Consider the following 288358-nt stretch of genomic DNA (forward strand, 5'->3'; position numbering starts at 1 on the left):
GCAATGCGTTAAATTAAATGTTAAGCATTTTTCTCCCACAGAAACAGCTTAATGGATATGGCAAGATAAAATTGAGTATGCACCTAATTAATAAAATGTTATACTTTAAAGGTGCAGTGTGTAATTTTTAGAAGGATCTCTTGACAGAAATGCAAAATAATATACAAAACTAAATTATCAGTGGTGTATAAAGTCCTTTCATAATGAACTGTTATGTTTTTATTACCTTATAATGAGATGTTTTTATCTACATACACAGAGGGTCCCCTTACATGGAAGACACCATTTTGTGCCGCCATGTTTCTACAGAAGCCCTTAATGGATAAACCTTTTTATTAAGATGTCTCCAACAATGACATGTTTGTCCAGTGTCGGCTACTGTAGCTTCTCTATGCGTTTCAAAAGCAAGGGGTGAGCTGTGAACTGAGCTGTTGGTTGGAATTTGCAACCTCACCACTAGGTGCCATTAAAATGTACACACTGCACCTTTAAGCAAACTGTTATTTTAATGCATTGCGTTTATTTTCTGGGCTAATCTGCTTGCTCTTGCATAGTATGTTTTAATAATAAAGTGTGTACAGAATTTAATATTTTAATTAATGTGTTAAGCCACATAAAAGCTTGATTTCATAGACAAGGCTTAGCTAAAAACACAACTACTGTAAAAAATGTCTTTAGAAATTACAGTATTACTGTGTATTACTGGCAACAGTTTGCTCAAAGTTAAATGAACATGAAACATCTTCAGACTTTTTTTCTACAGTAAGTTACTGGCAACCAGCTGCATAATTACAGCATTTTTTTTACAGTGTAGGCATGTAAATTAAATTAAAATGTTTAAGCATCTTTAATAAACATCCCGTAGAAAGATGTTACTCGTGTATATCCGCGCGGCCAATAGAAATGGGGCATCCAAACAAGCAAAATGGACTAAAGCTTACACTTGGGATTCTCAGAGCTTTATAATACAAGTGTATGCTCCTACAGACACATCGGAAGGAAAACCGTGTTATGGAAACACGTAGCAGTTCAAGTTGGCATGTCAGGTGTGTTTTAAGTCAAGCAGCATTGTTGTAGGTAAAGTTACGTGAAATGGAGACGAGCAACAGTCTCTGTATTCCTCATCGACTATTTAACGCAAATATAAACACTGTAGTAATTTATTGAAAACCCCGCCTACTGTGGTCTGGCCATCAGAGCACAAATCGCTTGGCTGCGCGGAACCCAGCGGCGAGCGCAGCGCACACCGCATCCTATGTGAAAGCCGCATAAGTTTACAGACTTTCAACCCACTTTCTATTGTTACAATGTCTGTAATATATGTAAATTAACAATATTTAGATGATGCAAAACACACCAGTTTGCATTGTCCAGCAGAGTATTGTGGACAAACAAATGGGAATATAAAAGCGTAAACGTTGTCCATTCAAATATTATTATTTATTGTAAAAACTATGAGGCAGTGATTACAATATGGCAGTTTTTTAAGTCCATCTATAGTTGCCATCATCTGAAGTCTTTGGGGGCGTTGGCATCATCTGAAGTCTTCACATGTGAGGCTGGATCCATACTTGTGCTTCTGTAACCTGTATTGGGTATCCCGATATAGAAACAGGAAAGCAAAAGCAGAAGGGTTAGCAGAGCTGCTGTTCATATTATTTCAAGCAAAAAATTAACTTTCATTACTTGAGAAGTGAACAATAAGATGTGTTTTATGTGAACGCTTGGCTAAAAGATAGGATTTTTTCTAGATTCACACTGGGAGAGTTTAAGAGTTGTAAGGCTGAAAATAAGGGTGCACTCTGGGAAAACAGGAATTAATGGCACAACCCCTATTCCCAGATCTACCATCTGCATTCCTGTGCTCACTGACTATTGGCAGAGTTGTTTGTCAAGTACAGTGGGGGTTAAAGGTGGTCTTTTAATCGTCAGTTTGAATGTATCATGTTGGGTTTGGTCACATGGTCAAGGGGAGGGATAATGTTAGGGTATGCTCAGCCTTTCTGCCTTTTCCATTCCATTTTTCCATTTTTGGGCTGGTCTCCATGAGCTCTGCTCTTCTGTTCATTCTCTATGGTCTTTTTCTTGCCATTAAGGGGGCGTGCACACCAAAGCTTTTACGCCCACAGCCGGCGCATGTTTTCAATTGTTTCCAATGGAAGCTCCATGTTTTTCAAATAAGCCAGCAGCTAGCAGTTTTTCCGCGCTTAGGGATTCAGCACACCAAAACTTTTAAACGCGGGTGAAAAAGCCTGGACAACGTCTAATGCCAGCTGTTTTTCAGCTGAGTGCTAGCTTTCTTCAGCTAAGCGCTTTGGTAGCTCTGATACGTCAGCTGTGAGACGGTTGGTTGCTGTGATACTTGTCCCGCCCCACCTCCACTGTGATTTGACGGCCGCGTGAGAACTGACATTGACGAGCGGAGCTTTTCTTCCAAAGTTGAACATTTTTCAACTCTCGGTGCTGAGCGCGGAAGAAACCCACTAGCTGTTGGCTTATTTGAAAAACGCAGAGTTTTCATTGAAATGAATTAAAAACATGCGCCGGCCACGGGCGTAAAAGCATTGGTGTGCACGCCCCCTGATACTTCAGCTGTGAGACGGTTGGTTGCTGTGATACTTGTCCCCACCCCTCCTCCACTATGATTGGACGGCCGTGTAAGAACTGACATTGACGAGCGGGGCTTTTCATCCAAAGTTGAAAATTTTTCAACTCTCGGCGCTCAGCGCTGAGCGTGGAAAAACCGCCGGGCACCAGCTTTTTTTTGAAAAACGCTGAGCTTCCATGCGTAAAAGGCGTAAAAGCTTTGGTGTGCACGCCCCCTTAGCGCTGAGCTCCGACAGTTGAAAAACATTCAACTTTGGGTGAAAAGCTCCACTCATCATTGGCAGTTCTCACACGGCTGTCCGATTACAGTGGAGGAGGCGCGGGGCATTACAACAGCAACCAACCGACTCACAGCTAAAGTATCACAGCTACCAAAGCGCTCAGCTAAAGAAACAGCTGGCATTCGCCGTTGTCCAGGCGTTTTCAGCCGTGTTTAAAAGTTTTGGTGTGCACAACCCCTTAGGGGGCATGGACACCAAAGTTTTACGCCCGCGGCCGGCGCAGATTTTTAATTGATTTAATGGAAACTCTGCGTTTTTAAAATAAGCCGGCGCTCAGCGTTTTTCCGCGCTGAGCGTCAAGAGTTGAAAGAGATTCAACTTTGGGTGGAAAGCTCCGATCGTCAATGTCAGTTCTCACACAGCCGTCTAATCACAGTGGAGGAGGGGCGGGGACAAGTATCACAACAACCAACTGGCTCACAGCTCAAGTGTCAGAGCTAAAAAGTGCTCGGCGTTTAAAAGTTTAGGTTTACACAACCCCTTAGCCAAGATTTTAGTTCAATGCTGGTGACTCTCTTTCTTCTAAACTTTCTTTCTTTCTCTGTTCTCTATTGGAAACAGTAAATTGTGCATGTATTATTTAAATTTTGATGCATTTATACCAAAACAATTTCAATTGTAACCATAAGTCAGTACTGTTATTAAACATTTTCATTTATAAATCTCTTGTTTAGTTTGATTTAATGTTAATACCTAATGTTACCTATTGCAATACAATATATTTATATTCTAGCAATGCACTTGTCACACGGTGACGATTACATGGGGCGGAACCAAAACTCTAGAAGATTGGTTCCGCCCGGGGTTGAGTTCCACCCGGCGGGATAAGCAGAAATACAGGAACTTCCGGGAAAATGCCGCGAGCAAAATCAAGCCGATTGAACACAGGTGTGGCAAATAAACGCAGCGATCAAGGATTGGAGAACTTAAGGAAGCGAAGGAGTATAAAGAGGACACGAAAACCAGCCAGTAGGGGTTGTTGTTGTTTGGTTGCAGTCGGTACGTGAGTTCCGGTGGTGAAGTGGATATTGTGCTGCTGTGGCGTGGAAACGGAGGACTATACGAGACGCTGGTTGGAAACGGAGGAAGAGGATAATAGCGTGGCTGAGTATATTGGAAGTCTTTGATATTGTGAGAGTATTGACATGCATATCTTCAGTGTGATAGTCGGATGAGTACGACTGGATTACGTGCAGTGTAAAGGAAACCAGCTAGTGTGGATATCGCGGAGATAAAGAGAGGAAGTGTGATAACTTACCGTGAGTACAAGGAATATACAGCTGGATGTGCCCTATCACGGAGCAGAGTGGTGGGTGAGCCGGCAGCGTAGCATTGCCAGGAAGGAAGATCTTTGCAACAGCTACATTTAACCACCAGCTTTCCCCTACTACAACGCCCCGCAGGTTCTCAGCCGGCTCCGGGAAGATCATGGCCTGACCTTACTTTGTGTCACTTGAAGTGTGTCGTGGGTGAGTCTTGACTTTGCTGAGTGTGTGTGTACACTTGATGTCTTGCAGTGCAGTGCTGTGTATCTGTTGTCAGGAGCCATTATAGAGAGTCGGTCGTGAGAGAAGACGCCGTGCGGTGGGTGAAGTGCTTTTAAAATTATATGCTGTCCAACGATACAGTGTGGAGCCGGTGGTGGATTGCACAGAAGATCCAGACCTTTGCGTGAGTAGAATTTCAGAGTGCTAGTGCATATGTGAGGAACAAGTACACTGTTGTGGAAGCCTAGTGTGCAGTAACTTGCCTGTCGCAGAGCCTCTTCAAAGGTGCGCCCCTGTCCAGATCTCTGGAGCTACACGTACGGAGAGGAGAGGGCAGCGTTCGGCTCGACGGTGACAGTACTGAATCCCCCGGTCGTAACAGAGGCCTTGGAGGCAAAGACCACGAGTAAACATCTTACCACGGGAGGTCTGTGAGTAAACCCACCTACTGTGTACACGTTAGGCCACCAAAAGCCACATATAGCCACGAGCCTTCTAAAGAAGGAGACCACGAGTCAGTTACCTGAGAAATACCTACCGTATCCACTGCTACCAGCCACCTGTAAGAGAGAAAAGTCACAGTGAGTTGTGAAAGTGTTGATTCTGTGTTTCAGCTACGAGCCTTCTAAAGAAGGAGACCACAAGTCAGTTACCTGAGAAATATCTACCGTATCCACTGCTACCAGCCACCTGTAAGAGAGAAAAGCCACAGTGAGTTGTGAAAGTGTTGATTCTGTGTTTCAGCTACGAGCCTTCTAAAGAAGGAGACCACAAGTCAGTTACCTGAGAAATACCTACCGTATCCACTGCTACCAGCCACCTGTAAGAGAGAAAAGTCACAGTGAGTTGTGAAAGTGTTGATTCTGTGTTTCAGCTACGAGCCTTCTAAAGAAGGAGACCACAAGTCAGTTACCTGAGAAATACCTACCGTATCCACTGCTACCAGCCACCTGTAAGAGAGAAAAGTCACAGTGAGTTGTGAAAGTGTTGATTCTGTGTTTCAGCTACGAGCCTTCTAAAGAAGGAGACCACGAGTCAGTTACCTGAGAAATACCTACCGTATCCACTGCTACCAGCCACCTGTAAGAGAGAAAAGCCACAGTGAGTTGTGAAAGTGTTGATTCTGTGTTCCAGCTACGAGTCTTCTAAAGAAGGAGACCACAAGTCAGTTACCTGAGAAATACCTACCGAATCCACTGCTACCAGCCACCTGTAAGAGAGAAAAGTCACAGTGAGTTGTGAAAGTGTTGATTCTGTGTTTCAGCTACGAGCCTTCTAAAGAAGGAGACCACAAGTCAGTTACCTGAGAAATACCTACCGTATCCACTGCTACCAGCCACCTGTAAGAGAGAAAAGCCACAGTGAGTTGTGAAAGTGTTGATTCTGTGTTTCAGCTACGAGCCTTCTAAAGAAGGAGACCACAAGTCAGTTACCTGAGAAGTACCTACCGTATCCACCGCTACCAGCCATCTGTAAGAGAGGAAAAGTCGTAGTTAACAGTGCACAGTACGTACCCGGTGAACAAGGAGACGACGAGTCAGTTATCTGAGAAATACCTACTGCACATGGATTAAAGTTCTCCGTCGTAGCGACGGATTTCCGTCGATTGCAGCGAGTCTACGACGGATTTCCGTCAGTTGCAAAATTATTAAATTAACTTTTCATAAAGACGCTGTGTATTCACCTTGTTAAGTGGAATGTGATCAAAGCCTGGAGTGGAACGAAATCACGTTCCTCTCTCCACAGTCCACTGTAAGCGTTCTGTAATCACTACGCACAAGATCCACTCCGGGTTTTCTGGCTGTATCTCACGTTAAGCTGAGGTAAAACTTAATTTCTGCTAGCATGGACATACTTGTAATGCAGGAAGGATCCGATGTTTTGGACATCGATAAAGGTGTATAAGACCAATGGAGATTAACTTGGCTTAGCGAAATCAGGAAGATTGGCAAGCCTTTCAGTTCGTGGGCTAAGAAAATCAAACAGCCAGGTAATTTACGTGTCTTTGCACAGTAAGCCTAGGGTCCTGTATTTTGGGGGTAATTAATTTGTCTCATACGTGATCGTTTTTGACTGCTACGCTGATTTAACCAGTGGCTAATACAACGAGTTTGTTAAACTCATGGGTAAACTTCACGTGGCGCCACAAGAACCAAGAGGCAGTCAGATGACATCAGAATCCCGTGAGAGTGAACCGAGAACTCATTAGACGAGACTGCTTCCGAAATGCTCTCGCAGAACTTTGATGTCACCCACCTGTCAGTTCTTGCAGTTGCATGTGCGCGTGGTCAGGAAATCTTGATGTTTGTACATGTATCCGCATTCAAAAACAAGTGATTTTAAATTGAAACAATAACAACAGTCTTTACAGGGAACTACACTAACCTTTTCCACTGGTGGCACTTGCTACCAACTTTTTCAGTTACTGGCGCAAAATATGATTTGGTCGCACATATTTTTTTCAAGTTATATTAAGGCGCTCTGGATAATAATGAACAATAATGAAACTGTATTGCATACAGATATGCTTTTTATTTTACTTGCCATCTTTTCCACATGCCGCCTTGTTTTCTTAAACGTTGCAGTGTTTCCCACAGATCTGAAATTTACTTGTGGTGGTAGCCGGTGAAAAGGGCAATTATTACCCACTGACAAATAATGGTCTACTATACATGTGACGAAGAACTAATAATGTGTGACACAACACAATACTTTGATTTATTGAAAATTAATATTAATTTCACATTATATTTCATCAATCTAACCACCCCAAACTTTCTTTGCCATTAACAAAGCTGACACTGTTTGTCAAAGCACCACGAAAACACCTACTGTTTTTGCACTGATATAAGAAGCAATTAGACCCCTTTTATCAAACTCAATATAATACAATACTATGTATAGTATATTAATAGACAGTGCAGGTCTATATATTATAAATGTGACTGATGTTATGACTGATGTTATAATGGTAATAATTTCTATTAGATAGGCACTTTTACTGCTTCTGTTCTATCTTTCTATTTCTCTCTTGCCGATTTAAAAAGCTTAATCCACTCATTATTTCAGATTTAAAAATCTACTTGCTGTCCCGGTGACAGACTTTACATTGCTTTGCTCGTTCAGTGCAATTGTCTTGACATTAGCATTGCTTTTTGCTACAATCTCTGTCTAAACTCAATATGGATATGGTTTTAGAAAAGATATGGTTTATTAATAATAAGATTATTAAAAAAATGTGAGAAAGAAAAATGCTGCGCGTGGTCGTAACAAGAACCATCGCCATAGAAACCGGAGGCACGCTAAAACTGCACTCGAGCTTTAGCGCGGTAGCGCTCATGGCCGTTTTCCGATCAACTCGGGTTATAAACACAACATTAATCAGACTTGGGACCCAAAGTAATTAAACTAGGACCTAACCGGACCCGACAGACCATTTAAAATATAAACCCGGAACCATACGGGTCCCGCGTCGTCAGTGAAGAAAGACCTCTGCTCAAGTTCAGAAACATGGAAGACACTGACTGCGCTTGCGTCATGTCGCACCTAATTCATTGAGAAACAGCTGAGCACGCAAACGCACACTGATAGGGAGAGACACGACGTGCTTTCACGTAAAATGAAGCCAACGTGTTTGTCTTGTTCTTCGTTATATTATAACGATGTTGCACTGGACGTGCAGTTTGAAATAAGGAGACGTACAGAGAGTACTGAATAAACTTGGAGCTTTACTGACAAACGTGCAGCAGTATTTACATGTGACATACGACTGCCGCCAAGCGACCAGTCTCTTCACTACTTCCGTCATGCCGTAAATCAGTGTCGTAAATATTCAGTTCTTACATGAATATTACATCCCCTTTCTTTTAATAAAAACAAAGAAAACATTATTTATATAAATTATATACAGCATACATACTCCAAACATTACTATAACATAAACACAGAGTTTGCTGCATTTCACGAAACATCTCAACATTTCTGACACTTCATGTATCACATCATGCAACTGAATTGAACTTTCAACATGTCTGAAAAAAATGTCTGCAATTTTTTTAGACAGCTCATACCAGATCTTAGGTTCCTTTTCTCATAGGGGCAGCGATCCGCCTACACCCCAGACGAATCACAAATCACAAGTCAAGAATTGCTCTAGGTCGTACTGCTCGACCTGATCTGGTATGATATTGTATGGGCTGGATTTCACTGTCACTTGAACGTTGTGTTGATACTTCAGGGCATACCTGAGGTATAGATGAAGCTTCGCTGTTTTGCTTTTCCTTTATGTTTTCAGAAACGGCAGCGTTCTCCACAGGCTCTGTGGAAGCTTTTGTGTGGAGGAGATGACGACGGTTTCTGCGATACATCCGACCGTCTGGGGTACAAACATGGTAGGATCTTTGAGAATTGGCAGGGTGGACAACAACAGCTGGCCTCCATAGGCCATGCTCCTGCATGCGAACAGACTGTCCAGTGTAAAGCTGTGATAGCGGACGAGTCGAACGATCATAGTACTTCTTCTGACGCCGCTGCTGTTCCACTCTTCTGGAGCGTGCCTCTGTGTTTGGCAGAATGGAACGCAGCCTGCGACTCATGAGGAGCTGGGCAGGCGATTTGAAGTTGTCGACAGGTGTGTTCCTATATTCCAGTAAACTAATATAGGGATCTCTTCGGTCCATCCTGGATTTTGTCAGGATCGATTTTGTGATCTGCACTCTGTCTTCTCAGCCAAGCCATTACTCTGGGGGTAGTGGGGACTGGTGGTGGTGTGTGTGAAACCCCATGTCTTGGCAAAGTCCTCAAACTCCTTGCCTCGAAATTGTGGACCGTTGTCGGAGACGACTTTCTCTGGAATGCCGTGTCTCGCGAAAATGGCTTTGAGTTTGCTGATGACGGTAGCGGCTGTTGTGGTGTGAAGTTTGTCCAGTTCGAAAAAACGGCTATAATAGTCTACTGTAACCATGTATTCCTCGTTGTTCCAGGTAAGGAGGTCGGAGGCTATCACCTGCCATGGTCTGGTTGGTATCTCGTGGGAAATCATGGGCTCCTTGGTGTTTGAGCAACGTCGCTCCAGGCAAGTATCACATCTCTCAATCATGCGCTCTATCTGTTTGCACATTCCTGGCCAGAATAACACATCTCGTGCTCTTTGCTTTGATTTTTCTATGCCCATGTGACCGATGTGAATGCGTGTGAGCATGTCTTCTCTAAGTGAGGTGGCAGGGTTTCCGCGGGGTTGTAAAAGGTAGTAAAAGGTAGTAAATTAAATTATGCCAAATTAAGGCCAGTAAAAAGTAGTAAAAAGTAGTAAGCGTCATCTGACGAGGTAGTAACTTTTCGATTGCTTTTTGTAACGTTATGATGCCTGGAAATTAGTTCAATTCACCTGCATATCTGGGCAAATAATCAAAGATCTTTCGTCTCTGGGATGTGATCAAAGCCTGGAGTGGAGCCGAATCACGTTCCTCTATCCGCTGTAAGCGTTCTGTAATCACTACGGACCGGATCCACTCCGGGTTTTCTGACTGTATCACGTTAAACTGAGGTAAAAGTTTATTTCAGCTAGCATGGTCAAACTTATAATGCAGGAAGGCTCCGATGTTTTGAAGATTGATAAAGGTGTAAAAGACGATTGACTTGGCTTAGCGAAATGATGAAGATTGGCAAGCCTTTCAGTTCGTGGGCTAAGAAAACCAAACAGGTAATTGCGTGTCTTTGCACAGTATTACTAACGTAAAGGGTCCTGTATTTTGGGGGTAACGTTAAATGATTTCTCACGTTACTGATCATCCGCAGCACGCTTTTTAATGCTGTGCTGATATAGCCAGTGGCTGGTACAACGGGTTTGTTTAACTCGTGGGTAAACTTCATGTGGCGCCACAACAACCAAAAGGCAGATGACATCCAAATCCCTTGAGAGCGATTGACGATGAATCATAAGAGGAGACTGCTTCCGAAATGCTCTCGCGGGACTTTGATGTCATCCACCTGTCGGTTCTTGCAGTTGCATTTGCGTGTGGTCACAAAAACGTAACATATATTTAAGCACAGCCATTTAAAAACAGGTGATTTTAAGCCATTCAAACACAAACAACAGTGCGTCCGCTGTTTCTGTGTCAGAGGAGCACGCTAGCCGCGCATTCGTTTCTCATTGAGCTTGTGTTGTACGTATTTTTGCCGCTTTATTGGCCTTAAATAACACATATGCCTCAAAAATCCCGTCTTTGCAAATATCCTCATATAAACACGACCATTTAGGTCTTAGAAGAAAGTAAACAGCAGAAACATTGCGCATAAACTAGCACATCAGCGCTGCCTCTATTGTAACATAATAATTTGTTGATAAAGGTACAGTCATTCAATTAACAACTGTCACTATGGTTACAGACATCCTGTGCGAATTCTACACGAGTTTGACTCGAGTTACTCGTTCAGGGTTTATATTCATACTAGGGCTGTGAATCGATTAAAATTTTTAATCTAATTAATTACATACTCTGTGATTAATTAATCTAAATTAATCGCCTACATAATTTTTGCTGTGAAAGTATTAAATATTTATTTTTAAATAAATCAGTGAATAATCAGCATTAGTGACATCAAAGCTCAAAAACTCTTTTATTGTTACAGTATTTTCACTGTTCAAATAATGGCCATAACGATCAACAAAAATGACCTAAAGTAATATGCTAAGGAAATAAAGTGCTTCAGGAAGATTATTTACCAAAAGTTTAACAGTGCAATATCAATTGCAGGGCTTTTTTGTGCAATTGAACATAAACCTTAAATAAAGAACCCGACAGGTGGATGACATCAAAGTACCGCGAGAGCATTTAGGAAGCAGTCTTCTGTTATGATTTCTCGAACTGCTCTCACGTGACTTGGATGTCATCTGCTTCTTGGTTCTTGTGGCGCCACATGAAGTGTACTCACTAGTTTAACAAACCCGTTGTATCAGCCACTGGTTAGATCAACGTAGCAGTCAAAAACGCGACGCGAGTAATCACGCACGAGAGAAATCATTCACCCACAAAATACAGGACACCTATACTGTGCAAAGACACACATTAATTGGCCGTTTGGTTTTCTGATCCCAATCCTCATCATTCCGCCAAGCCAAGTCAATCTCCATTGGTCTTTTACACCTTTATCGATCTCCCCGAAAACCCGAAGTGGATCCGGTGCGTAGTGAATACAGAACACTTACAGTGGAGAGAGGAACGTGATTTTGCCCACTCCAGGCTTTGATCACATCCCACTTAAAAAGCTGAATACACGTCGTCTTTATGAAAAGTGAATTTAATAATTTTCCAATTCCGTGTAACGACGGAGAACTTTAATCCATGTGCTTTGTATGATGTGGTACTTTAGAGTGGACGAACTCTATGATATGCAAATTCTGTGCTGCAGGAGTTGCATACTTTATTTTTATCATCACTTCCATCAGGCCGTTTTTTATAAGTAAATGATCCAGTCACCGCCAGCGCATTCTCGTCTACCTCCTTTATTTTACAGTCAAATGGTGGCTAGAATGTATCCAGGTTCAAAGGTCAATACGGAATGGATTAATCTGCGTTATTTTTTTTAACGCGTTATTTTTTCTCAGATTAATTAATCGAATTAATGCGTTAATTTCACAGCCCTAATTCATACATAACGTTACTGTATTAGAGCTGTAACTGTAAGCTGTTGTGTGAACAGAACAGACCCTGGATTATTCGTTTATGTGTACTGAATAATATGATATGAAAAAGTTGTATTTGTTCACATTAGTAAGTGCATTATATAACATAAACAAACAATGAAAAATATAGAGTATATAATCATTAATTAATTCTTGTTTATGTCATTACAGTAATTGACGGTGGTTCACGGTGTATTCACTAATGTTTACAGTTTCAACTTTGATTAAAAAATGATTAGTAAATGCTAAAATAAATACATCTACAATTAATAAATAATTAATAAAAGATTCATTAAAGGTGGTGATATTCATGTTTTCTTTTTATACAGTATAGTGAGTTATTTAGCAGTTTCGCCTTAATCTGAAATGCCCTGCAAACTACAGCTACCTATATGCCACATGAGACTTCAATATGGAATTTATGGCAAAAAAATCTCCCCTTAAAATGCTATTGGTCTCGCCTACATAAAGTGTTAGGTAAAGGAATATGACTTGGCCTGAAAAATATTTCAGTCAGAAGAATTTTTTTCACTTTAATTCTTTTTTGTGTGTTATATATGTCAAAATCTGTGTAAATAATAGAAAGGTCGCTGATTAACTCTTGCAATTCAGTGTCGTGATGGTTTTAAAAAATATTCTGAAGGTAGTAAAAAAGGTAGTAAAAAGTAGTAAATTTAACTTAAGGATTTCTGTATAAACCCTGGGTGGGTATGACTATCTTCTCACCTTTAAGAATTATTCCATTTGTCAGTGACAGTTCATCTCGAAAATTCCAGAAGTCACTGATGTCTGCGGGGCATTTTCTCCTTTCCCCAGGCCATCCATCCAGAATCGCCTGTCTAAGCTGGACAAGCTGGCTGTCTGACTCAGTCTCAGCACGGATCTGTAGGAGCTTTTCATCACTGACAGGTAAGCTTTTGTAAACCATGTGAACTTGCATGTCCATTCCTTCGCTCAGGTTGTCGTGCTCTGTCTCGATGAACTTCCTGGAGAGAGTGTCCGCCACCGGAATCTCCTTTCCTGGCCGGTGTGTGATGGTGATATCGTATTTCTGGAGCTGTAAGATCATTCTTTGGAGTCGCGGCGGAGCTGCAGCTAGTGGTTTTTTCATCACTGATTCAAGTGGCTTGTGATCAGACTCCACTATGACATTTCGGCCATATACGTACTAGTGCTGTGTTCAAAATATCGATACGCCGATACATCGTCATAAAATCCTGACGATGCGCGCATCGATACAGCTGCTTCCGTATCGATTCTGTTGCCCCATTAGCCAATTATAATCACGTGACGCCATTTTAGCAACGCGTGAGGCGACAGCGCAGTACTTTAAAATGGACGAGAGGATTTTGTCACCGCCGGCAAAACTAAATTCAAAAATTTGGGAGAATTTTGGCTTTTTAGCTAAACCGGAGAGTCAGACGTTGGACATGAGCCATGCTGTATGCAAGCACTGCAAAATAAAAGTTAAGTACTGCGGCAACACTACAAATCTCCATCTGCATATGACAAGACACCACCCAGACCAGTCTCCTATTCCAACAGGTAGCAGCAGCACACACGTGTCATCTCAAAGGCAAGCAACGTTGCCTGAAACTTTAATATCTAAGCTCCCATCCACGTCTTCTCGCTCTCAAAAAATAACAAATGCATTAGTTCGTTTCATATGTCAGGATTTATGGCCGTACAGCGTTGTCGAAAATACGGGCTTCAGGCAATTACTTCAGGAGTGTGAGCCGCGATACACAATACCCACGCGCCAGTTTTTAACAGAAACTGCGATCCCCCGGTTGTATGATGAGATTAAGAGAGACGTCAGGCAGTCACTCTCTTCAGCAAACAGAGTTTCAATTTCATGCGACGCTTGGACATCAAGAGCCACACAATCATACGTTACGATAACCAGCCATTACATATCTTCACAATGGGAACTTGTATCGCAATGCAAGTAACATGTCAGTGGCTGCAGAGATAGCCAGATTAGTTCACGTGAGGTGCTTTGCCCACTGTTTAAACCTGGCCGCTCAACGGGCTCTTAAGTTACCGGCAGTTTCCCGTATTCTCGGACGAGTTCGGAGCATCACAACCTTTTTTAGAAAAAGTACAATTGGCTGCCATGTCCTGCATGAAAAGCAAAAAGTACTCGGACTTCCTAACCATAAACTAGTAAGTGATGTATGCACGAGATGGAACAGCGCCCATGATATGCTGGAGCGGTTCACAGAACAACAGCCCGCAATTTGCGCAGCGTTACTCTCATCCGAGGTACGGAAAAACGCCAAAGATATGTGGACATTAACAGAGGCAGACATAACCTGTGCCGAAGATGTTATAAATGCCCTGAGGCCGCTGAAAATCGCAACCCATGTTATGTGTGAGGAGAAGACCCCTACAGTCTCTATGATCGCACCCCTGCATGCTCAGTTAAAGGAATAGTCTACTCATTTTCAATATTAAAATATGTTATTACCTTAACTAAGAACTGTTGAATCATCCCTCTGTCATCTGTGTGTGTGCACGTAAGCGCTGGAGCGCGCTGCGACGCTACGATAGCATTTAGCTTAGCCCCATTCATTCCATGGTACCATTTAGAGATAAAGTTAGAAGTGACCAAACACATCAACGTTTTTCCTATTTAAGACGAGTAGTTATACGAGCAAGTTTGGTGGTACAAAATAAAACATAGCGCTTTTCTAAGCGGATTTAAAAGAGTAACTATATTTTATGGCGTAATAGCACTTTTTGGAGTACTTCGACTCGCCTGAAAAGTCTGCTCCCCTTCTCACTCTCATAATGGGAGAGGGAGGGTGTTGCTGCGCCGAGTCGAAGTACTCCCAAAAGTGCTATTACGCCATAAAATATAGTTCCTCTTTTAAATCCGCTTAGAAAAGCGCTACATTTTATTTTGTACCACCAAACTTGCTCGTATAACTACTCGTCTTAAATAGGAAAAACATTGATGTGTTTGGTCACTTCTAACTTTATCTCTAAATGGTACCATTGAATGAATGGGGCTAAGCTAAATGCTATCGTGGCGTCGCGGCGCGCTCCAGCGCTTACGTGCGCGCACGCGGATGGTGGAGGGATGATTCAACAGTTCTTGGTTAAGGTAGTAACATGTTTTGATGTTGAAAATGAGTAGACTATTCCTTTAAGTCAAGGGACACGAATTGAAGAAACCGACTCTGCTGTGACGCGCGACATAAAGAGCACAGTATCTGGAGATCTTTGTAAGAGATATGAAAGTGAAATGTCTCTTCTGTACATGGCTTCAGCGTTAGATCCGCGCTTTAAAGCATTGCCCTTTTTGGAGGAAGCCACAAAACAGGAGGTGTACACCAAAATAACAATGGAGGCATCAAAGAGGGTAAGTTATACTATAAAAACGTTAATGTTAATTTAATGTTAATAATATCAGTCAGTTTATTACATTTAATGTTTTCTTAATCTTTAACATTATTCTACACTTTCTAAAATGTGATATTCTTTTGATTTGTATTTATTAATGTGTTTCACAAAATACAAGGTACTTGAGTTCCGTAATTCATTTTACTGTTATAATGTGTGATATGTTGTGTATTTCAGAACCACAACAACGAAGATGGACAACATGCGGCTGAAGGACAAAATGCTGTGCCAGATCTGTCCCCACCCTGCAAGAAAAAGAGAGCTCTTGAGGACTTATTTGGAGAGGCGTTTTCCACTCCCAAAAGACAAAATTCACCTCTGTCACTGCATGACCAAGCAGAGGATGAAGTTAGGAAATACAGAGACACAGAGCCATTGCCACTTACAGGCGATCCACTTAAATGGTGGAAGGAGCACCAATCTCTTTTTCCTTTACTTTCAAACTTGGCAAGATGTACCCTCTGCATCCCTGGTACAAGTGTGGCAGCAGAGAGAGTGTTCTCTGCTGCTGGAGATATCATTACAGCAAAAAGGAGTGCTCTTAATCTGTTTCTTAACAAAAATCTGAAAGTATCCTTATCTTAAAATGATTTCAACAATGTAAAGAAATGAAATAGTTTGAAGCATATTTCAACACTTGAAAAATATTTCAGAAAATTTTAAATGTGTGTAAAATGTGTTTATGATAACCAAGTTGTTAACCAAAGTTTTTACAGTTTATGCTTTCAGGGTATATGTTTTGAGCCTTATGTTACACTACAGCATTTCAGCAAGAATATTTGTCACTATACAGTCTAGTCATCATTGTGTCAGAAACTATCTAAGCAAAATGTATTCTATTTTGCAACATTTACTAATTTGAAAATGAAATAGTTTAAAGCACATTTCAACTATTGAAAATGTTTACAGAAAATGTTAAATACTTGAATTTTAAAATGTGTTTATGATAACCAAGTTGATAAGTGAGTTTTTACAGTTTAAGCTTTCAGGGTTGTGCTTTATGTTGCACTACAGCATTTCAGCAAGAATATTTGACACTGTTGTCTAGTCATCATTGTGTCAGAAACTATCAAATTAAAATGTATTCTATTTTTGCCACAGTTACTAAGTTAATCTCAATGTGTTTTTGATGTTTTCACATGAAATATTATTACACAGATTTTTTATTTAAACAATAAACATATTACTGTTACTAAATTCTGCTCAAAAGAAGGTTAATTAAAAACTGCCTTGTATCGCGATGCGTATCGTATCGTGTCATTGTTGGCGATACACAGCCCTAATACGTACTGATGAAAGCGCTTACAGCCGAATAAGACCGCATAGAGCTTCTTCTCTATTTGAGCATAGCTAACTTCACAGTCAGTCAGTGACCTTGACGCCAGGCGCGGAGCTATGGGCGGGCCTGGGCCCGCCCAGATTGACAGCTGGCCCGCCCAGTCAGAAATGTAAAAAATACTACTCTGTATAGTTAGACATGTATACTACTTTATGTGGTGTAATTTATCTATTGCATGTTATGTTAAAAACAGTAAAATTATAAGTAAGCCTGATAACTATTTAAAAACTATTAAAGCAGTTGAATGTTGCGTTATAATGAAATATTTCCGAGCAGCTTTCAGCCATGATCACTTTGAGAACTTTTTTTGCAAGCAAGTAGAAAACGTATTTTGAATAACAACACGTTATAAATATGTGCTGCGCACTTTCCTCTCAATAACATAAACACACAACAAATATGACAGCGGGGTAAAAAATAGAAAGAAAACATCTGATCATAGTGATGTTGTTTGATATAGCGATATAGCAGCACTATAAGTCACGCCACGTTTATTGCTACACTTTATACAATATAGCCTATTGCTTTTAAGCAACAAATAGCCTATCATAACAACCTATAAGCCTACTGTGTAATTGAGACATTAATTTAAGAAATGCATTAAAGCAGAAAGACGTAGGCTGCGGAAATATAGTGGGTTCACTTCAATCCACACCACAGACGTTCTTGGTTTGCTTCTTATTTATTAAATCGAGGCAATTGTTTGATCAAACATTGATTAATATTAAGATACAATTTATACAAAACGAAATTCACTTTAAAGAAAGTCTTTCTACAAAACAAACCTAGCAAAATCGCTTGCCCGACGTCCATTACGGGCTATGGCGAATTCCTGTCGGGCTAAAAAAAAATGATGCGCCTTGGCCGTCGGGCGGAGGAAAAAATATTGTAATGTGTTTGCATTCTCTCAGATTTAGTTAGGTAATTATGTTGTATGTAATTCGGCGTCATCTTGTTAGCCATTACTATCCTCACTAACAAGTGAAACTGTCAGGAAATTAAGTGAAAGAATTAAATCCATTATTCCTTTCGTTCACGTCTGATATGCGCGCTCCTCGGCTACGCTCTTCACGAGTAGGCTTGCTCTAGTGCTCATCAAAAAGTATATTAAATGTTTATTTATTTGTAATTTCGTTTAACCCCAGAGTCTAACATTATTCTAGCAATTCCCTTTTTCTTTCTTTATTTAGTAAGTTAACTTAAATATGTGAGAACGAAAATATATTTTTTGTGATTTGCATGAAGAGAATATGATGTTATTAGCTTCATTTTAAGCATTTAGTAACCGTATTTATTTAAACACTTTAATAGGTTATTTAAAAAAGTATAAGGTTTTTTTTGGTTCATTTATATTTCCTGTCACTGTGTGCAGGTTCTTTTTTGTAGGCTATGAGAGCCCAATATTTTTTTTTACCAAAAAGGCTTAATAAATGTCACGTTGCATTACAATTTAAAGTATCAATAATGTCAAAAATGTGACGTGCAGTTCGGGTGTGTGTGTATGCTGTTTAAATTAGTGTTCTGAAGTTTTGACGAATTTTATAGACTTGTTATAGTTTCTTATTCAAAAGTGACACCCATAGATTCAGGCCCACCCGGACTTAATCCATGCCCACCCATATGTCACGTTCTGCATCCGCCACTGCTTGAGGCATAGCTGAGTGGCTTCCCGTCCTGCAGCAGAACTGCACCGAGACCGTATTTCGATGCGTCCACCTGAAGGTGCAGATCTTTCTGTGGGTCATAGTATGCAAGAACTGGTCCTGGATCTGTAGTTATGAGATCTTTCATTTTTTTGAATGCTGCATCGTGCTGGGAATCCCATATGAACTCGCTGGACTGTTTGAGGAGCTGCCGAAGCGGTGCATTAATGTCCGATAAGCAGGGTGCAAACTTGGACAGGTAATTTACCATTCCCAGGACTGTTTCGAGTTCCGCTTTATTCTTTGGTGGCTCCATGTGCTTGATCGCTGAAACCTTTTCAGGGTCTGGCTTGACTCCTTCAGCAGATAAGCAGTGACCGAAATAGCGAACTTCAGTAGCACTCACAATACTTTTCTCAGGGTTGAGCTTTACACGCCTTTCTCGCGAGACCTTTGCAACATTGCGTGTAAATTGTCGTCATGTTCCTTTTGGGTTCGTCCGTAAACCAGAATATCATCGACGATCGCAACAACACCACTTAGACCTTCATATGTCTCGTCGATTTTGCGCTGAAATTCATCCTGAGCTGAAATTATGCCAAACGGAAGACGCCGAAATCTGTATCGTCCAAATACAGTGTTGAATGTCGTCAACTTGGAAGACTCCTCTGTTAGTTTTATTGCCCAGTACCCTGAACGGGCATCTAAAACACTGAAGTGTTTTGCACCAGTTAGCTTGGGCGTGATGTCTTCTATTGTTGGCAAGGGGTAGTGCGGACGTTTAATGGCTTTATTGAGGTCGCGGGGATCCAATCCTATTATGAGTTTGCCGGTTCTCGGTTTTTCCACGACCCCAATTGCATTTAACCAGTCAGTGGGCTCTGTTACCTTGACGATGACTCCTTGTTTTTCCATATTTTGCAGCTCTTCTTTCAGGCGGCCACGTAAAGCCAGAGGTATCCTTCTCGGTGGATAAACGACTGGAGTTGCATCGGGTTTTAGGTGAATCGTGCACTCCCCTGGAAATAATCCAATGCCATCGAATACATCTGCATATTCCTCCATGATGGACTTTTCTTCCGTTGGTGCATTCACTGAGAGCACTAGCTTAATTAAGTCCAGGTCCAGACATGCTTTTAGACCTAACACAGGCGGTGCTTGCGTGCTGACTATGTAAAAGTCCATCAGTGTTTCTCTGTATTTGTATCTGCACAATAACGTGCATGTCCCTTTAACTGTGAGCATTTGACCACCATATCCAGTGAGGCGATGTTTTGAAGGTGTGAGCTTGCACTGGGCTTGCAGCTTATTAAATGTGTGTAGCGGAATGACATTTACCTGTGCTCCAGTGTCCAATTTGAAGCTAACTTCAGTTTTTTAATTTCCAAGCTGTATGTCTGCAAACGCTTGTTCGGTGTCACATGACTTTTTCAAAACTGCGTCCACGAAAAACTCTGATTGTGTGTCTTCCTCATCACACAAAGCCTCTTTGCCCACTGCATGAACGTTCCTTTTGTAAGCAGAGCGACACACTTTAGCGAAGTGGTTGCGCTTCCCGCATTTGGCACATTGTTTACCTCTTGCAGGGCATTTTTTTTTGAAGCACTGTGAGCCTGGTTGCCACAGTAACCACAAGTTTTGTCGCGCTCCGCAACGTCATTGCTGCTCCAATGTAAGGCTTTTACTGTTCGCTTATGTGACTCTTTCCGTGTGTTGACTGCGTGCACTACTTGATCGTGGGGGCTGTTTGCAAACGTTTTGAGCTGAGCTTGTGCAATTTCGTGTGATCTGGCTATATCCATGGCCTTGTCTAGCGTTAACTCAGAGCCGACGCTCAGCAGCTTCTCCCGCACTCGCGGAGAGTGAATGCCAAACACGATGCGATCTCTGACCATTTCCTCGCTGTCTGCATAAGCACAGTCTTTCACTAACAGCCTTAGCTCAGTCACAAATTGCTCAAAAGTTTCTGTGGCTCCTTGAATTCGCTCATGAAATTTATATCTGGCGAAGATTATGTTCGTTTTGGGCATCACATACGCTTCGTACTTGTCGTAATATGTTTGCAGTACCTTTGCTTCCTCTGTTGTCAGCGTCCAGGTGTTGAAGATATCTCTTCCTTTCTCTCCTATCCACAGGAGCAAATAACTGCAATTTTCGTCTTCACCCCGTTTCTTTAACAGACCCGCGAACATGAGCTCTGCATGCTGTCTGAACTTACGCCATGCATCTGGTAAGTTAGACAATTCCCAATTCATGTGCGGCGATGGTACTCCTGCAAAATCCATTTATTACTTTTCTTCTGACACCATGTCTTGTTCTTCGTTATATTATAACGATGTTGCACTGGACGTGCAGTTTGAAATAAGGAGACGTACAGAGAGTACTGAATAAACTTGGAGCTTTACTGACAAACGTGCAGCAGTATTTACATGTGACATACGACTGCCGCCAAGCGACCAGTCTCTTCACCACTTCCGTCATGCCGTAAATCAGTGTCGTAAATATTCAGTTCTTACATTAATATTACAGTGTTGATGGCTCAGAGCACGTTATAAAACGTATTTTTAAAATCCACATTTCTGTTTTAATAAATGCTTATAGCAAATCATAGCATATTGTCTAAAACATTAGGTAGCACATTTGCGACCCATTAAAAATTAGGGTCGCAACGGCACCCAGATAGCACAGGTACGTCTGCAAGATGTCTGGTAAAGATCTGGAGATCTGGAATACATCTGGTGTGTAAAAACATCTTATAAAGGTCTTAGAAAGAGCTGCTTTACATACATTCTAAATCAAAAACGTCTTGCAGACGTCTTCAATATGTCTATATGACATCTTTTAGGAAACGTCTCAGAGACGTATTGCAGATGAGCAAACAATCTAAATAATACGTCTTGCAGATGTAAACGCAGACATCAAATAGACGTCTTCGAGATGTATGTGTGCTATCAGGGCAGTTCAAAAGGTCGCATATGCGACCATTTTGGTCGCAGTGTAGCTCCCTGCATCTGGACTCTAATTGGATCTATAAGATAGTTAGGATATGACTGTAATATGCTGCGATATTAAAGAGAAAGCAGACAGACACCCTCATTGCAGGGTTACTTAGTTTACAGCTAACTTCCGGGTGTGCGTGGAAACCCCATACATAAACAAGTGGGCGTGGCTTAACGTGCCCATCACTCAGCACATCTATTACATTCCTTCACCTTAAGAATTAAACATAATCCCTCCTGCAGTGTGTGCAAACCTCTGTAACTGCAAACAAAGGCTACTGTACCAAATATTAACATTGATTTTCTCAGGTGTTCAAATACTTATTGTCTTCACTGTATATAAATATGCAAATAGTCCCAGCCTCCGCTCTTTCGCACCACCTCAGACAATCCAGCCAAATCAAATGGCAAAAAGTGAAAAATTTATTTTCTGGGATGCACATTGACAAACAATTAACACTTAAAGAATAAAACAAATTATTGTAGAAACTTTGGTCTACGCAATGGATGCAGCATTTGAAAAAAAAAAAGGTTTTACTTAGTTGGTCAAGGCAATGAGGCCATTTGTATACGACATACATTAACAAATGTTTTATCATTTCAAAAAAACATCGATACATTTAATCTCAAAATTCAATTAATGAAACACACACACACACACGTATAACAATAAAATAAAAGACATATACACATAAAAGCATTTGGTAAAAAATGTAGAAAAGTTGTTTTGTGAGAGGAATGTTATGCTTCTCTAGTATTTCTGTCAGATTTGGCAACTAGTAATCGGGGTCTGTCTCCTGATGTCTGAATGAGCTCCCTGCCACTGCAAACACACAAACAAAAAACATTACAGTGATTTTATTGACACAGAAAATATAACAAAAGTGCTTTATAAATGACTAAGAGTTACAATAATACTTATTAACAAATTGTCAAATCCTAATGCATCACTTGTGCTTTCCTGGTAGAGCATTACACACTGTCAGAAATTAAGGTAAAAAACTGTACCTGGCTCAATCTATAGTCATTTTACTCACGTTTGGTAGTCCACCCCAACCAGACTGAGTCCATTCACTGCTAGAATACGATCCCCTGGTCTCAGCCGCTGGGACAAAGCAGCAGGAGATTCCGGCATTACGGATTTGATGTATATTCCATTGACTTTAAATGGTGTTTCCTGTTTAAATAAAGATTACTGTATAATATTTATATAATATTATGACATGCCCACCAAAAATACAATACTAAACAACGAGACAGTAAGAATTTGTTACATATTCATTACCACATATTGTCACTTTTAGTGTTTGATTTTCTATAAGCAGTTTTTTGGATAAGACTGATGCAAACTTTTAGACATAATATCCTAAAATGGCCAAGTATTTATTGATTCCAATTTATTTTGCTATTAGTCAATAACACAAAACATCTGAAAGTGTATTTTAAAAATATTGCATATAGACGAATGATGCAAACATTGCCTACTGATCCACTGACCTGTCCATCTACCAATGCCAGACCCAAACCACATGATCCTCTCTGCAACTCCAGCACAAACACATCTTCCTCATCACCCTCACCTTCAAAAACATATTATACACACCAAACACGTGTCACCATTTTAGCATCTTGACCTCATAATGGTTTTTTACATTCGGTGTATTTAAAAACAATGAAGACAAAATCCTGCTACCTTCTTGTTTGATATCAGTAAGGTATTTGGAGGTCTGATGGTGTGATATCGTCTCCTGCTGGTCTGTTTCAGGATCCATCAGCTCAAGGTTTTGCAGTGGGTTTGGTGGTGTAAGTAAAAATGGGGCCGAGCGCTCCACACTGCTGGGATGCAACCCTTTCATCTGTAACTCGAGATTTTGAAGCTTCTTTGTTAAAATAGTTTCACAAGAGCTCAAATCATTTGTTCCAGCCCAAGGAAAAACTTTCTCCGTGTGCCCAAGTTCAAGATGAGCTGTTGGATGAGCTTCCAGTTTAGTAAATTTGGCTTCTGTTGGTACAGCGGAGACGAACTGTAAAAACACAGAAATAGGCAAATTTATTATTCTGTCATTTACCATAAAGTTTTTGGCTGTGTACAAAATAGCCCCATTTACTCTCATTCACTACTCCCTAGTACATTACTTCACGAATGTTGTGCACTTAAAGTAGTGAATTTACACATCGAAAGGAACGTTTACAGGACTCCAAGTAATAAAATGGCATCTTTTGGCTGTTCATATACATTTTGGGGCTTTCAAAGTGCATGTTTTTTAAAACTAAACCATTATCATCTCCATATAAACTACAAAAGGTGCATTTGTGAAATTGGTGACTTCATGCGTATTACGTGTTCAAACATCGCCAACTACAGGCCTGGTATGGGTAATACAACATGCTCATTTTTGTTGATCCATGTGAACAGGACTGTTTTGAAAGTTAGCCATGAATTTTTTTCTTCAAGACTGATCATAATTGTTTTAAGTGTGTTACATAGAAAGGTGGATTTGTCTAATTTAAATCCAAATAATAAGACTGATTAGCCCTAACTAATTGCTAGTTAGTCAGAATCATTCTTAAGACGCAGTCTTAACGTCACGGCCATGTTTATGCAACCGGCCACTGGTTTCAGCTAAGACTTGTCTGTGAAATCAGGCCTATATGTTTTTGGTCTTTTTCGAGGGCGCATGATGCAAAGCTCATAAAAACATATATTGAGCCCATCATGTGTGTGGCTCGTCCTATCAAAATATGAGTTTGGCGCGTCATGTGAACCTATGAGCATTAGGGGTGTCCTCGACTAAGGATTTACATATTCGAATCAGAATTGTCGAATCTTTCCATAGTCGAATCATATCTATGTGTGTGCATGGGTTGGGAGGGGGCCAGACAAGGTACAAATTGGTAACTTTTATTTTCTTTCACAAGCAGCACACATAAACAACTTTCTGTTAAAGTGACCAAAACTGTCTTTCAAGTGATGAACGAAGACAAAACTGACGATGCATTTATATATTTATTTTTTTTAAGGTAAAATATATAAGGCAACATTTGCTTATTTATTCCTCATAACATTTTAAAGCCACGATCTACAGAACATCACACAAAAATACATTTTGATAACTAAACCTAAAACAATTTATTAAACGTTAATTTATAACATGAAAAACACTGAAATTAATGATTTTATAGACACTATGCGTTATTATTTAGCACAGAAATACCTGCTTGCTTGCTCTGACTTTGATAATCTCTGTATTCACTTTAGATACAGAAAGACCGGATGATATTATTTATTTCAGGAATCTCTTTGCTATCATTTAAAAGTGAACACCAACCAATATTAAATCACAAGAAAGACATTCGTGTCAGGCAGAAATAGGTTCGGTGCAGATAGTTTCCGTTTCATCACCGAAATTTTAAAAAACGGCTTACCTGTTATGTAGTTTAACTTTTGACAAGATAACCAAAATGTATGATAAATACATTTTAAAAACTTATACCCGTCGAAAAACATCCGTTTTTTAATGTTTAGTTTGATAAACTCCTAAATATGAGACGCAGAGCACCTAGCCCGTTCGGCTAAATTACATACGCAAGCATGGCCAGCACGCAATAGCGCAACATCGATACAACGAAAAGCTATCCAAAATGTACAGACTTAAATTAGATCAGAATGTACGTTTATAATAGATACATTTTTTTAATAAAATAAGGTCAGAAGTAACAAAGTGCAGAACAAATGTGCAAAATGCCTCAAGTGCACGAAAACAAAACACAAGCCAAATAGATACATCAGATAACCCAGAGTGATTTATAAATAAAATAAAATAAATTATTAAAAGAATAGAAAAGTATAGCCAGAATATAATTGCCAGCTTTGTCTTTTAAATGTAGAAACAAAGAGGCAATGGTTTATTAACGAAGAAACCTCCAGGTGGGGCAAACCCATATTGAAATGTTGGCTGGGGCAGGCTCACCATAGATGTTAAAAATGTGTTTTATTTATATAGCGTATTTTATATAAACATGTTTAGATGTAGAAACTTACCTGATTTAGGATAGGTAACGCCGTAACGATAAGGATGTCATCCGGGCGGAAAGTAAAGTCCTCGTTGTATTTTAGACATTCAGGAGGGTGCAAGTGAGTTGGGACGAACACCCCTTTATATACAGAGTACAATTCTGCCTCTGTCATTTTCTAAACTACACAAACCCTTAGAACAGATCTGAAACGTAAAAATGTAAAATCTGTAATGTAAAACCGTGAACAAGATGTATGAAGATCTCGGTTTATCACATCTGATAGTGATCGAGTAAGGCGCCTTAATCCTCCTCAACTTTTAGAGGTGCAAATAAAAATGCTTTGGTAGTGTAAATCGCGTGGTCGACAGGTTGCCCAAATAAAACGACGCGTAACCTGAAGCACCATTCAGTTCTCCAACACGAAGGGTCAACTGATTTAAGGTATGTGGATAAAGAAGCCAGGGTGAGGGTCTGTCTGCGTCCTGGACGACTACAAGAAATTAAATTCCAGGACTTTCCACGCCCCTCCAAAAAGCACACGAAATTCATCTGTTTGGTAAAAAAAGTTTTTTTTTTTTAAATTAAAACTTTATATTTTTGTTGAAAGTCTTGGGTTTGTAAAAAAAACCGTTAATATTAGCTAACATTAATCCTAACCGCTTTATCGATAAGTGGCTAGATTGATGCATACACTGCAAAAATATAAGTGTCGACTGCATGTGCCGTATGACATCAGAACTCCGCGAGAACGGTTCGAGAATATACTGCTCTGTATACTTTCGATTTGCTCTCGCGGTACATTGATGTCATGAGTGACCAGTTTGCGCATCCCTGCATGTAAGCAAAATACGTAATGTAAAAGTATGCGGTGAGGAATGTGCTGAGGGCAAGCCCGTTCAGGGTGTAATCTCCACTGTCACGTGACGTGATCCTTCAAATATGCCGATTTACTTCTGCGGAAAAACAGCTGTGTTGCTTCATAGTTTAGTGGGGATTTTTAGATAAATAAACATTTACATTGAACAGCGTTATTTGAAACAGAAATCTCTCCCTCTGACAAACAGTGGTGCAAGTTACTATTCAAAGTTAGTGTCTATTAATAATGAATCATGACATAAAACAACTTAAATAACACTAAAATATTTATTAACACAACTGTTTCAACAGTGTTAATAATCGAAAAAGTTTATTGAGCAGCAAATCAGCATATAAAATGATCTTTGAAGGATCATGTGACACTGAAGACTGATGATGCTGAAACATTAACCACAGGAATAAATGACAGTTTACAATATTGAGACACGTAAAAAAATCTGAACGTGAACCTTTGAACGGCAGTGTAAATTATAGTTATGATGGCCTGTTTCTCACACTTAATGATATTTTTGCATTTAGTTTGTTCCTTATCCTCAAATTATAGGGACAAATTTACAAAGGGATCCAGAAACAATCTGATGGTGACTGAACCAGATAATTTTTGCTAAATAAGGTCACAAAATTATTGGTAGTACCCAGGATGTCGAAGTCTCCAAAAGAAGGCAAAGAGTTTTTACATTTTACTCCGTAAGGGTGGATTCACTACAGTTATTCAAGCTGTAGAAATGACAAAATGACTGAAGAAACATTAACAGCAAGATAATGTAAAACTGTCAGTAACAACCAACGGCGGAAATAAGCGCAGTTATGATAGCAAAATATGTGGGAGTGTGTCACAGGTCGGAGCGGACCCAGATGCTATTGAGTCACGCCCCTTCCTAGTTTCCACCTCGAGGATGTTCCCAAAGCCACCCCAATGACCAGACACACAAGGTACAAGTAAAATTAAAATAGACTTTATTAAATTATTTAAAATAGTATTCAGGGAAGGGGGATTTAAAAACAAGGTTTTTTCTGGCTTCCAGGCAGAGGGGACGGGACTCTGGACTGTCCTTCTTGAACCCGTGGCGCCCTCCGCTTCTCCCGGAGGCGGAGTTTAAGAGGGGAAAGACTGCAGTCATGGATTAAAGTGAAAAAAAAATCTTCTGAGTGAAATTTTTTTCAGGCCAAGTCATATTCCTTGTAAACAGGCGAGACCAATAGCATTCTAAGGGGAGATGTTTTTTGCCATTAATGCCATATTGAAGTCTACTGTGGCATTTATAGGTTTGACAACTGTCACTATGAAATACAGCAGCAGTGCGAGTATGTTTTTTTGTGAATTAACACTTAATTACAACATATGATAGGTTTATTAATAGTTTGTTAATTTACAGCTTTACTTTCCTTTAATTGAACCATTACCTTTAATATATGTCTAAAACAAAACACTTGTGACTCCTGCACTAAGGGTTAAAAACGTTATCCCGTCATGTTAATCTACTTGTGACAAACTAAAAAAAATGATTCTGTAAGATGTAGTTTGCAGGGCATTTCAGATTAAGGTGAAACAGCTAAATAACTCACTATATAAAAAGAAATACTAATATCACCACCTTTAATGAATCTTAATTATTTATTAATTGTAAATCTTATTAATTTTGGCATTTACTTATACATTTTTTTAAATCAAGGTTGAAACTGTTAACATTAGTTAATGCACCATGAACTAACATCAATTACTTTAAGGACATAAACATAGAGAGCTGAGGTGCTTTTTATGCGCAATGTTATGCACTTAAAACAACGCATTGTGCGCAACTTGTGTATATTACACAAGAACAAAATTCAAGCTCACTAAGGATAAACAGTCAGTGATGAAATAAGGATAATAAACAATATTTTAGTAAAGGTAAAAAATGTAACTTACCCTTTTTTCTGCTGTTTACTTTCTCCTAAGCCCTAAATGGTCGTGTTTGAGGATACTTGCAAAGACGGGATTTTTGACGCATAACCTTATGTGTATTTAAGGCCAATAAAGCGGCAAAAATACTCACAAGCTCAAAGAGAAGCGAATGCGCGACTGGCTTATTCCCCTCACACAGAAACAGCGCGCACATAAAGACTGTTGTTATTGTTTCAATTTAAAATCACTTGTTTTTGAATGCGGATACATGTACAAACATCAAGATTTCCTGACCACGCGCACATGCAACTGCAAGAACTGACAGGTGGGTGACATCAAAGTACTGCGAGAGCATTTCGGAAGCAGTCTCGTCTAATGAGTTCTCGGTTCACTCTCACGGGATTCTGATGTCATCTGACTGCCTCTTGGTTCTTGTGGCGCCACGTGAAGTTTACCCATGAGTTTAACAAACTCGTTGTATTAGCCACTGGTTAGATCAGCGTAGCAGTCAAAAACGATCACGTATGAGACAAATGAATTACCCCCAAAATACAGGACCCTAGGCTTACTGTGCAAAGACACGTAAATTACCTGGCTGTTTGATTTTCTTAGCCCACGAACTGAAAGGCTTGCCAATCTTCCTCATTTCGTTAAGCCAAGTTAATCTCCATTGGTCTTATACACCTTTATCGATGTCCAAAACATCGGATCCTTCCTGCATTACAAGTATGTCCATGCTAGCAGAAATTAAGTTTTACCTCAGCTTAACGTGAGATACAGCCAGAAAACCCGGAGTGGATCTTGTGCGTAGTGATTACAGAACGCTTACAGTGGACTGTGGCGAGAGGAACGTGATTTCGTTCCACTCCAGGCTTTGATCACATTCCACTTAACAAGGTGAATACACGGCGTCTTTATGAAAAGTTAATTTAATAATTTTGCAACTGACGGAAATCCGTCGTAGACTCTCTGCAATCGACGGAAATCCGTCGCTACGACGGAGAACTTTAATCCATGTGCAGTAGGTATTTCTCAGATAACTGACTCGTCGTCTCCTTGTTCACCGGGTACGTACTGTAACACAAGATCACACGTGCACTGTTAACTACGACTTTTCCTCTCTTACAGATGGCTGGTAGCAGTGGATGTAGCCGGTATTTCTCAGGTATCTGTCTCGTGGCCTCCTTCTTCCCAGGGTACGTACTGTAACACAAGATCAGCACTTGCACCGTTAATTATGACTTTTCTTCTCTTACAGATGGCTGGTAGCGGTGGATACGGTAGGTACTTCTCAGGTAACTGACTTGTGGTCTCCTTCTTTAGAAGGCTCGTAGCTGAAACACAGAATCAACACTTTCACAACTCACTGTGGCTTTTCTCTCTTACAGGTGGCTGGTAGCAGTGGATACGGTAGGTATTTCTCAGGTAACTGACTTGTGGTCTCCTTCTTTAGAAGGCTCGTAGCTGAAACACAGAATCAACACTTTCACAACTCACTGTGACTTTTCTCTCTTACAGGTGGCTGGTAGCAGTGGATACGGTAGGTATTTCTCAGGTAACTGACTTGTGGTCTCCTTCTTTAGAAGACTCGTAGCTGGAACACAGAATCAACACTTTCACAACTCACTGTGACTTTTCTCTCTTACAGGTGGCTGGTAGCAGTGGATACGGTAGGTATTTCTCAGGTAACTGACTTGTGGTCTCCTTCTTTAGAAGACTCGTAGCTGGAACACAGAATCAACACTTTCACAACTCACTGTGGCTTTTCTCTCTTACAGGTGGCTGGTAGCAGTGGATAGGGTAGGTATTTCTCAGGTAACTGACTCGTGGTCTCCTTCTTTAGAAGGCTCGTAGCTGAAACACAGAATCAACACTTTCACAACTCACTGTGACTTTTCTCTCTTACAGGTGGCTGGTAGCAGTGGATACGGTAGGTATTTCTCAGGTAACTGACTTGTGGTCTCCTTCTTTAGAAGACTCGTAGCTGGAACACAGAATCAACACTTTCACAACTCACTGTGACTTTTCTCTCTTACAGGTGGCTGGTAGCAGTGGATACGGTAGGTATTTCTCAGGTAACTGACTTGTGGTCTCCTTCTTTAGAAGACTCGTAGCTGGAACACAGAATCAACACTTTCACAACTCACTGTGGCTTTTTTCTCTTACAGGTGGCTGGTAGCAGTGGATACGGTAGGTATTTCTCAGGTAACTGACTCGTGGTCTCCTTCTTTAGAAGGCTCGTAGCTGAAACACAGAATCAACACTTTCACAACTCACTGTGACTTTTCTCTCTTACAGGTGGCTGGTAGCAGTGGATACGGTAGGTATTTCTCAGGTAACTGACTTGTGGTCTCCTTCTTTAGAAGACTCGTAGCTGGAACACAGAATCAACACTTTCACAACTCACTGTGGCTTTTTTCTCTTACAGGTGGCTGGTAGCAGTGGATACGGTAGGTATTTCTCAGGTAACTGACTCGTGGTCTCCTTCTTTAGAAGGCTCGTGGCTATATGTGGCTTTTGGTGGCCTAACGTGTACACAGTAGGTGGGTTTACTCACAGACCTCCCGTGGTAAGATGTTTACTCGTGGTCTTTGCCTCCAAGGCCTCTGTTACGACCGGGGGATTCAGTACTGTCACCGTCGAGCCGAACGCTGCCCTCTCCTCTCCGTACGTGTAGCTCCAGAGATCTGGACAGGGGCGCACCTTTGAAGAGGCTCTGTGACAGGCAAGTTACTACACACTAGGCTTCCACAACAGTGTACTTGTTCCTCACATATGCACTAGCACTCTGAAATTCTACTCACGCAAAGGTCTGGGTCTTCTGTGCAATCCACCACCGGCTCCACACTGTATCGTTGCACAGCATATAATTTTAAAAGCACTTCACCCACCGCACGGCGTCTTCTCTCACGACCGACTCTCTATAATGGCTCCTGACAACAGATACACAGCACTGCACTGCAAGACATCAAGTGTACACACACACTCAGCAAAGTCAAGACTCACCCACGACACACTTCAACTGACACAAAGTAAGGTCAGGCCATGATCTTCCCGGAGCCGGCTGAGAACCTGCGGGGCGTTGTAGTAGGGGAAAGCTGATGGTTAAATGTAGCTGTCGCAAAGATCTTCCTTCCTGGCAATGCTACGCCGCCGGCTCACCCACCACTCTGCTCCGTGATAGGGCCGCTATCCTAGTTCGCTGGGGGCTCACACACACATTGAACAATACGTTTGCAATAAACACATCCAGCTGTATATTCCTTGTACTCACGGTAAGTTATCACACTTCCTCTCTTTATCTCCGCGATATCCACACTAGCTGGTTTCCTTTACACTGCACGTAATCCAGTCGTACTCATCCGACTATCACACTGAAGATATGCATGTCAATACTCTCACAATATCAAAGACTTCCAATATACTCAGCCACGCTATTATCCTCTTCCTCCGTTTCCAACCAGCGTCTCGTATAGTCCTCCGTTTCCACGCCACAGCAGCACAATATCCACTTCACCACCGGAACTCACGTACCGACTGCAACCAAACAACAACAACCCCTACTGGCTGGTTTTCGTGTCCTCTTTATACTCCTTCGCTTCCTTAAGTTCTCCAATCCTTGATCGCTGCGTTAATTTGCCACACCTGTGTTCAATCGGCTTGATTTTGCTCGCGGCGTTTTCCCAGAAGTTCCTGTATTTCTGCTTATCCCGCCGGGTGGAACTCAACCCCGGGCGGAACCAATCTGAGCGCCGGCTTATTTTAAAAACGCAGAGTTTCCATTAAATCAATTAAAAATCTGCGCCGGCCGCGGGCGTAAAACTTTGGTGTCCATGCCCCCTAAGGGGTTGTGCACACCAAAACTTTTAAACACGGCTGAAAACGCCTGGACAACGCCGAATGCCAGCTGTTTCTTTAGCTGAGCGCTTTGGTAGCTGTGATACTTTAGCTGTGAGTCGGTTGGTTGCTGTTGTAATGCCCCGCGCTTCCTCCACTGTAATCGGACAGCCGTGTGAGAACTGCCAATGATGAGTGGAGCTTTTCACCCAAAGTTGAATGTTTTTCAACTGTCGGAGCTCAGCGCTAAGGGGGCGTGCACACCAAAGCTTTTACGCATGGAAGCTCAGCGTTTTTCAAATAAGCCAGCAGCTAGCGGTTTTCTTCCGCGCTGAAAAACTGGTGCCCGGCGGTTTTTCCACGCTCAGCGCTGAGTGCCGAGAGTTGAAAAATGTTCAACTTTGGATGAAAAGCCCCGCTCGTCAATGTCAGTTCTTACACGGCCGTCCAATCATAGTGGAGGAGGGGTGGGGACAAGTATCACAGCAACCAACCGTCTCACAGCTGAAGTATCAGGGGGCGTGCACACCAATGCTTTTACGCCCGTGGCCGGCGCATGTTTTCAATTCATTTCAATGAAAACTCTGCGTTTTTCAAATAAGCCAACAGCTAGGTTTTCTTCCGCGCTGAAAACCGGCGCCCAGCGGTTTTTCCGCGCTCAGCACCGAGAGTTGAAAAATGTTCAACTTTGGAAGAAAAGCTCCGCTCGTCAATGTCAGTTCTCACGCGGCCGTCAAATCACAGTGGAGGTGGGGCGGGACAAGTATCACAGCAACCAACCGTCTCACAGCTGACGTATCAGAGCTACCAAAGCGCTTAGCTGAAGAAAGCTAGCACTCAGCTGAAAAACAGCTGGCATTAGACGTTGTCCAGGCTTTTTCACCCGCGTTTAAAAGTTTTGGTGTGCTGAATCCCTAAGCGCGGAAAAACTGCTAGCTGCTGGCTTATTTGAAAAACATGGAGCTTCCATTGGAAACAATTGAAAACATGCGCCGGCTGTGGGCGTAAAAGCTTTGGTGTGCACGCCCCCTTAATGGCAAGAAAAAGACCATAGAGAATGAACAGAAGAGCAGAGCTCATGGAGACCAGCCCAAAAATGGAAAAATGGAATGGAAAAAGCAGAAAGGCTGAGCATACCCTAACATTATCCCTTCCCTTGACCATGTGACCAAACCCAACATGATACATTCAAACTGACGATTAAAAGACCACCTTTAACCCCCACTGTACTTGACAAACAACTCTGCCAATAGTCAGTGAGCACAGGAATGCAGATGGTAGATCTGGGAATAGGGGTTGTGCCATTAATTCCTGTTTTCCCAGAGTGCACCCTTATTTTCAGCCTTACAACTCTTAAACTCTCCCAGTGTGAATCTAGAAAAAATCCTATCTTTTAGCCAAGCGTTCACATAAAACACCTCTTATTGTTCACTTCTCAAGTAATGAAAGTTAATTTTTTGCTTGAAATAATATGAACAGCAGCTCTGCTAACCCTTCTGCTTTTGCTTTCCTGTTTCTATATCGGGATACCCAATATAGGTTACAGAAGCACAAGTATGGATCCAGCCTCACATGTGAAGACTTCAGATGATGCCAATGCCCCCAAAGACTTCATATGATGGCAACTATAGATGGACTTAAAAAACTGCCATATTGTAATCACTGCCTCATAGTTTTTACAATAAATAATAATATTTGAATGGACAACGTTTACGCTTTTATATTCCCATTTGTTTGTCCACAATACTCTGCTCGACAATGCAAACTGGTGTGTTTTGCATCATCCAAATATTGTTAATTTACATATATTACAGACATTGTAACAATAGAAAGTGGGTTGAAAGTCTGTAAACTTATGCGGCTTTCACATAGGATGCGGTGTGCGCTGCGCTCGCCGCTGGGTTCCGCGCAGCCAAGCGATTTGTGCTCTGATGGCCAGACCACAGTAGGCGGGGTTTTCAATAAATTACTACAGTGTTTATATTTGCGTTAAATAGTCGATGAGGAATACAGAGACTGTTGCTCGTCTCCATTTCACGTAACTTTAAGCCTACCTACAACAACGCTGCTTGACTTAAAGGGGACATTCCATGAAAATCAGACTTTTTCCATGTTTAAGTGCTATAATCAGGTCCCCAGTGCTTCTACCAACCCAGAAAACATGAAAAATAGCAACCCTGTAACTTTGTTTTGGTAAGGCTCTCTCTGCAAGCATGTAAATAAATAGGTCATACGGATTTCGCTCCTATAGTAGTTTTTGTTGGGTAAATTACTGATCATATGCTGTATTAATATTATATTAGGCCTAAGGCCTGTTGTTTCTACACAAGGCTATAAGACACCCAGTTAAACTTTCGTTTTCTCAGTTAACTTTCGTTTCCTAATTAAAAGAGTCCAGGTGCGATCCTGCGACTATACCCCGATTGTTCTCGCCACGATTAGTTTGAGAAACAAGGTCGACATAAGCGATAAAGAAGAGGACGGCATTTCAGATTAGTTATCTTTCGTTTTCTCAGTTTCCTAATTAAAAGAGACCAGGTGCTATCCTGCGACTATACCCCGATTGTTCTCGCCACGATTAGTTTGAGAAACAAGGTCAAACAACCGAAAAACAAGAGTACGTCATTTTAGATTAGAGAATTTGTCCGGCTGTACTTTGCTACATTAACAAAAAGTTGGTTATGTCAGGGAAAGCCAAGGCCAATCGAAATAATAAACAGAGAACGTCACTTTAAGATTTAAGAAGTCCAGCTGTCATTTTAGATATGAAGAAGGATTCAGCTGCACATAAAACAAACAGATTAATTGTGGCAGACTGAGACCAATGAGAAGAACATACGTCATCTCAGATAAGAAGTGTTTGATCTTACTGTATAAAAATGGAGTCAGATGTTGGGAGGGCAGATGATCTTTGTGCACCTCTTTGAGGGGTATTGATTGTCTCACTTTGTTGGCTCGAGCGAATAAAGTAATTTTTGTTTGGCACCTGGAACCTTTGTCTCCTGAGTATTTTTTCTTATGAAGATTCAAGCTAAGACTTTTTGCCACAACATAACTTGGTGACCCCGCGACGTGATTGGACAGAGGCTACGGAGTGGAGGGCCGCAGACGGGCAGAGGTCGGCCAGGTCACACAAGGGCGCGCCACTATAGAGGTGAGCATAAATTTACTTGCTTATTCTGTATGGTGCTTGTGTGGTCTGCCGAAGGTAAGCCCTGAGCGGTGTTGATACTCCAGGTCTCTCCAAATTGAACACAGCAATTTGATACTTATAATATAAATTATTTGCTTCCATTAAGATAATGATAAAATACTGAATTGAAAAAGCAAAAAGGGTTCCAGATTCTAAACAGGTGTGCGTGTGAGTGCGGGTGTCGAGCTTCGTGCTCGAAAAAACCCTGCTTGGGCAGGTCACGCGAGAGGCGTGTCGGGCCTTGGGGTCCGGAGCTTGGTGCTCGAAAAAACCCTGCTTGGGCAGGTCGGGCCTTGGGGTCCGGAGCTTGGTGCTCGAAAAAACCCTGCTTGGGCAGGTCGGGCCTTGGGGTCCGGAGCTTGGTGCTCGAAAAAACCCTGCTTGGGCAGGTCGGGCCTTGGGGTCCGGAGCTTGGTGCTCGAAAAAACCCTCCTTGGGCAGGTCGGGCCTTGGGGTCCGGAGCTTGGTGCTCGAAAAAACCCTGCTTGGGCAGGTCGGGCCTTGGGGTCCGGAGCTTGGTGCTCGAAAAAACCCTGCTTGGGCAGGTCGGGCCTTGGGGTCCGGAGCTTGGTGCTCGAAAAAACCCTGCTTGGGCAGGTCGGGCCTTGGGGTCCGGAGCTTGGTGCTCGAAAAAACCCTGCTTGGGCAGGTCGGGCCTTGGGGTCCGGAGCTTGGTGCTCGAAAAAAACCCTGCTTGGGCAGGTCGGGCCTTGGGGTCCGGAGCTTGGTGCTCGAAAAAACCCTGCTTGGGCAGGTCGGGCCTTGGGGTCCGGAGCTTGGTGCTCGAAAAAACCCTGCTTGGGCAGGTCGGGCATTGGGGTCCGGAGCTTGGTGCTCGAAAAAACCCTGCTTGGGCAGGTCGGGCCTTGGGGTCCGGAGCTTGGTGCTCGAAAAAAAACCCTGCTTGGGCAGGTCACGTGAGAGGCGTGTCGGGCCTTGGGGTCCGGAGCTTGGTGCTCGAAAAAACCCTGCTTGGGCAGGTCGGGCCTTGGGGTCCGGAGCTAGGTGCTCAAAAAAATATATAATTATTACACGGTGAGATTTAGATGCTCAAATCCTGTAGGTCAGGTGGTTGTAGGTACGGTCTATGTGTTATTTGTCTTGTTGCTTTGTGTTGTTTTTGTCAGTTATTGTAGCATTAAGTTGGTGAACTGTGTTAAAACTGCAATCAGTTTGTGTGTTATATATGAAGGTTGGGCTGATGAGAGAGTGTTCTTCTATGGCTGTGTCTTATTCAGCGTGGGAAAATGTTTGCCTGCTAGAACTGTGTGTGTGAAAAGATAAGAACTAAAAGAGCAGAGGAAGGAGGGGCTCATGGTGCATGAGAAAGAGAGAGAGATTTTTGTGAATAAAAAACTGTTTTGAGTGAGAGCATATGAGAGATCAGTGTGTGTGTCTATATGTGTGTGTTAGTGAAGATAAAGTGAGGCCTCTGTAAATATAAACTGTAAATATGAGTGATTTTATCTTTAAAAACATAGCTTTTGATCTTATTTTTCATTTTCTCATTTTCTTTTTGCCTTAATATACCTGATGAAGTAATTATGGATGATAATAACTTAAAATATAAGAAACGTGTATTTATAGCAGCTAGGGATGTTCATATTGTATATAATAATAATTGTTAATGCATGGTGACTCAAAGTAGGCCCCTAAATGACACAAATTATTAAAACCAAAACTTTTTGAAATGCATCCTGCTTTAGAAATGACCTCTGTGGTAGATGCAATCTGCCCTTTTTAGATATTAATCATCTGGACTGATCACGTTTTCTTTGATGAGGTAATGTTGCCTGAATATCTGATAATGTACTGTATGAATCTTGATTCTGTTGTTGATCTGTCGCTGCTGTTTGCACGTTTAAATGAGATAAAATGTTTTGTTTTTTATCAGGTCACAGACAACCGTCAACTATTTTTACTCAATGACAATTTAATATTAAAATCTTATAAGTTAATGGTTAATATTCAGTTATTAAGATGCGGTTGTCGGTTGTGAAAATTAACTGATATGAACATCCCTATTAGCAGCAGAAAGAGTGTGAAATGCTTAAATTCAAATTGAAATAAGAGATATTAACAATAACTTCTGGAAAAGCATTTAGCAAATATTTAGCAGTAATATAAATAAACAGACTGATATCTGAGATAATTAGTGGAAGTACAAAAGTTACCAGAAGTAGAGAAAAAGTGGCCATAGATAACCTGGCAAGTAATAATTAGAATCCTGGAATGTCATGTTGATAGAATATTTAGATGAGGTTTGCTCATACAACCTTCAGAGATCAAGTAGGCCACATACGCCTGAAACTGGAAATAATAAAATTTTGGAAATATTATTTATGAGTGAAGTTGTCTATTTATTCATTGGTCACCCCTTTTTCCAAATTGACCTATGTAATTAATTCTAATTATGGTGAAGTGTGTTTACAGACATGGCATCCATATCATTGGAAAGGCTGAAGTCCAGACATCCTATCAGCACGGATTTGATTACAAGAACTTCCAAACAAATGGACCAAACAAATGGACCAAACATACCAAACACTTGAGGACAAAATGGCCAGAGGATGGGACATTTGAGGTAACAGTGTGTGAGGACGTGGAAAATTTGTAGAAATTACAAACCCTAAGAGCGAAATATGAGAAGAGATGAGAAAATAGTAATAATAATAATGATGATAATAATAAAATAATAGTTTTTAATTTATTTAAAAAAGGAGGGACTTAACTTTTTAAAATTTAGAGTAAATAGATTTAGAATAAAGAGATTCTAAAAGAAGATGATAAAAAGTTGTAGACAAAGGAAAAAGGTCTCCTCTAGGGATGAGGGATTTAAAAACCAATTACCAATAATTACAGGTGACATACAATTTGAGGACAGAATAGAATTGGAGCCAGACCAATCACAGGCTAGAGCACAACCCCTTTTACAAACCCCTAAACTCATCACAAACACAGATGAGCCCACAAGCCCAATAAAAAAAAAAAAAAAAAAAAAAAAACAGACAGCAAACCAAGGCCAGAACCCAGTTCTTAACCCAGTTCCGATGCAACCAAAACATTAGGAAAGATGTTAACACCCCCTGAGATACATAAGGCATATGATAGTGTAGCCACAGCCCTACATCAGATAACACCCCTAGACGTATGCAGAACAGAAAGGCTTAAGTTAAGGATGGACAAATTTAGGAATGACATTTTAGAAAAAGTAAATGATACAACACCGACAGGAAGTGTAGAGTAGGGACCAGGCAGGCTGGAGAAACCAGAGCAGTAAAAGCTACAAGCAAGGATAATTCAAGCAAGCAGCCGGTATCTCAAGGATGGAGAGAGAGGGTGCAAGGATTTAAAGTTTGAGACTGGACGCTGGGTAAACGTTGGACAAGAACAGCAAGCTGCATGGATTTATGCCAAGAGACAATGTTTATGTTGATGAACCCAGAAATACATCAATGTGCCTGATTTTGATAAACGGACAACAAGGACAATGTAAACCCTGGGCCACTCAGGATTTTGATGGACTAGCTGCACGCCTTCCAGAAATACATGAAGGAGCCGGAAAATGGATACAAACTTTTGAGCAAAAGACAGCAGGGTGTGTCTCGGCCATAGGAGATATCAAGGCCCTGTTGGCAAAGTGTGTCGGTGGAACAAAGTTGAATGAACTTTTGAATAATGCTGGACTGAGAATTGCAATTGACAACATCAGAAGAGATAAAATGTCCTTTGTCCCCCTTCAGGAAGAGAACGTGGACAACAATACACAGAGAATACCCCATGCAGATTGACCCGAAGATGCTGAGAGGTGATCCGATTGGTGAAACAGAAAATCCAACAGAATATATACAAGAACAGCTGAAACGGTGATGTGGAGAACTAGAAAAAGACCCGGAAGAAGACTTTGTTTTAGCTGCACTGTTCAGAAAAGCAATAGTGGAAGCTGTGCCACCACCGGTTAAAACCAAACTCGAAGATGTAGTCGAACTGAACTCCAAATCACACAAGGAGTTCTGTGATCATGTATTACATGCAGTCAAGCAGCACCAAAAGAATGAGCTGAAGGCAACAACAACAGAGAGAGAGAGGGAGAGAGAGATGCAGAGGGGGCTGGCAAAGTTACAGCGGAACGACTTTGTGAGCAAAACTAAGAAAAAAGCACAAGCTGTTCTGAAGGAGAAACAACCAGCTTTAATGGTGCTCATCAACACACCTGCCCCCACCATCCAGCAAACACAGATAGCAACACCAGCCCAACCCACTCCGGGAAATGCTCAACAGCAAGCCACTCTCATTGTTATCTGTGCAAAGCCAAAACAGCAAAACAGCAGTAATGGACAAAAACAGCAAGGAGGCAGAGGACAAGACAGAACAAAAAGATCACGTGATAGATGCTGGGGCTGTGAAGATGCTGGGGCAGCATGGACACTTCAGAAGCGAATGTCCGAATAACCCATCTAATTAAGATCAACAAAACTGACAGCAGAATTAACAAGACGGACGGTTGAACCAACAAGACTGGCAGCCAAACCAGAGACAGTAAGGCCAAAGCTACTAAGGTTGCCCAGAGGATTCTAACGGGAGGGGCCAACATCCAATGATAACTGACAATGCTGACGACAGATTATTGACTCTGCAGGTTGAAGTTGAAGGCAAGTCTGAACCTATGATGACTGACACTGAAGCAAATTACACATGCGTAAGTCCAAATTATACCACACACCTCCACCTGTCTGAAAATTTTGAAAAACAAGCAGGATTTTAAGGAAAAAACCCAGCTGACACCTCTGACTGCTCCAGTCTGTCTGTAAGCAAAAGTCAAACAAGTCACTTTAGCACACCCATTAATTATTAGAAATAGATGCCCTATGTAGATTAAAATAGCAGATATCTTGTTCCCCTGATGGAATTTATATTAACAGTAAGGCAGTTAGAAAAATTACAATGATGACACCACAAGTAAACTTATGTTGGATAGGAAAATTTAGAATAGAATATATACATGATAATTACAAAATGGAAAAAGTTTGTGAAAGAGCAAATTAATGAACATAGAAGGTACAGTCTGAATTTTTACTGTATTATGATGTATGACCCCTTATGCAGAACAGATCTAGAAAAAGAGTGAATAAATAGGAAGAAAGGATAGAAAGTTCCCCTGATTTCCCCACATATAGAATAGCACCCCAAGTTACAGCTTCACAGATAGACACTTGATTGAAAAAAAAAAATAAATAGAAGGATTTTTGACTCTACAGCACATGTAACTATTTTGCAGGCAAATAAATTAAGTATTAAGATCTTAGCCATATGATGAAAAATAAAATAGGGAACGCAGTAAAATTCTATACTGCTCATTTTGGAAGAGAGGAGAAACAAGAAAGTTGTGTGCACCATGGTTCTGCCAGTAGTTGCAACTGATAAGATAGAGATGCTTTGGCAGTCATCCCAGAAATACAGGCAGGCCTATCAGAAATAGAGCAGCTGATTCAAACTAATTTCTGGACAAGCTAAAACATATGTAAGTTTAACAAAAATTAGCAAAATACCCATTGTGACAGGAAACAAGAAAATGTTAGAAGCACTATTGAGGCATTAGGAGTTTTTAGTAGAAACAACAAGCTATTGTAAAACACCAATATTTTCTGTAGCTAAAGCTTTATTTTTATACATGATTGGAGAAATATAAATGATGAATTTGAAGATTGGCCAGCACACAGTAAGTTCCGGATCCACACACACTGTTAACTAGTATCCCTCCTGAAGTTAAATATTTCAATGAAATTGACTTATGCTCTGCTTTCTTCAGTATTTAACTGGACGAGAAATGCAGAAACTTTTACCTACAAAGGTAAACAACTCACTTATTCTATATTACTGAAAAATGTCCTCATTTACTTTGCATTTTCAATTAATTAATTATTAAAAACAGATTTGAAAAGATCTAGTGTTGGACAATGCGCTGTTCCAATATGTGGATGACCTATTAATTTACTATCCCACACTTGACCCATGCTAGCCTGACGTTGTCATACTCAATTCTAGTCCCCGTTTTTCAAATTGTGGTGGGTGGGGCTAAGATCGGCTGGCACCCAGGCTAGACCCATGCTGTAAAGATTATAAAACTTTTGAATAAATTATCTGAGGGGGGAGGCACAAAGCCTCTAGAGCTAAATAACAACATTGTTAAACATAAGTTAAATATTTGATAAGATTAATTGCAACTATATGCAACTAAAATGACATCAATTGGTTTTGTAATATAGTAGTAAATGTTTCTTTTGTGAATTCTTCATTGACACAATTATTCAACCCCTTAAAGAACTACCACTCTGAAGAACAGAGGTTCATTGAAGTGTTTTCAATCAGGTATTGAAAACACCTATGGATGTCAGGGAACAGCAATAAAGCCTAATAAGCACCAATTAGGCAGCTTTAAAATGACTGTGATACTCAACTCCTTCTAAACATTTACTGGTGTGGTTACAAACATGGTGAAGTCAAAAGAATGGTCCAGGAAGACAAGAGAAGAGGTGATTAATCTTCACAGGAAGGGCAATGGCTATAAGAAGATTGCAAAGATGTCAAACATACCAAGAGACACCATAGGAAGCATCATTGCAAATTCAAGGCAAAGGGCACTGTTGAAACGCTTCCTGGTCGTGGCAGAAAAAAGATGCTAACTGCGACTGCTGTGCGCTATCTGAAATGTAGAGTGGAAAAAAGTCCCCGTGTGACTGCTGAGGAACTGAGAAAAGATTTGTCACATGTGGGTACTGAAGTTTCTGCTCAGACAATACGGCGCACCCTGCGTACTGAATGCCTCCATGCCAGAACTCCCAGGCGCACCCCCTTGCTGTCTCCAAAGAATAAGAAGAGTCGACTGCAGTATGCCAAAAGTCATGTGGACAAACCACAGAAGTTTTGGGATAGTGTTCTGTGGAAAATTAGAACTGTTTGGGCCCATGGATCAACCCTATGTTTGGAGGAGGAAAAACAAGGCCTATGAAGAAAAGAACACCTTGCCTACTGTGAAGCATGGTGGGGGGTCAATCATGCTTTGGGGCTGTTTTGCTTCTGCAGGTACAGGGAAACTTCAGCGTGTGCAAGGTACCATGAATTCTCTTCAGTACCAGGAGATATTGGATGACAATGTGTTGCAGTCCGTCACAAACCTGAGGCTTGGGAGACGTTGGACCTTTCAACAGGACAATGATCCCAAGCATACCTCCAAATCCACTAGAGCATGGTTGCAGAAAAAAGGCTGGAACATTTTGAAGTGGCCATCGCAGTCACCAGACTTAAATCCGATTGAGAACCTCTGGTGGGACTTAAAGAAAGCAGTTGCAGTGCGCAAGCCTAAGAATGTGACTGAACTGGAGGCTTTTGCCCATGATGAATGGGCGAAGATACCCGTACAGGGCTCGACATTAAGGCTTGTCCGCTTGTCCGGGACAAGTGGATTTTTTGTAGGACAAGTGTAAGAGAAAAGTAGTTGTCCGACTGGACAAGTTAAATTTCAATCAACGTTACTTCACGTTATGTGCCGTTAACGACGCAGAACGCGCAGCGCAAACACCGAGCGGAATATTGAACAGAGAGCGCGGCACGCAGACACACACGTTTACATGTAGGCTACTGTTATTGTTACTAAACAAGCTGTGCGCGCATTAAACCTGATCGCCGAACACGGAGGGGCGGGAGTCGCGGGACGGCATGGAGTGGAGTGGAGAGTGATGTTTCTTCAGGCTCCGGCGTGAATATAAATTACTTCACTGTGTGTCAAAAAAGCTGATTTAAGTCCGTATTTTTTCTCTTCTAACGTTCGGTAAAAACACATAATGGGCTTAAAATCTTGTTTAAGAATCTGTTTTATAACGAGAATCTCTCTTTAGCGCGCCTATGTGTGTGCTGCGCGACAGCTGATTTGAATCTGACAGAGTTCGTCACTGTACATTAAAAATCCCACACGAACATTACAGCATAAATGCTAGGTTTAAGATTGATTTGATATGTAACAAATAATCTAGATACATTTATTCTAATACGTTTTTTAAAACATGGTAATGTTTTAATGTTTTGCAATCATTGAAAAATCATCTATTATTTTCCTTTAATTGCTAGTCTGGGTTTGGTTGAAGGCTACAGTTTGTCCGGTTAGAACAAGTATGTCTCACTCAAATCGTTGACTTTATTAAATGTGCATAGATGTGTGGTTAGTATAATGCACGCACACGCACAGTCCACAAAACCTCCCATGATTTGAATCAATCCTGCTTATTTAAACTATAACTATTTACACTATTCAGCCGATCTCCTTTCCCGTTATCATTCACCTGCTCTATTCTCCGACACTGCGCAGACTCTAGCGGAAAGTTTGGAACAGTCCATTTCGCACTTATTAACAGGGGTGACCGGATTAGTCCATTTATTAAAGGTGACACTTTTCTACAATCATTGAAATGTGGGGAAAATGAAGAGAAAGGCAGCAGATATAGCATCATTCTTCAAAAAGAGTAGCAAGAAGCAGCCAAATGAATCTTAGTAAAATACATTTCAGTGCCCTACAAAATTCATGTGATTTTCTGGTCTCTATATTTTCAGCAATGGGAGATAGAAATCCTGGTTTCAAAGTAAATTTCAAAAGTTTTATTTGATTAAATAGTTTAAAAAAAACATGAGGTTGAATTATGACTATAAATTGTATGTTAATCTCAATTCATTTTAATTAAATTTCAAGTATTGTAGCAATTGTATGTTACACATTATTCTGATTAACACACATATAATACTTAAAAGTATTTTAAGGTTGGATGATAGAGATTATATATGCCACCCCAGAGTAACTGCTGGCCCCTGCCTGGCCACCCCTATGAGAAATCCCTTGCTCCGCCACTGATTAGCAAAACACAAAAATACATTATATTATAAATCTTTACCCGGACAAGTGACTTTTGTGCATGGACAAGTGAAACACAAATTTACTTGTCCAAAGGACAAGTTGCTCAAAAAGTTAATGTCAAGCCCTGCCCGTAGATCGCTGCAAGACACTGTGTCAAGCTATGCTTCACGTTTAAAAGCTGTTTTAACTGTAAAAGGATGTTGTACTAAGTACTAATATTGAATGTCACTTGGGGGTTGAATAAAACTGAAAATGATGTGAGCACAGAAAAGACATTTGTGGTTATTTCATTATAAATTTTATGTTATATTTGTCTGACCTACACATGCCTCTTTGATGTAAATTGTAAGCAGGATGACTGAATGATCAAAATCAATGTCAAACCGGCCAAAACAATCAATTTCAGTTGGGGTTGAATAATTTTGAACACAACTGTATAGGCTCCATACATATACACACATATCAGAATTGCTAGAAATGGATTATGTAATCTAAATAATCTCTGTCCAAAAGTGGCAATTAACAGACATAGCAATGCATCATGTTCTATAAGATTATCATGTTAAAATGGAATTACTCAATAAAGCAAGAAAAAAACTACCTCAAATGTGTATCTATTTAAAACATCAAAATCATCACACGCAAAAAGTCGCTAGAGCAATAGACGGTTTCATCGGATGCACGTGATACACGTCTGGATCCGAACCTTACTTCCGGTTTCGTTTTTTTAATGGTCTGACTAGTTGCTGAACTGATCTCTTGAACAAATGCCTCGTCGAAAATAACAATAAAGTTGTGTCCACGTGGACTCGCATTAAGGGTCCCTAAAGTCTGGACTACGTGATGTCATCAAAGTGTGGACTCTGAGGAGGACCACAAGTCCGGAGTGTGCCATTTGGGACAGGACCATAGACTGTAAAAAAAGATGGATGACGCGATGTCACCTCCCACCATTGTAATGAATTGAAGCCAAAAATGTCCGACCAAGGTCGCCGCCATGTTACGTAAAAACGTCAGTTTGTGGCCAAGGCATGCACAGAAGGAATCGTCCGTGGAGCCAGAGCCACGTTATCAAACTTCCGCCTAAACGCTCGCTCGACCAATTCAACCACGCCACTCATAACGACACGCCCCGTTTCTATAGCATCAAATTACTAGCTAAAATGAAACTTACCACAATAAGGAAAACACTTTTACATATATACGCGTGAAAACAACTACCTGAAAGTACCAAAACCACCTTTTGGAAACTTTTATTGGAAGTGTAAATACTTTTTTTTATTTAGAGCAGAGTCCCATTAGTTTGAATGGAGAGGGCGGGGTTATGACTTGTACTGCAGCCAGCCACCAGGGGGCGATCACAGAGCCAGAGGCTTCACTTTTCAAGGCTTATGAGCAGTGTTAGGAAAGTTCACTTTCTACATGAACTAGTTCAGTTCACAGTTCACAAATTTTAAAATGAACTAGTTCAGTTCATAGCTCATATTTCCAAATTTTGAACTAGTTCACAGTTCCAAAAATGAACTAATTTATTTATAGTTCTTTTTCCCCATATTATTTAAAAAAAATATATTGCCATATAGCCCATATAGAACCACAGACAGGAATGATTTTATCAGTTTTAACACTGAAGCTAAATGCATCAGATTTCATATTCATATCCAACTTTAAATCCTTATCCAACCAGGGTTTACGAGCATTGACTGTCTTTTAATTTTTGTATTTGCTTGCACATACCTTGAAAGGCTAGCCGGGTGCTTCAAGGGGGTTTTCCGGGCGAGAAGCGCTGCGAGGCGTTGAGTGTATGACAACTCAGGTATTGCACACCGCACGTGCACGTTAAAAAGCGTGAGCTTGTCTATTTCAAGATCCAGAATATGTGTAAGCAGCCTTTGTTAATCGTTAACGATTTAGGACAAATATGATGTTATGTTATCTAATGTTAAACTATGCGAGTGGCGCAGCAGGGATTTGGATAGCAGCGTCCAGTCAGTGTTGTTTTGATGACGTATGCAGCCTGGTGGCAGTGTTGCCAGATTGGGTGTTTTTTTCCGCTACACATTAAGGCCTGTTTACAGTGTGTTTTAGACGGGTTTTCGCCTGGAAGACTCTATAGAAATCTGGCACCCTACTGAATGACGTTAAAGTGAGAGAACGTGCCGTTCACAAGCCCCAGAATGAACGAGTTCACCTTGCGTTCATCAGGCAGTAATACAGTACGTTCAGTTCACGTTCGCCCAAAATATGAAGTAGTTCAACAATGCTTATGAGGCACACCCGGACAGGACCTATAAGGTTGCTTAGTTGGCAAGGAACACAGTCACTGAGTTGGCAACACTGCTTCAGCCAATCCCCTTTTTTTAAGCAAGTAAGCCCCGCCCACTTATTAACATTGAATTTGCATACAAGTTGAAAATAAAAATGAACACGAAAATTAAAACGAAAATGAAAAAGAAAAACAGAACATAAAATTAAAACTGAACTTTACATTTTAATTTTGTCCCTATTATTGCTTGGGCATGAATAAAAAGCCTTTTAAAAAATGTATTTACAGATTCCTTTTCAAGCTTGCCTTTTAATTTTAATATTGTCAGTCTTGTCTCAAGGTTATATTGAAAATGAACTGTCAAATAATCAATTTAATTTAATTTTTCAATTTGGCCGGAATGATGCTTCATCACGTTAAAAATGAAAATGAAATAATTTAATATAATGTTTAAATTTTTATTTTAGCATTTCATTTTCAAATTTGGGACATATTTTGCGATTTTATTTTTTATTTTATAATTTAATTAATTATTTTATAATTTAATTAATTAATTTTAAAAAGTCCAAAACACCTTCCTTAGGTTTCCTCTATGGCCAGCTTAAGGGTGCGGCGTCCCAGCGCCCCCTAGTGACCAGCCGCTACTGGGTGTAAGGGGAAATCCCCTATATGGCGAGGCTGCAGACCGTCTCCATGGAAACGGAGTTGTACACTGACGTCATGGCTATATAAACCGAAGACTCTCCGCGAGCGCTCATTCCTTTGGTTGATCTGAACGACACAGGACGGATTAATTAGCGGTTGCGCTTAACAAAGCGAAAAACTCAAAACTCTACAGATACATTGTTCGAGGACAGAAAGTTTATTCAGTTCATTCAGTTTATTCTGTTTATTCCGTTTAGACCGAGTTTTCACAGTGTGTCTACAATCCACTTGATCGTGTCTTCATCACCGTCTTCTACAGACTTTGGTGGAGGTGTTGAAAAGGTGGATTTCCCCCTCCCTATCACCACTGTCAGCATCTCGACTTCATCGTTGTTCGCCAGGTGCATCGATGTAGAAGAAGCTGGAAAAGTGGATTTACCCCCAACTACCTTTCCGGTGAACTACTACTGTCCGCTGTGGGCTTTTTAGGAGGACACGCCGATGTGGTAATTGTTCCGAACGCTGAAACGTCTGTTCAGTACCCTGGACCGTTATCCTTATCAGACGACATAAGCAGCGTTTGGTTACAAACAGAAGGAGAAGAGGAGAGTGTTGTAGCTGCTGAAAACAACATAGCAGGTGAGTCTGAAGTGGACGATGTAACTTTATGCATATTATATAGGCTACACCGTACAGGACATGTTTTATTAATAATAATGATAATGATAACGGTTGATAATAATCCAAAGATGTGGTACATGGATGTGTATTTAAAAGCTAATTGCAAAGCACATATTTTAAGGTGGAACGTTAGAGTTGCTGACAGGAGCAGCGCGCACGTCTTAAATTAGGTCTGCGGTGTTTCCTCTGGGATTTTTCCAGCTTTGGCGGCAGTACATAATCATTTTTAAAACGTAGAATATATACGTGTATTTTATAATTTTCATGCTGTCGTTGGCTTTTCCTTATACTTATATCCTATGGATTATCTTTATTTGATTTAAAGTGGATTTTCTAAAAATACGTTTGCAGCTCAGTTCGCATCTTTATTGTGTAACGTTACAAGTTGTGTGTAGCGGAAACACTTGTCTCGTCTGTGTGTAGATTTTTTTTCTTCCAAACGCTGTTGTTGACTTCTGAGATCGTCCAGTCTTCATTCATGCAGTTTTAAAAGTAAAAGTAAATGAATTTAAGCATGAATGACATAACGGGGTGGTTTCCCAGACAGGGATTAGACTAGTTCTAGACTAAAATAAATGTAAGAGCTGCCCAAACTGAAAACAACTTGCACTGACATATCTTAAAATACATCAGTGCCCTTTGTTTTGCCTCAAAATGCATACCAGGGATGATTTTAGTAGGGCATGTTTGTTAAAACTTGTAATATTTCCTATTTAAAGGCCTAGTCCTGGCTTAAGCTAATCCTTGTCCGGGAAACCCCCCCAACATTGTTTAAACTAGAAATGTATATTGTTTATAATAAATACATATATTATATATATATTATATTACATATATTATATGTTTCTATACATTCATGAATGTGTGTATACATGATAATTACACACAGCACACACACACATATTATGCCAAAAATCACTTTTATTGTGTATGCGATTAATCGTTTCCCAGCCATTAATAATGTGTTTAATGAGAAAGAAATTGAAAAAGAAGTCTCGCACAAAAAATGGGAAATGCGTCACATCACTTAACTTCTGCGTTAGAAATAAGGTGGATAATTTTTTGTACAAGACATTGTTGATTCCAAAAGTACGATGTGCTTCCTTATACAACTTTTTATTTTATTCGGAAAATATCACATTCATGTGAAAAAATGGATAAAAGCTAAGCCAAAAAAGAAATTAAACATTAGACAAAATCAAGAACAAAAAGCAAGAAAGACCTATGAAGCATTTTGTTACTTTAAATTGTTGTAACTTGCCAATGGCATGAACATTTTTATTTTACATTTTTATGTACGTTTATTTGTTTTCCACTTGTTGCGAGTTGTATATTTATGTATAAACATTTGTATAATTCTTGCATTTGTGTAATTAAAAAAAAAAAAAGGTAGCACTTGTTTTTAAGACACAGATTAATCTTTGCCAAGGTTGTAAGTGCAGCCAACAGCAGCACGTGTTGTTCATCTGTTTTGTAATGATTTTTACAATTTTACAAATGATTTTTGAACAATTTACTGCTGTCATAATAAGCCATTTATCGTTACAGCACTAATTTACCCATAATTTATTTTTACAGCAATGGATTTTGTTCTTCCAAATGGTGTGTTGTCTTCTGAGATTGTTCAGCATCCTGGACCCTCCTCAGAAGCCATAAACAGTTTTTGTTTTGAAGAAGAAGGAGGAGACGAGAACGCTGAAAACATCTCATCAGGTGAGATTGAAGTGGACTGTGTAACTTTAACGCACACGCACAGTAATTGTGTGGATTTTTAGGCACCTGCAAATGTGATTAAAACCTTATTGACCTTCATTAAATGGTTATCAAGTAAAATTGGGTGATATTAAACCATTAAAGGGATAGTTCATAGAATAATTTTCTCATCCTCATGTTGTTCTAAACCTGTATAAATGTATTTTTTTCTGACCAACACAAAAGAAGATATTTTGAGAAATGATGGTAAGCACACAGCTCATTACAGTAACCATTGACTTCCATTGTAGGAAAAACAATGATGAGCCCCATTCACTTCCATAATAGGAGAAAAGAACACTATAGAAGTGAATGGGGCTCATGAACGGTTTGGTTACACACATTTCTCAAAATATCTTTCTTCATGTTCATCAAAACAAAGACATTTAGACATGTTTGTAACAACAGCGAGAAAATGATGACAGAATTTTCATTTTTGGGTGAACTATCTCTTTAAATGATTCGCCCTTTGCAGGAGTTTAGATAAAGATATCTGCAATATAACGTGCTTTCATGCTAAACTCGTCTAGAGAGGATGAGAGAGAGCTTTTGAATGAACAATGAATCATTGTTTGTTTGTTTGTTTGTTTTTAGGGAAAAAAACAGCAAAATCCATTAAAAGAAGAATTGCAAAATTTTTCCGTACAATGGGGAAGAAGATCAAGAGCCCTTTTGTTCACTGCTTCGGTAGGAACAAAGTGGAATCTTTCGTACCCTCCCCAGAGCTGAATCCGGGGAAGGCCAGTGATGATCTGGTCAAATCAGAGATGAAGACCAGTTCCGGGATGAAGGCTGATGATGATATTGTCCATCCCGTGGCAAAGGCAGACTATGATCTGCTGAATACTACAAAGCCTGAGGATGTATCGTCTGCCCCCCAGCATTTCACTGGCACTTCTTCCGTCAGTATTCCTCAGTTTGTCATCCCGAGGGCAGATACCAGTCTGCATATTGTGGATTTTAGCGAAGACGATTCAGTCGATACTGTGCTGAATGCTCGCACCAATCCTGCCAATCCCAAGCCAAAGAAGCCAACCTCATCTACTAGCGGTGAGTCTACTGTCATTGTTTACCTTCCTGCTGTTGTAGTTTATTTAAATCAATCAAAGTTTTTGTGTTTTTCATGATCTGTGCTTTTTGATTATGATATTGATACAGATGAGGTGCTTGGGGCGATTGGCTTTACCAGCAGGATGTACCCAAAAAGCCACGAATCTGATGACAAACGGGTAACAAACTCAAATTATCATTGATGTGTAAATTGTAGAGCAGGGGTCTCCAACGGATAAAACATTTTGGTAACTCTTCTGGAGGGCTACTTTTTGATATAGTTTACTTAAAACTTTTTTGTTTATTTTATTTTACTTGTTGATAAAGGGTTTCATTAATCCATGTGAACCCAAGGAGAAGACGGACACCAACCCTGCCAATCTCAAGCCAAAGAAGCCAACCTCATCTACTAGCGGTGAGTCTACTGTCATTGTTCCCTTTCATGCTGTTGTAGTTTATTTAAATCAATCAAAGTTTTTGTGTTTTTCATGATTTGTGCTTTTTGATTATGATACTGATACAGATGAGATGCTTGGGACGAGTGGCTTTACCAGCAGGATGTACCCAAAAAGCCATGAATCTGATGGCAAACAGGTAACAAACTCAAATTATCATTGATGTGTAAATTCTAGAGCAGGGGTCTCCAACCTTTTTGTGGCAAGGGCTACCACAACGGATAAAACATTGTGTTAGCCCTTCTGAAGGGCTACTTTTTGATATAGTCTACTCAAAACTTTTTTTTATTTTACTTGTTAATAAAGGGTTTCATTAATCCATGTGAACCCAAGGAGAAGACGGACACCATCTCTGCCAATCCCAAGCCAAAGAAGCCAACCTCATCTACTAGCGGTGAGTCTACTGTCATTGTTTACCTTCCTGCTGTTGTTGTTTATTTAAATCAAAGTTTTTGTGTTTTTCATGACCTGTGCTTTCTGATTATAATATTAATACAGATGAGATGCTTGGGGCGATTGGCTTTACCAGCAAGGTGTACCAAGAAAGAGAAGACTCCGATGGCAAACAGGTAACAAACTCAAATTATCATTGATGTGTAAATTCTAGAGCAGGAGTCTCCAACCTTTTTGTAAGCAAGGGCTACCATAATGGATAAAACATCACAGACTATGTGCCCTTCAAGGGTGCATTGAAAATGCCCAGATTTTAGAATCTCAAAGCTTGAAAGTTATGTGTACAGTGTCGCAAGCATATTTTTCATGTTTTTTTTGTTTTTTTTTTGTATTTGCAGGTCGCCATAAAGCAAGTTTGGGAATGGAAACATAATCCTTACACTGATATTGTAAGTTATCAAAACAAGTCTGTGAAAAGATAATTTCTTTATGTAATATTATTTATTTATGCATAAATGTGTTATAAATATATATATTTAGTTGATGAAGTGCTTATCGCTTTAAGATTGGTTGAAACTTGTAGACAGATGATATCTATTTTATCTTAATTTTATCAGAAGGTTAACAACAATTCAAATGATGCCAATTTTAAGACTGGCACCATTCCCAAGACAAAGGGTTTTATTAATCCATATGAACCCAAGGAGAAGATGGACACCAACCCTGCCAAACCCAAGCCAAAGAAGCCAACCTCATCTACTAGCGGTGAGTCTACTGTCATTGTTCCCTTTCATGCTGTTGGAGTTCATTTAAATCAAAGTTTTTGTGTTTTTTCATGACCTGTGCTTTCTGATTATAATATTGATTCAGATGAGGTGGTTGGGGCGATTGGCTTTACCAGCAAGGTGTACCAAGAAAGAGAAGACTCCGATGGCAAACAGGTAACAAACTCAAATTTCTTTCAGCAAACAGTGTGCTCTTTACATAAAGATTTATGTTTACTCAAAACATTAACCGAGTTAACCGATTGTAGATTCTCAAAGCTTGAAAGTTATGTGGAGAGTGTCAGGTGAGAAATAAACTCGCAAGCATATTTTTCATGTTTCTTTCTGTATTTGCAGGTCAACATCAAGCAAGTTTCAAAATGGACCCGTAACCCTTGCATTAATATTGTAAGTTATCAAAACAAGTTTGTGAAAAACATTGTTTTATGTAATTATATTATTTATTTATTTATTTAAATATAGTGCTTATTGCTTTAAATAGAAATGTGTGGACATAATTGATATGTATTTTATCTTAATTTTATCAGAAGGCTGACAATAATCCAGGCAATGCCAAATTAAAGACTGGCACCATTCCCAAGGCAAAGGCTGGCACCGGTGTTGGCAATCCAGTTCGAAAACCTATTGCTATTCCCTGTGGTATCATGGTGAAGGCAGACCCCAAACCTGCCATCCCCAAAAAGACGGCTGTTTTTCATGAGCGTGATAAGAAGGTGAAGGCAGACCCCAAACTTGCCATCCCCAAAAAACCGGCTGTTTTTCATAATTGTGATAAGAAGGTGAAGGCAGACCCCAAACCTGCCATCCCCAAAAAGACGGCTGTTTTTCATAATCGTGATAAGAAGGTGAAGGCAGTAACCAAACCTGCCATTCCAAAGAAGACAGCTGATACCGAGGTGAAAGCATATAGCGAGGAGATCAATGCGGCACACAGTGAGTCTACTGTTATGATTACTCTAAATTGGTGGATCTTAATCGTTTTGATGGCCTCTTATTTTCCACAGAAATATTTGACGGATCCCCTACTCACCATATAGAAATATACAGATATGTTTTAGCTTATTTCATTGCTTGTTTTAAATCCTTTCAAGTCATCTTATGGCCCCTTTGGAAGTCTTTTGGGCCTGTCCTTTAGAAACAACGCTGTAAGGATGGGTTGCAATAACAAACCCCTGATTTGCTCTAAACTCTGCTTAACTTTATTCTTGTTGGTCAACTCATAAACATGAAATGTGGCATTGTTGCTGTTTGAGTTCTTATTCTAAATCAAAGGTTCTAGCAACCGCATACATTTTCATGTTTTCTGTCTGTTTTTCAGGAACCTTGTGTCATGATTATTGTATTGATACAGATAATCCGCTTGGTAAAGGTAGCTTTGGCGCTGTGTTTCCGGGGACCAGTAAAGCCGATGGCAAACCGGTAGGGCACTCAAACTTATTTCAACAAACATTTTGCTCTGTACAGGTTTGATCAAAACATTTGTTAAATCAGTTAACAGATTGTAACTCAGTGGTTTTCTCTATTTGCAGGTTGCTATCAAGTTTGTGAAACGAAGGCAACCAAACCGTTACTTTATCATGGTAAGTTACAGTAGTTGTTTAAGTGCTTATTACTGTAATTAATATAACTGTAGGTTACATGAAGCACAGTTTAACAGACACTAAAATGCTATAAGCACCAAATAATATTAAGATGGAAAGGCTTTATTGTTTATGTTTACAAATATAAAAGCAGTGGAAATTAAGCCTACTGTAGGTACAATACAAAAACAAAATGTTTTTGTCTAAAGAGCAACTTATTAACAACTAATGTTTTTCTTCAGCCTGGATCTGGAATGGTTCTCACAGAACTAGTAGTGTTGCACACATTAAAGGAGGATCCAAACCCTCATGTGATCAAACTTTATGACAGCTATGAGGATCCGGATTACTTCATACTCGTCATGGAGCGGCCTGATCCTTGCATGACCTTGAATGAGTTTATTAAACTTCAACGAGGTCTGCTGGAATCAACAGCACGCATCCTAATGCGTCAGGCAGTCATGGCTGTAAAACATTGCTTTAAGCATGAGACTTTTCATACTGACCTCCACGCTGGCAACTTCCTCGTGGATAAAAACAACATGCTGCTGAAGCTGATCGACTTTGGGTGCTGTGACCGATTAAGAGACACGGCCTATGCATATGAAGAGTATTTGGGTGAGTTTTTTTTTCATACCATAGTGTAGTGAAGCAATCTGCTTGTAGTGACTTATTGATCATGTGACTCTATCACACAACAACTGTCTTGCTTACAGGGGCACCGGCTTATCGGCCACCTGAGGTCCGCAACAGGGGCAGATACCACGCCATGTCAAGCAGTGTCTGGTCTCTGGGAACTCTGCTCTATTATATGGTTAATGTAAACTTGCCCTTTCCCAAATATGGGCCAGTAACTGAAGGCATGATAAACCACGAGAATGACTATTTAACAAAGCGTAAGTAAACGGCACAAACACAATAGGTCAGTTAAGTCTCTGATCAAATGCACAGTATCTGTGAAAGACAGTCAGTAAACATTATCCGAGCATATGCAGGACTCAGTGCAAGGATTATCCCCCTGACAAATTGTTTCAATATTTTTGCTTTCACTGCTAAAACAAACATCCTGTAATATACCAGCAGAAAGATGTGATTCATTACTACTTAGCAGTTAGTTAAACTGCCCATATTTTATAAAACTATCATGAGCATTGACCGGTCAGTTTAAAGTTCTGAAAATAGGCTGGATAATATTTGAGCTATACTGAAGATGCATGTTGAGATATACATTATATTAAACATACATTATATTATTAAAGAAATCTGTAACCTTAAGTTCATGTGATCAGAGACTTTATATAGTCTTTTAATTTAAAATTATGACAATAATGTTTCCACATGCCATAACAGTTTATAAGAAGATCATTTTCTTTTCACTACTCACATATCTTAGAAACTTAACTTTAGTGATCAACATTAGTGCTCTTGATTAACCAGATTTATCCTAAAACATGCACAGAGATTCAGGATCTGATTGAGAAGTGCCTGTCCATTGATCCAGCTAAACGACCAACTCTAGACCAGATGTTAGAACATCCCTGGTTTAAAATGGGTGAAGAAGGAGGGATGGTAGGCCATTTAGTCCAACATTACTATGAAATATGAGGTATTGCAGTGGTTCCCCTGTCTGTATTTGGTATAATAACACCTGCTAAATCTGCTTCTTCTAGTCAGCCGAATTCCGTCAGATCATGGATGAACTCACCGACAAAGCCAGTTAGACCATCAAGAAAGCCAGTTAGACCATCAAGAAAGTCAGTAAGACCATTTAGGAAGTCAGACAGACAAATTATCATTGTGTAAATTCTAGAGCAGGGGTCTCCAACCTTTTTGTGATCAAGGGCTACCACAATGGATAAAACATTGTGGTAGCCCTTCTGGGGGGCTACTTTTTGATATAGTCTACTCGAAACCTTTTATTTTATTTTACTTGTTGAGATGTTTTAATTCAATTCAATTTTATTTATATAGTGCTTTCTCAATTGTTAATTGTTTCAATGCAGCTCTTATATATATATATATATAAATACTATCGGGGTATGTGAACGGGTATATGCTTTGTTTTGGACAAACTAACTATTGCGGGATAAGTACATTTACTGGACATTTTATGTGAATGCTTTGTTAAAGAAGAATGTCTTAAGTTTAGATTTAAATTGATCTACTGGGTCTGATACTCGAACATTATTTGGTAAATCATTCCAGAGCTTAGGGACTAAGTAGGAAAAGGATCTACCACCTTTAGACACTTTTGATATTCTAGGGATAATTAAGTGGCCAGAATTTTGTGATCGCAGTTTACGTGGTGGATTGTATTCTGATTCTTTAATATACAAGGGCGCTAGGCCATTTAAGGCTTTGTAGGTGATTAGTGATATTTTAAATTGTATCTGATATTTAACTGGTAGCCAGTGTAAAGATTCCAGAATTGGACTTATGTGGTCATACTTTTTAGATCGAGTAAGCACTCTTGCGACAGCGTTTTGAACCAGCTGTAACTTGTTTACCTGATTTGCGTGACATCCCCCGAGTAACGAGTTACAATAGTCTATTCTAGAGGTCATAAAAGCGTGGATAAGCTTTTCTGCATCTGATGCAGACATCAAATGACGTATTTTTGAAATATTTCTAAGATGGAAGAATGCTGTGTGGCAGACGTTGGAGATATGACTATCGAAAGATAGATTGCTGTCGAACATCATGCCTAAGTTCTTAACCGTGGAAGATGGCCCCACCGTGCAGCCATCTATGGGCAACTTGTAATCTGACATATTATGTTTGGAGCGATTTGGTTCAATATAAAGTATCTCTGTCTTATTGGAGTTTATTATAAGAAAGTTATGTGCCATCCAGTCACTAATATCGCTAATGCAGTCTGTTAGCTTAGAGAACTGGTGTGTTTCGCTAGGATGTGACGAGATAAAGTAAAGCTGGGTATCATCCGCATAGCAGTGAAAACTTATGTTTCCTGATAATGTCTCCTAGAGGTAACATATATAACAAGAATAGGATAGGACCTAAAACTGATCCCTGTGGTACGCCATACTTAACCGGGGAGTGATATGACTCTTCCTCATTTACATAAACAAAGTGATAGCGATTGGTTAGATACGATCTTAACCAGGCTAACGCCTGACCACTGATGCCAACATAGTTTTCTAGTCTATTGAGTAAGATTGTGTGATCTATTGTGTCAAAGGCTGCACTAAGGTCTAGTTATATAAGGATTGAGATTTCACAACGATCGGATGTTAAAAGGAGGTCATTTGTAACTCTAAGCAGTGCTGTCTCTGTGCTATGGTGGGGCCTGAATCCCGATTGGACCTTTTCATACGTACTATTATTCACTAAAAATGCGCATAGCTGGCTTGCCACTACTTTTTCTAATATTTTAGATAGAAAAGGTAGATTTGAGATTGGTCTAAAGTTATTAAACTCTCCCTGATCAAGGTGTGTTTTTTTAATGAGCGGTCTAATAAATGCTAGTTTGAAAGCTGTTGGAACGTATCCTAATTCTAGCGATGAGTTAAAGATATTTAGTACTGGGTCTGACACTACATGAAATACCTCTTTAAGTAATTGTGTGGTGACGGAGTCTTACATACAGGACGATGATTTTTATGAGAGCTCTTCTATTGTTGTAGCTTTAAATGACTCAAGATGTTCGTATGGTAATCTAGTGTTAAATGTAAAATCTGCGATATAATGTGCTTTCATGCTAAAATCATCAAGAGAGGATGAGAGAGAGCTTTTGAATGAACAATGAATCATTGTTTGTTTGTTTGTTTGTTTGGTTTTAGGAAAAAACCCATCAAAATCCATTTAAAGAAAAATTACAACATTTTTCCAGACATTGGGGAAGAAGATAAAGAGCCCCTTTTGTTCACTGCTTCGGTAGGAACAAAGTGGTACCTTTCGTACCCTCCCCAGAGCTGAAACCGGGGAATCCGGGAAGGCCAATGATGATCTGGACAATTCAGAGATGAAGACCAGTTCCGGGATGAAGGCTGATGATGATATTTCTCATCCCGTGGCAAAGGCAGACTATGATCTGCTGAATACTACAAAGCCTGAGGATGTATCGTCTGCCCCCCAGCATTACACTGGCACTTCTTCCGTCAGTATTCCTCAGTTTGTCATCCTGAGGGCAGATACCAGTCTGCATATTGTGGATTTTAGCGAAGACGATTCAGTCGATACTGTGCTGAATGCTCGCACCAATCCTGCCAATCCCAAGCCAAAGAAGCCAACCTCATCTACTAGCAGTGAGTCTACTGTCATTGTTTACCTTCCTGCTGTTGGAGTTTATTTAAATCAATCAAAGTTTTTGTGTTTTTCATGATCTGTGCTTTTTGATTATGATATTGATACAGATGAGATGCTTGGGGCGATTGGCTTTACCAGCAGGATGTACCCAAAAAGCCACGAATCTGATGACAAACAGGTAACAAACTCAAATTATCATTGATGTGTAAATTCTAGAGCAGGGGTCTCCAACGGATAAAACATTTTGTTAACCCTTCTGGAGGGCTACTTTTTGATATAGTTTAAACTTTTTTGTTTATTTTATTTTACTTGTTGATAAAGGGTTTCATTAATCCATTGCCAATTTTAAGACTGGCACCATTCCCAAGACAAAGGGTTTTATTAATCCATATGAACCCAAGGAGAAGACGGACGCCAACCCTGCCAATCCCAAGCCAAAGAAGCCAACCTCATCTACTAGCAGTGAGTCTACTGTCATTGTTCCCTTTCCTGCTGTTGGAGTTCATTTAAATCAAAGTTTTTGTGTTTTTCATGATCTGTGCTTTCTGATTATAATATCGATTCAGATGAGGTACTTGGGGCGATTGGCTTTACCAGCAGGATGTGCCAAAAAAGCCATGAATCTGATGACAAACAGGTAACAAACTCAAATTATCATTGATGTGTAAATTCTAGAGCAGGAGTCTCCAACCTCTTAGTGAGCAAGGGCTACCACAATAGATAAAACATCACAGACTATGTGCCGTACCTTTCGCTAAGGGCCCTTCAAGGCTGTATGGAAAATGCCCAGATTTTAGATTCTCAAAGCTTGAAAGTTATGTGTACAGTGTCGCAAGCATATTTTTCATGGGTTTTTTTTGTATTTGCAGGTCGCCATAAAGCAATTTTGGGAATGGAAACATAATCCTTACACTGATATTGTAAGTTATCAAAACAAGTTTGTGAAAAGATAATTTTTTAATGTAATATTATTTATTTATGCATTAATGCTTATCGCTGTAAGATTGGTTGAAACTTGTAGACAGATGATATCTATTTTATCTTAATTTTATCAGAAGGTTAACAACAATTCAAATGATGCCAATTTTAAGACTGGCACCATTCCCAAGACAAAGGGTTTTATTAATCCATATGAACCCAAGGAGAAAATGGACGCCAACCCTGCCAATCCCAAGCCAAAGAAGCCAACCTCATCTAGCGGTGAGTCTACTGTCATTGTTCCCTTTCCTGCTGTTGGAGTTCATTTAAATCAAAGTTTTTGTGTTTTTTCATGACCTGTGCTTTCTGATTATAATATTGATTCAGATGAGGTGGTTGGGGCGATTGGCTTTACCAGCAAGGTGTATCGAGAAAGAGAAGACTCCGATGGCAAACAGGTAACAAACTCAAATTTCTTTCAGCAAACATTGTGCTCTTAACATAAAGATTTATGTTTACTCAAAACATTAACTGAGTTAACCGATTGTAGATTCTCAAAGCTTGAAAGTTATGTGGAGAGTGTCAGGTGAGAAATAAACTCGCAAGCATATTTTTCATGTTTCTTTCTGTATTTGCAGGTCACCATCAAGCAAGTTTCAAAATGGACCCGTAACCCTTGCATTAATATTGTAAGTTATCAAAACAAGTTGGTGAAAAACATATTATTTTATGTAATTATTTATTTATTTAAATATAGTGCTTATTGCTTTAAATAGAAATGTGTAGACATATATGTATTTTATCTTAATTTTATCAGAAGTCTGACAATAATCCAGGCGATGCCAAATTAAAGACTGGCACCATTCCCAAGGCAAAGGCTGGCACCGGTGTTGGCAATCCAGTTCGAAAACCTATTGTTGTTCCATGTAGACAGACAACAAACCTGCAGTTCCCAAGAAGACGGTTTGTTTTCATCCACGTGATACCGAGGTGAAAGCAGATAGCGAGGAGGTCGATCCGGCACACAGTGAGTCTACTGTTATGATTACTCTAAATTGGTGGATCTTAATCGTTTTGATGGCCTCTTATTTTCCACAGAAATATTTGACGGATCCCCTACTCACCATATAGAAATATACAGATATGTTTTAGCTTATTTCATTGCTTGTTTTAAATCCTTTCAAGTCATCTTATGGCCCCTTTGGAAGTCTTTGGGGCCTGTCCTTTAGAAACAACGCTGTAAGGATGGGTTGCAATAACAAACCCCTGATTTGCTCTGAACTCTGCTTAACTTTATTCTTGTTGGTCAACTCAAAAACATGAAATGTGGCATTGTTGCTGTTTGAGTTCTTATACTAAATCAAAGGTTCTAGTAACCGCATACATTTTCATGTTTTCTGTCTGTTTTTCAGGAACCTTTTGTGATGATTATTGTATTGATACAGATAATCCGCTTGGTAAAGGTAGCTTTGGCACTGTGTTTCCGGGGACCAGTAAAGCCGATGGCAAACCGGTAGGGCACTCAAACTTATTTCAACAAACATTTTGCTCTGTACAGGTTTGATCAAAACATTTGTTAAATCAGTTAACAGATTGTAACTCAGTGGTTTTCTCTATTTGCAGGTTGCTATCAAGTTTGTGAAACGAAGGCAAACAAACCGTTACTTTATCATGGTAAGTTACAGTAGTTGTTTAAGTGCTTATTACTGTAATTAATATAACTGTAGGTTACATGAAGCACAGTTTAACAGACACTAAAATGCTATAAGCACCAAATAATATTAAGATGGAAAGGCTTTATTGTTTATGTTTACAAATATAAAAGCAGTGGAAATTAAGCCTACTGTAGGTACAATACAAAAACAAAATGTTTTTGTCTAAAGAGCAACTTATTAACAACTAATGTTTTTCTTCAGCCTGGATCTGGAATGGTTCTCACAGAACTAGTAGTGTTGCACACATTAAAGGAGGATCCAAACCCTCATGTGATCAAACTTTATGACAGCTATGAGGATCCGGATTACTTCATACTCGTCATGGAGCGGCCTGATCCTTGCATGACCTTGAATGAGTTTATTCATCTTCAACGAGGTCTGCTGGAATCAACAGCACGCATCCTAATGCGTCAGGCAGTCATGGCTGTAAAACATTGCTTTAAGCATGAGACTTTTCATACTGACCTCCACGCTGGCAACTTCCTCGTGGATAAAAACAACATGCTGCTGAAGCTGATCGACTTTGGTTGCTGTGACCGATTAAGAGACACGGCCTATGCATATGAAGAGTATTTGGGTGAGTTTTTTTTCATACCATAGTGTAGTGAAGCAATCTGCTTGTAGTGACTTATTGATCATGTGACTCTATCACACAACAACTGTCTTGCTTACAGGGGCACCGGCTTATCGGCCACCTGAGGTCCGCAACAGGGGCAGATACCACGCCATGTCAAGCAGTGTCTGGTCTCTGGGAACTCTGCTCTATTATATGGTTAATGTAAACTTGCCCTTTCCCAAATATGGGCCGGTAACTGAAGGCACAATAAACCACGAGAATGACTATTTAACAAAGCGTAAGTAAACGGCACAAACACAATAGGTCAGTTAAGTCTCTGATCAAATGCACAGTATCTGTGAAAGACAGTCAGTAAACATTATCCGAGCATATGCAGGACTCAGTGCAAGGATTATCTCCCTGCCAAATTGTTTCAATATTTTCGCTTTCACTGCTAAAACAAACATCCTGTAATATACCAGCAGAAAGATGTGATTCATTACTACTTAGCAGTTAGTTAAACTGACCGGTCAATGCTCATGATAGTTTTATAAAATATGGCCAGTTTAAAGTTCTGAAAATAGGCTGCATAATATTTGAGCTATACTGAAGATGCATGTTGAGATATACATTATATTAAACATACATTATATTATTAAAGAAATCTGTAACCTTAAGTTCATGTGATCAGAGACTTTATATAGTCTTTTAATTTAAAATGATGACAATAATGTTTCCACATGCCATAACAGTTTTTATGAAGATCATTTTCTTTTCACTACTCACATATCTTAGAAACTTAACTTTAGTGATCAACATTAGTGCTCTTGATTAACCAGACTTATCCTAAAACATGCACAGAGATTCAGGATCTGATTGAGAAGTGCCTGTCCATTGATCCAGCTAAACGACCAACTCTAGACCAGATGTTAGAACATCCCTGGTTTAAAATGGGTGAAGAAGGAGGGATAGTAGGCCATTTAGTCCAACATTATTATGAAATATGAGGTATTGCAGTGGTTCCCCTGTCTGTATTTGGTATAATAACACCTGCTAAATCTGCTTCTTCTAGTCAGCCGAATTCCGTCAGATCATGGATGAACTCACCGACAAAGCCAGTTAGACCATCAAGAAAGCCAGTTAGACCATCAAGAAAGCCAGTAAGACCATTTAGGAAGTCAGACAGACAAATTATCATTGTGTAAATTCTAGAGCAGGGGTCTCCAACCTTTTTGTGATCAAGGGCTACCACAATGGATAAAACATTGTGGTAGCCCTTCTGGGGGGCTACTTTTTGATATAGTCTACTCGAAACCTTTTATTTTATTTTACTTGTTGAGATGTTTTAATTCAATTCAATTTTATTTATATAGTGCTTTTCTCAATTGTTAATTGTTTCAAAGCAGCTCTTATATATATATATATATATATATATATATATATATATATATATATATATATATATATATATATATATATATATATATATAAATACTATCGGGGTATGTGAACGGGTATATGCTTTGTTTTGGACAAACTAACTATTGCGGGATAAGTACATTTACTGGAAATTTTATGTGAATGCTTTGTTAAAGAAGAATGTCTTAAGTTTAGATTTAAATTGATCTACTGGGTCTGATGCTCGAACATTATTTGGTAAATCATTCCAGAGCTTAGGGACTAAGTAGGAAAAGGATCTACCACCTTTAGACACTTTTGATATTCTAGGGATAATTAAGTGGCCAGAATTTTGTGATCGCAGTTTACGTGGTGGATTGTATTCTGATAGTAGTTCTTTAATATACAAGGGCGCTAGGCCATTTAAGGCTTTGTAGGTGATTAGTGATATTTTAAATTGTATCTGATATTTAACTGGTAGCCAGTGTAAAGATTCCAGAATTGGACTTGTGTGGTCATACTTTTTAGATCGAGTAAGCACTCTTGCGACAGCGTTTGAACCAGCTGTAACTTGTTTACCTGATTTGCGTGACATCCCCCGAGTAACGAGTTACAATAGTCTATTCTAGAGGTCATAAAAGCGTGGATAAGCTTTTCTGCATCTGATGCAGACATCATATGACGTATTTTTGAAATATTTCTAAGATGGAAGAATGCTGTGTGGCAGACGTTGGAGATATGACTATCGAAAGATAGATTGCTTTCGAACATCATGCCTAAGTTCTTAACCGTGGAAGATGGCCCCACCGTGCAGCCATCTATGGGCAACTTGTAATCTGACATATTATGTTTGGAGCGATTTGGTTCAATATAAAGTATCTCTGTCTTATTGGAGTTTATTATAAGAAAGTTATGTGCCATCCAGTCACTAATATTGCTAATGCAGTCTGTTAGCTTAGAGAGCTGGTGTGTTTCGCTAGGATGTGACGAGATAAAGTAAAGCTGGGTATCATCCGCATAGCAGTGAAAACTTATGTTTCCTGATAATGTCTCCTAGAGGTAACATATATATATAACAAGAATAGGATAGGACCTAAAACTGATCCCTGTGGTACGCCATACCTAACCGGGGAGTAGGGGTGTAACGGTACGCAAAAATCACGGTTCGGTGCGAACCCCAGTTTTGAAGCCACGGTTCGGTTCATTTTCGGTACAGTAAGGGAGAAATGCAAACATTAAACTGCAGGTTGTTTATTACTTTAAACTTCCACGTGATACCGAGGTGAAAGCAGATAGCGAGGAGGTCGATCCGGCACACAGTGAGTCTACTGTTATGATTACTCTAAATTGGTGGATCTTAATCGTTTTGATGGCCTCTTATTTTCCACAGAAATATTTGACGGATCCCCTACTCACCATATAGAAATATACAGATATGTTTTAGCTTATTTCATTGCTTGTTTTATCTTGTTTGAGTTCTTATACTAAATCAAAGGTTCTAGCAACCGCATACATTTTCATGTTTTCTGTCTGTTTTTCAGGAACCTTGTTTGATGATTACCGGTATTGTATTGATACAGATAATCCGCTTGGTAAAGGTATTGGCACTGTGTTTCCGGGGACCAGTAAAGCCGATGGCAAACCGGTAGGGCACTCAAACTTATTTCAACAAACATTGTGCTCTGTACAGATTTAAAGAGCAACTTATTAACAACTAATGTTTTTCTTCAGCCTGGATCTGGATTGGTTCTTACAGAACTAGCAGTGTTGCTCAAGTTAAAGGAAAATCCAAACCCTTATGTGATCAAACTTTATGACAGCTACAGATGTGGCCTTTAAAAACGCGTGTTTTCTCCCGCGGCATTCGCCAATTCGTCTCACAGAGTCTCGCAGAATTCTGCAAGTGCTTTCGGGGGGGCTACTTTCCCTTTTCCCTTAATGTGTTTCGCTTCACAGAATAATCACCAGGTGGCGCATAAGTGTATGCTTTGTCATTGCGGTTGTTTCCAGAAGTTAATAAGGGCTTTGCTGAATATATAACATTGCTATTAAAACAGCAAAGTGACGTCAACCCCTTCTTGCCAGCATAACAGCGCATACAACTAATAAGACGTGCAATGCGCATTTATACTAAAGTGCAACAGAGACCCTTACGAAAATAAACCATGGGTTTATTGTGGTAAAAGTGTAGTAATCATGTTTTTTTGGTGTATTGATTACTATCGGCAAAACTACGGGTTTACTACACTTACCATGGTTAAGCCTAATAAGGTTTTTGTACACCATGGTTGTCAGAACCATAGTTATTTTGTGGTTACCATAATTTCACTACAGTTTTTTGTTTTTGTTTTTTTAAATTGTAGTAAAACCATGGTTAATTTTTGTGAGGGGAATTTAGTGTGAGCCTATTTACAATGAATATCTTAATTATAATTTTGATACAGTTTTGTTGTTTGTTCATAATATTTATAATTATGTTCGTTTTTCTTAAAGTATCAATATTTTAAAGAGATTAATGTGGTATAAAAAGACATGTTTTAAAGTTAAAAAAATGTTGTACAAATTAAATTAGCATTCTTATATATTAAGAATAACAATATGATACATTTATATTGCGCTAAAATGGAAAGAGGAATTCTTCTCAACCACCACCAATAAAGTTTAAACATTATTCTTTAGAAAAAAACGGCCTTTAAACCCGTGGAGCGAACAAGAAAACATATGCTTACATGCTTATTCGGCATGTGATATCTTTTTTATTTCGTTTTATAGTTTTAAAAGTGGCAAAAAAGATCTTAAAATCTAATGAATACTGTTCTCTGTAAAATATATATATAACTGCAGATGACAGCAGATTTGATTCAGTTCACCTACTAAGAAATTGGAGAAGTGATGATTTGTGATTGATTGGGGCTAATAGAATGACTGCCACACTCAAAATACACCAAACCAAATAAGCACTTAAACTAAAGCAAGTCATGACCATAACTTTATTGTGTATATAAATATATTATTGTTTATAGACGTCAAATATCAAACATCACGCAGGCTTCTACTACTTACAAACATGCACACGCGGGTGAAGGTTAATAAATCTGCCATTTTCTGAGGGTATCTGCGTGCGTGGGATCCGGGCAGGTCTGCTTTTACTCCAGACCTTGACGCTTTGTGTGTTCGACTTTATACGGTGCGGTGTTGACTGATCGGCGTATGACATCAGAGTACCGCGAGAGCAAAGATAAAGTCGGACCATTTTGTAACATTTCGACTTGCTCTTGCGGTACTTTGATGTCTTCGCTGCCGAATTGTCTGCGCAGCGCCACATAGAAACGCCCTTTGACTATTTACAGCAAAGTACCAGCAACATGAGAAGTGGTGGCACGCAAAAGAAAGTGAAGGTACGCAAAAATATAAAGTGTCAGTACTGCGAGCACCGGTTTAGTTATTTACATCGTGTGTTGCTCTTCACCATTGTGCAGCCGCGCACTCCCTCTGTAGTTTGTAGCTCGCGCTCCGGCTTCTGTAAACAATGGCCGTTTCTCAATACCAAGTACGCCAAGTTCGGACTTGCGTCCTTCTTAGTTCGGACATGCAAGTAACTTAACTTTACCATCAGTTAAAAGGATAACAAATAACAGACTTCATATGAATAATAAAGATAAATAAATTGATGAGACAAAAAAATGTCTGATAGATAAGGAAATATTTTATGTTTGATCAGACACCAAAGGGCAGAGCTACGAAGCCCGCCTGGTCACCCCTTGGAAAAAAGAAAACAAGAACCTTAAGACATCAGAGTACCGCAAGAACGATTTAAAACCAACCTCCTCCGCTTTATTTCTTGTGGTAGTCTGATGTCACCTGCTTGTCGGCTCTTGCGGCGCTGCGTAAAGTTGACCACATCTAAAAAACGTACTGCTAAACTCGACGGAAATGCTCTGTGTAAGCATGCACCTCCTTTATTAATTGTATAGCAGGAAAAGTTATATATCTTACTTCTTAGCGTGAGAAATAGCTTACAAGGTTTGGCGTGTGAGCGTGTGAACTGACAGAAATACGTGTGTCTCATGTTCGGCGAATGCGTGGGACTTGAGAGCCCAGGTTATATCAACATATGTCAAATTAAGTAACCCGATATACACTTAATTTTATAAGTTATAAACATTCAATTGAAATAACTTACAGCATATGTAGTAGATTTGCTTAAATAGCATTTAAACAAAGGAACTGCAAGGGAAACCCCACACGCTGGTGAAAACTGGAAAAAACGGTTTTCTTTTGATTCCCTGAGAGAAGATCGACTGGCATTAGGGGGGTGGCAAAGAATTGGCAGACCTGGGGGTTGGTGGTTTTTAATTTTTTGATTCTGTGTGAATGGTAGCTGCTAAAACTAGCAGCTTAACCATGTGCAATTAATTACATTTTGGAATTAACTTGCTTCATGTCATTTTATTTATAAACTGTAAAAATATTTTTTGAATTTGTAAGAAAAGTTAGCATTAAATATCTTTTACAAACTCTTGGATGTTTGTAATTATCATCATTCAGAAAAGTGGTGCTTGTATTTAGACTTGTGTTTGACGTGATTTAATCAGGAATATTACATTGGTTTCTTTTCAGTGTAGAACAGTTTGTCAACAAAATGCAAAAATATAGTATATTTATAAACATCACTAAAACAAAGTGAATTAAAATGAAAAAAGTAATAAAGTTAAAGCTGCTGATATTTTTGTTTACATTTACTAGCATTTGTGAAAATTGTTTCCTAGCTTTTTTTAAGTAGCCTAAATCCTACTCCAATTTATTTCAGTGTAGGTTTCTCATTTTTATCAGCTTTCTTTTGCTTTTCAAAGGGCCGTCTATCTTTGCTACCGCCAGTGCTTTAAGTGGGCCGGTAGGCGCCAGTACTCAGTACCGTTACTTCCAAATAGCAGCTCTTAAGCGTACCACCACCTCAGCGTGCGCCCGAACGTGCTTTTAGCGTACCGGGACGCTCATTTGCACATCTGTTTAAATCAGATGTTTAATTTAATCATTTGGCTGCACTGCTGCTTTTCAAAGCGCCCTTCACAATGCACGCTTCCTAATTCGTCCCACCGAGAGCAGAGACTACATTACCCATACACCCTTGAGTTTTACTAGTTAAAAGCGCATGCGGCTTGTTCAACTTCATGCGGCTCCGCAAGAATCGACAGCAAGAATCACCAGCCGGATGACGTCAAAGTTTCGCGATAGCGAGACGAAATATGATTTCTTGAATCATTCTTGCGGTCCTTTGACGTCAACCGGCTGTCGGTTAAGTCGAACAAGCCTAGTGTTAACAACGTGGTCTGGAGAGGTGTGTGAAACGCGCAACCTATCTGCTCGGTTAAAATGAAAATACTATGAACACTTAATGCCCTCCTGGTTTATGACTCTGAGTAGTAAAAGAACAAGGTCAGAATCAGAGGACTCGCTGGCTGACATCCCACCAAAGAACAAAGAAAAGGGCCGCACTTTGCATATAAAACGTATTTTTTATTGGCACAGATGCGTTTCGGCTTTGCGCCTTCCTCAGTGTGCTTAAGTGAATTAAAATTCAAACTCATTCATATATTCCTACCCTTCCATATACCCACACAATCGACCAATGATAATGTAGTGTCATCCCATTCATTCAATCATTCAATTAAAACAATTAATACAATCATCATTTTTTGTTTTCTAACACATTGTACACAGAACTACAACAGAAATACACCAAAGTTACTCAGATCAAATGCACCAATAACTATTTTTTTTACAAGAAACAAGTCAATGACAATTCTTCATTCAAGCCATTAGGTGTGCATGTATTCAAATTAAAAATATACCACGCCTCCCTCTGTAGAAGGCGGTTCTCACGATCTCCTCCTCTAATGAGCCGACTAACTGTTTCTAAACCCATAAACCTAAGTGTGTTAGCATCATGTCCTGCGCTGTTAAAGTGTCTTGCTACTGGGGACCTTTCGTCATTCTTCCTGATGTTACACTTATGTTCACAAATTCTGGTTTTCAATTGGCGTTTAGTTTTGCCCACATACAATAACCCACATGGGCATGTCAGTAAATACACCACGAAGGAAGTTAAACAAGTGATTCTGCCTTTCACTCTGAACGTCCTGTTTGATTTTGGATGCGTAAAAGTTTTTTCAGTGAGCATGTAATTGCATGCCACACAATTAAAGCACTTAAAATTGCCGTCTGGGATTTTGAAAGAAAGACGCAGCGGACTCGGCGCAGGCAAATACGATCGCACCAAACGATCTCTCAAATTAGATGCTCTTTTATAACAAAATCGCGGAGGGTCTTGGAAAGCATGACCGATTGTGGGGTCACTGCTTAAAACGTGCCAGTGTCGTTGAACGATATGTTTTAATGAATGAGATATGTGTCCATAAGTTGACACAAACGTAATTGGAGTATCTGTATGTGGCTTCCGCGCTCTGTCAGTCATTATGTTTGTGCGTTCGATGTTGCGTACCCGCTCAAGGCAATCTCGTAATAATGTATTATCATATCCCCTATTTGCGAACCTTTGACATAGCTCTCCTGCCTGTCTTTCAAAAGCCTCTTCACTGTCACAAATACGGCGTACCCTTAGTAACTGACTATACGGTAAACTGCGTTTCAGTGATGGTGGGTGGAAACTCTTGTAATCTAGAAACGCGTTCCGATCTGTATCTTTTCTGTAAATCTCAGTGTGTAGTACATTATCACATTTTTAAACCCATACATCCAAAAAAGCCATGGCATTGGAATCAGAGTTTATGGTGAATTGAATGGACGGCAGTCTAGTGTTGACATAATCATGAAAAGCTTCCAACTCTACCATCATTCCTTTCCATATAAAAAACACATCATCAATATATCTGTACCATACCTTAAGATGTTTTTTGAATTCATTATCGGAATAAACAAAATCATGCTCAAATTTTCCTATAAACAAATTGGCATAATTGGGTGCCATTGGCGAACCCATCGCAGTTCCTTGTGTTTGTAGATAAAATTTATCCTGAAACATGAAATAGTTTTTGGTCAAGACATCATTAGCCAATGAGATTAAAAAGTCAGTGTGTTCCACATGATGGGTCTGCAGATAGTATTTTAAAGATGCTAAACCCGCTTTGTGTGGAATGTTCGTATACAAACTTGTCACATCCATTGTACATAATATATCAGATACATTCACTTCTATACTAGATATTTTTTTCAAAAAATCAGTCGTATCCTTCAAAAAAGATGGCAGTTTATACACAAGATCCTTTATATGGTAATCAATGTATTGTGAAAGAGGCTCTGTTATAGATTGATTGCCAGACACAATAGGACGGCCAGGTGGATCATTTAGCCTTTTGTGAATTTTTGGAAGGGTATAAATGACTGGTCGTACTGGGTTAGTCTGTAACAAATATTTATACTCTTTGTCATCAATAATTGCGTCATTCAATGCTTTTTTTAATTTAGATTTTATCTCATTGCTAAATTTCATAGTCGGATCAGCAGATAAACACTTGTATGCATTTTCATCACCAAGTTGTCTCTCTATCTCTGCAACATAAGACAACTTGTCCTGGATGACAATAGATCCACCCTTATCAGCAGGTTTAATCACAATATCATTGTCCAGCATCAACTGTTTTAAAGCCTCTTTTTCAGAAATTAATAGGTTGGGCCTAATTGAATAGTCCTCTCTTCTCACATGGCTAAATGTGTCTTGTTCCACCAATCGACAAAACGTCTCTAGTGAGGGATTGTTAACCGGAGGAAGAAAAGTCATCATGTCTGTGCCAATAAAAAATACGTTTTATATGCAAAGTGCGGCCCTTTTCTTTGTTCTTTGAGATTATTTATGAGTTTGGTCTTATAATATATAATAAATTGAGTGAAGCCTGCTCCTACGGCACAATTGTTTGAGAAATTATTGAGCGGAGCTCCTCCAACTATGTCATATGAAGAAGTTGAACGCCTCACTAATGTGAGAGCCAGTACCTTCGCATACACCGATCAGGATTCTACACAAATTCTCTTCCCTCTTACTACTATGGAAATGCCGAATGACACCTGGGAGATGCAATATAATCTGCTGGAAAATCTCAGAAAGAAAGAAACAAGAGCACTGCTCCATGGTAGCGTACTTTCACAATACTGGCGCAACAAACGTATACCGAGAGGATTATGCATCATGAAGGAACCCACTTTGGGTCGTGATGATCCAGATTTCTGCAACAAGTGGTGCGATATACTTAACAAATGTTCCCTTGATCTGATGCTGCTTATCATTGTTCGTGAGGAGATTGCCGATCTCGAGACACAACTTAAGAGCAAGTTTTCTTCGGCACAGCTCAAAGAACTTTTGGATAAGTGTGAAGCGCAAATAAATACATATAAAACTGAAACACAGCGCATTAAAATGGACAAATACCGGAGAGATACGATGGATTATGGGAACAATACTGTGTATCCCTGGCTTCAAGGAAAACAAGGCCCTAGCAGAGTCATTCAAAGACAGCGTAGAGCACCCAGCACTGCCTCATCTGGGGATTTGTGCACCGACACCGACTCATACGTCACTACCCGTTTTTTACGCAATCGGCGCCCGCCTCCCATGGCAGCCCCAGTAACAGACCAACACACAGCCGCAAGACGCGGAGGGGGAAGAAGAAACATAAACACGCGAAGATAGTAAGTGACAGTACCAACGTCATTAACATCTCATCTAAACAGTTAAGTGAAGACCAACTTTCCGTGCTATCCAAGGGCCTCTCATTTGTTCCTGTAAAGGTAAATGACCCTTTCACTTTGAAAGTAGAAATGTTTAAGTTTTTTAGATCCATTCGCCTGAGGGCGTTTTATTTGAAAGGGACGGATAGACTGTATACTCAACAAGAGACGCTAACCCAGGAATGCACCCCTGTCGCAAAAAAGACTGTGTTTAAACAAAGAAGTACTTTTCTTCCTCCGGTTAACAATCCCTCACTAGAGACGTTTTGTCGATTGGTGGAACAAGACACATTTAGCCATGTGAGAAGAGAGGACTATTCAATTAGGCCCAACCTATTAATTTCTGAAAAAGAGGCTTTAAAACAGTTGATGCTGGACAATGATATTGTGATTAAACCTGCTGATAAGGGTGGATCTATTGTCATCCAGGACAAGTTGTCTTATGTTGCAGAGATAGAGAGACAACTTGGTGATGAAAATGCATACAAGTGTTTATCTGCTGATCCGACTATGAAATTTAGCAATGAGATAAAATCTAAATTAAAAAAAGCATTGAATGACGCAATTATTGATGACAAAGAGTATAAATATTTGTTACAGACTAACCCAGTAGGACCAGTCATTTATACCCTTCCAAAAATTCACAAAAGGCTAAATGATCCACCTGGCCGTCCTATTGTGTCTGGCAATCAATCTATAACAGAGCCTCTTTCACAATACATTGATTACCATATAAAGGATCTTGTGTATAAACTGCCATCTTTTTTGAAGGATACGACTGATTTTTTGAAAAAAATATCTAGTATAGAAGTGAATGTATCTGATATATTATGTACAATGGATGTGACAAGTTTGTATACGAACATTCCACACAAAGCGGGTTTAGCGTCTTTAAAGTACTATCTGCAGACCCATCATGTGGAACACACTGACTTTTTAATCTCATTGGCTAATGATGTCTTGACCAAAAACTATTTCATGTTTCAGGATAAATTTTATCTACAAACACAAGGAACTGCGATGGGTTCGCCAATGGCACCCAATTATGCCAATTTGTTTATGGGAAAATTTGAGCATGATTTTGTTTATTCCGATAATGAATTCAAAAAACATCTTAAGGTATGGTACAGATATATTGATGATGTGTTTTTTATATGGAAAGGAACGATGGAAGAGTTGGAAGCTTTTCATGATTTTGTCAACACTAGACTGCCATGGCTTTTTTGGATGTATGGGTTTAAAAATGTGATAATGTACTACACACTGAGATTTACAGAAAAGATACAGATCGGAACGCGTTTCTAGATTACAAGAGTTTCCACCCACCATCACTGAAACGCAGTTTACCGTATAGTCAGTTACTAAGGGTACGCCGTATTTGTGACAGTGAAGAGGCTTTTGAAAGACAGGCAGGAGAGCTATGTCAAAGGTTCGCAAATAGGTGATATGATAATACATTATTACGAGATTGCCTTGAGCGGGTACGCAACATCGAACGCACAAACATAATGACTGACAGAGCGCGGAAGCCACATACAGATACTCCAATTACGTTTGTGTCAACTTATGGACACATATCTCATTCATTAAAACATATCGTTCAACGACACTGGCACGTTTTAAGCAGTGACCCCACAATCGGTCATGCTTTCTAAGACCCTCGGCGATTTTGTTATAAAAGAGCATCTAATTTGAGAGATCGTTTGGTGCGATCGTATTTGCCTGCGCCGAGTCCGCTGCGTCTTTCTTTCAAAATCCCAGACGGCAATTTTAAGTGAGAACGGCCTTCTACAGAGGGAGGCGTGGTATATTTTTAATTTGAATACACGCACACCTAATGGCTTGAATGAAGAATTGTCATTGACTTGTTTCTTGTAAAAAAAATAGTTATTGGTTCATTTGATCTGAGTAACTTTGGTGTATTTCTGTTGTAGTTCTGTGTACAATGTGTTAGAAAACAAAAAATGATGATTGTATTAATTGTTTTAATTGAATGATTGAATGAATGGGATGACACTACATTATCATTGGTCGATTGTGTGGGTATATGGAAGGGTAGGAATATATGAATGAGTTTGGAATGTTCATTCACTTAAGCACACCGAGGAAGGCGCAAAGCCGAAACGCGTCTGTGCCAATAAAAAATACGTTTTATATGCAAAGTGCGGCCCTTTTCTTTGTTCTTTGAGATTATTTATGAGTTTGGTCAAGCACTCTTATAATATAAAATAAATTGAGTGAAGCCTGCTCCTACGGCACAATTGTTTGACATCCCACCAAACCATAATGATATCGCTGCAGGTCAGAAGCAAACTTTTTCCAATACCCTTTTTTGCGTGACAATCTCCGCTGTCGCGGCTGTCAGTTTGGTTCCCCTCGACGCAACTTCGGATTTCCTCACACGATGTACAGAGTAAAAACATTATTGAAATTGTAATATACATTTAGTTTAATTGCTAAACTACAAGTGAATTAAATTTCAAAGAATTTGAACGACGCGCACAACTTATAAAAGGATTTATTATTTTACAAGGTTGTCTGTTGACTGCTGTATATAAAACGTCTCGGTTACGGATGTAACCCTCGTTCCCTGAAGGAGGGAACGGAGACGTCACGTCGTGACCGACGAATTGGGAGCTCGCTTAGAGAGACCAATCTGCTTCGAATACTACTAAAACGCCAATGAACTTGGCATTGAGATATTTGCATAATGCTGGCGCCGCCCCGCCAGGTGCGTATATAAGGCGCACGTGCAAATAGGGAAATCAGCTTCTGTTCGCTGAGAAAGCCGGAAGGTGACCGGCCTAAACAGCAGGTGGCAGCACCTGTGGCGACGGGACGTGACGTCTCCGTTCCCTCCTTCAGGGAACGAGGGTTACATCCGTAACCGAGACGTTCCCTTTCAGTCGGTCACTACGACGTCACGTCGTGACCGACGAATTGGGAAACCCTACTAAAACGCCACTAGGGGCTGACCTCTTCCAGTGTCTGCTTAAAGCCCTCCGGTTCCACTTAAGGATAGGAGAATTAGGTTTCAAGGCAGAAGGCCGGGCACTAGATGTTCCTTTAACCCCACAGTAGTGCCAGCGACTGGGAAGCGCCCTATCTGAGCGGTATAGGGACGCTGCGGAGGCCACCGCCCCGTTAAGGGCTAATGGTGGACGAAAGTCAACCGTAGTTGAGGTATAAATGACAGCCGTGGCTGTGTAAGCAAAGCAGTGCTCTGCTAAGGGAAACGTGGGCTGGTAGGATTAACCCCACGGAATAATACTCACAAAGGAACCCGTTGGGACACAATGTGGGGCCCTGGCCAAACACGTAGGTTCGTAAGAATACAACTAGTGAAAGGCTGACAGCCAATGCTCCGCAACAAAGGCTGTCAAGGCAGTGGAGAGAGCAAATCAAACCATTACGCATTTTTGCTCTGTTAGCCTTCCATACTGAAAACTCAATTTGGAGCCTCAGTCGGAGGCTGCAAGCCGACTTGCGAGTCTGCTCTCCGTGTCCTCCCTGGTGAGGACAGAACACGAGAGGATACAGGCTCGATACGAACATTGTAGAATCTAATGAACGTATTAGGTGTCGCCCAACCAGCAGCTCTACAAATGTCTGTCAGCGAGGAACCACGAGCTAATGCCCAAGATGAGGCAACACTCCGAGTGGAGTGCGCTCTCAAATTAAAGGGGCAAGGAATGCCCTGCAAATTGTAAGCCAGGGCGATAGTATCAACTATCCAATGAGACATCCTCTGCTTAGTGACAGCTTTCCCTTTCTGCTGGCCACCATAACAAACAAAGAGGTGGTCTGAGGTCCTGAAGCTTTGCGTGCGGTCCACGTAGAATCGCAGTGCGCGTACGGGGCACAACAAAGCCTCGGTTGGGTTTGCCTGCTCCAAAGGCAATGCTTGCAAGCTCACCACTTGATCTCTGAAGGGAGTAGTGGGAACTTTGGGCACGTAGCCTGGTCTGGGTCTCAAGGTCACGCTCGAGACAGAAGGACCAAACTGAAGGCACGAATCGTCAACAGAGAATGCATGTAAATCCCCTATTCTCTTCACCGAGGCCAATGCTAGTAGGGTCAGAGCCTTCATGGATAGAAGCTTCAGACTCGCAGACTGCAAAGGCTCGAACGGAGGACTCTGTAGCGCTTTCAGCACCATGGACAGGTCCCAGGGAGGAATAGAAGGAGGGCGCGAGGGGTTTAGCCTGCGAGCGCCTCTCAGGAATCTAACAACCAAATCATGCTGGCCCACTGATCTGCCGTTAATAAGTGAGTGATGCGCAGATATAGCGGCGATATCAACTTTAATAGTGGACGGTGACAGCCTACCATCTAACCTATGTTGAAGATATAAAAGCACAATGTTAATAGGGCATTCTCTGGGGTCCTCGCGTTGCGAAGAGCACCAGGTGACGAAAAGGTTCCATTTTAACGCGTAAGCCCGTCTCGTAGACGGAGCTCGTGCCGCGTCAATAGTGTTAGATACCGCTTGGGGTAAATCACTTAAACCTTGCGCGCGCTCAACGACCAAACGTGGAGATCCCACAGGTCGGGGCGCGGGTGCCATAATGTGCCCCCTCCCTGAGAAAGAAGGTCCTTCCTCAGGGGAATCCGCCAGGGAGGGGCTGTCGCGAGGAGCATTAGTTCCGGAAACCAATTCCTGGTCGTCCAATATGGGGCGATCATTAAAAGGCTCTCCTCGTCCTGCCTGACTTTGCACAGTATCTGTGCTATTAAACTCACTGGGGGGAACGCATATTTGCGCAGGCCCCGCGGCCAGCTGTGTGCCAACGCATCCACGCCGAGGCTGCCCTCGGTTAGTGAATAAAACAGGCGACAATGGGTATTGTTCGGTGACGCAAATAGGTCTATCTGCGCTCGACCGAATTTCCTCCAAATCAGCTGGACCGTCTGGGGGTGGAGTCGCCATTCGCCGGGGCGCGCTGCTCGGGAAAGCGCGTCTGCCGCTGTATTGAGCGAGCCCGGTATGTAAATGGCACGAAGGGACCTCAGATGCTTCTGACTCCAAAGGAGGAGATGACGAGCGAGATGCGACAGGTGACGAGAGCGCAAACCGCCTTGACGGTTGATATACGCTACGGTCGCAGTGTTGTCTGAGCGCACTAGTACATCCTTCCCTCGCAGCTCCTGAGCGAAGCGTACGAGTCCCAGATATACTGCCCATAACTCGCGGCAATTGATATGCCAATGCAACTGGGGTGCTGTCCACACCCCCGAAGCCGTGAGCTCGTCGTACGTGGCTCCCCAGCCCGTGTCGGAGGCATCTGTATGCACAACAGCATGCCGGGAGACCTGTCTCATGGACACGCCGGCCCTGAGAAACGCGGGGTCTGACCACGGGGGGAATGTTAGGCGACACGCAGGTGTAATGGTTACACGATGGATGCCAGCGCGCCACGCTCTCCTCGGGACTCGATCGTGAAGCCAACGCTGAAGCGGTCTCATATGGAGCAGCCCGAGCGGTGTCACGGCCGCTGCTGCTGCCATACGCCCCAGGAGTCTCTGAAATTGTTTCAGAGGGACCGCATTCTTCCCTCGGAATGAACCGAGGCAAGTCAGAATTGATTGGACGCGCTCTTCTGTTAAACGCGCCGATAAATCGATCGAGTCCAGTTCCATACCGAGAAAAGAGATCCTCTGCGTGGGGCAGAGTTTGCTCTTTTCCCAGTTGACCCGAAGACCCAAACGGGCGAGATGTTGAAGTGTTAGATCTCTGTGTTCGCACAGCGTCCGCCGAGAATGCGCTATTATAAGCCAATCGTCGAGGTAAGCCAGAATGCGAACACCGCTCTCTCTGAGGGGCTTTAACGCCGCCTCTACCACTTTCGTGAACACACGGGGAGAGAGAGACAGCCCGAACGGTAGTACTTTGTATTGATATGCCCGCCCTTCGAACGCAAACCGGAGAAACGGTCGGTGACGAGGGAGAATGGACACATGAAAGTACGCGTCTTTCAGGTCTATCGCTGCAAACCAATCTTGGGGGCGTATTGCACTGAAAATTTGTTTCGGTGTAATCATCCTGAAAGACCTCTTCTGAAGAGATTTGTTCAGGACACGCAAATCCAAAATCGGTCGTAACCCGCCGCCTTTCTTGGGTACTATGAAATACGGGCTGTAAAAACCCGATCTCATCTCGGTAAGAGGGATCGGCTCGATCGCGTCCTTCGCCAGCAGGACTTCGACCTCTGCACGCAGTACATGTGCAACGGACGCTTTCACCGTGGTGAAACGTATGCCCGCAAATTTGGGAGTGTGCCGATTGAATTGAATTTCGTAACCGAGGCGGATCGTGCGTAAAACCCAACGAGACGGACTGGGAAGCTGAAGCCAAGCCCCCAGGGACCGTACGAGAGGAATTAACGGCACTACCGGTGTACCCGCGGCGGGGCAGCGAGGCGGGACAGGCGGGACTGCCGGTGCGTCTGCCGTGACAGCATAAGCATCTACAGTATGTGTGTGTGTGACACTGACCTGAGCCCGCTGAGGTAAACGGTCGTCCGGTCTCCTCAGCTGAGGACGCAGACTCCGAAGGGGTTGCTGGTGGTCCGGTCTCCGAAGGGGAGAGCTCGAACTCCTCAGAACACCCACTGGCGACAGAGGAGAGGGAGGAAGAGCATCTGACTGCCCGCTCACATCTCTCTCGATCCTCTGGAGACCTGGAGAAGGAATAGGAATGCACTCTTTTTGTGGTTTTGTGGGTGCCGGCTGAGAAGCCGGCGGAACAGAAACAAAACGAAACAAAAGATTTTCCACCCGGCCCTCTACCGGTGGAAGGAGCGGTGCCGTCACCGTCTCCCGTAGAGTGATCCCATCCAACTCCAGGTCGCCCGTCTCAGGGCCGCTTCGATTTCCGTTTGCCACGGGAAGCGGGTGGTGCGGGCGGGGCGGGCTGCCGACGGCTGTTCCCTCTCCGTGGTCTAGAAGACGTTCTAGCGGGGGGGGCGGAGGCAGCCGCCGGAGGGCGCCCTCGGCGAGGAGCAGACGGGGCCGCCGGCGCTGGGGGGCGAGATGCAGGTCGCTTGCGCCGGGGCATGATCTGAGCGATCGCTTCCGTCTGCTTCTGGGCGGCGGAGAACTGCTGGGCAAACGACTCCACCGACTCGCCGAACAGGCCTGCCTGGGACACGGGCGCATCCAAGAACTTGTTCTTCTCTGCATCCGACATGTCGGCCAGACAGAGCCACAGATGGCGTTCCTGGACCACCATCGTGGACATCGCACGACCGATCGCCTGTGCCGTGACCTTCGTAGCACGGAGGGCCAGATCCGTAGCGGCCCGGAGCTCCGAAAGCACAGGCGAGTCGTGTCCTCCCTCATGCAGATCTCTCAAGGCCTTGGCCTGGTGGACCTGCAGCAACGCCATAGCGTGCAGGGCTGAAGCCGCCTCTCCACATGCATGATAGGCAGCCCCCGTTAGACCGGAAGACTGTCTGCAAGCACGGGAGGGGAGGGCTGGGCGATCCTTCCAGGTGGAAGCGGTGGCCGGACACAATTGCATCACAACCGCACGCTCCACGGGGGGGATTCCCGTATAGCCCTTAGCGGCTCCATCGGTGAGGGAGGTGAGGGGGGAGGGCTGAAACGGCCGTAAACGGGTAGAATACGGCGACCTCCAGGTCCTGGTCAGCTCCTCGTGCACCTCGGGGAAGAAAGGTACCGGCGGAGAGGGTTGTGAAACCCGGGCAGCTCCAAAGAACCAATCATCCAGGCGGGACGGTTCGGGCTGTGGGGGGTGAACCCACTCCAACCCGACGGTCTCCGCCGCTCGAGAGAGCACGGCCACCATCTCTGGATCGAAATCCGGCGTCACGACCCGTCCGGAAGGGGGGAGGACATCCAGATCCTCAGAGGTAGAGGGCCCACCCTCGGATGCTGCGGTCTCCGTGGACCCGGAGGGAGGCACGACAGATCCAACAGACATCGTAGAACACGACTCTGAAGTTTCCATCGGCGCATCAACCGGCTGTGGATGAGGAGGCTGAGAGGCAGAGGACGAATCCCCTGCCCGGTTCAGCACAGTGATGCGGAGATCATCCTTCGAGAGCTTCACAGCCGCACCGTGGCGGCGATCAGAGCTCGTCGGACGTGGGTTGCGTTTTTCCCGGAGGAAAGACAACCGTCTCCGCAAATCCACAAGGGACATGTTCTCGCAGTGAGAACACTTACCCCCAGCGAACGCTGCCTCAGCGTGCTCGATGCCCAAGCACGAAAGACAACGCTCGTGACCGTCCTTCGGACCCATATACTTCCCGCATCCAAGATCGCACGGACGAAAAGCCATCCTGAAAAGGACGCTAATGTCCGGATATACGAGAGAGTGGCTGCCTTTAACAAGGCACAAAGCTCTCTCGTATCACTCTTTTAGGGAAATTCACTCAGATGCTCAGTTGATGATGCGCACAGGGAAGGCAACGCACACACTAAACTCAAACAAACAAAAAAGATGCAGAGCCTGTGGAATACTGCGAGGCGTCCGCTGTGGTACTGCCAGTCCAACCAACTTCCGCAATCGATCCCAACAGAGTGAAGTAGCTTCTCAGTAGCAGATACTGCCGGCTTTCGAAGCGATAAAAAGCTGATTTCCCTATTTGCACGTGCGCCTTATATACGCACCTGGCGGGGCGGCGCCAGCATTATGCAAATATCTCAATGCCAAGTTCATTGGCGTTTTAGTAGTATTCGAAGCAGATTGGTCTCTCTAAGCGAGCTCCCAATTCGTCGGTCACGACGTGACGTCGTAGTGACCGACTGAAAGGGAACCCCTTCAATATAGGTGGAGTCGAGTCAGCAAAAATAAAAAAATTAATATAGTACCGGGCACCTCTTTTGGGCCACTTAAAGACTGGCTACCGCAGTCTCACTCGCTGTAAACAAGGGTTTTGTTTCAGATGCATTGAATGCGCTTGCCCGATTAAAAGCATTTTATGTGTAATTTAATCTATAGATTAAACTCGTTGCGTTTATATTTTGTGCGCATCTGTTTGCGCTTACATGATTTACTAATAATTGTATATTTTAATTGAACTGTCTTAATGGATTAAGCATACATATTTTTTCACGTTATTCCTTGAATATCCCAGGGGGCTAGATGTTTTGCCAACAGTTTGACAATTTGTTAAATGTGCACAAAATACATATGAAGGGTGATTAACAGTTGACTTCTGAAATTAAATAAAAATAACAAGATAAGAGTTTATCTTATAAGAGGTTATCTATGGAGAAATGAGTGCTTGCAGAATATGTCATCTTTTTTTGACTAATGCTTCATTCGAATCAGCATTACTTTTTTGTTTCTTCAACTTTAAAGATGAATATTCTCCTTTAGAGATGGGCATTTTAGAGATTTTCAGCAATAGCACATTATGTTCAAATTTTTGATTATTTATATGCATTTAATAATAGGCTACCGTAAGATCATAATGTACACACCGTAAAAATGATTCAGTGGCTTTGTAAATATCTCTAAAATAAATGATTAAAGTAACTTTATTTCAGTTAATGTGATTTTTTTTTGTTGGACAAACCAAAATAAATTACTAAAAATAGAACAGATATTTTGAGTAAAATGTACATATTTTATTTGATGTATACCCCTTAATAATATAAGTATTACATTTACAGATTATTTTAATCAATATATTTAAGAAGGTCAGAGTTATATATTTAAGTTTTTAAAACTGTAATAATTGCACATTTCAAATTAATATTATTTCTATTTAACATCAACTTGTGTAAAAATGTGTAAGTTTTACGCCTAACTTGAAGTATGATTTACTTATATTTTTACATTGATATTATTTGAGTAAATGTAGACAAAAAAATAAATGAATAATAAGTACAAATGTTAATTTAAAAAAATCCCACAGCCAACGGTTTTTAATCAGCAACAAAGAAACTGCGCCTTTTGCCGATGACAAACACCTCAGAAACTCCTCAAATTTATGAATATTTACACACACAATATGATTTTATTTCCTTACTACAAAAGTATAACATATTAGACAAATTCTCAGTGAAATTTATTTAACACCATTGCATACTTTTTATCGTGTTGCATACCATGTAAAGGGAAACATGATAATATAAAAAGTAGACTATGTACAGTAATGCAGAAAAGCGCATCACAACCATCTTAAAGCTATTAAAACGTTCAGATGCAAAAATGAACTAAATGTAAAATTAGATAAACTAGTTAATGATATTGCGTAAATGCTCTCTTCAAAGGTCTTCGCAAATTATTTTGTTATAAGACTCAGTTATCATACATCACGTCTCTTCTACTGTAAGTGCATGGAAAAAAAATAAGACAAATGATGCGCTTTTGAGTCGGACTTTTATGAAGAATATGTGACTTTTATGTAACTGGCAAAAGAAAACTTCGCCTACGCAATGTACAGTAGCGGAGTGGCCATCGGGAGAGTCGGGACATTATCATCAAAAACTTTTATGACAAAAATTATATTTAAATGAAATATTCTTACAGTTAATAAAAGATGCACATATTATTCCATAGCCTATTACTCCCGTTTATGAGCACGATCATCTCTTGTCTCGCTCTGTTATGTTATAGCTGTTTGATAGCTGCGCATCTCCGTCTTTCAAACAGGTATCATTTTGTGAAGTTACTCATTTAGGAAAATTAGCCATGATTTAATGATTTTATTATTATTATTATTTTTTTTTTTGCAGATTACGATATGTATTACCCCAGTTTTACTACCAATACGAGACCGTTTTTTGTTTTTACCACGGAGGGCCGGTGGTATACGAAATTTCCCGGTAAATTTTTTGGTCCCACTCCGCCCCTGGCAATGTTTGCCAAAAAGCCTGCATTTGTATGACATCACAGTCTTTCGCCTAAACACTGATAATCCGTGTCATGTTACTTCAATATCATACAGTTTACGCTCAGCATGAAGTCGAGCGCACAAATTGCCGTCAGTATAGCCTACATGAAACACGACTGCCCTCTACAGGTTTTTTATTTCCAGCGTCCCCCACCGAACACCCATTCTGCAGAATGCCGCAGAATTTCGGAAGTGCTCGCGGCATTCTGCTCTCAGAGACGCGCATTTTTAAAGGGCACATCTGTATGAGGATCCGGCTTACTTCATACTCGTCATGGAGCGGCCTGATCCTTGCATGACCTTGAATGAGTTTATTAAACTTCAACGAGGTCTGCTGGAATCAACAGCACGCACCCTAATGCGTCAGGCAGTCATGGCTGTAAAACATTGCTTTAAGTATGAGATTTTTCATACTGACCTCCACGCTGGCAACTTCCTCGTGGATAAAAACAACATGCTGCTGAAGCTGATCGACTTTGGGTGCTGTGACCGATTAAGAGACACGGCCTATGCATATGAAGAGTATTTGGGTGAGTTTTTTTTCATACCATAGTAGTGAGGCAATCTGCTTGTAGTGACTTATTGATCATGTGACTCTATCACACAACAACTGTCTTGCTTACAGGGGCACCGGCTTATCGGCCACCTGAGGTCCGCAACAGGGACAGATACCACGCCATGTCAAGCAGTGTCTGGTCTCTGGGAACTCTGCTCTATTATATGGTTAATGGAAACTTGCCCTTTCCCAAATATGGGCCAGTAACTGAAGGCATGATAAACCACGAGAATGACTATTTAACAAAGCGTAAGTAAACGGCACAAACACAATAGGTCAGTTAAGTCTCTGATCAAATGCACAGTATCTGTGGAAGTCAGTCAGTAAACATTATTCGAGCATATGCAGGACTCAGTGCAAGGATTATCCCCCTGACAAATTGTTTCAATATTTTTACTTTCATTGCCAAAACAAACATCCTGTAATATACCAGCAGAAAGATGTGATTCATTACTACTTAGCAGTTAGTTAAACTGACCGGTCAATGCTCATGATAAAATATGGGCATATTATTAAAGAAACTCTATAAAGTCTCTGATCACATGAACTTAAGGTTACATAGTCTTTTAATTTAAAATGATGACAATAATGTTTCCACATGCCATAACAGTTTATATGAAGATCATTTTCTTTTCACTACTCACATATCTTAGAAACTTTACTTTAGTGATCAACATTATTGCTCTTGATTAACCAGATTTATCCTAAAACATGCACAGAGATTCAGGATCTGATTGAGAAGTGCCTGTCCATTGATCCAGCTAAACGACCAACTCTAGACCAGATGTTAGAACATCCCTGGTTTAAAATGGGTGAAGAAGGAGGGATGGTAGGCCATTTAGTCCAACATTACTATGAAATATGAGGTATTGCAGTGGTTCCCCTGTCTGTATTTGGTATAATAACACCTGCTAAATCTGCTTCTTCTAGTCAGCCGAATTCCGTCAGATCATGGATGAACTCAGGCAGAACACTGACAAACCCAGTTAGACCATCAAGAAAGCCAGTTTCCAATAAGGAAGTCAGTAAGACCATTTAGGAAGTCAGTAAGACCATTTAGAAAGTCAGACAGACAAATTATCATTGATGTGTAAATTCTAGAGCAGTGGTCTCCAATCTTTTTGTGAGCAAGGGCTACCACAATGGATAAAACATTGTGTTGGCCCTTCTGGGGGGCTACTTTTTGTTATATTTAAGACTGGCATCACATCAGGTGAGATTGAAGTGGACTGTGTAACTTTAACGCACAGTAATTGTGTGGATTTTTGGCACCTGCAAATGTGATAACCATTTAATGAAGGTCAATAAGGTTTTAAAGTAAAATTGGGTGAATTTAAAGCATTAAAGGCGGAGTCCACAATGTTTGAAAAACGGTTTGGAAAAGGAGACGGGCCGACTTATAGCCAATCAAATCAAATCAAATGCCGGGTTGCGTATGTGTGGGGCGGGTCTATCAACAGAAGGTCCAGATTCTATTGGGGTAGGGGCGTGTTTGTTTAGGTGATTTCAAATATCAACATTTGCTTTCAAACATCATGGACTACGCCTTTAAAGGGATAGTTCATCCAAAAATGAAAATTCTGTCATCATTTTCTCATCCTCATGTTGTTCTAAACCTGTATAGACGGTTTCAGCAGTAACAACATAAACACGCGGCTTTCGTGGTCATCACGTAACTAACGGTAAACTCTGCGAAGAATAAATAACAACAAAGTCCTTTTAAAGTAGTTTATTTATATTAGGGATGCACCGAATCCAGATTTTTTAGCTTCGGCCGAATCCCGAATCCACCGTTTAAGATTCGGCTGAATCCGAAACCGAATACCGAATCCTACTCGCATCCTTATTCCAACACAGTAAAACACATTAATGAAGTAAAAAACGTCCACAGCAGTGTATTTTTCATTTTATTTAATTTTAACTGTACATTATGCCAGGATGACAAGTTGGAAAAACTATTTTGACAATTACCATAAGCCTATGCATAATGAAAGCGATGCGTTGCGACACGCTTGTTTTCCAATAAGCAAGCAGCTCCGCGCTGAAAACTATATTTAACTTTGAGTGAGAAGCTCCGCTCGTCAATGTCAGTCTTCACACGGCCGTCCAATCACAGTGGAGGAGGGGCAGGACATTACCACAGCAACCAACCGGCTCACAGGTGAAGCATCACAGCTACCAAGCGCTCGGCTGAAAAACAGCTGGCATTTGGGGTCCTCAAGGCATTTTCAGCGGTGTTTAAAAGTTTTGGTGTGTCCAGCTGACCGAAAGAAAAAGCTCATCTCCACGTCAGCACCCGATGTGTGTAATCAACGGCTGCGTGACGTCGACCAGCGTAGCGCAAGCCTAGGGTTCGGTTCGGTGGAAAAAAAATCTAGGATTCGGCCGAACCCGAACCCCGCCAAAAAGCCCAGTATTCGGCCGAATCCGAAACCGAATCCTGGATTCGGTGCATCCCTAATTTATATAACAAACAAAATACACAACACGTAGATTACATAGGAACCCAAAACGTTTGTTATTTTCGACGAGGTATTTGTTTAAGAGTTCAGTTTCAGCAACTAGTCAGACCATTTAAGAAACAGAAATCGGAAGTAAAGTTCTGACCAGACGCTTATCGCGTCACCGCACGTGCAGTGTGTTTTTTTCTGATATTTTGAGAAATGATGGTAAGCACACAGCTCATTACAGTAACCATTGACTTCCATTGTAGGGAAAAAACAATCATGAGCCCCATTCACTTCCATAATAGGAGAAAAGAATACTGTAGAAGTGAATGGGGCTCATGAACGGTTTGGTTACACACATTTCTCAAAATATCTTCCTTCATGTTAATCAGAACAAAGACATTTATACATGTGTGTAACAAAATGAGAGTGAGAAAAAGATGGTAAACTATCCCTTTAAATGATTCTTAACTCGCCCTTTGCAGCAGTTTAGATTAAGATATCTGTGATATAATGCGCTGTCATGCTAAACTCATAGAGAGAGGATGAGAGAGAGCTTTGGAATGAACAATGAATCACTGTTTGTTTGTTTGTTTGTTTTTAGGGAAAAAACAGCAAAATCTGTTAAAAGACATTGGGGAAGAAGATAAAGAGCCCCTTTGTTCACTGCTTAGGGAGGAACAAAGTGGTACCTTTCATACCCTCCCCAGAGCTGAAACCGGGGAATCCGGGGAAGGCCAATGATGATCTGGACAAATCACAGATGAAGACCAGTTCCGGGATGAAGACTGATGATGATATTGCCCATCCCGTGGCACTAATCACCTACAAAGCTTTAAATGGCCTAGCACCCTCAAATCTTGGAGAACTACTATCAACCTGCATTAACGACGACAGTGGGGCCTCCAGCCTTAGTCAAACGGGTTGGCACATATGGTCGGGTCGCGATTTTGTCGCTTTCGTGTATCTTGCGAATAGTATGCCATACAAACCCGTTTGCCACTGAACCTGCATTAACGACGACAGTGGGGCCTCCAGCCTTAGTCAAACGGGTTGGCACGTATGGTCGGGTCACGATTTTGGCGCTTTCGTGTGTCTTTTGAATATGCCATACAGACCCGTTTGCCACTGAACCTGCATTAACGACGACAGTGGGGCCTCCAGCCTTAGTCAAACGGGTTGGCACATATGGTCGGGTCGCGATTTTGGCGCTTTCGTGTATCTTGCGAATAGTATGCCTTACAGACCCGTTTGCCACTGAACCTGCATTAACGACGACAGTGGGGCCTCCAGACTTAGTCAATCGGGGTGGCACATATGGTCGGGTCTCGATTTTGGCGCTTTCGTGTGTCTTGTGAATATGCCATACAAACCCGTTTGCCACTGAACCTGCATTAACGACGACAGTGGGGCCTCCAGCCTTAGTCAAACTGGTTGGCACATATGGTCGGGTTGCGATTTTGGCGCTTTCGTGTGTCTTGTGAATACTATGCCATAAAGACCCGTTTGCCACTGAACCTGCATTAACGACGACAGAGGGGCCTCCAGCCTTAGTCAAACGGGTTGGCACGTATGGTCGGGTTGCGATTTTGGCGCTTTTGTGTATCTTGCGAATATGCCATACAGACCCGTTTGCCACTGAACCTGCATTAACGACGACAGTGGGGCCTCCAGCCTTAGTCAAACGGGTTGGCACGTATGGTCGGGTTGCGATTTTGGCGCTTTCGTGTGTCTTGTGAATACTATGCCATAAAGACCCGTTTGCCACTGAACCTGCATTAACGACGACAGAGGGGCCTCCAGCCTTAGTCAAACGGGTTGGCATGTATGGTCGGGTTGCGATTTTGGCGCTTTCGTGTATCTTGCGAATATGCCATACAGACCCGTTTGCCACTGAACCTGCATTAACGACGACAGTGGGGCCTCCAGCCTTAGTCAAACGGGTTGGCACTTATGGTCGGGTTGCGATTTTGGCGCTTTCGTGTATCTTGCGAATATGCCATACAGACCCGTTTGCCACTGAACCTGCATTAACGACGACAGTGGGGCCTCCAGCCTTAGTCAAACGGGTTGGCACGTATGGTCGGGTTGCGATTTTGGCGCTTTCGTGTATCTTGCGAATAGTATGCCATACAGACCTGTTTGCCACTGAACCTGCATTAACAACGACAGTGGGGCCTCCAGCCTTAGTCAAACGGGTTGGCACGTATGGTCGGGTCGTGATTTTGGCGCTTTCGTGTATCTTGCGAATAGTATGCCATACAGACCCGTTTGCCACTAAACCTGCATTAACGACGACAGTGGGGCCTCCAGCCTTAGTCAAACGGGTTGGCACGTATGGTCGGGTTGGGATTTTGCCGCTTTCGTGTGTCTTGTGAATACTATGCCATAATGACCCGTTTGCCACTGAACCTGCATTAACGACGACAGTGGGGCTTCAAGCCTTAGTCAAAGGGGTCGACAGGTTTCATTATCTCTTAAAGATTGGAAGGTGACCCTTAGTTACCATATATACCTTCGCATTGGGCCCCTAATTTGCTAAATCCTCGTCTGTTGATAACATAATTATGCCGCAATAGTTATCCTGTCTGGAACTAAGCTGATTTAAACCACAACACTGTGTGACACTTGCATTACTGTACATGTGAACGGCCCCTACGCTAAAATGATTTTGTTTTTCCCTCCCTGTCTCGTCCTCGACCCCGAGGACAGTGAGACAAACAGACCCAGTTCCGGTAAATGTGAAAGTCGGCACACCTCTGATCTACTGGCCGTCCTTCAACGTGATGCCCAGCTGATGCCGGACCAACGATCACCGGCAGAACCCGCTTAATCTCCACTTAATCTCCTTATCCGTTTATATGTCTGTATATATATATATATATATATATATATATATATATATATATCTCCCAAGGGTTTATTCCTCCTAGGACTTTTTTTATTTCCCCGGCTAAAAAGCCTGGGTTTTTTTCTCCTAGGGTTTTTTTTAAAGGGGGGGTTTAATGGTATTTCAAGCATTCTGACTTATTAACACAGTTATAGAGTTGTTTCCTCATGCTAAACGTAGGCAAAGTGTCAAAACCGCAGTTGGGCATGTTTCAGAGTATTTCTGTGCCGAATGCACTTCGCCAGGGTTCGTACAAGTTTCGGCTAGTTTTTTTCGATTACAGTTCGAACTGACGTTTCAGGGGTTTTCGAAACGTATCACTTCTTTATATGGGCTTCCGGCGGAAAACTTCCCCCGGAAAACCCCGCCCAGCCGTCAGTCAGCGGGAGACGCTAGAGCTTGCTAACAGCTTATCACGCCACTCAGCTTTGTTTAATTTCAAAAGTCAACAATGGCACAACAAGAAGTGTGTTTTTGGATGTAAGGAGAAGACATTCAGCCTTATGGAAACAATGGATATAGTTTATTATCCGGATTAGCAGCGGAGTTTTCCATGTGTGTTTGATGCTGTGGATTTTCAGAACCGGGTCATGACGAGTTAAAGCGCTATATAAATAAAATTGAATTGAATTGAAAGGCAGACAGTGATCTGCCGAATACTACAAAGACTGATGATGTCTCAGACGCCCCTCAGCATTACACTGGCACTTATTCCATCGGTAATGGACTTAAGGCTACCGATGACCAAGCCTTAACCAAGCTGGGGGCAGAGAAACGTCTGACCAATTTCGTCTTGAACTCTGATGCCAGTTCAGCCGAGCCTCAGATGACTGCCATTTATTTGGTCAGCGATGGACTAAAGGTTGATGAAACAGGTGAGTCTACTGTCATTGTTTTCTTTCCTGTGGTTGGAGTTCATTTAATCAATCACAGATTCTAACAGTCAAAGTTTTTGTGTTTTTCATGATTTGTGCTTTTTGATTATAATATTAATACAGATGAGGTGCTTGGGGTGAGTGGCTTTACCAGCAGGATGTGCCAAAAAGCCATGAATCTGATGACAAACAGGTAACAAACTTAAATTATCATTGATGTGTAAATTCTAGAGCAGGAGTCTCCAACCTCTTTGTGAGCAAGGGCTACCACAATGGACATAGTGTTAGCCTTTCTGGAGGGCTACTTTTTGATATAGTCTACTCAAAACTTTTTTGTTTATTTTATTTGACTTGTTGATATGTTTTAGTATTGTTTAAAATATTAACATGCGTAAACCAAGACAAGCTAATATAAAAATATCCACCATGTTGGAGCTCTAGAAGTAGTTGCGCAATTATGTCTCATACTGTTTCAGATTAAAACACGCTTGGCGAACAGAATAATAAAAAAAGGGTCATTATATCTTTATCTGGAGCGACAGTTTATGTGCCGTACCCTTCGCTAAGGGCCCTTCAAGGGTGTATGAAAAATGGCCAGATTTTAGATTCTCAAAGCTTGAAAGTTATGTGTAGAATGTCAGGTGAAAAAATAAACTGATATTGTAAGTTATCAAAACAAGTTTGTGAAAAGAACATTTGATGTTATATTATTTATTTATGCATTAATGTGTTATAAATATATATATTTAGTTTATTAAGTGGTTATCGCTGTAAGATTGATAGAAATTTGTAGATATAATATCTATTTGATCTTAATTTCATCAGAAGGCTAACAACAATTCAGATGATGCCAAATTTAAGACTGGCACCATTCCCAAGACAAAGAGTTTCATTAATCCATATGAACCCAAGGAGAAGACGGACCCCAACCCTGCCAATCCCAAGCCAAAGAAGCCAACCTCTTCTACAAGCGGTGAGTCTACTGTCATTGTTCTCTTTCCTGTGGTTGGAGTTCATTTAAATCAATCACAGATTCTAGCGGTCAAAGTTTTTGTGTTTTTCATGATCTGTGCTTTCTGATTATAATATTAATACAGATAAGGTGCCCGGGGCGATTGGCTTTACCAGCAGGATGTACCAAGAAAGAGAAGAAACAGGTAACAAACTCAACATTGTGCTCTTTACATAAAGATTTATGTTTACTCAGAACATATGTTAAAAGAGTTAACTGATTGTAGATTCTCAAAGCTTGAAAGTTATGTGCATAGTGTCAGCTGAGAAATAAACTAATATTTTTCATGTTTCTTTCTGTATTTGCAGGTCACCATCAACCAAGTTTCAAAATAAACGTGTAATCTTTGCATTATTATTGTACTATTGGATACATCTCAGGGTTTCCTGCATAAAATTTGTTAGTTAAGGTGGTAGGGTTGGGCAAGTGGGCGGGCCAGAGGGCGTGACAATCAAATAGGCGGGGCATATGCGTCATGATGAGAATTAATTTTTTTTTATTTAAAACACTCAAATAAAACTCAATTTCGAAGAAACTATGACAGAAAATGAACACATACTAGATTATTAATGAATTAAATGTTTTAAACAGATACCTCTAATAGGAATAGCTGCGTAATGAATTGAAACTAAAGGGTTAATCAACACAAACTAAAGCAGATGTTGTAGAACGTCAGGCGAACAATGATAGATGGCGCAAAAATGGTAAAAACTGATTATTTCCTACTATTAATAACATTATCTTAAAGGTGTGTAACTACTGTAGCATGTAAATATTTGCGCATAAATAAAGTGAGCAAGATTATTATATTATATATTATATATTAAGATTATATCTAATCAACAGGCACGTGAAACCCAGCTAGCAGGTTGCTCAAACAACAAAATCACCAGCTAACTTACTTTAAATTTGCAAGAACTATAGACTAATACAATAACAGGCTTAAATAAACCCAAAACATAAGTCCTCTTACAGTTCTCATGGACACGCGTTTTATCAACTGGCTATCCTCCAGACATGACGGACCACGTCTTTATCTCATTTCGGCCGCGTGGCACGCGTTCACGCTCGTGGTGTGAAGCGCGTCCGCGCTATTCTCCGAGATGTTTTATCAACTGGCTAGTTATCCTCCAGACAGTGACGGTCCGGACCACATCTTTCTCATTTCGGCCGTGTGGCACGCGTCCCCGCTTGCGTGTACGCGCTATTCTCTGAGATATTCTCTTATTTTTTATGGACAACCTAGTTAAGGCGGTAGGGTTTCCAAGCTTAGGCGGGCCGCCTGAACTGAAATGTGCTGCGGGAAACCTTGCATCTATACTGATGCTATTTAACTCAGTCACTGACTGTAGTGCATGACTGTAGCTTTCAGCCAGGAGAAGATGTCATCAGGTGGAGTCCAACTTTCGACCCTGAATCACAACACCCTCCAGTTGGCGGGTCTGCAGTGGTGGCCAGTCACTGCCCATCTCCTCCTGGCCCCCAGCTCAACTCCTCCCTCCTACTCCAGAGCCAGCACAATGCTCTTTCTGCTGCCTCACCCAACCAACGGACAGCTGCCTTCCTCTCCCTTCCTGCTATACCCAGAGCTGTGAGCGTCTTCCACACACACCGTGCCGGCAAACCCCTACACCCGACGTCGACCGGGAATAGCCAGGTCTGCCGACCTTTGGCTCATAGGCCTCCTCGCACCCGTCTTCCCATGGGACCATCAGTTCAATCATAATTATCTTCCTTGCCTCTTCAGAACATAAGACCATTGTAGCTCCCTGGTTTAATAAATACTGACTCTTCAACTGATGATCCTCAAGCTTTATTCAAATGTTCATCATAAATGCCGTGAGATTACTGAAGATCACCGTAAGAGCTTAGACAAAGGGAAAATCAAACAAACACTTGAATAAGTAAACCTTGAAATAAACATACATCAAAACCAAAACTACAAACACAGCAATAACTTAAACATACCCAAATAACAAGCGAATACTTATATCACAATGAAAAATAAATTAAAACATTAACAACAGGTAGCAAGTTACAATACCTTGTTCTCCACGTAAACCAGGAACTAAGCCTTTGTAAACCGTAAACCTTCGAGGCCACAACCGTTTGCATCTGGGTCTCGTTTCACTCTGAATTGATTAGCACATACTCGTGCTATATGCGGTCATGACCATACATTTCAAAATAAAAGCCTTCCTTTACCATGACAAAAATACAAGTAAATAATGCATCAAAAACATAAATTATACACATAAAAAACTCAAATTCTTTACAACCATGTCTGGCCTCAGCGGTGTTTGCACAACCTGGGGGAAGACTAGTCTCCTTCCCAGGTCCACCCTCATCTCACAGGATTGTGCTGCTTGCAAGAGCCTCTTTTTACTCGTCTTGGGGTATGGTGGTTTCTCCCCTTCCCTGATGAACTGAATGGATCTCGCTGGCCTTGTACTGGGCTGGTGCTTTTTCTGCCTCTCCCGCTCCAAGATGCCAGCCAGTGCACTAAGAACCTTGTCATGATGCCACCTGTATCTTCCTTGGCTAAGAGCTGTCTTGCATCCTGCCAGTATGTGCGCCATTGTTCCCCTCCCTCTGCATAACCTACACAATGGGTCCTCCCTCATTCCCCATCTGTGGAGGTTTGTTGGGGATGGAAGAGTGTCGTTCACTAAACAGAGCAGGAAAGAAATGCGAAAGGGCTCCAGTCTCTAGATCTCAGGCCACATGATCTTCCGCTTCGACAGGTCCCACTTTGTCCAGGCACCTTGCGCTCCAAGCTCGACAGCCCTAGACCTGCCCCTTCTTCCTCCAGGTGTCGGACCTCGGCTTGGATCATGTCCCTCCTCTGCCTTGGGTCTGCTTTTCCCCACTGCTGGAAGTGGTTAGATCCGAGTCCATGTCTCCCTACGCATGGGTTCCCGATGATGTCCTTCAGCTTCAATGCACTTTCAGCTTGCGCCACTGATGTTTCATTTCCACACACTTAATTGGGTTTTCCTCAAGTGATGGATTTGTCTGCCCCTGTACGCGCAACTGGAACTTGCTGGTCACTTTCCCACTTCTGATCACCATGCTTCTTGATTTCCTTGGCTTGAACTTCATCCGGGCCCATGTTGCCACGTCATCAAGAACCTTCAGGATCCATCTTGCTTGCACATGGGTTAAAGTTGTTATAGTAAGGTCATCCATAAAGCCTCTTATTAGAGGTTGGCTGGTGCCAGACTCCATTAGTGGCCCTCTGGATTCCTTTCCTGCAGCTGTTATGAGCAGGTTCATTCCCATGACAAACAGGATGGGGAGATGTTGCAGCCTGTCACAATTCCTTTTTCAAGGTCCTGCCACCGAGTTGTGAAGTGGGCAGTTTTGTATGTTATCAAAACAAGTTTGTGAAAAAAATTAATTTATGTAATCTTTTATTTATTTAAATATAGTGCTTATTGCTGTAATTAGAAATTTGTAGACATATATGATATGTATTTTATCTTAATTTTATCAGAAGGCTGACAATAATCCAGGCGATGCCAAATTAAAGACTGGCACCATTCCCAAGGCAAAGGCTGGCACCGGTGTTGGCAATCCAGTTCAAAAAACTATTGTTATTCCATGTAGTATCATAGTGAAGACCTGCGGTTTCCAAGAAGACGGCTCGTTTTCATCCACCTGATACCAAGGTGAAGGCAGACCCCAAACCTGCCATCCCTAAGAAGATGCCTGTTTTTTATCAGCGTGATACCAAGGTGAAGGCAGTAACCAAACCTGCCATTCCCAAGAAGACAGCTGTAGGTAATCCACATGATACAGAGGTGAAAGCAGATAGCGAGTAGGTCGATCCGGCACACTACTGTTATGATTACTCTAAATTGGTGGATCTTAATGATGTGTTGATGCCCTCTAATGAATATTATTATATTAATAAATAAAATAGAAATATTATTAAATAAAACACCTTTATTATATTTACATTACTTTGTCTCCTGCTTGCTGTTTTTCCCTTCATCTTTGTATCTGACTCATGGTTGATTTGAAGTATTACCTCACTACAAAGTTAATATTAGAGTATAGATTTAGTCATTTCCATCATTTCCTGATGGGGAGAGACATCTAATGACATCTGGACTCTAATTGGATCTATAAGATAGTTAGGATATGACTGTAATATGCTGCGATATTAAAGAGAAAGCAGACAGACACACTCATTGCAGGGTTACTTAGTTTACAGCTAACTTCCGGGTGTGCGTGGAAACCCCATACATAAACAAGTGGGCGTGGCTTAACGTGCCCATCACTCAGCACATCTATTACATTCCTTCACCTTAAGAATTAAACATCTTTTGTGGGACAAAATCCCTCCTGCAGTGTGTGCAAACCTCTGTAACTGCAAACAAAGCCTTCTGTACCAAATATTAACATTGATTTTCTCAGGTGTTCAAATACTTATTGTCTTCACTGTATATAAATATGCAAATAGTCCCATCCTCCACTCTTTCGCACCACCTCAGACAATCCAGCCAAATCAAATGGCAAAAAGTGAAAAATTTATTTTCTGGGATGCACATTGACAAACAATTAACACTTAAAGAATAAAACAAATTATTGTAGAAACTTTGGTCTATGCAATAAGGATGCAGCATTTAAAAAAAAAAGGTTTTACTTAGTTGGTCAAGGCAATGAGGCCATTTGTATAAGACATACATTAACAAATGTTTTATCATTTCAAAAAAACATCGATACATTTAATCTCAAAATTCAATTAATGAAACACACACACACACACACGTATAACAATAAAATAAAAGACATATACATAAAAGCATTTGGTAAAAAATGTAGAAAAGTTGTTTTGTGGGAGGAATGTTATGCTTCTCTTGTATTTCTGTCAGATTTGGCAACTAGTAATCGGGGTCTGTCTCCTGATGTCTGAATGAGCTCCCTGCCACTGCAAACACACAAACAAAATACATTACAGTGATTTTATTGACACAGAAAATATAACAAAAATGCTTTATAAATGACTAAGAGTTACAATAATACTTATTAACAAATTGTCAAATCCTAATGCATCACTTGTGCTTTCCTGGTAGAGCATTACACACTGTCAGAAATTAAGGTAAAAAACTGTAACTGGCTCAATCTATAGTCATTTTACTCACGTTTGGTAGTCCACCCCAACCAGACTGAGTCCATTCACTGCTAGAATACGATCCCCTGGTCTCAGCCGCTGGGACAAAGCAGCAGGAGATTCCGGCATTACGGATTTGATGTATATTCCAGTGACTTTAAATGGTGTTTCCTGTTTAAATAAAGATTACTGTATAATATTTATATAATATTATGACATGCCCACCAAAAATACAATACTAAACAACGAGACAGTAAGAATTTGTTACATATTCATTACCACATATTGTCACTTTTAGTGTTTGATTTCCATAAGCAGTTTTTTGGATGCAAACTTTTAGACATAATATCCTAAAATGGCCAAGTATTTATTGATTCCAATTTATTTTGCTATTAGTCAATAACACAAAACATCTGAAAGTGTATTTTAAAAATATTGCATATAGAGGGATGATGCAAACATTGCCTACTGATCCACTGACCTGTCCATCTACCAATGCCAGACCCAAACCACATGATCCTCTCTGCAACTCCAGCACAAACACATCTTCCTCATCACCCTCACCTTCAAAAACATATTATACACACCAAACACGTGTCACCATTTTAGCATCTTGACCTCATTATGGTTTTTTACATTCGGTGTATTTAAAAAACAAGGAAGACAAAATCCTGCTACCTTCTTGTTTGATATCAGTAAGGTATTTGGAGGTCTGATGGTGTGATATCGTCTCCTGCTGGTCTGTTTCAGGATCCATCAGCTCAAGGTTTTGCAGTGGGTTTGGTGGTGTAAGTAAAAATGGGGCCGAGCGCTCCACACTGCTGGGATGCAACCCTTTCATCTGTAACTCGAGATTTTGAAGCTTCTTTGTTAAAATAGTTTCACAAGAGCTCAAATCATTTGTTCCAGCCCAAGGAAAAACTTTCTCCGTGTGCCCAAGTTCAAGATGAGCTGTTGGATGAGCTTCCAGTTTAGTAAATTTGGCTTCTGTTGGTACAGCGGAGACGAACTGTAAAAACACAGAAATAGGCAAATTTATTATTATTCTGTCATTTACCATAAAGTTTTTGGCTGTGTACAAAATAGCCCCCTTTACTCTCATTCACTACTCCCTAGTACATTACTTCACGAATGTTGTGCACTTAAAGTAGTGAATTTAGACATCGAAAGGAACGTTTACAGGACTCCAAGTAATAAAATGGCATCTTTTGGCTGTTCATATACATTTTGGGGCTTTCAAAGTGCATGTTTTTTTAAAACTAAACCATTATCATCTCCATATAAACTACAAAAAGGTGCATTTGTGAAAATGGTGACTTCATGCGTATTACGTGTTCAAACATCGCCAACTACAGGCCTGGTATGGGTAATACAACATGCTCATTTTTGTTGATCCATGTGAACAGGACTGTTTTGAAAGTTAGCCATGAATTTTTTTCTTCAAGACTGATCATAATTGTTTTAAGTGTGTTACATAGAAAGGTGGATTTGTCTAATTTAAATCCAAATAATAAGACTGATTAACCCTAACTAATTGCTAGTTAGTCAGAATCATTCTTAAGACGCAGTCTTAACGTCACGGCCATGTTTATGCAACCGGCCACTGGTTTCAGCTAAGCCTTGTCTGTGAAATCAGGCCTATATGTTTTTGGTCTTTTTCAAGGGCGCATGATGCAAAGCTCATAAAAACATATATTGAGCCCATCATGTGTGTGGCTCGTCCTATCAAAATATGAGTTTGGCGCGTCATGTGAACCTATGCGCATTAGGGGTGTCCTCGACTAAGGATTTACATATTCGAATCAGAATTGTCGAATCTTTCCATAGTCGAATCATATCTATGTGTGTGCATGGGTTGGGAGGGGGCCAGACAAGGTACAAATTGGTAACTTTTATTTTCTTTCACAAGCAGCACACATAAACAACTTTCTGTTAAAGTGACCAAAACTGTCTTTCAAGTGATGAACGAAGACAAAACTGACGATGCATTTATGTCACACCCCGGGGCGGACCCAAATAGACTAAAGGGTCACACCCCTCTTAACCCTTCCACCTCGAGGGGTTTCCCAAGACCACCCCAATGACCAGACAGACGAGTATACTATAATTAAAACAAACTTTATTAAATATTTAAAAAGGGAAAAGGGGGAAGGGAAAAAGGGAAATTTAAAACTAATATGGCTCTTCTTTGCCTCCAGGGCCACTTGGGGAAAAGACTGGGGACCGGGGCTCTGGCCCAGCAATCCGTGGCGCGCTCCGCTTCTCCTGGAGGCAGAATCAAACACAGTCAGACCAGGGTAAGTACTCCTTTGCTACTCACAGTACTGGGGGATCCTCGTTCCCACACAGAGCTTCACTGATGCAGGTAGGTAGTTGCCATAAGCACAGCACAGGTTTATCCCACAGGTTGCGTTACTCACAGTGCCGGGGGATCCTCGTTCCCACACAGAGCTTCACTGGTTCAGGTAGGTAGTTGCTATAAGCACAGTACAGGTTTAGTTCACAGGTGGCGTTACTCACAATGCCGGGGGATCCTCGTTCCCACACAGAGCTTCGCTGGTTCAGGTAGGTAGTTGCTATAAGCGCAGCACAGGTTTATTTCACAGGTTGCATTACTCACAGTGCCGGGGGATCCTCGTTCCCACACAAAGCTTCACTGGTGCAGGTAGGTAGTTGCTATAAGCACAGAACAGGGTTACTTCACAGGTTGCGTTACTCACAGTGCCGGGGGATCCTCGTTCCCACACAAAGCTTCACTGGTGCAGGTAGGTAGTTGCTATAAGCACAGAACAGATTTATTTCACAGGTTGCGTTACTCACAGTGCCGGGGGATCCTCGTTCCCACACAAAGCTTCACTGGTTTCAGGTAGGTAGTTGCTATAAGCACAGAACAGGTTTATTTCACAGGTTGCGTTACTCACAGTGCCGGGGGATCCTCGTTCCCACACAAAGCTTCACTGGTTTCAGGTAGGTAGTTGCTATAAGCACAGAACAGATTTATTTCACAGGTTGCGTTACTCACAGTGCCGGGGGATCCTCGTTCCCACACAAAGCTTCACTGGTTGCGGGTAGGAAGTTGCTAAAACCCCAGAAGAGATTTATTCCACAGGTTGCGTTACTGACAGTGCCGGGGGATCGTCGTTCCCACACAGAGCTTGACTGGTTCAGGTAGGTAGTTGCTATATACAGTGGATTTCGCTACAGTGTCAGTGTACCGTATTCCTTCGCCCCTCCAGTTTGGCTGTCCGGGCGTCGTAGGGACTAGTGGGTCCGATGACCGGAGCCGAACGCTTCCCAAACTCCCCCTCCTTCTTCCACGACCGGGGTCACGAGCTGGGGCGAACTTTCGTCGGGGCTCCGTTCACCACAAGCTTCTGTTGAAGAGGTCAGTACACACACCGTTACGACCCACAATCCGCACGGTACACACTTGATACTACTCACTGTGTTTTACCACTGTCTGTTCTGTGTACAAACGAAGCTCTCGTTGTCACACCCCGGGCACCGGGCTTGGTTTGCTCTCTCTCTGTAGGACTCAGGCCACAACGGATGTCGTCATCTCGTGACTCGTCGGAGGCTCGGCAGTTTGAACGCTACAAGCACAGCATACACACAGCAAGTAAAGCGTAAACACCATCAATCAGTGAAACTCACCCACAGCACTCTTATACAATTTCACGTGAATTTTAGATCGTCCTTGCCACCTGACTACGACGACCTCGAGAGGATGGTTGGGCAACAACTGGATCACAAATGAGGGAGAGATGTGTGATATTCACAGGCCCAGCGTGTTGGTTATCACTCCCCTGGCTCACCTGCACTTCCTTTTTTTCCACAGGGCCACTGGCTTACTGGTGAACGGTGCTTCGTCCGTGCTTCCGGTCAACCCGCGGCTCACCCACGCTTTCCTCTCCAGTGGGGCCAGGGACCTCAAGAAACACAAAAAGCACACACCAGGACAACTCTTCATACAAGTTATGTACAGATAAGTACCACAGCGGTTACTCACGCTTTGTTGCCAATAACCTCTGTTCACTGCGCTCTTGATGGCTCTGTGTCCACTCTTTCTCACTGAAACTCCACAATATTCCTTCGTCAGCTGATTGTCTCTTCCTCTCTTCCCCAGGAGAGCGATCCGACCAGCGTGGTCCATCTGCAAAGCAGCAACACAGCGTACACAAAGTATACCACCAGCACCCCGTTTGAAGTCTTCAAAGGTGTTTTTATACACTGACTCTTCTCCTTGTCAGCCTATTAGCAACCGCTGTGTAAATTATCCCCACCTGCGCGCAATCAGGCTTAATTTTGACTTTGGGGAAACCCCGGAAATGAAATGTGGAAGACGGGTTCCGCCCGTCGTCGGTTCAACCAAGGATGTGGAAGACGGGTTCCGCCCGTCGTTGGTTCAAAACATCACCTGTGACATCCTCCCCCGCCGAAATGGTTCTAGTCCCTAGAACCGCTTCCTGTGACCCACTCTCCATACCGGATGGGCGGCCGCCCCCGGGTTTCCCGCTGGGGGCGCTGTGGTAGGGGCTCTGGGGCTTCTTCAGCAGGTAAGTCATCCGGCTCTCCTGGAGCCTCTGGGGCTCCTTCAGCAGGTAAGTTGTCCGGCTCTCCTGGAGCCTCTGGGGCTACGTCGTTCACTGGACCCACTACGACAGGTAAGTTCTCAGGCTCCCTTGGGGCCACTCGGGCCGGCCCCTCCGCCGGGCCTCTTGGAAAGATGACCCACCCTTCATACCAGGGGGTAGCAGTCTCCGGCTCCTTAGGAGCCACCTCTGTGGCTAGTGGGGGATAGTTTGGACAAGGGCGGATCATGTTCCGATGAACCACCCGATCCGGTCCAGGCTTCCCTTCTGGCCGGATCGTGTATACCGGCTGCCCCGGTCTCTGCTGCCGTTGCACAATGTACGGCCTCCCACCGATCACTCAGCTTGCCTCCACCTAGTCGCCGATTGTCCCGGACTAGTACCCTTTCTCCAGGGAGCAGGGGAGCATCCCGCGCCGTCCTATCATACAACCTCTTGTTCTTCTCCCCGGCTGCCTGGATCCTCTTATTGACCTGTTCGTAGGCAAAGTGGAGACGGTGGTGGTGTCGTCCCACCCACTCGGTCACGTTCCCTTCGCTCTCACCTCCCGATGTTCCCAATAGGAGATCTGTGGGCAAGCGAATGTGTCTCCCAAACATTAAGTACGTGGGGGCATACCCCGTTGTACTGTGTACGCTGTTATTATAGGCTTGTAGCAAGTTCGGTAAAGCACTCACCCAATCATCCTGGCGTCTCTGGTCCAGAGTTCCCAGCAGGTTCAACAGGGTCTGGTTGAAGCGCTCACATCCTCCGTTTCCTTGGGGGTGGTACGAGGTCGTATGGGTCTTTATACACCCGTACAGCTGGCATAGTTCTCGGATTATACGGGACTCGAAATTTGGGCCCTGATCCGAGTGCAGGAACTCAGGGCACCCAAATGGCTGAAAGACCGCCCGCCATAGCGCCGTGGCCGTGGTACTTGCCGTCTGGTCGAGAGTGGGAATAGCCCAGGCGTACTTGGTAAACAAGTCAGTCACGACTAAGATGTTCTGGTAACGGTCCTTGGGACGACTCAGGGTCAGATAGTCCATCGCCACAATGTGGAGGGGGGCCTTTGCGTGAATCGGGACCATCGGTGCTCGAGGTTCCTGCCGGGATTTAAACAGAGTGCATCGGGGACATGCTTGAATGAACGTACTCACAGAAATCTCCATCCCTGGCCAATAGAAGTGTCGGCGTAGCAACGACACGGTGCGCTCCTGCCCCTGATGTCCCATCTGGTCGTGGTATGCCTCCAGCAGTGCCCGAACTTGGCTGGCCGGACCACAATCTGGCTAACCTCCTCATCGGTCCCTGGGTCCCGAATGTTCCTACACAACACACCTTCTCTCAATGTCAATCTCTCCCACTGTCCCAGTATTTTTCGACCCACCTCTGTCTGGGCTTGTCTCTCGGCGGGGGTCGGTCGCCGAGCCTGCCTAAGCCACTCACCCAGATTCCGCAGCTCCTGATCCTCCTGCTGCCTAGCCTTCCAACGCTGGGGGTCCCATCCCCAACTTACGGGCGCTGCCTCCTGTTGGCTCCCAGGCGCCTCCACTACTCCAATCATCAGTCCTTCTTCTGCTTGTTCTCCTTCGAGTGGGGCCGGGCCCCTCGAGTCTTCCCTTGCTGGCAACCGGGAAAGGGCATCGGCGTTGGTGTGCTCCCGCCCCGGACGGTACTGCAGCTGGTAGTCGTAATTTGCCAGCTGTGCCACCCATCGCTGTTCCACTGCTCCCAACCGGGCCGTCTGCAAATGTACCAGAGGGTTATTATCAGTGACCACGGTTACCTTGGCTCCCCAGAGGTAATCCTTGAATTTCTCACTCAAGGCCCATTTTAGCGCCAGCAGTTCAAGCTTGAAGGAACTGTAATTGGCATCATTTCTTTCAGCAGGGTGGAGACTCCGACTAGCGTAGGCGATCACCCGTTCCACTCCATCCTGTTTCTGTGCGAGCACCGCTCCCAGGCCCAGGTTGCTGGCATCTGTATAAAGTAAGAATGGTTGGGAGAAGTCAGCATATGCCAAAATCGGGGCTTGTAATAATTCTTGCTTCAGAACCCTAAAGGCCGTCTCACACTCTGTGGTCCACTCCACCGTAGGGGATCCTCGCCCTCGTGGTCGCCCGGTCCCGACCAGTAACTGGTTCAAGGGTTTGGCAATCTTTGAAAACCCCTTGATAAATCGCCGGTAGTACCCTACAAAGCCTAGGAACGATCTCACTTGCCTTACCGTCCTAGGGGCCTCCCAGTCCCGAACTGCAGATACCTTCCCGGGGTCAACGGCCACGCCAGCCGCACTCACCACGTGTCCCAAGAACTGCACCTTACGGCGCAGCAGGTGGCACTTTTCTGGTTGTAATTTCAGCCCGTACCTCTCCATCTCTCGAAACACCTTTTCCAGGTGTTGCAGGTGAGTCTCGAAGTCTGGGGAATACACAATCACATCATCAAGGTATACTAGTACAGATTCCATCAACTGACCTCCCAAGCATCGTTGCATCAGTCTCTGGAAGGTGGCGGGAGCGTTGCAAAGACCGAAGGGCATCCGGTCCCACTCAAAAAGACCAAATGGCGTGGTAAAGGCGGTCTTCTCTCGGTCCCGTTCCTCAACCGGTACCTGCCAGTACCCGCTGGCCAAATCCAAGGTGGAATACCATGCAGACTTGGTCAGGCTTGTCAGCGAGTCCTCAATACGAGGCAGGGGGAACGCATCTTTCTTGGTCAGTTGGTTCAGCTTCCTATAGTCCACACAGAACCTCCATGCCCCCGTCTTTTTCTGGACCAGTACTATAGGTGCCGCCCATGGGCTGCTGCTTTCCCGCACAATACCCTGCTCCAGCATCCCTTGTAGGAGAGTTCTCACTTCTGTGTATAAGGTGGGGGGTATCGGCCGATACCGCTCCCGACTCGGTGCAGCTTCTCCCGTAGGGATACTGTGTCGTATTACCGTCGTACAACCATAGTCTTCATCATGGGTAGAAAACACGTGTTGCCATCTCTCCAGTAACTTCCGCAGCTCTTCTGCCTGTTCCTGTTCCAGGTCCTCTCCTCGTAAGGAGTCCCCTGTCAAATGGGCCGGTACCTTTTTCTCCCTCGTCCTAGACGCTCCTTCTGCTTGCGTTAGTGCTACCTCAACAACTGCAGGGTGCACTCGCCGGAAACTCACATCTTCCTTATCCCGCACCTGATGTCCCTCGACCGACGTCACCGTCACCAGCCGCTGGTGCTTGTGTAAGTGTACTGGGTAGGGGTTTTCGTTACAGACCTTTACCGGCACTCGGCCTCGTCGCACCACCGTCAGTCCTCGGGCCACCCTCACCTGTGTGCAGTCTTCGTGAGGTTCAACCAACACCCAGCTCTCAGAGCCTCGACGCTGTTGTGGCACCCTGGCCCACACTATGGCTTCACTTTCTGCTGGCACTGACAATGCAAATCGACATGCTACTCGACCAACCTCTTCTCGGCCATCTTGGTTCTTAGCCAGCTGCACTCGCCTGCAGTCGGCCACTACTCGTTCCCAGCCTGGCCGCTCGGCCCTCGGTATTGTCTGAACGGGCCTAGCCCGAAATAGCTCCTCCCAACACTCCGAGAGAACATTCCTACCCAGGAGGGCTCGATGACGGCCGAGGCAGTGGTCCTGTACGATGATGACCCCCTTCTGCGGAACTCGTACTCCATACAATTCGAAGTCGGTAAGTCGATAGCCGATGTAGGGGATCTCTAAGCCGTTCGCCCCCTTCAGGGTAAGCCGGGGCGCTTCAGCCTTGTGTGCGGGGTAGGCCCCAAATAGCTCATGGGACAAGCTCTCGGAGAATAAGGTGACCTGGGAACCAGTGTCAACGAGACAGCGCACCGTGGTGCCACATACCTGGGCCTCCACTGTTGGGCTAAGTCCAATCATCCCATCCTTGGGTTCCATTCTTCTATGGGGGTCACTTTGGGGGGCGCCGACCACATGACCCACTGTGGCCGGTCGTCTTAAAAACCCCCCTCGGAGGCTCTTCGTGGTCCGCACTGCCTACTCACATGCCCTGCGGTCCCACACCGATTGCAAATGGGCCTCCCTTGCTCGTCCCACTCGAACCTGGGCCGACTCGTCTGCCAGGGCCGCCTCATCCCATCTCGGCCCCGATCAGAGCACGTCCGTTCTCGGGGGGTGGGCCCTTCTTCTCTCCTTCCCGGCCCTAGGCGCAGTTCCCCTACCAGGGCCTTAGTTAGCTCGGCCATCTGATCTCGAACGTCTTTTAGGAGCTCCATCTTCAATGTTTGTTTCCAGTCTGACACCTCCGAGGCTGCCGCCGGGCCACTCACTGCTGCACATACGGGGGCCTCCTTTACTTCTGCTTCTTCACCTTCCAAGGCCATAGCCTCCTTCTTCAGATCATCAAACGTAAGTTCAGGGTCTCTTCTAAACTGTACTCTGAGGTTTTGACGTAGGGGGCCCTCCCGTAGCCCTAACAGGAACTGGTCCCTTAGCAGGGTCTCCTCATCTCCCAACCCATGATCTCGTCGTCGCTGTAGGCGCGTATACTGCTCGCGCAGCTTCAGGGCAAAGGCTCGAACAGACTGGTGTGGGCCCTGTTTGCAATTAAAGAACTGCGACCTCAGGACGGCCACAGGGGTGGTATCACCATACTGCTCGGTGAGGAAGTGGAATATGGTCTGGGCGGTGGCTCGAACGGCTTCGGGGGCAGCTTGTACTTCTCTCCGGGCTTCTCCTCCTAGTGAGTTTAATACGAATTGCTGTTGTTGACTGGCGCTCAGCCCCTGAAGGCCGGCCAAATACTCAATCTGGGCCCTCCACTCAGTTAAATGAACCTCGGACTCGACCCCAGTATACTTCTGCACCCAGGGGTTTCCCAGGAACACGGGCATGACACGGGGTGGTGTTTCCGGCCTTTCAGGCACAACACGGGGTGGGGTTTCTGGCCTTTCAGGCACAACACGGGGCGGGGCTTCGGGCAACTCGTCGTCGGCCATTGGAGGGCCTTGGTCGCTCAACTCGAGGTGGAACCCTGCCGACTACGCCAAATCTGTCACACCCCGGGGCGGACCCAAATAGACTAAAGGGTCACACCCCTCTTAACTCTTCCACCTCGAGGAGTTTCCCAAGACCACCCCAATGACCAGACAGACGAGTATACTATAATTAAAACAAACTTTATTAAATATTTAAAAAGGGAAAAGGGGGAAGGGAAAAAGGGAAATTTAAAACTAATATGGCTCTTCTTTGCCTCCAGGGCCACTTGGGGAAAAGACTGGGGACCGGGGCTCTGGCCCAGCAATCCGTGGCGCGCTCCGCTTCTCCTGGAGGCAGAATCAAACACAGTCAGACCAGGGTAAGTACTCCTTTGCTACTCACAGTACTGGGGGATCCTCGTTCCCACACAGAGCTTCACTGATGCAGGTAGGTAGTTGCCATAAGCACAGCACAGGTTTATCCCACAGGTTGCGTTACTCACAGTGCCGGGGGATCCTCGTTCCCACACAGAGCTTCACTGGTTCAGGTAGGTAGTTGCTATAAGCACAGTACAGGTTTAGTTCACAGGTGGCGTTACTCACAATGCCGGGGGATCCTCGTTCCCACACAGAGCTTCGCTGGTTCAGGTAGGTAGTTGCTATAAGCACAGCACAGGTTTATTTCACAGGTTGCATTACTCACAGTGCCGGGGGATCCTCGTTCCCACACAAAGCTTCACTGGTGCAGGTAGGTAGTTGCTATAAGCACAGAACAGGGTTACTTCACAGGTTGCGTTACTCACAGTGCCGGGGGATCCTCGTTCCCACACAAAGCTTCACTGGTGCAGGTAGGTAGTTGCTATAAGCACAGAACAGATTTATTTCACAGGTTGCGTTACTCACAGTGCCGGGGGATCCTCGTTCCCACACAAAGCTTCACTGGTTTCAGGTAGGTAGTTGCTATAAGCACAGAACAGGTTTATTTCACAGGTTGCGTTACTCACAGTGCCGGGGGATCCTCGTTCCCACACAAAGCTTCACTGGTACAGGTAGGTAGTTGCTATAAGCACAGAACAGATTTATTTCACAGGTTGCGTTACTCACAGTGCCGGGGGATCCTCGTTCCCACACAAAGCTTCACTGGTTTCAGGTAGGTAGTTGCTATAAGCACAGAACAGGTTTATTTCACAGGTTGCGTTACTCACAGTGCCGGGGGATCCTCGTTCCCACACAGAGCTTCACTGGTTCAGGTAGGTAGTTGCTATATACAGTGGATTTCGCTACAGTGTCAGTGTACCGTATTCCTTCGCCCCTCCAGTTTGGCTGTCCGGGCGTCGTAGGGACTAGTGGGTCCGATGACCGGAGCCGAACGCTTCCCAAACTCCCCCTCCTTCTTCCACGACCGGGGTCACGAGCTGGGGCGAACTTTTGTCGGGGCTCCGTTCACCACAAGCTTCTGTTGAAGAGGTCAGTATACACACCGTTACGACCCACAATCCGCACGGTACATACTTGATACTACTCACTGTGTTTTACCACTGTCTGTTCTGTGTACAAACGAAGCTCTCGTTGTCACACCCCGGGCACCGGGCTTGGTTTGCTCTCTCTCTGTAGGACTCAGGCCACAATGGATGTCGTCATCTCGTGACTCGTCGGAGGCTCGGCAGTTTGAACGCTACAAGCACAGCATACACACAGCAAGTGAAGCGTAAACACCATCAATCACTGAAACTCACCCACAGCACTCTTATACAATTTCACGTGAATTTTAGATCGTCCTTTCCACCTGACTACGACGACCTCGAGAGGATGGTTGGGCAACAACTGGATCACAAATGAGGGAGAGATGTGTGATATTCACAGGCCCGGCGTGTTGGTTATCACTCCCCTGGCTCACCTGCACTTCCTTTTTTCCCACAGGGCCACTGGCTTACTGGTGAACGGTGCTTCGTCCGTGCTTCCGGTCAACCCGCGGCTCACCCACGCTATCCTCTCCACTGGGGCCAGGGACCTCAAGAAACACAAAAAGCACACACCAGGACAACTCTTCATACAAGTTATGTACAGATAAGTACCACAGCGGTTACTCACGCTTTGTTGCCAATAACCTCTGTTCACTGCGCTCTTGATGGCTCTGTGTCCACTCTTTCTCACTGAAACTCCACAATATTCCTTCGTCAGCTGATTGTCTCTTCCTCTCTTCCCCAGGAGAGCGATCCGACCAGCGTGGTCCGTCTGCAAAGCAGCAACACAGCGTACACAAAGTATACCACCAGCACGCCCGTTTGAAGTCTTCAAAGGTGTTTTTATACACTGACTCTTCTCCTTGTCAGCCTATTAGCAACCGCTGTGTAAATTATCCCCACCTGCGCGCAATCAGGCTTAATTTTGACTTTGGGGAAACCCCGGAAATGAAATGTGGAAGACGGGTTCCGCCCGTCGTCGGTTCAACCAAGGATGTGGAAGACGGGTTCCGCCCGTCGTTGGTTCAAAACATCACCTGTGACATTTATATATTTATTTTTTTTAAGGTAAAATATATAAGGCAACATTTGTTTATTTATTCCTCATAACATTTTAAAGCCACGATCTACAGAACATCACACAAAAATACATTTTGATAACTAAACCTAAAACAATTTATTAAACGTTAATTTATAACATGAAAAACACTGAAATTAATGATTTTATAGACACTATGCGTTATTATTTAGCACAGAAATACCTGCTTGCTTGCTCTGACTTTGATAATCTCTGTATTCACTTTAGATACAGAAAGACCGGATGATATTATTTATTTCAGGAATCTATTTGCTATCATTTAAAAGTGAACACCAACCAATATTAAATCACAAGAAAGACATTCGTGTCAGGCAGAAATATAGGTTCGGTGCAGATAGTTTCCGTTTCATCACCGAAATTTTAAAAAACGGCTTACCTGTTATGTAGTTTAACTTTTGACAAGATAACCAAAATGTATGATAAATACATTTTAAAAACTTATACCCGTCGAAAAACATCCGTTTTTTAATGTTTAGTTTGATGAACTCCTAAATATGAGACGCAGAGCACCTAGCCCGTTCGGCTAAATTACATGCGCAAGCATGGCCAGCACGCAATAGCGCAACATCGATACAACGAAAAGCTATCCAAAATGTACAGACTTAAATTAGATCAGAATGTACGTTTATAATAGATACATTTTTTTAATAAAATAAGGTCAGAAGTAACAAAGTGCAGAACAAATGTGCAAAATGCCTCAAGTGCACGAAAACAAAACACAAGCCAAATAGATACATCAGATAACCCAGAGTGATTTATAAATAAAATAAAATAAATTATTAAAAGAATAGAAAAGTATAGCCATAATATAATTGCCAGCTTTGTCTTTTAAATGTAGAAACAAAGAGGCAATGGTTTATTAACGAAGAAACCTCCAGGTGGGGCAAACCCATATTGAAATGTTGGCTGGGGCAGGCTCACCATAGATGTTAAAAATGTGTTTTATTTATATAGCGTATTTTATATAAACATGTTTAGATGTAGAAACTTACCTGATTTAGGATAGGTAACGACAGGGCCGCCTTAACCTAATGTGAGGCCCCGGGGCTAAGAGGTTTTGTAGGCCCCCCTTCCCCTTGATTTATGGTCTATTTTTTGTAAGTGTAATATCTATGTAATCTACATATCAAAATGCATTAGTTTCTTTCGAGACATACAACAGTGAGTTTTCCCTCTTTGAGCCAGAAAACACCATAATATTGTTAACATATCACTGAGCCCACTTGAGCATAAACACAAGACACTTTATTTAACAACCACACACAGCAACTTGTGGTGATAATAAAACCAAAATGTGTGAAAGTATATATGTTTATAAGCTTTATATTTATATAGTTTTTGGAATATACAAATTTGCAGAAAATTGCACTCACTAACTAAATGCTCACCACAGTTTTAAAAATATAATAAGTTAAAGTTAGTTTTAAAGTGAAAATGCATTAATGATAACAAAAGATAAGTCTTTATAGACAGAATCTTGTTAAATGCATTAATGATAACAAAAGATAAGTCTTTATAGACAGAATCTTGTTTTTTAATCATTTATTTATTTTGTAGGCTATTGAAGATATAGTATGCATTGTATTTAGTATTTATGCATAAATAAGCATGTAAAACGAGCAAGTATGAATATGCACAAGACAGACAGGGAACATACCTGTATATAAGATCTTTAGATAATGAGATTATAAATATGAATGGTGCTATCAGGGGATGATCATTTGAGATGGTCTTGTCGCTCTTTACTTTCTAAGACTTGCACCTTTACCGTTGCGTGCGTCTCTTTCTCGTCTTTCTGAAATCAACAGATGTGTGTAATGTGAGCTAATGTCGCGTCAAACTACATCGCTCCAGCTGCGCACGCGTCACTGATATAAACGCGAGTAAACTTAAACTTTATAACAACTAACAGCATTATATGCGGGAACTCCTTTCTTAATTTAGCGGCACAGTTTCTTGCGCACGTTTGGAGAGACTTCTGCATGCTAGAGACTCAGACAGCTGAACGAGCACAGAGAGCGAACGAGCGAGCGCGCGCACGAAAGAGAGAGAGACCTGCACCTCACTAGTGCTTGTGCTTATTATGAAATTTCAGAAATTACTCTTTCATTTGTTGGTGGATTATTTCCCGTTTATCTGTCACACTCAGTCTAACGTGCAGGAATGTCAAGTTGACAACGCGCACTTAATTACATTACGCGGAATAAAAAATATGTTACGTCTAACATTTTATTTCACGTTAAGTTACAACGGACCAATCAGCAGCCATGAAACGTGCAATTAGAGTGATTGACAGAAAACCTGACAAGTTACAAAACAATATGACCTTTTCAGCTCATCATGAACGCAAACTTGGGAGGCCCTTGAACTTGGGAGGCCCCTGGGCTTCAGCCCAGGTAAGCCCGTGCATTAAGGCGGCCTTGGGTAACGATAAGGATGTCATCCGGGCGGAAGGTAAAGTCCTCGTAGTATTTTAGACATTCAGGAGGGTGCAAGTGAGTTGGGACGAACACCCCTTTATATACAGAGTACAATTCTGCCTCTGTCATTTTCTAAACTACACAAACACTTAGAACAGATCTGAAACGTAAAAATGTAAAATCTGTAATGTAAAACCGTGAACAAGATGTAACGAAGATCTCGGTTTATCACATCTGATAGTGATCGAGTAAGGCGCCTTAATCCTCCTCAACTTTTAGAGGTGCAAATAAAAATGTTTTGGTAGTGTAAACCGCGTGGTCGACAGGTTGCCCAAATAAAACGACGCGTAACCTGAAGCACCATTCAGTCCTCCAACACGAGGGTCAACTGATTTAAGGTATGTGGATGAAGAAGCCAGGGTGAGGGTCTGTCTGCGTCCTGGACGACTACAAGAAACGCCCCTATTAAATTCCAGGACTTTCCACGCCCCTCCAAAAAGCACACGAAATTCGTCTGTTTGGTAAAAAAAGCGTTTTTTTTTTATTAAAACTTTATATTTATGTTGAAAGTCTTGGGTTTGTAAAAAAAACCCGTTAATATTAGCTAACATTAATCCTAACCGCTTTATCGATAAGTGGCTAGATTGATGCATACACTGCAAAAATATAAGTGTCGACTGCATGTGCCGTATGACATCAGAACTCCGCGAGAACGGTTCGAGAATATACTGCTCTGTATACTTTCGATTTGCTCTCGCGGTACATTGATGTCATGAGTGACCAGTTTGCGCATCCCTGCATGTAAGCAAAATACGTAATGTAAAAGTATGCGGTGAGGAATGTGCTGAGGGCAAGCCCGTTGAGGGTGTAATCTCCACTGTCACGTGATCCTTCAAATATGCCGATTTACTTCTGCGGAAAAACAGCTGTGTTGCTTCATAGTTTAGTGGGGATTTTTAGATAAATAAACATTTACATTGAACAGCGTTATTTGAAACAGAAATCTCTCCCTCTGACAAACAGTGGTGCAAGTTACTATTCAAAGTTAGTGTCTATTAATAATGAATCATGACATAAAACAACTTAAATAACACTAAAATATTTATTAACACAACTGTTTCAACAGTGTTAATAATCGAAAAAGTTTCTTGAGCAGCAAATCAGCATATAAAATGATCTCTGAAGGATCATGTGACACTGAAGACTGATGATGCTGAAACATTAACCACAGGAATAAATGACAGTTTACAATATTGAGACACGTAAAAAAATCTGAACGTGAACCTTTGAACGGCAGTGTAAATTATAGTTATGATGGCCTGTTTCTCACACTTAATGATATTATTGCATATAGTTTGTTCCTTATCCTCAAATTATAGGGACAAATTTACAAAGGGATCCAGAAACAATCTGATGGTGACTGAACCAGATAATTTTTGCTAAATAAGGTCACAAAATTCTTGGTAGTACCCAGGATGTCGAAGTCTCCAAAAGAAGGCAAAGAGTTTTTACATTTTACTCCGTAAGGGTGGATTCACTACAGTTATTCAAGCTGTAGAAATGACAAAATGACTGAAGAAACATTAACAGCAAGATAATGTAAAACTGTCAGTAACAACCAACGGCGGAAATAAGCGCAGTTATGGCTGCGTCCGAAAACTCTAAATTGCTGCCTTCTGAGGCAGCTTTCCAAGGCAGCAAGGCATCAAGGCATGTCCGAATTCAATGTTTGGTTAACTTCCTGTCTCCTGAGATACCTATGCGTGGACGTACATTAAGAATGTGATTGGTCGAGTCCAGTCGAGTTCGAGAAAATAAAATGGCGGCCAAGGACGCGACTGGACCACCAATTTAGTGTAAATAAAGGTATATTTTCACTTTTTACATCTTTTAATTGCATTTCTAGCGAGAAATTAGTATTGTAGTTTTCAAATATGTGATTGGTTATCACAAAGGCGCTCTCTGTTTAAATTTCAAAAACGCTGCCTTAGAAGTGTGTCCGAAAGTCTTTCTCTGAGCTACCTTCATGCCTCCGAAGTCATTTCCTCATGAGGCAGCAAGGCAACGAGTCACTGCCTTGAGTTTTCGGACGCAGCATATGATAGCAAAATATGTGGGAGTGTGTCACAGGTCGGAGCGGACCCAGATGCTATTGAGTCACGCCCCTTCCTAGTTTCCACCTCGAGGATGTTCCCAAAGCCACCCCAATGACCAGACACACAAGGTACAAGTAAAATTAAAATAGACTTTATTAAATTATTTAAAATAGTATTCAGGGAAGGGGGATTTAAAAACAAGGTTTCTTCTGGCTTCCAGGCAGAGGGGACGGGACTCTGGACTGTCCTTCTTGAACCCGTGGCACCCTCCGCTTCTCCCGGAGGCAGAGTTTAAGAGGGGAAAGACTGCAGTCATGGATTAAAGTGAAAAAAATTCTTCTGAGTGAAATTTTTTTCAGGCCAAGTCATATTCCTTGTAAACAGGCGAGACCAATAGCATTCTAAGGGGAGATGTTTTTTGCCATTAATGCCATATTGAAGTCTACTGTGGCATTTATAGGTTTGACAACTGTCACTATGAAATACAGCAGCAGTGCGAGTATGTTTTTTTGTGAATTAACACTTAATTACAACATATGATAGGTTTATTAATAGTTTGTTAATTTACAGCTTTACTTTCCTTTAATTGAACCATTACCTTTAATATATGTCTAAAACAAAACACTTGTGACTCCTGCACTAAGGGTTAAAAACGTTATCCCGTCATGTTAATCTACTTGTGACAAACTAAAAAAAATGATTCTGTAAGATGTAGTTTGCAGGGCATTTCAGATTAAGGTGAAACAGCTAAATAACTCACTATATAAAAAGAAATACTAATATCACCACCTTTAATGAATCTTAATTATTTATTAATTGTAAATCTTATTAATTTTGGCATTTACTTATACATTTTTTTAAATCAAGGTTGAAACTGTTAACATTAGTTAATGCACCATGAACTAACATCAATTACTTTAAGGACATAAACATGAATTAATAAATGCTTATATACTCTATATTTTTCATAGTTTGTGTCAGAATTTAATTGTTGTTCCCCCACACCCCACATTTATATATTTGATATATTTTCATAGAACCTTGTATATTTCTTTATTGTTATACTCGGATGATTAATGAAGCAATGATACGGTTCATTTATCTTGCATTTACTAAGTTGAGATTGAGTTGTGACATTTTCCCTTGACTATGCACAAAAGCTAGACATGGGCTGGTCAGTCCAGGTCATGAAGTACGACCAGACTTCCCTGTTCTAATCTCCCTTTCCCCGTTTACACAATACAACTGTCTAAGCATTATTATTTATGTATCCGTATCCAGACGTTCCTGTGAAGGGACCAATCATGTGATTGTTCTCCAGACATGTTTGCTCAATAGCTGCCCACATGATTCTTCTAGACATTATCAAATGTTTATCAGGTGACCAGTGCTTCCTTTCTGTACACTATATAAGCTGAAGCCTGTCTAATAAACTTTGGTCTATGTTTGAACTGCATCTCGGTGTCAGTGTCTTTCATGGCCCCTATCAGAACTCTCTGCTGCTCACCTCAGACCTCGTCTCTTTACTACAGATTCAACGAAAACTTCATAACTCTAGACCTGCTTAGAATTAGATTCTAACAGTTGGGGGCTCGTCCGGCGACAGGGGGGTGAGCCTCCTCCCGACAGAACCGGAGACCGAAATTCGAACACCGCAGATCGGGGAGGACCTACAGAAAGGGGTAAGTGTCGCGATATTTCTAATAAATTTGAAATACAGCGCTTACCCCTGTAGAGTCCCAGTAGGACCCATATCTTGTGCTCGAGACAAGATCGGTCAGTTTCACTCGGCCCACGTGGGGCAGGTGGCCCAGAAATCGCCACCGTTGGCTAATTGATTTACGAATTAATTGCTAGTAACGAAGTGATAGTCGCTCACGAGTAAAAGAAAGAAATAAATTGACAACGAGTGATTTCTTGTCAATTAAATTTCACGGGTGCGGTAATCGAGATTACCAGCACATGCAGCATTGACTGCGTACGGAGCGAGGTCAAATATACAGTTAGAGCTCGCTGTATATTTGAGATCGCGGTGTTATTGTTATTCGTTATTGTTGAGTAATCATCAACGAAACGTTGAATTGAATATAAAACGAGCATTGCCCACTATCAAAGAAATTTATTAAAACTATATGAATAACATTTATGACATTTTATGAAAACTGGATTTTTGCAAATTTCAAATAATTTGCCAAACTAATATATAACTTCTAAAGAACGAAACGATACGTAAATGTATTGAGGCTGAGTAGAGGAGCACAGAAAACCCGGGTGTTTGTCAATTGCTTATTTGTGCTTATTGCTGTTTGCTTGTTATTGCTGCTATTATTTGTTTACATTGTGTTGAAGATGGGTGATTCTGCCACGGCCAGGCAAAAGCCTGATGAATTTATGTATACAAATAATAAAGGTTTTTATGTTGAACTGTACGTCACTTAGCGGTTAGTAATATAATAACTTTGCATTGAAAACCCCCAACGCAAGATGCGCTGCCATATTTTATGTCGAATAGTACCAGCCGAAGTTTATCGTCCCCACAAATTGCTGTAAAATACGTGAATGTTTTGCAATCTCACAAAAGGTATGCACACGTCACAGGGGCAGATTTGTGCTATTTTGTTGAAAATTGGAGAGCGATGTAAAAAAAAAAAAAAAAAAACATAACTGATACGTGCCGCTGTCTGATTCGGGAAAACCATGTGACTGGAGGTGAGGGGACTGCAGCCTCTCGTAATCCACTCACACGGGAAGATCATGAATATCATGATATGCTTTTTTGATCAGCTGCGCGTTTTTCTAGATAAACGGTTTGGCATTTGCCAGTATTTATCATTTGCATTAAACGGAAAGATAAAGCCAAATGAAACTGCCTCTGAATTTTGCACACGTTTTAAAGTATTATGAGTTTATTCTAGATTACCGATTGACAAAGTCTGAGTGCGCTGTTACAAATATGCTGTTGAACAATATGAATCGTAGGTACCGGTAAGTGAAATCTGTTGAATATGAATGTGAATAGACTGATTTGTGAGTCTGATGCATCTGGTGAACATGCTATGTTTTCAGTGCAAGTCTCATCGAACGGGAAAAAGCTTGCTTAAGCACCGGAAAGGAAGATTTGATATAATGTGTTATTATGTGGACAAAGGGGCCACATGAAATGTGAATGTCGTTCAAAGGGGGGTGCAATTTTATTCCAAGGGCTCCACCACGTAGACAGTCAATGCAACAGCCAAAGCAAGTGCATCAGAAACTATCTGACAGTAATTACCAGACAAACTGGCATAACAAAACACAATGAAATGTTCTGACCCATTACACCACCTCTGGAGGTAAGAGCTCCAGGTGTCAAACCATTTTTTCTTCACAAATTTCAAATCATACCAGATGTTTGTCTTAATTTGCTCGGGCGAGACATTATGCATAAGTTAAAAATGGAATTTCATGATTCTCATGTTGTTTTCTCTTTTATGTCATGTTTACAGACATACAGTGATCCTCTGCCTATGGGGGGAGGAAGTGAGAAGGCCGACCAAGACCCAGTAGTCGCCCGCATACCACATGATGTAGAAACCTTGATTAACCAATGCCTATGAACTCAGTCAAACAATGATACAGGTTATATTGATATGAAACCATACAAAGTTAAACTTAAACCTGTGTACATCAAACAATATCCTTTGTCAAAAGAAAAGGAAGATGGCATTAAACCTATTATTCACCATTTTGTTTAACAGGGTGTCCTCGTACCTACTCGCCATACAACACACCGATTAACCCGGTGGTGAATGCTGATGGAAAGACATAATGTCTTACACAAGATTTAAGAGCACTCAATAAACTGATAATTCCTCTGTCTCTGATTGTTCCAGATGTGCCGACTGTTATAAATTTTATACCATGCACACATAAGTATTTCTGTCATTGATTTGTGTGCTGCTTTTGTTTCTCTGTTCCAGTGCATCCAGACACACAGCCACTGCTAGCCTTATAGGATAGGCGGTGCAAAAAAAAAAACTAAGAAGGGTATGTTGACTCACCATCCGTCCTCTCCGCTGCGGTGAAAAAAAAAAGACATTGAGAAAAAAAAAGATCAACTTGCTGTTTTCGGGTTTGCTGTCTGCTGTATGCCGATGACCTCATGGTCTCTGCTCTGACTGAAAAGAACTGTGAGGAAGCCTCCATTATCGTCTGCAATATTTTGGTGGACGCTGGTTTCAAAGCATCAAAAGAAAAGTTCGGTGGGTCAAGCAAAAGTTCTCGTACCTGGGTCACGTCATAATGCCAGGTGTTCGAAAAAAAAACCTCCACAGATCAGGTTGAACTGATCCGGAAGATGTAATTCACACAAACTGTGTAACAGCTCCAAAGTTTTCTGGGGTTAATAAACTGTTGTCGCTCATGGAAACCTGAGTGTGCTGCCCATGACGGACATTTGCGGAGCACGATTGATCACAAGGCATCGCCTGCATCACTGATATGCTGGACTGATGAAGCAGAGACTCATTTCATGGCACTGAAACACGCCATTACTACGGCCCCAACTCTGGGCCATCCGAACTATGCAAGGACTTTTCACCTGCATGCGTGAGAGGCGAAGGGTGTGGCTCTGGGTATCCTTTGGCAACAACAAGGTTGCACTTATAGGCCAGTGGCATATCTGTCTAGAAAACTAGATAATGTAGTAACAGGTATGCCTAAAATGTCTTTATGCAGTGGCTGCTGATGTTCTGTTTGTACAGGTGGCTGAGAGAACGGTGCTGTCACAGTCAATGATTCTACACATCACATCAAGTAGGTGCATTTTTACACAACACAGGACGGCACAGAAGCGATATGGGTATGAGGCTACGCTGTTGGCAACCAAAAATGTAACGATCCAGCCCACTTTTAACATTAATTCCACTTTTGCTGGGAGTTTTGGGACTGGTAGACATGACTGAGCACGATCTAAAACATGATTGCATTGTTGGATTGACTACTTCCTGTTCCTCTAGGGCTGATTTAATGGAATCGCCCCTAGATGGGGGGGGGTCAGATCTATGTGGATGGCTCATATACAAAGCCATCGGACGGTGTCTACCTGTGTGGTTATGCTGTGGTGTCAGATACTGGTGAGGTTATTAAACCCTTTGCTCTAAATTACAACTCAGCATAAGCTGCAGAATTGGTAACTCTATTACGAGCTTGTGAGCTAATGAAAGGAAAAAGCCAAAATCTACACGACTCTAAATATATTTCAGTCAGGACCACATAAGAATACCAAAATTATAATATATTTATATATTATAACAAATATCTGAATTTGGCCAAAGGCTGAGGAATCAAGGGGCTCGGTTGTCATACTGCACCTTTAAGATGCATCCTTTGCATGAATCCCCCAGCCTGTCATAACCAACATTTTAGTATGCTACACGTGAAAATAATTAAAAGGGGTGCAATGGTTGTGAAACTGAGATATTGGAGGTGAAGGGGAGGTGGTGGGTAAAATTGTCTGTGCGACAGAGTAGCTACAGAGCGTCTGATTGACTGCTTAAATACTGTTGATTAAAGCAGGTGAGAGTGATTAAGCAGCTGAGCGTCAGCTGGAGTAGTTAGCGATCAGTGATCTGCCTGAACTACGCTTGAATTCCATCCGGTCACTCAAGCTATATTTCAGTCAGGACCACTTAAGAATACCAAAATTATATAATATATTTATATATTATAACAAATATCTGAATTTGGCCAAAGGCTTAGGAATCAAGGGGCTCGGTTGTCATACTGCACCTTTAAGATGCATCCTTTGCATGAATCCCCCAAACACAACAACGTAGTTGAGTGCATAACTTCTAGAGACTGCTTGTCTCGGAGTACGCGGCTCCTGGCATGTTGGGTAGCATACCTCAAAAGGGAACGGGGTTCCCTGATATTCATCAGATTTGGAACAGGCAGGTTCAGAGGAGAGAAATAAAATGAAGGACAGCTGAGGTTGACATTAGTTAATCATTAATTAACGGACCCCCAACACAAGATAACGCGTGCAAGATGTTTCTTACATCTTGGCATTGTTGGAGACTTTTTACGTGACATTCACTCTTCTCAATGAGCAGCTACCGCTGCTTCTGTGGGCTCCACCCCCGACCCAAAGCATTCCCAGGCGGTCTAGTCCTTGCGCAGCAGAGCAGAGTCTCTCCCAGTTGCAATCAGGGCCAGTGGCGGCTCCAGAGATTTTCTGATGCAGGTGCTATGGGGATGCTCAACACTTAAGAGAAGGTGCTTTAAATTTTGGGGCATTTCATTAAGGAGGTCGCATCGGACCACCCTTTATACACGTGTACAGGCCTGCATTAACTAGCCTATACTCGTTCCACGACTATGTAAAAGTATTCAACACAAGGGCAATAGTTACAACATACATAAGCCTGCCAATGTAAACCTCTGAAAATAATATTTCACAGATCTGTCACAGTCTAGCCCTGAATACAACGGAGCAGCAAACGCAGCAACAGACACACTGCACGCTTCAGCTTAAAATGCTCAGATCACGAAATCACACAGCCAGTTACCAACACTAGTGATGAATCAGCAATATTGTTTCTATTGTTGGAGCATCATAGGGTGACCCGGACGCGTCCTGTGCAGGATTTCGGGTGCATTCGTATTTGTCGACCGCATACGTCATAGAGGATTATTATTATTATTGCAGAAAAGCAACCGTTACATTTTAAGGTAAGAATGAAACTACGATTGTATATCTTATGTTTTTAACTGAATGGCGTATGCAGTCAACAAATACGACTTCCGGAAGACGCACCGAAATCCTGGATAGGACGCGTCCGGGAAGAATGACACGTAAATGCAACCTATTGATGTAACAATGCAGAGCCAAGATTTGTTCTTTAAACACCAAATTAATTCAATTTGTAATAGCCAACAGAGGGGAAAATCAAGCACTTATCATAGACGTCTTCACATCAAAACAGCATCATCAATGATGTTGACGCAGTCAAGGGTCCTCGTTCTCTCCGTATTTATAGCCAAAAGTGCCAGATTACTGGTCCTAGTGTGTCCACTGCTGTTCCTCGGGTAGTTTTTGGTGTATCCATTTTGGTGTATTTTACTTGGCTAAATTTCTAAACTCGCTATCAAAAACAAACTTTTACCGGGCGCTGCACCCATTGGCCAAAGAAGATCACATGTTTTGGCGTCATGATATTTTAGCTAAATATATATTTTTTAATTATTATTTAACTCCCTTTTTTAACAACACGAAAACACTATTCAAACATGACATTAAAATATAAATATAAAAATTACAGACATTTCTTGGGGGTGCTATTGATATTATAGCCGGTGTCGTGAGCAATTGGGTCCCCCCGGGCAATTCGGTCTCCCCTAGGACCCCGCGCGACTCCATTGGCTGAAAAAACTCCTCATGGGTAGTTTTCTTAGCGCCTTATTACAATTCCTACAAAATCGCGTTATGATTTATGTAGTTAGAACGTTGTTAAAATTACAATTGATGTCTTTTAAATGATATGTTTCATATATTAGTAAATAAATGAGGCTATAGGTGGGAGATCTACACATTGCTTGTGTCATTTTATTATTTAGATTATTATACTGTACCATTTCCACTTTTGACTGTCTACTTATACAATTACTTACTCATTAATTACTTATACAAAACATGATTACTACATATTGAATCACACATTTAAATTATAATTATAAGCCATGATTACTACACTTTTACTATTAAAAATATATATTCCGTAAGGTATGTTAATAATTTACAAAAAAATAAAAGTATTGTTTTTTCAAAGCAGATGATGACACAAAAGTACTGACGTGTCTGCAACATGAATATTAGTTTATTATATTATTTTTTTAGTTAACTTTTATTTTAAAAAATTTATGTTTCTATTTTGTACAACATAATTAGCTTGCTAGCCGCGTATGCAGACGAGATATTGCAATGACAAATTTTTGAGCAGGCATTAGTTCTAGATACCAATCGGGGTCCTAGGGGAGACCGAATTGCTCGGGGGGACTGGATTGCTCATGACACCGCCACTGATCAGGGCAGGAGAAGTGGTTATCTATCCGCGTCCAGACGGCATAATCGTGCATGCGGGAAGCCGGAGCAGGCGGATCCCGCGATGGCTTACATTAATGGCGAGATATAAATATAAAATGGTCTTTGAATAAAATGAATCACTGTACATAAAATAAATGTACTTGAGGGAGCTGAGCAGCAGCACATTTAGAACAGACAAACTGTACGGAGCTGACGCGTTAATGGGCTATTTACCTACAAAACCATGTTTCCCATCATTTATCAGTGTATGTTTTGAAACTGGACTGTTTGGCCATATAAACATACACACATTTCGTTTTATGAGAACATAAGCAGATAAACAAACGAGAAAACATTTTCTCAAGCATTCATGTGTCTTAAAATAACATTTTTGACAGTTCAGAGAGAAAGAGAAACGTGAAATAATGTAGTAAGCCAGTGTAGTAAGAATGCAAATGTGTCGTGATGACGTCACTGTTATGCAAATGACGCAATGACGTAATCTAGTGACATTTAGCGACTTTCCAAGCAAGCTTTAGCTACTTTCCATTGAAAATAGTTGGCAACACTGGTTTCTTATGCTTTACATGCTTGTTGAAGATGCGTAGAACGACTGCCTTCGGGACGTTAAATCAAGTGTAAGACACGAAATGCTGTATAACTATAACCGTCGAATTTTGAGGCAATCAATTAAAACAACATATATACACTGACACTACAAAGTGACCTGAACGATTTATATCGAAATGAATTGGAACGAATGACGGACATACTCCTTGCTTGTAGTCACATTGGTCTAACGTTACTGGCCTACTGCTGTAAATACGTAAATGTAAATATGGTAAAACTGCTAAATATTGCATGAAATGCTGTTAATAGAACATCCTGCTATACTGTTGATAAGAAAGTTATTGTTTACAGTGACATAGCGATTTTAGACTATTTGAGCGACAAAGATACTAAAGTGAACTTTTTCCAGTGCGCATACGTGCACAAACTCAAAGCTCACGCACTGAAAAGCGCGTTCAAAGATCACGGAAACATAAGTTCTTTGGGCTTGACAGGAGATATACGCCCAAATTATCTTAATACCTGTACGGAATGGATGTCTTCCGGCACTTCCACAGAGAGTATTGCAACATCTTCCGATTCCGAGCAAGCCATGGTAACGCCGAAAAGGGTAAGGAATAAAATTCTATCGATCGCATGAGTACTGGCCCAGTCTACAATCTGCTATGCAAATGTCTGTGCGACAGACTCGGTAAAAAAGTCTGTGCGACAGACTCTGTAAAATTGTCTGTGCGACAGAGTAGCTACAGAGCGTCTGATTGACTGCTTAAATACTGTTGATTAAAGCAGGTGAGAGTGATTAAGCAGCTGAGCGTCAGCTGGAGTAGTTAGCGATCAGTGATCTGCCTGAACTACGCTTGAATTCCATCCGGTCACTCAAGCTATATGTACTCTAAATTTTGTAAAAACAGGGGAAGCCCGAGATTTTGAGACAACAGATGGTAAGCTTATAGCTCATTCATATTTGGTAGGACGGTTGACAAAAGCAGTACAGCTACCGTCTGAAATGGCAATAGTGAAGGTAAAAGATCATGGATCAGGAAATGATGACTAGGCTGTGGGAAACAAGAAGAGCAGATGAGGCTGCCAAGGAAGCAGCTCAAGCTCACATTAAATGACTATTTGAGTATGATGTCAAAACAGACCTTGCTATGGCTGTGCAAGTGATTAACATGATCAGATTGACTTCATTCGCATAGTGCCGATTGGAAAAGATGAAATATCTTTTTTTATCACAAAGAGGATGCGCTAACTGTAGTTAAAATTATGACAAAAGGAAATTATTCCTCGTTTTAGCATACCGAAAACAATTGAATCCGACGACGAGACACCTTTTGTGTCTAGAGTAATGTAGCTCTTAGCTAAAGCGCTGACTATTAATTGCCATTTTAATATCCCGTATCATCACCTACAATTAACAGCTGTCATAGAGAGAACGGACACGAAAATTAAACATAGGATAACCAAAGCTGTGTTAGAAACTGGAAAAAAAATGGGTAGATTTGCTACCTGCTTTATTATACGAAATAAGAATGACTCCATCTTCAACCAAACAATTGTCTTCATTTGAAATACTAATGGGTAGGCCATTCCCCACCCTGTGGGTCAAAGGCCGCGCAGGCATTTCTTCCCCAGGTGACTGGAGGTGATACAAGAAGACTATGTGGTGTCCATAATTGAGAAATTGAACTCTATCTGTGCTAATTTTCTTTGTCTCTCCCCTCAGAAAAACCAACTTACATTTTTGCTCCAGGACAGGTTGTTCTAAATAGGAGCCTGAAGCCCACGAGGGTATGAGAGCCAAAATACCTCGGCCCAGACAAGGTGATGGCTGTGACAAAGATGGGAGTTCTGATTGACAACCAGCTACAGTGGATTCACGCCTCAGGGTTGAAGCACCACTCTGCCACGGATCAGGACACCAGAGACGAACCCAAACAACGACTACTAGTAATGGAAAACAACGGAGAACAACGAGTGAGATATCTTGATGGAAGCTCCACTGCCGAGAGGATTCGAACCATGTATTGTGACCAAAGCTTTCATCATCTTCAGCGAGCACATTGTGGAAGCAGAGCAAAGAATATTGGAAGACAACGAACACATCACACAACTGGCCCTGCAAAAGCAATTTATAGATCATATGCTGTGGTATATGTTTATTTTGAATGATAGTGATCTGAAAGGTTTATAGAAATAATAATAATAATAAAGGTATTGGTTTCTTGAAAATAAGGGTTATTTAGGAAATTGCTATTTAATAAACTAATTGTAACTATTTGATTTCTGCAATTAGGAAAAGTATTTTCTTAAAGTATATGAAACCAGTGCTTTCCAGATGTGGACCCATAACCCTGTTATATGTCATAAATAATGTATCTGGAGTAAATGGATTAGTGATAACTCGATGTATAGAAGGTGGACCCAAACGACCTGTGATGCAAAATTTTATTTTCAAACACAAGGGAATTTTTCTTTTTGATATGGGTGTGTGGGATCAGATGTGATCCACTGACGTGTCTCAAAGGGGCCATTGTCAGAATTTAATTGATGTTCCCCCACACCCCACATTTATATATTTGATATATTTTCATAGAACCTTGTATATTTCTTTATTGTTATACTCGGATGATTGAAGGGATGGTTCGGCCAAAAACAACATCAAACCCATGATCCACTCACCCCCAAGCTGTCCGAGTTGCATATGTCCATCGTTTTTCAGACAAACACATTTTCGGATATTTTAGAAAATATTTTAGATATTTCTGTTCATTAAATGTTATGTTACGGGGTCCAGCAGTAGTCCACGACCTTCAAGTCCAAAAAAGTGCGTCCATCCTTCACAAATTAAATCCAAACGGCTCCAGGATGATAAACAAAGGTCTTCTGTGGGTAATCCGTGCGGTGTTTTTGTAGAAATATCCATATTTAAAATGTTATTAACTTTATAAACTAGCTTCCGGTAGCGCCGCCATTTTGGAGTGATGCGCATTCAGGATGAGAGCTTACGCAGCGTACAGAGTTTCTCTGCTGCTGCTCGGTGCCCCCGCCCTCCGAATTTGTCATACGTCACTAAGAAAAGTGCGTACACTACGCTAATCCTCTCTCCTGAGTCTAAGATGGCGGCGCTACCGGAAGCTAGTTTATAAAGTTAATAACATTTTAAATATGGATATTTCTACAAAAACACCGCACGGATTACCCACAGAAGACCTTTGTTTGTCATCCTGGAGCTGTTTGGATTTGATTTGTGGGGGATGGACGCACTTTTTTGGACTTGGGGGTCGTGGACTGTTGCTGGACCCCGTAACATAACATTTAGTGAACAGAAATATCTAAAATATTTTCTAAAATATCCGAAAATGTGTTTGTCTGAAAAACGATGGACATATGCAACTCGGACAGCTTGGGGGTGAGTAAATCATGGGTTTAATATCGTTTTTGGCCGAACTATCCCTTTAATGAAGCAATGATACGGTTCATTTATCTTGCATTTACTAAGTTGAGATTGAGTTGTAACATTTTCCCTTGACTATGCACAAACGCTAGACATGGGCTGGTCAGTCCAGGTCATGAAGTACGACCAGACTTCCCTGTTCTAATCTCCCTTTCCCCGTTTACACAATACAACTGTCTAAGCATTATTATTTATGTATCCGTATCCAGACGTTCCTGTGAAGGGACCAATCATGTGATTGTTCTCCAGACATGTTCGCTCAATAACTGCCCACATGATTCTTCTAGACATTATCAAATGTTTATCAGGTGACCAGTGCTTCCTTTCTGTAGCCTGACGTTGTCATACTCAATTCTAGTCAGAATTTGAGTCTGATACCTCTCCATTGAGCTATAATTATGAGGCGTGTCTCAACCGAAAAATGCCTCTGCACTCAATTGGATAGACCTACGACCAATCAGAGCAACGGAGTGTATGTTGAAATTACGTCTTTGCAGCCTGACCGAACTGCTAGTCATTTCGCTACGACACTAACATGGTGATTATACTAAGTCTGAGTTAGCGAATGTACATCAACACCTACTATGTTTACAACATTTCGTTTATATCACAACATGAAGTATTTACTAAGTCATAGAGTATGACTATCTCTTACCATTTGTACGTTAGGTGAACTTCATCCACGACGATACCCTACGTTGGCTTGAAAATATTGGAGCCTAGCATGTCCCTCCACTTATTAGACAACCACGATTCCGGGCTTCCGAAAAGAAGCTGGCAACGACCGCTAATTATATCCATCTCGTCGTGCACGCAGAGTTGCCTCGCCATGATAAGGTTGTCCATTTCAGTTGCGACCAACCTTTGCCGAATCCCATAAGAAGGACGGCAAAAACATCAACAAATGCCCTGCTCGCGTTTCTCTGTTCCTCTTTTAAAATCAATGCTCTGTCGATATCTTTTAGAACAGACTCAATGTCAGAATCCACACATCTGAACTCTACAGCGGCAGCCATTCAACACACGCGCTCTTTGGTGACGTGGTTCATTACGTTACTGTCGTTTATCTGTCAATCATCGTATAAAGCCCGCCCTCACAATTTGATTCGTCGGCCTGTTTTGATATTCTCATAGTAGCTCCTGAACGGTGAATCCCCAGACCGATCTTCCCCGTATTTCAAATCGTGGTGGGCGGGGCTAAGATCGGCTGGCACCCAGGCTATCCTTTCTGTACACTATATAAGCTGAAGCCTGTCTAATAAACTTTGGTCTTTGTTTGAACTGCATCTCGGTGTCAGTTTCTTTCATGGCCCCTTATATATATCAGAACTCTCTGCTGCTCACCTCAGACCTCGTCTCTTTACTACAGATTCAACGAAAACTTCATACCTCTAGACCTGCTTAGAATTAGTTTGTAACAGTTTGTTCATGTTATATAATGCATTTAGTAATGTGAACAAATACAACTTTTTTTAAAAGTGGTACAGAAATGTTTATATCATATTATTCAGTGCACATAAACGAAAAATCCACGGTCTGTACTGCTCACACAACAGCTTACAGTCACAGCTCTAATACAGTAACTTTATGTATGAATATAAACCCTGAACGAGCAACTCGAATAAAACTCGTGTACAATTCACACAGGATGCCTGTAATCATAGTGACAGTTGTACATTAAATGACTGTACCCTTTATCAACAAATTATTATTTTACAATAGAGGCAGAGCTGAGGTGCTTTTTATGCGCAATGTTATGCACTTAAAACAACGCATTGTGCGCAACTTGTGTATATTACACAAGAACAAAATTCAAGCTCACTAAGGATAAACAGTCAGTGATGAAATAAGGATAATAAACAATATTTTAGTAAAGGTAAAAAATGTAACTTACCCTTTTTTCTGCTGTTTACTTTCTCCTAAGCCCTAAATGGTCGTGTTTGAGGATACTTGCAAAGACGGGATTTTTGACGCATAACCTTATGTGTATTTAAGGCCAAAAATACTCACAAGCTCAAAGAGAAGCGAATGCGCGACTGGCTTATTCCCCTCACACAGAAACAGCGCGCACATATGTCATTAGATGTCTCTCCCCATCAGAAAATGACTAAATCTATACTCTAATATTAACTTTGTAGTGAGGTAATACTTCAAATCAACCATGAGTCAGATACAGAGATGAAGGGAAAAACAGCAAGCAGGAGACAAAGTAATGTAAATATAATAAAGGTGTTTTATTTAATAATATTTCTATTTTATTTATTAATATAATAATATTCATTAGAGGGCATCAACACATCATTAAGATCCACCAATTTAGAGTAATCATAACAGTAGACGCACTGTGTGCCGGATCGACCTACTCGCTATCTGCTTTCACCTCTGTATCATGTGGATTACCTACAGCTGTCTTCTTGGGAATGGCAGGTTTGGTTACTGCCTTCACCTTGGTATCACGCTGATAAAAAACAGGCATCTTCTTAGGGATGGCAGGTTTGGGGTCTGCCTTCACCTTGGTATCAGGTGGATGAAAACGAGCCGTCTTCTTGGGAACCGCAGGTCTTCACTATGATACTACATGGAATAACAATAGGTTTTTGAACTGGATTGCCAACACCGGTGCCAGCCTTTGCCTTGGGAATGGTGCCAGTCTTTAATTTGGCATCGCCTGGATTATTGTCAGCCTTCTGATAAAATTAAGATAAAATACATATCATATATGTCTACAAATTTCTAATTACAGCAATAAGCACTATATTTAAATAAATAAAAGATTACATAAATTAATGTTTTTCACAAACTTGTTTTGATAACATACAAAACTGCCCACTTCACAACTCGGTGGCAGGACCTTGAAAAAGGAATTGTGACAGGCTGCAACATCTCCCCATCCTGTTTGTCATGGGAATGAACCTGCTCATAACAGCTGCAGGAAAGGAATTCAGAGGGCCACTAATGGAGTCTGGCACCAGCCAACCTCTAATAAGAGGCTTTATGGATGACCTTACTATAACAACTTTAACCCATGTGCAAGCAAGATGGATCCTGAAGGTTCTTGATGACGTGGCAACATGGGCCCGGATGAAGTTCAAGCCAAGGAAATCAAGAAGCATGGTGATCAGAAGTGGGAAAGTGACCAGCAAGTTCCAGTTGCGCGTACAGGGGCAGACGAATCCATCACTTGAGGAAAACCCAATTAAGTGTGTGGAAATGACACATCAGTGGCGCAAGCTGAAAGTGCATTGAAGCTGAAGGACATCATCGGGAACCCATGCGTAGGGAGACATGGACTTGGATCCAACCACTTCCAGCAGTGGGGAAAAGCAGACCCAAGGCAGAGGAGGGACATGATCCAAGCCGAGGTCCGACACCTGGAGGAAGAAGGGGCAGGTCTAGGGCTGTCGAGCTTGGAGCGCAAGGTGCCTGGACAAAGTGGGACCTGACGAAGCGGAAGATCACGTGGCCTGAGATCTAGAGACTGGAGCCCTTTCGCATTTCTTTCCTGCTCTGTTTAGTGTACGACACTCTTCCATCCCCAACAAACCTCCACAGATGGGGAATGAGGGAGGACCCATTGTGTAGGTTATGCAGAGGGAGGGGAACAATGGCGCACATACTGGCAGGATGCAAGACAGCTCTTAGCCAAGGAAGATACAGGTGGCATCATGACAAGGTTCTTAGTGCACTGGCTGGCATCTTGGAGCGGGAGAGGCAGAAAAAGCACCAGCCCAGTACAAGGCCAGCGAGATCCATTCAGTTCATCAGGGAAGGGGAGAAACCACCATACCCCAAGACGAGTAAAAAGAGCCTCTTGCAAGCAGCACGCAGAGATGAGGGTGGACCTGGGAAGGAGACTAGTCTTCCCCCAGGTTGTGCAAACACCACTGAGGCCAGACATGGTCTTATGTTCTGAAGAGGCAAGGAAGATAATTATGATTGAACTGATGGTCCCATGGGAAGACGGGTGCGAGGAGGCCTAAGCTTGGAAACCCTACCGCCTTAACTAGGTTGTCCATAAAAAATAATAAATTCGCAGCACAAAATGCCGTCAAGTGCATCTCAGAGAATAGCGCATACACGCAAGCGGGGACCCGTGCCACACGGCCGAAATGAGAAAGATGTGGTCCGGACCGTCACTGTCTAGAGGATAACTAGCCAGTTGATAAAACATCCCGGAGAATAGCGCGGACGCGCTTCACACCGCGAGCGTGAACGTGTGCCACGCGGCCGAAATGAGATAAAGACGTGGTCCGTCATGTCTGGAGGATGGCCAGTTGATAAAACGCGTGTCCGTGAGAACTGTAAGAGGACTTATGTTTTGGGTTTATTTAAGCCTGTTATTGTATTAGTCTATAGTTCTTGCAAATTTAAAGCAAGTTAGCTGGTGATTTTGTTGTTTGAGCAACCTGCTAGCTGGGTTTCACGTGCCTGTTGATTAGATATAATTGTTGAGCGCTCTTGCTCACTTTATTTATGCGCAAATATTTACATGCTACAGTAGTTACACTCCTTTAAGATAATGTTATTAATAGTAGGAAATAATCAGTTTTTACCATTTTTGCGCCATCTATCAATGTTCGCCTGACGTTCTACAACATCTGCTTTAGTTTGTGTTGATTAACCCTTTAGTTTCACTTCATTACGCAGCTATTCCTATTAGAGGTATCTGTTTAAAACATTTAATTCATTAATAATCTAGTATGTGTTCATTTTCTGTCATAGTTTCTTCGAAATTGAGTTTTATTTGAGTGTTTTAAATAAAAATATTTTAATTCTCATCATGACGCATACGCCCCGCCTATTTGATTGTCACGCCCTCTGGCCCGCCCACTTGCCCAACCCTACCACCTTAACTAACAAATTTTATGCAGGAAACCCTGAGATGTATCCAATGGTACAATAATAATGCAAAGATTACACGTTTATTTTGAAACTTGGTTGATGGTGACCTGCAAATACAGAAAGAAACATGAAAAATATTAGTTTATTTCTCACCTGACACTATGCACATAACTTTCAAGCTTTGAGAATCTACAATCAGTTAACTCTTTTAACATATGTTCTGAGTAAACATAAATCTTTATGTAAAGAGCACAATGTTGAGTTTGTTACCTGTTTCTTCTCTTTCTTGGTACATCCTGCTGGTAAAGCCAATCGCCCCGGGCACCTTATCTGTATTAATATTATAATCAGAAAGCACAGATCATGAAAAACACAAAAACTTTGACTGTTAGAATCTGTGATTGATTTAAATGAACTCCAACCACAGGAAAGAGAACAATGACAGTAGACTCACCGCTAGTAGATGAGGTTGGCTTCTTTGGCTTGGGATTGGCAGGGTTGGGGTCCGTCTTCTCCTTGGGTTCATATGGATTAATGAAACTCTTTGTCTTGGGAATGGTGCCAGTCTTAAATTTGGCATCATCTGAATTGTTGTTAGCCTTCTGATGAAATTAAGATCAAATAGATATCATATCTACAAATTTCTATCAATCTTACAGCGATAACCAATTAATCAACTAAATATATATATTTATAACACATTAATGCATAAATAAATAATATAACATCAAATGTTCTTTTCACAAACTTGTTTTGATAACTTACAATATCAGTTTATTTTTTCACCTGACATTCTACACATAACTTTCAAGCTTTGAGAATCTAAAATCTGGCCATTTTTCATACACCCTTGAAGGGCCCTTAGCGAAGGGTACGGCACATAAACTGTCGCTCCAGATAAAGATATAATGACCCTTTTTCATTATTCTGTTCGCCAAGCATGTTTAAATCTGAAACAGTATGAGACATAATTGCGCAACTACTTCTAGAGCTCCAACATGGTGGATATTTTAATATTAGCTTGTCTTGGTTTACGCATGTTAATATTTTAAACAATACTAAAACATATCAACAAGTCAAATAAAATAAACAAAAAAGTTTTGAGTAGACTATATCAAAAAGTAGCCCTCCAGAAAGGCTAACACTATGTCCATTGTGGTAGCCCTTGCTCACAAAGAGGTTGGAGACCCCTGCTCTAGAATTTACACATCAATGATAATTTAAGTTTGTTACCTGTTTGTCATCAGATTCATGGCTTTTTGGCACATCCTGCTGGTAAAGCCAATCACCCCAAGCACCTCATCTGTATTAATATTATAATCAAAAAGCACAGATCATGAAAAACACAAAAACTTTGACTGTTAGAATCTGTGATTGATTAAATGAACTCCAACCACAGGAAAGAAAACAATGACAGTAGACTCACCTGTTTCATCAACCTTTTGTCCGTCGCTGACCAAATAAATGGCAGTCATCTGAGGCTCGGCTGAACTGGCATCAGAGTTCAAGACGAAATTTGCTGCGGCTATGACTCAACATTATAAACGAGCGTATTACTAATGTAACGTCTAGAAGAGGAAGCTAAGTTAAGCCCAAAAAGGCTGCCTCCCCGGGTTAAAGCTCACGTAACACACGCTGTTTCTGCATTTCTGATGTTAATCTGGAGTACCTATAGAGTAGTATGACATCCTTTATAACTCTAAAGAGTCTTTAGTTTAATCAGATTTATAAAAGAAAGATTAGCTTTACCGAATCTTTCCGATAACGTACGAAAAAATGAAGAAGGAGGAGTTACTACCGCAGGAGGAGCGAGTACGAGTCATGCAACACTATACAACACTTATAACTTATGATTCACTACATGTTCGTGTCATTTATATAATATACACGCGCCTATTTCCAACATAAGACAGAAGTCTTACTAACCACGTGTAACTCGTCATGACCCGGTTCTGAAAATCCACAGCATCAAACACACACGCAAAACTCCGCTGCTAATCCGGATAATAAACTATATCCATTGTTTCCATAAGGCTGGATGTCTTCTCCTTACATCCAAAAACACACTTCTTGTTGTGCCATTGTTGACTTTTGAAATTAAACAAGGCTGAGTGGCGTGATAAGCTGTTAGCAAGCTCTAGCGTCTCCCGCTGACTGACGGCGGGGCGGGGTTTTCCGGGGGAAGTTTTCCGCCGGAAGCCCATATAAAGAAGTGATACGTTTCGAAAACCCCTGAAACGTCAGTTCGAACTGTAATCGAAAAAAACTAGCCGAAACTTGTACGAACCCTGGCGAAGTGCATTCGGCACAGAAATACTCTGAAACACGCCCAACTGCGGTTTTGACACTTTGCCTACGTTTAGCATGAGGAAACAACTCTATAACTGTGTTAATAAGTCAGAATGCTTGAAATACCATTAAATCCCCCCTTTAAAAAAACCCCTAGGAGAAAAAAAACCCAGGCTTTTTAGCCGGGGAAATAAAAAAAGTCCTAGGAGGAATAAACCCTTGGGATATATATATATATATATATATATATATATATATATATATATATATATATATACAGACATATAAACGGATAAGGAGATTAAGCGGAGATTAAGCGGGTTCTGCCGGTGATCGTTGGTCCGGCATCAGCTGGGCATCACGTTGAAGGACGGCCAGTAGATCAGAGGTGTGCCGACTTTCACATTTACCGGAACTGGGTCTGTTTGTCTCACTGTCCTCGGGGTCGAGGACGAGACAGGGAGGGAAAAACAAAATCATATTAGCGTAGGGGCCGTTCACATGTAATGCAAGTGTCACACAGTGTTGTGGTTTAAATCAGCTTAGTTCCAGACAGGATAACTATTGTGGCATAATTATGTTATCAACAGACGAGGATTTAGCAAATTAGGGGCCCAATGCGAAGGTATATATGGTAACTAAGGGTCACCTTCCGATCTTTAACAGATAATGAAACCTGTCGACCTGTTTGACTAAGGCTTGAAGCCCCACTGTCGTCGTTAATGCAGGTTCAGTGGCAAACGGGTCTGTATGGCATACTATTCGCAAGATACACGAAAGCTCCAAAATCGCAACCCGACCATACGTGCCAACCCGTTTGACTAAGGCCGAAAGCCCCACTGTCGTCGTTAATGCAGGTTCAGTGGCAAACGGGTCTGTATGGCATATTCGCAAGATACACGAAAGCGCCAAAATCGCAACCCGACCATAAGTGCCAACCTGTTTGACTAAGGCTGGAGGCCCCACTGTCGTCGTTAATGCAGGTTCAGTGGCAAACGGGTCTGTATGGCATATTCGCAAGATACACGAAAGCGCCAAAATCGCAACCCGACCATACGTGCCAACCCGTTTGACTAAGGCTGGAGGCCCCACTGTCGTCGTTAATGCAGGTTCAGTGGCAAACGGGTCTGTATGGCATACTATTTGCAAGATACACGAAAGCGCCAAAATCGCAACCCGACCATACATGCCAACCCGTTTGACTAAGGCTGGAGGCCCCTCTGTCGTCGTTAATGCAGGTTCAGTGGCAAACGGGTCTGTATGGCATATTCACAAGACACATGAAAGCGCCAAAATCGCAACCCGACCATACGTGCCAACCCGTTTGACTAAGGCTGGAGGCCCCACTGTCGTCGTTAATGCAGGTTCAGTGGCAAACGGGTCTGTATGGCATACTATTCGCAAGATACACGAAAGTGCCAAAATCGCGACCCGACCATACGTGCAAACCCGTTTGACTAAGGCTGGAGACCCCTCTGTCGTCGTTACTGCAGGTTCAGCGGCAAACGGGTCTGTAGGGCATATTCACAAGACACATGAAAGAGCCAAAATCGCAACCCGACCATACGTGCCAACTTGTTTGACTAAGGCTGGAGGCCCCACTGTCGTCGTTAATGCAGGTTCAGTGGCAAACGGGTCTGTATGGCATACTATTCGCAAGATACACGAAAGCGCCAAAATCACGACCCGACCATATGTGCCAACCCGTTTGACTAAGGCTGGAGGCCCCACAGTCGTTGTTAATGCAGGTTCAGTGGCAAACGGGTCTGCAAGGCATACTATTCGCAAGATACACGAAAGCGCCAAAATCGCAACCCGACCATACATGCCAACCCGTTTGACTATGGCTGGAGGCCCCTCTGTCGTCGTTAATGCAGGTTCAGTGGCAAACGGGTCTGTATGGCATACTATTCGCAAGATACACGAAAGCGCCAAAATCGCAACCCGACCATACGTGCCAACCCGTTTGACTAAGGCTGGAGGCCCCACTGTCGTCGTTAATGCAGGTTCAGTGGCAAACGGATCTGTATGGCATACTATTCGCAAGATACACGAAAGCGCCAAAATCGCGACCATATGTGCCAACCCGTTTGACTAAGGCTGGAGGCCCCACTGTCGTCGTTAATGCAGGTTCAGTGGCAAACGGGTCTGTATGGCATACTATTCGCGAGATACACGAAAGCGCCAAAATCGCAACCCGACCATACGTGCCAACCCGTTTGACTAAGGCTGGAGGCCCCTCTTTCGTCGTTAATGCAGGTTCAGTGGCAAATGGGTCTGTATGGCATACTATTCGCAAGATACACGAAAGCGCCAAAATCGCAAACCGACCATACGTGCAAACCCGTTTGACTAAGGCTGGAGACCCCTCTGTCGTCGTTAATGCAGGTTCAGTGGCAAACGGGTCTGTATGGCATATTCACAAGACACATGAAAGAGCCAAAATCGCAACCCGACCATACGTGCCAACTTGTTTGACTAAGGCTGGAGGCCCCACTGTCGTCGTTAATGCAGGTTCAGTGGCAAACAGGTCTGTATGGCATACTATTCGCAAGATACACGAAAGCGCCAAAATCACGACCCGACCATATGTGCCAACCCATTTGACTAAGGCTGGAGGCCCCACAGTCGTTGTTAATGCAGGTTCAGTGGCAAACGGGTCTGCAAAGCATACTATTCGCAAGATACACGAAAGCGCCAAAATCGCAACCCGACCATACATGCCAACCCGTTTGACTATGGCTGGAGGCCCCTCTGTCGTCGTTAATGCAGGTTCAGTGGCAAACGGGTCTGTATGGCATACTATTCGCAAGATACACGAAAGCGCCAAAATCGCAACCCGACCATACGTGCCAACCCGTTTGACTAAGGCTGGAGGCCCCACTGTCGTCGTTAATGCAGGTTCAGTGGCAAACGGATCTGTATGGCATACTATTCGCAAGATACACGAAAGCGCCAAAATCGCGACCATATGTGCCAACCCGTTTGACTAAGGCTGGAGGCCCCACTGTCGTCGTTAATGCAGGTTCAGTGGCAAACGGGTCTGTATGGCATACTATTCGCGAGATACACGAAAGCGCCAAAATCGCAACCCGACCATACGTGCCAACCCGTTTGACTAAGGCTGGAGGCCCCTCTTTCGTCGTTAATGCAGGTTCAGTGGCAAATGGGTCTGTATGGCATACTATTCGCAAGATACACGAAAGCGCCAAAATCGCAAACCGACCATACGTGCCAACCCGTTTGACTAAGGCTGGAGGCCCCTCTGTCGTCGTTAATGCAGGTTCAGTGGCAAACGGGTCTGTATGGCATACTATTCGCAAGATACACGAAAGCGGCAAAATCGCGACCCGACCATACGTGCCAACCTGTTTGACTAAGGCTGGAGGCCCCTCTGTCGTCGTTAATGCAGGTTCAGTGGCAAACGGGTTTGTATGGCATACTATTCGCAAGATACACGAAAGCGCCAAAATCGCGACCCGACCATAAGTGCCAACCCGTTTGACTAAGGCTGGAGGCCCCACTGTCGTCGTTAATGCAGGTTCAGTGGCAAACGGGTCTGTAAGGCATACTATTCGCAAGATACACGAAAGCGCCAAAATCGCAACCCGACCATACGTGCCAACCCGTTTGACTTAGGCTGGAGGGCCCACTGTCGTCGTTAATGCAGGTTCAGTGGCAAACGGGTCTGTATGGCATACTATTCGCAAGATACACGAAAGCGCCAAAATCGCAACCCGACCATACGTGCCAACCCGTTTGACTAAGGCTGGAGGGCCCACTGACGTCGTTAATGCAGGTTCAGAGGCAAACGGGTTTGTATGGCATACTATTCGCAAGATACACGAAAGCGACAAAATCGCGACCCGACCATATGTGCCAACCCGTTTGACTAAGGCTGGAGGCCCCACTGTCGTCGTTAATGCAGGTTGATAGTAGTTCTCCAAGATTTGAGGGTGCTAGGCCATTTAAAGCTTTGTAGGTGATTAGTGCCACGGGATGGGCAATATCATCATCAGTCTTCATCCCGGAACTGGTCTTCATCTGTGATTTGTCCAGATCATCATTGGCCTTCCCCGGATTCCCCGGTTTCAGCTCTGGGGAGGGTATGAAAGGTACCACTTTGTTCCTCCCTAAGCAGTGAACAAAGGGGCTCTTTATCTTCTTCCCCAATGTCTTTTAACAGATTTTGCTGTTTTTTCCCTAAAAACAAACAAACAAACAAACAAACAGTGATTCATTGTTCATTCCAAAGCTCTCTCTCATCCTCTCTCTATGAGTTTAGCATGACAGCGCATTATATCACAGATATCTTAATCTAAACTGCTGCAAAGGGCGAGTTAAGAATCATTTAAAGGGATAGTTTACCATAATTTTCTCACTCTCATTTTGTTACAAACATGTATAAATGTCTTTGTTCTGATTAACATGAAGGAAGATATTTTGAGAAATGTGTGTAACCAAACCGTTCATGAGCCCCATTCACTTCTACAGTATTCTTTTCTCCTATTATGGAAGTGAATGGGGCTCATGATTGTTTTTCCCTACAATGGAAGTCAATGGTTACTGTAATGAGCTGTGTGCTTACCATCATTTCTCAAAATATCAGAAAAAAATACACACTGCACGTGCGGTGACGCGATAAGCGTCTGGTCAGAACTTTACTTCCGATTTCTGTTTCTTAAATGGTCTGACTAGTTGCTGAAACTGAACTCTTAAACAAATACCTCGTCGAAAATAACAAATGTTTTGGGTTCCTATGTAATCTACGTGTTGTGTATTTTGTTTGTTATATAAATAAACTACTTTAAAAGGACTTTGTTGTTATTTATTCTTCGCAGAGTTTACCGTTAGTTACGTGATGACCACGAAAGCCGCGTGTTTATGTTGTTACTGCTGAAACCGTCTATACAGGTTTAGAACAACATGAGGATGAGAAAATGATGACAGAATTTTCATTTTTGGATGAACTATTCCTTTAAAGGCGGAGTCCATGATGTTTGAAAGCAAATGTTGATATTTGAAATCACCTAAACAAACACGCCCCTACCCCAATAGAATCTGGACCTTCTGTTGATAGACCCGCCCCACACATACGCAACCCGGCATTTGATTTGATTTGATTGGCTATAAGTGTGTTTTGGTAGTCGGCCCGTCTCCTTTTCCAAACCGTTTTTCAAACATTGTGGACTCCGCCTTTAATGCTTTAAATTCACCCAATTTTACTTTAAAACCTTATTGACCTTCATTAAATGGTTATCACATTTGCAGGTGCCAAAAATCCACACAATTACTGTGCGTTAAAGTTACACAGTCCACTTCAATCTCACCTGATGTGATGCCAGTCTTAAATATAACAAAAAGTAGCCCCCCAGAAGGGCCAACACAATGTTTTATCAATTGTGGTAGCCCTTGCTCACAAAAAGGTTGGAGACCACTGCTCTAGAATTTACACATCAATGATAATTTGTCTGTCTGACTTCCTAAATGGTCTTACTGACTTCCTAAATGGTCTTACTGACTTCCTTATTGGAAACTGGCTTTCTTGATGGTCTAACTGGGTTTGTCAGTGTTCTGCCTGAGTTCATCCATGATCTGACGGAATTCGGCTGACTAGAAGAAGCAGATTTAGCAGGTGTTATTATACAGACAGGGGAACCACTGCAATACCTCATATGTCATAGTAATGTTGGACTAAATGGCCTACCATCCCTCCTTCTTCACCCATTTTAAACCAGGGATGTTCTAACATCTGGTCTAGAGTTGGTCGTTTAGCTGGATCAATGGTCAGGCACTTCTCAATCAGATCCTGAATCTCTGTGCATGTTTTAGGATAAATCTGGTTAATCAAGAGCACTAATGTTGATCACTAAAGTTAAGTTTCTAAGATTTGTGAGAAGTGAAAAGAAAATGATCTTCATATAAACTGTTATGGCATGTGGAAACATTATTGTCATCATTTTAAATTAAAAGACTATGTAACCTTAAGTTCATGTGATCAGAGACTTTATAGAGTTTCTTTAATAATATGCCCATATTTTATAAAACTATCATGAGCATTGACCGGTCAGTTTAACTAACTGCTAAGTAGTAATGAATCACATCTTTCTGCTGGTATATTACAGGATGTTTGTTTTGGCAATGAAAGTAAAAATATTGAAACAATTTGTCAGGGGGATAATCCTTGCACTGAGTCCTGCATATGCTCGAATAATGTTTACTGACTGACTTCCACAGATACTGTGCATTTGATCAGAGACTTAACTGACCTATTGTGTTTGTGCCGTTTACTTACGCTTTGTTAAATAGTCATTCTCGTGGTTTATCATGCCTTTAATTACTGGCCCATATTTGGGAAAGGGCAAGTTTCCATTAACCATATAATAGAGCAGAGTTCCCAGAGACCAGACACTGCTTGACATGGCGTGGTATCTGTCCCTGTTGCGGACCTCAGGTGGCCGATAAGCCGGTGCCCCTGTAAGTAAGACAGTTGTTGTGTGATAGAGTCACATGATCAATAAGTCACTACAAGCAGATTGCCTCACTACACTATGGTATGAAAAAAAACTCACCCATATACTCTTCATATGCATAGGCCGTGTCTCTTAATCGGTCACAGCACCCAAAGTCGATCAGCTTCAGCAGCATGTTGTTTTTATCCACCAGGAAGTTGCCAGCGTGGAGGTCAGTATGAAAAATCTCATACTTAAAGCAATGTTTTACAGCCATGACTGCCTGATGCATTAGGGTGCGTGCTGTTGATTCCAGACCTCGTTGAAGTTTAATAAACTCATGCAAGGTCATGCAAGGATCAGGCCGCTCCATGACGAGTATGAAGTAAGCCGGATCTTCATACAGATGTGCCCTTTAAAAATGCGCGTCTCCGAGAGCAGAATGCCGCGAGCACTTCCGAAATTCTGCGGCATTCTGCAGAATGGGTGTTCGGTGGGGGACGCTGGAAATAAAAAAACCTGTAGAGGGCAGTCGTGTTTCATGTAGGCCATACTGAATGCAATTTGTGCGCTCGACTTCATGCTGAGCGTAGACTGTATGATATTGAAGTAACATGACACGGATTAATAGTGTTTAGGCGAAAGACTTTGATGTCATACAAATGCAGGCTTTTTGGCAAACATTGCCAGGGGCGGAGTGGGACCAAAAAATTTACCAGGAAATTTCATATACCACCGGCCCTCCGTGGTAAAAACAAAAAACGGTCTCGTATTGGTAGTAAAACTGGGGTAATACAAATCGTAATCTGCCACAAAAAAATAATAATAATAATAATAATGATAAAATCATTAAATCATGGCTAATTTTCCTAAATGAGTAACTACACAAAATGATACCTGTTTGAAAGACGGAGATGCGCAGCTATCAAACAGCTATAACATAACAGAGCGAGACAAGAGATGATCGTGCTCATAAATGGGAGTAATAGGCTATGGAATAATATGTGCATCTTTTAATAACTGTAAGAATATTTCATTTAAATATAATTTTTGTCATAAAAGTTTTTGATGATAATGTCCCGACTCTCCCGATGGCCACTCCGCTACTGTACATTGCGTAGGCGAAGTTTTCTTTTGCCAGTTACATAAAAGTCACATATTCTTCATAAAAGTCCGACTCAAAAGCGCATCATTTGTCTTATTTTTTTCCGTGCACTTACAGTAGAAGAGACGTGATGTATGATAACTGAGTCTTATAACAAAATAATTTGCGAAGACCTTTGAAGAGAGCATTTACGCAATATCATTAACTAGTTTATCTAATTTTACATTTAGTTCATTTTTGCATCTGAACGTTTTAATAGCTTTAAGATGGTTGTGATGCGCTTTTCTGCATTACTGTACATAGTCTACTTTTTATATTATCATGTTTGCCTTTACATGGTATGCAACACGATAAAAAGTATGCAATGGTGTTAAATACATTTCACTGAGAATTTGTCTAATATGTTATACTTTTGTAGTAAGGAAATAAAATCATATTGTGTGTGTAAATATTCATAAATTTGAGGAGTTTCTGAGGTGTTTGTCATCGGCAAAAGGCGCAGTTTCTTTGTTGCTGATTAAAAACCGTTGGCTGTGGGATTTTTTTAAATTAACATTTGTTCTACTTATTATTCATTTATTTTTTTGTCTACATTTACTCAAATAATATCAATGTAAAAATATAAGTAAATCATACTTCAAGTTAGGCGTAAAACTTACACATTTTTACACAAGTTGATGTTAAATAGAAATAATGTTAATTTGAAATGTGCAATTATTACAGTTTTAAAAACTTAAATATATTTAAGAAGGTCAGAGTTATATATTTATTAAAATAATCTGTAAATGTAATACTTATTTTATTTGATGTATACCCCTTAATAATATATGTACATTTTACTCAAAATATCTGTTCTATTTTTAGTAATTTATTTTGGTTTGTCCAACAAAAAAAAATCACATTAACTGAAATAAAGTTACTTTAATCATTTATTTTAGAGATATTTACAAAGCCACTGAATCATTTTTACGGTGTGTACATTATGATTTTACGGTAGCCTATTATTAAATGCATATAAATAATCAAACATTTGAACATAATGTGCTATTGCTGAAAATCTCTAAAATGCCCATCTCTAATATTCATCTTTAAAGTTGAAGAAACAAAAAAGTAATGCTGATTCGAATGAAGCATTAGTCAAAAAAAGAGTACATATTCTGCAAGCACTCATTTCTCCATAGATAACCTCTTATAAGATAACCTCTTATCTTGTTATTTTTATTTAATTTCAGAAGTCAACTGTTAATCACCCTTCATATGAATTTTGTGCACATTTAACAAATTGTCAAACTGTTGGCAAAACATCTAGCCCCCTGGGATATTCAAGGAATAACGTGAAAAAATATGTATGCTTAATCCATTAAGACAGTTCAATTAAAATATACAATTATTAGTAAATCATGTAAGCGCAAACAGATGCACCCAAAATATAAACGCAACGAGTTTAATCTATAGATTAAATTACACATAAAATGCTTTTAATCGGGCAAGCGCATTCAATGCATCTGAAACAAAACCCTTGTTTACAGCGAGTGAGACCGCAGTAGCCAGTCTTTAAGTGGCCCAAAAGAGGTGCCCGGTACTATATTAATTTTTTTATTTTTGCTGACTCGACTCCACCTATATTGAAGGGGTTTTATATACAGCAGTCAACAGACAACCTTGTAAAATAATAAATCCTTTTATAAGTTGTGCGCGTCGTTCAAATTCTTTGAAATTTAATTCACTTGTAGTTTAGCAATTAAACTAAATGTATATTACAATTTCAATAATGTTTTTACTCTGTACATCGTGTGAGGAAATCCGAAGTTGCGTCGAGGGGAACCAAACTGACAGCCGCGACAGCGGAGATTGTCACGCAAAAAAGGGTATTGGAAAAAGTTTGCTTCTGACCTGCAGCGATATCATTATGGTTTGGTGGGATGTCAAACAATTGTGCCGTAGGAGCAGGCTTCACTCAATTTATTATATATTATAAGAGTGCTTGACCAAACTCATAAATAATCTCAAAGAACAAAGAAAAGGGCCGCACTTTGCATATAAAACGTATTTTTTATTGGCACAGATGCGTTTCGGCTTTGCGCCTTCCTCAGTGTGCTTAAGTGAATGAACATTCCAAACTCATTCATATATTCCTACCCTTCCATATAGCCACACAATCGACCAATGATAATGTAGTGTCATCCCATTCATTCAATCATTCAATTAAAACAATTAATACAATCATCATTTTTTTGTTTTCTAACACATTGTACACAGAACTACAACAGAAATACACCAAAGTTACTCAGATCAAATGAACCAATAACTATTTTTTTTACAAGAAACAAGTCAATGACAATTCTTCATTCAAGCCATTAGGTGTGCATGTATTCAAATTAAAAATATACCACGCCTCCCTCTGTAGAAGGCGGTTCTCACGATCTCCTCCTCTAATAAGCCGACTAACTGTTTCTAAACCCATAAACCTAAGTGTGTTAGCATCATGTCCTGCGCTGTTAAAGTGTCTTGCTACTGGGGACCTTTCGTCATTCTTCCTGATGTTACACTTATGTTCACAAATTCTGGTTTTCAATTGGCGTTTAGTTTTGCCCACATACAATAACCCACATGGGCATGTCAGTAAATACACCACGAAGGAAGTTAAACAAGTGATTCTGTCTTTCACTCTGAACGTCCTGTTTGATTTTGGATGCGTAAAAGTTTTTTCAGTGAGCATGTAATTGCATGCCACACAATTAAAGCACTTAAAATTGCCGTCTGGGATTTTGAAAGAAAGACGCAGCGGACTCGGCGCAGGCAAATACGATCGCACCAAACGATCTCTCAAATTAGATGCTCTTTTGTAACAAAATCGCGGAGGGTCTTGGAAAGCATGACCGATTGTGGGGTCACTGCTTAAAACGTGCCAGTGTCGTTGAACGATATGTTTTAATGAATGAGATATGTGTCCATAAGTTGACACAAACGTAATTGGAGTATCTGTATGTGGCTTCCGCGCTCTGTCAGTCATTATGTTTGTGCGTTCGATGTTGCGTACCCGCTCAAGGCAATCTCATAATAATGTATTATCATATCCCCTATTTGCGAACGTTTGACATAGCTCTCCTGCCTGTCTTTCAAAAGCCTCTTCACTGTCACAAATACGGCGTACCCTTAGTAACTGACTATACGGTAAACTGCGTTTCAGTGATGGTGGGTGGAAACTCTTGTAATCTAGAAACGCGTTCCGATCTGTATCTTTTCTGTAAATCTCAGTGTGTAGTACATTATCACATTTTTTAACCCATACATCCAAAAAAGCCATGGCATTGGAATCAGAGTTTAAGGTGAATTGAATGGACGGCAGTCTAGTGTTGACATAATCATGAAAAGCTTCCAACTCTACCATCATTCCTTTCCATATAAAAAACACATCATCAATATATCTGTACCATACCTTAAGATGTTTTTTGAATTCATTATCGGAATAAACAAAATCATGCTCAAATTTTCCCATAAACAAATTGGCATAATTGGGTGCCATTGGCGAACCCATCGCAGTTCCTTGTGTTTGTAGATAAAATTTATCCTGAAACATGAAATAGTTTTTGGTCAAGACATCATTAGCCAATGAGATTAAAAAGTCAGTGTGTTCCACATGATGGGTCTGCAGATAGTATTTTAAAGATGCTAAACCCGCTTTGTGTGGAATGTTCGTATACAAACTTGTCACATCCATTGTACATAATATATCAGATACATTCACTTCTTCCAATACTAGATATTTTTTTCAAAAAATCAGTCGTATCCTTCAAAAAAGATGGCAGTTTATACACAAGATCCTTTATATGGTAATCAATGTATTGTGAAAGAGGCTCTGTTATAGATTGATTGCCAGACACAATAGGACGGCCAGGTGGATCATTTAGCCTTTTGTGAATTTTTGGAAGGGTATAAATGACTGGTCGTACTGGGTTAGTCCGAATTTTAGCAATGAGATAAAATCTAAATTAAAAAAAGCATTGAATGACGCAATTATTGATGACAAAGAGTATAAATATTTTTTACAGACTAACCCAGTACGACCAGTCATTTATACCCTTCCAAAAATTCACAAAAGGCTAAATGATCCACCTGGCCGTCCTATTGTGTCTGGCAATCAATCTATAACAGAGCCTCTTTCACAATACATTGATTACCATATAAAGGATCTTGTGTATAAACTGCCATCTTTTTTGAAGGATACGACTGATTTTTTGAAAAAAATATCTGGTATAGGAGAAGTGAATGTATCTGATATATTATGTACAATGAATGTGACAAGTTTGTATACGAACATTCCACACAAAGCGGGTTTAGCATCTTTAAAATACTATCTGCAGACCCATCATGTGGAACACACTGACTTTTTAATCTCATTGGCTAATGATGTCTTGACCAAAAACTATTTCATGTTTCAGGATAAATTTTATCTACAAACACAAGGAACTGCGATGGGTTCGCCAATGGCACCCAATTATGCCAATTTGTTTATGGGAAAATTTGAGCATGATTTTGTTTATTCCGATAATGAATTCAAAAAACATCTTAAGGTATGGTACAGATATATTGATGATGTGTTTTTTATATGGAAAGGAACGATGGAAGAGTTGGAAGCTTTTCATGATTATGTCAACACTAGACTGCCGTCCATTCAATTCACCTTAAACTCTGATTCCAATGCCATGGCTTTTTTGGATGTATGGGTTAAAAAATGTGATAATGTACTACACACTGAGATTTACAGAAAAGATACAGATCGGAACGCGTTTCTAGATTACAAGAGTTTCCACCCACCATCACTGAAACGCAGTTTACCGTATAGTCAGTTACTCAGGGTACGCCGTATTTGTGACAGTGAAGAGGCTTTTGAAAGACAGGCAGGAGAGCTATGTCAAACGTTCGCAAATAGGGGATATGATAATAATACATTATTACGAGATTGCCTTGAGCGGGTACGCAACATCGAACGCACAAACATAATGACTGACAGAGCGCGGAAGCCACATACAGATACTCCAATTACGTTTGTGTCAACTTATGGACACATATCTCATTCATTAAAACATATCGTTCAACGACACTGGCACGTTTTAAGCAGTGACCCCACAATCGGTCATGCTTTCCAAGACCCTCCGCGATTTTGTTATAAAAGAGCATCTAATTTGAGAGATCGTTTGGTGCGATCGTATTTGCCTGCGCCGAGTCCGCTGCGTCTTTCTTTCAAAATCCCAGACGGCAATTTTAAGTGCTTTAATTGTGTGGCATGCAATTACATGCTCACTGAAAAAACTTTTACGCATCCAAAATCAAACAGGACGTTCAGAGTGAAAGGCAGAATCACTTGTTTAACTTCCTTCGTGGTGTATTTACTGACATGCCCATGTGGGTTATTGTATGTGGGCAAAACTAAACGCCAATTGAAAACCAGAATTTGTGAACATAAGTGTAACATCAGGAAGAATGACGAAAGGTCCCCAGTAGCAAGACACTTTAACAGCGCAGGACATGATGCTAACACACTTAGGTTTATGGGTTTAGAAACAGTTAGTCGGCTCATTAGAGGAGGAGATCGTGAGAACCGCCTTCTACAGAGGGAGGCGTGGTATATTTTTAATTTGAATACATGCACACCTAATGGCTTGAATGAAGAATTGTCATTGACTTGTTTCTTGTAAAAAAAATAGTTATTGGTGCATTTGATCTGAGTAACTTTGGTGTATTTCTGTTGTAGTTCTGTGTACAATGTGTTAGAAAACAAAAAATGATGATTGTATTAATTGTTTTAATTGAATGATTGAATGAATGGGATGACACTACATTATCATTGGTCGATTGTGTGGGTATATGGAAGGGTAGGAATATATGAATGAGTTTGAATTTTAATTCACTTAAGCACACTGAGGAAGGCGCAAAGCCGAAACGCATCTGTGCCAATAAAAAATACGTTTTATATGCAAAGTGCGGCCCTTTTCTTTGTTCTTTGGTGGGATGTCAGCCAGCGAGTCCTCTGATTCTGACCTTGTTCTTTTACTACTCAGAGTCATAAACCAGGAGGGCATTAAGTGTTCATAGTATTTTCATTTTAACCGAGCAGATAGGTTGCGCGTTTCACACACCTCTCCAGACCACGTTGTTAACACTAGGCTTGTTCGACTTAACCGACAGCCGGTTGACGTCAAAGGACCGCAAGAATGATTCAAGAAATCATATTTCGTCTCGCTATCGCGAAACTTTGACGTCATCCGGCTGGTGATTCTTGCTGTCGATTCTTGCGGAGCCGCATGAAGTTGAACAAGCCGCATGCGCTTTTAACTAGTAAAACTCAAGGGTGTATGGGTAATGTAGTCTCTGCTCTCGGTGGGACGAATTAGGAAGCGTGCATTGTGAAGGGCGCTTTGAAAAGCAGCAGTGCAGCCAAATGATTAAATTAAACATCTGATTTAAACAGATGTGCAAATGAGCGTCCCGGTACGCTAAAAGCACGTTCGGGCGCACGCTGAGGTGGTGGTACGCTTAAGAGCTGCTATTTGGAAGTAACGGTACTGAGTACTGGCGCCTACCGGCCCACTTAAAGCACTGGCGGTAGCAAAGATAGACGGCCCTTTGAAAAGCAAAAGAAAGCTGATAAAAATGAGAAACCTACACTGAAATAAATTGGAGTAGGATTTAGGCTACTTAAAAAAAGCTAGGAAACAATTTTCACAAATGCTAGTAAATGTAAACAAAAATATCAGCAGCTTTAACTTTATTACTTTTTTCATTTTAATTCACTTTGTTTTAGTGATGTTTATAAATATACTATATTTTTGCATTTTGTTGACAAACTGTTCTACACTGAAAAGAAACCAATGTAATATTCCTGATTAAATCACGTCAAACACAAGTCTAAATACAAGCACCACTTTTCTGAATGATGATAATTACAAACATCCAAGAGTTTGTAAAAGATATTTAATGCTAACTTTTCTTACAAATTCAAAAAATATTTTTACAGTTTATAAATAAAATGACATGAAGCAAGTTAATTCCAAAATGTAATTAATTGCACATGGTTAAGCTGCTAGTTTTAGCAGCTACCATTCACACAGAATCAAAAAATTAAAAACCACCAACCCCCAGGTCTGCCAATTCTTTGCCACCCCCCTAATGCCAGTCGATCTTCTCTCAGGGAATCAAAAGAAAACCGTTTTTTCCAGTTTTCACCAGCGTGTGGGGTTTCCCTTGCAGTTCCTTTGTTTAAATGCTATTTAAGCAAATCTACTACATATGCTGTAAGTTATTTCAATTGAATGTTTATAACTTATAAAATTAAGTGTATATCGGGTTACTTAATTTGACATATGTTGATATAACCTGGGCTCTCAAGTCCCACGCATTCGCCGAACATGAGACACACGTATTTCTGTCAGTTCACACGCTCACACGCCAAACCTTGTAAGCTATTTCTCACGCTAAGAAGTAAGATATATAACTTTTCCTGCTATACAATTAATAAAGGAGGTGCATGCTTACACAGAGCATTTCCGTCGAGTTTAGCAGTACGTTTTTTAGATGTGGTCAACTTTACGCAGCGCCGCAAGAGCCGACAAGCAGGTGACATCAGACTACCACAAGAAATAAAGCGGAGGAGGTTGGTTTTAAATCGTTCTTGCGGTACTCTGATGTCTTAAGGTTCTTGTTTTCTTTTTTCCAAGGGGTGACCAGGCGGGCTTCGTAGCTCTGCCCTTTGGTGTCTGATCAAACATAAAATATTTCCTTATCTATCAGACATTTTTTTGTCTCATCAATTTATTTATCTTTATTATTCATATGAAGTCTGTTATTTGTTATCCTTTTAACTGATGGTAAAGTTAAGTTACTTGCATGTCCGAACTAAGAAGGACGCAAGTCCGAACTTGGCGTACTTGGTATTGAGAAACGGCCATTGTTTACAGAAGCCGGAGCGCGAGCTACAAACTACAGAGGGAGTGCGCGGCTGCACAATGGTGAAGAGCAACACACGATGTAAATAACTAAACCGGTGCTCGCAGTACTGACACTTTATATTTTTGCGTACCTTCACTTTCTTTTGCGTGCCACCACTTCTCATGTTGCTGGTACTTTGCTGTAAATAGTCAAAGGGCGTTTCTATGTGGCGCTGCGCAGACAATTCGGCAGCGAAGACATCAAAGTACCGCAAGAGCAAGTCGAAATGTTACAAAATGGTCCGACTTTATCTTTGCTCTCGCGGTACTCTGATGTCATACGCCGATCAGTCAACACCGCACCGTATAAAGTCGAACACACAAAGCGTCAAGGTCTGGAGTAAAAGCAGACCTGCCCGGATCCCACGCACGCAGATACCCTCAGAAAATGGCAGATTTATTAACCTTCACCCGCGTGTGCATGTTTGTAAGTAGTAGAAGCCTGCGTGATGTTTGATATTTGACGTCTATAAACAATAATATATTTATATACACAATAAAGTTATGGTCATGACTTGCTTTAGTTTAAGTGCTTATTTGGTTTGGTGTATTTTGAGTGTGGCAGTCATTCTATTAGCCCCAATCAATCACAAATCATCACTTCTCCAATTTCTTAGTAGGTGAACTGAATCAAATCTGCTGTCATCTGCAGTTATATATATATTTTACAGAGAACAGTATTCATTAGATTTTAAGATCTTTTTTGCCACTTTTAAAACTATAAAACGAAATAAAAAAGATATCACATGCCGAATAAGCATGTAAGCATATGTTTTCTTGTTCGCTCCACGGGTTTAAAGGCCGTTTTTTTTCTAAAGAATAATGTTTAAACTTTATTGGTGGTGGTTGAGAAGAATTCCTCTTTCCATTTTAGCGCAATATAAATGTATCATATTGTTATTCTTAATATATAAGAATGCTAATTTAATTTGTACAACATTTTTTTAACTTTAAAACATGTCTTTTTATACCACATTAATCTCTTTAAAATATTGATACTTTAAGAAAAACGAACATAATTATAAATATTATGAACAAACAACAAAACTGTATCAAAATTATAATTAAGATATTCATTGTAAATAGGCTCACACTAAATTCCCCTCACGAAAATTAACCATGGTTTTACTACAATTTAAAAAAACAAAAACAAAAAACTGTAGTGAAATTATGGTAACCACAAAATAACTATGGTTCTGACAACCATGGTGTACAAAAACCTTATTAGGCTTAACCATGGTAAGTGTAGTAAACCCGTAGTTTTGCCGATAGTAATCAATACACCAAAAAAAACATGATTACTACACTTTTACCACAATAAACCCATGGTTTATTTTCGTAAGGGTCTCTGTTGCACTTTAGTATAAATGCGCATTGCACGTCTTATTAGTTGTATGCGCTGTTATGCTGGCAAGAAGGGGTTGACGTCACTTTGCTGTTTTAATAGCAATGTTATATATTCAGCAAAGCCCTTATTAACTTCTGGAAACAACCGCAATGACAAAGCATACACTTATGCGCCACCTGGTGATTATTCTGTGAAGCGAAACACATTAAGGGAAAAGGGAAAGTAGCCCCCCCGAAAGCACTTGCAGAATTCTGCGAGACTCTGTGAGACGAATTGGCGAATGCCGCGGGAGAAAACACGCGTTTTTAAAGGCCACATCTGTAGCTGTCATAAAGTTTGATCACATAAGGGTTTGGATTTTCCTTTAACTTGAGCAACACTGCTAGTTCTGTAAGAACCAATCCAGATCCAGGCTGAAGAAAAACATTAGTTGTTAATAAGTTGCTCTTTAAATCTGTACAGAGCACAATGTTTGTTGAAATAAGTTTGAGTGCCCTACCGGTTTGCCATCGGCTTTACTGGTCCCCGGAAACACAGTGCCAATACCTTTACCAAGCGGATTATCTGTATCAATACAATACCGGTAATCATCAAACAAGGTTCCTGAAAAACAGACAGAAAACATGAAAATGTATGCGGTTGCTAGAACCTTTGATTTAGTATAAGAACTCAAACAAGATAAAACAAGCAATGAAATAAGCTAAAACATATCTGTATATTTCTATATGGTGAGTAGGGGATCCGTCAAATATTTCTGTGGAAAATAAGAGGCCATCAAAACGATTAAGATCCACCAATTTAGAGTAATCATAACAGTAGACTCACTGTGTGCCGGATCGACCTCCTCGCTATCTGCTTTCACCTCGGTATCACGTGGATGAAAACAAACCGTCTTCTTGGGAACTGCAGGTTTGTTGTCTGTCTACATGGAACAACAATAGGTTTTCGAACTGGATTGCCAACACCGGTGCCAGCCTTTGCCTTGGGAATGGTGCCAGTCTTTAATTTGGCATCGCCTGGATTATTGTCAGACTTCTGATAAAATTAAGATAAAATACATATATGTCTACACATTTCTATTTAAAGCAATAAGCACTATATTTAAATAAATAAATAATTACATAAAATAATATGTTTTTCACCAACTTGTTTTGATAACTTACAATATTAATGCAAGGGTTACGGGTCCATTTTGAAACTTGCTTGATGGTGACCTGCAAATACAGAAAGAAACATGAAAAATATGCTTGCGAGTTTATTTCTCACCTGACACTCTGCACATAACTTTCAAGCTTTGAGAATCTACAATCGGTTAACTCAGTTAATGTTTTGAGTAAACATAAATCTTTATGTTAAGAGCACAATGTTTGCTGAAAGAAATTTGAGTTTGTTACCTGTTTGCCATCGGAGTCTTCTCTTTCTCGATACACCTTGCTGGTAAAGCCAATCGCCCCAACCACCTCATCTGAATCAATATTATAATCAGAAAGCACAGGTCATGAAAAAACACAAAAACTTTGATTTAAATGAACTCCAACAGCAGGAAAGGGAACAATGACAGTAGACTCACCGCTAGATGAGGTTGGCTTCTTTGGCTTGGGATTGGCAGGGTTGGCGTCCATTTTCTCCTTGGGTTCATATGGATTAATAAAACCCTTTGTCTTGGGAATGGTGCCAGTCTTAAAATTGGCATCATTTGAATTGTTGTTAACCTTCTGATAAAATTAAGATAAAATAGATATCATCTGTCTACAAGTTTCAACCAATCTTACAGCGATAAGCATTAATGCATAAATAAATAATATTACATTAAAAAATTATCTTTTCACAAACTTGTTTTGATAACTTACAATATCAGTGTAAGGATTATGTTTCCATTCCCAAAATTGCTTTATGGCGACCTGCAAATACAAAAAAAACCATGAAAAATATGCTTGCGACACTGTACACATAACTTTCAAGCTTTGAGAATCTAAAATCTGGGCATTTTCCATACAGCCTTGAAGGGCCCTTAGCGAAAGGTACGGCACATAGTCTGTGATGTTTTATCTATTGTGGTAGCCCTTGCTCACTAAGAGGTTGGAGACTCCTGCTCTAGAATTTACACATCAATGATAATTTGAGTTTGTTACCTGTTTGTCATCAGATTCATGGCTTTTTTGGCACATCCTGCTGGTAAAGCCAATCGCCCCAAGTACCTCATCTGAATCGATATTATAATCAGAAAGCACAGATCATGAAAAACACAAAAACTTTGATTTAAATGAACTCCAACAGCAGGAAAGGGAACAATGACAGTAGACTCACTGCTAGTAGATGAGGTTGGCTTCTTTGGCTTGGGATTGGCAGGGTTGGCGTCCGTCTTCTCCTTGGGTTCATATGGATTAATAAAACCCTTTGTCTTGGGAATGGTGCCAGTCTTAAAATTGGCAATGGATTAATGAAACCCTTTATCAACAAGTAAAATAAAATAAACAAAAAAGTTTAAACTATATCAAAAAGTAGCCCTCCAGAAGGGTTAACAAAATGTTTTATCCGTTGGAGACCCCTGCTCTAGAATTTACACATCAATGATAATTTGAGTTTGTTACCTGTTTGTCATCAGATTCGTGGCTTTTTGGGTACATCCTGCTGGTAAAGCCAATCGCCCCAAGCATCTCATCTGTATCAATATCATAATCAAAAAGCACAGATCATGAAAAACACAAAAACTTTGATTGATTTAAATAAACTCCAACAGCAGGAAGGTAAACAATGACAGTAGACTCACTGCTAGTAGATGAGGTTGGCTTCTTAGGCTTGGGATTGGCAGGATTGGTGCGAGCATTCAGCACAGTATCGACTGAATCGTCTTCGCTAAAATCCACAATATGCAGACTGGTATCTGCCCTCAGGATGACAAACTGAGGAATACTGACGGAAGAAGTGCCAGTGTAATGCTGGGGGGCAGACGATACATCCTCAGGCTTTGTAGTATTCAGCAGATCATAGTCTGCCTTTGCCACGGGATGAGAAATATCATCATCAGCCTTCATCCCGGAACTGGTCTTCATCTCTGAATTGTCCAGATCATCATTGGCCTTCCCGGATTCCCCGGTTTCAGCTCTGGGGAGGGTACGAAAGGTACCACTTTGTTCCTACCGAAGCAGTGAACAAAAGGGGCTCTTTATCTTCTTCCCCAATGTCTGGAAAAATGTTGTAATTTTTCTTTAAATGGATTTTGATGGGTTTTTTCCTAAAACCAAACAAACAAACAAACAATGATTCATTGTTCATTCAAAAGCTCTCTCTCATCCTCTCTTGATGATTTTAGCATGAAAGCACATTATATCGCAGATTTTACATTTAACACTAGATCACCATACGAACATCTTGAGTCATTTAAAGCTACAACAATAGAAGAGCTCTCATAAAAATCATCGTCCTGTATGTAAGACTCCGTCACCACACAATTACTTAAAGAGGTATTTCATGTAGTGTCAGACCCAGTACTAAATATCTTTAACTCATCGCTAGAATTAGGATACGTTCCAACAGCTTTCAAATTAGCATTTATTAGACCGCTCATTAAAAAAACACACCTTGATCAGGGAGATCTTAATAACTTTAGACCAATCTCAAATCTACCTTTTCTATCTAAAATATTAGAAAAAGTAGTGGCAAGCCAGCTATGCGCATTTTTAGTGAATAATAGTACGTATGAAAAGGTCCAATCGGGATTCAGGCCCCACCATAGCACAGAGACAGCACTGCTTAGAGTTACAAATGACCTCCTTTTAACATCCGATCGTTGTGAAATCTCAATCCTTATATAACTAGACCTTAGTGCAGCCTTTGACACAATAGATCACACAATCTTACTCAATAGACTAGAAAACTATGTTGCCATCAGTGGTCAGGCGTTAGCCTGGTATAGATCGTATCTAACCAATCACTATCACTTTGTTTATGTAAATGAGGAAGAGTCATATCCCTCCCCGGTAGGGGTGTAACGGTACGTGTATTCGAACCGGACCGTTTCGGTTCAGGGCTTTCGGCACGGTGTGCACGTGCACCGAAAGGCCGAATGCATTTTGTGTGCGCCTGTGCGGAACATAATACGTGCGTTTCCGCACGAACATATTAAGTGGCGGAAGTCTCCGCGTTCAGCGCAAGTCTTCTGTCAAACATATAACATAATTCGGCCCGCAGAAAGATTTTTATTTACTTAGTTGTATATCCGTTTGATTATTGATATAAACGTTTACGTTTCGTATCTAAAAGCGCATGTTAAACGCGTGTCAACGCGCTGCTTTGTTCTTTCAAAAGTGCGTGAGAGGATGCACGTCTTTCGTTGCTACGCATTTATGAGACGCGCTTTCTGTGACAGCAAGAATAAGGAATGCGTGATCAGATTTTTCATCTGCATATCACGTCAATCATATCATTGTCACAATGCGATCAGCTGGTCGGGACAGAGAAGAGCTGTAACCCGGGCTTACTCAGCTGTTACTCAGCTGCGGAGGGGTTCGTTACAGCTTACATTGATGACACAAGCAAAGATTAGGAGAAACGTGCAAAAGATCAAAGATGGCTATGTATGCAGCTCACTAATCTCAAAATGAGTGTATAATAAGTATATCATCATGTTGCTTGCTATGCAGTTACACATAGAGCAGTAATATTATTTTTATACAGAGATGGTACATAGCCAAATCAATTCTGTGAGTTAAACAATCCAAAATAAATCAAAACAGAACATTTTTAGTGGCAAAAATGTAGGCTAATAGTTCATAAATGTATTCAGGAATTGAATTTGTTAGTTCAAGGTTTTAGTAGAAAAAGTTTAAGAGAAGGTTAAGAAAAGAGTTACCTTCTGTTATAAAATAATGTAAAAAATAACTTTGCAGTAGTATTTTATTTATTATTTTTTCATTTTATATATATTTTATCTGTTATATTTTAATAAAGTGTTTAAAAAAGTGTAAACAAATTGTAAAAAAAAGTTTAAAGTAATAAACAACCTGCAGTTTAATGTTTGCATTTCTCCCTTACTGTACCGAAAATGAACCGAACCGTGGCTTCAAAACTGGGGTTCGCACCGAACCGTGATTTTTGCGTACCGTTACACCCCTACTCCCCGGTTAGGTATGGCGTACCACAGGGATCAGTTTTAGGTCCTATCCTATTCTTGTTATATATATATGTTACCTCTAGGAGACATTATCAGGAAACATAAGTTTTCACTGCTATGCGGATGATACCCAGCTTTACTTTATCTCGTCACATCCTAGCGAAACACACCAGCTCTCTAAGCTAACAGACTGCATTAGCAATATTAGTGACTGGATGGCACATAACTTTCTTATAATAAACTCCAATAAGACAGAGATACTTTATATTGAACCAAATCGCTCCAAACATAATATGTCAGATTACAAGTTGCCCATAGATGGCTGCACGGTGGGGCCATCTTCCACGGTTAAGAACTTAGGCATGATGTTCGAAAGCAATCTATCTTTCGATAGTCATATCTCCAACGTCTGCCACACAGCATTCTTCCATCTTAGAAATATTTCAAAAATACGTCATATGATGTCTGCATCAGATGCAGAAAAGCTTATCCACGCTTTTATGACCTCTAGAATAGACTATTGTAACTCGTTACTCGGGGGATGTCACGCAAATCAGGTAAACAAGTTACAGCTGGTTCAAACGCTGTCGCAAGAGTGCTTACTCGATCTAAAAAGTATGACCACACAAGTCCAATTCTGGAATCTTTACACTGGCTACCAGTTAAATATCAGATACAATTTAAAATATCACTAATCACCTACAAAGCCTTAAATGGCCTAGCGCCCTTGTATATTAAAGAACTACTATCAGAATACAACCCACCACGTAAACTGCGATCACAAAATTCTGGCCACTTAATTATCCCTAGAATATCAAAAGTGTCTAAAGGTGGTAGATCCTTTTCCTACTTAGTCCCTAAGCTCTGGAATGATTTACCAAATAATGTTCGAGCATCAGACCCAGTAGATCAATTTAAATCTAAACTTAAGACATTCTTCTTTAACAAAGCATTCACATAAAATTTCCAGTAAATGTACTTATCCCGCAATAGTTAGTTTGTCCAAAACAAAGCATATACCCGTTCACATACCCCGATAGTATTTATATATATATATATATATATATATATATATATATATATATATATATATATATATATATATATATATATATATAAGAGCTGCTTTGAAACAATTAACAATTGAGAAAAGCACTATATAAATAAAATTGAATTGAATTAAAACATCTCAACAAGTAAAATAAAATAAAAGGTTTCGAGTAGACTATATCAAAAAGTAGCCCCCCAGAAGGGCTACCACAATGTTTTATCCATTGTGGTAGCCCTTGATCACAAAAAGGTTGGAGACCCCTGCTCTAGAATTTACACAATGATAATTTGTCTGTCTGACTTCCTAAATGGTCTTACTGGCTTTCTTGATGGTCTAACTGGCTTTCTTGATGGTCTAACTGGCTTTGTCGGTGAGTTCATCCATGATCTGACGGAATTCGGCTGACTAGAAGAAGCAGATTTAGCAGGTGTTATTATACCAAATACAGACAGGGGAACCACTGCAATACCTCATATTTCATAATAATGTTGGACTAAATGGCCTACCATCCCTCCTTCTTCACCCATTTTAAACCAGGGATGTTCTAACATCTGGTCTAGAGTTGGTCGTTTAGCTGGATCAATGGACAGGCACTTCTCAATCAGATCCTGAATCTCTGTGCATGTTTTAGGATAAGTCTGGTTAATCAAGAGCACTAATGTTGATCACTAAAGTTAAGTTTCTAAGATATGTGAGTAGTGAAAAGAAAATGATCTTCATAAAAACTGTTATGGCATGTGGAAACATTATTGTCATCATTTTAAATTAAAAGACTATATAAAGTCTCTGATCACATGAACTTAAGGTTACAGATTTCTTTAATAATATAATGTATGTTTAATATAATGTATATCTCAACATGCATCTTCAGTATAGCTCAAATATTATGCAGCCTATTTTCAGAACTTTAAACTGGCCATATTTTATAAAACTATCATGAGCATTGACCGGTCAGTTTAACTAACTGCTAAGTAGTAATGAATCACATCTTTCTGCTGGTATATTACAGGATGTTTGTTTTAGCAGTGAAAGCGAAAATATTGAAACAATTTGGCAGGGAGATAATCCTTGCACTGAGTCCTGCATATGCTCGGATAATGTTTACTGACTGTCTTTCACAGATACTGTGCATTTGATCAGAGACTTAACTGACCTATTGTGTTTGTGCCGTTTACTTACGCTTTGTTAAATAGTCATTCTCGTGGTTTATTGTGCCTTCAGTTACCGGCCCATATTTGGGAAAGGGCAAGTTTACATTAACCATATAATAGAGCAGAGTTCCCAGAGACCAGACACTGCTTGACATGGCGTGGTATCTGCCCCTGTTGCGGACCTCAGGTGGCCGATAAGCCGGTGCCCCTGTAAGCAAGACAGTTGTTGTGTGATAGAGTCACATGATCAATAAGTCACTACAAGCAGATTGCTTCACTACACTATGGTATGAAAAAAAACTCACCCAAATACTCTTCATATGCATAGGCCGTGTCTCTTAATCGGTCACAGCAACCAAAGTCGATCAACTTCAGCAGCATGTTGTTTTTATCCACGAGGAAGTTGCCAGCGTGGAGGTCAGTATGAAAAGTCTCATGCTTAAAGCAATGTTTTACAGCCATGACTGCCTGACGCATTAGGATGCGTGCTGTTGATTCCAGCAGACCTCGTTGAAGATGAATAAACTCATTCAAGGTCATGCAAGGATCAGGCCGCTCCATGACGAGTATGAAGTAATCCGGATCCTCATAGCTGTCATAAAGTTTGATCACATGAGGGTTTGGATCCTCCTTTAATGTGTGCAACACTACTAGTTCTGTGAGAACCATTCCAGATCCAGGCTGAAGAAAAACATTAGTTGTTAATAAGTTGCTCTTTAGACAAAAACATTTTGTTTTTGTATTGTACCTACAGTAGGCTTAATTTCCACTGCTTTTATATTTGTAAACATAAACAATAAAGCCTTTCCATCTTAATATTATTTGGTGCTTATAGCATTTTAGTGTCTGTTAAACTGTGCTTCATGTAACCTACAGTTATATTAATTACAGTAATAAGCACTTAAACAACTACTGTAACTTACCATGATAAAGTAACGGTTTGTTTGCCTTCGTTTCACAAACTTGATAGCAACCTGCAAATAGAGAAAACCACTGAGTTACAATCTGTTAACTGATTTAACAAATGTTTTGATCAAACCTGTACAGAGCAAAATGTTTGTTGAAATAAGTTTGAGTGCCCTACCGGTTTGCCATCGGCTTTACTGGTCCCCGGAAACACAGTGCCAAAGCTACCTTTACCAAGCGGATTATCTGTATCAATACAATAATCATCACAAAAGGTTCCTGAAAAACAGACAGAAAACATGAAAATGTATGCGGTTACTAGAACCTTTGATTTAGTATAAGAACTCAAACAGCAACAATGCCACATTTCATGTTTTTGAGTTGACCAACAAGAATAAAGTTAAGCAGAGTTCAGAGCAAATCAGGGGTTTGTTATTGCAACCCATCCTTACAGCGTTGTTTCTAAAGGACAGGCCCCAAAGACTTCCAAAGGGGCCATAAGATGACTTGAAAGGATTTAAAACAAGCAATGAAATAAGCTAAAACATATCTGTATATTTCTATATGGTGAGTAGGGGATCCGTCAAATATTTCTGTGGAAAATAAGAGGCCATCAAAACGATTAAGATCCACCAATTTAGAGTAATCATAACAGTAGACTCACTGTGTGCCGGATCGACCTCCTCGCTATCTGCTTTCACCTCGGTATCACGTGGATGAAAACAAACCGTCTTCTTGGGAACTGCAGGTTTGTTGTCTGTCTACATGGAACAACAATAGGTTTTCGAACTGGATTGCCAACACCGGTGCCAGCCTTTGCCTTGGGAATGGTGCCAGTCTTTAATTTGGCATCGCCTGGATTATTGTCAGACTTCTGATAAAATTAAGATAAAATACATATATGTCTACACATTTCTATTTAAAGCAATAAGCACTATATTTAAATAAATAAATAATTACATAAAATAATATGTTTTTCACCAACTTGTTTTGATAACTTACAATATTAATGCAAGGGTTACGGGTCCATTTTGAAACTTGCTTGATGGTGACCTGCAAATACAGAAAGAAACATGAAAAATATGCTTGCGAGTTTATTTCTCACCTGACACTCTGCACATAACTTTCAAGCTTTGAGAATCTACAATCGGTTAACTCAGTTAATGTTTTGAGTAAACATAAATCTTTATGTAAAGAACACAATGTTTGCTGAAAGAAATTTGAGTTTGTTACCTGTTTGCCATCGGAGTCCTCTCTTTCTCGATACACCTTGCTGGTAAAGCCAATCGCCCCAACCACCTCATCTGAATCAATATTATAATCAAAAAGCACAGATCATGAAAAACACAAAAACTTTGATTGATTTAAATAAACTACAACAGCAGGAAAGGGAACAATGACAGTAGACTCACCGCTAGTAGATGAGGTTGGCTTCTTTGGCTTGGGTTTGGCAGGGTTGGCGTCCATCTTCTCCTTGGGTTCATATGGATTAATAAAACCCTTTGTCTTGGGAATGGTGCCAGTCTTAAAATTGGCAATGGATTAATGAAACCCTTTATCAACAAGTAAAATAAAATAAACAAAAAAGTTTAAACTATATCAAAAAGTAGCCCTCCAGAAGGGTTACCAAAATGTTTTATCCGTTGGAGACCCCTGCTCTACAATTTACACATCAATGATAATTTGAGTTTGTTACCTGTTTGTCATCAGATTCATGGCTTTTTTGGTACATCCTGCTGGTAAAGCCAATCGCCCCAAGCACCTCATCTGTATCAATATTATAATCAAAAAGCACAGATCATGAAAAACACAAAAACTTTGATTGATTTAAAATGAACTCCAACAGCAGGAAAGGGAACAATGCCAATCCCAAGCCAAAGAAGCCAACCTCATCTACTAGCGGTGAGTCTACTGTCAGAGTTGGTGTCCGTCTTCTCCTTGGGTTCACATGGATTAATGAAACCCTTTATTAACAAGTAAAATAAACAAAGTTTTGAGTAGACTATATCAAAAAGTAGCCCTTCAGAAGGGCTAACACAATGTTTTATCCATTGTGGTAGCCCTTGCCACAAAAAGGTTGGAGACCCCTGCACTAGAATTGACACATCAATGATAATTTAAGTTTGTTACCTGTTTGCCATCAGATTCGTGGCTTTTTGGGTACATCCTGCTGGTAAAGCCAATCGCTCCAAGCATCTCATCTGTATCAATATCATAATCAAAAAGCACAAATCATGAAAAACACAAAAACTTTGATTGATTTAAATAAACTCCAACAGCAGGAAGGTAAACAATGACAGTAGACTCACCGCTAGTAGATGAGGTTGGCTTCTTTGGCTTGGGATTGGCAGGGTTGGTGTCCATCTTCTCCTTGGGTTCATATGGATTAATAAAACCCTTTGTCTTGGGAATGGTGCCAGTCTTAAAATTGGCATCATTTGAATTGTTGTTAACCTTCTGATAAAATTAAGATAAAATAGATATCATCTGTCTACAAATTTCAACCAATCTTACAGCGATAAGCATTAATGCATAAATAAATAATATTACATTAAAAAATTATCTTTTCACAAACTTGTTTTGATAACTTACAATATCAGTGTAAGGATTATGTTTCCATTCCCAAAATTGCTTTATGGCGACCTGCAAATACAAAAAAAACCATGAAAAATATGCTTGCGACACTGTACACATAACTTTCAAGCTTTGAGAATCTAAAATCTGGGCATTTTCCATACAGCCTTGAAGGGCCCTTAGCGAAAGGTACGGCACATAGTCTGTGATGTTTTATCTATTGTGGTAGCCCTTGCTCACTAAGAGGTTGGAGACTCCTGCTCTAGAATTTACACATCAATGATAATTTGAGTTTGTTACCTGTTTGCCATCGGAGTCTTCTCTTTCTTGGTACACCTTGCTGGTTAAGCCAATCGCCCCAAGCATCTCATCTGTATCAATATTATGATCAGAAAGCACAGATCATGAAAAACACAAAAACTTTGATTGATTTAAATAAACTACAACAGCAGGAAAGGGAACAATGACAGTAGACTCACCGCTAGTAGATGAGGTTGGCTTCTTTGGCTTGGGATTGGCAGGATTGGTGCGAGCATTCAGCACAGTATCGACTGAATCGTCTTCGCTAAAATCCACAATATTCAGACTGGTATCTGCCCTCAGGATGACAAACTGAGGAATACTGACGGAAGAAGTGCCAGTGTAATGCTGGGGGGTGGACGATACATCCTCAGGCTTTGTAGTATTCAGCAGATCATAGTCTGCCTTTGCCACGGGATGAGAAATATCATCATCAGCCTTCATCCCGGAACTGGTCTTCATCTCTGAATTGACCAGATCATCACTGGCCTTCCCCGGATTCAGCTCTGGGGAGGGTACGAAAGATACCACTTTGTTCCTACCGAAGCAGTGAACAAAAGGGGCTCTTTATCTTCTTCCCCAATGTCTGGAAAAATGTTGTAATTTTTCTTTAAATGGATTTTGATGGGTTTTTTCCTAAAACCAAACAAACAAACAAACAAACAATGATTCATTGTTCATTCAAAAGCTCTCTCTCATCCTCTCTTGATGATTTTAGCATGAAAGCACATTATATCGCAGATTTTACATTTAACACTAGATTACCATACGAACATCTTGAGTCATTTAAAGCTACAACAATAGAAGAGCTCTCATAAAAATCATCGTCCTGTATGTAAGACTCCGTCACCACACAATTACTTAAAGAGGTATTTCATGTAGTGTCAGACCCAGTACTAAATATCTTTAACTCATCGCTAGAATTAGGATACGTTCCAACAGCTTTCAAACTAGCATTTATTAGACCGCTCATTAAAAAAACACACCTTGATCAGGGAGAGTTTAATAACTTTAGACCAATCTCAAATCTACCTTTTCTATCTAAAATATTAGAAAAAGTAGTGGCAAGCCAGCTATGCGCATTTTTAGTGAATAATAGTACGTATGAAAAGGTCCAATCGGGATTCAGGCCCCACCATAGCACAGAGACAGCACTGCTTAGAGTTACAAATGACCTCCTTTTAACATCCGATCGTTGTGAAATCTCAATCCTTATATAACTAGACCTTAGTGCAGCCTTTGACACAATAGATCACACAATCTTACTCAATAGACTAGAAAACTATGTTGGCATCAGTGGTCAGGCGTTAGCCTGGTTAAGATCGTATCTAACCAATCGCTATCACTTTGTTTATGTAAATGAGGAAGAGTCATATCACTCCCCGGTTAAGTATGGCGTACCACAGGGATCAGTTTTAGGTCCTATCCTATTCTTGTTATATATGTTACCTCTAGGAGACATTATCAGGAAACATAAGTTTTCACTGCTATGCGGATGATACCCAGCTTTACTTTATCTCGTCACATCCTAGCGAAACACACCAGTTCTCTAAGCTAACAGACTGCATTAGCGATATTAGTGACTGGATGGCACATAACTTTCTTATAATAAACTCCAATAAGACAGAGATACTTTATATTGAACCAAATCGCTCCAAACATAATATGTCAGATTACAAGTTGCCCATAGATGGCTGCACGGTGGGGCCATCTTCCACGGTTAAGAACTTAGGCATGATGTTCGACAGCAATCTATCTTTCGATAGTCATATCTCCAACGTCTGCCACACAGCATTCTTCCATCTTAGAAATATTTCAAAAATACGTCATTTGATGTCTGCATCAGATGCAGAAAAGCTTATCCACGCTTTTATGACCTCTAGAATAGACTATTGTAACTCGTTACTCGGGGGATGTCACGCAAATCAGGTAAACAAGTTACAGCTGGTTCAAAACGCTGTCGCAAGAGTGCTTACTCGATCTAAAAAGTATGACCACATAAGTCCAATTCTGGAATCTTTACACTGGCTACCAGTTAAATATCAGATACAATTTAAAATATCACTAATCACCTACAAAGCCTTAAATGGCCTAGCGCCCTTGTATATTAAAGAATCAGAATACAATCCACCACGTAAACTGCGATCACAAAATTCTGGCCACTTAATTATCCCTAGAATATCAAAAGTGTCTAAAGGTGGTAGATCCTTTTCCTACTTAGTCCCTAAGCTCTGGAATGATTTACCAAATAATGTTCGAGTATCAGACCCAGTAGATCAATTTAAATCTAAACTTAAGACATTCTTCTTTAACAAAGCATTCACATAAAATGTCCAGTAAATGTACTTATCCCGCAATAGTTAGTTTGTCCAAAACAAAGCATATACCCGTTCACATACCCCGATAGTATTTATATATATATATATATAAGAGCTGCATTGAAACAATTAACAATTGAGAAAGCACTATATAAATAAAATTGAATTGAATTAAAACATCTCAACAAGTAAAATAAAATAAAAGGTTTCGAGTAGACTATATCAAAAAGTAGCCCCCCAGAAGGGCTACCACAATGTTTTATCCATTGTGGTAGCCCTTGATCACAAAAAGGTTGGAGACCCCTGCTCTAGAATTTACACAATGATAATTTGTCTGTCTGACTTCCTAAATGGTCTTACTGACTTTCTTGATGGTCTAACTGGCTTTCTTGATGGTCTAACTGGCTTTGTCGGTGAGTTCATCCATGATCTGACGGAATTCGGCTGACTAGAAGAAGCAGATTTAGCAGGTGTTATTATACCAAATACAGACAGGGGAACCACTGCAATACCTCATATTTCATAGTAATGTTGGACTAAATGGCCTACCATCCCTCCTTCTTCACCCATTTTAAACCAGGGATGTTCTAACATCTGGTCTAGAGTTGGTCGTTTAGCTGGATCAATGGACAGGCACTTCTCAATCAGATCCTGAATCTCTGTGCATGTTTTAGGATAAATCTGGTTAATCAAGAGCACTAATGTTGATCACTAAAGTTAAGTTTCTAAGATATGTGAGTAGTGAAAAGAAAATGATCTTCTTATAAACTGTTATGGCATGTGGAAACATTATTGTCATAATTTTAAATTAAAAGACTATATAAAGTCTCTGATCACATGAACTTAAGGTTACAGATTTCTTTAATAATATAATGTATGTTTAATATAATGTATATCTCAACATGCATCTTCAGTATAGCTCAAATATTATCCAGCCTATTTTCAGAACTTTAAACTGACCGGTCAATGCTCATGATAGTTTTATAAAATATGGGCAGTTTAACTAACTGCTAAGTAGTAATGAATCACATCTTTCTGCTGGTATATTACAGGATGTTTGTTTTAGCAGTGAAAGCAAAAATATTGAAACAATTTGTCAGGGGGATAATCCTTGCACTGAGTCCTGCATATGCTCGGATAATGTTTACTGACTGTCTTTCACAGATACTGTGCATTTGATCAGAGACTTAACTGACCTATTGTGTTTGTGCCGTTTACTTACGCTTTGTTAAATAGTCATTCTCGTGGTTTATCATGCCTTCAGTTACTGGCCCATATTTGGGAAAGGGCAAGTTTACATTAACCATATAATAGAGCAGAGTTCCCAGAGACCAGACACTGCTTGACATGGCGTGGTATCTGCCCCTGTTGCGGACCTCAGGTGGCCGATAAGCCGGTGCCCCTGTAAGCAAGACAGTTGTTGTGTGATAGAGTCACATGATCAATAAGTCACTACAAGCAGATTGCTTCACTACACTATGGTATGAAAAAAAAACTCACCCAAATACTCTTCATATGCATAGGCCGTGTCTCTTAATCGGTCACAGCACCCAAAGTCGATCAGCTTCAGCAGCATGTTGTTTTTATCCACGAGGAAGTTGCCAGCGTGGAGGTCAGTATGAAAAGTCTCATGCTTAAAGCAATGTTTTACAGCCATGACTGCCTGACGCATTAGGATGCGTGCTGTTGATTCCAGCAGACCTCGTTGAAGTTTAATAAACTCATTCAAGGTCATGCAAGGATCAGGCCGCTCCATGACGAGTATGAAGTAATCCGGATCCTCATAGCTGTCATAAAGTTTGATCACATGAGGGTTTGGATCCTCCTTTAATGTGTGCAACACTACTAGTTCTGTGAGAACCATTCCAGATCCAGGCTGAAGAAAAACATTAGTTGTTAATAAGTTGCTCTTTAGACAAAAACATTTTGTTTTTGTATTGTACCTACAGTAGGCTTAATTTCCACTGGTTTTATATTTGTAAACATAAACAATAAAGCCTTTCCATCTTAATATTATTTGGTGCTTATAGCATTTTAGTGTCTGTTAAACTGTGCTTCATGTAACCTACAGTTATATTAATTACAGTAATAAGCACTTAAACAACTACTGTAACTTACCATGATAAAGTAACGGTTTGGTTGCCTTCGTTTCACAAACTTGATAGCAACCTGCAAATAGAGAAAACCACTGAGTTACAATCTGTTAACTGATTTAACAAATGTTTTGATCAAACCTGTACAGAGCAAAATGTTTGTTGAAATAAGTTTGAGTGCCCTACCGGTTTGCCATCGGCTTTACTGGTCCCCGGAAACACAGCGCCAAAGCTACCTTTACCAAGCGGATTATCTGTATCAATACAATAATCATGACACAAGGTTCCTGAAAAACAGACAGAAAACATGAAAATGTATGCGGTTGCTAGAACCTTTGATTTAGAATAAGAACTCAAACAGCAACAATGCCACATTTCATGTTTATGAGTTGACCAACAAGAATAAAGTTAAGCAGAGTTTAGAGCAAATCAGGGGTTTGTTATTGCAACCCATCCTTACAGCGTTGTTTCTAAAGGACAGGCCCAAAAGACTTCCAAAGGGGCCATAAGATGACTTGAAAGGATTTAAAACAAGCAATGAAATAAGCTAAAACATATCTGTATATTTCTATATGGTGAGTAGGGGATCCGTCAAATATTTCTGTGGAAAATAAGAGGCCATCAAAACGATTAAGATCCACCAATTTAGAGTAATCATAACAGTAGACTCACTGTGTGCCGCATTGATCTCCTCGCTATATGCTTTCACCTCGGTATCAGCTGTCTTCTTTGGAATGGCAGGTTTGGTTACTGCCTTCACCTTCTTATCACGATTATGAAAAACAGCCGTCTTTTTGGGGATGGCAGGTTTGGGGTCTGCCTTCACCTTCTTATCACAATTATGAAAAACAGCCGGTTTTTTGGGGATGGCAAGTTTGGGGTCTGCCTTCACCTTCTTATCACGCTCATGAAAAACAGCCGTCTTTTTGGGGATGGCAGGTTTGGGGTCTGCCTTCACCATGATACCACAGGGAATAGCAATAGGTTTTCGAACTGGATTGCCAACACCGGTGCCAGCCTTTGCCTTGGGAATGGTGCCAGTCTTTAATTTGGCATTGCCTGGATTATTGTCAGCCTTCTGATAAAATTAAGATAAAATACATATCAATTATGTCCACACATTTCTATTTAAAGCAATAAGCACTATATTTAAATAAATAAATAAATAATATAATTACATAAAACAATGTTTTTCACAAACTTGTTTTGATAACTTACAATATTAATGCAAGGGTTACGGGTCCATTTTGAAACTTGCTTGATGTTGACCTGCAAATACAGAAAGAAACATGAAAAATATGCTTGCGAGTTTATTTCTCACCTGACACTCTCCACATAACTTTCAAGCTTTGAGAATCTACAATCGGTTAACTCGGTTAATGTTTTGAGTAAACATAAATCTTTATGTAAAGAGCACACTGTTTGCTGAAAGAAATTTGAGTTTGTTACCTGTTTGCCATCGGAGTCTTCTCTTTCTTGGTACACCTTGCTGGTAAAGCCAATCGCCCCAACCACCTCATCTGAATCAATATTATAATCAGAAAGCACAGATCATGAAAAACACAAAAACTTTGATTTAAATGAACTCCAACAGCATGAAAGGGAACAATGACAGTAGACTCACCGCTAGTAGATGAGGTTGGCTTCTTTGGCTTGGGTTTGGCAGGGTTGGTGTCCATCTTCTCCTTGGGTTCATATGGATTAATAAAACCCTTTGTCTTGGGAATGGTGCCAGTCTTAAAATTGGCATCATTTGAATTGTTGTTAACCTTCTGATAAAATTAAGATAAAATAGATATCATCTGTCTACAAGTTTCAACCAATCTTAAAGCGATAAGCACTTCATCAACTAAATATATATATTTATAACACATTTATGCATAAATAAATAATATTACATAAAGAAATTATCTTTTCACAGACTTGTTTTGATAACTTACAATATCAGTGTAAGGATTATGTTTCCATTCCCAAACTTGCTTTATGGCGACCTGCAAATACAAAAAAAAAAAAAAAAAAACATGAAAAATATGCTTGCGACACTGTACACATAACTTTCAAGCTTTGAGATTCTAAAATCTGGGCATTTTCAATGCACCCTTGAAGGGCACATAGTCTGTGATGTTTTATCCATTATGGTAGCCCTTGCTTACAAAAAGGTTGGAGACTCCTGCTCTAGAATTTACACATCAATGATAATTTGAGTTTGTTACCTGTTTGCCATCGGAGTCTTCTCTTTCTTGGTACACCTTGCTGGTAAAGCCAATCGCCCCAAGCATCTCATCTGTATTAATATTATAATCAGAAAGCACAGGTCATGAAAAACACAAAAACTTTGATTTAAATAAACAACAACAGCAGGAAGGTAAACAATGACAGTAGACTCACCGCTAGTAGATGAGGTTGGCTTCTTTGGCTTGGGATTGGCAGAGATGGTGTCCGTCTTCTCCTTGGGTTCACATGGATTAATGAAACCCTTTATTAACAAGTAAAATAAAAAAAAGTTTTGAGTAGACTATATCAAAAAGTAGCCCTTCAGAAGGGCTAACACAATGTTTTATCCGTTGTGGTAGCCCTTGCCACAAAAAGGTTGGAGACCCCTGCTCTAGAATTTACACATCAATGATAATTTGAGTTTGTTACCTGTTTGCCATCAGATTCATGGCTTTTTGGGTACATCCTGCTGGTAAAGCCACTCGTCCCAAGCATCTCATCTGTATCAGTATCATAATCAAAAAGCACAAATCATGAAAAACACAAAAACTTTGATTGATTTAAATAAACTACAACAGCATGAAAGGGAACAATGACAGTAGACTCACCGCTAGTAGATGAGGTTGGCTTCTTTGGCTTGAGATTGGCAGGGTTGGTGTCCGTCTTCTCCTTGGGTTCACATGGATTAATGAAACCCTTTATCAACAAGTAAAATAAAATAAACAAAAAAGTTTTAAGTAAACTATATCAAAAAGTAGCCCTCCAGAAGAGTTACCAAAATGTTTTATCCGTTGGAGACCCCTGCTCTACAATTTACACATCAATGATAATTTGAGTTTGTTACCCGTTTGTCATCAGATTCGTGGCTTTTTGGGTACATCCTGCTGGTAAAGCCAATCGCCCCAAGCACCTCATCTGTATCAATATCATAATCAAAAAGCACAGATCATGAAAAACACAAAAACTTTGATTGATTTAAATAAACTACAACAGCAGGAAGGTAAACAATGACAGTAGACTCACCGCTAGTAGATGAGGTTGGCTTCTTTGGCTTGGGATTGGCAGGATTGGTGCGAGCATTCAGCACAGTATCGACTGAATCGTCTTCGCTAAAATCCACAATATGCAGACTGGTATCTGCCCTCGGGATGACAAACTGAGGAATACTGACGGAAGAAGTGCCAGTGAAATGCTGGGGGGCAGACGATACATCCTCAGGCTTTGTAGTATTCAGCAGATCATAGTCTGCCTTTGCCACGGGATGGACAATATCATCATCAGCCTTCATCCCGGAACTGGTCTTCATCTCTGATTTGACCAGATCATCACTGGCCTTCCCCGGATTCAGCTCTGGGGAGGGTACGAAAGATTCCACTTTGTTCCTACCGAAGCAGTGAACAAAAGGGCTCTTGATCTTCTTCCCCATTGTACGGAAAAATTTTGCAATTCTTCTTTTAATGGATTTTGCTGTTTTTTTCCCTAAAAACAAACAAACAAACAAACAATGATTCATTGTTCATTCAAAAGCTCTCTCTCATCCTCTCTAGACGAGTTTAGCATGAAAGCACGTTATATTGCAGATATCTTTATCTAAACTCCTGCAAAGGGCGAATCATTTAAAGAGATAGTTCACCCAAAAATGAAAATTCTGTCATCATTTTCTCGCTGTTGTTACAAACATGTCTAAATGTCTTTGTTTTGATGAACATGAAGAAAGATATTTTGAGAAATGTGTGTAACCAAACCGTTCATGAGCCCCATTCACTTCTATAGTGTTCTTTTCTCCTATTATGGAAGTGAATGGGGCTCATCATTGTTTTTCCTACAATGGAAGTCAATGGTTACTGTAATGAGCTGTGTGCTTACCATCATTTCTCAAAATATCTTCTTTTGTGTTGGTCAGAAAAAAATACATTTATACAGGTTTAGAACAACATGAGGATGAGAAAATTATTCTATGAACTATCCCTTTAATGGTTTAATATCACCCAATTTTACTTGATAACCATTTAATGAAGGTCAATAAGGTTTTAATCACATTTGCAGGTGCCTAAAAATCCACACAATTACTGTGCGTGTGCGTTAAAGTTACACAGTCCACTTCAATCTCACCTGATGAGATGTTTTCAGCGTTCTCGTCTCCTCCTTCTTCTTCAAAACAAAAACTGTTTATGGCTTCTGAGGAGGGTCCAGGATGCTGAACAATCTCAGAAGACAACACACCATTTGGAAGAACAAAATCCATTGCTGTAAAAATAAATTATGGGTAAATTAGTGCTGTAACGATAAATGGCTTATTATGACAGCAGTAAATTGTTCAAAAATCATTTGTAAAATTGTAAAAATCATTACAAAACAGATGAACAACACGTGCTGCTGTTGGCTGCACTTACAACCTTGGCAAAGATTAATCTGTGTCTTAAAAACAAGTGCTACCTTTTTTTTTTTTTAATTACACAAATGCAAGAATTATACAAATGTTTATACATAAATATACAACTCGCAACAAGTGGAAAACAAATAAACGTACATAAAAATGTAAAATAAAAATGTTCATGCCATTGGCAAGTTACAACAATTTAAAGTAACAAAATGCTTCATAGGTCTTTCTTGCTTTTTGTTCTTGATTTTGTCTAATGTTTAATTTCTTTTTTGGCTTAGCTTTTATCCATTTTTTCACATGAATGTGATATTTTCCGAGTAAAATAAAAAGTTGTATAAGGAAGCACATCGTACTTTTGGAATCAACAATGTCTTGTACAAAAAATTATCCACCTTATTTCTAACGCAGAAGTTAAGTGATGTGACGCATTTCCCATTTTTTGTGCGAGACTTCTTTTTCAATTTCTTTCTCATTAAACACATTATTAATGGCTGGGAAACGATTAATCGCATACACAATAAAAGTGATTTTTGGCATAATATGTGTGTGTGTGCTGTGTGTAATTATCATGTATACACACATTCATGAATGTATAGAAACATATAATATATGTAATATAATATATATATAATATATGTATTTATTATAAACAATATACATTTCTAGTTTAAACAATGTTGGGGGGGTTTCCCGGACAAGGATTAGCTTAAGCCAGGACTAGGCCTTTAAATAGGAAATATTACAAGTTTTAACAAACATGCCCTACTAAAATCATCCCTGGTATGCATTTTGAGGCAAAACAAAGGGCACTGATGTATTTTAAGATATGTCAGTGCAAGTTGTTTTCAGTTTGGGCAGCTCTTACATTTATTTTAGTCTAGAACTAGTCTAATCCCTGTCTGGGAAACCACCCCGTTATGTCATTCATGCTTAAATTCATTTACTTTTACTTTTAAAACTGCATGAATGAAGACTGGACGATCTCAGAAGTCAACAACAGCGTTTGGAAGAAAAAAAATCTACACACAGACGAGACAAGTGTTTCCGCTACACACAACTTGTAACGTTACACAATAAAGATGCGAACTGAGCTGCAAACGTATTTTTAGAAAATCCACTTTAAATCAAATAAAGATAATCCATAGGATATAAGTATAAGGAAAAGCCAACGACAGCATGAAAATTATAAAATACACGTATATATTCTACGTTTTAAAAATGATTATGTACTGCCGCCAAAGCTGGAAAAATCCCAGAGGAAACACCGCAGACCTAATTTAAGACGTGCGCGCTGCTCCTGTCAGCAACTCTAACGTTCCACCTTAAAATATGTGCTTTGCAATTAGCTTTTAAATACACATCCATGTACCACATCTTTGGATTATTATCAACCGTTATCATTATCATTATTATTAATAAAACATGTCCTGTACGGTGTAGCCTATATAATATGCATAAAGTTACATCGTCCACTTCAGACTCACCTGCTATGTTGTTTTCAGCAGCTACAACACTCTCCTCTTCTCCTTCTGTTTGTAACCAAACGCTGCTTATGTCGTCTGATAAGGATAACGGTCCAGGGTACTGAACAGACGTTTCAGCGTTCGGAACAATTACCACATCGGCGTGTCCTCCTAAAAAGCCCACAGCGGACAGTAGTAGTTCACCGGAAAGGTAGTTGGGGGTAAATCCACTTTTCCAGCTTCTTCTACATCGATGCACCTGGCGAACAACGATGAAGTCGAGATGCTGACAGTGGTGATAGGGAGGGGGAAATCCACCTTTTCAACACCTCCACCAAAGTCTGTAGAAGACGGTGATGAAGACACGATCAAGTGGATTGTAGACACACTGTGAAAACTCGGTCTAAACAGAATAAACAGAATAAACTGAATGAACTGAATAAACTTTCTGTCCTCGAACAATGTATCTGTAGAGTTTTGAGTTTTTCGCTTTGTTAAGCGCAACCGCTAATTAATCCGTCCTGTGTCGTTCAGATCAACCAAAGGAATGAGCGCTCGCGGAGAGTCTTCGGTTTATATAGCCATGACGTCAGTGTACAACTCCGTTTCCATGGAGACGGTCTGCAGCCTCGCCATATAGGGGATTTCCCCTTACACCCAGTAGCGGCTGGTCACTAGGGGGCGCTGGGACGCCGCACCCTTAAGCTGGCCATAGAGGAAACCTAAGGAAGGTGTTTTGGACTTTTTAAAATTAATTAATTAAATTATAAAATAATTAATTAAATTATAAAATAAAAAATAAAATCGCAAAATATGTCCCAAATTTGAAAATGAAATGCTAAAATAAAAATTAAAACATTATATTAAATTATTTCATTTTCATTTTTAACGTGATGAAGCATCATTCCGGCCAAATTGAAAAATTAAATTAAATTGATTATTTGACAGTTCATTTTCAATATAACCTTGAGACAAGACTGACAATATTAAAATTAAAAGGCAAGCTTGAAAAGGAATCTGTAAATACATTTTTTAAAAGGCTTTTTATTCATGCCCAAGCAATAATAGGGACAAAATTAAAATGTAAAGTTCAGTTTTAATTTTATGTTCTGTTTTTCTTTTTCATTTTCGTTTTAATTTTCGTGTTCATTTTTATTTTCAACTTGTATGCAAATTCAATGTTAATAAGTGGGCGGGGCTTACTTGCTTAAAAAAAGGGGATTGGCTGAAGCAGTGTTGCCAACTCAGTGACTGTGTTCCTTGCCAACTAAGCAACCTTATAGGTCCTGTCCGGGTGTGCCTCATAAGCATTGTTGAACTACTTCATATTTTGGGCGAACGTGAACTGAACGTACTGTATTACTGCCTGATGAACGCAAGGTGAACTCGTTCATTCTGGGGCTTGTGAACGGCACGTTCTCTCACTTTAACGTCATTCAGTAGGGTGCCAGATTTCTATAGAGTCTTCCAGGCGAAAACCCGTCTAAAACACACTAGCTGTGTCTGAAACCGTTCCCTCGTTCACTCATTCACTATTCCCTATATGGGAATGACAGTTGAGTCCACTATATGGGGAAGAAGCAAATGAAAATGAGTGAGCGATTTCGGACAATGACGTAAATATCATGCGTCAGAGCTGTCGCAGAGAGTCATCATAAACACCTGTGTGGCTTTTGATTGTGCTGCGAAATGGTAAAGTTTACTTTCTTATTGTTTTTCCACATTTGTCATGTTTATTCTATTAGTTGAGAATAAAGAGAGCAAACAACTGGTTATAATATTTATTTCTGCTGTTTATTTATTGTTTAATAAAAATGTTTATTAGATTTTAAATAAAAGATAACGCAATTATTTTTAATTTGTTTATTTTCAAAAAGCAGAAAATAACTGACAAATTATAAACCTAAATGTTTGGTGTTTACTGTCAGTATCCTTCAGCTGATTCAAGTTACGCATTCGTCTCCCGTTGCATCATGGGAAATATGAGTGAACGAGTGTACATCGAATGTACCCTCAAAATCAGAGTGCATTGTGGGTAAAAAGTAGTGAATGAATGTAGGGAATGAAGTTGTTCACTCAGGTTTCGGACGCCACTACAAAATGGCCGACACCCGATATAGTGCACTATATAGTGGATAGGGAGCGGTTTCAGACACAGCTACTGTAAACAGGCCTTAATGTGTAGCGGAAAAAAACACCCAATCTGGCAACACTGCCACCAGGCTGCATACGTCATCAAAACAACACTGACTGGACGCTGCTATCCAAATCCCTGCTGCGCCACTCGCATAGTTTAACATTAGATAACATAACATCATATTTGTCCTAAATCGTTAACGATTAACAAAGGCTGCTTACACATATTCTGGATCTTGAAATAGACAAGCTCACGCTATTTAACGTGCACGTGCGGTGTGCAATACCTGAGTTGTCATACACTCAACGCCTCGCAGCGCTTCTCGCCCGGAAAACCCCCTTGAAGCACCCGGCTAGCCTTTCAAGGTATGTGCAAGCAAATACAAAAATTAAAAGACAGTCAATGCTCGTAAACCCTGGTTGGATAAGGATTTAAAGTTGGATATGAATATGAAATCTGATGCATTTAGCTTCAGTGTTAAAACTGATAAAATCATTCCTGTCTGTGGTTCTATATGGGCTATATGGCAATATATTTTTTTTTAAATAATATGGGGAAAAAGAACTATAAATAAATTAGTTCATTTTTGGAACTGTGAACTAGTTCAAAATTTGGAAATATGAGCTATGAACTGAACTAGTTCATTTTAAAATTTGTGAACTGTGAACTGAACTAGTTCATGTAGAAAGTGAACTTTCCTAACACTGCTCATAAGCCTTGAAAAGTGAAGCCTCTGGCTCTGTGATCGCCCCCTGGTGGCTGGCTGCAGTACAAGTCATAACCCCGCCCTCTCCATTCAAACTAATGGGACTCTGCTCTAAATAAAAAAAAGTATTTACACTTCCAATAAAAGTTTCCAAAAGGTGGTTTTGGTACTTTCAGGTAGTTGTTTTCACGCGTATATATGTAAAAGTGTTTTCCTTATTGTGGTAAGTTTCATTTTAGCTAGTAATTTGATGCTATAGAAACGGGGCGTGTCGTTATGAGTGGCGTGGTTGAATTGGTCGAGCGAGCGTTTAGGCGGAAGTTTGATAACGTGGCTCTGGCTCCACGGACGATTCCTTCTGCGCATGCCTTGGCTCCAAACTGACGTTTTTACGTAACATGGCGGCGACCGTGGTCGGACATTTTTGGCTTCAATTCATTACAATGGTGGGAGGCGACATCGCGTCATCCATCTTTTTTTACAGTCTATGGTCCTGTCCCAAATGGCACACTCCGGACTTGTGGTCCTCCTCAGAGTCCACACTTTGATGACATCACGTAGTCCAGACTTTAGGGACCCTTAATGCGAGTCCACGTGGACACAACTTTATTGTTATTTTCGACGAGGCATTTGTTCAAGAGATCAGTTCAGCAACTAGTCAGACCATTAAAAAAACGAAACCGGAAGTAAGGTTCGGATCCAGACGTGTATCACGTGCATCCGATGAAACCGTCTATTGCTCTAGCGACTTTTTGTGTGTGATGATTTTGATGTTTTAAATAGATACACATTTGAGGTAGTTTTTTTCTTGCTTTATTGAGTAATTCCATTTTAACATGATAATCTTATAGAACATGATGCATTGCTATGTCTGTTAATTGCCACTTTTGGACAGAGATTATTTAGATTACATAATCCATTTCTAGCAATTCTGATATGTGTGTATATGTATGGAGCCTATACAGTTGTGTTCAAAATTATTCAACCCCAACTGAAATTGATTGTTTTGGCCGGTTTGACATTGATTTTGATCATTCAGTCATCCTGCTTACAATTTACATCAAAGAGGCATGTGTAGGTCAGACAAATATAACATAAAATTTATAATGAAATAACCACAAATGTCTTTTCTGTGCTCACATCATTTTCAGTTTTATTCAACCCCCAAGTGACATTCAATATTAGTACTTAGTACAACATCCTTTTACAGTTAAAACAGCTTTTAAACGTGAAGCATAGCTTGACACAGTGTCTTGCAGCGATCTACGGGCAGGGCTTGACATTAACTTTTTGAGCAACTTGTCCTTTGGACAAGTAAATTTGTGTTTCACTTGTCCATGCACAAAAGTCACTTGTCCGGGTAAAGATTTATAATATAATGTATTTTTGTGTTTTGCTAATCAGTGGCGGAGCAAGGGATTTCTCATAGGGGTGGCCAGGCAGGGGCCAGCAGTTACTCTGGGGTGGCATATATAATCTCTATCATCCAACCTTAAAATACTTTTAAGTATTATATGTGTGTTAATCAGAATAATGTGTAACATACAATTGCTACAATACTTGAAATTTAATTAAAATGAATTGAGATTAACATACAATTTATAGTCATAATTCAACCTCATGTTTTTTTTAAACTATTTAATCAAATAAAACTTTTGAAATTTACTTTGAAACCAGGATTTCTATCTCCCATTGCTGAAAATATAGAGACCAGAAAATCACATGAATTTTGTAGGGCACTGAAATGTATTTTACTAAGATTCATTTGGCTGCTTCTTGCTACTCTTTTTGAAGAATGATGCTATATCTGCTGCCTTTCTCTTCATTTTCCCCACATTTCAATGATTGTAGAAAAGTGTCACCTTTAATAAATGGACTAATCCGGTCACCCCTGTTAATAAGTGCGAAATGGACTGTTCCAAACTTTCCGCTAGAGTCTGCGCAGTGTCGGAGAATAGAGCAGGTGAATGATAACGGGAAAGGAGATCGGCTGAATAGTGTAAATAGTTATAGTTTAAATAAGCAGGATTGATTCAAATCAAAGGAGGTTTTGTGGACTGTGCGTGTGCGTGCATTATACTAACCACACATCTATGCACATTTAATAAAGTCAACGATTGACATACTTGTTCTAACCGGACAAACTGTAGCCTTCAACCAAACCCAGACTAGCAATTAAAGGAAAATAATAGATGATTTTTCAATGATTGCAAAACATTAAAACATTACCATGTTTTAAAAAACGTATTAGAATAAATGTATCTAGATTATTTGTTACATATCAAATCAATCTTAAACCTAGCATTTATGCTGTAATGTTCGTGTGGGATTTTTAATGTACAGTGACGAACTCTGTCAGATTCAAATCAGCTGTCGCGCAGCACACACATAGGCGCGCTAAAGAGAGATTCTCGTTATAAAACAGATTCTTAAACAAGATTTTAAGCCCATTATGTGTTTTTACCGAACGTTAGAAGAGAAAAAATACGGACTTAAATCAGCTTTTTTGACACACAGTGAAGTAATTTATATTCACGCCGGAGCCTGAAGAAACATCACTCTCCACTCCACTCCATGCCGTCCCGCGACTCCCGCCCCTCCGTGTTCGGCGATCAGGTTTAATGCGCGCACAGCTTGTTTAGTAACAATAACAGTAGCCTACATGTAAACGTGTGTGTCGGCGTGCCGCGCTCTCTGTTCAATATTCCGCTCGGTGTTTGCGCTGCGCGTTCTGCGTCGTTAACGGCACATAACGTGAAGTAACGTTGATTGAAATTTAACTTGTCCAGTCGGACAACTACTTTTCTCTTACACTTGTCCTACAAAAAATCCACTTGTCCCGGACAAGCGGACAAGCCTTAATGTCGAGCCCTGTACGGGTATCTTCGCCCATTCATCATGGGCAAAAGCCTCCAGTTCAGTCACATTCTTAGGCTTGCGCACTGCAACTGCTTTCTTTAAGTCCCACCAGAGGTTCTCAATCGGATTTAAGTCTGGTGACTGCGATGGCCACTTCAAAATGTTCCAGCCTTTTTTCTGCAACCATGCTCTAGTGGATTTGGAGGTATGCTTGGGATCATTGTCCTGTTGAAAGGTCCAACGTCTCCCAAGCCTCAGGTTTGTGACGGACTGCAACACATTGTCATCCAATATCTCCTGGTACTGAAGAGAATTCATGGTACCTTGCACACGCTGAAGTTTCCCTGTACCTGCAGAAGCAAAACAGCCCCAAAGCATGATTGACCCCCCACCATGCTTCACAGTAGGCAAGGTGTTCTTTTCTTCATAGGCCTTGTTTTTCCTCCTCCAAACATAGGGTTGATCCATGGGCCCAAACAGTTCTAATTTTCCACAGAACACTATCCCAAAACTTCTGTGGTTTGTCCACATGACTTTTGGCATACTGCAGTCGACTCTTCTTATTCTTTGGAGACAGCAAGGGGGTGCGCCTGGGAGTTCTGGCATGGAGGCATTCAGTACGCAGGGTGCGCCGTATTGTCTGAGCAGAAACTTCAGTACCCACATGTGACAAATCTTTTCTCAGTTCCTCAGCAGTCACACGGGGACTTTTTTCCACTCTACATTTCAGATAGCGCACAGCAGTCGCAGTTAGCATCTTTTTTCTGCCACGACCAGGAAGCGTTTCAACAGTGCCCTTTGCCTTGAATTTGCAATGATGCTTCCTATGGTGTCTCTTGGTATGTTTGACATCTTTGCAATCTTCTTATAGCCATTGCCCTTCCTGTGAAGATTAATCACCTCTTCTCTTGTCTTCCTGGACCATTCTTTTGACTTCACCATGTTTGTAACCACACCAGTAAATGTTTAGAAGGAGTTGAGTATCACAGTCATTTTAAAGCTGCCTAATTGGTGCTTATTAGGCTTTATTGCTGTTCCCTGACATCCATAGGTGTTTTCAATACCTGATTGAAAACACTTCAATGAACCTCTGTTCTTCAGAGTGGTAGTTCTTTAAGGGGTTGAATAATTGTGTCAATGAAGAATTCACAAAAGAAACATTTACTACTATATTACAAAACCAATTGATGTCATTTTAGTTGCATATAGTTGCAATTAATCTTATCAAATATTTAACTTATGTTTAACAATGTTGTTATTTAGCTCTAGAGGCTTTGTGCCTCCCCCCTCAGATAATTTATTCAAAAGTTTTATAATCTTTACAGCATGGGTCTAGCCTGGGTGCCAGCCGATCTTAGCCCCACCCACCACAATTTGAAAAACGGGGACTAGAATTGAGTATGACAACGTCAGGCTAGCATGGGTCAAGTGTGGGATAGTAAATTAATAGGTCATCCACATATTGGAACAGCGCATTGTCCAACACTAGATCTTTTCAAATCTGTTTTTAATAATTAATTAATTGAAAATGCAAAGTAAATGAGGACATTTTTCAGTAATATAGAATAAGTGAGTTGTTTACCTTTGTAGGTAAAAGTTTCTGCATTTCTCGTCCAGTTAAATACTGAAGAAAGCAGAGCATAAGTCAATTTCATTGAAATATTTAACTTCAGGAGGGATACTAGTTAACAGTGTGTGTGGATCCGGAACTTACTGTGTGCTGGCCAATCTTCAAATTCATCATTTATATTTCTCCAATCATGTATAAAAATAAAGCTTTAGCTACAGAAAATATTGGTGTTTTACAATAGCTTGTTGTTTCTACTAAAAACTCCTAATGCCTCAATAGTGCTTCTAACATTTTCTTGTTTCCTGTCACAATGGGTATTTTGCTAATTTTTGTTAAACTTACATATGTTTTAGCTTGTCCAGAAATTAGTTTGAATCAGCTGCTCTATTTCTGATAGGCCTGCCTGTATTTCTGGGATGACTGCCAAAGCATCTCTATCTTATCAGTTGCAACTACTGGCAGAACCATGGTGCACACAACTTTCTTGTTTCTCCTCTCTTCCAAAATGAGCAGTATAGAATTTTACTGCGTTCCCTATTTTATTTTTCATCATATGGCTAAGATCTTAATACTTAATTTATTTGCCTGCAAAATAGTTACATGTGCTGTAGAGTCAAAAATCCTTCTATTTATTTTTTTTTTTCAATCAAGTGTCTATCTGTGAAGCTGTAACTTGGGGTGCTATTCTATATGTGGGGAAATCAGGGGAACTTTCTATCCTTTCTTCCTATTTATTCACTCTTTTTCTAGATCTGTTCTGCATAAGGGGTCATACATCATAATACAGTAAAAATTCAGACTGTACCTTCTATGTTCATTAATTTGCTCTTTCACAAACTTTTTCCATTTTGTAATTATCATGTATATATTCTATTCTAAATTTTCCTATCCAACATAAGTTTACTTGTGGTGTCATCATTGTAATTTTTCTAACTGCCTTACTGTTAATATAAATTCCATCAGGGGAACAAGATATCTGCTATTTTAATCTACATAGGGCATCTATTTCTAATAATTAATGGGTGTGCTAAAGTGACTTGTTTGACTTTTGCTTACAGACAGACTGGAGCAGTCAGAGGTGTCAGCTGGGTTTTTTCCTTAAAATCCTGCTTGTTTTTCAAAATTTTCAGACAGGTGGAGGTGTGTGGTATAATTTGGACTTACGCATGTGTAATTTGCTTCAGTGTCAGTCATCATAGGTTCAGACTTGCCTTCAACTTCAACCTGCAGAGTCAATAATCTGTCGTCAGCATTGTCAGTTATCATTGGATGTTGGCCCCTCCCGTTAGAATCCTCTGGGCAACCTTAGTAGCTTTGGTCTGGCCCACACCACAGATTCACTGGACCACACTGTGATTGTTGTTGTGACTGCTGCTGCTGCTCTGGGTGGGCCTTACTGTCTCTGGTTTGGCTGCCAGTCTTGTTGGTTCAACCGTCCGCCTTGTTAATTCTGCTGTCAGTTTTGTTGATCTTAATTAGATGGGTTATTCGGACATTCGCTTCTGAAGTGTCCATGCTGCCCCAGCATCTTCACAGCCCCAGCATCTATCACGTGATCTTTTTGTTCTGTCTTGTCCTCTGCCTCCTTGCTGTTTTTGTCCATTACTGCTGTTTTGCTGTTTTGGCTTTGCACAGATAACAATGAGAGTGGCTTGCTGTTGAGCATTTCCCGGAGTGGGTTGGGCTGGTGTTGCTATCTGTGTTTGCTGGATGGTGGGGGCAGGTGTGTTGATGAGCACCATTAAAGCTGGTTGTTTCTCCTTCAGAACAGCTTGTGCTTTTTTCTTAGTTTTGCTCACAAAGTCGTTCCGCTGTAACTTTGCCAGCCCCCTCTGCATCTCTCTCTCCCTCTCTCTCTCTGTTGTTGTTGCCTTCAGCTCATTCTTTTGGTGCTGCTTGACTGCATGTAATACATGATCACAGAACTCCTTGTGTGATTTGGAGTTCAGTTCGACTACATCTTCGAGTTTGGTTTTAACCGGTGGTGGCACAGCTTCCACTATTGCTTTTCTGAACAGTGCAGCTAAAACAAAGTCTTCTTCCGGGTCTTTTTCTAGTTCTCCACATCACCGTTTCAGCTGTTCTTGTATATATTCTGTTGGATTTTCTGTTTCACCAATCGGATCACCTCTCAGCATCTTCGGGTCAATCTGCATGGGGTATTCTCTGTGTATTGTTGTCCACGTTCTCTTCCTGAAGGGGGACAAAGGACATTTTATCTCTTCTGATGTTGTCAATTGCAATTCTCAGTCCAGCATTATTCAAAAGTTCATTCAACTTTGTTCCACCGACACACTTTGCCAACAGGGCCTTGATATCTCCTATGGCCGAGACACACCCTGCTGTCTTTTGCTCAAAAGTTTGTATCCATTTTCCGGCTCCTTCATGTATTTCTGGAAGGCGTGCAGCTAGTCCATCAAAATCCTGAGTGGCCCAGGGTTTACATTGTCCTTGTTGTCCGTTTATCAAAATCAGGCACATTGATGTATTTCTGGGTTCATCAACATAAACATTGTCTCTTGGCATAAATCCATGCAGCTTGCTGTTCTTGTCCAACGTTTACCCAGCGTCCAGTCTCAAACTTTAAATCCTTGCACCCTCTCTCTCCATCCTTGAGATACCGGCTGCTTGCTTGAATTATCCTTGCTTGTAGCTTTTACTGCTCTGGTTTCTCCAGCCTGCCTGGTCCCTACTCTACACTTCCTGTCGGTGTTGTATCATTTACTTTTTCTAAAATGTCATTCCTAAATTTGTCCATCCTTAACTTAAGCCTTTCTGTTCTGCATACGTCTAGGGGTGTTATCTGATGTAGGGCTGTGGCTACACTATCATATGCCTTATGTATCTCAGGGGGTGTTAACATCTTTCCTAATGTTTTGGTTGCATCGGAACTGGGTTAAGAACTGGGTTCTGGCCTTGGTTTGCTGTCTGTTTTTTTTTTTTTTTTTTTTTTTTTATTGGGCTTGTGGGCTCATCTGTGTTTGTGATGAGTTTAGGGGTTTGTAAAAGGGGTTGTGCTCTAGCCTGTGATTGGTCTGGCTCCAATTCTATTCTGTCCTCAAATTGTATGTCACCTGTAATTATTGGTAATTGGTTTTTAAATCCCTCATCCCTAGAGGAGACCTTTTTCCTTTGTCTACAACTTTTTATCATCTTCTTTTAGAATCTCTTTATTCTAAATCTATTTACTCTAAATTTTAAAAAGTTAAGTCCCTCCTTTTTTAAATAAATTAAAAACTATTATTTTATTATTATCATCATTATTATTATTACTATTTTCTCATCTCTTCTCATATTTCGCTCTTAGGGTTTGTAATTTCTACAAATTTTCCACGTCCTCACACACTGTTACCTCAAATGTCCCATCCTCTGGCCATTTTGTCCTCAAGTGTTTGGTATGTTTGGTCCATTTGTTTGGTCCATTTGTTTGGAAGTTCTTGTAATCAAATCCGTGCTGATAGGATGTCTGGACTTCAGCCTTTCCAATGATATGGATGCCATGTCTGTAAACACACTTCACCATAATTAGAATTAATTACATAGGTCAATTTGGAAAAAGGGGTGACCAATGAATAAATAGACAACTTCACTCATAAATAATATTTCCAAAATTTTATTATTTCCAGTTTCAGGCGTATGTGGCCTACTTGATCTCTGAAGGTTGTATGAGCAAACCTCATCTAAATATTCTATCAACATGACATTCCAGGATTCTAATTATTACTTGCCAGGTTATCTATGGCCACTTTTTCTCTACTTCTGGTAACTTTTGTACTTCCACTAATTATCTCAGATATCAGTCTGTTTATTTATATTACTGCTAAATATTTGCTAAATGCTTTTCCAGAAGTTATTGTTAATATCTCTTATTTCAATTTGAATTTAAGCATTTCACACTCTTTCTGCTGCTAATAGGGATGTTCATATCAGTTAATTTTCACAACCGACAACCGCATCTTATTAACTGAATATTAACCATTAACTTATAAGATTTTAATATTAAATTGTCATTGAGTAAAAATAGTTGACGGTTGTCTGTGACCTGATAAAAAACAAAACATTTTATCTCATTTAAACGTGCAAACAGCAGCGACAGATCAACAACAGAATCAAGATTCATACAGTACATTATCAGATATTCAGGCAACATTACCTCATCAAAGAAAACGTGATCAGTCCAGATGATTAATATCTAAAAAGGGCAGATTGCATCTACCACAGAGGTCATTTCTAAAGCAGGATGCATTTCAAAAAGTTTTGGTTTTAATAATTTGTGTCATTTAGGGGCCTACTTTGAGTCACCATGCATTAACAATTATTATTATATACAATATGAACATCCCTAGCTGCTATAAATACACGTTTCTTATATTTTAAGTTATTATCATCCATAATTACTTCATCAGGTATATTAAGGCAAAAAGAAAATGAGAAAATGAAAAATAAGATCAAAAGCTATGTTTTTAAAGATAAAATCACTCATATTTACAGTTTATATTTACAGAGGCCTCACTTTATCTTCACTAACACACACATATAGACACACACACTGATCTCTCATATGCTCTCACTCAAAACAGTTTTTTATTCACAAAAATCTCTCTCTCTTTCTCATGCACCATGAGCCCCTCCTTCCTCTGCTCTTTTAGTTCTTATCTTTTCACACACACAGTTCTAGCAGGCAAACATTTTCCCACGCTGAATAAGACACAGCCATAGAAGAACACTCTCTCATCAGCCCAACCTTCATATATAACACACAAACTGATTGCAGTTTTAACACAGTTCACCAACTTAATGCTACAATAACTGACAAAAACAACACAAAGCAACAAGACAAATAACACATAGACCGTACCTACAACCACCTGACCTACAGGATTTGAGCATCTAAATCTCACCGTGTAATAATTATATATTTTTTTGAGCACCTAGCTCCGGACCCCAAGGCCCGACCTGCCCAAGCAGGGTTTTTTCGAGCACCAAGCTCCGGACCCCAAGGCCCGACACGCCTCTCACGTGACCTGCCCAAGCAGGGTTTTTTTTTCGAGCACCAAGCTCCGGACCCCAAGGCCCGACCTGCCCAAGCAGGGTTTTTTCGAGCACCAAGCTCCGGACCCCAATGCCCGACCTGCCCAAGCAGGGTTTTTTCGAGCACCAAGCTCCGGACCCCAAGGCCCGACCTGCCCAAGCAGGGTTTTTTCGAGCACCAAGCTCCGGACCCCAAGGCCCGACCTGCCCAAGCAGGGTTTTTTCGAGCACCAAGCTCCGGACCCCAAGGCCCGACCTGCCCAAGCAGGGTTTTTTCGAGCACCAAGCTCCGGACCCCAAGGCCCGACCTGCCCAAGCAGGGTTTTTTCGAGCACCAAGCTCCGGACCCCAAGGCCCGACCTGCCCAAGCAGGGTTTTTTCGAGCACCAAGCTCCGGACCCCAAGGCCCGACCTGCCCAAGCAGGGTTTTTTCGAGCACCAAGCTCCGGACCCCAAGGCCCGACCTGCCCAAGGAGGGTTTTTTCGAGCACCAAGCTCCGGACCCCAAGGCCCGACCTGCCCAAGCAGGGTTTTTTCGAGCACCAAGCTCCGGACCCCAAGGCCCGACCTGCCCAAGCAGGGTTTTTTCGAGCACCAAGCTCCGGACCCCAAGGCCCGACCTGCCCAAGCAGGGTTTTTTCGAGCACCAAGCTCCGGACCCCAAGGCCCGACCTGCCCAAGCAGGGTTTTTTCGAGCACCAAGCTCCGGACCCCAAGGCCCGACACGCCTCTCGCGTGACCTGCCCAAGCAGGGTTTTTTCGAGCACGAAGCTCGACACCCGCACTCACACGCACACCTGTTTAGAATCTGGAACCCTTTTTGCTTTTTCAATTCAGTATTTTATCATTATCTTAATGGAAGCAAATAATTTATATTATAAGTATCAAATTGCTGTGTTCAATTTGGAGAGACCTGGAGTATCAACACCGCTCAGGGCTTACCTTCGGCAGACCACACAAGCACCATACAGAATAAGCAAGTAAATTTATGCTCACCTCTATAGTGGCGCGCCCTTGTGTGACCTGGCCGACCTCTGCCCGTCTGCGGCCCTCCACTCCGTAGCCTCTGTCCAATCACGTCGCGGGGTCACCAAGTTATGTTGTGGCAAAAAGTCTTAGCTTGAATCTTCATAAGAAAAAATACTCAGGAGACAAAGGTTCCAGGTGCCAAACAAAAATTACTTTATTCGCTCGAGCCAACAAAGTGAGACAATCAATACCCCTCAAAGAGGTGCACAAAGATCATCTGCCCTCCCAACATCTGACTCCATTTTTATACAGTAAGATCAAACACTTCTTATCTGAGATGACGTATGTTCTTCTCATTGGTCTCAGTCTGCCACAATTAATCTGTTTGTTTTATGTGCAGCTGAATCCTTCTTTATATCTAAAATGACAGCTGGACTTCTTAAATCTTAAAGTGACGTTCTCTGTTTATTATTTCGATTGGCCTTGGCTTTCCCTGACATAACCAACTTTTTGTTAATGTAGCAAAGTACAGCCGGACAAATTCTCTAATCTAAAATGACGTACTCTTGTTTTTCGGTTGTTTGACCTTGTTTCTCAAACTAATCGTGGCGAGAACAATCAGGGTATAGTTGCAGGATAGCACCTGGTCTCTTTTAATTAGGAAACTGAGAAAATGAAAGATAACTAATCTCAAATGGCGTCCTCTTCTTTATCGCTTATGTCGACCTTGGTTCTCAAACTAATCGTGGCGAGAACAATCGGGGTATAGTCGCAGGATCGCACCTGGACTCTTTTAATTAGGAAACGAAAGTTAACTGAGAAAACGAAAGTTTAACTGGGTGTCTTATAGCCTTGTGTAGAAACAACAGGCCTTAGGCCTAATATAATATTAATACAGCATATGATCAGTAATTTACCCAACAAAAACTACTATAGGAGCGAAATCCGTATGACCTATTTATTTACATGCTTGCAGAGAGAGCCTTACCAAAACAAAGTTACAGGGTTGCTATTTTTCATGTTTTCTGGGTTGGTAGAAGCACTGGGGACCTGATTATAGCACTTAAACATGGAAAAAGTCTGATTTTCATGGAATGTCCCCTTTAAGTCAAGCAGCATTGTTGTAGGTAGGCTTAAAGTTACGTGAAATGGAGACGAGCAACAGTCTCTGTATTCCTCATCGACTATTTAACGCAAATATAAACACTGTAGTAATTTATTGAAAACCCCGCCTACTGTGGTCTGGCCATCAGAGCACAAATCGCTTGGCTGCGCGGAACCCAGCGGCGAGCGCAGCGCACACCGCATCCTATGTGAAAGCCGCATAAGTTTACAGACTTTCAACCCACTTTCTATTGTTACAATGTCTGTAATATATGTAAATTAACAATATTTGGATGATGCAAAACACACCAGTTTGCATTGTCCAGCAGAGTATTGTGGACAAACAAATGGGAATATAAAAGCGTAAACGTTGTCCATTCAAATATTATTATTTATTGTAAAAACTATGAGGCAGTGATTACAATATGGCAGTTTTTTAAGTCCATCTATAGTTGCCATCATATGAAGTCTTTGGGGGCATTGGCATCATCTGAAGTCTTCACATGTGAGGCTGGATCCATACTTGTGCTTCTGTAACCTATATTGGGTATCCCGATATAGAAACAGGAAAGCAAAAGCAGAAGGGTTAGCAGAGCTGCTGTTCATATTATTTCAAGCAAAAAATTAACTTTCATTACTTGAGAAGTGAACAATAAGAGGTGTTTTATGTGAACGCTTGGCTAAAAGATAGGATTTTTTCTAGATTCACACTGGGAGAGTTTAAGAGTTGTAAGGCTGAAAATAAGGGTGCACTCTGGGAAAACAGGAATTAATGGCACAACCCCTATTCCCAGATCTACCATCTGCATTCCTGTGCTCACTGACTATTGGCAGAGTTGTTTGTCAAGTACAGTGGGGGTTAAAGGTGGTCTTTTAATCGTCAGTTTGAATGTATCATGTTGGGTTTGGTCACATGGTCAAGGGAAGGGATAATGTTAGGGTATGCTCAGCCTTTCTGCTTTTTCCATTCCATTTTTCCATTTTTGGGCTGGTCTCCATGAGCTCTGCTCTTCTGTTCATTCTCTATGGTCTTTTTCTTGCCATTAAGGGGGCGTGCACACCAAAGCTTTTACGCCCACAGCCGGCGCATGTTTTCAATTGTTTCCAATGGAAGCTCCATGTTTTTCAAATAAGCCAGCAGCTAGCAGTTTTTCCGCGCTTAGGGATTCAGCACACCAAAACTTTTAAACGCGGGTGAAAAAGCCTGGACAACGTCTAATGCCAGCTGTTTTTCAGCTGAGTGCTAGCTTTCTTCAGCTAAGCGCTTTGGTAGCTCTGATACGTCAGCTGTGAGACGGTTGGTTGCTGTGATACTTGTCCCGCCCCACCTCCACTGTGATTTGACGGCCGCGTGAGAACTGACATTGACGAGCGGAGCTTTTCTTCCAAAGTTGAACATTTTTCAACTCTCGGTGCTGAGCGCGGAAAAACCGCTGGGCGCCGGTTTTCAGCGCGGAAGAAAACCTAGCTGTTGGCTTATTTGAAAAACGCAGAGTTTTCATTGAAATGAATTGAAAACATGCGCCGGCCACGGGCGTAAAAGCATTAGTGTGCACGCCCCCTGATACTTCAGCTGTGAGACGGTTGGTTGCTGTGATACTTGTCCCCACCCCTCCTCCACTATGATTGGACGGCCGTGTAAGAACTGACATTGACGAGCGGGGCTTTTCATCCAAAGTTGAACATTTTTCAACTCTCGGCACTCAGCGCTGAGCGTGGAAAAACCGCCGGGCACCAGTTTTTCAGCGCGGAAGAAAACCGCTAGCTGCTGGCTTATTTGAAAAACGCTGAGCTTCCATGCGTAAAAGCTTTGGTGTGCACGCCCCCTTAGCGCTGAGCTCCGACAGTTGAAAAACATTCAACTTTGGGTGAAAAGCTCCACTCATCATTGGCAGTTCTCACACGGCTGTCCGATTACAGTGGAGGAAGCGCGGGGCATTACAACAGCAACCAACCGACTCACAGCTAAAGTATCACAGCTACCAAAGCGCTCAGCTAAAGAAACAGCTGGCATTCGGCGTTGTCCAGGCGTTTTCAGCCGTGTTTAAAAGTTTTGGTGTGCACAACCCCTTAGGGGGCATGGACACCAAAGTTTTACGCCCGCGGCCGGCGCAGATTTTTAATTGATTTAATGGAAACTCTGCGTTTTTAAAATAAGCCGGCGCTCAGATTGGTTCCGCCCGGGGTTGAGTTCCACCCGGCGGGATAAGCAGAAATACAGGAACTTCTGGGAAAACGCCGCGAGCAAAATCAAGCCGATTGAACACAGGTGTGGCAAATTAACGCAGCGATCAAGGATTGGAGAACTTAAGGAAGCGAAGGAGTATAAAGAGGACACGAAAACCAGCCAGTAGGGGTTGTTGTTGTTTGGTTGCAGTCGGTACGTGAGTTCCGGTGGTGAAGTGGATATTGTGCTGCTGTGGCGTGGAAACGGAGGACTATACGAGACGCTGGTTGGAAACGGAGGAAGAGGATAATAGCGTGGCTGAGTATATTGGAAGTCTTTGATATTGTGAGAGTATTGACATGCATATCTTCAGTGTGATAGTCGGATGAGTACGACTGGATTACGTGCAGTGTAAAGGAAACCAGCTAGTGTGGATATCGCGGAGATAAAGAGAGGAAGTGTGATAACTTACCGTGAGTACAAGGAATATACAGCTGGATGTGTTTATTGCAAACGTATTGTTCAATGTGTGTGTGAGCCCCCAGCGAACTAGGATAGCGGCCCTATCACGGAGCAGAGTGGTGGGTGAGCCGGCGGCGTAGCATTGCCAGGAAGGAAGATCTTTGCGACAGCTACATTTAACCATCAGCTTTCCCCTACTACAACGCCCCGCAGGTTCTCAGCCGGCTCCGGGAAGATCATGGCCTGACCTTACTTTGTGTCAGTTGAAGTGTGTCGTGGGTGAGTCTTGACTTTGCTGAGTGTGTGTGTACACTTGATGTCTTGCAGTGCAGTGCTGTGTATCTGTTGTCAGGAGCCATTATAGAGAGTCGGTCGTGAGAGAAGACGCCGTGCGGTGGGTGAAGTGCTTTTAAAATTATATGCTGTGCAACGATACAGTGTGGAGCCGGTGGTGGATTGCACAGAAGACCCAGACCTTTGCGTGAGTAGAATTTCAGAGTGCTAGTGCATATGTGAGGAACAAGTACACTGTTGTGGAAGCCTAGTGTGTAGTAACTTGCCTGTCACAGAGCCTCTTCAAAGGTGCGCCCCTGTCCAGATCTCTGGAGCTACACGTACGGAGAGGAGAGGGCAGCGTTCGGCTCGACGGTGACAGTACTGAATCCCCCGGTCGTAACAGAGGCCTTGGAGGCAAAGACCACGAGTAAACATCTTACCACGGGAGGTCTGTGAGTAAACCCACCTACTGTGTACACGTTAGGCCACCAAAAGCCACATATAGCCACGAGCCTTCTAAAGAAGGAGACCACGAATCAGTTACCTGAGAAATACCTACCGTATCCACTGCTACCAGCCACCTGTAAGAGAAAAAAGCCACAGTGAGTTGTGAAAGTGTTGATTCTGTGTTCCAGCTACGAGTCTTCTAAAGAAGGAGACCACAAGTCAGTTACCTGAGAAATACCTACCGTATCCACTGCTACCAGCCACCTGTAAGAGAGAAAAGTCACAGTGAGTTGTGAAAGTGTTGATTCTGTGTTTCAGCTACGAGCCTTCTAAAGAAGGAGACCACGAGTCAGTTACCTGAGAAATACCTACCGTATCCACTGCTACCAGCCACCTGTAAGAGAAAAAAGCCACAGTGAGTTGTGAAAGTGTTGATTCTGTGTTCCAGCTACGAGTCTTCTAAAGAAGGAGACCACAAGTCAGTTACCTGAGAAATACCTACCGTATCCACTGCTACCAGCCACCTGTAAGAGAGAAAAGTCACAGTGAGTTGTGAAAGTGTTGATTCTGTGTTCCAGCTACGAGTCTTCTAAAGAAGGAGACCACAAGTCAGTTACCTGAGAAATACCTACCGTATCCACTGCTACCAGCCACCTGTAAGAGAGAAAAGTCACAGTGAGTTGTGAAAGTGTTGATTCTGTGTTTCAGCTACGAGCCTTCTAAAGAAGGAGACCACGAGTCAGTTACCTGAGAAATACCTACCCTATCCACTGCTACCAGCCACCTGTAAGAGAGAAAAGCCACAGTGAGTTGTGAAAGTGTTGATTCTGTGTTCCAGCTACGAGTCTTCTAAAGAAGGAGACCACAAGTCAGTTACCTGAGAATTACCTACCGTATCCACTGCTACCAGCCACCTATAAGAGAGAAAAGTCACAGTGAGTTGTGAAAGTGTTGATTCTGTGTTTCAGCTACGAGCCTTCTAAAGAAGGAGACCACAAGTCAGTTACCTGAGAAATACCTACCGTATCCACTGCTACCAGCCACCTGTAAGAGAGAAAAGCCACAGTGAGTTGTGAAAGTGTTGATTCTGTGTTTCAGCTACGAGCCTTCTAAAGAAGGAGACCACAAGTCAGTTACCTGAGAAGTACCTACCGTATCCACCGCTACCAGCCATCTGTAAGAGAAGAAAAGTCATAATTAACGGTGCAAGTGCTGATCTTGTGTTACAGTACGTACCCTGGGAAGAAGGAGGCCACGAGACAGATACCTGAGAAATACCGGCTACATCCACTGCTACCAGCCATCTGTAAGAGAGGAAAAGTCGTAGTTAACAGTGCACGTGTGATCTTGTGTTACAGTACGTACCCGGTGAACAAGGAGACGACGAGTCAGTTATCTGAGAAATACCTACTGCACATGGATTAAAGTTCTCCGTCGTAGCGACGGATTTCCGTCGATTGCAGCGAGTCTACGACGGATTTCCGTCAGTTGCAAAATTATTAAATTAACTTTTCATAAAGACGCCGTGTATTCACCTTGTTAAGTGGAATGTGATCAAAGCCTGGAGTGGAACGAAATCACGTTCCTCTCGCCACAGTCCACTGTAAGCGTTCTGTAATCACTACGCACAAGATCCACTCCGGGTTTTCTGGCTGTATCTCACGTTAAGCTGAGGTAAAACTTAATTTCTGCTAGCATGGACATACTTGTAATGCAGGAAGGATCCGATGTTTTGGACATCGATAAAGGTGTATAAGACCAATGGAGATTAACTTGGCTTAACGAAATGAGGAAGATTGGCAAGCCTTTCAGTTCGTGGGCTAAGAAAATCAAACAGCCAGGTAATTTACGTGTCTTTGCACAGTAAGCCTAGGGTCCTGTATTTTGGGGGTAATTCATTTGTCTCATACGTGATCGTTTTTGACTGCTACGCTGATCTAACCAGTGGCTAATACAACGAGTTTGTTAAACTCATGGGTAAACTTCACGTGGCGCCACAAGAACCAAGAGGCAGTCAGATGACATCAGAATCCCGTGAGAGTGAACCGAGAACTCATTAGACGAGACTGCTTCCGAAATGCTCTCGCAGTACTTTGATGTCACCCACCTGTCAGTTCTTGCAGTTGCATGTGCGCGTGGTCAGGAAATCTTGATGTTTGTACATGTATCCGCATTCAAAAACAAGTGATTTTAAATTGAAACAATAACAACAGTCTTTATGTGCGCGCTGTTTCTGTGTGAGGGGAATAAGCCAGTCGCGCATTCGCTTCTCTTTGAGCTTGTGAGTATTTTTGCCGCTTTATTGGCCTTAAATACACATAAGGTTATGCGTCAAAAATCCCGTCTTTGCAAGTATCCTCAAACACGACCATTTAGGGCTTAGGAGAAAGTAAACAGCAGAAAAAAGGGTAAGTTACATTTTTTACCTTTACTAAAATATTGTTTATTATCCTTATTTCATCACTGACTGTTTATCCTTAGTGAGCTTGAATTTTGTTCTTGTGTAATATACACAAGTTGCGCACAATGCGTTGTTTTAAGTGCATAACATTGCGCATAAAAAGCACCTCAGCTCTCTATGTTTATGTCCTTAAAGTAATTGATGTTAGTTCATGGTGCATTAACTAATGTTAACAGTTTCAACCTTGATTTAAAAAAATGTATAAGTAAATGCCAAAATTAATAAGATTTACAATTAATAAATAATTAAGATTCATTAAAGGTGGTGATATTAGTATTTCTTTTTATATAGTGAGTTATTTAGCTGTTTCACCTTAATCTGAAATGCCCTGCAAACTACATCTTACAGAATCATTTTTTTTAGTTTGTCACAAGTAGATTAACATGACGGGATAACGTTTTTAACCCTTAGTGCAGGAGTCACAAGTGTTTTGTTTTAGACATATATTAAAGGTAATGGTTCAATTAAAGGAAAGTAAAGCTGTAAATTAACAAACTATTAATAAACCTATCATATGTTGTAATTAAGTGTTAATTCACAAAAAAACATACTCGCACTGCTGCTGTATTTCATAGTGACAGTTGTCAAACCTATAAATGCCACAGTAGACTTCAATATGGCATTAATGGCAAAAAACATCTCCCCTTAGAATGCTATTGGTCTCGCCTGTTTACAAGGAATATGACTTGGCCTGAAAAAAATTTCACTCAGAAGATTTTTTTTTCACTTTAATCCATGACTGCAGTCTTTCCCCTCTTAAACTCCGCCTCCGGGAGAAGCGGAGGGCGCCACGGGTTCAAGAAGGACAGTCCAGAGTCCCGTCCCCTCTGCCTGGAAGCCAGAAAAAACCTTGTTTTTAAATCCCCCTTCCCTGAATACTATTTTAAATAATTTAATAAAGTCTATTTTAATTTTACTTGTACCTTGTGTGTCTGGTCATTGGGGTGGCTTTGGGAACATCCTCGAGGTGGAAACTAGGAAGGGGCGTGACTCAATAGCATCTGGGTCCGCTCCGACCTGTGACACACTCCCACATATTTTGCTATCATAACTGCGCTTATTTCCGCCGTTGGTTGTTACTGACAGTTTTACATTATCTTGCTGTTAATGTTTCTTCAGTCATTTTGTCATTTCTACAGCTTGAATAACTGTAGTGAATCCACCCTTACGGAGTAAAATGTAAAAACTCTTTGCCTTCTTTTGGAGACTTCGACATCCTGGGTACTACCAATAATTTTGTGACCTTATTTAGCAAAAATTATCTGGTTCAGTCACCATCAGATTGTTTCTGGATCCCTTTGTAAATTTGTCCCTATAATTTGAGGATAAGGAACAAACTAAATGCAAAAATATCATTAAGTGTGAGAAACAGGCCATCATAACTATAATTTACACTGCCGTTCAAAGGTTCACGTTCAGATTTTTTTACGTGTCTCAATATTGTAAACTGTCATTTATTCCTGTGGTTAATGTTTCAGCATCATCAGTCTTCAGTGTCACATGATCCTTCAAAGATCATTTTATATGCTGATTTGCTGCTCAATAAACTTTTTCGATTATTAACACTGTTGAAACAGTTGTGTTAATAAATATTTTAGTGTTATTTAAGTTGTTTTATGTCATGATTCATTATTAATAGACACTAACTTTGAATAGTAACTTGCACCACTGTTTGTCAGAGGGAGAGATTTCTGTTTCAAATAACGCTGTTCAATGTAAATGTTTATTTATCTAAAAATCCCCACTAAACTATGAAGCAACACAGCTGTTTTTCCGCAGAAGTAAATCGGCATATTTGAAGGATCACGTCACGTGACAGTGGAGATTACACCCTGAACGGGCTTGCCCTCAGCACATTCCTCACCGCATACTTTTACATTACGTATTTTGCTTACATGCAGGGATGCGCAAACTGGTCACTCATGACATCAATGTACCGCGAGAGCAAATCGAAAGTATACAGAGCAGTATATTCTCGAACCGTTCTCGCGGAGTTCTGATGTCATACGGCACATGCAGTCGACACTTATATTTTTGCAGTGTATGCATCAATCTAGCCACTTATCGATAAAGCGGTTAGGATTAATGTTAGCTAATATTAACGGTTTTTTTTACAAACCCAAGACTTTCAACAAAAATATAAAGTTTTAATTTAAAAAAAAAAACTTTTTTTACCAAACAGATGAATTTCGTGTGCTTTTTGGAGGGGCGTGGAAAGTCCTGGAATTTAATTTCTTGTAGTCGTCCAGGACGCAGACAGACCCTCACCCTGGCTTCTTTATCCACATACCTTAAATCAGTTGACCCTTCGTGTTGGAGAACTGAATGGTGCTTCAGGTTACGCGTCGTTTTATTTGGGCAACCTGTCGACCACGCGATTTACACTACCAAAGCATTTTTATTTGCACCTCTAAAAGTTGAGGAGGATTAAGGCGCCTTACTCGATCACTATCAGATGTGATAAACCGAGATCTTCATACATCTTGTTCACGGTTTTACATTACAGATTTTACATTTTTACGTTTCAGATCTGTTCTAAGTGTTTGTGTAGTTTAGAAAATGACAGAGGCAGAATTGTACTCTGTATATAAAGGGGTGTTCGTCCCAACTCACTTGCACCCTCCTGAATGTCTAAAATACAACGAGGACTTTACTTTCCGCCCGGATGACATCCTTATCGTTACGGCGTTACCTATCCTAAATCAGGTAAGTTTCTACATCTAAACATGTTTATATAAAATACGCTATATAAATAAAACACATTTTTAACATCTATGGTGAGCCTGCCCCAGCCAACATTTCAATATGGGTTTGCCCCACCTGGAGGTTTCTTCGTTAATAAACCATTGCCTCTTTGTTTCTACATTTAAAAGACAAAGCTGGCAATTATATTATGGCTATACTTTTCTATTCTTTTAATAATTTATTTTATTTTATTTATAAATCACTCTGGGTTATCTGATGTATCTATTTGGCTTGTGTTTTGTTTTCGTGCACTTGAGGCATTTTGCACATTTGTTCTGCACTTTGTTACTTCTGACCTTATTTTATTAAAAAAATGTATCTATTATAAACGTACATTCTGATCTAATTTAAGTCTGTACATTTTAAGTCTGTACACAAGCTTTTCGTTGTATCGATGTTGCGCTATTGCGTGCTGGCCATGCTTGCGTATGTAATTTAGCCGAACGGGCTAGGTGCTCTGCGTCTCATATTTAGGAGTTTATCAAACTAAACATTAAAAAACGGATGTTTTTCGACGGGTATAAGTTTTTAAAATGTATTTATCATACATTTTGGTTATCTTGTCAAAAGTTAAACTACATAACAGGTAAGCCGTTTTTTAAAATTTCGGTGATGAAACGGAAACTATCTGCACCGAACCTATATTTCTGCCTGACACGAATGTCTTTCTTGTGATTTAATATTGGTTGGTGTTCACTTTTAAATGATAGCAAAGAGATTCCTGAAATAAATAATATCATCCGGTCTTTCTGTATCTAAAGTGAATACAGAGATTATCAAAGTCAGAGCAAGCAAGCAGGTATTTCTGTGCTAAATAATAACGCATAGTGTCTATAAAATCATTAATTTCAGTGTTTTTCATGTTATAAATTAACGTTTAATAAATTGTTTTAGGTTTAGTTATCAAAATGTATTTTTGTGTGATGTTCTGTAGATCGTGGCTTTAAAATGTTATGAGGAATAAATAAGCAAATGTTGCCTTATATATTTTACCTTAAAAAAAATAAATATATAAATGCATCGTCAGTTTTGTCTTCGTTCATCACTTGAAAGACAGTTTTGGTCACTTTAACAGAAAGTTGTTTATGTGTGCTGCTTGTGAAAGAAAATAAAAGTTACCAATTTGTACCTTGTCTGGCCCCCTCCCAACCCATGCACACACATAGATATGATTCGACTATGGAAAGATTCGACAATTCTGATTCGAATATGTAAATCCTTAGTCGAGGACACCCCTAATGCTCATAGGTTCACATGACGCGCCAAACTCATATTTTGATAGGACGAGCCACACACATGATGGGCTCAATATATGTTTTTATGAGCTTTGCATCATGCGCCCTCGAAAAAGACCAAAAACATATAGGCCTGATTTCACAGACAAGTCTTAGCTGAAACCAGTGGCCGGTTGCATAAACATGGCCGTGACGTTAAGACTGCGTCTTAAGAATGATTCTGACTAACTAGCAATTAGTTAGGGCTAGTCAGTCTTATTATTTGGATTTAAATTAGACAAATCCACCTTTCTATGTAACACACTTAAAACAATTATGATCAGTCTTGAAGAAAAAAATTCATGGCTAACTTTCAAAACAGTCCTGTTCACATGGATCAACAAAAATGAGCATGTTGTATTACCCATACCAGGCCTGTAGTTGGCGATGTTTGAACACGTAATACGCATGAAGTCACCAATTTCACAAATGCACCTTTTGTAGTTTATATGGAGATGATAATGGTTTAGTTTTAAAAAACATGCACTTTGAAAGCCCCAAAATGTATATGAACAGCCAAAAGATGCCATTTTATTACTTGGAGTCCTGTAAACGTTCCTTTCGATGTGTAAATTCACTACTTTAAGTGCACAACATTCGTGAAGTAATGTACTAGGGAGTAGTGAATGAGAGTAAATGGGGCTATTTTGTACACAGCCAAAAACTTTATGGTAAATGACAGAATAATAAATTTGCCTATTTCTGTGTTTTTACAGTTCGTCTCCGCTGTACCAACAGAAGCCAAACTTACTAAACTGGAAGCTCATCCAACAGCTCATCTTGAACTTGGGCACACGGAGAAAGTTTTTCCTTGGGCTGGAACAAATGATTTGAGCTCTTGTGAAACTATTTTAACAAAGAAGCTTCAAAATCTCGAGTTACAGATGAAAGGGTTGCATCCCAGCAGTGTGGAGCGCTCGGCCCCATTTTTACTTACACCACCAAACCCACTGCAAAACCTTGAGCTGATGGATCCTGAAACAGACCAGCAGGAGACGATATCACACCATCAGACCTCCAAATACCTTACTGATATCAAACAAGAAGGTAGCAGGATTTTGTCTTCATTGTTTTTAAATACACCGAATGTAAAAAACCATTATGAGGTCAAGATGCTAAAATGGTGACACGTGTTTGGTGTGTATAATATGTTTTTGAAGGTGAGGGTGATGAGGAAGATGTGTTTGTGCTGGAGTTGCAGAGAGGATCATGTGGTTTGGGTCTGGCATTGGTAGATGGACAGGTCAGTGGATCAGTAGGCAATGTTTGCATCATTCGTCTATATGCAATATTTTTAAAATACACTTTCAGATGTTTTGTGTTATTGACTAATAGCAAAATAAATTGGAATCAATAAATACTTGGCCACTTTAGGATATTATGTCTAAAAGTTTGCATCAGTCTTATCCAAAAAACTGCTTATAGAAAATCAAACACTAAAAGTGACAATATGTGGTAATGAATATGTAACAAATTCTTACTGTCTCGTTGTTTAGTATTGTATTTTTGGTGGGCATGTCATAATATTATATAAATATTATACAGTAATCTTTATTTAAACAGGAAACACCATTTAAAGTCAATGGAATATACATCAAATCCGTAATGCCGGAATCTCCTGCTGCTTTGTCCCAGCGGCTGAGACCAGGGGATCGTATTCTAGCAGTGAATGGACTCAGTCTGGTTGGGGTGGACTACCAAACGTGAGTAAAATGACTATAGATTGAGCCAGGTACAGTTTTTTACCTTAATTTCTGACAGTGTGTAATGCTCTACCAGGAAAGCACAAGTGATGCATTAGGATTTGACAATTTGTTAATAAGTATTATTGTAACTCTTAGTCATTTATAAAGCACTTTTGTTATATTTTCTGTGTCAATAAAATCACTGTAATGTTTTTTGTTTGTGTGTTTGCAGTGGCAGGGAGCTCATTCAGACATCAGGAGACAGACCCCGATTACTAGTTGCCAAATCTGACAGAAATACAAGAGAAGCATAACATTCCTCTCACAAAACAACTTTTCTACATTTTTTACCAAATGCTTTTATGTGTATATGTCTTTTATTTTATTGTTATACGTGTGTGTGTGTGTGTGTGTGTGTGTGTGTGTGTGTTTCATTAATTGAATTTTGAGATTAAATGTATCGATGTTTTTTTGAAATGATAAAACATTTGTTAATGTATGTCGTATACAAATGGCCTCATTGCCTTGACCAACTAAGTAAAACCTTTTTTTTTTCAAATGCTGCATCCATTGCGTAGACCAAAGTTTCTACAATAATTTGTTTTATTCTTTAAGTGTTAATTGTTTGTCAATGTGCATCCCAGAAAATAAATTTTTCACTTTTTGCCATTTGATTTGGCTGGATTGTCTGAGGTGGTGCGAAAGAGTGGAGGATGGGACTATTTGCATATTTATATACAGTGAAGACAATAAGTATTTGAACACCTGAGAAAATCAATGTTAATATTTGGTACAGTAGCCTTTGTTTGCAGTTACAGAGGTTTGCACACACTGCAGGAGGGATTATGTTTAATTCTTAAGGTGAAGGAATGTAATAGATGTGCTGAGTGATGGGCACGTTAAGCCACGCCCACTTGTTTATGTATGGGGTTTCCACGCACACCCGGAAGTTAGCTGTAAACTAAGTAACCCTGCAATGAGGGTGTCTGTCTGCTTTCTCTTTAATATCGCAGCATATTACAGTCATATCCTAACTATCTTATAGATCCAATTAGAGTCCAGATGCAGGGAGCTACACTGCGACCAAAATGGTCGCATATGCGACCTTTTGAACTGCCCTGATAGCACACATACATCTCGAAGACGTCTATTTGATGTCTGTGTTTACATCTGCAAGACGTATTATTTAGATTGTTTGCTCATCTGCAATACGTCTCTGAGACGTTTCCTAAAAGATGTCATATAGACATATTGAAGACGTCTGCAAGACGTTTTTGATTTAGAATGTATGTAAAGCAGCTCTTTCTAAGACCTTTATAAGATGTTTTTACACACCAGATGTATTCCAGATCTCCAGATCTTTACCAGACATCTTGCAGACGTACCTGTGCTATCTGGGTGCCGTTGCGACCCTAATTTTTAATGGGTCGCAAATGTGCTACCTAATGTTTTAGACAATATGCTATGATTTGCTATAAGCATTTATTAAAACAGAAATGTGGATTTTAAAAATACGTTTTATAACGTGCTCTGAGCCATCAACACTGTAATATTAATGTAAGAACTGAATATTTACGACACTGATTTACGGCATGACGGAAGTGGTGAAGAGACTGGTCGCTTGGCGGCAGTCGTATGTCACATGTAAATACTGCTGCACGTTTGTCAGTAAAGCTCCAAGTTTATTCAGTACTCTCTGTACGTCTCCTTATTTCAAACTGCACGTCCAGTGCAACATCGTTATAATATAACGAAGAACAAGACATGGTGTCAGAAGAAAAGTAATAAATGGATTTTGCAGGAGTACCATCGCCGCACATGAATTGGGAATCGTCTAACTTACCAGATGCATGGCGTAAGTTCAGACAGCATGCAGAGCTCATGTTCGCGGGTCTGTTAAAGAAACGGGGTGAAGACGAAAATTGCAGTTATTTGCTCCTGTGGATAGGAGAGAAAGGAAGAGATATCTTCAACACCTGGACGCTGACAACAGAGGAAGCAAAGGTACTGCAAACATATTACGACAAGTACGAAGCGTATGTGATGCCCAAAACGAACATAATCTTCGCCAGATATAAATTTCATGAGCGAATTCAAGGAGCCACAGAAACTTTTGAGCAATTTGTGACTGAGCTAAGGCTGTTAGTGAAAGACTGTGCTTATGCAGACAGCGAGGAAATGGTCAGAGATCGCATCGTGTTTGGCATTCACTCTCCGCGAGTGCGGGAGAAGCTGCTGAGCGTCGGCTCTGAGTTAACGCTAGACAAGGCCATGGATATAGCCAGATCACACGAAATTGCACAAGCTCAGCTCAAAACGTTTGCAAACAGCCCCCACGATCAAGTAGTGCACGCAGTCAACACACGGAAAGAGTCACATAAGCGAACAGTAAAAGCCTTACATTGGAGCAGCAATGACGTTGCGGAGCGCGACAAAACTTGTGGTTATTGTGGCAACCAGGCTCACAGTGCTTCAAATAAATGCCCTGCAAGAGGTAAACAATGTGCCAAATGCGGGAAGCGCAACCACTTCGCTAAAGTGTGTCGCTCTGCTTACAAAAGGAACGTTCATGCAGTGGGCAAAGAGGCTTTGTGTGATGAGGAAGACACACAATCAGAGTTTTTCGTGGACGCAGTTTTGAAAAAGTCATGTGACACCGAACAAGCGTTTGCAGACATACAGCTTGGAAATTAAAAAACTGAAGTTAGCTTCAAATTGGACACTGGAGCACAGGTAAATGTCATTCCGCTACACACATTTAATAAGCTGCAAGCCCAGTGCAAGCTCACACCTTCAAAACATCGCCTCACTGGATATGGTGGTCAAATGCTCACAGTTAAAGGGACATGCACGTTATTGTGCAGATACAAATACAGAGAAACACTGATGGACTTTTACATAGTCAGCACGCAAGCACCGCCTGTGTTAGGTCTAAAAGCATGTCTGGACCTGGACTTAATTAAGCTAGTGCTCTCAGTGAATGCACCAACGGAAGAAAAGTCCATCATGGAGGAATATGCAGATGTATTCGATGGCATTGGATTATTTCCAGGGGAGTGCACGATTCACCTAAAACCCGATGCAACTCCAGTCGTTTATCCACCGAGAAGGATACCTCTGGCTTTACGTGGCCGCCTGAAAGAAGAGCTGCAAAATATGGAAAAACAAGGAGTCATCGTCAAGGTAACAGAGCCCACTGACTGGGTAAATGCACTTGTGGTCGTGGAAAAACCGAGAACCGGCAAACTCAGAATATGCTTGGATCCCCGCGACCTCAATAAAGCCATTAAACGTCCGCACTACCCCTTGCCAACAATAGAAGACATCACGCCCAAGCTAACTGGTGCAAAACACTTCAGTGTTTTAGATGCCCGTTCAGGGTACTGGGCAATAAAACTAACAGAGGAGTCTTCCAAGTTGACGACATTCAACACTGTATTTGGACGATACAGATTTCGGCGTCTTCCGTTTGGCATAATTTCAGCTCAGGATGAATTTCAGCGCAAAATCGACGAGACATATGAAGGTCTAAGTGGTGTTGTTGCGATCGTCGATGATATTCTGGTTTACGGACGAACCCAAAAGGAACATGACGACAATTTACACGCAACAGTGTTTCCGCTAGGATTTTTTTCAGCTGTGGCGGCAGGGGGCGCCCATGATGATTATAAATGTACATTATTTTTTTAAAAGTAGAATATAGGCTACAGTAAACTAACATGTATTTTTTATCATTTTCATGCTGTCATTTACTTTTACTCATATTTATAGCATATTGCTTTTCTATGTTTGATCTAAAATGTATTTTCTTAAAAAACGTTGCATAGCTACGTACGTAGTTCGGATATTTCACTGTAGTTTTAATGTAGTGTGCATTGCAAGTTGTGCTCGTGTTTAGCGTTACAGAGCTGTTGCAAACTCACGCACAGTCCTGTTTGATAATCCGCACCACTGTGATTGACCGAACATCCATCAGCAGCAATTTTATTTCACACCCGGACCATTTGACATAAAGACCCCGAGCCGGTCACACCGCAAATCGCGCAGTTGAATAGAAACCTTTAACGGTCTTCAGACAGATCTTAAACACAAAGCACGGGGCCATTTAAAAACGAGTCGAATTTTGGTCTTGGATGTTAGACCCGCTTTTTACTCTTGTCTATTGAGTCCCGACCTGCATCTACAACACAAATGACACGCGAATAGCATCTACAACACAAATGACACGCGAATAGTCTATTATTACACCCGTTAGATCAAATCCCGCCTCAAGTTTCTATTACCAACGTTCTTCTCTTCCACGGGAATAATGTAAGTTTCCTTACAAACAGATTTGACTATTAATGTCTTGCAGTCGCATATAAGTAGTATTCAGTGTTTAGCCTTTTGTTTTTGGACAAATATCATATCATTTAATGTGAAACTTTGTGAGTGTTGATCTAAAGCACAGAAGATTGACTGACAGCTGAGCGGACAGCTGCGGTCAGCAGCGCTACTGCGCTTATATAGCCTATATTCTGAATAACTAATGACCAGATAAGTTGATAATATGAGTACAGTGATTCCAAATGAATGTCCAAAAAACTCGTAATATGTTAAATCGAAAGTTTAATAATGTCTTTTCTCGCAGCCCTGCGCTGCGTCCGCGTTGAACATCAAATGCGTGATGACCTTGCACCTTAAATTACCCTAAATTTATAGTCATAAAGATAAAAGTAAAACAATATTCGAAACTTCAAATTATGTATTTTTATTTGTGTAAACTCACAATAAGGAGAAAACTTTGTGCTTATTTAAAATCATTAAAAACATGACGTGCTTTCTGCTGCTTTGGTCAGCGCGTCACAAAAAAAAACAGAAACTCATATACTTTTTTATTCGTTTTGTCAATTTAATTATTATTTAAGTGTAACATATTTCGTATAGGCTTATTTATTTTATTATTATTTATCAAAACAGAGACGTAGCCTAATCATCCTCTGTTGATTTAAATCTATTTGTTCATTAAACTAAACCCATGGAAGAAATTATGATACTTTAGGAGATTTATTTATAAATGAGTTAACAACGCGAATCCAGAAAGGAATTTATTTCTAAGACAGCCAGTCTGGCAGAGCGGACATTTATGTAGCTTTTTTGCGAGCTGCCGCCGTGGGTTTTGTCTAGAAGGGATACAGCAAATGCCGAAAAGTTAATGATTAGATTTGGAGGTAGGATTATTAGGATGAAAACAGTGGCTCTGGCTAAATGAGATACAAATACATCCTACAATCGTGTGAAATTTTGTGTTTAGAGTTGGGTTTGGTTGAAGGATTAGATTAAAACAGTGCTCATCCAGCGAGATTTCGTTTGCTGTATCCCTTCTATCCACAACCGCAGGCGTGGCGGGGATGTTTTAGGCATGGCGGGCCGCCACGGTTGAATGTATATAGCGGAAACACTGCGCAATGTTGCAAAGGTCTCGCGAGAAAGGCGTGTAAAGCTCAACCCTGAGAAAAGTATTGTGAGTGCTACTGAAGTTCGCTATTTCGGTCACTGCTTATCTGCTGAAGGAGTCAAGCCAGACCCTGAAAAGGTTTCAGCGATCAAGCACATGGAGCCACCAAAGAATAAAGCGGAACTCGAAACAGTCCTGGGAATGGTAAATTACCTGTCCAAGTTTGCACCCTGCTTATCGGACATTAATGCACCGCTTCGGCAGCTCCTCAAACAGTCCAGCGAGTTCATATGGGATTCCCAGCACGATGCAGCATTCAAAAAAATGAAAGATCTCATAACTACAGAACCGGGACCAGTTCTTGCATACTATGACCCACAGAAAGATCTGCACCTTCAGGTGGACGCATCGAAATACGGTCTCGGTGCAGTTCTGCTGCAGGACGGGAAGCCACTCAGCTATGCCTCAAGCAGTGGCGGATGCAGAACGTGACATATGGGTGGGCATGGATTAAGTCCGGGTGGGCCTGAATCTATGGGTGTCACTTTTGAATAAGAAACTATAACAAGTCTATAAAATTCGTCAAAACTTCAGAACACTAATTTAAACAGCATACACACACACCCGAACTGAACGTCACATTTTTGACATTATTGATACTTTAAATTGTAATGCAACGTGACATTTATTAAGCCTTTTTGGTAAAAAAAAATATTGGGCTCTCATAGCCTACAAAAAAGAACCTGCACACAGTGACAGGAAATATAAATGAACCAAAAAAAACCTTATACTTTTTTAAATAACCTATTAAAGTGTTTAAATAAATACGGCTACTAAATGCTTAAAATGAAGCTTCTAACATCATATTCTCTTCATGCAAATCACTAAAAATATATTTTCGTTCTCACATATTTAAGTTAACTTACTAAATAAAGAAAGAAAAAGGGAATTGCTAGAATAATGTTAGACTCTGGGGTTAAACGAAATTACAAATAAATAAACATTTAATATACTTTTTGATGAGCACAAGAGCAAGCCTACTCGTGAAGAGCGGAGCCGAGGAGCGCGCATATCAGACGTGAACGAAAGGAATAATGGATTTAATGCTTTCACTTCATTTCCTGACAGTTTCACTTGTTAGTGAGGATAGTAATGGCTAACAAGATGACGCCGAATTACATACAACATAATTACCTAACTAAATCTGAGAGAATGCAAACACATTACAATATTTTTTCCTCCGCCCGACGGCCAATGCGCATCATATTTTTTTAGCCCGACAGGAATTCGCCATAGCCCGTAATGGATGTCGGGCAAGCGATTTTGCTAGGTTTGTTTTGTAGAAAGACTTTCTTTAAAGTGAATTTCGTTTTGTATAAATTGTATCTTAATATTAATCAATGTTTGATCAAACAATTGCCTCGATTTAATAAATAAGAAGCAAACCAAGAACGTCTGTGGTGTGGATTGAAGTGAACCCACTATATTTCCGCAGCCTACGTCTTTCTGCTTTAATGCATTTCTTAAATTAATGTCTCAATTACACTGTAGGCTTATAGAAAGTTATGATAGGCTATTTGTTGCTTAAAAGCAATAGGCTATATTGTATAAAGTGTAGCAATAAACGTGGCGTGACTTATAGTGCTGCTATATCGCTATATCAAACAACATCACTATGATCAGATGTTTTCTTTCTATTTTTTACCCCGCTGTCATATTTGTTGTGTGTTTATGTTATTGAGAGGAAAGTGCGCAGCACATATTTATAACGTGTTGTTATTCAAAATACGTTTTCTACTTGCTTGCAAAAAAAGTTCTCAAAGTGATCATGGCTGAAAGCTGCTCAGAAATATTTCATTATAACGCAACATTCAACTGCTTTAATAGTTTTTAAATAGTTATCAGGCTTACTTATAATTTTACTGTTTTTAACATAACATGCAATAGATAAATTACACCACATAAAGTAGTATACATGTCTAACTATACAGAGTAGTATTTTTTACATTTCTGACTGGGCGGGCCAGCTGTCAATCTGGGCGGGCCCAGGCCCGCCCATAGCTCCGCGCCTGGCGTCAAGGTCACTGACTGACTGTGAAGTTAGCTATGCTCAAATAGAGAAGAAGCGCTATGCGGTCTTATTCGGCTGTAAGCGCTTTCATCAGTACGTATTAGGGCTGTGTATCGCCAACAATGACACGATACGATACGCATCGCGATACAAGCCCCCCGATACGATGCGCATCACGATACATGGCAGTTTTTAATTAACCTTCTTTTGAGCAGAATTTAGTAACAGTAATATGTTTATTGTTTAAATAAAAAATCTGTGTAATAATATTTCATGTGAAAACATCAAAAACACATTGAGATTAACTTAGTAACTGTGGCAAAAATAGAATACATTTTAATTTGATAGTTTCTGACACAATGATGACTAGACAACAGTGTCAAATATTCTTGCTGAAATGCTGTAGTGCAACATAAAGCACAACCCTGAAAGCTTAAACTGTAAAAACTCACTTATCAACTTGGTTATCATAAACACATTTTAAAATTCAAGTATTTAACATTTTCTGTAAACATTTTCAATAGTTGAAATGTGCTTTAAACTATTTCATTTTCAAATTAGTAAATGTTGCAAAATAGAATACATTTTGCTTAGATAGTTTCTGACACAATGATGACTAGACTGTATAGTGACAAATATTCTTGCTGAAATGCTGTAGTGTAACATAAGGCTCAAAACATATACCCTGAAAGCATAAACTGTAAAAACTTTGGTTAACAACTTGGTTATCATAAACACATTTTACACACATTTAAAATTTTCTGAAATATTTTTCAAGTGTTGAAATATGCTTCAAACTATTTCATTTCTTTACATTGTTGAAATCATTTTAAGATAAGGATACTTTCAGATTTTTGTTAAGAAACAGATTAAGAGCACTCCTTTTTGCTGTAATGATATCTCCAGCAGCAGAGAACACTCTCTCTGCTGCCACACTTGTACCAGGGATGCAGAGGGTACATCTTGCCAAGTTTGAAAGTAAAGGAAAAAGAGATTGGTGCTCCTTCCACCATTTAAGTGGATCGCCTGTAAGTGGCAATGGCTCTGTGTCTCTGTATTTCCTAACTTCATCCTCTGCTTGGTCATGCAGTGACAGAGGTGAATTTTGTCTTTTGGGAGTGGAAAACGCATCTCCAAATAAGTCCTCAAGAGCTCTCTTTTTCTTGCAGGGTGGGGACAGATCTGGCACAGCATTTTGTCCTTCAGCCGCATGTTGTCCATCTTCATTGTTGTGGTTCTGAAATACACAACATATCACACATTATAACAGTAAAATGAATTACGGAACTCAAGTACCTTGTATTTTGTGAAACACATTAATAAATACAAATCAAAAGAATATCACATTTTAGAAAGTGTAGAATAATGTTAAAGATTAAGAAAACATTAAATGTAATAAACTGACTGATATTATTAACATTAAATTAACATTAACGTTTTTATAGTATAACTTACCCTCTTTGATGCCTCCATTGTTATTTTGGTGTACACCTCCTGTTTTGTGGCTTCCTCCAAAAAGGGCAATGCTTTAAAGCGCGGATCTAACGCTGAAGCCATGTACAGAAGAGACATTTCACTTTCATATCTCTTACAAAGATCTCCAGATACTGTGCTCTTTATGTCGCGCGTCACAGCAGAGTCGGTTTCTTCAATTCGTGTCCCTTGACTTAACTGAGCATGCAGGGGTGCGATCATAGAGACTGTAGGGGTCTTCTCCTCACACATAACATGGGTTGCGATTTTCAGCGGCCTCAGGGCATTTATAACATCTTCGGCACAGGTTATGTCTGCCTCTGTTAATGTCCACATATCTTTGGCGTTTTTCCGTACCTCGGATGAGAGTAACGCTGCGCAAATTGCGGGCTGTTGTTCTGTGAACCGCTCCAGCATATCATGGGCGCTGTTCCATCTCGTGCATACATCACTTACTAGTTTATGGTTAGGAAGTCCGAGTACTTTTTGCTTTTCATGCAGGACATGGCAGCCAATTGTACTTTTTCTAAAAAAGGTTGTGATGCTCCGAACTCGTCCGAGAATACGGGAAACTGCCGGTAACTTAAGAGCCCGTTGAGCGGCCAGGTTTAAACAGTGGGCAAAGCACCTCACGTGAACTAATCTGGCTATCTCTGCAGCCACTGACATGTTACTTGCATTGCGATACAAGTTCCCATTGTGAAGATATGTAATGGCTGGTTATCGTAACGTATGATTGTGTGGCTCTTGATGTCCAAGCGTCGCATGTAGGGCTGTCGCGGTGAAGGAATTTCCCTTGCGGTGATTTTGCGTGGCTCACCAGCGCGGTATGCGGTTTTACCGCCTTCATTTACTAAAATAAAATTATTTTTTAAATCCAGAACAATGAGGTCAACTAATAGATGAAGGGTAGGCTATAGGTATTCCCCCTTATGAAAAAAAAAGATTAACACAAGCTATACTACAGCTAAATACATTTTTGAGAAAACAAAAATAAATTGAAGAACATCATTTAGGCTTGTTAAGCGCAAATTAACAGAGCATCGGCAAATACAGAACACAGCAGTGTCTTAAAGAAATTAAAATTAGCCAGTATTTGTGCACCTGTAAATGTACAAAACGAATGCAATACAGAAGGCAATGCATAATAATTTAGGGCATTTTAATAATACATTAGTAGATAAATTAACGTTTATATAAAAAGTATGAAAACGAATTATTTTGGCTAAATTAAGCTGGAGAGGTCATATTTAGTCACAAAGATTTGTCATCATTTCAGAACAAGCTTAAATGCTATCTATAATAACTTACATTATATCCTGTGTCTTCCTTTGTCGAAAATATGTAGACTTATATGCGCGTAAAAAAGCAAAAAGCGGAAACGTTTAGCTCACGCGGAGCGAAGGAAAAGCCGTTAATAAAGCAGACTCTCCGTGTATAGAGGATGTGATGAAACAGTCGAGTCGGCAGATGATCATCAGTGTTTATAATGTGTCATGCAGATACTGTTGATGAAAAACTTGGATATTTAAATGTGAAAGTCAAGTGTGCAGTCAGTCAGTTCAGAAAAGCAACCGCGGCGTTATATTGGCTGCATCCACGGAGCGGACGCTGCAGATGCACAAAGAAAAAACCTATAAGGTCTTTTTTATGAGGTTTTAATGCTGGTAAGCAACCAGTTATATTTTAGCGTCATTTGGGTTGATCAGTTATATTAAAGTACTTTTAATCTTTAAAACTGGATCTAGAGGGAGACGACGCCACAGTTATTCTGTCATCTTGTCATCATGTTTTACTTTTTCACACATTCACTGTATGATTTAACGAAATATGAAGTATTACATTTTTAATTGAAATTTACGAAAAACAAATTGGCCTACTCTCTTAACTTTTGACAATCTATTTGGCCTTTATTATACATGTCAGCATGACGTGAAAAACAAGGCGGCATATAGTTTCATGAATTTAACGTGAAAGGCGCGGTTGTTGCGGTTGATTTTTTTCCATGCGGTTGGGCTTGTCAGTAGCGCGGTCATGCGGTAATGCGGTTACCGCGACAGCCCTAGTCGCATGAAATTGAAACTCTGTTTGCTGAAGAGAGTGACTGCCTGACGTCTCTCTTAATCTCATCATACAACCGGGGGATCGCAGTTTCTGTTAAAAACTGGCGCGTGGGTATTGTGTATCGCGGCTCACACTCCTGAAGTAATTGCCTGAAGCCCGTATTTTCGACAACGCTGTACGGCCATAAATCCTGACATATGAAACGAACTAATGCATTTGTTATTTTTTGAGAGCGAGAAGACGTGGATGGGAGCTTAGATATTAAAGTTTCAGGCAACGTTGCTTGCCTTTGAGATGACACGTGTGTGCTGCTGCTACCTGTTGGAATAGGAGACTGGTCTGGGTGGTGTCTTGTCATATGCAGATGGAGATTTGTAGTGTTGCCGCAGTACTTAACTTTTATTTTGCAGTGCTTGCATACAGCATGGCTCATGTCCAACGTCTGACTCTCCGGTTTAGCTAAAAAGCCAAAATTCTCCCAAATTTTTGAATTTAGTTTTGCCGGCGGTGACAAAATCCTCTCGTCCATTTTAAAGTACTGCGCTGTCGCCTCACGCGTTGCTAAAATGGCGTCACGTGATTATAATTGGCTAATGGGGCAACAGAATCGATACGGAAGCAGCTGTATCGATCCGCGCATCGTCAGGATTTTATGACGATGTATCGGCGTATCGATATTTTGAACACAGCACTAGTACGTATATGGCCGAAATGTCATAGTGGAGTCTGATCACAAGCCACTTGAATCAGTGATGAAAAAACCACTAGCTGCAGCAGCTCCGCCGCGACTCCAAAGAATGATCTTACAGCTCCAGAAATACGATATCACCATCACACACCGGCCAGGAAAGGAGATTCCGGTGGCGGACACTCTCTCCAGGAAGTTCATCGAGACAGAGCACGACAACCTGAGCGAAGGAATGGACATGCAAGTTCACATGGTTTACAAAAGCTTACCTGTCAGTGATGAAAAGCTCCTACAGATCCGTGCTGAGACTGAGTCAGACAGCCAGCTTGTCCAGCTTAGACAGGCGATTCTGGATGGATGGCCTGGGGAAAGGAGAAAATGCCCCGCAGACATCAGTGACTTCTGGAATTTTCGAGATGAACTGTCACTGACAAATGGAATAATTCTTAAAGGTGAGAAGATAGTCATACCCACCCAGGGTTTATACAGAAATCCTTAAGTTAAATTTACTACTTTTTACTACCTTTTTTACTACCTTCAGAATATTTTTTAAAACCATCACGACACTGAATTGCAAGAGTTAATCAGCGACCTTTCTATTATTTACACAGATTTTGACATATATAACACACAAAAAAGAATTAAAGTGAAAAAAATTCTTCTGACTGAAATATTTTTCAGGCCAAGTCATATTCCTTTACCTAACACTTTATGTAGGCGAGACCAATAGCATTTTAAGGGGAGATTTTTTTGCCATAAATTCCATATTGAAGTCTCATGTGGCATATAGGTAGCTGTAGTTTGCAGGGCATTTCAGATTAAGGCGAAACTGCTAAATAACTCACTATACTGTATAAAAAGAAAACATGAATATCACCACCTTTAATGAATCTTTTATTAATTATTTATTAATTGTAGATGTATTTATTTTAGCATTTACTAATCATTTTTTAATCAAAGTTGAAACTGTAAACATTAGTGAATACACCGTGAACCACCGTCAATTACTGTAATGACATAAACAAGAATTAATTAATGATTATATACTCTATATTTTTCATTGTTTGTTTATGTTATATAATGCACTTACTAATGTGAACAAATACAACTTTTTCATATCATATTATTCAGTACACATAAACGAATAATCCAGGGTCTGTTCTGTTCACACAACAGCTTACAGTTACAGCTCTAATACAGTAACGTTATGTATGAATTAGGGCTGTGAAATTAACGCATTAATTCGATTAATTAATCTGAGAAAAAATAACGCGTTAAAAAAAATAACGCAGATTAATCCATTCCGTATTGACCTTTGAACCTGGATACATTCTAGCCACCATTTGACTGTAAAATAAAGGAGGTAGACGAGAATGCGCTGGCGGTGACTGGATCATTTACTTATAAAAAACGGCCTGATGGAAGTGATGATAAAAATAAAGTATGCAACTCCTGCAGCACAGAATTTGCATATCATAGAGTTCGTCCACTCTAAAGTACCACATCATACAAAGCACATGGATTAAAGTTCTCTGTCGTTACACGGAATTGCAAAATTATTAAATTCACTTTTCATAAAGACGACGTGTATTCAGCTTTTTAAGTGGGATGTGATCAAAGCCTGGAGTGGGCAAAGTCGCGTTCCTCTCTCCGCTGTGGGTGTTCTGTGTTCGCTGCGCACCGGATCCACTTCGGGTTTTCGGGGAGATCGATAAGGGTGTAAAAGACCAATGGAGATTGACTTGGCTTGGCGGAATGATGAGGATTGGGATCAGAAAACCAAACGGCCAATTAATATGTGTCTTTGCACAGTATAGGTGTCCTGTATTTTGTGGGTAAATGATTTCTCTCGTACGTGATTACTCGCGTCACGTTTTTGACTGCTACGTTGATCTAACCAGTGGCTGATACAACGGGTTTGTTAAACTAGTGAGTACACTTCATGTGGCGCCACAAGAACCAAGAAGCAGATGACATCCAAATCCCGTGAGAGCAGTTCGAGAAATCATAACAGAAGACTGCTTCCTAAATGCTCTCGCGGTACTTTGATGTCATCCACCTGTCGGGTTCTTTATTTAAGGTTTATGTTCAATTGCACAAAAAAGCCCTGCAATTGATATTGCACTGTTAAACTTTTGGTAAATAATCTTCCTGAAGCACTTTATTTCCTTAGCATATTACTTTAGGTCATTTTTGTTGATCGTTATGGCCATTATTTGAACAGTGAAAATACTGTAACAATAAAAGAGTTTTTGAGCTTTGATGTCACTAATGCTGATTATTCACTGATTTATTTAAAAATAAATATTTAATACTTTCACAGCAAAAATTATGTAGGCGATTAATTTAGATTAATTAATCACAGAGTATGTAATTAATTAGATTAAAAATTTTAATCGATTCACAGCCCTAGTATGAATATAAACCCTGAACGAGTAACTCGAGTCAAACTCGTGTAGAATTCGCACAGGATGTCTGTAACCATAGTGACAGTTGTTAAGTTGTTAATTGAATGACTGTACCTTTATCAACAAATTATTATGTTACAATAGAGGCAGCGCTGATGTGCTAGTTTATGCGCAATGTTTCTGCTGTTTACTTTCTTCTAAGACCTAAATGGTCGTGTTTATATGAGGATATTTGCAAAGACGGGATTTTTGAGGCATATGTGTTATTTAAGGCCAATAAAGCGGCAAAAATACGTACAACACAAGCTCAATGAGAAACGAATGCGCGGCTAGCGTGCTCCTCTGACACAGAAACAGCGGACGCACTGTTGTTTGTGTTTGAATGGCTTAAAATCACCTGTTTTTAAATGGCTGTGCTTAAATATATGTTACGTTTTTGTGACCACACGCAAATGCAACTGCAAGAACCGACGGGTGGATGACATCAAAGTCCCGCGAGAGCATTTCGGAAGCAGTCTCCTCTTATGATTCCTCGTCAATCGCTCTCAAGGGATTTGGATGTCGTCTGCCTTTTGGTTGTTGTGGCGCCACATGGGGTTTGCCCACGGGTTGGACAGGCCCGTTGTGCCAGCCACTGGCTATATCGGCATGGCATTAGAGAGCGTGCTGCGGATGATCAGTAACGTGGGAGATCATTTAACGTTACCCCCAAAATACAGGACCCTTTACGTTAGTAATACTGTGCAAAGACACGCAATTACCTGTTTGGTTTTCTTAGCCCACGAACTGAAAGGCTTGCCAATCTTCATCATTTCGCTAAGCCAAGTCAATCGTCTTTTGCACCTTTATCAATCTTCAAAACATCGGAGCCTTCCTGCATTATAAGTTTGACCATGCTAGCTGAAATAAACTTTTACCTCAGTTTAACGTGATACAGTCAGAAGACCCGGAGTGGATCCGGTCCGTGGTGATTACAGAACGCTTGCAGCGGATAGAGGAGCGTGGTTCGGCTCCACTCCGGGCTTTGATCACATCCCAGAGACGAAAGATCTTTGATTATTTGCCCAGATATGCAGGTGATTTGAACTAATTTCCAGGCATCATAACGTTACAAAAAGCAATCGAAAAGTTACTACCTCGTCAGATGACGCTTACTACTTTTTACTACTTTTTACTGGCCTTAATTTGGCATAATTTAATTTACTACCTTTTACTACCTTTTACAACCCCGCGGAAACCCTGCCACCTCACTTAGAGAAGACATGCTCACACGCATTCACATCGGTCACATGGGCATAGAAAAATCAAAGCAAAGAGCACGAGATGTGTTATTCTGGCCAGGAATGTGCAAACAGATAGAGCGCATGATTGAGAGATGTGATACTTGCCTGGAGCGACGTTGCTCAAACACCAAGGAGCCCATGATTTCCCACGAGATACCAACCAGACCATGGCAGGTGATAGCCTCCGACCTCCTTACCTGGAACAACGAGGAATACATGGTTACAGTAGACTATTATAGCCGTTTTTTCGAACTGGACAAACTTCACACCACAACAGCCGCTACCGTCATCAGCAAACTCAAAGCCATTTTCGCGAGACACGGCATTCCAGAGAAAGTCGTCTCCGACAACGGTCCACAATTTCGAGGCAAGGAGTTTGAGGACTTTGCCAAGACATGGGGTTTCACACACACCACCACCAGTCCCCACTACCCCCAGAGTAATGGCTTGGCTGAGAAGACAGAGTGCAGATCACAAAATCGATCCTGACAAAATCCAGGATGGACCGAAGAGATCCCTATATTAGTTTACTGGAATATAGGAACACACCTGTCGACAACTTCAAATCGCCTGCCCAGCTCCTCATGAGTCGCAGGCTGCGTTCCATTCTGCCAAACACCAACAAGCAGCTTCTGCCTAAAACCGTCAGTTTCACAGAGGCACGCTCCAGAAGAGTGGAACAGCAGCGGCGTCAGAAGAAGTACTATGATCGTTCGACTCGTCCGCTATCACAGCTTTACACTGGACAGTCTGTTCGCATGCAGGAGCATGGCCTATGGAGGCCAGCTGTTGTTGTCCACCCTGCCAATTCTCAAAGATCCGACCATGTTTGTACCCCAGACGGTCGGATGTATCGCAGAAACCGTCGTCATCTCCTCCACACAAAAGCTTCCACAGAGCCTGTGGAGAACGCTGCCGTTTCTGAAAACATAAAGGAAAAGCAAAACAGCGAAGCTTCATCTATACCTCAGGTATGCCCTGAAGTATCAACACAACGTTCAAGTGACAGTGAAATCCAGCCCATACAATATCATACCAGATCAGGTCGAGCAGTACGACCTAGAGCAATTCTTGACTTGTGATTTGTGATTCGTCTGGGGTGTAGGCGGATCGCTGCCCCTATGAGAAAAGGAACCTAAGATCTGGTATGAGCTGTCTAAAAAAATTGCAGACATTTTTTTCAGACATGTTGAAAGTTCAATTCAGTTGCATGATGTGATACATGAAGTGTCAGAAATGTTGAGATGTTTCGTGAAATGCAGCAAACTCTGTGTTTATGTTATAGTAATGTTTGGAGTATGTATGCTGTATATAATTTATATAAATAATGTTTTCTTTGTTTTTATTAAAAGAAAGGGGATGTAATATTCATGTAAGAACTGAATATTTACGACACTGATTTACGGCATGACGGAAGTAGTGAAGAGACTGGTCGCTTGGCGGCAGTCGTATGTCACATGTAAATACTGCTGCACGTTTGTCAGTAAAGCTCCAAGTTTATTCAGTACTCTCTGTACGTCTCCTTATTTCAAACTGCACGTCCAGTGCAACATCGTTATAATATAACGAAGAACAAGACAAACACGTTGGCTTCATTTTACGTGAAAGCACGTCGTGTCTCTCCCTATCAGTGTGCGTTTGCGTGCTCAGCTGTTTCTCAATGAATTAGGTGCGACATGACGCAAGCGCAGTCAGTGTCTTCCATGTTTCTGAACTTGAGCAGAGGTCTTTCTTCACTGACGACGCGGGACCCGTATGGTTCCGGGTTTATATTTTAAATGGTCTGTCGGGTCCGGTTAGGTCCTAGTTTAATTACTTTGGGTCCCAAGTCTGATTAATGTTGTGTTTATAACCCGAGTTGATCGGAAAACGGCCATGAGCGCTACCGCGCTAAAGCTCGAGTGCAGTTTTAGCGTGCCTCCGGTTTCTATGGCGATGGTTCTTGTTACGACCACGCGCAGCATTTTTCTTTCTCACATTTTTTTAATAATCTTATTATTAATAAACCATATCTTTTCTAAAACCATATCCATATTGAGTTTAGACAGAGATTGTAGCAAAAAGCAATGCTAATGTCAAGACAATTGCACTGAACGAGCAAAGCAATGTAAAGTCTGTCACCGGGACAGCAAGTAGATTTTTAAATCTGAAATAATGAGTGGATTAAGCTTTTTAAATCGGCAAGAGAGAAATAGAAAGATAGAACAGAAGCAGTAAAAGTGCCTATCTAATAGAAATTATTACCATTATAACATCAGTCATAACATCAGTCACATTTATAATATATAGACCTGCACTGTCTATTAATATACTATACATAGTATTGTATTATATTGAGTTTGATAAAAGGGGTCTAATTGCTTCTTATATCAGTGCAAAAACAGTAGGTGTTTTCGTGGTGCTTTGACAAACAGTGTCAGCTTTGTTAATGGCAAAGAAAGTTTGGGGTGGTTAGATTGATGAAATATAATGTGAAATTAATAGTAATTTTCAATAAATCAAAGTATTGTGTTGTGTCACACATTATTAGTTCTTCGTCACATGTATAGTAGACCATTATTTGTCAGTGGGTAATAATTGCCCTTTTCACCGGCTACCACCACAAGTAAATTTCAGATCTGTGGGAAACACTGCAACGTTTAAGAAAACAAGGCGGCATGTGGAAAAGATGGCAAGTAAAATAAAAAGCATATCTGTATGCAATACAGTTTCATTATTAGGGCCCGAGCACACCGGGGTGTGAGGACCCTATTGTTCTTCAAGGAGTTATTATTATTATTTTTTTTCTTTTTCTCCGACTTCAGCGGGACTTTAGAGGGCCTAAACATACTCGAAAACTCATGAAATTTTGCACAGATGTCAAGAGTGATGAAAATTTACATGTGGTGTATGCTTTAGAATTAGGCGTGAGAAAATGGCTCTATAGCGCCACCTACAAATTTTCAACGAAGCAGCCCTCGGACTGTGTTTGACGTACAATTACGAAATTCGGTAGGCGTCTGTAGCATGACAAGACCTACAAAAAAGTCTCTTGGAGCGAAGCCGTAAACCAAACAGGAAGTCAGTTATTCTGAGTTATTTTTGTGATTTGGGCGCAGTTTTTGTCATTTCCAGGCGTCATACTTTAACTAACTCCTCCTACAGTTTTCGTCGGATCATCTTCATATTTGGTGAGTGTCATCTTAAGGCCTTTGTGATGCTAAATTGCGAAGGATTTGACTCTACGTAAAAATTTGTGTCGGTTCTGGCCCGACAAAGTTTGATGTTTTCCCATGAAACAGGAAGTTGCTGGAACTCATGCATACAATGTCCGATCTGTCCCAAATTTCACATGATTGCTAAGAGTCCTAACCTGAACACATCTACATAACAATTTTCATTTATAGCCATAGCGCCACCAGCTGGCAACCTGAAGGAACATGTTTTAGCGCCACTTTCAAATATTGAATGAAGCAGCCCTTGGACTGTGTTTAACTTACATTTACGAATTTCGGTATGCTCATGTATTATTACAAGCCCTACAAAAAAGTCTCTTGGAGCAACGCCCTAAACCAAACAGGAAGTCAGCTATTTTGAATTATTTCTCAGATTTTGGCTCATTTTTTCTCATTTCCAGCAGTCATACTTTAACTAACTCCTCCTACAGTTTTCGTCGGATCATCATCATATTTGGCGAGTGTCATCTTAAGGCCTTTGTGATGCTAAATTGCGAAGGATTTGATTCTATATTAAAATTTGTGTCTATTTCGGCCAGCCAAAGTTTGATGTTTCGCTATGAAACAGGTTGCTGGAACTCAGGCATACAGTGTCCGATCTGTCCCAAACTTCACATGATTGCTAAGAGTCATGACCTGAACACATCTACATGTCAATAGTCACTTATGGTTATAGCGCCACCAGCTGGCAACAGGAAGTGACATGTTTACAATGATTATCCAATGTCTGATCTGTCCCAAACTTCACATGATTAATAAGAGTCCTGGACTGAACACATCTACATGTCAATAGTCACTTATGGTTATAGCGCCACCAGCTGGCAACAGGAAGTGACATGTTTACAATGATTATCCAATGTCTGATCTGTCCCAAACTTCACATGATTAATAAGAGTCCTGGAGTGAACACATCTACATGTCATTAGTCACTTATGGTTATAGCGCCACCAGCTGGCAACAGGAAGTGACATGTTTACAATGATTATCCAATGTCTGATCTGTCCCAAACTTCACATGATTAATAAGAGTCCTGGAGTGAACACATCTACATGTCAATAGTCACTTATGGTTATAGCGCCACCAGCTGGCAACAGGAAGTGACATGTTTACAATGATTATCCAATGTCTGATCTGTCCCAAACTTCACATGATTAATAAGAGTCCTGGACTGAACACATCTACATTTCAATAGTCACTTATGGTTATAGCGCCACCAGCTGACAACAGGAAGTGACATGTTTACACTGATTATGCAATGTCCGATCTTTCCCTAACTTCACATGATTAATAAGAGTCCTGGACTGAACACATCTACATGTCAATAGTCACCAGTGTTGGGCAAGTTACTAAAAAATTAGTAATTAGTTACAGTTACTAATTACTTCTTTTAAAAGTAACTGAATTACTCTACCGGTTACTGTATATCAAAAGTAATTAGTTACTTAGAAAAGTAACTTTTAAGTTACTTTTATGTCTGCTTTTTAAATGTAAATATGAACAGTACTGAACAGTCAAACAGTAAAATGATATGGATGGGCTATTTTACACGTAAGACTCTAATATATCACATACTGTAGGAGCCTATTTTGCTTTAGATTCAACCTTTGAATATTTTTGTTAGAAATTATCTTAATATGTAAACTTAGTTTATTTATGTATATCATTTAGACCATTTAGACAAATATTCTGCATGTTTACAAAAATATAAAATGTGTTAAAATTGTGTAGTGTCTCTTTAAAAATTTGGAGACAATTGTGTCAACATGTCAAATTTTCTAAAATAAATTATAATTTTTCTGATTTCATATTTATTTTAATAAGTTAGAAACGTCTCCGCTGTGTCCTGCTGACAGGCACGATGCATGTGCAGCAGATGAGGCAAATTATGGGTCCTCCGAAGGTTAGACCGTCTCATTTCAGTTCTCTTCGCAAACTTCTGAGCGCCTTGAATGGGCAAGTGCTCACCTTTTATTGCATGCTTAGTAGGGTGCAGCACTTGAATTGGAACACAGCTTGTGAAGCTTGCCACAGGGACTGCGCTCTTTGGTCATATATTGTTTGTTTTCTGTTGGATTTAAATGATACACAGGATTAAAGGAAGATATTTACTCAGAAAACGGAGTAGGCTACGTGGATTGTTTTGTCGGACGGACACAGAGCGAGTGGATTGTTTTGTCAGATGGACACAGAGCGAGTGGATTTTTTGTTCGGATACGGAGAGACTGAAACTAAAACTAAAAGCGAGCTCACACATACTATGGAGTTTTAACACGGGTGTACACCGCAGTGTGAATATTTTAGTGGAAACAACAATCGCGGATCGTTCTCTTCCATGAAGCCGATGTAAACATCTAAGAATATATGAACATTTCTTAGATTTATTACCTTTGTGGACTACAAATGCAAGTTGATGTCATACTGCGATTGCTTGGTGAAGATAATTTACAAACATGAGACCGGATGGATTATGACTTGCGCACAATTTTTAAACAAAGGTATGTTGTCCCGTTTAGATTTTTCATGTTCATTCTATATGCACTGTCAGCTATGATGAAGTGTAATGAATCATTGCGCCGCCAACTACAGTCCTGCGACGTCAGATATGTCTTGTCTATTTTTTACAAAATAGAGTAACGCGCGTAACGAACTCATTTAAATTTCAGTAATTGTAATTGCGTTACTTGATTTAAAAAAATAGTGGAGTTACAGTGACGCGTTACTCCCATCACTGATAGTCACTTATGATGCCAATAGTCAGTTACGGTCATAGCACCACCAGCTGGTAACAGGAAGTAACATGTTTACAATGATAATGCAATGTCAGATTTGTCCCAAACTTCACATAATTGATAAGAGTCCTGGACAGAACACATCTACGTGCCAATATTTACATGTAGTCACTCATACACACACACACACACACACACACTCGCTCACTCACTCTCTCTCTCTCATGCTATCTTACACGATGCTACCTCGCTGTCATTTGTAATTAGCAACAGGAAATGTGGCACATTATACTACACTTTTAAATGGTTCACCTATGTTTACATGCTTAAATGCCTATTTACTACTGTTCCCTTTAATTCTTCTCATGCCACGGCGTGGCGGTGTCAGGTGTGCGAGGGCCCTACCATCACTGCTTGCAGTTTTAATTGTTCATTATTATCCAGAGCGCCTTAATATAACTTGAAAAAAATATGTGCGACCAAATCATATTTTGCGCCAGTAACTGAAAAAGTTGGTAGCGCAAGTGCCACCAGTGGAAAAGGTTAGTGTAGTTCCCTGTAAAGACTGTTGTTATTGTTTCAATTTAAAATCACTTGTTTTTGAATGCGGATACATGTACAAACATCAAGATTTCCTGACCACGCGCACATGCAACTGCAAGAACTGACAGGTGGGTGACATCAAAGTTCTGCGAGAGCATTTCGGAAGCAGTCTCGTCTAATGAGTTCTCGGTTCACTCTCACGGGATTCTGATGTCATCTGACTGCCTCTTGGTTCTTGTGGCGCCACGTGAAGTTTACCCATGAGTTTAACAAACTCGTTGTATTAGCCACTGGTTAAATCAGCGTAGCAGTCAAAAACGATCACGTATGAGACAAATTAATTACCCCCAAAATACAGGACCCTAGGCTTACTGTGCAAAGACACGTAAATTACCTGGCTGTTTGATTTTCTTAGCCCACGAACTGAAAGGCTTGCCAATCTTCCTCATTTCGCTAAGCCAAGTTAATCTCCATTGGTCTTATACACCTTTATCGATGTCCAAAACATCGGATCCTTCCTGCATTACAAGTATGTCCATGCTAGCAGAAATTAAGTTTTACCTCAGCTTAACGTGAGATACAGCCAGAAAACCCGGAGTGGATCTTGTGCGTAGTGATTACAGAACGCTTACAGTGGACTGTGGAGAGAGGAACGTGATTTCGTTCCACTCCAGGCTTTGATCACATTCCACTTAACAAGGTGAATACACAGCGTCTTTATGAAAAGTTAATTTAATAATTTTGCAACTGACGGAAATCCGTCGTAGACTCGCTGCAATCGACGGAAATCCGTCGCTACGACGGAGAACTTTAATCCATGTGCAGTAGGTATTTCTCAGATAACTGACTCGTCGTCTCCTTGTTCACCGGGTACGTACTGTGCACTGTTAACTACGACTTTTCCTCTCTTACAGATGGCTGGTAGCGGTGGATACGGTAGGTACTTCTCAGGTAACTGACTTGTGGTCTCCTTCTTTAGAAGGCTCGTAGCTGAAACACAGAATCAACACTTTCACAACTCACTGTGGCTTTTCTCTCTTACAGGTGGCTGGTAGCAGTGGATACGGTAGGTATTTCTCAGGTAACTGACTTGTGGTCTCCTTCTTTAGAAGGCTCGTAGCTGAAACACAGAATCAACACTTTCACAACTCACTGTGACTTTTCTCTCTTACAGGTGGCTGGTAGCAGTGGATTCGGTAGGTATTTCTCAGGTAACTGACTTGTGGTCTCCTTCTTTAGAAGACTCGTAGCTGGAACACAGAATCAACACTTTCACAACTCACTGTGGCTTTTCTCTCTTACAGGTGGCTGGTAGCAGTGGATACGGTAGGTATTTCTCAGGTAACTGACTCGTGGTCTCCTTCTTTAGAAGGCTCGTAGCTGAAACACAGAATCAACACTTTCACAACTCACTGTGACTTTTCTCTCTTACAGGTGGCTGGTAGCAGTGGATACGGTAGGTATTTCTCAGGTAACTGACTTGTGGTCTCCTTCTTTAGAAGGCTCGTAGCTGAAACACAGAATCAACACTTTCACAACTCACTGTGACTTTTCTCTCTTACAGGTGGCTGGTAGCAGTGGATACGGTAGGTATTTCTCAGGTAACTGACTTGTGGTCTCCTTCTTTAGAAGGCTCGTAGCTGAAACACAGAATCAACACTTTCACAACTCACTGTGGCTTTTCTCTCTTACAGGTGGCTGGTAGCAGTGGATACGGTAGATATTTCTCAGGTAACTGACTTGTGGTCTCCTTCTTTAGAAGGCTCGTAGCTGAAACACAGAATCAACACTTTCACAACTCACTGTGACTTTTCTCTCTTACAGGTGGCTGGTAGCAGTGGATACGGTAGGTATTTCTCAGGTAACTGACTCGTGGTCTCCTTCTTTAGAAGGCTCGTGGCTATATGTGGCTTTTGGTGGCCTAACGTGTACACAGTAGGTGGGTTTACTCACAGACCTCCCGTGGTAAGATGTTTACTCGTGGTCTTTGCCTCCAAGGCCTCTGTTACGACCGGGGGATTCAGTACTGTCACCGTCGAGCCGAACGCTGCCCTCTCCTCTCCGTACGTGTAGCTCCAGAGATCTGGACAGGGGCGCACCTTTGAAGAGGCTCTGCGACAGGCAAGTTACTGCACACTAGGCTTCCACAACAGTGTACTTGTTCCTCACATATGCACTAGCACTCTGAAATTCTACTCACGCAAAGGTCTGGATCTTCTGTGCAATCCACCACCGGCTCCACACTGTATCGTTGGACAGCATATAATTTTAAAAGCACTTCACCCACCGCACGGCGTCTTCTCTCACGACCGACTCTCTATAATGGCTCCTGACAACAGATACACAGCACTGCACTGCAAGACATCAAGTGTACACACACACTCAGCAAAGTCAAGACTCACCCACGACACACTTCAAGTGACACAAAGTAAGGTCAGGCCATGATCTTCCCGGAGCCGGCTGAGAACCTGCGGGGCGTTGTAGTAGGGGAAAGCTGGTGGTTAAATGTAGCTGTTGCAAAGATCTTCCTTCCTGGCAATGCTACGCTGCCGGCTCACCCACCACTCTGCTCCGTGATAGGGCACATCCAGCTGTATATTCCTTGTACTCACGGTAAGTTATCACACTTCCTCTCTTTATCTCCGCGATATCCACACTAGCTGGTTTCCTTTACACTGCACGTAATCCAGTCGTACTCATCCGACTATCACACTGAAGATATGCATGTCAATACTCTCACAATATCAAAGACTTCCAATATACTCAGCCACGCTATTATCCTCTTCCTCCGTTTCCAACCAGCGTCTCGTATAGTCCTCCGTTTCCACGCCACAGCAGCACAATATCCACTTCACCACCGGAACTCACGTACCGACTGCAACCAAACAACAACAACCCCTACTGGCTGGTTTTCGTGTCCTCTTTATACTCCTTCGCTTCCTTAAGTTCTCCAATCCTTGATCGCTGCGTTTATTTGCCACACCTGTGTTCAATCGGCTTGATTTTGCTCGCGGCATTTTCCCGGAAGTTCCTGTATTTCTGCTTATCCCGCCGGGTGGAACTCAACCCCGGGCGGAACCAATCTTCTAGAGTTTTGGTTCCGCCCCATGTAATCGTCACCGTGTGACAAGTGCATTGCTAGAATATAAATATATTGTATTGCAATAGGTAACATTAGGTATTAACATTAAATCAAACTAAACAAGAGATTTATAAATGAAAATGTTTAATAACAGTACTGACTTATGGTTACAATTGAAATTGTTTTGGTATAAATGCATCAAAATTTAAATAATACATGCACAATTTACTGTTTCCAATAGAGAACAGAGAAAGAAAGAAAGTTTAGAAGAAAGAGAGTCACCAGCATTGAACTAAAATCTTGGCTAAGGGGTTGTGTAAACCTAAACTTTTAAACGCCGAGCACTTTTTAGCTCTGACACTTGAGCTGTGAGCCAGTTGGTTGTTGTGATACTTGTCCCCGCCCCTCCTCCACTGTGATTAGACGGCTGTGTGAGAACTGACATTGACGATCGGAGCTTTCCACCCAAAGTTGAATCTCTTTCAACTCTTGACGTTCAGCGCGGAAAAACGCTGAGCGCCGGCTTATTTTAAAAACGCAGAGTTTCCATTAAATCAATTAAAAATCTGCGCCGGCCGCGGGCGTAAAACTTTGGTGTCCATGCCCCCTAAGGGGTTGTGCACACCAAAACTTTTAAACACGGCTGAAAACGCCTGGACAACGGCGAATGCCAGCTGTTTCTTTAGCTGAGCGCTTTGGTAGCTGTGATACTTTAGCTGTGAGTCGGTTGGTTGCTGTTGTAATGCCCCGCGCCTCCTCCACTGTAATCGGACAGCCGTGTGAGAACTGCCAATGATGAGTGGAGCTTTTCACCCAAAGTTGAATGTTTTTCAACTGTCGGAGCTCAGCGCTAAGGGGGCGTGCACACCAAAGCTTTTACGCCTTTTACGCATGGAAGCTCAGCGTTTTTCAAAAAAAAGCTGGTGCCCGGCGGTTTTTCCACGCTCAGCGCTGAGCGCCGAGAGTTGAAAAATTTTCAACTTTGGATGAAAAGCCCCGCTCGTCAATGTCAGTTCTTACACGGCCGTCCAATCATAGTGGAGGAGGGGTGGGGACAAGTATCACAGCAACCAACCGTCTCACAGCTGAAGTATCAGGGGGCGTGCACACCAATGCTTTTACGCCCGTGGCCGGCGCATGTTTTTAATTCATTTCAATGAAAACTCTGCGTTTTTCAAATAAGCCAACAGCTAGTGGGTTTCTTCCGCGCTCAGCACCGAGAGTTGAAAAATGTTCAACTTTGGAAGAAAAGCTCCGCTCGTCAATGTCAGTTCTCACGCGGCCGTCAAATCACAGTGGAGGTGGGGCGGGACAAGTATCACAGCAACCAACCGTCTCACAGCTGACGTATCAGAGCTACCAAAGCGCTTAGCTGAAGAAAGCTAGCACTCAGCTGAAAAACAGCTGGCATTAGACGTTGTCCAGGCTTTTTCACCCGCGTTTAAAAGTTTTGGTGTGCTGAATCCCTAAGCGCGGAAAAACTGCTAGCTGCTGGCTTATTTGAAAAACATGGAGCTTCCATTGGAAACAATTGAAAACATGCGCCGGCTGTGGGCGTAAAAGCTTTGGTGTGCACGCCCCCTTAATGGCAAGAAAAAGACCATAGAGAATGAACAGAAGAGCAGAGCTCATGGAGACCAGCCCAAAAATGGAAAAATGGAATGGAAAAGGCAGAAAGGCTGAGCATACCCTAACATTATCCCTCCCCTTGACCATGTGACCAAACCCAACATGATACATTCAAACTGACGATTAAAAGACCACCTTTAACCCCCACTGTACTTGACAAACAACTCTGCCAATAGTCAGTGAGCACAGGAATGCAGATGGTAGATCTGGGAATAGGGGTTGTGCCATTAATTCCTGTTTTCCCAGAGTGCACCCTTATTTTCAGCCTTACAACTCTTAAACTCTCCCAGTGTGAATCTAGAAAAAATCCTATCTTTTAGCCAAGCGTTCACATAAAACACATCTTATTGTTCACTTCTCAAGTAATGAAAGTTAATTTTTTGCTTGAAATAATATGAACAGCAGCTCTGCTAACCCTTCTGCTTTTGCTTTCCTGTTTCTATATCGGGATACCCAATACAGGTTACAGAAGCACAAGTATGGATCCAGCCTCACATGTGAAGACTTCAGATGATGCCAACGCCCCCAAAGACTTCAGATGATGGCAACTATAGATGGACTTAAAAAACTGCCATATTGTAATCACTGCCTCATAGTTTTTACAATAAATAATAATATTTGAATGGACAACGTTTACGCTTTTATATTCCCATTTGTTTGTCCACAATACTCTGCTGGACAATGCAAACTGGTGTGTTTTGCATCATCTAAATATTGTTAATTTACATATATTACAGACATTGTAACAATAGAAAGTGGGTTGAAAGTCTGTAAACTTATGCGGCTTTCACATAGGATGCGGTGTGCGCTGCGCTCGCCGCTGGGTTCCGCGCAGCCAAGCGATTTGTGCTCTGATGGCCAGACCACAGTAGGCGGGGTTTTCAATAAATTACTACAGTGTTTATATTTGCGTTAAATAGTCGATGAGGAATACAGAGACTGTTGCTCGTCTCCATTTCACGTAACTTTACCTACAACAATGCTGCTTGACTTAAAACACACCTGACATGCCAACTTGAACTGCTACGTGTTTCCATAACACGGTTTTCCTTCCGATGTGTCTGTAGGAGCATACACTTGTATTATAAAGCTCTGAGAATCCCAAGTGTAAGCTTTAGTCCATTTTGCTTGTTTGGATGCCCCATTTCTATTGGCCGCGCGGATATACACGAGTAACATCTTTCTACGGGATGTTTATTAAAGATGCTTAAACATCTTAATTTAATTTAAATGCCTACACTGTAAAAAAATGCTGTAATTATGCAGCTGGTTGCCAGTAACTTACTGTAGAAAAAAAGTCTGAAGATGTTTCATGTTCATTTAACTTTGAGCAAACTGTTGCCAGTAAATAATATTAATGTAAAATCTACAGTAAGTTACTGGCAGCTAGTTGCCAGTAATACACAGTAATACTGTAATTTCTAAAGACATGTTTTACAGTAGTTGTGTTTTAAGCTAAGCCTTGTCTATGAAATCAAGCTTTTATGTGGCTTAACGCATTAATTAAAATATTAAATTCTGTATACACTTTATTATTAAAACATACTATGCAAGAGCAAGCAGATTAGCCAATGCATTAAAATTACAGTTTGCTTAAAGATGCAGTGTGTAAATTTTAGCGGCCCCTAGTGGTGAGGTTGCAAATTCCAACCAACAGCTCAGTTCACAGCTCACCCCTTGCTTTTGAAACGCATAGAGAAGCTACAGTAGCCGACACAGGACAAACATTTCATTGTTGGAGACATCTTAATAGAAAGGTTTATCCATTAAGGGCTTCTGTAGAAACATGGCGGCACAAAATGGTGTCTTCCATGTAAGGGGACCCTCGGTATGTAGATAAAAACATCTCATTATAAGGTAATAAAAACATAACAGTTCATTATGAAAGGTCTTTATACACCACTGATAATATAGTTTTGTATATTATTTTGCATTTCTGTCAAGAGATCCTTCTAAAAATTACACACTGCACCTTTAAAGTATAACATTTTATTAATTAGGTGCATACCCAATTTTATCTTGCCATATCCATATACGGTTTCTGTGGCAGAAAAATGCTTAACATTTAATGTTACGCATTGCTTTTATATTTTGGGCACGTCTGCTTGCCCTTACATGATTTAATTAAATTTTTTTAATCCAGCTGTTTAAAAAGTTAGTTCTTATTTAAGTTATCGCAAACACTTGATTGCAGTTGTTGCTGCTAAAGGTGGCCCAATAATATTCATTAAAAGCTGTTATGCTTTACTAAACTACATGTTTATAATTGCTGTTAACTATATGATATGACCTGTAGAGATATACCATAGGCCTGTATACCAGCTGATATATGTGGTCTTAATTTTAAATTGAGCTAAATCAAGTAATATTATTTTAAATAAAGTCATTTTAGCATGCCCAAATAAACGTTAATCAAATAAAACATTAAGAAAACCTAAATAACTTTGGAAAACCACTAGCCACTGTGGCTGGTGAACAAAAAAGTTAATGTCAAGCCCTGTATATAATATAATTACTATTTCACTGTGCACTTGATCATCATGTTTTCTTTGTTTGTTTTTTTCAATAACAACTGACTAGATGTACATTATCTCTTACTTATGTTTTCATATTTGCTCCAACACTCACTGACCCCTCAAAATAGTTATGTGTGCTGTAATGTTATGAATGGAAGTGCTAAATTAATCCCACATTAATTTGATTTTCACATCTTTCGTTTTGTCTTTGTATACAGCATTAAATCGCTGCTCAAGGGCCTCAGTGAAATGATTGTTCAGTCACCAGCAACTCCCGATAAAGACAAAACCTAGAAAACTTTAATGAATTTTAATGGATACAGCAAAATCATATTCACTTAAAACAATACTTCAAATAGGCTTTTAAGCCAAAAATATGGGTTGTGTTACTGTCATAGTCTGGAATTAATCATTTAATTATTGTTTCATCATCATCATCTGTTCCTCATTTGTTTAACTATTGCTCCACATGTTCTTTGTTATCATCCATGTGTATTTAAGCGTTCTCCCTTTGTCGGATCTCGTGTTGTATACATCTTTGTTACATGTGAGTTTTTCCCCCGGCTGCCAGTTAGTTGTTGTATTATTATATTAAAGTTTATCATTTATCCTAATCTCCATCATTCTTCCCCGGTCACATAACATGACAGTTACAATCTATATTTCACCTTTCCTCAGAAATTCAGATTTCTTTTGGTCTATGAGATTTGGAGCCAGAGAATAGTTGGACATCTTGTTTTGCTTCATGTTCTTGAAGACACACTGGTTAACTATTTTCTCAATCAGTTCTCCACTTAGAGACTTTCCAAGAAACCGATTTACTCCACAGATGCCTTCAGATCCTGTTAAAGGTTTTATTATCTGAGGTTAGAAAACAGTATGTATTCTTCAAATTACTGCACGAAAAGAGAGAAACCAAAAAAAATGTGTTTGTACTAGCGAGAGTACAAACAATGACCATGTCCATGTAGTTTCTGGAGTACTTACAGCTATCATCTCTTCATAAAAATGTGCAGCATGGGTTCCTTAGCATTCAGCCATCCTTTCACATGTTCGAACCAGGAACCAAACATGACTGGAAAAAATAATGTCTTAATATCAAAGTGTCAAAATAGTATTTTGTTTTTTTTAAGTAAAGGGGAATAGGCCTAAATGATCATTGGAAAACCTTAGATGCATGTACAGTAGTGTTGCAAAAATGTCAACTGAATCTAATGTTTCAATAGCAAAGTAAAGTAAAAATTCAACTAAACTGTTGCTAGTGAAAAAATTCAGTTTTACTAGTGAAAATATAACTTAAGTCATTGTTTTTGTTTTATTAAAGATTTTCATATGTATCTGTTCACTTAATTATACTTAATAACTGGCTTTCCTGCCTTTATTCCGTTAGGCGAGATGGTGACCTTTTGTTCATGATTTAATCAAAGCTTGAGTCAAGAGTAAATCTTAGGGCAAAGGTGTAAACCTTTCTTTATCTTTATGATAAAGAAGTGGTCTCAGTGAGGCTATCATGGAGGTCTGGGATGCATTTACAGCTGACATTTCACAAGAATTTTTTAAGATGTCAAATTAATCTTTGGTGTCCCCAGAATAGCCACAGATGTGTGACTACCTTTCCTACATATTGTACTGCAAAGCCTTTTTTAGCCATGTCCCTATATTTACATAATAAACAAATAATGCATAATGAAAATGATGTTGTTGTAATTTCAGATAATAGATTTTTTTTCTATAGAAATCATTGCACATGTAGTTTATAGGTTTTATGCAGCTTTCACATAGGACGCCGTATGCGCTGCGCTCGCCGCTGATTGTCTTGTTTTTGTATATTATTCAGATTCATATAGCCATAAATATGATACATTTACTAGGGATGGGCATTTTCCAGTAATTTACTATTCGAATATTTAAGCTCATAAAGAACGAATATTCGAATATTCGTTTATTTAAATTATGTTAATTAAGACATGCATCTTTTGTATTTTTCATTTTGTCATAATTTCACAGAAGGCTTATAATTAGGAAATATCCACAACAAGCTAAACTTATATTCTGTATGTATATGTATGTATGTATTTTTAAGTTGAAAACATTGTAAATTGTATATATATATATATATATATATATATATATATATATATATATATATATATATATATATTTTTTTTTTTTTTTTTAATTCTTCTTAAAAAATATTCTACAGAAAAAAAGGCGTTAAAACCCCATGCGGAGCGAAGTCTGAGTCAGTCAAACCCTTAGTTTCAAGTCGGTCGTTAGTATGAATTCATTACTGTTGGATCTTACATACATTATATTATACCAAATATTATACAATAACCCCAAATCTAAGCGAAGTTTGAGGACTTGCGAAGTTTAAAGTTTCGGACTTGACAAAGTAGGCTATCATCATTTAAACTCTTAAACAGACTCCAAATAAGAGCCCGGAGCAAACGAAAAAACGCATCTACATAACCGACTGCTCAGTGAACATATAAATATCTTCTCAGTTTAGTTTGACATGTATTTGTGAATAAAGAAACCATCTTTACCCTACCTGCTTCGGTGAAAGCCCGTTCTTCTGACTAGATACAATGCCAGTGCTGCGGAGAAAACTCTTCCTCGTGTTGCATGTGATGATGGTTATCGGATAAAAACAACCGACGGATTGAACAAGATTGAATATCTGTATTTAACAAATTACGTAAGCTGGCTCGATAGATTATTGTTGACTGTGCAAAGTTACTAACGTTAGCTTAATTTAACAAGATTTCACAAAGACGGAGCTTTGCTTTTAAACAGCCATGTGCAGTTATCCGGTTCATTTGTGAAAGAGCACCGCATATTATAAATGTTCTCCGTTTCATTTCGTTCTCCGTGTCTGTCTCGTTATTAACAAAATAAAGTAGACTTTATAACAGAAAGCTTACAAATCTCTCATGATGTGTTGATGCGGGCGGCGGAGAAGCACGTTTAATAACACGTGAGCCCTCACTGAGCCAGATGCCAAATATGGCGCGGCCAAACCCGGAGATAAAAGAAAAAAACTTAAATTCGTCTGCAATCTGCATTGCCAAACAATCAGAAATATATACGAATTAATGTTCATGTATATCTTACATTTAAGTCTGTAAAAGAGTATAGATGAAGTGGAAAAGCATTAAATAAGGTGGCACATTAAAAACAAACATTCGAATAGCATTTTTTAAATTCGAATTATTATTGCCGATCGAATATTCGAATATTCGAATATCCGTGCCCATCCCTACATATGTCATAGAAAATGAAACCATGCAAAACTCGTTTTTTAGTCATCTCCACTGTTATTTTTATAATCAAAAGCAGCTAACATTAAAAAAACAAAAACTACAACTATATAATGTACATAAGACAAACTTACTGAAAAACTTTTGTCGGAGCGCAGCATAAACTGTTCCGGCATCTCTCTGTGACCGCAACGCATCTTTATACAGTCTGGTCTTTTTGCACCTCGATCGTGCAATCACCTTCTCCAAAAACACTCCGAACACAAAAAGATCATCTGCAGTCGACGATTCACAATGGAGATGTTTATAATCTAACATCTGGAGAAAACGGATCGCTTACCATCGACTTAAAGGGACACTTCACCCATTTGCATTAAGTTTTGTATAGCTAGAACCCCAGTCATGTTTTTGACTGGTCGTGCATCATTTCCTCAGTTGCCACTGAGACAGGAGAAATACAGATTTCAGTGTTGCACTTCCTTCTTTCAATGATGTAAAAATCATCATTTTGCATCATTGAAAGCAGGAAGTCCAATATCTTTGTTGAGGGGGTGAGACTACAAACACCCCTTTTCTCGGTCAAATAGGCACCAAATTCGAATTTCCACTTCCAACACTTCCAATAAAGATTAATACGGGTGAAATGCTCCTTTAAGTGAGCTAATGTTATGTAACTTGTTGCGTTTGGGCATGCATGCGTCATCTTGAACTGCACAGATTTGAAGTTGTAAAGTGAATCCTTGTAATTGTTTCATGATTGGTTACTACCCCTGCCTATCAAAACTTTGCTGGCTATGCATTGGCCGGTTTTGTTTTGGCTAATCCAGTCAAAAGCCTATGGTGCGCTGAATGACACCTCGCTTATCCAATGTGCGCTTCCAGGACATTTTAAGTTGTCAAACCTTATCTGATTGGACAAAACAGAAAAATTGGGCGGGATATTCATTGGAACAGTCTAAGGAAGCAGGAAGAGATGGATTTTGACAAGAGTTGGGATTTCCTATTAAAATATTTAGGAGCAACAAGATTAATTAATAGATCCTGAAGATTAAAAACAATTAAAAGAATGATGATGATGTGTATTTATAGTTTTTCCCTGCTTTTTTTCTTTCCTTTTCTTTAACAGTTAATGTTAGTATAGATCTTTAGTCCACACTCCAGATCAGTGGGTGGTGGTAAATGCACCCGAAAGTTGTTTGCCAACCACCAATAAAAACAAAAGAAGAAGATAAAAATCGATATTTAGAAAATAAACATGATCGATCATACATAACAGACGCGAATGTAAACAAAGGAGGATATTGCATGATTTTTCACTATTTTTCGTTGTTTTGGATTAAAACGTGGGATGCCATTTGAAGAGTGGACCCTTGCGTTGCAAAGTACGCTGAAGTTTTTTGGATTCGTCAGAAATGATCAGAACCATATAGAAAGAAATGTGAGTACCGATATCCCTATTTATATGCGGTCGTCTGCATTTCATTTAACCCTTTTCACTCCAGTGTATTGATTGCAAAAACAAGCTCAGAACATGAATCTTGAGTGTTTAAGCTTTCAAATAATGCAAAGTTTATGATTGTTGATTGAATGTTTGATGTTAAACAAAGTACAGAAACACATAGACACGCCTCCAGGGCCCGCCGCCCGGCCAGTACGAGTTTGTTAGTGAATGTTTTCTTCGCCATCACACTGCGTTCAATCCAACACAACTGTCAACAACTTCTTCTTCTTTAGTTTTTAATTGGCAGTTGACTCTACTAGGTGTATTACCGCAACAGCTGGACTGGAGGGTGGAACAGGAATCGCAGTTTTACTATAAATTAAATTCTTTTTAGAAGCCCTGTAACCCTTAAAAAGGAAAACAAAAAAAACAAAACAAATTTTTACAGTTTTTTTTCTGTAAAATGTTTCTCAATTCAAAAACAACTTAATTTGCCTCTACCTGAGCTTTAAAGGCATAGTGCACAATGTTTGAAAGCCAGTGTTGATATTTGAAATCACCTAAACAATCACGCCCCTACCCCAATAGAATCTGGACTTTTTTTGATAGACCCGCCCCACACATACGCAACCCAGGCAACAATGTTGGTTAGAATACACGCCCCTTACTGGTGATTGGCTACAAGTGTGTTTTGGTAGTCGGCCTGACTTTTCCAAAGTGTTTTTCAGAAATTCCACTTTTTCCACCGAAATTGCCACTTCCTCATGTCTGGATCTTTTAGTGCTTACACTTAGTCTATGTTATTCCTCACATTAGGTTGAAAGTAATAAATACCTCCCAGATGCTCCTTTCTCCCAGATATACTGCCATTTCTCATAAGTTCTTGCTTTATACTTTTAACCTCTGCCTTGCTGAGTTTAATCTCCACCTCCACACAATCATTATCTGCAGCAGCATATTTACTCATTCCCCTCCACCCCCTTATGCGCTGAAACCCACAAGAAAGAACACTTAAAACCTGCCTTTTGCATTCCACTAGCCAGTTGTAAAATTTCAGATACTATAACTGCTTGTCTGTTACACTCCCAGCTATCTACCTATAATAGGGTAAACCATAGCCATAAGTTCTCCTGTGTAAACTGCCAAGCCATCTGTTAGCCTTTTTGCTATAGCCAAACCCAGTATAGCCAAACCCAGTTCTGGTACCACATGTGCCACCCCCACCCTACTATCAGTTCTTTTGGATGCATCTGTGAACATAGTCATACTCTGACTATACTTTTCTGCAATATAAATGTTCACTCTCCATTTGTCTATCTCCTATTCCTGGTTTTCCTCAAGCAGTCCTAAATCCACTTTAAGTTCTTCATCTGTCCAAGTAGGGACTACAGGTAGCACCACTGTAGGACTTATTTTCAGTGAACTTAATCTCATCTTCACTACCTTGTGTTTTTTTTGTCCATCCAAAGCACACTTGTGAACTTCAGGTGGATGCATGTGATATTGTGTGCGAGGGTGGATCTGTGGCATGTGCAGGAACTGTGATCAAAGAACTTATATTGACAAGAAGTGAAAACCAATAGAACGTACCACTGCAACACCAGCGCCCAGCAATATATAGGCTCCATACATATACACACATATCAGAATTGCTAGAAATGGATTATGTAATCTAAATAATCTCTGTCCAAAAGTGGCAATTAACAGACATAGCAATGCATCATGTTCTATAAGATTATCATGTTAAAATGGAATTACTCAATAAAGCAAGAAAAAAAACTACCTCAAATGTGTATCTATTTAAAACATCAAAATCATCACACGCAAAAAGTCGCTAGAGCAATAGACGGTTTCATCGGACGCACGTGATACACGTCTGGATCCGAACCTTACTTCCGGTTTCGTTTTTTTAATGGTCTGACTAGTTGCTAAACTGATCTCTTGAACAAATGCCTCGTCGAAAATAACAATAAAGTTGTATCCACGTGGACTCGCATTAAGGGTCCCTAAAGTCAACAACTACCTGAAAGTACCAAAACCACCTTTTGGAAACTTTTATTGGAAGTGTAAATACTTTTTTATTTAGAGCAGAGTCCCATTAGTTTGAATGGAGAGGGCGGGGTTATGACTTGTACTGCAGCCAGCCACCAGGGGGCGATCACAGAGCCAGAGGCTTCACTTTTCAAGGCTTATGAGCAGTGTTAGGAAAGTTCACTTTCTACATGAACTAGTTCAGTTCACAGTTCACAAATTTTAAAATGAACTAGTTCAGTTCATAGCTCATATTTCCAAATTTTGAACTAGTTCACAGTTCCAAAAATGAACTAATTTATTTATAGTTCTTTTTCCCCATATTATTAAAAAAAATATATTGCCATATAGCCCATATAGAACCACAGACAGGAATGATTTTATCAGTTTTAACACTGAAGCTAAATGCATCAGATTTCATATTCATATCCAACTTTAAATCCTTATCCAACCAGGGTTTACGAGCATTGACTGTCTTTTAATTTTTGTATTTGCTTGCACATACCTTGAAAGGCTAGCCGGGTGCTTCAAGGGGGTTTTCCGGGCGAGAAGCGCTGCGAGGCGTTGAGTGTATGACAACTCAGGTATTGCACACCGCACGTGCACGTTAAATAGCGTGAGCTTGTCTATTTCAAGATCCAGAATATGTGTAAGCAGCCTTTGTTAATCGTTAACGATTTAGGACAAATATGATGTTATGTTATCTAATGTTAAACTATGCGAGTGGCGCAGCAGGGATTTGGATAGCAGCGTCCAGTCAGTGTTGTTTTGATGACGTATGCAGCCTGGTGGCAGTGTTGCCAGATTGGGTGTTTTTTTCCGCTACACATTAAGGCCTGTTTACAGTGTGTTTTAGACGGGTTTTCGCCTGGAAGACTCTATAGAAATCTGGCACCCTACTGAATGACGTTAAAGTGAGAGAACGTGCCGTTCACAAGCCCCAGAATGAACGAGTTCACCTTGCGTTCATCAGGCAGTAATACAGTACGTTCAGTTCACGTTCGCCCAAAATATGAAGTAGTTCAACACTGCTTATGAGGCACACCCGGGCAGGACCTATAAGGTTGCTTAGTTGGCAAGCAACACAGTCACTGAGTTGGCAACACTGCTTCAGCCAATCGCCTTTTTTTAAGCAAGTAAGCCCCGCCCACTTATTAACATTGAATTTGCATACAAGTTGAAAATAAAAATGAACACGAAAATTAAAACGAAAATGAAAAAGAAAAACAGAACATAAAATTAAAACTGAACTTTACATTTTAATTTTGTCCCTATTATTGCTTGGGCATGAATTAAAAGCCTTTTAAAAAATGTATTTACAGATTCCTTTTCAAGCTTGCCTTTTAATTTTAATATTTTCAGTCTTGTCTCAAGGTTATATTGAAAATGAACTGTCAAATAATCAATTTAATTTAATTTTTCAATTTGGCCGGAATGATGCTTCATCACGTTAAAAATGAAAATGAAATAATTTAATATAATGTTTTAATTTTTATTTTAGCATTTCATTTTCAAATTTGGGACATATTTTGCGATTTTATTTTTTATTTTATAATTTAATTAATTATTTTATAATTTAATTAATTAATTTTAAAAAGTCCAAAACACCTTCCTTAGGTTTCCTCTATGGCCAGCTTAAGGGTGCGGCGCCCCAGCGCCCCCTAGTGACCAGCCACTACTGGGTGTAAGGGGAAATCCCCTATATGGGGAGGCGGCAGACCGTCTCCATGGAAACGGAGTTGTACACTGACGTCATGGCTATATAAACCGAAGACTCTCGGCGAGCGCTCATTCCTTTGGTTGATCTGAACGACACAGGACGGATTAATTAGCGGTTGCTCTTAACAAAGCGAAAAACTCAAAACTCTACAGATACATTGTTCGAGGACAGAAAGTTTATTCAGTTCATTCAGTTTATTCTGTTTATTCTGTTTAGACCGAGTTTTCACAGTGTGTCTACAATCCACTTGATCGTGTCTTCATCACCGTCTTCTACAGACTTTGGTGGAGGTGTTGAAACGGTGGATTTCCCCCTCCCTATCACCACTGTCAGCATCTCGACTTCATCGTTGTTCGCCAGGTGCATCGATGTAGAAGAAGCTGGAAAAGTGGATTTACCCCCAACTACCTTTCCGGTGAACTACTACTGTCCGCTGTGGGCTTTTTAGGAGGACACGCCGATGTGGTAATTGTTCCGAACGCTGAAACGTCTGTTCAGTACCCTGGACCGTTATCCTTATCAGACGACATAAGCAGCGTTTGGTTACAAACAGAAGGAGACGAGGAGAGTGTTGTAGCTGCTGAAAACAACATAGCAGGTGAGTCTGAAGTGGACGATGTAACTTTATGCATATTATATAGGCTACACCGTACAGGACATGTTTTATTAATAATAATGATAATGATAACGGTTGATAATAATCCAAAGATGTGGTACATGAATGTGTATTTAAAAGCTAATTGCAAAGCACATATTTTAAGGTGGAACGTTAGAGTTGCTGACAGGAGCAGCGCGCACGTCTTAAATTAGGTCTGCTGTGTTTCCTCTGGGATTTTTCCAGCTTTGGCGGCAGTACATAATCATTTTTAAAACGTAGAATATATACGTGTATTTTATAATTTTCATGCTGTCGTTGGCTTTTCCTTATACTTATACTTATATCCTATGGATTATCTATATTTGATTTAAAATGGATTTTCTAAAAATACGTTTGCAGCTCAGTTCGCATCTTTATTGTGTAACGTTACAAGTTGTGTGTAGCGGAAACACTTGTCTCGTCTGTGTGTAGATTTTTTTTCTTCCAAACGCTGTTGTTGACTTCTGAGATCGTCCAGTCTTCATTCATGCAGTTTTAAAAGTAAAAGTAAATGAATTTAAGCATGAATGACATAACGGGGTGGTTTCCCAGACAGGGATTAGACTAGTTCTAGACTAAAATAAATGTAAGAGCTGCCCAAACTGAAAACAACTTGCACTGACATATCTTAAAATACATCAGTGCCCTTTGTTTTGCCTCAAAATGCATACCAGTGATGATTTTAGTAAGGCATGTTTGTTAAAACTAGTAATATTTTCTATTTAAAGGCCTAGTCCTGGTTTAAGCTAATCCTTGTCCGGGAAACCCCCCCAACATTGTTTAAACTAGAAATGTATATTGTTTATAATAAATACATATATTATATACACATGTAAATGTTTCTATACATTCATGAATGTGTGTATACAAGATAATTACACACAGCACACACACATATATTATGCCAAAAATCACTTTTATTGTGTATGCGATTAATCGCGATAAATCGTTTCCCAGCCATTAATAATGTGTTTAATGAGAAAGAAGTTGAAAAAGAAGTCTCGCACAAAAATGAGAAATGCGTCACATCACTTAACTTCTGCGTTAGAAATAAGGTGGATAATTTTTTGTACAAGACATTGTTGATTCCAAAAGTACGATGTGCTTCCTTATACAACTTTTTATTTTACTCGGAAAATATCACATTCATGTGAAAAAATGGATAAAAGCTAAGCCAAAAAAGAAATTAAACATTAGACAAAATCAAGAACAAAAAGCAAGAAAGACCTATGAAGCATTTTGTTACTTTAAATTGTTGTAACTTGCCAATGGCATGAACATTTTTATTTTACATTTTTATGTACGTTTATTTGTTTTCCACTTGTTGCGAGTTGTATATTTATGTATAAACATTTGTATAATTCTTGCATTTGTGTAATTAAAAAAAAAAAAGGTAGCACTTGTTTTTAAGACACAGATTAATCTTTGCCAAGGTTGTAAGTGCAGCCAACAGCAGCACGTGTTGTTCATCTGTTTTGTAATGATTTTTACAATTTTACAAATGATTTTTGAACAATTTACTGCTGTCATAATAAGCCATTTATCGTTACAGCACTAATTTACCCATAATTTATTTTTACAGCAATGGATTTTGTTCTTCCAAATGGTGTGTTGTCTTCTGAGATTGTTCAGCATCCTGGACCCTCCTCAGAAGCCATAAACAGTGTTTGTTTTGAAGAAGAAGGAGGAGACGAGAACGCTGAAAACATCTCATCAGGTGAGATTGAAGTGGACTGTGTAACTTTAACGCACACGCACAGTAATTGTGTGGATTTTTAGGCACCTGCAAATGTGATGATAACCATTTAATGAAGGTCAATAAGGTTTTAAAGTAAAATTGGGTGATATTAAACCATTAAAGGGATAGTTCATAGAATAATTTTCTCATCCTCATGTTGTTCTAAACCTGTATAAATGTATTTTTTTCTGACCAACACAAAAGAAGATATTTTGAGAAATGATGGTAAGCGCACAGCTCATTACAGTAACCATTGACTTCCATTGTAGGAAAAAAAATGATGAACCCCATTCACTTCCATAATAGGAGAAAAGAATACTATAGAAGTGAATGGGGCTCATGAACGGTTTGGTTACACACATTTCTCAAAATATCTTTCTTCATGTTCATCAAAACAAAGACATTTAGACATGTTTGTAACAACAGCGAGAAAATGATGACAGAATTTTCATTTTTGGGTGAACTATCTCTTTAAATGATTCGCCCTTTGCAGGAGTTTAGATAAAGATATCTGCAATATAACGTGCTTTCATGCTAAACTCGTCTAGAGAGGATGAGAGAGAGCTTTTGAATGAACAATGAATCATTGTTTGTTTGTTTGTTTGTTTTTAGGGAAAAAAACAGCAAAATCCATTAAAAGAAGAATTGCAAAATTTTTCTGTACAATGGGGAAGAAGATCAAGAGCCCTTTTGTTCACTGCTTCGGTAGGAACAAAGTGGTATCTTTCGTACCCTCCCCAGAGCTGAATCCGGGGAAGGCCAGTGATGATCTGGTCAAATCAGAGATGAAGTCCAGTTCCGGGATGAAGGCTGATGATGATATTTCTCATCCCGTGGCAAAGGCAGACTATGATCTGCTGAATACTACAAAGCCTGAGGATGTATCGTCTGCCCCCCAGCATTTCACTGGCACTTCTTCCGTCAGTATTCCTCAGTTTGTCATCCCGAGGGCAGATACCAGTCTGCATATTGTGGATTTTAGCGAAGACGATTCAGTCGATACTGTGCTGAATGCTCGCACCAATCCTGCCAATCCCAAGCCAAAGAAGCCAACCTCATCTACTACCGGTGAGTCTACTATCATTGTTTACCTTCATGCTGTTGGAGTTTATTTAAATCAATCAAAGTTTTTGTGTTTTTCATGATCTGTGCTTTTTGATTATGATATTGATACAGATGAGGTGCTTGGGGCGATTGGCTTTACCAGCAGGATGTACCCAAAAAGCCACGAATCTGATGACAAACGGGTAACAAACTCAAATTATCATTGATGTGTAAAGTCTAGAGCAGGGGTCACCAACCTTTTTGTGGCAAGGGCTACCACAACGGATAAAACATTGTGTTAGCCCTTCTGAAGGGCTACTTTTTGATATAGTCTACTCAAAACTTTTTTTATTTTACTTGTTAATAAAGGGTTTCATTAATCCATGTGAACCCAAGGAGAAGACGGACACCATCCCTGGCAATCCCAAGCCAAAGAAGCTAACCTCATCTACTAGCGGTGAGTCTACTGTCATTGTTCCCTTTCATGCTGTTGTAGTTTATGTAAATCAATCAAAGTTTTTGTGTTTTTCATGATTTGTGCTTTTTGATTATGATACTGATACAGATGAGATGCTTGGGACGAGTGGCTTTACCAGCAGGATGTACCAAAAAAGCCATGAATCTGATGGCAAACAGGTAACAAACTCAAATTATCATTGATGTGTAAATTGTAGAGCAGGGGTCTCCAACGGATAAAACATTTTGGTAACCCTTCTGGAGGGCTACTTTTTGATATAGTTTACTTAAAACTTTTTTGTTTATTTTACTTGTTGATAAAGGGTTTCATTAATCCATGTGAACCCAAGGAGAAGACGGACACCATCCCTGCGAATCCCAAGCCAAAGAAGCTAACCTCATCTACTAGCGGTGAGTCTACTGTCATTGTTCCCTTTCATGCTGTTGTAGTTTATGTAAATCAATCAAAGTTTTTGTGTTTTTCATGATTTGTGCTTTTTGATTATAATATTGATACAGATGAGGTGCTTGGGGCGATTGGCTTTACCAGCAGGATGTACCCAAAAAGCCATGAATCTGATGGCAAACAGGTAACAAACTCAAATTATCATTGATGTGTAAATTCTAGAGCAGGGGTCTCCAACCTTTTGTGGCAAGGGCTACCACAATGGATAAAACATTGTGTTAGCCCTTCTGAAGGGCTACTTTTTGATATAGTCTACTCAAACCTTTTTTTATTTTACTTGTTAATAAAGGGTTTCATTAATCCATGTGAACCCAAGGAGAAGACGGACACCATCTCTGCCAATCCCAAGCCAAAGAAGCTAACCTCATCTACTAGCGGTGAGTCTACTGTCATTGTTTACCTTCCTGCTGTTGTTGTTTATTTAAATCAAAGTTTTTGTGTTTTTCATGACCTGTGCTTTCTGATCATAATATTAATACAGATGAGATGCTTGGGGCGATTGGCTTTACCAGCAAGGTGTACCAAGAAAGAGAAGACTCCGATGGCAAACAGGTAACAAACTCAAATTATCATTGATGTGTAAATTCTAGAGCAGGAGTCTCCAACCTTTTTGTGAGCAAGGGCTACCATAATGGATAAAACATCACAGACTATGTGCCCTTCAAGGGTGCATTGAAAATGCCCAGATTTTAGATTCTCAAAGCTTGAAAGTTATGTGTACAGTGTCGCAAGCATATTTTTCATGTTTTTTTTTTTTTTTTTTGTATTTGCAGGTCGCCATAAAGCAAGTTTGGGAATGGAAACATAATCCTTACACTGATATTGTAAGTTATTAAAACAAGTCTGTGAAAAGATAATTTCTTTATGTAATATTATTTATTTATGCATAAATGTGTTATAAATATATATATTTAGTTGATGAAGTGCTTATCGCTTTAAGAATGGTTGAAATTTGTAGACAGATGATATCTATTTTATCTTAATTTTATCAGAAGGTTAACAACAATTCAAATGATGCCAATTTTAAGACTGGCACCATTCCCAAGACAAAGGGTTTTATTAATCCATATGAACCCAAGGAGAAGATGGACGCCAAACCCAAGCCAAAGAAGCCAACCTCATCTACTAGCGGTGAGTCTACTGTCATTGTTCCCTTTCATGCTGTTGGAGTTCATTTAAATCAAAGTTTTTGTGTTTTTCATGATCTGTGCTTTCTGATTATAATATTGATTCAGATGAGGTGGTTGGGGCGATTGGCTTTACCAGCAAGGTGTACCAAGAAAGAGAAGACTCCAATGGCAAACAGGTAACAAACTCAAATTTCTTTCAGCAAACAGTGTGCTCTTTACATAAAGATTTATGTTTACTCAAAACATTAACCGAGTTAACCGATTGTAGATTCTCAAAGCTTGAAAGTTATGTGCAGAGTGTCAGGTGAGAAATAAACTCGCAAGCATATTTTTCATGTTTCTTTCTGTATTTGCAGGTCAACATCAAGCAAGTTTCAAAATGGACCGGTAACCCTTGCATTAATATTGTAAGTTATCAAAACAAGTTTGTGAAAAACATTGTTTTATGTAATTATATTATTTATTTATTTAAATATAGTGCTTATTGCTTTAAATAGAAATGTGTGGACATAATTGATATGTATTTTATCTTAATTTTATCAGAAGGCTGACAATAATCCAGGCAATGCCAAATTAAAGACTGGCACCATTCCCAAGGCAAAGGCTGGCACCGTTGTTGGCAATCCAGTTCGAAAACCTATTGCTATTCCCTGTGGTATCATGGTGAAGGCAGACCCCAAACCTGCCATCCCCAAAAAGACGGCTGTTTTTCATGAGCGTGGTAAGAAGTTAAAGGCAGACCCCAAACCTGCCATCCCCAAAAAGACGGCTGTTTTTCATGAGCGTGATAAGAAGGTGAAGGCAGACCCCAAACCTGCCATCCCCAAAAAGACGGCTGTTTTTCATAATCGTGATAAGAAGGTGAAGGCAGTAACCAAACCTGCCATTCCAAAGAAGACAGCTGATACCGAGGTGAAAGCATATAGCGAGGAGATCAATGCGGCACACAGTGAGTCTACTGTTATGATTACTCTAAATTGGTGGATCTTAATCGTTTTGATGGCCTCTTATTTTCCACAGAAATATTTGACGGATCCCCTACTCACCATATAGAAATATACAGATATGTTTTAGCTTATTTCATTGCTTGTTTTATGTTTTAAATCCTTTCAAGTCATCTTATGGCCCCTTTGGAAGTCTTTGGGCCTGTCCTTTAGAAACAACGCTGTAAGGATGGGTTGCAATAACAAACCCCTGAATTGCTCTGAACTCTGCTTAACTTTATTCTTGTTGGTCAACTCATAAACATGAAATGTGGCATTGTTGCTGTTTGAGTTCTTATACTAAATCAAAGGTTCTAGCAACCGCATACATTTTCATGTTTTCTGTCTGTTTTTCAGGAACCTTGTGTCATGATTATTGTATTGATACAGATAATCCGCTTGGTAAAGGTAGCTTTGGCGCTGTGTTTCCGGGGACCAGTAAAGCCGATGGCAAACCGGTAGGGCACTCAAACTTATTTCAACAAACATTTTGCTCTGTACAGGTTTGATCAAAACATTTGTTAAATCAGTTAACAGATTGTAACTCAGTGGTTTTCTCTATTTGCAGGTTGCTATCAAATTTGTGAAACGAAGGCAACCAAACCGTTACTTTATCATGGTAAGTTACAGTAGTTGTTTAAGTGCTTATTACTGTAATAATATAACTGTAGGTTACATGAAGCACAGTTTAACAGACACTAAAATGCTATAAGCACCAAATAATATTAAGATGGAAAGGCTTTATTGTTTATGTTTATAAATATAAAAGCAGTGGAAATTAAGCCTACTGTAGGTACAATACATAAACAAAATGTTTTTGTCTAAAGAGCAACTTATTAACAACTAATGTTTTTCTTCAGCCTGGATCTGGAATGGTTCTCACAGAACTAGTAGTGTTGCACACATTAAAGGAGGATCCAAACCCTCATGTGATCAAACTTTATGACAGCTATGAGGATCCGGATTACTTCATACTCGTCATGGAGCGGCCTGATCCTTGCATGACCTTGAATGAGTTTATTAAACTTCAACGAGGTCTGCTGGAATCAACAGCACGCATCCTAATGCGTCAGGCAGTCATGGCTGTAAAACATTGCTTTAAGCATGAGACTTTTCATACTGACCTCCACGCTGGCAACTTCCTCGTGGATAAAAACAACATGCTGCTGAAGCTGATCGACTTTGGGTGCTGTGACCGATTAAGAGACACGGCCTATGCATATGAAGAGTATTTGGGTGAGTTTTTTTTCATACCATAGTGTAGTGAAGCAATCTGCTTGTAGTGACTTATTGATCATGTGACTCTATCACACAACAACTGTCTTGCTTACAGGGGCACCGGCTTATCGGCCACCTGAGGTCCGCAACAGGGGCAGATACCACGCCATGTCAAGCAGTGTCTGGTCTCTGGGAACTCTGCTCTATTATATGGTTAATGTAAACTTGCCCTTTCCCAAATATGGGCCAGTAACTGAAGGCATGATAAACCACGAGAATGACTATTTAACAAAGCGTAAGTAAACGGCACAAACACAATAGGTCAGTTAAGTCTCTGATCAAATGCACAGTATCTGTGAAAGACAGTCAGTAAACATTATCCGAGCATATGCAGGACTCAGTGCAAGGATTATCCCCCTGCCAAATTGTTTCAATATTTTTGCTTTCACTGCTAAAACAAACATCCTGTAATATACCAGCAGAAAGATCTGATTCATTACTACTTAGCAGTTAGTTAAACTGCCCATATTTTATAAAACTATCATGAGCATTGACCGGTCAGTTTAAAGTTCTAAAAAAAGGCTGGATAATATTTGAGCTATACTGAAGATGCATGTTGAGATATACATTATATTAAACATACATTATATTATTAAAGAAATCTGTAACCTTCATGTGATCAGAGACTTTATATAGTCTTTTAATTTAAAATGATAACAATAATGTTTCCACATGCCATAACAGTTTATATGAAGATCATTTTCTTTTCACTACTCACATATCTTAGAAACTTTACTTTAGTGATCAACATTAGTGCTCTTGATTAACCAGATTTATCCTAAAACATGCACAGAGATTCAGGATCTGATTGAGAAGTGCCTGTCCATTGATCCAGCTAAACGACCAACGCTAGACCAGATGTTAGAACATCCCTGGTTTAAAATGGGTGAAGAAGGAGGGATGGTAGGCCATTTAGTCCAACATTACTATGAAATATGAGGTATTGCAGTGGTTCCCCTGTCTGTATTTGGTATAATAACACCTGCTAAATCTGCTTCTTCTAGTCAGCCGAATTCCGTCAGATCATGGATGAACTCACCGACAAAGCCAGTTAGACCACCAAGAAAGCCAGTTAGACCATCAAGAAAGTCAGTAAGACCATTTAGGAAGTCAGACAGACAAATTATCATTGTGTAAATTCTAGAGCAGGGGTCTCCAACCTTTTTGTGAGCAAGGGCTACCACAATGGATAAAACATTGTGGTAGCCCTTCTGGGGGGCTACTTTTTGATATAGTCTACTCTAAACCTTTTTTTATTTTATTTTACTTGTTGAGATGTTTTAATTCAATTCAATTTTATTTATATAGTGCTTTTCTCAATTGTTAATTGTTTCAAAGCAGCTCTTATATATATATATATATATATATATATATACTATCGGGGTATGTGAACGGGTATATGCTTTGTTTTGGACAAACTAACTATGGCGGGATAAGTACATTTACTGGACATTTTATGTGAATGCTTTGTTAAAGAAGAATGTCTTAAGTTTAGATTTAAATTGATCGACTGGGTCTGATAGTCAAACATTATTTGGTAAATCATTCCAGAGCTTAGGGACTAAGTAGGAAAAGGATCTACCACCTTTAGACATTTTTGATATTCTAGGGATAATTAAGTGGCCAGAATTTTGTGATCGCAGTTTACGTGGTGGATTGTATTCTGATAGTAGTTCTTTAATATACAAGGGCGCTAGGCCATTTAAGGCTTTGTAGGTGATTAGTGATATTTTAAATTGTATCTGATATTTAACTGGTAGCCAGTGTAAAGATTCCAGAATTGGACTTATGTGGTCATACTTTTTAGATCGAGTAAGCACTCTTGCGACAGCGTTTTGAACCAGCTGTAACTTGTTTACCTGATTTGCGTGACATCCCCCGAGTAACGAGTTACAATAGTCTATTCTAGAGGTCATAAAAGCGTGGATAAGCTTTTCTGCATCTGATGCAGACATCAAATGACGTCTTTTGAAATATTTCTAAGATGGAAGAATGCTGTGTGGCAGACGTTGGAGATATGACTATCGAAAGATAGATTGCTGTCGAACATCATGCCTAAGTTCTTAACCGTGGAAGATGGCCCCACCGTGCAGCCATCTATGGGCAACTTGTAATCTGACATATTATGTTTGGAGCGATTTGGTTCAATATAAAGTATCTCTGTCTTATTGGAGTTTATTATAAGAAAGTTATGTGCCATCCAGTCACTAATATCGCTAATGCAGTCTGTTAGCTTAGAGAACTGGTGTGTTTCGCTAGGATGTGACGAGATAAAGTAAAGCTGGGTATCATCCGCATAGCAGTGAAAACTTATGTTTCCTGATAATGTCTCCTAGAGGTAACATATATAACAAGAATAGGATAGGACCTAAAACTGATCCCTGTGGTACGCCATACCTAACCGGGGAGTGATATGACTCTTCCTCATTTACATAAACAAAGTGATAGCGATTGGTTAGAAACGATCTTAACCAGGCTAACGCCTGACCACTGATGGCAACATAGTTTTCTAGTCTATTGAGTAAGATTGTGTGATCTATTGTGTCAAAGGCTGCACTAAGGTCTAGTTATATAAGGATTGAGATTTCACAACGATCGGATGTTAAAAGGAGGTCATTTGTAACTCTAAGCAGTGCTGTCTCTGTGCTATGGTGGGGCCTGAATCCCGATTGGACCTTTTCATACGTACTATTATTCACTAAAAATGCGCATAGCTGGCTTGCCACTACTTTTTCTAATATTTTAGATAGAAAAGGTAGATTTGAGATTGGTCTAAAGTTATTAAGATCTCCCTGATCAAGGTGTGTTTTTTTAATGAGCGGTCTAATAAATGCTAGTTTGAAAGCTGTTGGAACGTATCCTAATTCTAGCGATGAGTTAAAGATATTTAGTACTGGGTCTGACACTACATGAAATACCTCTTTAAGTAATTGTGTGGTGACGGAGTCTTACATACAGGACGATGATTTGGATGAGAGCTCTTCTATTGTTGTAGCTTTAAATGACTCAAGATGTTCGTATGGTAATCTAGTGTTAAATGTAAAATCTGCAATATAATGTGCTTTCATGCTAAACTCATCAAGAGAGGATGAGAGAGAGCTTTTGAATGAACAATGAATCATTGTTTGTTTGTTTGTTTGGTTTTAGGAAAAAACCCATCAAAATCCATTTAAAGAAAAATTACAACATTTTTCCAGACATTGGGGAAGAAGATAAAGAGCCCCTTTTGTTCACTGCTTCGGTAGGAACAAAGTGGTACCTTTCGTACCCTCCCCAGAGCTGAAACCGGGGAATCCGGGAAGGCCAATGATGATCTGGACAATTCAGAGATGAAGACCAGTTCCGGGATGAAGGCTGATGATGATATTTCTCATCATGTGGCAAAGGCAGACTATGATCTGTTGAATACTACAAAGCCTGAGGATGTATCGTCCGCCCCCCAGCATTACACTGGCACTTCTTCCGTCAGTATTCCTCAGTTTGTCATCCTGAGGGCAGATACCAGTCTGCATATTGTGGATTTTAGCGAAGACGATTCAGTCGATACTGTGCTGAATGCTCGCACCAATCCTGCCAATCCCAAGCCAAAGAAGCCAACCTCATCTACTACCGGTGAGTCTACTGTCATTGTTTACCTTCCTGCTGTTGGAGTTTATTTAAATCAATCAAAGTTTTTGTGTTTTTCATGATCTGTGCTTTTTGATTATGATATTGATACAGATGAGCTGCTTGGGGCGATTGGCTTTACCAGCAGGATGTACCCAAAAAGCCATGAATCTGATGGCAAACAGGTAACAAACTCAAATTATCATTGATGTGTAAATTCTAGAGCAGGGGTCTCCAACGGATAAAACATTTTGTTAACCCTTCTGGAGGGCTACTTTTTGATATAGTTTAAACTTTTTTGTTTATTTTATTTTACTTGTTGATAAAGGGTTTCATTAATCCATTGCCAATTTTAAGACTGGCACCATTCCCAAGACAAAGGGTTTTATTAATCCATATGAACCCAAGGAGAAGATGGACACCAACCCTGCCAATCCCAAGCCAAAGAAGCCAACCTCATCTACTAGCGGTGAGTCTACTGTCATTGTTCCCTTTCCTGCTGTTGTAGTTTATTTAAATCAAAGTTTTTGTGTTTTTTATGACCTGTGCTTTCTGATCATAATATTGATACAGATGAGATGCTTGGGGCGATTGGCTTTACCAGCAAGGTGTACCAAGAAAGAGAAGACTCCGATGGCAAACAGGTAACAAACTCAAATTATCATTGATGTGTAAATTCTAGAGCAGGAGTCTCCAACCTCTTAGTGAGCAAGGGCTACCATAATGGATAAAACATCACAGACTATGTGCCCTTCAAGGGTGCATGGAAAATGCCCAGATTTTAGATTCTCAAAGCTTGAAAGTTATGTGTACAGTGTCGCAAGCATATTTTTCATGTTTTTTTTTTTGTATTTGCAGGTCGCCATAAAGCAAGTTTGGGAATGGAAACATAATCCTTACACTGATATTGTAAGTTATCAAAACAAGTCTGTGAAAAGATAATTTCTTTATGTAATATTATTTATTTATGCATAAATGTGTTATAAATATATATATTTAGTTGATGAAGTGCTTATCGCTGTAAGATTGATAGAAATTTGTTGACAGATATGATATCTATTTGATCTTAATTTTATCAGAAGACTTACATCAATTAAGATGATGCCAAATTTAAGACTGGCACCATTCCCAAGACAAAGGGTTTCATTGATCCATATGAACCCAAGGAGAAGACGGACCCCAACCCTGCCAATCTCAAGCCAAAGAAGCCAACCTCATCTACTAGCGGTGAGTCTACTGTCATTGTTCCCTTTCCTGCTGTTGTAGTTTATTTAAATCAATCAAAGTTTTTGTGTTTTTCATGATCTGTGCTTTCTGATTATAATATCGATTCAGATGAGGTACTTGGTGCGATTGGCTTTACCAGCAGGATGTGCCAAAAAAGCCATGAATCTGATGGCAAACAGGTAACAAACTCAAATTATCATTGATGTGTAAATTCTAGAGCAGGAGTCTCCAACCTCTTAGTGAACAAGGGCTACCATAATGGATAAAACATCACAGACTATGTGCCGTACCTTTCGCTAAGGGCCCTTCAAGGCTGTATGGAAAATGCCCAGATTTTAGATTCTCAAAGCTTGAAAGTTATGTGTACAGTGTCGCAAGCATATTTTTCATGTTTTTTTTTGTATTTGCAGGTCGCCATAAAGCAATTTTGGGAATGGAAACATAATCCTTACACTGATATTGTAAGTTATCAAAACAAGTTTGTGAAAAGATAATTTTTTAATGTAATATTATTTATTTATGCATTAATGCTTATCGCTGTAAGATTGGTTGAAATTTGTAGACAGATGATATCTATTTTATCTTAATTTTATCAGAAGGTTAACAACAATTCAAATGATGTTAATTTTAAGACTGGCACCATTCCCATGACAAAGGGTTTTATTAATCCATATGAACCCAAGGAGAAGACGGACACCAACCCTGCCAATCCCAAGCCAAAGAAGCCAACCTCATCTACTAGCGGTGAGTCTACTGTCATTGTTCCCTTTCATGCTGTTGGAGTTCATTTAAATCAAAGTTTTTGTGTTTTTCATGATCTGTGCTTTTTGATTATGATATCGATTCAGATGAGGTACTTGGTGCGATTGGCTTTACCAGCAGGATGTGCCCAAAAAGCCATGAATCTGATGGCAAACAGGTAACAAACTCAAATTATCATTGATGTGTAAATTCTAGAGCAGGAGTCTCCAACCTCTTAGTGAACAAGGGCTACCACAATAGATAAAACATCACAGACTATGTGCCATACCTTTCGCTAAGGGCCCTTCAAGGGTGTATGGAAAATGCCCAGATTTTAGATTATCAAAGCTTGAAAGTTATGTGTAATGTCAGGTGAAAAAATAAACTCGCAAGCATATTTTTCATGGGTTTTTTTGTATTTGCAGGTCGCCATAAAGCAATTTTGGGAATGGAAACATAATCCTTACACTGATATTGTAAGTTATCAAAACAAGTTTGTGAAAAGATAATTTCTTTATGTAATATTATTTATTTATGCATAAATGTGTTATAAATATATATATTTAGTTGATGAAGTGCTTATCGCTTTAAGATTGGTTGAAACTTGTAGACAGATGATATCTATTTTATCTTAATTTTATCAGAAGGTTAACAACAATTCAAATGATGCCAATTTTAAGACTGGCACCATTCCCAAGACAAAGGGTTTTATTAATCCATATGAACCCAAGGAGAAGACGGACACCAACCCTGCCAATCCCAAGCCAAAGAAGCCAACCTCATCTACTAGCGGTGAGTCTACTGTCATTGTTCCCTTTCCTGCTGTTGTAGTTTATTTAAATCAATCAAAGTTTTTGTGTTTTTCATGACCTGTGCTTTCTGATTATAATATTGATTCAGATGAGGTGGTTGGGGCGATTGGCTTTACCAGCAAGGTGTATCGAGAAAGAGAAGACTCCGATGGCAAACAGGTAACAAACTCAAATTATCATTGATGTGTAAATTCTAGAGCAAATTTCTTTCAGCAAACAGTGTGCTCTTTACATAAAGATTTATGTTTACTCAAAACATTAACTGAGTTAACCGATTGTAGATTCTCAAAGCTTGAAAGTTATGTGCAGAGTGTCAGGTGAGAAATAAACTCGCAAGCATATTTTTCATGTTTCTTTCTGTATTTGCAGGTCAACATCAAGCAAGTTTCAAAATGGACACGTAACCCTTGCATTAATATTGTAAGTTATCAAAACAAGTTTGTGAAAAACATTGTTTTATGTAATTTTTTATTTAAATATAGTGCTTATTGCTTTAAATAGAAATGTGTGGATTGATATGTATTTTATCTTAATTTTATCAGAAGGCTGACAATAATCCAGGCAATGCCAAATTAAAGACTGGCACCATTCCCAAGGCAAAGGCTGGCACCGGTGTTGGCAATCCAGTTTGAAAACCTATTGCTATTCCCTGTGGTATCATGGTGAAGGCAGACCCCAAACCTGCCATCCCCAAAAAAACGGCTGTTTTTCATAATCGTGATAAGAAGGTGAAGGCAGTAACCAAACCTGCCATTCCAAAGAAGACAGCTGATACCGAGGTGAAAGCAGATAGCGAGGAGATCGATGCGGCACACAGTGAGTCTACCGTTATGATTACTCTAAATTGGTGGATCTTAATCGTTTTGATGGCCTCTTATTTTCCACAGAAATATTTGACGGATCCCCTACTCACCATATAGAAATATACAGATATGTTTTAGCTTATTTCATTGCTTGTTTTAAATCCTTTCAAGTCATCTTATGGCCCCTTTGGAAGTCTTTTGGGCCTGTCCTTTAGAAACAACGCTGTAAGGATGGGTTGCAATAACAAACCCCTGATTTGCTCTAAACTCTGCTTAACTTTATTCTTGTTGGTCAACTCATAAACATGAAATGTGGCATTGTTGCTGTTTGAGTTCTTATACTAAATCAAAGGTTCTAGTAACCGCATACATTTTGATGTTTTCTGTCTGTTTTTCAGGAACCTTTTGTGATGATTATTGTATTGATACAGATAATCCGCTTGGTAAAGGTAGCTTTGGCACTGTGTTTCCGGGGACCAGTAAAGCCGATGGCAAACCGGTAGGGCACTCAAACTTATTTCAACAAACATTTTGCTCTGTACAGGTTTGATCAAAACATTTGTTAAATCAGTTAACAGATTGTAACTCAGTGGTTTTCTCTATTTGCAGGTTGCTATCAAGTTTGTGAAACGAAGGCAACCAAACCGTTTCTTTATCATGGTAAGTTACAGTAGTTGTTTAAGTGCTTATTACTGTAATTAATATAACTGTAGGTTACATGAAGCACAGTTTAACAGACACTAAAATGCTATAAGCAAAATGAGATCAAATCAGCAGTATTTGGTGTCATGATCAAACTATTACTTGTTTTTTAATTCATATTTAGTGTCTTTTGTGTTGTTATTGTTTTGGCGCGAGGTAAAAGTTAATAAAACTATTTGTATAACGTTACTATTGCTTTCTCATTTATTCTTAACGTGATACGAGCACTCGATTATTATTATTAAACTTTGTTCTTGTCAGTACTATATAAAACTGTTTTTTATAAGTGTCAGAGATATGTTTTTGCATGCTGCTTATAAATATACCAGTGGCGATATCTCATAACATGTTTTAATAGTCACGTCACGATAAAGTAAATGATCAATGTCCACATTTAAAAGCTGCGGTGCTTACCTGCTGTTTCACGGTGTTTTCGCGTTCTGATAAGAAATATAGCTCCAGAAAAAAAACGAGTGTTTATATTCCTCTTTCCAAGTGTTAATAATCCACACGATGTGACAAGACATTTCTCCCATTAACTGTAACGTAACATCCAAGAGCGCCGATCTTTGACTAATAACTTCAGATTGGGAATTCAGACTGATTTATGAGCTAGTAAACTAATGAGATACACGGAGAGTGATTCAAACAGCGCGTTTGTGTTTTTCCATTCAGAGATGAGCCTGCTTAGGACCTCCATTCACTAGGTGGCGGAATAATACTAAAGGTGAAGCGGCTACAGTGCTGTTATCAGCACAATATCGTATGGCTCTTAGCCAATCAGATTCGAGAACCAGAAAGAACTGTTGTATAATCTGACATATTATGTTTGGAGCGATTTGGTTCAATATATAAAGTATCTCTGTCTTATTGGAGTTTATTATAAGAAAGTTATGATCCATCCAGTCACTAATATCGCTAATGCAGTCTGTTAGCTTAGAGAGCTAGGGCCCTATTTTAACGATCTAAGCGCATTGTCTAAAGCGCACAGCGCAACGTCTAAATGGGCGTGTCCGAATCCACTTTTGCTAATTTAACGACGGGAAAAATTGTTTTTGCGCCGAGCGCATGGTCGAAAAGGGTTGGTCCTATTGTAATGGGAGTATTTTGGGCGTAACGTGCAGTAAACCAATGAGAGTCACAGCTCTCATTCCCTTTAAAAGCAAGTTGCGCTGGCGCTATGTCTAATCCCTATTTAGATGACGGACTTTGTAAACTGAAAAACTAAGCGGAGGTAGAAGATCCCCAGTTTAAGATTAATATTAAATAATTGTGTTGTTTTTCCCTTATATTGAAATTGTTATTTTTTTATTAAAACCTTTTAAAACCCGTTTCCTTTTAGTCATGGAAGTAAAAAGCAGGCTTGTAATTGCTTTAAATGTATGGCTATCCAATATCATCAAAAAATTATTTACAAGTATGTAAGATAAGGTTTGCACTCTAAAAATACTTTATTTGTAACAAACAGGAGATAAAGAAATTACAAACGGCTCTCCTCACGTTTCAGCACTTTGGACAGCGTTTTTTTTAGCAAAGAGTTTTTTTAAGCATTACTTACAAATGTTTCTCATCTCGCCATATCCACAGGTACATCATATACAATAAATCCGTGAGGTAGCATTAAAAAAAACATTTAAAAACAGATGCATTTGTTTAAAGCAAAGCATTTATTTACTTATCAGGCTACAGGTAAAGCAGCTCTTTGCGCCTTCTAACGTCTTATAATCAGTCCTCATTTATAAATATGTCCAAGAGACTCAATAATAATCTCTTAAATTCAATCCTTTAATCTTTCATATTTAAAAGCATGTTGGTGCTGCTGCGCATTTATGTACTTTGTGATAAGCAAACCCGCGTTGTCCTCCCGTTTATAGGCGCATATTATTACTAATGCGCTCTTTAAATAACATAAAACATATTGCGCCATTGACTTTAGACTTTAGACCAGGTTTTTGTTGGTCAATGGCGTAGTCTATTTTAGTTTCCTCAAAATAGCAACGCGCCAACAATGCGCCTGAACACACCTCGTTTTTCAGACCAGAACGCCCATGGGCGCAAAGGGGGCGCAAATGCATTTGCTATTTAATAAAACAACGCGGCGCTAAACGTGAAAATTAGGGTGGAAACTAGCGAAAGACACTTGCGTCGCGCATTGCGCTGCATTGCGCCGGGTGTAAGATAGAGCCCCTGGTGTGTTTTGCTAGGATGTGACGAGATAAAGTAAAGCTGGGTATCATTCGCATAGCAGTGAAAACTTATGTTTCCTGATAATGTCTCCTAGAGGTAACATATATAACAAGAATAGGATAGGACCTAAAACTGATCCCTGTGGTACGCCATACTTAACCGGGGAGTGATATGACTCTTCCTCATTTACATAAACAAAGTGATAGCGATTGGTTAGATACGATCTATACCAGGCTAACGCCTGACCACTGATGCCAACATAGTTTTCTAGTCTATTGAGTAAGATTGTGTGATCTATTGTGTCAAAGGCTGCACTAAGGTCTAGTTATATAAGGATTGAGATTTCACCACGATCGGATGTTAATAGGAGGTCAGTTGTAACTCTAAGCAGCGCTGTCTCTGTGCTATGGTGAGGCCTGAATCCTGATTGGAACTTTTCATATGTATTATTATTTTCTACGAATGTGCGTAGCTGGCTTGCCACTACTTTTTCTAATATTTTAGATAGAAAAGGTAGATTTGAGATTGGTCTAAAGTTATTAAGATCTCCCTGATCAAGGTGTGTTTTTTTAATGAGCGGTCTAATAAATGCTAGTTTGAAAGCTGTTGGAACGTATCCTAATTCTAGCGATGAGTTAAAGATATTTTGTACTGGGACTGACACTACATGAAATACCTCTTTAAGTAATTGTGTGGTGACGGAGTCTTACATACAGGACGATGATTTGGATGAGAGCTCTTCTATTGTTGTAGCTTTAAATGACTCAAGATGTTCGTATGGTAATCTAGTGTTAAATGTAAAATCTGCGATATAATGTGCTTTCATGCTAAACTCATCAAGAGAGGATGAGAGAGAGATTTTGAATGAACAATGAATCATTGTTTGTTGGTTTGTTTGTTTGTTTTTAGGAAAAAACTATCAAAATCCATTAAAAGAAAAATTACAACATTTTTCCAGACATTGGAGAAGAAGATAAAGAGCCCCTTTGTTCACTGCTTCGGGAGGAACAAAGTGGTACCTTTCATACCCACCCTAGAGCTGAAACCGAGGAATTCGGGGAAGGCCAATGATGATCTGGACAAATCAGAGATGAAGATCAGTTCCAGGATGAAGGCTGATGACGATATTGCCCATCCCGTGGCAAAGGCAGACTATGATCTGCCGAATACTACAAAGACTAATGATGTATCGTCCAACCCCCAGCATTACACTGGCACTTATTTCACCGGTGATGGACTTAGGGCGCACTCACATTATCCAAACCAAACCATGCCCCAGCGCGATTGTCACGCCTCCCTACTCCCCCAGGTGCACGCACTCACACTGTACTTTTTATCGATCCGAGTTCGGGCGTGCTTTCGTCATTAAGATGCGATTGTTTTGAAAAAAGCAGGAAGTAAAGCTCTCTCTTAACCCTGGAACCCACCGTAATGATAAGTCTGTTCGTTTGGTGTCGTTTGTCGTTTGGTGCGCGATTACAGACAGCCCTCTCAAATGTCATCATATTGCTTAGTTGATCTGTCACATGCGCAGCGCGTACATTCACGTAACCCCGCTGCGCGCATCAAAAGGTTTGTACGGAGGCAGATGAAGGTGAGTGGTCGCGCAAGTGACGTCTTCACATTTTGAATCGCGCTCAGGCGCGATTGCGCTCACACCACAGCCTTCCGCGCCTGAGCCTAAGTGAACCGCACTCCGGCCCACCTCTGCAACCCGGCCGCGGCGCGATTAACCAATCCGCGCCCGGGCGCGGAACAGAGCGATCACACTAGTCAAACAAACCAGGCTTTGGGTGTCAAACGCGCCCGAGCGCGGTTTGGTTTGGATAGTGTGAGTGCGCCCTTAAGGCTACCGATGACCAAGCCTTAATGAAGCTGGGGACAGAGAAACGTCTGACCAATTTCGGCTTGAACTCTGATCCCAGTTCAGCCGAGCCTCAGATGACTGCCATTTATTTGGTCAGCGACGAAACAACCTTTACTATCTTGAGGGCAGACACCAGTCTGCATATTTTGGATTTTTGCGAAGACGATTCAGTCAATACCGTGCTGAATGCTCGCACCAACCCTGCCAATCCCAAGCCAAAGAAGCCAACCTCATCTACTAGCGGTGAGTCTACTGTCATTGTTCTCTTTCCTGCTGTTGGAGTTCATTTTAATCAATCAAAGTTTTTGTGTTTTTCATGACCTGTGCTTTCTGATTATGATATTGATACAGATGAGGTGCTTGGGGCGATTGGCTTTACCAGGAGGATGTTCCAAGAAAGAGAAGACTCCGATGGCAAACAGGTAACAAAATCAAATTTCTTTCAGCAAACATTGTGTTCTTTACATAAAGATTTATGTTTATTAAAAACATTAACCGAGTTAACCGATTGTATGAATTTATCAGGTAGATCTTGTCAGCTTTATCATTTTAAAAGTAGATTTAATGTTTATGCTTAAAAAAGTGCATATAGCTGCTAATTGTATTTGTTATTTACTGATTTTCAAAAATAAAACTTGTTAAAATGTTTTCAGTGTGTGTCAGTTCTTTTTGAACATTTCCATCTCAATTTAAGAAAACCATGATAATATTGATAACCGTGATAACTTTGGTCACTATAATCATGATATGAAATTTTCTAACCGTCCCATCCCTACTTGCAAGTATATTTTTCATGTTTCTTTCTGTATTTGCAGGTCACCATCAAGCAAGTTTCAAAATGGACCCGTAACCCTTGCATTGATATTGTAAGTTATCAAAACAAGTTGGTGAAAAACATATTATTTTATGTAATTTATTTAAATATAGTGCTTATTGCTTTAAATAGAAATGTGTAGACATATATGTATTTTATCTTAATTTTATCAGAAGTCTGACAATAATCCAGGCGATGCCAAATTAAAGACTGGCACCATTCCCAAGGCAAAGGCTGGCACCGGTGTTGGCAATCCAGTTCGAAAACCTATTGTTGTTCCATGTAGACAGACAACAAACCTGCAGTTCCCAAGAAGACGGCTGGTTTTCATCCACGTGATACCGAGGTGAAAGCAGATAGCGAGGAGGTCGATCCGGCACACAGTGAGTCTACTGTTATGATTACTCTAAATTGGTGGATCTTAATCGTTTTGATGCCCTCTTATTTTCCACAGAAATATTTGACGGATCCCCCACTCACCATATAGAAACACACAGATATGTTCCAGCTCATTTCATCGCTTGTTCTATCCTGCTCCAAATCCTTTCAAGTCATCTTATGGCCCCTTTGGAAGTCTTTTGGGCCTGTCCTTTAGAAACAACGCTGTAAGGATGGGTTGCAATAACAAACCCCTGATTTGCTCTAAACTCTGCTTAACTTTATTCTTGTTGGTCAACTCATAAACATGAAATGTGGCATTGTTGCTGTTTGAGTTCTTATACTAAATCAAAGGTTCTAGCAACCGCATACATTTTCATGTTTTCTGTCTGTTTTTCAGGAACCTTTTGTGATGATTATTGTATTGATACAGATAACCCGCCTGGCAAAGGCATTGGCACTGTGTTTCCGGGGACCAGCAAAGCCGACGGCAAACCGGCAGGGCACCCAAACCCACCTCAACAAACACTCCGCTCTGCACAGATCCAAAGAGCAACCCACCAACAACTAATGTTTTTCTTCAGCCTGGATCTGGATTGGTTCTTACAGAACTAGCAGTGTTGCTCAAGTTAAAGGAAAATCCAAACCCTTATGTGATCAAACTTTATGACAGCTACAGATGTGGCCTTTAAAAACGCGTGTTTTCTCCCGCGGCATTCGCCAATTCGTCTCACGGAGTCTCGCAGAATTCTGCAAGTGCTTTCGGGGGGGCTACTTTCCCTTTTCCCTTAATGTGTTTCGCTTCACAGAATATCCACCAGGTGGCGCATAAAAGTGTATGCTTTGTCATTGCGGTTGTTTCCAGAAGTTAATAAGGGCTTTGCTGAATATATAACATTGCTATTAAAACAGCAAAGTGACGTCAACCCCTTCTTGCCAGCATAACAGCGCATACAACTAATAAGACGTGCAATGCGCATTTATACTAAAGTGCAACAGAGACCCTTACGAAAATAAACCATGGGTTTATTGTGGTAAAAGTGTAGTAATCATGTTTTTTTTGGTGTATTGATTACTACGGGTTTACTACACTTACCATGGTACACCTTTATACACCTTTCTGCTTTGTTTAAATTGACAAGCATTTTATTCGCCACTGTCAACACGGTTTGTGATTGATTTACTGATTTATTACAGAAACTTGTCAGAAGCAAAGCTGTTGTTCTAAGCATCTTTAAATATATGTTTTGAAGTAAAAAATGTTGTAAAAAATATAGTAGCATTCTTATGTATGAAGAATAACAATATGATACATTTATATTGCGCTAAAATGCTTTACATATGGAAAGAGGAATTATTCTCAACCATGGGCGGCGCTAGAGGTGGGCTAGCGGGGCTTGAGCCCCGGACCTATTTTGTAAAGCCCCGATTGTTATAATATGGGCGTCACTAATTTTAATCTGTTAAAATATTTTCTATTACAGCCGAACTGTAAACTCTCGTCAAGAACTGTCAACTTGCTCGTTTGATTATTTATGTAGACGGTTAAAAACATGTCTTATAGACCTTTCTTTTCCCTTCCAAAGCGCGTGAGAGGTGGCGCGTCTTTCGTTGCTACTGTACGCAACCATGAGCACGCTCTCCGTGACGGCAAGTGACTGAATGCGTGATCGGATTTGAATTGCTCATATTCAGGGAACTACACTGCGACCAAAATGGTCGCATATGCAACCTTTTGAACTGCCGATGCGACCCTAATTTTTAATGGGTCGCAAATGTGCTACCTAATGTTTTAGACAATATGCTATGATTTACTATGAGCATTTATTAAAACAGAAATGTGGATTTTAAGAATACGTTTTATAACGTGCTCTGAGCCTTCAACAAGTTGGCTTCATTTTGCGTGAAAGCACGTTGTGTCTCTCCCTATGAGTCTGCATTCGCATGCGTTCGCGTGCTCTCTGTTTCTCAATGAATTGGGTGTGACGCGAAGCAAGCTCAGGCCACGTTTACATGGAAACGATCTGAAAAGAAACCGCAAAAGTGGCGTTGGGTTATCACTTTTTATTCCGCGTTTATACAAGCATTTTTAGGGGGAAATCTGCGTGCATATGGTGACGCAAAAGTGTGTGATTTTCGATGTAGTATGCACTCCAGATGGCTAGATGGCAATGTGAAGCACTGAAACACAGCAACACCAAGTCCGTGAGCCTGCGTACAACCTTCTTCCTGGTTCTCCCAGGTCTCGTCCAAAGCCGTCTGGTTTGCCTCCGACGAATTGGCGCATCAACAGTTTCACTGAGGTAATTAACGCGCCTTCTCTGATCAGTAATACTTGCTGTGAATAATTTGTACAACTGCTGGAAAGACTTGTATATTTATCAGAGCTGCTATGGCAACTTGAGGGTCCGACGTATGGAAATAATCTGACATGTTTGTTGTTATTTTCCTGAACTGGCGCATGCCTGTGACGTAAACGCGTACGCGACGAGAGCCACCGTGAGCAGACTAATGAAATGAAATTTAGGAAAATTTAATGAAATTTAATGTGAAATTAATATTAATTTTCAATAAATCAAAGTATTGTGTTGTGTCACACATTATTAGTTCTTCGTCACATGTATAGTAGTAGACCATTATTTGTCAGTGGTTAATGATTGCCCTTTTCACCGGCTACCACCACAAGTAAATTTCAGATCTGTGGGAAACACTGCAACGTTTAAGAAAACAAGAAGGCATGTGGTTTAAAATATGGCAAGTAAAATAAAAAGCATATCTGTATGCAATACAGTTTCATTATTGTTCATTATTATCCAGAGCGCCTTGATGTAACTTGAAAAAATATGTGCGACCAAATCATATTTTGCGCCAGTAATCAGTGTTCGAATTGAAGGGGGTCTGGGGGGGTCCTGGACCTGCCATAAGCCTCGAGGGACCCCCCATAAACCACAAAAATATAAATTAGGGGGGTCCCCTGTTTTTTATTAAAATTAATATACAACGTGAATTTAAAATTCTCATGTTGCGCTGTCACAAAGCGATAGGCTGCTGTCCGTTATTTGTCCCAATTTTACAATAAACTAATTCAAATGATTTCAGTCTGAATAAATAAATAAATATTCTTCTCAAACTATTATTTCATAACAGTGGCGAGACTACACAATCAAATTGACAGCTGGTCCACCAAGTCAAAAGAAACACAAAATATTTTATTGGGAAAGCAGAAGAAATCACACATAAATGATAATAAATTAGCCTAGTGTCTTTTTAAAACGAATCGCTCAAATACGCATCATTCAGAAATAAATAACTATTTATAGAAAGCTTATTTTTTGCATGTGTGGTTTTAAACCTTGCAAGTGTTAACATGCAAGCGATTTTAAACAATTTGAGCGCAAGATGTTAAAGTAAGCTCAGCTGTTTTGTGTGTGCACAGGCAATGACGCGCACACATACTCAAATGGACGCACACTCATAAGCGGACGCACGGAGACGCACATTTCTAAAGCATGCAAACACAAAATTATTTTGAAATACCACAGTCTTGGCACCTATTCTCATAAAAACATTCAATTATGTCTTAAAGTAAGTGCAAACAGTTCAGAAAGAAGTCAAATCTGTGTTCTTATCTGCTTGTGTTTCTGTCATTTATATTAATAAAAAAAAAAAGGAAAATCACTTCTGTATCTTTAAAAAGATTAATTATATTTAATTTATACGATGAAGAAGACAGTGTTATTATTCATTTGATTATATTTATGTACCTAAATGCTACTGTTAGATATTTATTTGTAACTTTGTTTTTTTCTATTTTTATATGCTAATCATTTCTTAATTTGTTCTTATTTTATATTCCTAGCCCCAGTTTTGCTGATCCGAAAATTATTTGATCTATGATTTAAAAAACGCAATGTAATCCATTTAACTACTACTAGTAAAAATATGTAATTTGAGAGTAGGCATTGAGGTCCACCCTATTTCACCCCTATTCTGTTTAAAATTTCTGGCCTTGCAGGGTTTCACACTAATTTGAGGGGTAAAAACCGTTTATGGTTTGAGTTAAGGGTAATTTGGGGTTTCTTTGATTAAAACCAGGATTAGATGATTGTTGATCCAGGATCACATCTTACTTGTTGTCAAATCACAGCGACCATATAATGAGGGGGGTGGGGCTTGGCCAGGGGGTGGGGCATAAGTAGGGGACCCCCCATAAGCTTAGACATAATTCGAACACTGCCAGTAACTGAAAAAGTTGGTAGCGCAAGTGCCACCAGTGGAAAAGGTTAGTGTAGTTCCCTGTGTCATATCCACCACACGTCAATCATATCATTGCCACCATGCAATCAGTTAATCTTGTCGGGACTTTGGAGTTTTCGTCTAGAGATGATCTGTTACTCTGTCTGTGGGGTTACTCAGCTGTTACTCAAAGAGCTGCGTGGCGTTAGTTCACGCCAAGTCACAGCTTCAATGGCAACACCTCATATACTGTAGAGATGGAGATGTAACACATACTAAACCACGGATTAAAAATAGAGTCATCAGTGCCCATGTTAAGAAAAGAGGAAAGATAAGGAGAAAGGTGCAAAAAATAAAAGACTGTATGCTATGAAGCTCACTCATCTCAATATAAGAATTATATGAAGTATATATCATTATGTTGCTTGCTGTGTCTGTGCTTAAGTTACTCAGAGCAGTAGCCTTATTTATTTTTACAGAGATTGAACATAACCAAGTCAAGTCTGTAACTTAAAAAATCCTAATTAAATCAAAACAGAAACACTACCTGGTTGCAGAAAATGTATAATCATTAATACATTCATACTCAGGAATTTAATGTGTTAGTTTAGTGCCAAGTTTTAATATAAAGTTATTTAAAATAAGGTTAAGAAAATGTTAATGCTGTTAAATATACAGTGCAATATAAATAGAAATAATAGAAAAATATGTAATTTACATAAATATTGTGTATTTTATGTAGGGCTGTCAATAGATTCAAATATTTAATCGTGATTAATCGCATGATTTCATGAGTTAACTCGCGATTAATCGCAAATTAATCGCACATTTTTATCTTTTCTAAATTTACCTAAATGTAACACTTTTCAAGTTTTTAATGCTCTAATCAGCATGGATTTGGATAATATATATGCTATATGCAAATGTATGTCTACAACAGCCTGTTTACATTTTCAACAGAACCATTCAGTCATAGTTTTATAAATGTTTTTGCCTTTAGAAGACCTTGTTCTTTCTCCATTTCTGTTTGCTGCTGCATCATTTGTGACCTGTGCTGGCAAATTGAGTAGGGATGAGCAAATTTTAAAAAATGTGTCATTTATATTTTAACATTCTCTATTAAAAAACTTCAAAACAATTGTTGGAATCTGACAAAGCATGACAGAACTATACCTGTTAATGCAGAGCAAAAACAATATCAATATATGTTACATATATGTTTTTCTTTTATTGTTTAATTTTGACATTGAGACAGACCGCTTTAAGATACTGTAGGATAATACAAGGGTTTAATATAATGACACAACAGATACTTTTCCTTAACAGTTAACCAAACATTCACTTCAGATATAACAGATTATAGGTCATACCTGCGTGAATTCTTGTCAAAACAGATATTTTTAAAACTGTAATTTTGTGTTAGATGTCTATTTCGGGGTCACGCACTCGTGTGTTTGTGTGCATGCGCTTCAGACGTCTGCGTCAGACATCGCTTTTGAGTCTTGTCACTCTTAATAACTCTTTTAACATCAATCAGATCCCGAACTTTATTTCTCTTAATAATTATTTTAACATCAAGAAAGTCCTGCAGTCTATTTTCTATAATTTCTGAAAGCTTTAAAAACGAACCTAAAAAGTGAAAGAAGACGCATCTTTGCTTTATATGGATTTGGGACGGTACACCTCACAGAAAACGTGCAGATAAAGATCATTTTAGACGTTTAATGACCATTTACAGCATTGGATTTGCTAGACGAGACCTTAATGTTCTTATTTTTATGAAAAGATCCGACTCATCTAGACAGCGCCGGTTACTTGCTGCTTCTCAATTCATCCAGCTGTGGGTCAAACAGAAATTGTGTGTTGCGTTAATCACGCGTTAATAAAATGAGTGCCGTTAAAATTAATTTGCGTTAACGCGTTATTTACGCATTTATTTTGACAGCCCTAATTTTATGTTAAAATAGCTTTGCAGCCCTGAAACGAGATGTCAATCTTGGGTTTGAGTTTGAGATCCAGGAACATATCCTGGATGAAATTTTTATTTATCCTGGATGAATTAAGAGATGAGTGTGAAAGGGGGAAAAATATGACATTAAAAAGAAATGCACACTGTAAAAAGTCCCTTTATTTAAGAAGTAAAACTGCAACGTTTCAGTCAAAGACCTTCGTCAGGCAAACACACACACACACACACACACACACACACAAACAAGGATCATTATTAAACAAGAGTTCACAGGCTCAAACAGTTTCAATTAATGACACCTGTTAACAATCAAGGTCACTCAAGTAAGCAGCTAAAGTAGTCACATTAAAGTAACACCTCAAAACATCATATAACACCCAAACATTCTCCCATCATCTTTTTGATATATTTTTCAAATAAGATTAATCAATACTTAAATCACATGAAAAAAACCCTCACTCTTACATGTAGGTACAAAAGATATCAAATAGAAACATGAATTAAAATCAAGTTCTAAATTCAATCCCTTAGGAGAAAGAGTATTTAGTGTGTAAATGTAGTAAGCTTCTCTTTTTAATAGGAGATTGTTAACATCACCACCTCTTCTAGGCACTTGGACATGTTCAATTCCAATATATCTAAGTGTGGACAGATTATGTCTTTTTGAATTAAAATGTACTGCTACTGGTTTTTTTTTTATCATTTGTGCGTATACTACTTCGATGTTCTGCAATTCTAGTTTTTAAAGCTCGTTGTGTCTTACCAATATACGCCAACCCGCATGGACATTTAATCATGTAAATAACATTTTTGGTGGTACAAGTGATGACACCCTTAATTTCAAACTCCTTCCCTGAATGGGGATGAGAGAAGACCTTTGTTTTGATGGTAAAATTACACTGGGCACAACGACCACAGCTGTAATTACCCGAAGGGATAGATAAAAAGTGAGTGGGTCGTTCAGGTAAACTGACATCAGCCCTTACAAGATGATCACGTATATTGGGAGAGCGTTTATACACAAATCTTGGTGTTTTTTCAAAGATATCACTAAGGGGAGGATCAGATTTTGGGATGTACCAATGTTTGTTAATAATCTTTTTTATATCTGGACAAATAGGAGAATATTGAACGGTACATACAATTGATTTGTTTTCTGATTTTAGCCGTTTTTTATTTAGAGAGGTTTCTTGAGTTTCATTTTCAAATCTCCTAACTGCAGACTGTATCCAATCTTCATTATAACCCCGCTCTCTAAATCTATTAACCAGATCAGTACTTTGTTGTGTACATGACTGTTCAGTACTACAAATTCGACGTATCCGGTTAAATTGACTAATGGGCAAGCTACGTTTCAAAGTTGTAGGATGGTAGCTCTGTCCATGCAAAAGTGTATTACGGTCAGTGGGTTTTCTATAGAGATATGTGATGATTTTATTGCCATTCTTAATAATACGGATGTCCAAAAAACTGACACACAAATCATCATAATTCACAGTAAAACGCGAGTGTTCATCGTAGGTGTTAAGGAGACTGTGAAATTGAAGCAACTGATTTTCAGTACCTGACCATAACATAAAAATATCATCAATGTACCTTCTCCAAATAACAATATTTGACAAAAAGGGATTCTTTAGACCATTAAAAATGAATTTCTGTTCAAAAAGGCCCACATACAAGTTAGCATAATTTGGGGCCATGGTGCTACCCATGGCAGTGCCCTTAATCTGAAGAAAGAAATCATCTTTGTATCTAAAAATGTTTTTAGTCAACACCATTTTGGCTAATGTTTTAATGCAATCAACACTAGGGTTTGTGTCTTGATGTAGGTCTCTAAGAAAGACTTCTATTGCCTCTATCCCTCCTTCATGTGGAATGTTAGTGTATAAAGACTCAACATCGAATGTTACAAACAATATTTCATCAGGTAAATCAATCGTTTTTAAAATTTTTATCATATCGATAGAGTCTTTCACAAAAGAGGGCAGTGTGGATACAACTGGCTTTAAGAAAAAATCCACAAATGTTGACATTTTCTCAGTAAGAGACCCGATTCCAGATATAATCGGTCTTCCTGGAGGGTTAGTAAGGTCTTTATGTATCTTAGGAAGAATGTAAATGACCGGTGTAATTGGATAATCAACCTTCATGAAACTAAACTCCTGTTTTGTGATTTCACCAACATCCACCAAATTTTGAAGGTATTCCAGAATTTCAATCTTAAAAACCAAGGTGGGGTCAGTACTCAATTTCTTATAGAAGACATCATCATTTAATTGTCTTTCAACTTCTAGATCATAGTTAGTAAAATTCATAATCACAATGGAACCACCTTTATCTGCTGGTTTGACTATAATGGTCTTATCCTTTTTCAAATCAGATAGAGCACTTCGTTCATCCTTAGTTAAATTATTAAAAACCTTGTGCTCACGTTTGTTAGAAAATACCTCCCGTACATCCCCCTCTACAAGACGACAAAACGTTTCTAAAGAGGCATTTCTGTTCTTAAAAGGAACAAATGATGATTTACCTCGAAAGTTTGTAGAGATTCTTGTTGTTTCAGAAGGGGGAGGATGATCATGAGAAGCATCTTCAACACTAGAAAGGGTATTCAAAGGTTCCACAGAAGATCTATTACCAAAAAATTCTTTAATACATAAAGTTCTAAAAAAAATTTGAAGGTCCACATAGGTATTGAATTCGTCATAATTAGTTGTCGTCTAAAAAAGAAGATGAAGAGGAAGCCGTACTCAACTGAGTTTGAATCAGATTCTGAAACTCAGTTGAGTACGGCTTCCTCTTCATCTTCTTTTTTAGACGACACAATACCTCAAAGGCGACTAACATCAAGAGGCCATGTGAGAGGAAGAAAAGGAGAAAATGTAGGAGGAGTAAGAAGAAGAGACTTTTCTCCCCGTCAATAATTACACTCGGAGCAGGAAATATCCAATGTGATCAATTTGTCTGATAAAACTATCTCTCCTGCAGGCTTAACTGCCTTGAGTAAAGGACTGTCTTTTGTCCCTACAACTAATTATGACGAATTCAATACCTATGTGGACCTTCAAAATTTTTTTAGAACTTTATGTATTAAAGAATTTTTTGGTAATAGATCTTCTGTGGAACCTTTGAATACCCTTTCTAGTGTTGAAGATGCTTCTCATGATCATCCTCCCCCTTCTGAAACAACAAGAATCTCTACAAACTTTCGAGGTAAATCATCATTTGTTCCTTTTAAGAACAGAAATGCCTCTTTAGAAACGTTTTGTCGTCTTGTAGAGGGGGATGTACGGGAGGTATTTTCTAACAAGGTTTTTAATAATTTAACTAAGGATGAACGAAGTGCTCTATCTGATTTGAAAAAGGATAAGACCATTATAGTCAAACCAGCAGATAAAGGTGGTTCCATTGTGATTATGAATTTTACTAACTATGATCTAGAAGTTGAAAGACAATTAAATGATGATGTCTTCTATAAGAAATTGAGTACTGCCCCCACCTTGGTTTTTAAGAATGAAATTCTGGAATACCTTCAAAATTTGGTGGATGTTGGTGAAATCACAAAACAGGAGTTTAGTTTCATGAAGGTTGATTATCCAATTACACCGGTCATTTACATTCTTCCTAAGATACATAAAGACCTTACTAACCCTCCAGGAAGACCGATTATATCTGGAATCAGGTCTCTTACTGAGAAAATGTCAACATTTGTGGATTTTTTCTCAAAGCCAGTTGTATCCACACTGCCCTCTTTTGTGAAAGACTCTATCGATATGATAAAAATTTTAAAAACGATTGATTTACCTGATGAAATATTGTTTGTAACATTCGATGTTGAGTCTTTATACACTAACATTCCACATGAAGGAGGGATAGAGGCAATAGAAGTCTTTCTTAGAGACCTACATCAAGACACAAACCCTAGTGTTGATTGCATTAAAACATTAGCCAAAATGGTGTTGACTAAAAACATTTTTAGATACAAAGATGATTTCTTTCTTCAGATTAAGGGCACTGCCATGGGTAGCACCATGGCCCCAAATTATGCTAACTTGTATGTGGGCCTTTTTGAACAGAAATTCATTTTTAATGGTCTAAAGAATCACTTTTTGTCAAATATTGTTATTTGGAGAAGGTACATTGATGATATTTTTATGTTATGGTCAGGTACTGAAAATCAGTTGCTTCAATTTCACAGTCTCCTTAACACCTACGATGAACACTCGCGTTTTACTCTGAATTATGATGATTTGTGTGTCAGTTTTTTGGACATCCGTATTATTAAGAATGGCAATAAAATCATCACATATCTCTATAGAAAACCCACTGACCGTAATACACTTTTGCATGGACAGAGCTACCATCCTACAACTTTGAAACGTAGCTTGCCCATTAGTCAATTTAACCGGATACGTCGAATTTGTAGTACTGAACAGTCATGTACACAACAAAGTACTGATCTGGTTAATAGATTTAGAGAGCGGGGTTATAATGAAGATTGGATACAGTCTGCAGTTAGGAGATTTGAAAATGAAACTCAAGAAACCTCTCTAAATAAAAAACGGCTAAAATCAGAAAACAAATCAATTGTATGTACCGTTCAATATTCTCCTATTTGTCCAGATATAAAAAAGATTATTAACAAACATTGGTACATCCTAAAATCTGATCCTCCCCTTAGTGATATCTTTGAAAAAACACCAAGATTTGTGTATAAACGCTCTCCCAATATACGTGATCATCTTGTAAGGGCTGATGTCAGTTTACCTGAACGACCCACTCACTTTTTATCTATCCCTTCGGGTAATTACAGCTGTGGTCGTTGTGCCCAGTGTAATTTTACCATCAAAACAAAGGTCTTCTCTCATCCCCATTCAGGGAAGGAGTTTGAAATTAAGGGTGTCATCACTTGTACCACCAAAAATGTTATTTACATGATTAAATGTCCATGCGGGTTGGCGTATATTGGTAAGACACAACGAGCTTTAAAAACTAGAATTGCAGAACATCGAAGTAGTATACGCACAAATGATCAAAAAAACCCAGTAGCAGTACATTTTAATTCAAAAAGACATAATCTTTCCACACTTAGATATATTGGAATTGAACATGTCCAAGCGCCCAGAAGAGGTGGTGATGTTAACAATCTCCTATTAAAAAGAGAAGCTTACTACATTTACGCACTAAATACTCTTTCTCCTAAGGGATTGAATTTAGAACTTGATTTTAATTCATGTTTCTAATTGATATCTTTTGTACCTACATGTAAGAGTGAGGGTTTTTTTCATGTGATTTAAGTATTGATTAATCTTATTTGAAAAATATATCAAAAAGATGATGGGAGAATGTTTGGGTGTTATATGATGTTTTGAGGTGTTACTTTAATGTGACTACTTTAGCTGCTTACTTGAGTGACCTTGATTGTTAACAGGTGTCATTAATTGAAACTGTTTGAGCCTGTGAACTCTTGTTTAATAATGATCCTTGTTTGTGTGTGTGTGTGTGTGTGTGTGTGTGTGTGTTTGCCTGACGAAGGTCTTTGACCGAAACGTTGCAGTTTTACTTCTTAAATAAAGGGACTTTTTACAGTGTGCAGATCTTTTTCTGTTCTTTGATTCATTTTTGATCTGGCACCTGGTCAAGACTTTTTTGGATGTGCGTATCCGTTTTTCTCTTCATTAAAAAGAAATCCAACAAGAAAAATTAAGATGTATATTAAAGAGAGAACAGTTGTGGATAAAATAAAGGAACAATGAATTAAGTGGAGAGTAAAAAAAGAGCCAATATGGAAAAAAAACTGTTGGCCCCCCTTTGACTTACATTAGTCAAAGTCATGGGGGAGTAGTGTTAGGGTTACCAATATTTTTCAAAATATATTATTTTGTGTTCTGCAAAAGTCATACAGGTTTAAAATAAAAAGTAGTGGAGTAAAAGATGACAGAATTTTCATTTTGAGGTGAACAACTACTTTGATATCAGTGTAAAGTGTTCTCAGTTTAACTCAGTGGAACATTGTTATTTTAATGAACACTATTACAAAGTTAATCTGGCAAAAATAATACCACTTAGAAAATGTTTATCATGTTTTACCTATTAAAAGTGTATTTTTGACACATGCTTGGATGTCTTTGGGCTAAGCCCCGGATATCCACTGACCCTAGAACCGCCCCTGTTCTCAACCACCACTAATAAAGTTTAATAAACATTATTCTTTAGAAAAAAACGGCGTTTAAACCCGTGGAGCGAACAAGAAAACATATGCTTACATGCTCATTCGGCATATCATATGATATTTTTTATTTAGTTTTACAGTTTTAAAAGTGGCAAAAAAGATCTTAAAATCTAATGAATACTGTTCTCTGTAAAATATATATAACTGCAGATGACAGCAGATTTGATTCAGTTCACCTACTAAGAAATTGGAGAAGTGATGATTTGTGTTTGATTGGGGCTAATAGAATGACTGCCACACTCAAAATACACCAAACCAAATAAGCACTTAAACTAAAGCAAGTCATGACCATAACTTTATTGTGTATATAAATATATTATTGTTTATAGACGTCAAATATCAAACATCACGCAGGCTTCTACTACTTACAAACATGGACACGCGGGTGAAGGTTAATAAATCTGCCGTTTTCTGAGGGTATCTGCGTGCGTGGGATCCGGGCAGGTCTGCTTTTACTCCAGACCTTGACGCTTTGTGTGTTCGACTTTATACGGTGCGGTGCTGACTGATCGGCGTATGACATCAGAGTACCGCGAGAGCAAAGATAAAGTCGGACCATTTTGTAACATTTCGACTTGCTCTTCCGGTACTTTGATGTCTTCGCTGCCGAACTGTCTGCGCAGCGCCACATAGAAACGCCCTTTGACTATTTACAGCAAAGTACCAGCAACATGAGAAGTGGTGGCACACAAAAGAAAGTGAAGGTACGCAAAAATATAAAGTGTCAGTACTGCGAGCACCGGTTTAGTTATTTACATCGTGTGTTGCTCTTCACCATTGTGCAGCCGCGATCTCCCTCTGTAGTTTGTAGCTCGCGCTCCGGCTTCTGTAAACAATGGCCGTTTCTCAATACCAAGTACGCCAAGTTTGGACTTGCGTCCTTCTTAGTTCGGACATGCGAGTAACTTAACTTTACCATCAGTTAAAAGGATAACAAATAACAGACTTCATATGAATAATAAAGATAAATAAATTGATGAGACAAAAAATGTGAACTGACAGAAATGCGTGTGTCTCATGTTCGGCGAATGCGTGGGACTTGAGAGCCCAGGTTATATCAACATATGTCAAATTAAGTAACCCGATATACACTTAATTTTATAAGTTATAAACATTCAATTGAAATAACTTACAGCATATGTAGTAGATATGCTTAAATAGCATTTAAACAAAGGAACTGCAAGGGAAACCCCACACGCTGGTGAAAACTGGAAAAAACGTTTTTCTTTTGATTCCCTGAGAGAAGATCGATTAGCATTGGGGGGTGGCAAAGAATTGGCAGACCTGGGGGTTGGTGGTTTTTAATTTTTTGATTCTGTGTGAATGGTAGCTGCTAAAACTAGCAGCTTAACCATGTGCAATTAATTAGGGGCCAAGCCCGCAGGGCGGCAGGCCACTATTGCGTTTGATGGTTTTCTTATTATTATTATTATTAGGGGTCAAGCACCGAAGGTGCTGAGACACCTATTGTTTCTGTTAGTTAGGGGTCAAGCACCGAAGGTGCTGAGACACCTATTGTTTTTGTTAGTATTATTATTATTATTATTATTATTATTTTTCCGCAATGGGAGTCTATGGCAGCCCTATGAACCATACATAGGAAAATGATGAAATTTGGCACAGATGTAGAGGTGGTCATAAATAGTCATGTGACCAAAAATGGGGTCTTTAGCAGTAACTCTATAGCGCCACCAGTAGTCCAAAAAATCAATGTTCAAACTGTTATAATTGGTGAACCATTTGATCTATGAAAATTCTACTTAGTACACATGATTGCTCTCATCGTGCTTATTGAATTTGATACTTTACAGTAAGACTCCACCCATTACAGTAGCGGCCATTTTGAAATGTACAGTATTTCATTTTTTCGCTACTCCTCCTTTAAATGCGGTTCAATTCTTATGAGATTTGGCACAGATGATCTTTGGAGTGAGCCGCATAGAAATGACCGAACAGAATTTTGATATTGATCTTTGTTCAAAAGTAATAAATGCGCAAACTTAACAAGGTTGACGCAAAAATGGTTCTGAAGCTGTAGCTCAGTCATTCTTTGATCAATTGAAATGAAAATTGGTACACTTCATGTGGACCATGAACTTGGGGTCCATGACAAATTTGGTGACAGCGCCACCTATGGGTCATGAGATAGAAAAATAGGCTATTATTGCCCATAACTTCTGAACTGTTTGTCAGAAAATTATGATCTTGATGTCTATGGATTGCTTACCTCATGCCGCATCTGTCGATGTGAATTATGCCAGGTTTGACCAAACCACCTGTCCGCCATTTTGAAATTTCAAATAAATTGTTATATTTTTTGAACTATTGGACATATCCGCGCAAAAAAATGGTAAGGAGCTTTGACATGATGTCCTGAAGGTACATGGGAAGTCAGAGTACAGCGCCACCTAGGGGTTATAAACTATAACAGTTCTTATTGAACTGCTTATAACTTCTGAATACATTGTCTGATATACATTTTCTTTGTGAAATTGTATTCACTGTTTTATGCCGATCGCAACGATACCTTGTTTGTCATTTTCCAACATTATGTTCAGGTGTTATTGTAAGGCATATGGTAAATGATTTTTTCGCTACTCCTTTTACAAATTTTGTGTATTTTATGTCAGGTTCTGCTCATATAATGTTTGGAGAAATCCGCACAGATGTGACCGAACAGATTTTTGATATTCTGTTCTCTTTCTTAGAAATACCACTCTAAAGTTTACCGTGTCTGTGACGTTGTCTATTTCTCATAGTAATAAATTAATGTGACTGTATATTACATTGTATAGCATCATTATACATAATGATCTGCTTGTCTTCAATTTCACTTGAACTAATGTACATTGTATTTCTGTTATTTCTACTTCTGCTGTGTCAATTCTGCATCTTTGGTGATTGACATGTTAATCCTTTCAGCTCTCTAATCTCTTGTCTGCTGCCTCATGAACTGTGTAAACTGAGTGGCGCATCTAGTTAACCAATTGCATTTAGATTCTAAGTTCCTGGGTTCGAATCCCACCTGAGTCATGATGTTTTGTTCTTCCTCATCAATTCTTCTCAACCTGTCTGTAGTTCACATGTGTTCTATTTTTCCATGTTTGCTGTTGTTGCTCTGCATTATGGTGGTTCTTGCTGTGCTTTGTGAGCTTGCTGTGCTTTGTGTGCTTTCTGTGCTTTGTGAGCTTGCTATGCTTTGTGTGCTTGCTGTGCTTTCTGTGCTTTGTGAGCTTGCTGTGCTTTGTGTGCTTTGTGAGCTTGCTGTGCTTTGTGTGCCTGCTGTGATTTGTGTAATTGTTGTGCTTGCTGTGCTTTGTGTGCTTGCTGTGCTTTGTGTGCTTGCTGTGCTTTGTGACCTTGCTGTGCTTTGTGTGCCTGCTGTGCTTTGTGTAATTGCTGTGCATTGTGAGCTTGCTGTGCTTTGTGTGCTTGTTGTGCTTTGTGTGCTTGCTGTGCTTTGTGAGCTTGCTGTGCTTTGTGAGCTTGCTGTGCTTTGTGTGCCTGCTGTGATTTGTGTAATTGCTGTGCTTTGTGTGCTTGCTGTGCATTGTGAGATTGCTGTGCTTTGTGTGCTTGCTGTGCTGTGTGTGCATTGCGCCGAAGGTGCTTGACCCCGTGTTGCTGCTTGCAGCTATATTATTATTATTATTATTATTTTTCCCCAATGGGAGTCTATGGCAGCCCTATGAACCGTACATAGGAAAATGATGAAATTTGGCACAGTTGTAGAGATGGTCATAAATAGTCATGTGACCAAAAATGGGGTCTTTAGCAGTAACTCTATAGCGCCACCAGTAGTCCAAAAATTCAATGTTCAAACTGTTATAATTGGTGAACTATTTGATCTATGAAAATTCTACTTAGTACACGTGATTGCTCTCATCCCGCTTATTGAATTTGATACTTTACAGTAAGACTCCACCCATTACAGTAGCGGCCATTTTGAAATGTACAGTATTTCGTTTTTTCGCTACTCCTCCTTCAAATGCGGTTCAATTCTTATGAGATTTGGCACAGATGATCTTTGGAGTGAGCCGCATAGAAATGACCGAACAGAACTTTGATATTGATCTTTGTTCAAAAGTAATAAATGCGCAAACTTAACGAGGTTGACGCAAAAATGGTTCTGAAGCTGTAACTCGGTCATTCTTTGATCAATTGAAATGAAATTTGGTACACTTCATGTGGACCATGAACTTGGGGTCCATGCCAAATTTGGTGACAGCGCCACCTATGGGTCATGAGATAATAAAATAGGCTATTTTTGCCCATAACTTCTGAACTGTTTGTCAGAAAATTATGATCTTGATGTCTATGGATTGCTTACCTCATGCCGCATCTGTCGATGTGAATTATGCCGGGTTTGACCAAACCGCCTGTCCGCCATTTTGAAATTTCAAATAAATGTTTATATTTTTTGAACTATTGGACATATCCGCGCAAGAAATGGTAAGGAGCTTCGACATGATATCCTGAAGGTACCTGGGAAGTCAGAGTACAGCGCCACCTAGGGGTTATAAACTATAACTGTTCTTTTTGAACTGCTTATAACTTCTGAATACATTGTCTAATATACATTTTCTTTGTGAAATTGTATTCACTGTTTTATGCCGATCGCAACGATACCTTGTTTGTCATTTTCCAACATTATGTTCAGGTGTTATTGTAAGGCATATGGTAAATGATTTTTTCGCTACTCCTTTTACAAATTTTGTGTATTTTATGTCAGGTTCTGCTCGTATAATGTTTGGAGCAATCCGCACAGATGTGACCGAACAGATTTTTGATATTCTGTTCTCTTTCTTAGAAATACCACTCTAAAGTTTACTGTGCCTGTGACGTTGTCTATTTGTCATAGTAATAAATTAATGTGACTGTATATTACATTGTATAGCATCACTATACATAATGATCTGCTTGTCTTCAATTTCACTTGAACTCATGTACATTGTATTACTGTTATTTCTACTTCTGCTGTGTCAATTCTGCATCTTTGGTGATTGACATGTTAATCCTTTCAGCTCTCTAATCTCTTGTCTGCTGCCTCATGAACTGTGTAAACTGAGTGGCGCATCTAGTTAACCAATTGCATTTAGAATCTAAGTTCCTGGGTTCGAATCCCACCTGAGTCATGATGTTTTGTTCTTCCTCATCAATTCTTCTCAACCTGTCTGTAGTTCACATGTGTTCTATTTTTCCATGTTTGCTGTTGTTGCTCTGCATTGTGATGCTTCTGCTGTGTCTTTCCTGCATCTTTGGTGATTGACATTTATTAATCTTTTCAGCTCTCTAATCTCTTGTCTGGTGCCTCATGAACTGTGTCAACTGAGTGGCGCATCTAGTTAACCACATGGATTGAGATTCTGAGTTCCTGGGTTCGAATCCCACCTGAGTCATGACGTTTTGTTTTTCCTCATCAATTCTTCTCAACCTGTCTGTAGTTAACATGTGTTCTATTTTTCCATGTTTGCTGTTGTTGCTCTGCATTGTGGTGGTTCTTGCTGTGCTTTGTGTGCTTGCTGTGCTTTGTGTCCTTACTGTGCTTTGGGAGTTTGCTGTGCTTTGTGTGCTGGTTGTGCTTTGTGTGCCTGCTGTGATTTGTGTGCTTGCTGTGCTTTGTGTGCTTGCTGTGCTTTGTGTGCTTGCTGTGCTTTGTGTGCTTGCTGTGCATTGTGAGCTTGCTGTGCTTTGTGTGCTTGCTGTGCTTTGTGAGCTTGCTGTGATTTTTGTGTCTGCTGTGATTTGTGTGCTTGCTGTGCTTTGTGTGCTTGTTGTGCTTTCTGTGATTGCTGTGCTTGCTGTGCATTGTGAGCTTGCTGTGCATTGTGAGCTTGCTGTGCTTTGTGAGCTTACTGTGCTTTGTGTGCTTGCTGTGCTTTGTGAGCTTGCTGTGCTTTGTGAGCTTGCTGTGCTTTCTGTCCTGGCTGTGCTTGCTGTGCTTTGTGTGCTTGCTGTGCTTTGTGTGCTTGCTGTGCTTTGTGAGCTTGCTGTGCTTTGTGTGCCTGCTGTGATTTGTGTAATTGCTGTGCTTTGTGTGCTTGCTGTGTATTGTGAGCTTGCTGTGCTTTGTGTACTTGTTGTGCTTTGTGTGCTTGCTGTGCTTTGTGTGCTTGCTGTGCTTTGTGTGCTTGCTGTGCTTTGTAAGCTTGCTGTGCTTTGTGTGCCTGCTGTGATTTGTGTAATTGCTGTGCTTTGTGTGCTTGCTGTGCATTGTGAGCTTGCTGTGCTTTGTGTACTTGCTGTGCTTTGTGTGCTTGCTGTGCATTGTGAGCTTGCTGTGCTTTGTGTACTTGCTGTGCTTTGTGTGCTTGCTGTGATTTGTGAGCTTTCTGTGATTTGTGTGATTGCTGTGCTTTGTGTGCTGGTTGTGCTTTGTGAGCTTGCTGTGCTTTGTGAGCTTGCTGTGCTTTGTGTGCCTGCTGTGATTTGTGTGCTTGCTGTGCTTTGTGTGCTTGCTGTGCTTTGTGTGCTTGCTGTGCATTGTGAGCTTGCTGTGCTTTGTGTGCTTGCTGTGCTTTGTGTGCATTGCGCCGAAGGTGCTTGACCCCGTGTTGCTGCTTGCAGCTATATTTAGGGGTCAAGCACCGAAGGTGCTGAGACACCTATTGGAATTGTCAGTATTATTATTATTATTTTTCCGCAATGGGAGTCTATGGCAGCCCTATGAACCGTACATAGGAAAATGATGAAATTTGGCACAGTTGTAGAGGTGGTACTGAAAAGTCAAGTGACCAAAAATGGGGTCTCTAGCACTAACTCTATAGCGCCACCAGCAGTGCAAAAATTCAATGTTCAAATGGTTATAACTGGTGATCCGCTTGATCTATGAAAATTCTACTTAGTACACGTGATTGCTCTCATCGTGCTTATTGAATTTGATACTTTACAGTAAGACTCCACCCATTACAGTAGCGGCCATTTTGAAATGTACAGTATTTCGTTTTTTCGCTACTCCTCCTTCAAATGCGGTTCAATTCTTATGAGATTTGGCACAGATGATCTTTGGAGTGAGCCGCATAGAAATGACCGAACAGAATTTTGATATTGATCTTTGTTCAAAAGTAATAAATGCGCAAACTTAACGAGGTTGACGCAAAAATGGTTCTGAAGCTGTAGCTCAGTCATTCTTTGATCAATTGAAATGAAATTTGGTACACTTCATGTGGACCATGAACTTGGGGTCCATGCCAAATTTGGTGACAGCGCCACCTATGGGTCATGAGATAATAAAATAGGCTATTTTTGCCCATAACTTCTGAACTGTTTGTCAGAAAATTATGATCTTGATGTCTATGGATTGCTTACCTCATGCCGCATCTGTCGATGTGTATTATGCCGGGTTTGACCGAACCGCCTGTCCGCCATTTTGAAATTTCACATAATTCGTTATATTTTTTTAACTATTGGACATATCCGCGCAAAAATTAGTAAGGAGCTTCGACATGATGTCCTGAAGGTACCTGGGAAGTCAGAGTACAGCGCCACCTAGGGGTTATAAACTATAACAGTTCTTATGGAACTGCTTATAACTTCTGAATACTTTGTCTGATATTAATTTCTTTGTGAAATTGTATTCACTGGTTTATGCCGATTGCAACGATACCTCGTTTGTCATTTTCCAACATTCTGTTCATGTGTTATTGTAAAGCATTTGGAACATGATTTTTTCGCTACTCCTTTTACAAATTTTGTTTTATTTATGCCAGGTGCTGCTCGTATAATGTTTGGAGCAATCCGCACAGAAATGACCGAACAGATTTTTGATATTCTGTTCTCTTTCTTAGAAATACCACTCCAAAGTTGACTGTGCCTGTGCCGTTGTCTATTTGTCATAGTAAATTAATGTGACTGTATGTTACATTGTATAGCATTACTATACAGAATGATCTTCTTGTCTTCAATCTCACTTGATCTTTTTGATTCTCATATACATTGTATTTCTGTTAGTTCTGCTCTGCACTGTCAGTTCTGCATCTGTGTTGATTGGCATATGTCAATCCTTGCAGCACCTAAGCTGTTTTTTGCTGCCCTTTGGGCTGTGTTAACTGAGTTGCGCATCTGGTTAACCAGATGCCATGAGATCCTGAGGTCATGGGTTCGAATCCCATGTACAGTAATATTTTGTCTTAACTTTTTTCTCACTTAAGTTTATTGATTTTCATACAATACATTGTATTTCAGTTATTTGTGCTCTCTGTTGTCATTTCTGCACTTTTGGTAATTGCTGGATATAAATGTTTACAGCTCTATATTTCTATTCCATAGGTTGGACACACCAAGTCAGTGGTTTAGTCGTTTACTCAGTGGCGTATGCGGTAACTGCTGTGCCTTGGGAACCTGAGTTCATGAGTTCAAATCCCATGTGCAGTGGTTTTTGTCTTAACTTTTTTTTCTCACTTAAGTTTTGTGATTTTCATACAATACATTGTATTTCAGTTATTTGTGCTCTCTGTTGTCATTTCTGCACTTTTGGTAATTGCTGGATATCAATGTTTACAGCTCTATATCTCTATTCTATAGCTTGGACAAACCAACTCAGTGGTTTAACCGTTTACTCAGTGGCGCATGCGTTAACTGCTATGCTTTGGGAACCTGAGGTCATGGGTTTGAATCCCAGCTCTCACTTTCACTTATTGAGATTTCCTTTTGCGTTTCCTTTAACACGTTCTTCTCGACCTGTCTGGTTTTCCACACGTGTTATATTTTTGCCATCTTTACTGTTGTTGCTCCGCACTGCAGTGATCCTGCTCTGCATTTGCTTTGCTTCGGGTTCGGGCTCTGTATTGCGTGCTTTCTGCGCTTTGCACATTTGCTGCGTCGTGTGGTTTTTGCTGTGCTTTGGGTGCTCATTGCGCTGAAGGTGCTTGACCCCGCAATTGCTGCTTGCAGCTATATTTAGGGGCCAAGCACCGAAGGTGCTGAGGCACCTATTGGAACTGTCAGTATTATTATTCTTCATCTTCTTCCCCAATGGGAGTCTATGGCAGCCCTATGAACCGTACGTAGGAAAATGATGAAATGTGGCACAGTTGTAGTGGTGGTCTTAAAAAGTCATGTGACCAAAAATGGGGTCTCTAGTCCAAACTCTATAGCGCCACCAGCAGTGCAAAAATTCAATGTTCAAATGGTTATAACTGCTGATCCGCTTGATCTATGAAAATTCTACTTAGTACACGTGATTGCTCTCCTCATGCTTGTTGTTTTTAATACCTTACAGTAAAACTCCACCCATTACAGTAGCGGCCATTTTGAAATGTACAGTATTCCGTTTATTCGCTACTCCTCCTTCAAATTTGGTTCAATTGTTATGAAATTTGGCACAGGTGAACTTTGGAGTGAGCCGCACAGAAATGACCGAACAGAATTTTGATTTTTATCTTTGTTCAAAAGTAGTAAATGCGCAAACTTAACGAGGTTGACGCAAAAATGGTTCTGAAGCTGTAGCTCGGTCATTCTTTGATCAATTGAAATGAAATTTGGTACACTTCATGTGGACCATGAACTTGGGGTTCATGCCAAATTTGGTTACAGCGCCACCTATGTGTCATGAGATATGAAAATAGGCTCTTTTTGCCCATAACTTCTGAACTGTTTGTCAGAAAATTATGATCTTGATGTCTATGGATTGCTTACCTCATGCCGCATCTGCCGATGTGTATTATGCCGGGATTGACCGAACCGCCTGTCCGCCATTTTGAAATCTGTGATAAATTGCTATAACTTTTGAAGTATCGGATATATCGGCGCAAAAATCGGTAGGGAGCTTCGGCATGACGTCCTGAGGAAATCAGAGAACAGCGCCACCTAGGGGTATAAACTATAACAGTTCTTATAGAACTGCTTATAACTTCTGAATTCTTTGTATGGCATGTAAGCTCTTTTCTGCTGCCCTTGAGCTGTGTCTACTGAGTGGCGCATCTGTTAAGTCGTATGCATTGAGATCATGAGTTCATGGCTTCGAACCCCGCCTGAGGCAGGTGTTAATTTGTTCTATTAAAGTTTTGTTCTTTCCCACCTATTTGTCTCGACCTGTCTGTAGTTCACATATGTTCTATTTTTGCCATGTTTTCTGTTGCTGCTCTGCACTGCGGTGGTTCTGCTCTGTCATTGCTACGCTTTGGGTTCTTTGCTGAGCCTTGTGTTTTTGATGCACCTTGGGTGCTCAATGCGCCCTGGGTGATTGATACGTTGTTTGTTTCTTGCTGTGCTTTTGGTGCTCATTGCGCTGATGGTGCTTGGCCCCGTATCGCTGCTTGCAGCTATATTTCTTCTTAATCTTAATCTTAATCTTCCCCAATGGGAGTCTATGGCAGCCCTATGAACCGTATATAGGAAAATGATGAAATTTGGCACAGTTGTAGTGGTGGTCATAAATAGTCATTTGGCCAAAAATGGGGTCTCTAGCAGTAACTCTATAGCGCCACCATCATCTCAAAAATTCAATGTTCAAATGATTATAACTCGTGATCCATTTGCTCTATGAAAATTCTACTTAGTACACGTGATTGCTCTCCTCATGCTTATTGTTTTTAATACCTTACAGTAAGACTCCACCCATTACAGTATCGGCCATTTTGAAATGTACAGTATTTCGTTTTTTCGCTACTCCTCCTTCAAATTTGGTTCAATTCTTATGAGATCTGGCACATGTGATCTTTTGAGTGAGCCGCATAGAAATGACTGAACAGAATTTTGATATTTTACTTTATTCAAAAGTAATTAATGCGCAAACTTAACTAGATTGACGCAAAATTGGTTCTGAGGCTGTATCTCGGTCATTCTTTGATCAATCGAGATGAAATTTGGTACGCTTCATGTCGACCATGAAATGGGGGTCCATGCCAAATTTGGTGACAGCGCCACCTATGGGTCATGAGATAGGAAAAAAGGCTATTTTTGCGCATAACTTCTGAATCGTTTGTCAGAAAATTATGATCTTGGTGTCTACGGATTCCTTGGCTCATGCCGCATCTGCCGATATGTATTATGCCGGGATTGACCGAACCGCCTGTCCGCCATTTTGAAATCTGTGATAAATTGCTATAACTTTTGAAGTATCGGATATATCGGCGCAAAAATCGGTAGGGAGCTTCGGCATGACGTCCTGAGGAAATCAGAGAACAGCGCCACCTAGGGGTATAAACTATAACAGTTCTTATAGAACTGCTTATAACTTCTGAATTCTTTGTATGGCATGTAAGCTCTTTTCTGCTGCCCTTTGAGCTGTGTCTACTGAGTGGCGCATCTGTTAAGTTGTTTGCATAGAGATCCTGAGTTCATGGGTTCAAATCCCACCTGAGCCAGGTGTTAATTTCTTCTATTATAGTTTTGTTCTTTCTCACCTATTCTTTTTGACCTGTCTGTAGTTCACATATCTTCTATTTTTGCCATGTTTTCTGTTGCTGCTCTGCACTGCGGTGGTTCTGCTCTGTCATTGCTACGCTTTGGGTTCTTTGCTGAGCCTTGTGTTCTTGATGCACCTTGGGTGCTCAATGCGCCCTGAGTGATTGATAAGTTGTATCTTTCTTGCTGTGCTTTGGGAGCTCATTGCGCTGATTGTGCTTGGCCCCGTATCGCTGCTTGCAGCTATATTTAGGGGTCAAGCACCGAAGGTGCTGAGACACCTATTGTAATTGTTAGTATTATTATTATTATTATTATTATTATTATCGTCCCATGGGAGTCTATGGCAGCCCTATGAACCGTACATAGGAAAATGATGAAATTTGGCACAGTTGTAGAGGTGGTCATAAATAGTCATGTGACCAAAAATGGGGTCTCTAGCAATAACTCTATAGCGCCACCAGCAGTGCAAAAAATCAATGTTCAAACTGTTATAAATAGTGAACCATTTGATCTATGAAAATTCTAATTAGTACACGTGATTGCTCTCATCCCGCTTATTGAATTTGATACTTTACAGTAAGACTCCACCCATTACAGTAACGGCCATTTTGAAATGTACAGTATTTTGTTTTTTCGCTACTCCTCCTTCAAATGTGGTTCAATTCTTATGAGATTTGGCACAGGTGATCTTTGGAGTGAGCCGCATAGAAATGACTGAACAGAATTTTGATATTTATCTTTGTTCAAAAGTAATAAATGCGCAAACTTAACGAGGTTGACGCAAAAATGGTTCTGAAGCTGTAGCTCGGTCATTCTTTGATCAATTGAAATGAAATTTGGTACACTTCATGTGGACCATGAACTTGGGGTCCATGCCAAATTTGGTAACAGCGCCACCTATGGGTAATGAGATAGGAAAATAGGCTATTTTTGCCCATAACTTCTGAACTGTTTGTCAGAAAATTATGATCTTGATGTCTATGGATTGCTTACCTCATGCCGCATCTGTCGATATGTATTATGCCGGGTTTGACCAAACCGCCTATCCGCCATTTTGAAATTTTACATAAATTGTTATATTTTTTGAACTATTCGAGATATCCGCGCAAAAATTGGTAAGAAACTTTGACATGATGTCCTGAAGTTACCGTGGAAGTCAGAGTACAGCGCCACCTATGGGTTTATAAACTAATTTGACACATGGTAATCCTTGTAGCTCTCTAATCTCTTTTCTGCTTCCCCATGAGCTGTGTCAACTGAGTGGCGCATCTAGTTAATCGTATGCATTGAGATTCTGAGTTCCTGGGTTCGAATCCCACCTGAGTCATGATGTTTTGTTCTTCCTCATCAATTCTTCTCAACCTGTCTGTAGTTCACATGTGTTCTATTTTTCCATGTTTGCTGTTGTTGCTCTGCATTATGATGGTTCTTGCTGTGCTTTGTGAGCTTGCTGTGCTTTGTGAGCTTGCTGTGCTTTTTGTGCTTGCTGTGCTTTGTGAGCTTGCTATGCTTTGTGTGCTTGCTGTGCTTTGTGTGCTTGTTGTGCTTTGTGAGCTTGCTGTGCTTTGTGTGCCTGTTGTGATTTGTGTAATTGCTGTGCTTTGTGTGCTTGCTGTGCTTTGTGTGCTTGCTGTGCTTTGTGAGCTTGCTGTGCTTTGTGTGCCTGCTGTGATTTGTGTAATTGCTGTGCTTTGTGTTCTTGCTGTGCTTTGTGTGCTTGCTGTGCTTTGTGTTCTTGCTGTGCTTTGTGTGCTTGCTGTGCTTTGTGTGCTTGCTGTGCTTTGTGTGCTTGCTGTGCTTTGTGTGCTTGCTGTGCTTTGTGTGCTTGCTGTGCTTTGTGTGCCTGCTGTGATTTATGAAATTGCTGTGCTTTGTGTGCTTGCTGTGCATTGTGAGCTTGCTGTGCTTTGTGTGCTTGCTGTGCTTTGTGTGCTTGCTGTGCTTTGTGTGCTTGCTGTGCTTTGTGAGCTTGCTGTGCTTTGTGTGCCTGCTGTGATTTGTGTAATTGCTGTGCTTTGTGTGCCTGCTGTGATTTGTGTAATTGCTGTGCTTTGTGTGCTTGCTGTGCTGTGTGTGCATTGCGCCGAAGGTGCTTGACCCCGTGTTGCTGCTTGCAGCTATATTGGTCATTGTTTCTGTAAATTTTTCTTCTTCCCCAATGGGAGTCTATGGCAGCCCTATGAACCGTATGTAGGAAAATGATGAAATTTGGCACAGTTGTAGTGGTGGTCATAAATAGTCATTTGGCCAAAAATGGGGTCTCTAGCAGTAACTCTATAGCGCCACCATCATCTCAAAAAATCAATGTTCAAATGGTTATAACTGGTGATTCATTTGCTCTATGAAAATTCTACTTAGTACACGTGATTGCTCTCCTCATGCTTATTGTTTTTAATACCTTACAGTAAGACTCCACCCATTACAGTAGCGGCCATTTTGAAATGTACAGTATTTCGTTTTTTCGCTACTCCTCCTTCAAATTTGGTTCAATTCTTATGAGATTTGGCACATGTGATCTTTGGAGTGAGCCGCATAGAAATGACTGAACAGAATTTTGATATTTTACTTTATTCAAAAGTAAATAATGCGTGAACTTAACGAGATTGACGCAAAATTGGTTCTGAGGCTGTATCTCGGTCATTCTTTGATCAATCGAGATGAAATTTGGTACGCTTCATGTCGACCATGAAATGGGGGTCCATGCCAAATTTGGTGCCAGCGCCACCTATGGGTCATGAGATAGGAAAAAAGGCTATTTTTGCGCATAACTTCTGAATCGTTTGTCAGAAAATTATGATCTTGGTGTCTATGGATTCCTTGGCTCATGCCGCATCTGCCGATATGTATTATGCCGGGATTGACCGAACCGCCTGTCCGCCATTTTGAAATCTGTGATAAATTGCTATAACTTTTGAAGTATCGGATATATCGGCGCAAAAATCGGTAGGGAGCTTCGGCATGACGTCCTGATGAAATCAGAGAACAGCGCCACCTAGGGGTATAAACTATAACAGTTCTTATAGAACTGCTTATAACTTCTGAATCTTTGTATGGCATGTAAGCTCTTTTCTGCTGCCCCTTGAGCTGTGTCTACTGAGTGGCGCATCTGTTAAGTCGTATGCATTGGGATCATGAGTTCATGAGTTCGAATCCCGCCTGAGGCAGGTGTTAATTTGTTCTATTAAAGTTTTGTTCTTTCCCACCTATTTGTCTCGACCTGTCTGTAGTTCACATATGTTCTATTTTTGCATTTTTTCTGTTGCTGCTCTGCACTGCGGTGGTTCTGCTCTGTCATTGCTACGCTTTGGGTTCTTTGCTGAGCCTTGTGTTTTTGATGCACCTTGGGTGCTCAATGCGCCCTGGGTGATTGATACGTTGTATCTTTCTTGCTGTGCTTTTGGTGCTCATTGCGCTGATGGTGCTTGACCCCGTATCGCTGCTTGCAGCTATATTTATTAGGGGCCAAGCACCTATGGTGCTATGGCACCTATTGGAATTGTTAGTATTATTAGGGGTCAAGCACCGAAGGTGCTGAGACACCTATTGTTTTTGTTAGTATTATTATTATTATTATTATTATTATTTTTCCGCAATGGGAGTCTATGGCAGCCCTATGAACCGTACATAGGAAAATGATGAAATTTGGCACAGTTGTACTGATGATCATAAATAGTCATGTGACCAAAAATGGGGTGTCTAGCAATAACTCTATAGCGCCACCAGCAGTGCAAAATATCAATGTTCAAACTGTTATAAATAGTGAACCATTTGATCTATGAAAATTCTAATTAGTACACGTGATTGCTCTCATCTCGCTTATTGAATTTGATACTTTACAGTAAGACTCCACCCATTACAGTAACGGCCATTTTGAAATGTACAGTATTTCGTTTTTTCGCTACTCCTCCTTCAAATGCGGTTCAATTCTTATGAGATTTGGCACATGTGATCTTTGGAGTGAGCCGCATAGAAATGACCGAACAGAATTTTGATATTTATCTTTGTTCAAAAGTAATAAATGCGCAAACTTAACGAGGTTGATGCAAAAATGGTTCTGAAGCTGTAGCTCAGCCATTCTTTGATCAATTGAAATGAAATTTGGTACGCTTCATGTCGACCATGAAATGGGGGTCCATGCCAAATTTGGTGACAGCGCCACCTATGGGTCATGAGATAGAAAAATAGGCTATTATTGCCCATAACTTCTGAACTGTTTGTCAGAAAATTATGATCTTGATGTCTATGGATTGCTTACCTCATGCCGCATCTGTCGATGTCAATTATGCCGGGTTTGACCAAACCGCCTGTCCGCCATTTTGAAATTTCAAATAAATTGTTATATTTTTTGAACTATTGGACATATCCGCGCAAAAAATGGTAAGGAGCTTCGACATGATGTCCTGAAGGTACATGGGAAGTCAGAGTACAGCGCCACCTAGGGGTTATAAACTATAACAGTTCTTATTGAACTGCTTATAACTTCTGAATACATTGTCTGATATACATTTTCTTTGTGAAATTGTATTCACTGTTTTATGCCGATCGCAACGATACCTTGTTTGTCATTTTCCAACATTATGTTCAGGTGTTATTGTAAGGCATATGGTAAATGATTTTTTCGCTACTCCTTTTACAAATTTTGTGTATTTTATGTCAGGTTCTGCTCGTATAATGTTTGGAGCAATCCGCACAGATGTGACCGAACAGATTTTTGATATTCTGTTCTCTTTCTTTGAAATACCACTCTAAAGTTTACCGTGCCTGTGACGTTGTCTATTTGTCATAGTAATAAATTAATGTGACTGTATATTACATTGTATAGCATCACTATACATAATGATCTGCTTGTCTTCAATTTCACTTGAACTCATGTACATTGTATTTCTGTTATTTCTACTTCTGCTGTGTCAATTCTGCATCTTTGGTGATTGACATGTTAATCCTTTCAGCTCTCTAATCTCTTGTCTGCTGCCTCATGAACTGTGTAAACTGAGTGGCGCATCCAGTTAACCAATTGCATTTAGATTCTAAGTTCCTGGGTTCGAATCCCACCTGAGTCATGATGTTTTGTTCTTCCTCATCAATTCTTCTCAACCTGTCTGTTGTTCACATGTGTTCTATTTTTCCATGTTTGCTGTTGTTGCTCTGCATTGTGGTGCTTCTGCTGTGTCTTTCCTGCATCTTTGGTGATTGACATATGTTAATCCTTTCAGCTCTCTAATGTCTTGTCTGCTGCTTCATGAACTGTGTCAACTGAGTGGCGCATCTAGTTGATCATATGCATTGAGATTCTGAGTTTCTGCGTTCAAATCCCACCTGAGTCATGACGTTTTGTTCTTCCTCATCAATTCTTCTCAACCTGTCTGTAGTTCACATGTGTTCTATTTTTCCATGTTTGCTGTTGTTGCTCTGCATTATGGTGGTTCTTGCTGTGCTTTGTGAGCTTGCTGTGCTTTGTGTGCTTGCTGTGCTTTGTGAGCTTGCTATGCTTTGTGTGCTTGCTGTGCTTTGTGTGCTTTGTGAGCTTGCTGTGCTTTGTGTGCCTGCTGTGATTTGTGTAATTGCTGTGCTTGCTGTGCTTTGTGTGCTTGCTGTGCTTTGTGTGATTGCTGTGCTTTGTGAGCTTGCTGTGCTTTGTGTGCCGGCTGTGATTTGTGTAATTGCTGTGCTATGTGTTCTTGCTATGCTTTGTGTGCTTGTTGTGCTTTGTGTGCTTGCTGTGCTTTGTGTGCTTGCTGTGCTTTGTGAGCTTGCTGTGCTTTGTGTGCCTGCTGTGATTTGTGTAATTTCTGTGCTTTGTGTGCTTGCTGTGCCTTGTGAGCTTGCTGTGCTTTGTGTGCTTGCTGTGCTTTGTGAGCTTGCTGTGCTTTGTGTGCCTGCTGTGATTTGTGTAATTGCTGTGCTTTGTGTGCTTGCTGTGCATTGTGAGCTTGCTGTGCTTTGTGTGCCTGCTGTGATTTGTGTAATTGCTGTGCTTTGTGTGCTTGCTGTGCTTTGTGAGCTTGCTGTGCTTTGTGTGCCTGCTGTGATTTGTGTAATTGCTGTGCTTTGTGTGCTTGCTGTGCTTTGTGTGCTTGCTGTGCTTTGTGTGCTTTGTGAGCTTGCTGTGCTTTGTGTGCCTGCTGTGATTTGTGTAATTGCTGTGCTTGCTGTGCTTTGTGTGCTTGCTGTGCTTTGTGAGCTTGCTGTGCTTTGTGTGCCTGTTGTGATTTGTGTAATTGCTGTGCTTTGTGTGCTTGCTGTGCATTGTGAGCTTGCTGTGCTTTGTGTGCTTGCTGTGCTTTGTGTGCTTGCTGTGCATTGTGAGCTTGCTGTGCTTTGTGTGCCTGCTGTGATTTGTGTAATTGCTGTGCTTTGTGTGCTTACTGTGCTTTGTGTGCTTGCTGTGCTTTGTGAGCTTGCTGTGCTTTGTGAGCTTGCTGTGATTTGTGTAATTGCTGTGCTTTGTGTTCTTGCTGTGCTTTGTGTGCTTGCTGTGCTTTGTGTGCTTGCTGTGCTTTGTGTGCTTGCTTTGCTTTGTGAGCTTGCTGTGCTTTGTGAGCTTGCTGTGCTTTGTGAGCTTGCTGTGCTTTGTGTGCCTGCTGTGATTTGTGTAATTGCTGTGCTTTGTGTGCTTGCTGTGCTTTGTGAGCTTGCTGTGCTTTGTGTGCTTGCTGTGCATTGTGAGCTTGCTGTGCTTTGTGTGCATTGCGCCGAAGGTGCTTGACCCCGTGTTGCTGCTTGCAGCTATATTTATTATTATTATTATTATTATTATTATTATTATTATTCTGCTATTTCTTCCCCAATGGGAGTCTATGGCAGCCCTATGAACCGTATTTAGGAAAATGATTAAATTTGGCACAGTTGTAGTGGTGGTCATAAATAGTCATGTGGCCAAAAATGGGGTCTCTAGCAGAAACTCTATAGCGCCACCATCAGCTCAAAATCTCAATGTTCAAATGGTTATAACTGGTCATCCATTAGATCTATGAAAATTCTTCTTTGTCAATGTAATTGCTCGCATCCCGCTTATTGAATTTGATACTTTACAGTAAGACTCCTCCCATTACAGTAGCGGCCATTTTGAAATGTACAGTATTTTGTTTTTTCGCTACTCCTCCTTTAATGTTGGTTCAATTGTCATGAAATTTGGCACAGGTGATCTTTGGAGATAGCCGCATCGAAATGACCAAACAGAATTTTGATATTTATCTTCATTCAAAAGTAATAAATGTGTAAACTTAACGAGGTTACGCAAAATTGTTTCTTATGCTGTATCTCGGTCATTCTTTAATCAATCGAAATGAAATTTGGTACTCGTCATGTCGACCATGAACAGGGGGTCCATGCCAAATTTGAGCACAGCGCCACCTATGGGTCATGAGATATGAAAAAAGGCTATTTTTGCCCATAACTACTGAACTGTTTGTCAGAAAATTATGATTGTGGTGTCTACGGATTCCTTGTCTCATGCCGCATCTGTCGATATGTATTATGCCGGCTTTGACCAAACCGCCTGTCCGCCATTTTTGAAATTTGTGATAAATTGCTATAACTTTTGAAGTATCGGATATATCGGCGCAAAAATCGGTAGGGAGCTTTGGCATGATGTCCTGAGGGTACCTGGGAAATCAGAGTACTGCGCCACCTAGGGGTTGTAAACTATAACAGTTCTTATCGAACTGCTTATAACTTCTGAATACTTTGTCTGATATACATTTTCTTTGTGAAATTGGATTCACTGGTGTATGCCGATCGCAATGATACCTCGTTTGTCATTTTCCAACATTCTGTTCATGTGTTATTGAAAGGCATATGGTAGATGATTTTTTCGCTACTCCTTTTAGAAATTTTGTTTATTTTATGCCAGGTTCTGCTCGTATAATGTTTGGAGCAATCCGCACAGAAATGACCGAACAGATTTTTGATATTTGGTTCTCTTTCTTTGATATACCGCTCCAAAATTGACCCTGCCTGTGACATTGTCTATTCGGCCTAGTGAATTACTGTATATTACATTTTATAGCATTACTGTACAGAATGTTCTTCTTGTTTTCAATCTCATTTGAGCTTTTTAATTCTCATATACATTGTATTTCTGTTATTTCTGATCTGTGGTATCATTTTTGCATCTTTGGTGATTGGCATATGTCAATGCTGGCATCTCTGTCAGCTCTGTCTGCTGTCCCATGAACTGTGTCTACTGAGTGGCGTATCTGGTTAGTCACATGCAATGAGATTCTGAGTTCTTGGGTTCGAAACCCGCCTGAGGCAAGTATTAATTTGTTAAATTAAAGTTTTGTTCTTTCTCACCTATTCTTCTCAACCTGTCTGTATTTCACATATGTTCTATTTTCATCATGTTTTCTATTGCTGCTCTGCACTGCAGTGGTTCTGATCTGTGATTGCTACGTTTTGGGTACTTGCTGGGCCTTGTGTTTTTGATTGGGTGCTCAATGCGCATTGGGTGATTGATACCTTCTATGTTGCTTGCTGTGCTTTGGGTGCTCATTTCGCTAAAGCTGCTTGGCCCCAAATCGCTGCTTGCAGCTATATTTAGGGGTCAAGCACCGAAGGTGCTGAGACACCTATTGGAATTGTCAGTATTATTATTATTCTGCTGTTTCTTCTTCTTCTTAGCCATAGGCGTCTATGGCAGCCCTATGAACCGTACATAGGAAAATGATGAAATTTGGCACAGTTGTAGTGGTGGTCTTAAAAAGTCACGTGACCAAAAATGGGGTCTCTAGCACTAACTCTATAGCGCCACCAGCAGTGCAAAAATTCAATGTTCAAATGGTTATAACTGCTGATCCGCTTGATCTATGAAAATTCTACTTAGTACACGTGATTGCTCTCCTCGTGCTTATTGTTTTTAATGCCTTACAGTAAAACTCCACCCATTACAGTAGCGGCCATTTTGAAATGTACAGTATTCCGTTTATTCGCTACTCCTCCTTCAAATTTGGTTCAATTGTTATGAAATTTGGCACATGTGAACTTTGGAGTGAGCCGCACAGAAATGACCAAACAGAATTTTGATATTTATCTTTGTTCAAAAGTAATAAATGCGCAAACTTAACGAGGTTGACGCAAAAATGGTTCTGAAGCTGTAGCTCGGTCATTCTTTGATCAATTGAAATGAAATTTGGTACACTTCATGTGGACCATGAACTTGGGGTTCATGCCAAATTTGGTGACAGCGCCACCTATGGGTCATGAGATATGAAAAATTGCTTTTTTTGCCCATAACTACTGAATTGTTTGTCAGAAAATTATGATGTTGGTGTTTACGGATTCCTTGGCTCATGCCGAATCTGTCAATATGTATTATGTTGGGTTTGACCACACCACCTGTCTGCCATTTTGAAATTGATCATAAATTGTTATATCTTTTGAACTATTGGACATATTCGTGCAAAAATAGTCAGGGAGCTTCGGCATGATGTCCTGAAGGTAACTCGGAAGTCAGAGTACAGCGCCACCTAGGGGTTATAAACTATAACAGTTCTTATAGAACTGCTTATATCTTCAGAATACTTTGTCTGATATACATTTTCTTTGTGACATTTTATTCACTGGTTTTTGCCGATCGCAACAATACCTTGTTTGTCATTTTCCATCATTCTGTTCATGTGTTATTGTAAGGCATATGGTAAATGATTTTTTCGCTACTCCTTTTACAAATTTTGTTTATTTTATGCCAGGTTCTGCTAGTATAATGTTTGGAGCAATCCGCACAGACGTGACTGAACAGATTTTTCTGCTGCGTGTCAAATTTTTGAGAAATACCTCTGTAAAGCGGACCGTGCCTGTCATGCTGTCCCTTTGTCATATTAAAAAGAATCTGACAAAATTTGCCCATGTTGTTCATTATTGTACAAAATGTTCTTCACGAATTTAGTGCCATTTAAGTTATCTGATTGCCCTACACTTTGTATTTCTGTTTATTTTTGCTTTGTTGTGTTATTTCTGCACTTTCAGTGATTGGCATGTCAATGTTTGCAGCTTTGAAGCCTCTTTTCCACAACCTTTCAAACCATGATTACTCAGTGGCGCATGCGATAACTGCTGTGCTTTGGGAACCTGAGTTCATGGCTTCGAATCCCATGTGCAGTGGTTTTTTGTCTTAACTTTTTTTCCCACTTAAGTTTTGTGATTTTCATACCATACATTGTATTTCAGTTATTTGTGCTCTCTGTTGTCATTTCTGCACTTTTGGTAAATGCTGGATATCAATGTTTACAGCTCTTAAGCTCTATTCTATAGCTTGGACACACCAACTCAGTGGTTTAATCATTTACTCAATGGTGCATGCGGTTAGTGCCGTGCTTTGGGAACCTGAGGTCATGGGTTTGAATCCCAGCTCTTACTTTCACTTATTGAGATTTCCCTTTGTGTTCCCTTTAACACGTTCTTCTCGACCTGTCTGGTTTTCCACACGTGTTATATTTTTTGCCATCTTTACTGTTGTTGCTCCGCACTGCAGTGGTTCTGCTCTGCATTTGCTTTGCTTTGGGTTCGGGCTCTGTATTGCGCGCTTTCTGCGCTTTGCGTATTTGCTGCGTCGTGTGGTTTTTGCTGTGCTTTGGGTGCTCATTGCGCTGAAGGTGCTTGGCCCCGCAATTGCTGCTTGCAGCTATATTTAGGGGTCAAGCACCGAAGGTGCTGTGACACCTATTGGAATTGTTAGTATTATTATTATTATTATTCTGCTTCCTCTTCTTAGCCATTGGTGTCTATGGCAGCCCTATGAACCGTACATAGGAAAATGATGAAATTTGGCACAGTTGTAGAGGTGGTCCTGAAAAGTCA

At 40.3% G+C, this 288358-nt stretch overlaps 3 protein-coding genes and 4 long non-coding RNA genes across 9 annotated transcripts in view; 4 read left to right on the forward strand and 3 right to left on the reverse strand.

Moving 5' to 3' along the window:
- LOC141363689 (uncharacterized) overlaps nt 1-808 on the forward strand; it is a 15933-nt gene extending 15125 nt beyond the window's left edge. Inside the window, exon 3 of the long non-coding RNA XR_012369205.1 lies at nt 1-808. This exon is cut by the window's left edge and continues 1277 nt beyond it. This is a non-coding gene — a long non-coding RNA (uncharacterized lncRNA).
- A 21049-nt stretch (nt 809-21857) lies between these two features.
- On the reverse strand, nt 21858-46403 carry LOC141363686 (ras-associating and dilute domain-containing protein-like). Its single transcript, XM_073866608.1, has 5 exons — nt 45896-46403; nt 23142-23472; nt 22946-23028; nt 22486-22625; nt 21858-22271 (listed from the first exon to the last, which is right to left on the reverse strand). The coding sequence occupies exons 2-5, from the start codon at nt 23302-23304 to the stop codon at nt 22190-22192; spliced, it is 468 nt and encodes a 155-aa protein (XP_073722709.1). The 5' UTR covers nt 23305-23472; nt 45896-46403; the 3' UTR covers nt 21858-22189.
- Nucleotides 46404-47327: 924 nt separating this feature from the next.
- Nucleotides 47328-49464, forward strand: LOC141363688 (uncharacterized). Its single transcript, XR_012369204.1, has 2 exons — nt 47328-47708; nt 49329-49464. It is a non-coding gene; the product is annotated as an uncharacterized lncRNA (long non-coding RNA).
- A 45065-nt stretch (nt 49465-94529) lies between these two features.
- LOC141363687 (ras-associating and dilute domain-containing protein-like) lies at nt 94530-232226 on the reverse strand. 3 transcript variants are annotated; one of them, XM_073866610.1, is made up of 5 exons: nt 231692-232226; nt 95809-96139; nt 95612-95694; nt 95162-95301; nt 94530-94947 (listed from the first exon to the last, which is right to left on the reverse strand). In XM_073866610.1, exons 2-5 carry the CDS (start codon nt 95969-95971, stop codon nt 94866-94868), a joined length of 468 nt encoding a protein of 155 aa, XP_073722711.1. In that variant the 5' UTR covers nt 95972-96139; nt 231692-232226; the 3' UTR covers nt 94530-94865. The 3 variants fall into 3 exon arrangements, with proteins under 3 accessions (XP_073722711.1, XP_073722712.1, XP_073722710.1); XM_073866611.1 differs by lacking the exon at nt 231692-232226 and adding an exon at nt 97451-97714 and having other exon boundaries at nt 95162-95229; XM_073866609.1 differs by lacking the exon at nt 231692-232226 and adding an exon at nt 97451-97713.
- On the reverse strand, nt 167686-169913 carry LOC141363628 (uncharacterized). The gene is made up of 2 exons (XR_012369107.1): nt 169442-169913; nt 167686-167821 (listed from the first exon to the last, which is right to left on the reverse strand). It is a non-coding gene; the product is annotated as an uncharacterized lncRNA (long non-coding RNA).
- On the forward strand, nt 191875-195874 carry LOC141363684 (disks large homolog 2-like). Its single transcript, XM_073866602.1, has 5 exons — nt 191875-192315; nt 194345-194675; nt 194789-194871; nt 195192-195331; nt 195546-195874. Exons 1-5 carry the CDS (start codon nt 192169-192171, stop codon nt 195625-195627), a joined length of 783 nt encoding a protein of 260 aa, XP_073722703.1. The 5' UTR covers nt 191875-192168; the 3' UTR covers nt 195628-195874.
- Nucleotides 232227-232949: 723 nt separating the features above from the next.
- Nucleotides 232950-235261, forward strand: LOC129421380 (uncharacterized). The gene is made up of 2 exons (XR_012369108.1): nt 232950-233504; nt 235126-235261. It is a non-coding gene; the product is annotated as an uncharacterized lncRNA (long non-coding RNA).
- The last annotated feature ends 53097 nt before the right edge of the window (nt 235262-288358 follow it).

Source organism: Misgurnus anguillicaudatus, chromosome 4 (assembly GCF_027580225.2).
Source record: "Misgurnus anguillicaudatus chromosome 4, ASM2758022v2, whole genome shotgun sequence".
NCBI lineage: Eukaryota > Metazoa > Chordata > Actinopteri > Cypriniformes > Cobitidae > Misgurnus > Misgurnus anguillicaudatus.

Coding starts and splice junctions, on each gene's coding strand:
- LOC141363686 (XM_073866608.1), bottom strand. CDS start 23,304: ATGAAAGGGTTGCATCCCAGCAGTGTGGAGCGCTCGGCCCCATTTTTA. Junction 22,626..22,945: donor TGGCATTGGTAGATGGACAG/GTCAGTGGATCA, acceptor TTATTTAAACAG/GAAACACCATTTAAAGTCAA. Junction 22,272..22,485: donor GTTGGGGTGGACTACCAAAC/GTGAGTAAAATG, acceptor GTGTGTTTGCAG/TGGCAGGGAGCTCATTCAGA.
- LOC141363684 (XM_073866602.1), top strand. CDS start 192,169: ATGACAGAGGCAGAATTGTACTCTGTATATAAAGGGGTGTTCGTCCCA. Junction 194,676..194,788: donor TACTGATATCAAACAAGAAG/GTAGCAGGATTT, acceptor ATGTTTTTGAAG/GTGAGGGTGATGAGGAAGAT. Junction 195,332..195,545: donor GTTGGGGTGGACTACCAAAC/GTGAGTAAAATG, acceptor GTGTGTTTGCAG/TGGCAGGGAGCTCATTCAGA.
- LOC141363687 (XM_073866610.1), bottom strand. CDS start 95,971: ATGAAAGGGTTGCATCCCAGCAGTGTGGAGCGCTCGGCCCCATTTTTA. Junction 95,302..95,611: donor TGGCATTGGTAGATGGACAG/GTCAGTGGATCA, acceptor TTATTTAAACAG/GAAACACCATTTAAAGTCAC. Junction 94,948..95,161: donor GTTGGGGTGGACTACCAAAC/GTGAGTAAAATG, acceptor GTGTGTTTGCAG/TGGCAGGGAGCTCATTCAGA.